Source organism: Betta splendens, chromosome 4 (genome assembly GCF_900634795.4).
Source record: "Betta splendens chromosome 4, fBetSpl5.4, whole genome shotgun sequence".
Lineage (NCBI taxonomy): Eukaryota > Metazoa > Chordata > Actinopteri > Anabantiformes > Osphronemidae > Betta > Betta splendens.
In genome coordinates this window covers 21,324,493-21,612,850 of record NC_040884.2, presented here as the reverse complement: position 1 = coordinate 21,612,850, position 288,358 = coordinate 21,324,493, and the positions used below count along the sequence as shown (strand labels likewise).

At 46.0% G+C, this 288,358-nt stretch overlaps 6 protein-coding genes and 3 long non-coding RNA genes across 24 annotated transcripts; 6 read left to right on the top strand and 3 right to left on the bottom strand.

Annotated features, from left to right (window-relative positions):
- The first annotated feature begins 40,254 nt into the window (after nt 1-40,254).
- On the top strand, nt 40,255-48,756 carry LOC114852863 (serine/threonine-protein kinase H1-like). The gene is made up of 3 exons (XM_029145527.3): nt 40,255-41,723; nt 42,056-42,734; nt 47,261-48,756. Exons 1-3 carry the CDS (start codon nt 41,464-41,466, stop codon nt 47,534-47,536), a joined length of 1,215 nt encoding a protein of 404 aa, XP_029001360.2. The 5' UTR covers nt 40,255-41,463; the 3' UTR covers nt 47,537-48,756.
- Nucleotides 48,757-54,188: 5,432 nt separating this feature from the next.
- On the bottom strand, nt 54,189-60,443 carry LOC129603983 (uncharacterized). Of its 2 annotated transcripts, XR_008694486.1 has the most exons (4): nt 60,310-60,443; nt 55,922-56,634; nt 55,339-55,509; nt 54,189-55,258 (listed from the first exon to the last, which is right to left on the bottom strand). It is a non-coding gene; the product is annotated as an uncharacterized LOC129603983 (long non-coding RNA). The 2 variants fall into 2 exon arrangements; XR_008694485.1 differs by having other exon boundaries at nt 55,339-56,634.
- epc1a (enhancer of polycomb homolog 1 (Drosophila) a) lies at nt 57,808-77,745 on the top strand. Of its 3 annotated transcripts, XM_029146920.3 has the most exons (15): nt 57,808-58,104; nt 58,866-58,984; nt 65,670-65,829; nt 67,229-67,374; nt 67,562-67,768; nt 68,044-68,192; nt 69,374-69,527; nt 70,484-70,642; nt 70,763-70,852; nt 71,052-71,200; nt 72,417-72,838; nt 74,174-74,319; nt 74,634-74,775; nt 75,107-75,530; nt 76,139-77,745. In XM_029146920.3, exons 2-15 carry the CDS (start codon nt 58,907-58,909, stop codon nt 76,209-76,211), a joined length of 2,499 nt encoding a protein of 832 aa, XP_029002753.1. In that variant the 5' UTR covers nt 57,808-58,104; nt 58,866-58,906; the 3' UTR covers nt 76,212-77,745. The 3 variants fall into 3 exon arrangements, with proteins under 3 accessions (XP_029002753.1, XP_029002754.1, XP_029002751.1); XM_029146921.3 differs by lacking the exon at nt 58,866-58,984; XM_029146918.3 differs by lacking the exons at nt 57,808-58,104; nt 58,866-58,984 and adding an exon at nt 60,593-60,966.
- LOC121202164 (uncharacterized) lies at nt 77,439-79,819 on the bottom strand. The gene is made up of 2 exons (XR_005897553.2): nt 78,780-79,819; nt 77,439-78,206 (listed from the first exon to the last, which is right to left on the bottom strand). It is a non-coding gene; the product is annotated as an uncharacterized LOC121202164 (long non-coding RNA).
- Nucleotides 79,820-89,434: 9,615 nt separating this feature from the next.
- LOC114853843 (collagen alpha-1(XVIII) chain-like) lies at nt 89,435-131,429 on the top strand. Of its 5 annotated transcripts, XM_055508210.1 has the most exons (45): nt 89,436-89,591; nt 94,835-94,966; nt 99,653-99,804; nt 116,742-116,989; nt 117,058-117,225; nt 117,503-117,634; nt 120,011-120,085; nt 120,351-120,443; nt 120,820-120,967; nt 121,171-121,214; nt 121,396-121,563; nt 121,652-121,678; nt 121,919-121,981; nt 122,063-122,146; nt 122,421-122,468; nt 122,668-122,784; nt 123,575-123,628; nt 124,015-124,050; nt 124,226-124,351; nt 124,479-124,529; nt 124,645-124,680; nt 124,788-124,832; nt 124,989-125,051; nt 125,154-125,189; nt 125,259-125,342; nt 125,481-125,546; nt 125,766-125,819; nt 125,965-126,045; nt 126,180-126,215; nt 126,342-126,395; nt 126,637-126,693; nt 126,866-126,925; nt 127,051-127,092; nt 127,594-127,621; nt 127,738-127,806; nt 128,042-128,067; nt 128,166-128,255; nt 128,346-128,499; nt 128,574-128,647; nt 128,746-128,874; nt 129,341-129,388; nt 129,504-129,566; nt 129,644-129,841; nt 129,912-130,027; nt 130,121-131,429. In XM_055508210.1, the coding sequence occupies exons 5-45, from the start codon at nt 117,169-117,171 to the stop codon at nt 130,320-130,322; spliced, it is 3,234 nt and encodes a 1,077-aa protein (XP_055364185.1). In that variant the 5' UTR covers nt 89,436-89,591; nt 94,835-94,966; nt 99,653-99,804; nt 116,742-116,989; nt 117,058-117,168; the 3' UTR covers nt 130,323-131,429. The 5 variants fall into 5 exon arrangements, with proteins under 5 accessions (XP_029003500.1, XP_055364185.1, XP_040926375.1 ...); XM_029147667.3 differs by lacking the exon at nt 99,653-99,804 and having other exon boundaries at nt 89,435-89,591; XM_029147665.3 differs by lacking the exons at nt 89,436-89,591; nt 94,835-94,966; nt 99,653-99,804 and adding exons at nt 103,000-103,272; nt 103,359-103,426.
- Nucleotides 131,430-135,210: 3,781 nt separating this feature from the next.
- Nucleotides 135,211-138,699, top strand: LOC114853844 (uncharacterized). 2 transcript variants are annotated; one of them, XM_029147669.3, is made up of 8 exons: nt 135,211-135,638; nt 135,754-135,798; nt 136,920-136,985; nt 137,133-137,353; nt 137,575-137,713; nt 137,791-138,003; nt 138,136-138,358; nt 138,446-138,621. In XM_029147669.3, coding segments are annotated over exons 3-8 (864 nt in total). In that variant the 5' UTR covers nt 135,211-135,638; nt 135,754-135,798; the 3' UTR covers nt 138,448-138,621. The 2 variants fall into 2 exon arrangements, with proteins under 2 accessions (XP_029003502.1, XP_055364187.1); XM_055508212.1 differs by having other exon boundaries at nt 138,136-138,699.
- A 1,354-nt stretch (nt 138,700-140,053) lies between these two features.
- On the top strand, nt 140,054-143,835 carry LOC114853845 (uncharacterized). Its single transcript, XR_003785663.3, has 4 exons — nt 140,054-140,176; nt 140,843-140,880; nt 141,654-141,688; nt 143,111-143,835. It is a non-coding gene; the product is annotated as an uncharacterized LOC114853845 (long non-coding RNA).
- Nucleotides 143,836-158,504: 14,669 nt separating this feature from the next.
- On the top strand, nt 158,505-162,067 carry ggh (gamma-glutamyl hydrolase (conjugase, folylpolygammaglutamyl hydrolase)). Of its 4 annotated transcripts, none has more exons than XM_029145880.3 (9): nt 158,505-158,830; nt 158,988-159,096; nt 159,186-159,236; nt 159,406-159,505; nt 159,579-159,717; nt 159,802-159,905; nt 160,017-160,107; nt 160,194-160,328; nt 160,428-162,067. In XM_029145880.3, the coding sequence occupies exons 1-9, from the start codon at nt 158,731-158,733 to the stop codon at nt 160,544-160,546; spliced, it is 948 nt and encodes a 315-aa protein (XP_029001713.1). In that variant the 5' UTR covers nt 158,505-158,730; the 3' UTR covers nt 160,547-162,067. The 4 variants fall into 4 exon arrangements, with proteins under 4 accessions (XP_029001713.1, XP_029001712.1, XP_029001715.1 ...); XM_029145879.3 differs by having other exon boundaries at nt 158,507-158,830; nt 159,799-159,905; XM_029145882.3 differs by having other exon boundaries at nt 158,508-158,830; nt 159,421-159,505.
- Nucleotides 160,931-277,072, bottom strand: dpp6a (dipeptidyl-peptidase 6a). Of its 5 annotated transcripts, XM_029145876.3 has the most exons (27): nt 276,807-277,072; nt 276,659-276,723; nt 194,293-194,407; nt 188,878-188,976; nt 182,259-182,353; nt 182,096-182,170; nt 181,196-181,248; nt 180,021-180,102; nt 176,854-176,974; nt 171,560-171,714; nt 171,370-171,467; nt 170,315-170,438; nt 170,197-170,235; nt 169,960-170,067; nt 169,662-169,753; nt 168,923-168,970; nt 168,711-168,829; nt 167,571-167,642; nt 166,207-166,314; nt 166,007-166,076; nt 165,428-165,622; nt 165,127-165,181; nt 164,902-165,001; nt 164,121-164,179; nt 163,948-164,020; nt 163,777-163,850; nt 160,931-163,120 (listed from the first exon to the last, which is right to left on the bottom strand). In XM_029145876.3, exons 2-27 carry the CDS (start codon nt 276,713-276,715, stop codon nt 162,971-162,973), a joined length of 2,436 nt encoding a protein of 811 aa, XP_029001709.1. In that variant the 5' UTR covers nt 276,716-276,723; nt 276,807-277,072; the 3' UTR covers nt 160,931-162,970. The 5 variants fall into 5 exon arrangements, with proteins under 5 accessions (XP_029001709.1, XP_029001710.1, XP_029001711.1 ...); XM_029145877.3 differs by lacking the exons at nt 276,659-276,723; nt 276,807-277,072 and adding an exon at nt 265,508-266,220; XM_029145878.3 differs by lacking the exons at nt 276,659-276,723; nt 276,807-277,072 and adding an exon at nt 246,658-247,025.
- Between the last annotated feature and the right edge of the window lie 11,286 nt (nt 277,073-288,358).

Sequence of the window (288,358 nt, the reverse complement as noted above, 5' to 3'; positions counted from 1 at the left end):
CCCTGCTCTGGCCACGCCCCCTTACTTATCCCCTCCCACTTCCCTTCTGTAGGCAGTCTCATGAGTTAATGTAACTTCAACCCTTGCCTTCCGCTCAGCCACAGGTGATCACTTAAATAAACCACTGTTGTTCATGTAATGAGTAACTCCTGCTCAGCTGTTTAGACTTGTTTTGCTATGCTTTTCTCTAGTGCCATGTTTAAACCAAATTTCCTTCTTAGTCCCATGTTTCTTTCTTGCCAGGCCTAAATATATCTAATCTAATAGGATGAGCATCAGGCAGGAATCTGTTATTATTTCAGACAGAGTTCATTTAACTTTTATTGAGTCATGAGCCTTTGTTGTACCTCCAGTTTTACCACGTAAGCAGACTTCATGCAGGAAATGCCTGATGCAGCTCCTAACCCTGACGAGGCCACACGTGTACATTCACAACCTTAATTACTTTGTTTCGTCGCCAGGGAAACAAACTCATAAATAACCAAAGAGCGTCTAATACATGATCAAATGCCTGGAAGTGGAACGTGTTTACGCAGCGATGCAGCCGACGTATCGGCATCATTCAGGCAGGAGAACATGTTGTTGTGCTTCATACGACATTTGCAGGTAATTGAAGTACTTTATCTGCAGGTACTGTACAGTAGATGCGACTGCAGCCATCAGCTGCAAACCTTTTCGTCTGTCTTTCATTAACGAAAGTGATTCAAGTGGTTCTACATCCTCATCCGAAGCGTCTCCCCATCTCCTCCGTGCCTCCACTACCTGCTCCCTCAGCTGCTTGCATTCATTCGTCTCCCCTCCCTCCACCCCCCTCACCCCAGCACCCTCCTGCGGACTCCGCTCCCCTAAGGCCTTGTGGGTAATTTGCATTGATCACTCCCAGTGCTCTCGTTTGCTGCCGTGTGCACTTTGCGCAGAGTGATGAGCTGCTGAGCCGCGATGCCGGTGCGAGTCTGGCAGCGTGTTAGTCAGCTGTTCTCAGGCGCCGCTGCCCGTGTGACGATGGCGTGTGCGCCCGCGTTCGACTCGTGGGTCGTATGTCATGATCAACTGCCCACAGGCTCCTTACGCTGCTGGACTCCAATGCAGCTCCTGCCTTGGAGTAATTTGTCAGTGTAAACATTGATCAAAGGCAAACAAGGTTCCTTTACAGTTAATGTAGTAGTTTAGCCACAGAAAAGGCTGATTAATTACTCAGCAGAATGATTATTGATGATTCCTGCTTGTTTTTCCTGCAGGTTGGTCCTTCTGCCACTGTGTTTACGGTGACTGGGAGTCTTCCATGTAATTATTGTGTGCATAAGTTTGTTTTCCATATTCCCATATCAGGTTAACAATGGTTTGTAAATGCAACAGCGAATTATTTTGTGATCACTCAAGCTGTCTCCTGAGCCACTGAAAGGCAATTAATTATAAATTCATGTTTGTTATAGTGTTTCCAGACAAAAATAGGAAGCTGGGCTTCATAAATATTTAATTAAGCAAACTGAAAAATGTGACGGTAATTACTGATGGACAACGCGGCGCAGTGTGTGTGTGTCTGTGAGCCAGCGCTAAACACTGTGCAGCGTGTGGTAAGAACTGAGATGATGAGGGTTTGATGATGCTGATGCCAAAGGTTGGATGTGGACAGAATCGGGACCAGGCCACAGACGACTGTGGGTTTGGTTTGGCATGAAGAGCGTTGTATGTGGCTGCAGGTGACGTCACAAACATGAGTAGAGTGAGCTTCGTGCATCTCAGAACCACCGAGTTCTCCAGATATTGAATGTGCACATTTTAAAAGTTAACTCAGTTTCCAACTTGTGAGTCAGTGGGGTTACCTCCAGCAAACCTACGCACCGAGAGCTAAAATAGACTCCTACACTGCAGGTCGGCAATTAGGACCAAGAGTGAAGCCAGAGGTGGAAATATTTGCTTAAACACACTTCTGTACCTCTCAGACTTGCAGAATCCCACTTTCCCAGCTGAAGCCTGCAGCAGCTCCAGACGCCTGTTTGTCTCAGGTCTTAGCGCGTAAACAAGCAGATCTGTTGACTTCCTTCTCGCACCTGAGACCAACCTGAGCAAACGGCACGAAAAGCTGTTTGAGGCGTAAAGGTGGCCCTTCAGTAGCCACACGCGCTCACGGACCCACGGCACCCAGACAGCACAACAGCACGGATATATTAACTTGTAGAAAATGCAGACAACCGTTCCTGTATCTCAAGCCTGTCAGACAAATGGCCTCTTGCCAATATTTAGTTGTAGCAGAGTGGGCCACAGGTTACAAATACCATCATTCATATCCCCTCAAGCAAGTGCCCTGCTGTCTTTAGGAATTAGGCGCCGGTTGTACTGCAGCCGACAGTGCAAGCGAAAACATAATTTCACAGCAGAGTTCATTACCTATTACAATACAGCTCGGGGATTTGGCAGAACCGCAAGGCAGAACGGAAACTCGGCTAAGAAACTCTCCAGTCTGCAGAGGCCGTGCAGCGAATGCAGGTTCACTACGTGCCGCGACGCGCTTCCGTACCGAACCTCTACCGGACTCTCTCTCCACCGCGGTGCAGGTATCTGGATCAGACCCACGTGCGCTGAGCGTGTTTGAATGCAGGAGATGCCGCGGCAGATGTGCGGATGATAACATTAACAGGCCTCCGCTTCTCTCTGCTGCTTTCTGTCTGGCAGCGGCCTCTGAAGCGAGCACAAAGCAGTCGTGAATAAAGCTGGAGAATCAATGAGCCGCACCCAGACACGTCCGTGATGCTCACACAAATTCTCATCCTCGGTCGGTGTTTACAAAACTTCCAACGATCTGGCGACTCCAGGCTGCGAGTCCATTTATAGTTAACCTGCCTAGTTCCTGTTAACCCCTCGGCTGTGTCACTCCTGATGTGGCCGCGTTGTGCTGAAATCGGCCTCTCTGCCCCACATTACTCCTCGTCCCCGGGTCGAGAGGACTTGTTTGTTTTTGTGGACTTTCTCTTTGTAAAGAGGTCAAACGAACGGGAAGCGGAGCGTCCTGAACCGCCTTGTGCCACTCACCATTTACGGGTTCTCCACACAGACGGGTACAGCAGAGACCTGGGCTCCAAGCACGGATAAAAGGCTGTTTCTGCACTGCCAAGTCGCATTTCAGGAGCAAGATGGTGACGGAGCTGTGTGCGAGCCAAACGCAGATGTCCACAACTACAACACAAGTCCAATACTGGCGAAGGAGCGTTTAGCGACAGATGCTGACTGGGGGATTTTTCTGTGTATGCAGCTGCGGAGGCGGTGGAATAAATCAGTGTCACACTCACACCTAATGTGAAACATGTGATGGTCAGTGACAGCATGAGTGATGACTACATTATCACGCTATAAACTGCAGAACTAGTAATGGTTTCCTTCCTGGACAGATTTTTGAAAGGAAGCGATATGTCAAACTGGGACGTGGTGCTGAGGAGCCCCGACCCTCCGAGCCTTCGCCGCTTCACTGTTTCCCATTCGCAGCCGGATGCCCGTCAGCGGATCAGTGCCTGGAAACAATGATTTAAATAAGCCGTTGCATTATATTACTTGTATTTATATATTATGACACCTTTGGCTTAATTATGCATTTGAAATAATTAACCTGTAACCCTTCAGGTGCATGAACGTTGAGATGATGTGAATGTTGTGTCAATGAACATTAGCATCCATTTAAATTCAACCTAGAGCAGATTGTGTTCGTTAGCTAATGGCTGCGTATACATTTAAATGACAAATTGATTTTATTACCTGTGAGCTGCACATCTGACCTTGTTTTCTAAAACATATTACTCTCCCTTCATTTCCAACAGTAAATATGTTTAGAGGAAGCTGGATGTTGCCTGGAATACATTGTAATTAACATTGAATAGGAAACAGTTTATCAATATTGTCAAAGTTACAAAAACATTGCAAGTTTAATTTGTTACTGCACATTATGGCAACACAAGCTTGATTAACTTTGTGGCTACTATACGTTTCATTTTTCAATTAATTAGCTGAAGCAGACTCTTTTCCTGAACCTGACCACAGCGACAGCCCTGTTGGAGTGTTTGTTCCACGCAGGCTGATCGCTCGCTCCTCAAGGATTCCTGTCTCCTCAGGAGCCTGAGCTGAATCACAAGCACAGTAAGTGGACTTTTGGGTTATTCAAGGTTTAATGTGTTTTCACAGTGAAACATGAAATTCCCCACATTTTTTCTTTTCGCCGCGGCAGCTGTGACCATTTGTTTCACTCCGAGTGAAATGAATCCAGACCATTTCCAGCCACTTGTGTTTGAATGATTACTGAGCGTAATGGTCTTGACTAGATTCTGCTCACATGGCTCCACAGCTACGTGTAACAGGGAGGTCATTGTCATGCTCCACACCGAGTCTCGCACTCTGAGGCAAATATCTGACGGGGTCAGAGCTGTGTCAAGTCATTTACTTCACTGCCGCCGTTTCTCCCGAACAATCGGTTTTAATATTAGGGCTGTGAGAAAAACTACTTCACATGAGCATCGCAAAAACTCTGTTCTGCTCTCGAGTCCGGCTGAAACCGGACTCGAGAGCAACATGAATCACAAGATTACGGAACATGAAACAGTAATTTGTTGTTCAGTAGGTTTGAACTATTGAGCCAGTTTTTTGTAAGTGCGGCTCCTCATTTGCAGTGTGTATGTCAAAGGTCTGAGCAAACTCACAAACTAATATGAGGTGCCGTAAACCCTCATTCCGTGTCTGCCTCCCAGATTAAATTATAAGGCCGAGCGGTGACCTTTCATCCAGGAGAATCAAGCGGAGAGCAGCCTACAGATAACTCCCCGGGCTTCTTCGTGCGAGCGGCCGTGATGGAGGGATCACGATGGTGGAATAAACTATGGCTTGCATGTTAGGAGGGTGATAAATGAGATAACTCCTGCATGGCAGTCAACATGTGATAACAGGTCATAGTGAGGGAGAAATAACTCTGTGTGAGAGGCCCTGAGAGTAAAGATAATTATTTTTGATAAGGTGAAAATGGGAAAAGGGTAAGTTGATAAGCAGAGGCGGGGTGACACTGATATACTCCTGCATAGGCGACGACCGGCTGGCCTGCCTGCATGCGGAGCCCGATAACCCAGCGCTCCTTTATTAGCCCTAAATGATTCTATATTGAGCACTGATTGTTAGCTACCGGTGCTACTGTAGGTCTGTGGGGTCAAGTGCGGCGCTGACGCTTACAGTAAGCGAACGGCGTGGAAACAAAGGGAGCGACGCGACGGTCAAACAAAGCCAAGGCGAGAGCTGGCGGAGGCAGATACGGCCTGAGTGGAACGTGGAGAGTGTGTGAAAGAGGAGCCTGAGGACGGCTGATGGGAGAAGGATAGGGCCATCGCCATGAATTCATGCGGTGCAAAGTAAGCCAACCAGAGATCTATGTTCTGAGTGGCTCTGGATCCTCCCGGGTCAGAAGAAAGGCGTCTCAGGACAAAGACGATGCTGGAGAACGTATGAAGAAGAACTCACGGGCCCTGGTTTCAGTTACTCCCCGTTCGCCTCCCCGGCGCCGCCTCGCGCCGCCCCTCTGTGTCTGCATTAAGACAGTGAGTTGCTGAGCTTTCCTCCACTTCCTCCTGTCAACCTGCCATCCCTCCTCCAGACCCGGCGCGCTCCGTAAAGTCAACCCGCGGGCTTCATCAATCATGACACAGCCGTAATCAAATGGCAGAATTATGAAAAATGGAGGCTGTCATAACGACATGCCGCGGTGTGTGGGATGCTGCCGAGCGTCGGAGAGAGAGGCCACTTCCACTCTATCGCCGGCGCTCCCCTCCTCACACTTTAAGACTCAATGCGAGATTAAATTACTGGTTAAAATGCAAATGTTTCTCTGTGCATCTCCACTACGTCCTCATCATGAATAAACGCTGAGTGACAGAATTAGATCCGCAGAGGATGGAGCATAGTAAACAACTTTACCTCAAGCCCGGCCTTGTTGAGGCCACAGCTATAAATCACTGAGGCGTTTTTGTTTTTCCTCACTCCATCTCTAATCTAACTTCAGTTTTTTTTTTCCTGTCAGGCTGCTGAGCTAAGAATGTTTGCGCTGAGGCTCAGCCCTCAGTGAAATTAACCAGACGTAATGTGAGCGTGGCGATTTCTCAAACCTGCAGTGATTGGACTGATTCCTTAGTTCCACGTCAGTGAGTGGACTTTTGTTTTGCACGTTTCAAGCGAACATTTTGCTGAAAATCTATAGAAGTGATTCCTACTGTACGTCTGAACCACGATGGAAAACTACAATTCCCACAGTTCTTAGGACCTGCCGGCTTTTCAAAGCGCTCTTTAATCCCAGGTTCAGACTTTAACACCTGCCTAATGTCTATTCAATAAAAGTTCTGTTTTCCTGCTCGCACCAAATATATACATTGTGTTTCCAGAATAAATGATGCTCATGAATGTTTCATTACACGCAGCAGAAACTTTAAATGTCACATCTTTCACTAGAAATCAACTTAAATAACGGGATTTTCGCACAGCACCAACAATACCAGAGCAGCAGTTAGAGTCCAGATGAACCGGTTTCAGACTCAGGACTGTCCGCGGTCACAGGAAACACTTGGTGCTAAAGCAACATCAGAGTTTGGGCAGAGAGTTGATTACAGCCCAGCTGAGCCTGAGCCGACGTATCCATGGATACAAGGAGCGCAGTTGTTCCAGCGCTGCCTGTAAAAACCTGCGTGAATCTCTTTTAAAATAATTGCTCGGCTTCTTGTTTTTGCTGTATTTGTCCTGTGGAAATAATGTTTTATTCACATGTCTGGTGTTTAGCTGCAGACTTTAGCTGCTGTTTCTGGTCATGTCAGTTCACGCCGGTCATTTCCATCCTGATGCAAAGAACCACAGCAGAGTTCAAAGTTCACTCACGACTCCAAACGGCACAATAACTGCTGTAATAGCAGTTTTTTTCATGGGTATTGTTCATGCACAGCCCTTTAAAAAGTAAAAGTTTTGCTGTAGAAAGCTCAGAATAGCAACTAACTTGAGTCATATTTCCTAATTATAATGATCTGAGGTGTGACCTTGGCTGCGAACAGTTCCCCTTGTGTTCAGATGAGCAGCTGCCGCTTTGCTCTTTTCGTGATTGGGCTGTTCATTGGGAACCGCCGTCTCTGGACCAGAGTGACACACTCTCCTGCTGATCCAGACTCCGGTTCAATTACACATCCAATGCACATTTGCATTAAAGAGGTACAAAATACAGGACATTACGTTTCCAAGAAATGTAGTGTTTTTATACCCAAAGTAATTTCCTCTGCTCCGTGCCTTTTTCTCCTCTAATGTCTCCAGCAACTCCTTAAGAAATGTCAGGAGGACTTAAGTGTTGGATGCTGATTTACTCTGGCACTTGCACTTAGACAGGATGAATATTTTCCTGTAGGAGGTCGAACACTCACCGTGTTTTTTTGTGGAAAAAGCAAATTCTTTTATTAGCTGCACTGAAATGTTTCCACATGGTCGAGTGTTTAAATGTAGAAAAATATGACAAGATACAACAACGATGCCCAGAAATCTCCATTTTCGCACCCTGGTGCAGTTTAAAGTCACACTGATCTGGACTCGTATTAGATAACGGGCCACTATTTAAAGTTTTCGCGCGGGGAAGAAAAGATGAGAAGGCGAAAGATTAAAGAAAGGGGGAAAAATCATCGTTTTTATTTCGGTCTGAAGCCAAGTGTTAGCCAGTGGTGCTTCAAAGGCTTCCATATCCCCTCCTTCACAGCCATTTCTCACAGTAAAACATGCTTTGCTGAAATCAGAACAGATTAAAGTAGCTTTCACAGAATCAACTTCAAAGTGTTCATAGGAGGGCAAATATTACTCTAATAATGGGGATACGCTTATAGGCTGCCATTGGTTTACAACTTGTACAGCAGAAATATATTTAGTCCTGATTAAACTGCGCGTTTTGCCGTATACACACTCAGTGATTTGTGTTGTGTCTTTGGGCGCTGGGAGGAAAACCCTTCGCCTGGAGATGTGAACAGTCGGCGTGAGGGCTCCAACTGAGTGCAGCCTTTCAGAGAGACCTGCTGGAAGTTAAGGCTTCTTTAGGGGAGATACTTTGTGTCGCGTGTAGTCATCTACTCTTGTCTTCCTTAATTTAGCCCTGTCATTTGCATATCTGTGATTAGAGCTTTTTATTATGAGTTTTAAAGCAAAGTCTTAAACTTGTAACGGAGAGGCTGGATTTTTTGGCAAAGTTTTTGTAAACGACGTGTTCTGAAAAAAAAGAGCATTTCCATATTTATCCCCCGTGGGCTTGAGATGATTGACAGTAAGCGGAGTGGAACAAACTGCGTGCACTGTTAGAAAAACACTCAACTCAAGGGCACAATGAAAAGACAATAAAGCAGAAACTGTGACAAACCCAAACAAAGACTCTCACGTTGATTACGAAGAATTATCTAACGCAGGCAAGTCGGTGGAAATCATCGTCCGGCGAATGACAGCAAATACAATTAGCAGAGGTGTTGCTGTATCTGGAGCAGCAGTCCACATGACTGATGTAAACTCCGGCTAACGCCGCCATTATCGGCTGATTGGAGGCCAGCTCTCCTCACACGCTCCTGGACATCTAACGGCTCCGTGTGGAGGATTTGGCTGATCCATAATCTTCAGCACAAACTCATGTTTGTCATTTGTGGAGGCGATAAGGTGTTTCAGAGATTGGACGAGCGCCGCACGCCCAAACCTGCTGACATTTGGCAGGAATCTTTACCCACTCGTGTCCCATCTGCTCCGTCGATACGATCGCTTTGTATGTTTGAGTCGAATCACAAATACCGGTATTGATTCCAGTGAAGGCATTTCCTTTGCCTGCAGGACTTAGTGGGGAAAAAAAACACAGCATGAAGTGTATTTATACATTTTTAGAGGCAGTAAATTTACTCAACAGGCTTCTGGACTGGATGAAAACTAGCCAGACAGTAGGTCCAGTTAGCTCAGTGGTTCTGGTAGAAGTTGTCTCCAGCTCCCCCTGTCTGCTCTAGCTGGAACTGCGGTCTAGACAGCCTCAGCCATCAGCAGGCCTGATAAGAGGATAATCAAGGGAGTGCCAGGTTGCTCCTTAATGACCGGACCAAAGCCTCCAACAGACACAGTTCTGAAGGAACACGACACTTGTTTAGGTGACTTAATTTAGACATTGATTTAAAAAGGATCTAGAAACAACCATGGTTGCATTTTTGAGTTGAGAAGTATTTCAGGCTCTGCAGCCTAACAACAACCTCAGACCTGCTTATGCTGCTTATTGTCCACTAACACCTTATGTCATCTTGCGTTTAATCTGTTGTTTCCCTGCATTTACATACTGTCACGCTGCATCTCCGTCAACCTGCGCTATCCGCTCGCACCGCAGATTAACCGATTAACATCAACCGGCCACTTACAGCGGATGCGAGGCAGCTGGACCTCGCCTCGATCAAAGAGGAAAAGGTGTTTTGCCTCATCAGCCGTGACGAGGAGAGGCTGCAGTGGCGCTAAACTCCTTCTGGTCGAAGAGGCCGGGAGAAAGGCCAGAGGAGATGGCAGCGTCGCAGGGCACCAGCTGGCCGCGCACACACTAGCGGAGGAGCTGTTATTTCACCTGGACACTTAGCGCGTCCGTTTCATTAGCCTGGATTGGCACAGGCGGCGGCCTCTCATTAGGAAGGCGTCTCTCCACCAGTTTGGCAAACCGTGGCTGGAGGTGCTGGAGACCCGTGCAGACCTTTCTGCTACTGTGGGTTACGTGACGTAGATCTGATGCGAGCTGTGCATCAGATCGACATCACTTATTTTAACTCCACGTGTAGACATGTATTTCATATAATACATGTGTCTGCATATTACTCCTGGGTGATGCTCAGCCGTCATTAGCTGTTAGCTCTGTGCTAATAAACCCAAAAACGTGACTTGCTCCTGCTTGTACTGTATTTGAACATAGCACCTTTAAATTATTATTACTACTATTTAACATTCATATGTTTTATTAGTCAACTGTTCAGCCATTATTTTTTTATAAAGATGATCCCACAAGGGTGGAGTTTCTGTCCAGAAGGGACACCCGTGTCCTTGTGTGGGCCTGTGAGCACTTTGGTCGTTGAACAAGACTCGGAACAAAGCTCCAATCTAATCTGCGGCTCCTGGGCTCTTGCAGGATCCACACGGACCGGCCAGAAGACACCAGGGATGAGTCTGAGAAGTCATTCCCCTTCCTTTCCTCTGTGTGAGTGTGATTCCTTTTGTGCGCCCGCATACATTAGGCCTTGACATCCTTTTCCACTGGCGCTACTTGTGTGGCACCGGGGAACACCAGCTGTGCCCCCCCATCTGCTATCGAGATAGACCCAAGTATTTAGACCCCCCCCCCCCAAAAAAAAACAGGGGAACAACAACAGAGGCAGAGATTAGAGCCGGTGTGTGTTTGAAGGTTGTCTGCACTCGTCGGTTCCTTTCTTTCACTTTATGATGAGTTTGGACATCGTTGCCAGCGGCGTCTGATACAACGCAGTTCACGCACACCATCTGTAGCCGTCGGTAACGTGGAGCTGCAGCGGCTTTGATCGCACACGTTCTAATGAAGAGCACACAAGCGGCCCGGAGGCCCCTGCGCGCCGCGTACACATTTGTCCTGCACGTCACAACGCCGGCGCGCTGCCCGCACCTGTCCTGAAATCCCTTCACAACAAATTAAGCAGTGACGTCATCACCGGCGGTGCACGCGGAGCCCAAAAAGATAATAACGTTTGACGAGCGAGGAGGCTGAGCGTTCGCAGGAATAATAATCGTACTTGAGCTGTCAGCGCAGAGGAAGCTCCAGGTTTCACCGCTGGCCATGAGAGATGTGCAAGGTGTTATTAAATCATGAATAATTCAAATTATTTCAACTCGCCCCTGTGTGTTTTCACGGACACACACTGTATTTACTTGGCACATAGCAGTTCTCCCTTTGTTGTGCACACGCAGCCATATTCTGTCTGATTGCGTTTAAATCAACAGGGCATGTAAAATTTAAATTTCTTCAAAGAGACTCTGGGAAATGTTCCAAAGGCTTTGAACTTTGACAGCTGACACCGAAGAATAACGGAGGGAAATGCTGAGCGTTTATGATGGAAGGAGTCTCCAAGTACACGAGTTGAGTTAACGGAGTTGTAGCAGCAACGGAGCTGCTGTTGTATCAGACTCACTGCCCGCGAAGCTCCACCTGCATCAGCGGACGCAGATGTTTTTTACATGACTTGCTTTCTGTACATCTGTAGCGAGGTCTCGGAATCAGAGGTAGACCTTGAATGTTTCATGCACATGAAGGCAAACCACATGGGCTCTTTGAAGGCTCGCTGCGATTCGATTCCAGGAACATGCGATGGCCTGAGCGCGTTAACAGTCAGCGAGCGTTGTCCAGCTCGGCTTCACATGATGAAACAACGCAGATAAATATCAAGTGGCTAATCTCTTCCCGTCCTGACGCCCCCAGCTGCCCTCATCAGTCCCTGGGAGATTACACCAAACCAAATACAACGGTTATTAGATATGTTTCTTACAAAGGCTCTGATGAATTATTTGCTCTTGTAGCTTATCAAAGCATCGCTGAAAGCCAGAGGCTAAAGCTGTGAAGCACACAGCGGCGTCTTGTTAGCACTTGGGTTTTAAAGCACGTCTTCACAGGTACGACCATAATGTCACACATGCTATTAATATTAGAACGCGACAGGATAAACAGTCCTAGTCTCTCAGACTGTGCCAAGTTTGTCAGCTGGCAGAATCAGCTGCCAAGAAGCTCCAGCAGTGTCTTTAATGAAGAGTGTTAGAAGAGTCAGATTTGTAAAAGATTGGAGGATCACTGGCTTAAAGTTGTGTTTCTCTAAAATGCCCCATATCACAAGCTCCAGCATCAAATGTGCAGCTGTTGTTGCATCAACACAGTATAAACACCAGCTTCCTCCTGCTCTTCAGTGGACACACAGCTCTCACGCTCCAATTTGTTTGGCACGTGCCTGCTACAAAACGCTGCAGCAGCTCTGGACGGCGTGAATCGCTTGTTTGCTGTTGTTGATTGAACCCTGAAAGAAGGGAAAGGCCAGAACTTGCCAGTAACCACTTTGAAAACACTGAGTCAAAGCTACAGAGGCAGAGCAGTACAAGCTTGTGATGCATGACGGGAGTGTGTACAGACGAGGGCCTCTTGCACAAGGTTGTGCTCTCCTCCCGACCGGTGCAGGCAAATGGCCGCCCACCCTGAGGCTAGTTCTGTGCAAGGAAGGTTTGTTCAACTCCACAGTCTCCTGGCGTGTTCATCTTCTTCTTTGGTGTTGAGATGATTTAGTGCTAAATAAACAAACTCAACTGCAATTGAGAAGGAATTGGGACGCAGCCTTAAATGCAAATGTTTCGTTTTAATGCAAAGACATTAGCAGATGTTTTATTCAGTCATCATTCATCCAGCAGTAATTTACACCTCAGCATTGGTGAGAAACACACTCTTTCAACTCTGGGTTACCAGATGTAAACAACATTTGTTGTGTTAGAAGTTACTAGTGTCAGGAGCTCGTTGCCATTTCTTTAACTCAGGAGCGGCTGCAGCTAACGGAACCTGCGCAATCCTGCTAGCAGCTGCGTAAACACGCTCGCTAGCCCAGCTGCTTGTTTGGAGGAGCTGCTGCTTCGTGACCTTCGCGGCCGATGCAGCCTGGCGCATAGAAAGACAGCGTGACTGGAAAATGCTGATTTGTCCGTCAATAGGAATGTTTGGGGAGTGGGTACAGTTTTTAATGAATACGCCGAGACATAATTAGCAGCAGAGCTTCCTTTTCATTAATACACAGAATGCGCATTTGGAAAAGGGTAATGAGGAGAAAAATACAAGTTTCCTTAGTTATTTGGTGACAAGGTTTTTGTAGCCATTCATCAGGTTTAGGCCTTTTTTCCCGCCTAAATGAGGAAATATTTATTTTTCTAACATTTGCAAAGGCACATACTTAATACAGAACAACGTGCTTGCGCTTGATTGTGAGCAACGGTGTAAAATAGTAAGAGCAGGAATGCTTCTGTGAACAGCTACTCCTCAAGCATCCAGATGTGGCTTCCCGTGCTTAATTGGAATCAGCACACATTGTTAATTAGCTTGTAATTCCATGTCTACACAGCGTGTGCGTGGCGGATCTTTAGGCTTCAATCATTCGCGTATTAACCCCTCGTCGTGTCACGTTTGTGGCGTCTATAGAAACGTTGGCATGTAAAGGACATCTGTGGGGTGAATTGAGTTGACCCGGTGTTTTATTTTTTCCTCCCGTCATTTCCTTCCTCGAACTACTTCATGGCCGGTCGTCATGGCGATGGAGCTATACGGACAAATGCTTGATTGATTTGGCTGTAGTCCTCCACCGGCGTCGCAGCAACCTTTTTATTGTCACCAATGAGAAAATAGCTCATTAATTTTCAGGCTGGCTGCAGCTCATGCAGTCGTACGGTGCATAGGGTGAAACAGTCGGGTAGAAGAAATGTCACGATCGGTTAATATGCAAATGATGCCCTCCTTCGTTTTCATGCAGCGGGTTTGTATGAATTCAAACACAGAGCTCAACGTCAACCGACTAAACCTTCCAGACAAACGCAGCATGTGACCCACACATTTTAAAAGTTGGACTTGATGTTCAAAGTAAAACAAAAGGCCGAGTAGAACTGTATCATTTCTACTCACGACCCTTGAGCATCAGCAACTTAATCCCTTTGTATTGGATTATGCTCACAGGCCAAACCAAGTAAAAGTCTCTTGTATATTTCACAAGAACAAGCAAATAAGTGATCCTGTTGATCCGCTCATAACCTCAAGCCTCAAGTGGGGAACCGCTGTGTAAACCCAAATCCATTAAGCTGTATAATGAAGGATCTTTTATTGACCTTGCCACAAGCAGCTGTATAATGAAGAAGCTCGGCTACGTATGTTTAGAAGTTGAGTGCGCGCCCGCTACGAACATGGGATCTGATTTTTTTTCCTTATTAGCATTTCTTGCTCTTGCAGAACTTTCTTTCTCTCTTTCTTTGTGTTGGTCGCGCGTCGGCTTGGCTGTTTGTGTGCCGCATGAAAGCCGGCACAGAGGGAGAAACCAAGCCTGAAATGAAACAAACGAGACTGGAGCACGCACATATAGACAATCTGCTCCTCTGCCGCGCATATGCTTCCTGCAGCCAGGTTGGAAAACGAGACGAGCTTCCAGATGAAATATGGCGTTTCATAATGGAGCCCTGGACCCAGAGCAGACGCGTCCTTCCTGTGTGGGAGTCAGTGGAGGTTGCATGAAACAGTCCTGCTGGAGTCAAATAAATCCAGGTATGGAAAACAAGCATTTCCCCCCATGATTACGTTCTGTAAACAGCAGTTGATTAGTGGCCATTAGCGTTCTACTAATCTGCCTCTGCTGTAGATTGAAGGGGGACTTTCGGAGTCTCATTCTCATTCAGACGGTGGTTTCCGTCCAGTATGAGGCGTGTTTTGCCCACCTGTCAATTGCACCTTTCGCAAACCTGCCGGACCGCCGTGCAGCTGTGGAATGGGAGGGCATATTAAAAAGGTCACGTTGCTTGAAATTCAAGGCACTTTGAGCGAAATGAGAAGCCATTTATTCTCCCGCTGCCGGCCTCTTTGCATTTTATTAACAGAAAAGGAGAGAAAGGGGAAAAGCGTTAATCATCTATAATTTTGCAGGGAGAAGAATCAATTTGTGACAGGAGCGCGATAGCGTGAGGTACGTTGCCACGCAGCGCCATGCATAACAAAGCGGCAGCGGCGGCGGCGGTGGCGTGAGGGGCTGGCGCCTGGCGTTGAGTGCTGGGTTCATACTAAGTGGTTCCCCAGCGCTGTAGATGTGTCATCACAGAGAACAAACATCATTAAACTTATTGGGGCACACAAGCCCCCGACGGCGCATTGACAACAGTCTGCAGAGACGCGTCGCTCCTCATCGGCCCTGGAGAGCGAAGGGAGAGCGTTCCCATTGACCCCCCCCTCCTCCAGCCCAAGCCCATTAATGCTAATCATTATTTTTCCCTTTGTTCGTTATGATCCGCACTCCTCCATTAACAAGGACTCTAACGTCCTCTCCAGCGCCGAGTCGACGCTGCCTTAAAGTGCCTCTTTAAAGCGAAAGCGCGCTACCTCCAGACGCGCAGTGGGGAGGAAGACGTGGTAGGTGACAAATGAGCGCCGGCTCTGGGTATCGCCACCGTCTCTGTTGTCATTATCTCCTTTCACGGCGCCTCAGAAGCCACTTTGGCTCCTCGCTTCAGATCCCGCGGTGTCACGTGGCTCGGGGAGCGCTGGCGTGGATGGTTATTACGCTGCCCCCTCCGTGGTTCCCTTTCTCCTCTAATGAAGGTAGCTCATTTAGATGGAGGTTTGCTCTGCAGGCGCTAAGTGCATCTCACACTGCGTTTTACTTCTTCTTGGATATCGATCTGTATTTTTGTTTCGTTTCCCCGCGGCTCCTAATGCTTTATTTAACATATTTGGACACTTCAAAGATAACACTGATGCTCTCGCGAGCGTTTTTAATAAATCCCATGAATAGACGGCTGCGTGCCGCGCGTTTATTACGAGCGCTGATTGTTTCTTATCTGCTCGCTGTTGTGTGGTTTTGGCACCATGAGGGCATCACATCACCATCGTTTCTGGAGCATGTTCAGACTCGTATGCGCCCTCAGCTATAATTGGCAAAGCGCATCTGAGGCTCATTGTTGACATCGAGTATGCAAATGTTGTCATTAGTATAGAAGCTGCAAAAAAGGAAAGTTACTGGAAGAAGTCATTTAACAAATAATGATGAAAATGAATTTAGAAGTGATCTGTACTTAATATTGAGTCAGTTTAAAGTCGGAGCTCAAATATTTAATCCTCTCCCGTCTCCCAATGTCACCTCCAGCAAACATCTACTTTGTCCTGCGCTGAAGGTTGAGCCTGTTTGTCTTCTGCATGTTCTCCTCCTGGTGCCAAGTCTTTGCCAGCCAGAGGCAGCATTAAGTGAGGCCAGGTGAAAGCAGTAAATATACGATGCCAATCTCCTCGCACCGCATCAGTGCCTTCTAGTTGACCATGAAACCCAATCTGGACGCTGATGAAGCGCCTGTCAATGCCAGAGGCCCGACAGAGACGCGTCTCCGCCGCTTTATAAATCACTCCACCCCTTTCGCTCCTGTGGAGTGAACCTGGGGCTTTTTTACCTCTGGGTGAACCTCCCCAGCAAAGAAGCAATTTGTCATTGGCTCATCTGCATTCAAGCCAGATCAGGCGCGATGTGGTGGAGACTGACAACTCCATCGGCTGCTTCTTCTGGAGTCGGCAGAGTCTGCTGTGGATGCATGGGGTCGATAGAAAGGGTAGGTCCTCCCGTTCTCAAGGCTGCTGTGGGGAAGCGCCGCATTCTAACTAAACGGCGCGCTGAGGGTTCCGACGAGTCATTCGAGTTCACCAGCAGCAGTAGCAAACTGTTCATGGGCTCCACACCAGACGTGTTGTCTGTTAGCCACGGTTCTGGGCCACATACTGCACCAGACCCAGTAAATGCATAGAGACAAAAAAACTGCAGCCAAACACTAGGCCGAGTCTGGGACTGATTGTGACTGAGGAGGAGCAATGGCTCATGGGAAAAACCTTCACTGCAGGACTTTTAGTTCGCAAAGAGTTCCTCCCTTTCTATAAATAAAAGATCTGCGTTGGGATGAAGACGGTTCCGGGAGTCGTCCTCATCGTTGACTTGCATCTAGAGCTCAATGTGACACTTTTTCAGCCCGTGTTTCCGCTGCAACATCCGACACCAGCTTCTATAATTCATTATCTCCTCTCTGTCGTCATAGTCGCTATTTTTACACGTCACCACTTCATGACACAGACTCGCAGCGTTTCAACTGTTGCAGGGCAATTTTGCTCTTCAGAATTACAGCGAGCGGGTTTTAACACTGCAAAGCTACAGCCCTGTGGCAGCGGGGAGCGGTGGACTACTAATAGCCCTTTTCAGCCAAATGGGCCTAAAAGTAAAACTCTCAAGGGAGGAAATTAAAAAATCTCTTTTGTGCATCTCTGTTTGTGCTTCGTCCGCATGCAGCGCTGTGAAAACATGGAAATTAGTTTCACTGGAACTTTAACGTGTTAAAAGTGAAGTTTGACATAGACGGTGGTAGTGAGATAAAACTGTGAAGAGACACAGGCAAATATAATACAAAGAGCTTGTGAAAGAACCCCTTTGGTTTAATGGCTTATTTCATCAATATATTACTAATAACCCTCTTTGTACACATTTGCTACATGTTATTTAATCTGTTATGACCCAAATAACATATTTCCGCATAGAGACAAAAACGTTAATGTTATTTTGAGAAGTGTGAACGTGCCAGAAAATTATTGTTTTAAGTGTTCCACATTTGCAGAGTAATTAACACCATAATTAGCAGCCTGCATTCAAACGCGCTGCCAATCATTTCCCCTGTTTCAGCGCGATCGGCGCGTGTGATTTAGCAAAGTGAATTAATAATAGTGTGCGAGGACTGATGCGGTCACCGTGATCAAGAAAGCAGCCGGCATCTGTGATGGCACGTGCGTCTCCGCCTCCACGGGCAAATATTTTTAGTTTGTTGAATGAAGGAGCTTTTATTTTTACGCTGTCTAACGGCGTGATGCGGCTCCTGATGGCGGCTCTGGCTTCCTGTGCCAGAGGGGCGAAGCCACAACAAATGCCAGAGCGGACGCGCCGCCAATTGGCAAGCTGTTGCAGCCACTTCACTGTGTCTGACGATATCGTCTCATTCTGCGTCGGAACCCGAGGTCAGAGCCTCAAAGCGGCGCGGCCCCGAACGGAGCAAAGCTCACACACAAGAAATTCCATTACAGAAAGGTGTATAAATCAATTCTGCGTAAGACAACAAGCCCATTACGTAACAGCGCGCTGTGCAGTGGCGATATGCTCCGAAATGGATTGTGACTGTCATAAACAAAAGCCTCCAGAGGAAACATGACATCCATCACGGCGCGGGCGCGGGCTGAGATGCAGAATTTGGAGCGCGTCTACGCTCCTGTTGCAGGAGGACGACAGAAAAAGGGGAGAAAAATTCCCCGAAGAGGAACTTGTAAAGACCGCTGCCGGTGCGGCGACGAGACGAGAACACGGGGCCATTAGAGGCGTTGGAAGAGCAGAGCGGTGTCTGCTTCTGAGGAGGGACAGGACTCCCAGGAACGGTGACACAAACGCTACTCGGGAAATCACTGTCGCAGTGGGGCTCGGCTCCAGCGACTGCAGGACGGCTCCGGAATGAAAACACAATCACCAGCGCGGAGCCGCTAAATATCCCACACAGCCGCGGCCCCAGGGGCCCGAGGCGCTGATACGAGCAGGAGGAGCGGATGCGTCTACACGGCGTCTACACAGAACGGACCACGGTGCGTCCGACCAGCACCACGTGTCTTAGTATGAACGTGTGTTTGTCGTGTTTTCCCTGTGGCTGGACGCCTCCTCCGTTATGAGGCTCCTGGAGCCACAGCGGCGCCTTTATGGAAGCTTAAAGGAGGTTTATAGTGTCGTTGTTAAATGCGCCGATACGAGGAGCCGTCCTGGGCCCCTTTTCACTGTCACTAATGTTTTAGGAGCCTCCAGACCCATGGACGTACTATGCAGTTCAGTAGAGATTCTGGAGAGGCTGTCTCCTCTCTCGTTTAGGTCCAGATGCCATTCAGATCCCCAAAAATCACTTTCATGTACTACTACTTCCTGCTTCATTTCACTGAACTTCTGAATTTTATTATGGTAACCACACATTTTAATGATGTCTAATAACACATTCAGTAATCATTTTGCTGTAAGTAATTTGGGTAAAAATGACTCCTCTGAAGAAGCCCTCGCCTCTGATTGGTCGTTTGGTTTTCTTTAACTAGTGCAGCACATTAAACGCTGATCAGAACCAAAAGCAGCGTTTCAGAGGTCTGGACCTTAGTTATGGTAAAGTGCTGCTGCTATAGTTACAGTGCTCTGGAACGTTGATGTGATTTAAACTGATTGTTAAGCGAACTAATTTTGCGCTCTTATAATGTTTGTTATGACAGAGATAAAAATGGTCCGAGCTGAGATGCAGATTTCATCATAAAACAGTCTTGAGTTTTAGCAGTTGGAGAAAATGTCCATTAAAAAATCAGTAAATGATCAACACAGCCTGAAAGCTGCAGAGCTGCAGAGCTGCAGGTAAAGCATCATTACGGTTTATTAGAGCATGTGAGCTCAGACCGACCTCGCAAACTTGCTAAGTTTGGCATTTTGTGTTTCATGTGTGCTGCTTCATTGTGTGAGTGCTTCTTCGAAGAGCAGGAGGCTGAATGAGAGTTATGACAGCACTGGTGAAGCCGAGCAGCACACTGGCGCTCATTCAGCACAAATAACATGAATAAGTGGATTTACTTTACTACTTTACTAATAACACTGAGTTTATGTATTAAATATATTTCATGACTCAAAATGAGAAAAATGACTTTGCAGAAGCACGAGATCTACGACTGCTTTGCTCCTGTGCAGTCATGTATACACATATGTGCCCAGAGGCCCATTGTCTCCTAATCCCCCCATGCATCCAATAATTACCTTTATGAACAGTGATTCTGTTGTAATGACATCGTTACGTTACCCCACTGGACTCAAATGGCCATCGTACAAATGATGCATGGACCTAATCCTGTGTCACAGGCACGCTACTGCTAATGTAAAGGTCTGGTCTGTGCTGCAGCTCCTTCACAATAAAAGCATAGAAGGAGGTTTTACTGCAGAGCACCACACAGGGTTGTTTTCATTTTTCCAGATGTGGCAGGAGCTGAGTCTTTTTCATTACTGTTCTGATGCTTATGTCACCACGGACTCATACATACAAGTAACACGTCTTCTGTTGTCCACAGGCTGAATTTATGTGGCAGCCAACTCCTACAATTGGACTTTTTGAGAGGGCTGTGAGGCAGAGCACACAGACATCTGCTCTTCATTGGAAGCCGGCTGCACACTGCCGCGTGCACGGCAACTTCTCACTTAGCGTGTCTGCGAACATCCTGTCTCGCCTCATCCAATCTTCTCCCCTTTCTCACCCGGTCCTGTTCTTTCCCACCTCGTCTTGCTTTACTTCTCCCCCGTTTGTCTCACCTCTCACACGCTCGGTCTAACCTTTCTCCTCGTCTCTTCCTTCCGACCCGCTGAGCGAATCGACAGCGTCTGAGTCTCATTTTGTTCGCCTCCCCGCCCATATGACATCCTGACACCCAGCATCCACGGAGAGGCAAGTGGGGAACTGATGAAAGTCACACCTCTCTCTTCTCGCCAGTAACTTAACATCTGGACTCATGAATCACTGAATTATTGTGTGTGGCTCTATATGTGATTCCTTTGAGCATGCATCTAAGCGCAGTGGAGCGTGGGGTTCGTCTGTTTCTGTCTCACTTCCTTATTAATCATTTGGACATATTTATAGTCGGAGGTATTCTGGGGGCTTGACTATTCCTGTACTAGACATCACCAGTACATTACAAAACCATGCACTTCTAAATGGTTAGAGCAGCAAACCTCGTGCTGACTGGGAATTGGATAAACGCCTCGAAAAGACCCAGTAAATGCAAATGCACAAGTAGATTTCTTGACTTCTGGCACCGCTGCCTCTGTCTGACAGCGCATGAAACAATGGAAAGAGAATAGTTGGGCTCAGTTATGAATCGAGGCCGACCTTCCAGCATCACTCACATCACACAGTAAATGAAAGAAAGTGAGCACAGCGACAGTGGGGGGCGCGCTGAAAGCGGAACGTGGCCAGGAGAGAAGAGCCCAGACAGTAAGCTAGGAATAAAAGGGTTAAAGCACAGCTAAACACTGGTGAGCTTCATCAACCAGGAATCCACACTCAGAAAAATGATTTGTGCCTCTAAAAAACAAGATTTCAAATGATTATGTGGTTTTTAAAATAAACACAATGCAAATATGCTTAAACACCAAAATAACCTTTACTTGAAATCTGAAATTAATGAATGAAATAGGTTTGTCAATCATGACTAAAACTGACCTTTATATAATTTAATTACATTTAATTAGCATGTTAACACTTTTATCAGTAAATGATTATGTGAAATATCTACTAAAAGATAAGAAAACATATACTAAGAAAAGACCTGGACCTAAGTCCCCATAGAAGCTTTGAAGGACTTTGTACTTTAATAATGTACAAATTGTATAATTTTATATTAAGTTTATGTTTATGCATCGGACTAGGAAGCAGAAGGTTCGTGGTTCAAGCCCAGTTGATCCCATCACTTCCAGAATAGTCACTTCACAGTAGCTCCCTGAGTATGTCCACTAAGATACAGGTCAGAATGTGGAGCAATTTCCCCGAGAGAATCAATAAAGTATGTAAATATTCATTTTTTTCTTAAGGGATGTAATTTAATGGCATAACCCTAACCTGAATTAAATATGACTTCTTACCTGGTATTTATGTGATAAAATTACATGGAAAATTTACAAGTAATTAAATTACATTAGGTCCATGTTTTAGGCCTGATTATTATATTGAGATAGAGCAGATAAAGGCAAAATTCATGCCTCTCTTTAATTCACAATCACTCATCCAGGTTTATCTAACTTCATCTAAGACATGATGTTTGTGTGTTAATACTGAAAAACTTGTGAGTCACAGCTTCATTTTAATTTTTGAAAATGCTCTTTTTGTAAGTTTGTCATCTATATTCTTTGTTGCATTTTTGTATAATTCCTTTTGTTCTGTCGCTTCAGAACCAAGACGTTTCTGGATACAGTAAATCATTGTATCTGTTAGAAAAGATGATTGATCCTTTTCTGTACACACGTTGATTTTTATGAATGTACATTTTCTGAATCAATGTACCATAATAATAATGTCCAACACTCCACTGTTATATATCAATAAACTCATAATATGTTATCGCCTGCGGCCGTTATCATTAATGACAGCAGAAAGCCGGAGGAATCGGACCTTCTGAAGCGTGACTGTTGTCCTTGAATACTAATGCCCATTTTCCTGAACGCAGGAGCCAGCGAGGGGGAAATCAGTACGTTGCTCACTCCTCAAAGGATCTTTAGGGCACAATATGTCTTAGGCCTGTCAGCCGGTGACCTTTGTGTATCCCTCGCTGATTTCTGAGGTTGTAGAGCTGTGCTGTGTGTCACACTCTGCTGGAAAAGGGCAATAGTCTCCATGCTAATGAGACGCCGGCGACAGCAGCAGCCGCCTCCAGAGGAGCGCTGCCTTTTTATGGGATGGCGGAGCAACCAGCGCGTCCTTGTATCTTCATGAAATTCCTAGTTTTGCCATGATGTAATTGAAGCCCGCAGCCTGATAAGCACCAGGGGCCGGGTCGAGCGGTGCCGCAGCTTGACCTCTGCCTTCCACGCCGTCGCTGACTGCTTTATTAAGGCGCATTAATCTCTCATCGCAGCCGAGGTCAAATATCACGGTCCTGACCTTGGTCAACTGGCGTCATCAGTCACAACGCCGTGCAGCCGGAGGTGATGTCACGCAGACCTTGTTAGTCGATCTACATATCAATCACCGGCGCTACAAGGCTGGAGTGACCCCTGACAGCCGGAGCCATTGATCACAATCACACAGGTGTGAGTGCAACGCGCTCCTCAAACAGCCTTGTTGTCGCCCATCACGTCGTGTGAAACCGCTGAGCCGAGCGTCGGGATTTGTTTTGGCACAACTGTCACACAAATACAGAATAAAGACATTGGAATGATTTCAGCTGGAGCCTCCAAAACAATGATCAGGCCCTAAACTTGTCAGGACCCGGAGAAGTTGTTCTTGCTTTTCCAGCTCTGTGAAATCAATAGTTTCATGGCCATTGGAGTGTAACTCTCCTCTTCTGCCTGTTCTTTCTTCTTTGTGGGATTGAGATCGCTATTGTATGAAACGGTGCACTCTCCTGTGACTCAGCCTGACATTCATAGCAGGGTTTTCTTTTCTCTCCTTCTCCTTTTCTTTTTTTTCCCCTTTCTCTGGAAGCTGTTTTGTTCTGTTCCCATCTGGCTTCATTTCATCATTCGTTTAGCCGGGTCTGGCGGAAATCCACTGAAGCGGAGGTATGTCACACGTTCGCAGACCTGCACCCAGAGGATGATGTGATAGAAATGATCAGTTACAGTGTTCCCACACATCTGGCAGTTCTTCCTTCTCCCTTGCCATGTCCTCTGCATTCATAGCCAACATGGAGCTTCATATCGCTGCGTGTGGATACCTGTACATCCATACAGTATTTAGAACGATTGGAAGAGCATGACATTGAGTTTCAGGCATTGATTTGGCTCCATCTCCGACCCAGCATCTGTGAAATGCTCTGGACAAACAAGTTTAAACCAAGAATCCGTGGATTTCAGTGAGAAAGGACAGTGTGGAAGTCAAGATAAGGGGACAAAGCGTTGCAGTTTATGTCAAACACAGGAAAGCACCTAACGACCCTTCAGGGGAGCATGTTCCAGGACCGTACATGTGTCTGCGGCATCATAGTTCACAAAGTCCTGACAAGACGAGAAGCCAGCAGTATGGTCCATAAATCTCCAGGTCCACAGATTCACAGCTCCACAGGTTGCAATATTTTCTGAGACATGTTAACTGTAACATCAGCTCTGTTTATCATCATGCTATCTCTGTGTTGTGTATTTTGCCCTTCTGATTAACGCAGCTATTGATTTGTGTCGTATTTCTGAACCTTGTTGACCTTTTTTTCAGGAGACCTTAATTATGTGCAAACAACAAGTTTCTTGTCTGATTTCTTGCATGACATTTGCAGGATTTGTGTTAGGAGCAGGCCACGCCCCCTCAGCTCCAGCCACTCCCACTTTGTGGCTCCACATTTCCTGGTTTGAGCAGCAGATCGTTTCCACCTCAATTCACCCTGCAGCGATTTAGTCTCACCAAGAAACCAAGCCGTGACAGGTACAGTAAGTGTTTATGATTCAAGTTACAAGGTCTACAAGCATTCATGACCCTGAACCAGGCCTCCAGCCATGTTACAGGATATGAGTGCACGTGACCTTTGTTCCCATTAGGAGGCTTTTTGTGATCAAGAGGATTAAGTACCCTAGATTAAAACCTTTTATTGTGGATTCTGTAACCTTAAGAAACAGTAAATGGCACTAAACCCATCTAAATCCCCGTTTCTAACAAAAAGAGGGCCCAGTAACCAGCCCAGACAATAATAATGCAATGCAATTATAACATTCACTTGTGGACATTAACCAAATCTGCTCATTTTGTGGTTCGTAAAACACGAAGACACTGCATGCATGTGAAAGCGCTGCTTTGCCGGTGAGTTGCATTATTCCCCGCTGTAAATAACCCAACATACCAAACCATAAACGGTAATAAAACCACTAGATGAACTGCTGCAGGACCCGTTAGTCTGCATCCACACATTCACAGGCCTCTAAATAACCAATAATAGTAGCCCTTAGCGCTTTTATTGTGAACTATTATGCAAATAATATATGCTAATCAGTAGCCTAAACACACGTGTGCTTTTCCAATCAGTCTTCTGGAATAGTGTAATGTTATTTAGATTTTAGGCCCGAAGCCTCTGCAGCATCAGCGGCACACGTTCCCTCTCTCTCCACGGCTCGTGACCCACCAGGACGGGCTCCGTCCCAGCGTCTCCCCGCGGCCCTGCGGTGCAGAGCGGCGGGCTCTCAAGGGCGGCCGTGATCTGATAATAGACCTACTGTACGCGAGAGGACGCGCAGCGCCTGGAATTCAAGACGAGAGCGAGCGGCCGAGGCTCCGCCGCTCCAGCGGGGGACCAATATATGTACGGCTGATAAGTACATACTTGTGCACGCCGCAGCTGGTGTCTGCAGCGCTCTCCTGTCAAATTCAATTCAACACTGGTCCAGCGTTAGATGCCTCCATGGAGATTTGCCTCCTCCCAGACACGCAGGCGAAAGCCGGGAAGAGACGCCGACGCTCAGCCGTGAAAATGCGCTTTTCTGAATAAATGTTTGCACAACAAATAGAGCATTTTCTAATGATTAGACCTTCTAAAAACTTCTGTAAAATCATCCTCCAAGCCACTGAATTTTAATCCCACTTTCTCCCACTCGTGCTCACTAATACAGTAGCAATTCTCATCATAATGGACCGTATTATAAGGCTGCGATTTGTTTGACACGGCGCCGCAGTGAAAATAAATCAGCCCTCATCACTCATTAGCGGTGACACCTCATTGTTGCAGCGGCGTGGGGACGTGTCCCTCGGTGCCGCCGGATGAAAGATGAGACTCTGACTTTGAACTTGAACTGCACTTGCCCCTTTTTTCGTTGCTGCTCTCTCAGATCCTCGGTTGGAGAAAGGCGCTAAACTGCACAGCCGCGAGTTTAACGTGACGGATCTGAAGAGTGTTTGAGCGAGTCCGAGGGCGCGTGCGACCTTGTTCGCGGCGAGGAGAGTATTGATTTGAACTAAATGATTTTCTCCATGTGTGTTTATAATATGTTGAACTGCATGTGAAGTGTGAGACATGTGGAGAGAATTCAAGTGTGAGTGTCTGGGCTCCATTGAGGTATTAAACCTATTAGCTGCATCTTATCAATTGTAATATAATTAATATAGACTCAGACAAATGTGATCAGGTTTTTTCCACGTAGAAAAGAAACTTTATATCTAATTATTTATTTTAATTAGGTTTTGATGACATTGCTGGTGACTTAAAGGACTAAACAAACACTTCATTTTAGCTTCTAGATATTTTCCTTGTGCTCATCTTTGTAAAATGACAGCATTCACCAGAACAATATAAAATAGCTAACTTGACTTAGTTTCTTCTTCTGGATCCTTGGTGGAAAACCAGACGCTGGTTTTGGAGTCCAGCATTTGTTCACGCCCTGTTTTGCAAATGTCACCCCCCGTATGCTTTGGCTAAGGTTAGAACTAATCTTAGAGTCCAGCAACAAACCCCGTGAAATGAATGTCAAGGTGTATTAATCATTCCTGTGCACAGATGAAATGTCAATTGGCAGACACAGAGTGGTCAGAGGGAGCGCGGGGACGATAGGGTCCTCTGAAGAAAATCAGCCGGCGATCAGGCCGACTCCCCACCGGGCTCTCTTTTCATCGTGGCACACACAGATTCCCCTCACACTGGCAGGAGAGTGGGTGACTGGATGGTTCGCGAGATTGTCAGGTCACCCAAAGGTCACGCGCTTTATCTGCATAAGAACCGTAAACGGAATAAATGATGTCTGCGAATAGCTCTATCGATTCAGAGGTCCTTGAAACTTGACCCTTGTTTTTCGCTGTCATTCTGTAAACGATAAATCATATCCTTCCTCCGTGCGCGCGGCCCCCGAAGGGAGAGAGTCTTTAATAATATATGGGCGGAAAAAGTCCCGCTTCTGCATTCTGACAGGAAAAAAAGACCAAAACCAAAGAAATGGTTTGTGGTACATCAGCAGCAGCAGTAATAAGGAGGCAAACTCTCCATGAATGCTGAACAGCGTCAGACTGACACCGAGCAGCTCCCTGCCTCGACTTCACTGCCTGGGGTTCCTCCCCGGACACCTTGTGGACCTGTTCCTACTTTCAGGACGTGACTGCGGTCTTTGTTCCCGTCCTCTCCGCGCACAGATCGATCCTCCGCCCAATAAAAGCCGCCGCTTTCCCACCCACGGTAAACCAACTTAGCTCGACAGAGTAATATTGAGAAAGAATCGTCCAAACTGGCCGCTAATGCCTCACAGCTGCGGGACAGGAGCCTCTCCTTGAGCCGCTCGCCGCCGCCATTAGGTGCCGTGCGGATTACCATCTTAGCATGTAATTGTTTAACCAAGATTGATGTCTGAATTTGTCCGACAGCAGCTCCCGCGTGGAGCCTCCTCGCTCGCCCTCGTGAGACTCGCATCCTTTCGAAAAAAGATGAAAAACAAAGCATCTGGATCCGGAGACGCTCCGGCAGGTTCTGCGAGGTGGTTAAGTGGTGACTTTAATGAAGATGCATGGCGCCTGTTGCAGACCTATCTGCTATCGTGTGGCGGATGCTAATGTAGCGTAGGAGCTCCGCAGCGGAGGCCGGCGCCGCGTCCTCGCGTGGAGCCGGGCAGCGGGTCCGAGTCCTGATTCAGCCCCTTGTTCGGCTCATTTCAGTGTCTGCGAGGACTCTGATCGTATCCCACGCTTGATTTCGGGGCTAATTCGAGCTTCACACCCAACATCATTTCGCAGTAATATGAAGGTAAAGCAGCGGCGATCTCCAAGGGATCCTTCAGTCCTCGCTTCCATATGCTCTGCTTTCAGCCAATTTATATTTAGTGTTCTGTTTAACCTCTGTGTTATCTGCAATTCACAGGCATGAAGGACAGAGGATGAAACGAAACGTTTATTGAGTTGTAAATATTGTAAATGGAATCATGATGTGGCGCCCCCTCCTTACGAGGCGTTTCCAATTATGGAAGGGTAATAAGACTCCTTTGTCAGGTCAAACCCAGCATGTCTAGCTGTGTGATTGCTGAACTGAGAGACTGGCATAAGTGCTGCGCTCATGAAAATGCCAGCGGTCGCTGCATGCGTTCAGCCAAAGCAGGTTAGTAAGTGTTTATTAGAAATCTCCTCGTGACGTCCTCCTTTGTCTCTGGTCACAGGAGTGGGATCATATTTACAGCGAGGCTCATGGAATACAAATGTAAATAGCGGAGATCAAAGGGCGACATGCGATTAATTACTGAGACACAAGCTGGTGTGAGGTAGCGGCGCCGATCGGCAGGTGCGCGTGGGTCTGGGATGAAAACGTACCAGCGAAAGTTGGGTTTCACCGTTTGTTAAGAAACGCTGTGTGTTTTCACCCTTGAAATGAAATATTGGATGTAAACAAACGAATGTGAGACATTAGCAGTTTCTCAGTTTGCCAGTGGAGCTTGAGCTGGTCGGTGCCGCCGGTTTTAATGAGGAAAGAAATGGATTCTAAGAATCGCCAGCCTCGTCCCCTACAATTCAGAGTCAGTCCAGCAAATGAAAATTAAATGTGAAATCGTCGCGTACATTAATCGTGTTTCGCTTTCTCGGGTTCAGTTTTTCATCCTGGTCGAGCACAAAAGACCGAACTCCTTCAGCGCAGCAGGGATTGAATCATTTTATTCCACTTTAGAAGGAAACCGCATCTGTCTCCTCACAAACGCAGGGTCATAATTTAAAAGGTACTTTTACTACAGTACAGTTAATGACTGAACCTGAGGTTAACATGAATCAAGTTTAATTTCATGCTGCTAGTTTGATAAATTCATGACGTCAGCGATTTGTAATAGGATAAATCATTCGGACTGATGTGGAGCGTGACTCGAGTCTGGAGCGTTAACGGCCTTTGTGCCGGTGGAAGCAGCAGTCGTTGATCACTTACAGTTCAGAGTCAAGGCTGTGTTTGCTTTCGGATGCTTTGCCTCGCATTCAAAGTTCTGGGGTGCGTTGTGGCCGTTCGCGGGGGGAACAGTTCGTGTCTCTCTGCCTATGAAACAACCTCTTGATATGCTCAGCCTGCAAAAAAACAGAGCTCAACTGCTTCACGCCGCTCATAGATGTGTTGGTGTCAGAGCACATGAGCGCAATGAGAGGAGTTTTATTCGCAGCGTTCCTGATAATGAACTGTGATTTGAATGAGCTTCATCAGATGCTGGTGGTGACTTCATTGGCCTAGTTGCAACTGATTTGCACTTTCTGTATTGCAAACATTCAAAAGTACTAGAAGCAAAGAGAATGTTGAGCGTTTATTTATGTACTGTAGCGGTTCACAACATCTCAAGGCATCCAGCGAGCAGAACCGGGCCCATCTGGACGGATCGCATGCTAACACCAGGTGTAAATGGGCCCTGGCTCTGTTTAAATAGAGTTTTACTCACCTTTTCAGCCTCTTTGCTTTTCCAGCACCTGAGGCATCGGCTGGTTTATGTGGACCGACGGCTCTACGAGTCGTGTTATTGGCTTTTTATTGTCATGGCCCCTAATTTAGTTATGTTGTCTTGAATTTCACCACCGCGCGACTGTAAAATAAATTTAGCTCAATGTCCGAACATCAGCGGCTCAGACGGAGGAAATGCCAGGACGTTATGCAGCGTTAAATCTGGAACCTCACGTTGAGTGATTCTCACCATTCAGAATGCGTCAGTGTAAACACAGGATCTATAGGAAGCACATCTGCATATCTATTTAAATGACACCATCATTGCCTGCGTGTCTTATTTCCATCATTTGCTGGTTTACACTTCCTTGGGGCGCGTGTTTCAGCCAGTCCATCGCGTGAAACACAAGCCTGTCGCCTGTCGCCTGACGCCTGCGTCTTCAGGTTATTCCAGTTCAAGGAGGCCTCAGAATTATTCAGAGGAGGGCAGATGGTGTGAACGTGGGAGGATGACGTTTCACAGAGGAATGGCTCCTGATTGAACTTTTAATTAGCCTCATTAGTTGTTAATGTGAAGCTTCTTTAAATATTCACTAGCGTCTGTGACACGACTGCAGCTCCTGTACGTCACATCAGGATCCCGATGCTCTTGAAGCCCTGTGCGTCACACTTTGCTCACGCCGGTTATTTTTACAGGAATGCTTTGTCCTCTCGCCGACTGTAAATACGCTTTTATCTGCCAGAGAGCCCCCCGAGGCGCCCAACGCGAACCCATCCGTGGTTAGCTCATCGGCCGAGGAGACACCGACTGCTATTTCTGCCGGGTCGAGCTTCTGCCGGGACTCCTCCTGCCTCCGAGTGTGAGGGGGTCAGGAGACGCCGAGCTTTACTTAGCCAAAGATGTACGAGCGCCGCTCAGCAGACGGGAGCCTGAGGGGAAGAAATGGAAAGTGGGAGGAAAATCATTAGCCGTGCTTGCGTGTTGCCTCTCAATCCTGCGTGTTCCCAGTGCGGCGGAGCGGCGAGGGAAGAAGGGCTGCGGCTCCGGTATCAAGTCGTCTGGCGTTGCCGAAGCTTCTGGAGCAGCATCTCCTGCTGCGGCGGCCTGAGCTGCAGCCGCTGCCTCGTCCCAGTCACGGAGCCACATTTCACGGAGGAAGGGGGATGCGGGCGCCTCCGCCTCGTGACAAAACTATTGCTCATTCCACCCCTCAATATTTATCATAGTACAATTTCCCGGCGCCGCCTCGCTCTCGAGGGCATGATTTATGACGCGCTCACCTTCGGCCTCATCAGCACGGCGACGCGTTCATCACCGGGACTTTGCGCGGGCATCGGTTTTGTTTAATCCACGAGGCGCGAGCAGAGGGGGAGGAGAGCGAGGGCGGCGGACGGAGGAGAGAGCTGCAGATGGATGGAAGCGGCGAGGAGAGGAGCTAAGTGGCGAGAGCGAAGCGGCCCGAACGGGAGGAGAGAGAAATCCACTTATCTATACATCAAAGAGGTGACACTGCCTTGCAAATTTGCTAAAGCTCATTTGTAATGTTTTCCGCTTGTCACTGGCCTTAATGCGCGCAGCTCATGGGAGTCGCGGGCTGCCACATGATCAATGGGAGGAGAGGGAAGTTACATCTCACCATTAAACGCTTGTGACTCGCGGTATGCAAAGCGCGCCCTCCGTGAGTGATGTTTCTGTGCGCGCGCTGGGGGGGAAGTTGTCAGATCGATTATAAATGGCGCTCCTGCTCGGCGGGCTTCGTGGAGCGCTCCCTCCGACGCGGCGGCGGCGGCGCCGGGGAAGCGGCCCGTGCGGCCGGGCTGCGGCCGGGCTGCGGCCGGGGCTGCGGCCGGCGGTAATAAGGGAGGAATCAGAGCTTGTTATCTGCCCACTTTGCTTCGCACACCCTTTAATGATTTTGCAGTGATTATGAACCGTCTTCAGGGTCGAGAGGTCCCGCCTTTAAATCATGGCCTAATTGGCCGAGCTGGTCATTTATGGATTAGGAATAAAGAAATCTCTTTATACCTCCAGGAGCAAAACTGCAACTTTTTTCCCTTTCAGCCCTTCGTCACTGTCGGCGCTCTCTCTTTCTTCGGCGCCTGCTCCTAATGGCGGCTAAATTAAGCCGAGCGCAGGTACCAGGCCATTCATCACCATTATTATAGCTATTGAACATTTCTGGGTATTCCCCTGGAAGACGCTTCAGACTGGGGCATTATTAAAAACAGCAAGGTAATTAGGTCTATCAAAGCATAATCATCAATTATAGACGTGTCATAATCTATTTTGGCTTCCACTAAACACCTTGACTGAAAGAAGCTTGACGTCCACAGCTCATCGTAGCCGACGGGCAGCCGAGTAAAGTGCGTGCAGAGAATGAGGGTCTGGGGAGTCATTTGATCATCTGGAGGCAGGATGGGGTCTCATCACAGGCTCAGACCCAAAGGATCCAGCGGGTGTGGGTTCAGAACCTCCCCCTCTGTCCTCCGCTTCGCTTAGAAGCCTGGAGTGAAATCGGAAATACCTGAGGACGGCGGAGGGGGGGGGGGGAGTAAAACCGGCGGAATCCAGCCGGCGTCAGTCGCTGGGAGAACATTTGCAAACTGGCAGCGTGCGTCTCCATTAGCGGGCGCATTAAGAGCACCTGTCAGCTCTCGGGTCTAATTCGCTCGTCCAAATTACGTCCCGCTGGTTCGGAGCCAACGTGTGAAAAGCGTGAGTGTTTTTGCGGCGGCGCTGGATTAGCACAAGTTCAAGTCGCTCTGGAACAAGCCAGAATCCTTTTGTGGTCGCCTCCATTAGCGCCCAGATTTATTATATATTTACTGAGAGTCACAGAATGTTCTCTGTGCTTTGGCTGATCCAAACACTACAAACCCCCGGAGGAAACTTTAGCTGATATTTCATCCTGTTGCAAACATCTTACTGAATATATCCATTCAATTTCATCAAGCCTCTAAAATCCATTTACTTTGAAGGCTCTGCCTCTACGGCAATAATAATATAAATGACCCCGCGAACGAACACAGATCCTGCACCTGTATATGAAATTCACCCACTTAAGGAGAAGTTGGGGCTTTCGGAGCGAACCTGATTCCCGCTGAGCGCTTTTCCAAATGCGGGCAGTGGCCCGCTTTCCCCCAGGAGCTCGCTGTGCAATACTCAGTTAAGCTGTTTATTGATCTTGGAGGAAAGGTATTCCCAGTCCGGTGCTTCCTCCCGGTGCAGACGAGCCTTTTAGAGGAAGACTTCCCTGCACAGACAGTCACTACTGATACACATCACGCATCCATCCACCCACGCGGTCGACGGCGGTTACGAGCCAGAACACAGCCTCATGTAGACAATGAGGAGCATCCACTTAATTAACTGGTCAACCTGACCTGTGCAGTCGCAGTATCGGGTAAAGCAGAAGTCAAGGCATGGATCCCTACATGCAAACAGAGGGAGGGTGCACTTAATGAAGCCATCTGTCAATACTCGTCTCTAACCTCTCTGCTCATTAAATTCCTTCAGTGCCATCCTGGTTTTATAGATCTACGCTCACAGGTTGGACAGAGTTACATCTGAGGCGTGTAAACAGAATCAGCTGATGTAAAAACAGGCTCATTTCCCTCAGCCACCAACAGGACCGGTGCAGTGGCGGTGACAGGACTCTCCATGAAGCCAGACTCTGCACGACCTAACAGCAACACAGATGGAAGCTGACAAGCTGAAGTTGGAGAACATCTCCAAAGTTCAGCCTCCACCAAGTCTGTCTGGTGACATTTAGCGGCGAACAGCGTCCGCGGGCTACGATTCACCGAGACGCAGGTACGAGATGCTGCTGCTACGGGAACGCAGCAGCCGGACGCGGCCGTGGCTTTGAGGTCACTGATGCTGAGTTATGAGGCAAAAGCAAAATAAGAAGGTGTGTGGCTGCATGGATCATGGGACTACTCCGGTCAAGTGTGCATCAGTCTGATGTCACCAGAGTGGCTCCATGAAGCAGTGACCCTTTCTTTTTCTTCATAACCCAGTGAAGTTTGCACCATTGGCAGCTTTCACAAAGACTCACTTCATTGTGTATCTCTGTTTAACGCAGGTTTAACGACCATTCATTATTCATTTAAGCGCATGGTTGAATATTATTGGGAAATAAAAATTGTATTAAACAATTTATTAAGGCTTCCGGTCAAAGTGGGGGGTGGAGCCGAGGCTGCACTGGTCTGGGTCGCGCTGCACACGAGGCACGGCTGCACGCACGCAATCAGTCATGCAAGCACCACACGCGGCGCCGCGGCCCAGACAGATTGGACTGTTTACTCTGGTCCCAGGAGCAGGAGCCGCATTTTCAGCTGTTGCAGGCTTCGGCTGAATTGTTGGGTTATTACTCCACACAAAAGGCTACCGCCGTCTTATCGCGCCGTGTAACCATTAATTAATTGATGATAATCAGAGGAGAGAATTAGCGTAGCAGTGCTTTTGACTTAATTACCTACAGTAAGCTGGGGCGGTGGGGACGCACCCGGGCAACACTGGGAGCGATGGGAGGCGCCGCCCTTCCCTGGAGACGGGCCGCCGTGAATAACGGCCCAAGTTGTCTCATTTTTAAGCGTTCCTGTTGCCATGACAACGCCACCACAGCATCCTCTCCATACGTACATGCCCCCTCGTCACCACCACCTCCTATCTGTGCTTCTGTCTTCTATTAGTGTTATCACGCTCCGCTGAGCTGCACTTGTCATAGTGATACCAAACTAATCAAGACTAATGAATTCATTTAAGTCATGATAATAATGTTATTAAAATGCAAATTGTTAATTTCTTTTAATTGCTCTACATCACATGTGATCAATCACAACAACTTTTTATCGAGGCTGCAGATCTTCCTCGCTCCTTCCCCGCGTTCGCTGGTTACGTCTGTCATGGTCTGGTTAGAGATGTGATTGTGCGCCGTCTCATTTATTGCTAATCTTCTTGTTTGTCTCTGCTCCGGTGATTGTGAATGGGCCGGTGACTGTAGAGCTGTAATTGGAAAATGCATGACTGATTTGTTAAGACGCCGTGTACATTACGAGGGGAGCGTTTTTTCCCTGATTCCGGCGTCCTGTCCCGCTCCAGAATGCGGCGCGTGGTGCTTCTCTAAAGCCTGGTGGACTCGTGGACGCCAGCGTGTGCTGTTAATGTACACGAACGCGGCCACGACCCGAAAGCTCGATCAATAGTCGTAGTGTGTTGTGCATTTAATGTGGAGCCTTCATGACCTTCACAGGCCAAAATATCTATTTACCTCCACATTATTTCCAGCGCTCCGTCTTTCAGCGGGTTGTTGTCAGTGCCACTGGATTCCTGTGATTTCATCTGGGGCAGATTCATTTGAGTCTCATAAGGTGAGACCCGCATTAGTTTCAGGGCCTATATGTTTTGTATTGACTGTATTCCGTAACGCGGTGAGAAGCGGGAGAGTGGGAATCGATGGCAGGACTCAAATCTCATTAGGGTTGAAGTGAGAAAGCGAAGATCTGTGAAAATGACCGCTTGTTTTTACTTGTGTGTTGTACGTGACAGATGCTGCTTCGAATCCACCTCGGCAAAAGGATGTCAGTCATTCAGAAAGTCTTAATATAATAAGCGCTCTTTTCATGAATCTCATGATTCAACCACTGATTCGTTTCTCCCCAAACAATATTTTGGTTATTAGGATACAGAACCTGTGCACACGTACAAATCTACGCTCCATAGAGAATGTTGAACAGTGAGTTCATCCGTCGGTGTGTGACACGAAGCTAGTTTTGCTGTTTTAGTAGCTGTGTAACATCCCATTACTCTCGTCTGTGTGACACCTTCTGACAGAAAGGATCACAACAGCGTAATGAAGCTGTTTTCTTATTGTAGCTGCTGCCCTTGGGTTGGGATCAGCTCGCTTGTTTTCAGCTCATTTCCACAGCGCCGAGTGAAGACAGAGGCTGGACGAGGCTAAAAGCGGAAGCGGAGAAACGAGACTCGTTCCATGGATTCTGTGAGCCGGTGCCGGAGACGCCGCTCGGCCGCGCCGTGATTCCTCTCGCGCCCTGCCACTGTGAAAGGTCACCATTCAGCCTCCATGGATCACATGAATGGAAAGGTTGTGGCCCAGGATGCTGCTGCTGAGTCCTTTCAGCTTTGCTGCGTCAGGATTTAACGCAGTCCATGTGAGATCTCCTAAATGTGGAGGTGAGCGACAGCACCGACCCGTCTCCGTCTCCTCCCTCAGGCCGTCCGGGCCGGGCAGCTTTTAATCCAGCTCTCCTACGCATCGCCCCGGTGTGTGAAATGCTCCATGTTTATGGAGAATATCTTCCAGGACGTTCAGGACAACTGCTACTTTCCCCGCAGACGCGTGAGCACGACGCGCGCTCGTCTCCTCGCGCTCGGCCCAGATTGGCAGCCTCCATTCATCCGTCCATCAATCAAGCTGCCATACATCATAATGGTCAAAGTGTGAAGCAACGTGGGGACAAAGGCAGCCGCTAATTCCTCTGATAGCTCCAGAAGGTCCCAGTTAGTGTCTCGTTGCCCATCAATCAAAACAATAATCAACCGCTGAGGCGCGATTACGGAGAAACCACATTAAACTGTCGTCGCTTCTGACTGATTGAATGTGTTTGCTTTGGACAAACACTGATGGATGTGACAGCTGTGATTCAGAGCGATCAAAAGCTGTACGTCGGGGAATACAAGGAGCCCAGTGTCTCACTTGAACTGGTTTGACTGGTTGGATGGTAAAAACTTAAAGTAGCTAATAATCATCCCCGTGTGTAAAACCAGTCAGAAACCAGTCCCGTCTGTCTGATTTGTTCAATCAATCACCTGCTTCACTGCAGGTCGAGGCGCCTTGGATCCTCCTCTCCTGTTGGAGCAGTACTCGATGTGAGTAGCAGCCTTTGATAACATAAATGTTCAAATTCACTCCAAAGCTGTTGGACAAACTTCCAGAGATTCCCTTTTACAGCAGCTGGTGAAGACCTGACTGACTTCCAGCACTCTGCGTCCTGACAGACGCTTTATTAATGATTCGTCCTCATTTATCATCATTTGTTGATCTGTGAGTAACTTGAAATATTCAGACTATTCCTCACGTGCACTGGCAGCAACGATTTCACCCGATAATAAGTCACCTGACGCTCGAGTCCATCTTTCCCCCGGAGGCGTGTATTCATCAGCGGAGCTGCTGCGCGGCGATAAGACGGCGCAGAGATATCAGGCGGCGGCGGCGAGGCTGTTTGCTGCTGCGATGGTGGGTTTAACAGCAGCAGCAAAGAGGTGGGAGGGCCGGCCGCGTGTTGTCGGCGGTGCCAGATCGGCGTCAATGCCATCGCTTTTGCATGAATCTAGTCAGAAATCTAGGTTTTGGACGGCGCGATCGTGGCTGATACGACAGGTCGTCCAGGAGAGACGCATTGTTCAGCTTATGTTCACAAGAGCTGTGCTCCAAGTTATTTCTAAAAGTTACCAGAGAGTGTTTTTGATGAGTAATGGTCTGGACTTTGACTGAGGAGGCTCCAGACGACTGGACCTGCAGATGATTACACCTGCACCAGAGGACGAGCCATCAGGATTCACGCTGGACGTCTGAGTGTCACAGCCGTCCATCTCTCCGTCGCTCACACGTTTCAGTCAGTGATGAACTCACGGAGCCGCCTGCCTGACTCTCCCCCTGCCTCGCCCGCTGCACCACGAGTTATACTTGCATTCGAATCCCAGCTTGTGAACCTCGGGTCCACATCATAATTACAGTCAATTACAATCATCCAGCGCAGTTCAAAGCTGCTACGTGCACGGAGTCAAAGTTAGAGCTAAAATCCCCTGGATTTTATACAAAACTCTACTTTAGCATCACTTTGGATTTCACCCTCAGTTATTTAAATTTTACTTCTCTGTGCTCCTCCGCGTATCACAGGGAAACGAGTGTGGTAAGTAAATTTCACCAACCACGGGGGAAAAATATGAAATTACTAAGTTTATAAAAATCAAATGTTCCCTGTAAGAACACCCCGAGGGCTGTCGTGACTTTTATATAAACCTTGAAATGCTTGTGTGCTGACTAAGAAAGTTTCTCTTAGTAATACAAGGCAATGAAACAAGCAAGAAGCAGAATGATTTCTGAATTACACCCCAGTTAGGGTTGTCATGGCAACGGTAAAACACGGCTCCCTGTGCTCTTTAGAGGAATTACCAGCACAGCCTTGATGCATCCTTGATCAAATTTAAGGAAATCCAAAGTTGCTCTCGTGCGCAGGCTCAGATCCTGAGTAATAATACTGTTGCATGTTTACCCACAAACACTCATTTGTCATGAACAGAGACGATCTCCCGCAGTTACAGTCCTGGTTGTAATATTCTGACGAGATAATGTGAAAATTTGTGGTTGATTAAAGTCCCGTGCAGTGTCCAATAACGGGTGCAATCAAAGGGTGGGGAATAAAAGCTGAGCCTTTCTGTGCTGCGACATAATTACCACTTGCACGTTCCTGTCTGTCATTTAAAAATGAGTGTCTGGGAGCAGGATAATGGGAATAATCCCGCTGCCCATTTTCAAATTAAATTTCAGTGTTGCTGGTGAGAGGAGAGTGTGTGCTCATGTCTTGGAAGCAAATCCTCCGTTTGAATAACTTCCCTCCAGGCTTGATGGATGTGATACAGATATTAGATTTCCATCACTTCAAACTCTGAAGTTGGTGCCACTGGGTGACTAAATAATTGAAAGCTTCTCCCATAACATAAAAAAAACGCAATATATCTGTTTGAGAAAAACGTTGCTTCCTCAAATTTATCAGTCAATATTTCAAAAGGGAAGATGAGTCTATCCCAAGCAGCAAAACTGGTCCGCAAGCAAAGACTCACAGACTGCAGATACGCAAGCGACTGGTTTCATCTTGTTCAGGCTGATCAGCGAGGGAGGAATCCAAATATGAGACACGTCACTGAGTGAAAAACGTAACGATGAGCTGGACAAACGCTGATCTGCTGCTTCATCGCGTTATTAGGCTGTGAATGAAATACCAGATTCATTACTTGGACACTTTGACCAGTTTCACAGATGTGTGTTTATGGGATGTAAAGCTGCCCTGAGCCTGCGTTCATATCATCTGCTTATACTGGATGTGGGCTGCATGTGAAGAGGAGACGCTTCTGCTTGGCATTCATTATAATGAGCATGTTTCCTCAGTCCCTTGTTCAAACAGCTCTAATAGACCAGTGTCTAAAACCTTCCCGTGTTTTCCTCTCGAGGACGATATCACATGTCCGGCTTGGTTTGTCGGTGGAAGGTTGTTTCCTGACACCTAAAGGTGCATTTGAGGATGTTGTATTCACTATTCTGAGAGCTGATTATAAGACATTATTAGCCACATAATTAGTTATTGCAGTTCTCCGTGTTATTAATTTGAGAGGTGGATGAAGCATCTCTGCAGAGATTACTGTGGATATGAGGCGCTCCCCTTTGAAATCAGACTTATTGGACTGTTTCCTTTGCCCATCTGTCTGCTAAAGAGTCATTATCGGGGCTGGTATTAATTACACTTTTTAGTCCATGACCACGCTTCGCGGCGCTGCCGGAGCAGGTGACTGCATCTGTCAGCCTAATCCACTTTGGCCAAGTTGCATGGCATTCGTGATTTGTTCAATCAAGACATCAATTTGTGCGTCGTGCCTCGTCCCGCGGCCGCTCCGAGCTCTTCACGAGGAAGAAAATTAGAGTATCCGTCAGGCGTCCCTGAGGGTCCCGCCTTTGGAAGACGCAGCATCCTCCCCCCTCTGGTGACAGACCTGGCGCCCGCCTCACTTGTCACTGTAATTAGTTTTGTTTTGCTGCCATTGTGCTCTGCAGCCGCGCTTTATTGCTGCGTGGCCGCGCGCAGCCCCGGCTCATTCCACAGCGTCGCATTAAAGCAGGCCGGACTCCGATGCCCCGACGAGAAGGAGGACAAAACAGGTCTCCTCCGCCTGCATTGATTCCTCCCGCTCTCAGCAGATTGTAATACGCAAACGAGCTGCTGGCGTCCACGTGGCGCTTATTCATCTCTCCACAAATCAACAATAACAGGCCAGTGTTAAATGAAGGATGGCTTCAATAAATCAGCTGAGACTGATCAGCAGTGGATTCATGGACCTAGAGGTAGAAACCTTATGAGCTCAACTGTTGAACTCACAACACAATCCACTATTAGCTGATTTTTTGAACATTAAATAAGAAATAAACAGGAAATAAACAGGAAACGAAAACCGTTGAACGTGGAGAATCTTCACCTACGTAGAAGTTTAATTATTGCAGCCAAAATACAAGCGGGTTCAGGGATTCCTCTGCAACATTAACCCTCTTTGTGGAGCCGTCAGCGTCTCTGTCCTGTCACAGCAAACTACACGAAGCAAAGTGCACCGCGTTCGAGCCGATCAAGGTCCAATATGAGTGGTGAAGCATTAAGATTTTCCAGGTCAGGTGAGACCCGCTGAAGGCTGTGATGTATGGGAGCTGCAGCCTCTTGACACATGCTGTTTGTACTGAATGTGATGTTAAGTGCAGATCAGAAATTCATGAAGTCGCATTTTTAAAGTTGAAAGGTTTTCTATTATTCATGACAAACAAACCCCCACAAAGATTGTCCTCGTAGGAAGTAATGACTCCCTGAGGCTGTCTGGGAATCTGTTTACTACCATTTACAGGTGTGTTTTATTATTAGACGTGGTGATGGTGATGTACGACCAAGGAAGAGGAAGGAGAAGCCAGTATTTGTAGTTATTTGTGGATTTAATACCTACAACAATCACATTTTTAGATTCTGCCCGCTTTGTCGGAGCCGGGGAGGATCTCTGCTGTTAATTCCAACCTCGGTAATATAATTCAAGAGTCCGCCCCACAAGGGCAGCGGCTCACGGCTTCAATCAGCCGCTCGTGGTTTGCCCTAGCTCAGGTTCACTCCTCTCACACACAGGTATCACATCCTCCAACAACAATAACGGCAGTAATGCGAGTGGCAGCTGCGATCCGACCACTTTTCGGGGCCAAGCTGATTCACAGCAGCCTATAATAGCTTTTCCTCCCAAGGCCCCGGCGTTACCAATACCACACACGTGTTGCGGCTTCATTTATAACCGAGGACAGCCTTTTAGTAATCAGATAGTGGTTCGATAAACGCTGAACTGCTGACTCCCTTGAGGAAGACTTCTGAAGGGCGATTTACTACCTCGCTGCTGATGTGATGCGTATCCTCTGTTGACTGTGGAGGGGCGTGGAGGCTCACTGCTTCTCCCCTTTGTCTGTGTGTGTGTGTGTGTGTGTGTGTGTGTGTGTGTGTGCGTGCGTGCGTGTGTGCGTGTGTGTGCAGGCCGAGCGGCCCAACACCCCCGTTAGCGGAGCAAAAAGCTGATGACGCAGCCTCTGTAACAACATCATTTACATCGCTGAAGAGACCCAGTCGTGCATAATAGCGCTCGTGACAGTTACATATACATAAACATTTCCTCCTCTTAGGTGCCAGCAATGACACAACAGGGATTAAACCTCTGCTCATTTCATTTCCCATTTCCTGCTTCTGTACCTTTGATCAGATTGTGGGAATAATCCTCCTGAAAGAGGAGAAACACAGCAGGGTATGAAAAAAGTTAGCATGAGCAGCAACAAGCAACCAATCAGGAGTTTGATTGACAACATCAAAACAAGAGGACCTGGGTTAGATTAATAAATCATCTGTCATATATGCAGCACACTGTGCACATCTTCCTAAATACACAAATAAGCTGCACAATTTATTCAGACGCATGAACTCATTATACAAGCCCCATATAAGCGCAGCATTTCTGAAAAGGAATAATTTAAACTGGGCATATAGCGCGGCACTCGTGGCAAAAAGGTGGCTCTTGCCTCTTTTTGATCCCCTGCCTCCTCTCCACCAGCGTTTTATGAATAAATATGTGCACGTGCCATGGGTTTCTGCAGGGTTTAGCTCTTCTAAACACTGTGCAGGCGCAGGGAGGCAGGCGGAGCAGAGCCCTGTGTTATTCTTTGTGACCACTGTGGGACACATGACAGCAGCTAAACATAATGCACCAGTGTCTGGAGAGAACACAAAGGACGTGCTGCAATGTCTCACTTGGACTAAAGCGACTGTTGGAGGTGTGTAATAAAGAAGAAGGTTGGATGTTGGTGCTAGCTCTGTTAGCTGCCATCACTGTTAAGCTGTTGCACAATTACCCCCAGGAAATGACCCCCCACGGTGAGTGGGGGTTTGACACTAGCTGCCCGCTCGTCCCCTGTTGCTGGGCTGATCTGCTCCATGAAGCCCGACAATAGCTTCAAAACAACTCGTGTTGACATGACACTTATCACACGCGAGGCAGAGGCCGAGTTCACACACCTGCCGGCGTTCGGCCAGCTGGTGGGCGGAGCCTGCTGCCACTGCCTCCGCACCTCCTGCGACCTGCTTTTACCTGCACGCTCCAGCCGAAGAGCTGCGCTCCTGTTTCCAGGCGGTGAAGCAGGTGCGGGAATGACCCTGTTGCGTCCGTGGATGTGGCGGGCGGGTGAGTGATGGGGTGCGGGGCCGGCAAGGCGCTGCCTGGGGCGCCCAGGAAGGGTTACGTGAGTGTGGTGCAGTCACTGGTGGCCTTTGGCAAAGCGCACCATGACGGCGATCGAGGTCCGAAGAAGTGTGGGGACGCGCAGAGAGACCCGCGGTTTTCCACCGGTGTCAAGAATCAGCAGCCTCCGTCAAAAACACCCAGAGACGGACGAGCACCGGAAAGAGTGGCCACGTATAAGGACAAGTTTGACCCCCGTGTCACAGCGAGGTAAACGTCAAGAAACCTGTAAAATGTCTTCAAACTCAATGATTAACGCTTGTCGCCAGCTTTTCTTCTTTTCCATTCTACTACCACCAACCTTCATGCAACAGAATTTATTCGAGGTAATAGTAGCTCTTAGGAGGCCTGGGCCCGCTAATACCCACATACGAGCTTAGCTGCAATTAGAGCGGGTAAACAGAGCTGAAGCTGAATGCATGTCTGCATCCACCAGTCACCTGTGAGTCAAACTGATCTCATCTCTATCCGCAGATGTCGTCCCATACATCACAACTGTAGGAGCGCTTTGCATCAGATAATGAGTCTTTATTCTCCGTCAGATACGACATCAAAGCCCTGATCGGCCGCGGCAGCTTCAGCCGCGTGGTGCGCGCGGAGCACAGGGCGACCCGCCAGCCGTTCGCCATCAAAATGATGGAGGTGGAGGCGGCGGAGGGCCGCGAGGTGTGCGCCGCCGAGCTGGCCGTGCTGCAGCGGGTGAGCCACGCCAACGTGATTCAGCTGGTGGAGGTGCTTCAGGTCCCACAGCGCGTCTACATGGTGCTGGAGCTGGCCACCGGCGGGGAGCTCCTGGAGCGCGTCATCAGCAGGGGCCACTTCACAGAGCGGGACGCGACCCAGGCCCTGCGGATGGCGCTGGCCGGGGTGGGATACCTGCACAACTTGGGCATCGCTCACAGGGACTTGAAGCCGGAGAATCTCCTCTACTACCACCCCGGAGCCGACTCCCGGCTGCTGGTGACAGACTTCGGTCTCGCGACGTCCGTCGCCGACGCGGGCGTCGCAGACGGACCGTGGTCCCTGAGAACCACTTGTGGAACGGCGGAGTACGTGGCCCCCGAGGTGCTGCTGCTGGGGCCCTGCTCCTGTGCCGTGGACATGTGGGCGCTGGGGGTGATCGCCTACATCGTGCTGAGTGGCTCCATGCCGTTTGAGGACGAGAGTCGCACGCGGCTCTACAGGTCCATTATCAGAGGGAGATACAACTTCCTCAGGGAGGTAAGTATGTTATTGGGTGATATGTGGGCAGGGGGCACGTCCCGCTAGTCTTCAGCTGGAGTTTGGATGGTTGACACTGAGTTTGAACTTAGATCCACAGTACTTTTTCACCTTATCTGCTCTACAGCTACTTGTTTTATTCCAGCCTGTCAATAATTATTCGAAATGTGCTGCAGCTGTCACACTAGCATTTGCACTAAAGGGCCGTGAGTCATCCTCCTGCTGTTTACAGATGCATCTGTGTGATGCGCGCTTGCCCTTTTCGTGTAGCGGAGCGATATTGACAGCGTTTTCACATCCACCCCATAAAAACATGTGCGTCTCCTCTGTCTGCAGTCAGAATGGAGACTTCTTTTAGTTTTGTGGATTTGAACCAGCGGAGAAGCAAAGTTTAGGCAGAAAGGTCAATCATTTCGCCAGGAGACGCGTAAACTGTGGACGTCCAGTGTTTGCCTCCGAGCAGCAGAGTCTGAGAAACTCCGGCTTGCAGCTTTGTCCTCGAGATCACGTTCTGCTTTGATGGGCGTGATATGGAGCCGTCTGACCCCAGCAACGCATGCATCCGCATACATACAGTCTCTCATCTCTGCACAAGCTGCTAATCAGCAGCTTCAACATACGGCTGCGTATGCAGGCGTGGGAAGAGGGTGATGGATTCATCCCCCACCTCATTTTCATCCTTTCCTCTCCAACACGGTGAAGGACATGAATGCATGTGAGACCGTTAGCTGTGGTGGAGTTTCTGTGTGGCTCTCCCCTCTGAGAATACTTTGAAATATAGAAAGAAACTGGGCTCTGCATGTTTTTTTTTTTTTCTGCCATATCGTCCTCTGTAATTCAGCTGAAATGTGTATTTTTAACCGCCTATTCTGTCGAGCGCAGTGGTGACTTCAGGCTTGTTTTTTCACGCTGATTACACCCAAGGCTGGATTATTCACTGGGCTTTAAGCCTGGACTGATTCTCAGGGAAGCGGGCTGGCATTTCAGTGTGGGATACGAGAGGCTCCCTTACACTGGCCCTGGACTATTATCCCTGTGTTTATCGCTGCACTGACCACTAAATGCACAATAGTGAAAAATCTCCCAGAGTTTATGCAAAGCCTTTTTGCACATTTTTCATGCTGGCTTTGGACACTGGCTGACATGCGGCCCGCAGTGGAACGAGGGGGGAAACGTATACAAGGCATGCATCATCTCACCACGACACCCGGTACAGATGTCACACATGGATGAGTTGGCTCCATGTCTCAGCCGTCACATTTCCACCCTGACAGGACACTAACACTCCATCATGAGCAACTCTCCGTCCTCTTCAGGCGACTGTACTTACACAATAATAATCATAACGTTATAATGTGTGACGAAGGTTCACGAGGACGTCTGCTCTCTCCTTCTGTCACTCAGAAGGATGCTTGTGATAGCGACGAGGGTGCTTTCAGCAGCCCGAGTGATTCCCTTCACGTACTCACTCCATGTGGAGGGTTTAGTTTGAAATGAGCTGTTTGCAGCAAAGAGCTGCTAATGGCACCAAATGCACGGCAGCAAGCACAAACTATTACATATGAAGCAGAAGGAGCATTTAAAGAATCACCAAGCAGAGTAATTACAGTTCACTTCTTTTGATTTACTATGAAAGGGGGCCAACGGCAACAAGCGCTAAGTGTATGATTGACATGTAGACACACATTCACATCCTCACAAACCCTTGAATGTGGAGTTTTCCTTCAGCAGAGTCAAACTCCAGAGATAGCTAAACACATTTCTTGGAGCAGGCCTCTGATCTGCCTCTTTGGGTTGTGAAATTAAATAGAAGACGGCTCCTTGCAGAAAAAGAACCACCTTAGGATACAGACACGTAACGTTTTCATCCTGCAAATATTCACTCTGCCTCCCCGGTTATTTAAACTGCAGCCCATGACTGCGTTTGGTGCAATAATCCTGACGCATGCTTCCATTTCGGCTCCAAAGCAAATCTTAAAACGGTGCAGAGATAATAGTTAATGTGCATTTTTACAGCCTGTTTTTATTGATAGAGCGATAGCGGGTTCCTCTGTCTGGCACGTGAGCCCATCCACGCCTCAGCACGACACCGACACACATCACGCACACACACACATCCCCCCCCCTGCAGGTGCACCGCGACAGCCCCTGGCCCACAGACCTGTAGCGCAGACTCACACCGACGTGTTTACTCACGGGTGGGCGGGAGGGGGAGCGATGGAAGGCAAGGTGCAGGGGGTTGGAGGGGAGGGAGGGAGGGGGGGGGGGAGGACAAGCCGGGATGAGGAAGAACGAGTGTAGCCTTGGGGGCTTTTCGCACCTTATCACTCACAATCCGTTCGCAGCGTGTGGGACAGAGCGCTTCCCTCGCACGCGGCCGCGGCGTCTCGTCTCATTCCTCAGCGCGTGCGCGTGCATGTGCGTGTGCGTTCCCACACGCTTGCTGTATGTACAGCACAGATCCCTGTACGAGTGGAGCCTGACGGCGGCAGCCTGGCAGCCTCCCCTGCGTTCCTCCGCTGTGTTATTACCGGAGCCGCACTTTATTTACCCAGCGCCGAACATCTGCATCTCTCGCAGCAGCTGCTGCAGCAAGGCACCCTGGGTAAGGGTTATGTCAGTCTGCCCCCTAGTGAGCGCCGCGGGAACCAGCCCAGCCTCCACTCAGCCACACTCTATTGTAAACGGCAGCCCAATCTTTCCTGCATCCTGCTATTGATACTTCGATTACTGCGGTTTAGCTGCAGCTCTGGCCTGAATTAACAACAGGCCACCTTCTCCCTTTTGGACGAGCCGCGAGCAGACGATTCAGAGCAGAGCAGCTCCTCCAAGTAGTAGTTCATTACCCAGAAATGCATTATCCTCATGATCACATTAGCGTGATCCAACAAGCGTCGGGCGTTTTCTTCATTTGTTGCAATTACGCCCTTGTCAGGTGAAGCTGCAAACAGAGTCGTCGGAGCCCCGTCGATGAGTGGAGCCCTGCAGCCGGACCCTCTGTCCTCCCTTTCACCAGCTCTCTGCTCCACCGTGATGAATGGCACCATCCCTCGCTCGCCCTCCTCCAAACACAATGGAGCCTTAGTGTTTTCTGACGTGAAAAATGTTTGAAACGAAGGCGTGGGGATGAACTTCCTGCAGGTGGCCTCGTTCCAGGAAGACGGCGCAGTTGCACCTCTTCCTCTTTAACTTCTGGCGCCTCTCAAAGGTTGTTTTCCCCTGTCTTTCGCACGCAGCGCCAACGAGCGCCCAACGCGTGCGCTCCTGTCATTGTCAAGGACAAACGCCGCTGCTAGCAAGCGCCGCTATCAAACGTGTATTTCACGGCACGTTAATAAGGAGCCTCGCCGCGTCGCGGCCAGCGATAGATGAGGAGGGAAAGTCAGACTTGTTAGTCATGGGAGCTCAATCAAACGGTTCCTCTCCTTCCCGGGGAAGCCGAGTGTCACTCTGCCTGCCTCTCAGGTGTGAAATAACAACACAATGAGAAGAAAGTTGGAGTGAGAAGCATTTTTATGACTGGTTGGGTGGGCGGCTCAGCGCCACGCGCCGTGTTCGCGCACGGCGCCCTCCTCTCCAGTCGGCGCACAGTGAGAATGAGCGAAGCCCCTGCTTCTTTGAATTCCTCTCACCGGCGACAGTCTCGCGATTGTCAATTTCATGCTTGATTAATTGTCATTACTCGGCGAGAGACAAAAAAACGGGGGGGGGGGCAGAGAAATGCATTTCAGGATTAAAATGGAGAGCGAGACCTCCCTAAAGAGTGAGATTTAGTCTTGGCAAGGTTGAGCCGAGAGTGAGAGAATTCTGCACACGCTGATCTTATAGTATTTAAGCTCTTCTTCTCCTCAGCGAAAAATATCACAGCTTTGTGAGGCGATATCTCCGCATTGTGAAGACATGCGAGTCAAAGGACGTCGTCGCTATCATCGCCCGACTTCAATTCATCTCGGCCCAGCATCGCGCGGCGCCACGCTGATGCGGGTCATTGTGTTGCGTTCACGCATCCGTTGTGGTCTCTGCCACATCGCCGCAAAGATGGCGCCGGCGATGTGGTGAATGTCAGCGCGGGCCATGACGAGGGGATTGATCCGCCGCTCGACTCCACAAAGAGCCAAAGACCCCAGCCAGGCTCATCCACGCCGCCTTTATTGTGGAGCTAATGCCTGCTAAGAATAAATATGCATCCAAATCCCGCGCTCGTGGCAGCGCCGTCCTACCTCCCAGGCTTCAGATCCATTCAGCCGGCGCCGCTGCTTCTGTTTGCTCAGTGACATTTGGCTTTCCTTTGAGTTTAGTTCTGCTTGTTAGGTCTGCAGAGCACAGGGATCATAGTTTTATTTCTTTGTTAGAGGGAAACCTCGCGCTCCTGCTTTGAAGCTGCTTTGAATGCATGTATGTGCGGAAGCAGCTGCAGCTGGAGCCGTTCGGAGGATTGTGAGTTATGAGGGGTCTGAATTAACATCCTGTGGGGCGTGAACGTTTGTAATCGCGCCGATGACCGTTTGTTGTGTTCCATCCCACAGCCCTGGTCCTCCGTGTCCAACCTGGCCAAGGACTTCATCCAGCACCTGCTGGTGTTGGACCCGGCCGCCCGCCTGACAGCCGAACAAGCCATCCATCACCCCTGGGTGGTCACCATGGCAGCCAGCTCCTCCATGAGGAACCTGCATCGATCTATTTCCCAGAACCTGAGGCAGCGGGCGTCGCGCACTTCCTCCCGGTGCCCGAGCAGCGCGGCGAGCTCCGGCGACGCCGGCAGCGCGCGCCTGGGAAGAATGATGCCGCTGCATTTGGACTGACTCGGCCTCGCAGGGCCGCGCCGCATCCAGCCTGGAGGGCCCAGGAGCATCGGTGGCGTCCAACTGAAGCAGCGGATTGCTGGTTCTCTAATGGGGAGATGGAGCAGAGACACAAACTGCAGCTCTGACCTTTCATGGGCACTTTACCGCCTTGGACATGTGTCCCGATAAAATAATGTCTCCTCCTTTCTGAGGGCTTCAGTCAGGCTCCTCTAATAACCCAGTTCCCCTGAAGGCACCGTTCCCTCTTCTATTAGCTTCTCGTGGTCGGGTTAAGCTGTTAGTGAATATCCTTCAGTTCCAAGGCCAGGCTTACTGTATATTGAAACAGAGCCGTCCACCTCCACAAGGTCTCTAGCCTCTGGTTATTAATGCAGCTCAGACTAATGGGTTCAAGGTCTCATGCAGATGATTATGAGTCACCACATTACCTATCTGTGAAGAGGCTCCTTCCAAAAGATAAGAAATTCATCATTTGAGAAATTGGAGCTAATGTTAGCAAGGAAGACGCATGAAAACCTGCACTCAGTTTTAAAGCTGAATCTAGACTCCACACTACCACGCACCGGGAAGAGTTTTACATTTGAAGGCGAACAGGAGCAGATATACTTTAGTCTCTCTGTGTTTTGTTGTCACCCCTCCTACATAGCAGCACCCACAGTCCTGTGTAACCACTGAAAGCACAATCCCGATATTTGGTGACAGGCTTCTCTCAACTTAAAGTGAAGCTCTGGGTTTAAAGAGCTTTCTCTTCTCCCCCAGATATTATATAAGCTGTAAACAACATAAATATGAAAATAGCCCTTTTCTTGGCAGTCAGAGGTTTTAAATGGTAATGCTAATAGAAATATGTCACATTGAAATGCAAGTAGGGTGCAAACCATGATTACGAGTGAAGTTCAGTCTTCACACCCAGTTTTTATGGTAGATGTTTTCCTAATTTAATTATTTAGGGGAAATGCTTTTAGCTGCAGATCCGATGGGTTGAGTCATATGCTGAGCTGCAACTACAAGTAAAGATGAACAGGCTTGAACAAAGGGACTGAGAGGATGCCAGGAAATGGAAACACATCTTAAAAAGTTATATAAGAACGCGCCACTGTTCCTTCTGCCCACTGAATTAACTGCAATCAAGTATAATTGTCCTGTTCTGGGCATGGAATGTTATTTTCATCTATCTCTGTGCTATTTTTCTTATTCTTAAATAAATGTGCTTAGTTAGTCACAGGTTTAACTACTCACGTTTCCTTGTTGTTAGTCACCACTAAGAAGCCGTGTTTCAGTCCATTCTCGCCAACGGTACACGGCTGCATTTAGTGCATTAGCAAATGGTGAATATGGATGGTGTGATTGGAAGGAGCCATGTTTCCGCCAGCAGAGGAGCCCTGGGAGCCTCTGAGTGGTTCCACAGACGCAGTGACCTGAGGTAAAGGCTCCTTTGGGAGGAAGATGGAAATAATGTATCAGCAAGTCGAAATACAGACAGGAAGCAGGATGTTCTGCTTGTTCTGTCGCTGCTATTGTTGGCTGTGCTCTAAATGACGTCCTCCTCTTCAACCTTTTATGTGTTTCTATGCAACTAACTCCATATCTGGTGTTATTGGATGGTGTGCGATTGCATGGGCGACACAGTTGATTTTGATTTTATTTATTTGTTCCCCTTCGTGTTATGAGGCTGACGTTTGACGTCTGAGTTGAATTAATCCGAAGAGGAGTGAGCAATAATGGAAAACGCAGATTCTTCCTCTTTAACCACGATTCAGTTCTCGGTGTCATTATCTTCTGAAGGGGAAAGACAAAGCAACCGCTGCTTCCAAGTATTGTCCATCTCGTTTCTGCACAGACTAATTCCATTGTCTTCCACTGTTGCAATGGTTTCAGAGTGGGCAGCGAAAGCCGCTTGATCTCAAGAAAACTCGCCACATATTTGCTTTCAGTCTTCCACAAACGACTGCAGATAATCCTTCTATTATTTTAGTCAGTGATACCGTGTGATTATTCAGCGTTTTTTTTACTACGGCCCTGGAAAGCAGCCCCTCTGTGGGATAAAACTGCAGTCCCTCCGCTTGGATGCAAATAAATCTTCCATTAGATATGGATCAGCTTTCATATTGCTTTGCAGCTGGACACTCCATCTAACCAGCAGGTTTAAAGGCTCTGGGGCACTCCTGAACCTCTGCATAGGTAAGGCAGATTGTCCTCAAAACTCATTTAGCTTGTGTGCAGGCGGGTCATCGTCCCTTCACGCGGGCTTTAGTCTCATGCAGCGAGTCAGCAAGGCCAAACAATTATGAAAGCAAAGATTGTAGGTGATAGTATTTGCTCCATGCGAGGACAAGTATGACAGAACGTCTGTGTTTATTTTCTTCTGCTGCTCTCAGCAGAAAACCAAGGACTTATTTTCTTTATCTTTGGCTTTACTTGAGGAGATCATTTGCTGCTCAGGACCCTGAAATGTAAGCCAGCAGATCCACTTGTGGCTGCTGTAAGAAAGAGGATAACAGAGGTACAGAGCGGTGCTGGAGTCGTGGAGCTCAGGTCCGGCAGACCCAGTCCCTCCCCCCGAGGTCAACCCCCCCCCACCCCCCCAACCCCCACCCCCCGATATTTGTCTCCACATGGATCGTTCAAGGTAAGTGCTTCTTTTTTCTAAACACCAGTAGATCAAATATTGGAGTCTTTTGTGAGTGAGCTCAGTGTAGATTATTTTCCTTAAACAGCAATTACAACTCCACTTCACCTTAATGATTTGAGAGGAAAGAATGGTCCACATTTTAGTCGGTAAATTGCTTTCCTGTTTTTGTCCAGATGAGCCTGCTATTTGCCGCTGTCCTGTTATTGTGCTGCAGACACAACGCCACAGGAACACAGGGTGCGTCAATACTTTTCTCATTGAGGATGCAATAAAAGTAAACTGTCTCATTATTCTTCCTACTCAGAAATTCTCATTTAGATTGTAGCCTGGATCCCGCCAGTTGTTTGCCACTCAAAATTTGTTCTTGCCGCGTCCTTGGGGCTGTTTTATATGCAGTGCAGAATCAGACATGATGGGATGGCAGGTGGTATTCACTTCTGTGGCGCATTCTAGCCGCGGTGTCATGACGATAACATGAACATGATTGGATCCAAGTATAATTTAAAGGCATAGTTGACATTTTGGACGCAAACCGCTGTAGGCTTAACCCCGGTTGTCATTTCCACAGTGCCACTGTACACTTACTATGTCCCCCGACTTTAGTTTGACAGTGTGGAGCTTGACATTTAGGGAAATGTACTTATTTGATTTCTTGCCAACAGTTTGATGAGAAGGTCAATACCAATTTCATGCCATGCGCTAACTATAAAAGCTACAACTAAGAGCCAGGTACCCTCAGAAAGACAGGAAAAAAACGGGAGATAGTCGAGCTCTGACCAGAGATATCTTCTTCCCTGTATTCTAAGATAATTGCATCTTAATATGGATTATGAAAACTGGAGATATTATCAAGAGAAAGCTTGTGTAATGATTCTATTATCTAGCAAATCATCAAAAATCACATTTTTTTTTAGATTTTTTTGAGAGATTTTATAGTTTCTAATTTACTGATAATCAACATAGTCTTGTGTCTCTTCTATCATTCTATCAGTTATCAGCAGCTGATTGAGAACAAGTAAGTTGAACATAATAAATAGAAACAAGTTTTAAAGTTATGTGACTCATCAATGCCATATTTTCCCCATAAATGGTTTCAAAGTAGTCTGTTCGAATTTCTAGAAGTTCTCTTTCTTTAAAGCCTGTGTGAATATAAGTGGTATACATGTCCAATATGTCTGCTTGGCCTCCAGACCGCCTGCAGTATGATTCAGATCACACGCTGCCTTCAAATGGAATTTCTGAGGTTGTACATGTCATATGGAGAGTCAAGTACAAGATGTATGTGGTTTTCAAGTGGTAAATTGTCGGCGCATTGTTGCTAGGCGACTGACAACAAAAATGAAGCCAGATGATGGATAGTTTTTGTGGGTGTTTTGCAGGTTTCTGTTCCACCTACAGGCCATTCAGACGGCGAATGCCAAAGTCAGGGGTCAGGAGCTGTGGAGAGTGCCTGGCGTACTGAACAGGTCTGTTTTTCACAAAATCAGACTGGTCGGGGCCGTAAAGTAGTTCAGTGTCTATATGGGGCCGAGACATCCTGAAAAAAGACACAGTTCTTCAGAGATTTCATTTTTGTTTAAAGCTCCAACTTCCTGATCATATTCTTAGGTATACGTATTAATCAACCTAAGCCTGTGTCAAGAGTCTAGAACTGGGCCAGAACCTATGGGAGAGCTGTACCCTGCTGAGAAGGGACTGTCCTGCTGAACACCTGGAGGACCCCCGAGGTTCCACTGTCCTCGTGAAGAACCGAAAACATCCCTTCCCACCATAAAGAACCGTCAAGGTGAACGCAGGCTGGTGGGTGTGAAACCAGAAGTCAGGAAATAAATGTCGCTTTGCGGGGATTTGTTGTACATAATACATAGGAGCAAGGCATGATTTGATGCATGTGCTAATCTGTTTCTCATAACCAGCGTGTAGGGAGGTGATGCTTTGCCCCCCGTGTCTCGTGCTACCGCTAAAGGAACCCTTTGTCAGCTGTATTTGACAAGCCACAGCAGCAGCACAGCACCATGGGAATGACAATAGGTGTCTCCTAAAATAGCACCAGTGGTTGAGATCATAAAAGCTCAGACAGAGTATGAGCCACCGCCCAGACCAGCAGTGTCATTGCTCTGTTACTGGAGTGGTGCTGCAGCACTGGGCTATTGGTACAGACAATACGGCACCAACGCATTACTGCCTAGAAAAACATTTATATATTGTCAGTTTTTGACTTGAAATGATCCAATTCAAAAATACAACCGTCAAAACCAGGCTTGAGTTTCTGACGGTGTGTAATTTTCTGCTATTGCTGTGAATTATGTTAGAACTAGAAGGAATACGTGTTTCTCGTTTTAGGTGAATCCCAGAGCTTTGAAATAAAGTTCAATCGTGTAAGGACGACCCCACAGACCTGTCCTGCGTGATGGGTCCGTCCTTCTCACTGGTCGGAAACCAGTGACTTCAGAACAGCTCTGTCTGACTCAACTTTCTTTGTGCTTCTCACCTGAAATGTAGGCGAGGGTCATTTTTCTTCACTTTTTATACCTCTGTGTTTCCCTTTATGGCGAACCCCCGTGTCACATTGGCACAGTCACACACCTGGGAGCTGCCCGGTACAATCATAATCTTACTACTGGCCACTGGAGCGGTTGGGGATTAAGTGCTTTGCTCAAGGACAACTGGTAGCTTTTAAGAGAAGGGGGAGCATAAGTTATTCACTTTCCACCCTTCAGTCACAAAATCACTTCTCAAAACTTGAGACTAAATCTAACTCCCCTCCATTTGTTCTTATTTCAGTGGGCTTCGGTGCACGTATGGACCGAATATCACAATTCTAAAAGATATGAACTATTTGTGTGGTTATAGCATAAGAAGAGGTTGCTCTGTTCATAAAATCAGCATTAGGGCCAAAATATTTGACCATTGAGATCAAACAATCAATCATTGATCCGCTGGTGATGACAAGTTGAATTATTTAAACATTCTTATTACTGCCCACCTGCTGTGTTTACCTACTAAACACTTCAGCTATATTTCTAAGCTGGTCTGGGCTGTTTGACTAAGCTCCTTCCCTGCTGTAAGAAACTTGATTAATGCAGCTTTGTGATATCACACACTACATTCACTGACAAAACAAAACAACAAAGCTTCAGCTCAGCAGAACAAGTCATCACAGTGTGTTGTTGGAGCTGTGGTCCAGAGGAGCATACAGTGTTTATCCTATGGACCAGATATTGCAGCGCGTGCTAAATTGATTCCTGTCTGCAATCCTAGCAGTGAAATAGAGGTCTGGGCTGCAGCAGACAGAAGTCAAAGACAGTGATTTAAAGGTCAGAATCAACAGCACAGTTCCCTGGGAAAAGAAGACGCTGACAGGCACACCCTGATGAGAAACAGCTGGAGTGTTTGTGGAGTAATCCAAACCGAAGCCAGCGTCTCTTAATCTCATTGTGTTTGTGTATAGAGGCTACGTGTGTCAGAGGGTGTGTACGTGTGCCTGTTTGTCCTTGTGTGTTAAATAGGCTCATGGGAGTTATGTGTCTTGATGCCGTTGCAGTCCAGGTGGTTGGCAGGTAAAGGGATTATATTTATATGTACATTATTAACCGTCACCCAAGGTTTAAAAATGAATGTGGGAGATGTAGGCGTCCCCCTTTGCAAATACTTATTTATCTATTTGGAGGGAGGTGTGTCAGGGAGAATAAATGAAATGTGCAACAGAAAGAGTTGTTAGATGGGAGGGAAGGAGGAGGACAGCGATAAAGGGAAAGAGGAGTGTGCTTAACTACTGATTGCACATATAAGTCCTGGCATGAGCGTTATGCATTGTGTTTTGCATCCAGCCTGACTCCCCTCTGTCAGGACTATCCTTCAGTGGGTCACACTGCTCAAGTACTGACACAGGGAACCATCCAGATCATCCTATTCCAACAACTCCAGTAACACCCAGCATATGACAGCTTAAAATATACGTGAGGCACAACCTCCCCTCCTGCAAAGGCTGTTAGCCCCATGTGCTCACGCCGTATGACACCTCCTTAACTGCGCCGCTGATTGCAGACACTGACCTCTGAGGTTGTTATGTGGAACAGCACGCTGCCCATCGCCTATCGCTCTGTAAAGACCATAAGCCGAGGCTCGGTGAGTGGAGGGGGGTGGGTGGGTGCTGCACCTCTGCCGGTGATGAGGCGTGGAGCCGGGTGGCTCCATGTGTGGCAAATTGTGTAAGCGCTGCTGTTAGCATGTGGCCATTCGCCGTTGAAGCCACAGTAATGCTAATTATGATTACCTCATTAGAGGAGCATTATAATTGTGCACAAGGAATTCTCACCTCGTCTCTAGGTGAGTTTCAGTGTAAGCATTACAGCACCTCTGTGAGCCACCGCTTCACAAAGCCCCTGTTATTATTAAGCCTCAAGGCTATAGCGAAGAGGCCGAGGTCCTGCTGAGCCCCATATGTAAGTGCTCATGTCAAAAGGCTGTGGTCCCACACAGTCCTTCGTGTAGCCATGGCAACGGCACTCTGCGGAGTGTAGGTAGGTGAAGTAGCTTGATGGCATCAATTTTGATAACAAGCCTAATTTTGAGTTGTTCAGAACAAAATCAAGCGATGCATGTTTGTTTCTTTTGCAAGTGTAAAGACGGGAGAGTCGGAATGTTTTGCGAGCGTGATTGAACGTAATCAGGTGAAGTGGTTGACCCGCGTCTTTGTCGGCATGATAGTGCATCATACATGTGCAGCGGACGTGCAGAGTGCATTTGTCAAAAGAACAGTAAAAAGCGGCGGCAGGAGTCGTGCTCACTGGAGGCAGCGAGCAGTATCAAGAACTACGATGTGGAGCCATAAAGCACATCAGTCCAGGCCATATTCCAAGAAGTGATTACACCTCATTTCTTTTACTACCCCAGGTCGCGCAGGTCTGTCTGCAGGGTGTGCATGTGTCTCCCAGAAGTCAGCGGTGGACCCTGCAGGTCTCTGCTCACACACTGGAGTCTCAGCAGACAGATTTGTGCAAACAGTGAGGCATCTTCATGTCCGGGGGCCAAACATGGGAACGTGTGAGCTCCGTCGTTCCTGTTCCTGCCACGTGTGATATTATCTACGTAAAAGCAAATCAATGTTTAGTTGTGTCGCTAATTTCATCAAATGCATACATGTCTTTCGTGAACTCAAATGCACCCTGTGCTCGCCCTTCTCCCCGGGCTGGAATCTGTGTGAATGGGATTGAAGGTGTCCCAGGCTGCACCTCATACGCTAGGTCAGACTGGTGTCTTAGCAACAGTGCCCTCCTCTCCAGGCCTTCACAGGTGTATGGAAGTGGACACAAAAGGCTGCAGAGTGCACTTCCTGCTGAGGGCCGGACAAAAAGATGCTATTCAGCTTGATGTAGCTCTTGAACGAGGTAGACAGACGAGAGTGTCCTTTTTGTGACTGCATCGATACAATAGCATGGTTCAGTCAATTTTGTTACAGCAGCACTGGGGACTTTCTTTTGTGTGAAAAATCAATCTTGTGTATATCATAATAATGAATCGCTAAGTAAGGCTTCAGCAGGAAATGTCTCTTAAATTCAACTCCCTTAATGTGTTTTTTTTTTGTTCGTGGCTCCTCTGCAGCCACATAAATCAACATATTAGTGTGACAAGTACAGATTCACATCCAGAGGTTCTCTACAACTTACGTAATGGTGCTCGCACTGAGCAACGTGACATTTGGAAAGACTATCAACAGTCTGTTTCTGATGACGTGCCATAGCTTCTACCTGTCTCACAGCAATAGCCGCCAGCTCCGGACGTGATGCTGATCCCAGCGTTGCCTCCGTGGCCGCGTTGGGTGTGGTTTTGTTGCTGCTATGGAAACTACTCGCTGGTATTCATGACCGAAGGGAGTTCGCCCGCTTCCAGAGAGAGCCGAAGACGAGATGCTGGAACAGTGTGAGTCCTCCCCAAACAAACCAATCTGTCAGCACCTGTCAGTCACAGGCCCTAGAATGAGCGCTTTGGAATTTGGAGTCATTGGTGCAGCAAAAATTTGGACAATTAACAGCATTGCAAGAGCAGAATGACCAATGTGGAACAGAGAACAGCAAAACACTGTTGGTTTTTCACTTTATGTACCCACACGTGCCATGAGGGCTTCACAAATAAGAGTAGAAGATGACAAAGCCATGCTCCTTCAGCAGGGATGCAGAATGACACTCATTGTGCGGAGGGATAACCGTGTCCTCAGGAGTGCAATCACAACAACTGTCAACCCAGAAATTTTAAGAACAGCGATAGCAGCCGTGGAAAGAAATCTGCTTTTAAATCAGGAACCCCGTCGTGCAGCACAATGAAACAACATCCTTCTTCCAACTGTTGCCAGCAGTCGGCCCAACTTTTTTGGCAGAGGCAAAAACGGATGTTGACGTCTGACTTGCTCTGCTTTGATCTCAATAGGCAGCTCCAGAGTGCCAGTCTCCAACCTCCTTCTTTCCTGCATGAAAGCATGCACAGAAATTCAGTGAGCATCACTGCCCATATAAACTGATTCTTATAGATTCTTATTTATCTGTCAATGGTAATATTTTCCCGTTATGAGTCACATGCGGTGGGATGTTCTGTAAGAGATGGTGAGGGGAGCATTCTGTGTTTCGCACTGAAATGCCAGAGGAGTCATAGGTCTTGGATGCATGGGTCTTCACTGCCCTCTAGATGAGAGGAGAAGAAAGTGACACCCTGCTGGAAATGAGGAGGCTGCTTCCTTTTCATTTACAGTATAACCACAGTCATATAATACGATACTATTTTGGACACCGACATGAAACCCAGACGTTTGGTGCTTTTGTAACTGCCTGCAACCTGTGAATTCATCAAACGGAACACTGCAGGCATGATATGATATACTGCACAAGCTGAAAAAAGGAGCAGCCGGTGTATTTGCCATCCACTTTGCCAGTGTGCTCTGTTGAATCGTGTAAGCGAGGAGCAACAATGGAATGTTCAAACCTAAGTGGATATTAGGGTTTTTCCACTGCCTACAGATTGAGGCTGATGACCTTGCTGGGAGAGTTGAGCAAAGCGATATTAATCATAGCTCTGCCTCCTGCCCTCCCAGAGTAGTGGGCAGGCGTGCATGCAGCTTTAAAAGCCAGTGGGTGATGAGAGGTGGTGGTGGTGGTGGCGCGTCAGAGAAAATCACTCCATATGCTTTCGGTATGCAGCATTCTCGTTCATCGTGTGTCTCATCATAAAAAGGCAGCACAGTGTCAGATGAGGCAGCAGAGGCAGCCCTGCCCTGCGACAAGATGCAAGAGAAGGGGCAGAAGCTGCTGTAGACCAGCCCTGGAAGCGGTTACATAACAGATATGGTGATTAAACGTAGCTGCTGCATTTCATCATCAAATTATTGCTCAGTAATTCACTCTAATGTGTTCTTAATGCTTCGAGAATTGTGAAGTCCCTTTATTGCTGTACTATTTACAGCAATTAAAACATTATTATTGTTATGCATTATTATTATTATTATTATTATTATTATTATTATTATTATTATTATTATTATTATTATTATTATTATTATTATTATTATTATTATTATGGGTGGGCGGGTACATCAATGAGCTCATGCTGCCGAGCTCTCCACAGGTGATTGGTGGCGTTCCTCGTCCAATCACAATTCTCCTACAAAGTAGCTTGGTGGTCACTTTGGATTTTTTTTGGTCGGAGTAATCTTTACGAACTATTTAAGTTTACCGGGAGCGACGACGTATCGCTTGTTAGATCCCAGTCTTTTTGTGTGGTTTCCCGTCGCGAGTTAGCAGCACTTGCCGAAATAAAAGGTGGAAACGGGTTTTCTCTGAGGCGTCCTAGAGGGAGCTAACCAGCGTTAGCATTGAGCTAACATGACAACCGTACGAAGAGCTGCCATCACCATTATCCTCCCCTGTGGTTTTGCTGGGAGCAGGTAAGTTGCAACTCCTTCTCTAGCCAGTTTCCTCCATGTTCTTTTTGTCTGGATTGACTGTGGCGTCTTTAAGTTGCAGACAAGCTAGTTGTGAGTTCAAACGAAACTATTGGCAATCTGTCCGAAAACTATTAAAGGCTGGTAAATGGCGCAGGGCCGGGGTAGCGGAGCTAGGCTAGCGTTAGCAGCTTGTTAGCTAGCCTCGGTGTCGCTGTTCCTTTTGCAAACACAGCTGTGTTTGATCCCGGGGTTCGCAACGAATAAGGAATCCGTTAAAGCTGCTTTGTAATCGGCATCGTGGTGGTGTATGCTCGTCTCCCACATTTGCTAAGACGATTTCGGGCTACTTTTCTGTGGTGTTTGTCTCTATTTACCCTCCACTCCTCCATATATGGTGATTGTACTAATGTGCACTTTGGTGTTGTAGCAACAAAACTTGTTCCGCAAAATTAAGCCAACCAAAGCGGTCGGTCTGTAATATTCACACACCGTCGAATTAAATGATGTATCAACTTGAGGACGCTGCTGTGGGTGGGTGTTTTTGAGAATTGTCAAATCATGTTCCAAATAGTCTCCCCAGTGATGCCACATATTTCACAAATGGTTGCAATTAATGCCCAATAGAGAAGAAAATAAAACATCGTGACAGCAAATTCCAAAAGACGTGAATCATATTGCATGTGCATTATGACCAGAATAGACTATGGTAATGATGGGTTTTTTTTTTAAGTCGATCTTTCCTGCCACCATCTGTTTCACAGGCCTCCATTATGGACTACACACATGAGCACATTGCTTCCGAATGGATGATTATCGTGTCAGCCTTCCTCCATTTGGATCTTTGACTAATGGTCACAGGAATCTGCACCTACTATCACAGGTTATTTTCTTTTCTCTCGCTCCTTATTTTGCTATGACATTGCATTTTCTTTCATTTGCATATGTTGCTGTCCTGTAGAGGCAGTTTATTATGTACACTCAGCTAACAATAAAACAAAAATGCATTTGTCATGAAGCTCCTAAGTTTAGCCAAGTGTATGTAATAAACTGCCAAGTGATTGTATGATCTTAAGAGCAGGTAGCTATATTAGGCCTTCAGTGCACACAGTGCACTACACCTTCCCTAAATATCTGCACAACCGACTAATTTTGTCGCATTGGTTCTTGGTAAATGTATGTATGCAGCATTAAGGCTTTTTGTTACATTGGCAAACAGATAAATTACTACTACTGATACTGTGTTTTCTGTGTAGACCTACATATTCTCAGGTATATAAACAAGACAAAAGTGTTTTGCATGAAATCATTTCAAAGACCAGCACTTTACCATCAAAAGAATTTGATTGCAGAGCTGCTATAATAAACTCAACAGCTGTTTGTGTGTATTTTTGCTATACAAATGTTACCAGGGCTGTATTTCATATAAGTAACCCAAATATCACACCTTTTTTTTCTTCATGCAAGCCACAAATGCAATGCATTAAAAACACATTCAAAGAAGCATTTGTGGGTCTACCTGTTAGAAACTGCTAACCCAAGCCATTTATTCTCCTTGGAATGTTGCCTGGCATCAGTAATGTGCAGAAAGACCTCCATATTCAGTCTGTCTAATTTAAAATTTACGACTACCACACCAGAAGACTGCTGTTTTCCAAGTCTAACAGTTATGATAGAAAAAAATAAAGAGAGCTACAGTTGGATGAACATACAGTTGAAGTGGTGACAGCTGATAAATGAGTCTAGGTTGTAGTTTGGTGCATTTTGTTTGCTGTTGCTTGAAAATGCAGGAATCCATGAAGCTATACATAAAGTTCATGCATAATGTCCCACATTAAAAAGAGCAAATCCTATAAACAAGCACATCATATTGTGAAAATGGTGACTGTCTGTAAGCTAAAACATCACAATTTGTATGCTTTTAACTGGTGTTCATTGCAATCAATTAATACACAATCCTTTATATGCAAACCTTCTGCAGGTACATGCAAACCACGGGGTGGCGATATTTGCAACACAACGGAATCTAATTAGTAAAACCTGTCGTACTCCGGTTGTAAAAATATTTTTTAAACATGTCATATACTTATTTGTGTCTTTGCAAGTTACAGACGTCCTCGCATAGCTTGCCCGCTATTGAAAATGTATTCCTTAGAAATAATCTGCTGCAAGATGGAGGTGTTGCAGTTGTATTTACCATATTTTTACCCGGAGATTAAATGTTGTGGCGCTTCAGACTGGCGCATCACAGAAAGAGAACATCCTGAGCCTGAGAAGTTCGCATCCTTTCATCAGCTTCCAGTATCCATCTACTTGCCCCCACCGTCGATACAACCCCCTCCTCCTCCCTCTCACGTACCCCAAGGGTCTCGCGAGCGCGCACGCGTGCTAAACTGCGTGGGAATGGCTGTTCGTGTGATCGAGGGGGTTGGGCCGCTTGGAGCGAGCGGCGAGCTGCATGAGTTTGTAATGTCCGCCATGTTGGCTATGGCGTATTGAACCGGAGAGGAGCAGCGGAGCCTAGGAAAAAACGACCGATAGAGAGCGAGCGAGACCCGGGCCTGCCCGGCTCTGTTCGCGCTGCTACGGACCTAAGCTTGCCCTTAATCGACTCCGCGAGACCGTCACAGATTCATCCATGAGAACTCGAGGCAGAGCTGCTGTTACTTATAGCAGATCGAATAGATTTATGCTGCATCTTTTATTATAAAAATGAGTAAATTGTCGTTTCGGGCACGGGCGCTAGATGCTAGTAAGCCTCTACCCGTCTTCCGCTGCGAGGATTTGCCTGACCTGCACGAATATGCCTCCATCAATCGGGCAGTGCCACAGATGCCAACAGGGATGGAAAAGGAGGAGGAATCGGTATGTTTGCTTGTTTTCTGGCCGACTGCGCTGGGATTATTTTAGCAGTGTTTTCGTAGCGATGGGCGCTGCTATGTTGCCTGCGCAAGCTTGTGCAAAATGGCCGCCATGTCTGCCGTTTCGTGCACACGACGGATCTCGACGAATACGAAATATTACCTACTTGTTCAACGACGGGCGCCGTGATTAAAGTGTAACAGCTCGAAATTGTGTTCGTTAACCGTGTTGTGGCCGTTTGTTTCAGTTGAAATTGCCCCGGAAAGCACAAAGGAGTCACGTGACCCGTATTTGTTCCACCATTTTGTTGACTTTCTTTTTGGTAAAGGCGAGCGGGGCTAGGCCTTGCACCGGTGCGCATGCGGCGTTCGACTGCCAGGGGGCGACACTGAGCTCCCGCCCGATTTGACAGCCAAGGGAGCGCGTTGACAGCTCCGGGCCGGCCATGTGTGCTGGGCACTGGCTGCGAGGAGCAGCTCGCAAATCGCAGATCAAAGATTTATTTTGGCAAAGTGTCCGAAAAGCATGAGGTTTGTGGTCATAAGCAGACTAATTTTATGTTTAGGACTTTGGTGCAAAGTGGAGTTTATGTCAAATTGCAGTTGCATTGACTTGGTAATCCCAGTGCTTTTTGGCACGTAGCTGTACTAATTTACAACATAAGCTGTAGTTGTGTAGGATATAGTAGCTCCAATAGACATTATGTGTGCAAATACTTGTAAATTGGTTTATTTCATCATTAGTCCATCTTGTTATACTTTTTGTTTTTGGTGTGTATTGTAAGATAAACTATACACAACTGTAAACTTGTTTGAGCCACAGTTTCTTAGTTTAATGTTTATGTACATGTTTAATTTTTGCTTTACACTCTCCTCACTTATGGCTTTTAGCTGAACAGTTGCAAAAATAATGAGGTTGTTTTATCTTTATTTATATGAATGTTTTATTTCCAGTAGCTGGTTATTGTTGTTTGCTGTAAACAAACAAACCTGCTGCTGTTGGTGTTTTATACTTCACGTAACACACTCTGCTGGATCCATCTGTCACCTCCATCCAGTCTGTGCCTCAGCATAAATAAGCAAAACACAGACAGGGGGCATAAAGTTAGCAGAAATCCTGCCCCCTGGACAGGTCTTCTCCCACCTACTGCATACATGCACAGCAGTGTTACATAACAGTTACAAAGGAGATAAGGAGGGCAGTTTTACTACTAAGCTGTGCATGGCTTAGCTCTGTGACCCACATCCTGTCCAGCTACAACAGAGCTCTGCGGACTGACCACATGCTGCCCTGGGAATTACCTTGATTAAAGAAGCAAGAAGGCGTGCTTTCAGAGCCGGTGCTATTGATCCGTCACATTAACATACTTCTAAAGATGGCACTCTAGGCCATTTGATAGTAGTTGATAACTTAAAAAAATACAATACCCATAAAATCAAAAATTGCACAATATTAGTTGTAGTGAATTTAGAAATGGTATTATATATTGATATGTGCTTGTAGATTAACAATGTAAAGCAATTCACCTGCTATTCAGCAGGATGTTTTCAAAATGTCTCATTAACGATTTTCTTTGTATTTCCTTATCGTACTGCGAAATTGAAAAAAAAAATTCAGTTTAGAATATAGAGTGTCAGCAGTTATGAATTATGATCATGTAAAAGCTTAGTCTGCAGACACAGATTTATGGATTTAAAAAAAAGATGAACTACTAGTTGTGTTGGACCCAGAGCACCACAACATGTGTTACGCATTATTTTGCTGCTGGAACTGGCAGTGTGGTAGTTGTTGTTTGTGCTGTCAGAACATTGTGATCTTACACTAAACTGCCCAGTGAGCGTACATCGAAAACAACCAAAGATCTTTTTAGCGAGCGTATACTTCACAGCCCTGCTCCTGATCGTGGGTCATTTTAACTGCATTCCACTTGGTCAAGATCATATTAAAGGAAACACTGTGATGCAATAACAGGGAAAATACAAAACACTATGTAATGTCTGTGTGCTGGTGATCCATGGAACCTGGTGTAGAATCTGATGCTAAATATTGCAAATATTAATACATCAAGTTGGATAGTATGTTTTTGACTCGTCACACATATCAGTATCTTCAGGACTTTCTTGCTCTCCACGCATTAGGCGTACAGCGAAAAGACCTACTGAAAGTCCCACTTTTTTGTTGCCGTGGCAACTTTTGATTTTTCTTGGGAACACTTAATGGGAGTATAAATTAGGTTTTCATTAGTCTCTCCTATCTGCCACTGAAGAACAGTTTCGACCACATTTCTGCCCACTGTGCATTTCGAGACAACTAGTGTCAGTACTTTACTTGTCTTAGCCTTTTTGTCTGGACAGAATAAAATTAGTGTTTTAGTTTTGATTGACATCCAGGGCAAACATTGGAACATGCTGTTCGTCCTGTCCATGTCCTTGAATAACTCAGCCTACATAAACTCAGTTTGTCATTGATGAGAGGCTGTTCTCAGAAAAAGGCCATCCCAGCATGTGCTCTATGGTTGTGAGGGTCACAGTTGCTTGAGATAACATCTGCAGGGTTGTAAACCAAAACAGGCCGTTGGAGTCTGCCAAGCTTCAATCCTTTGCAACAAGGTGCAAAATCAGGATTTGGCCTGGTGCATTCACTGAGGCAGGTTCCTTTGCACTCAGCTCCTGCAAACAGCTGGTTTGAGTGTGGACATAAGGTCATGTCATATTGGCAGACAACTATTTGGTAAAGGAGTCCTTGTTTGCCTGTCTGTCATCAGATTCCTGTAATTAATGATGCAGCCATCACTAAGTAGTAATGTAATATTTGATGATAATTATGAATGATTGGAAGAAACCTATTGAAGTAGACTTTGAGTGTGATGGTGACTGGGTTCCTATTTGGAGGGTGAGAACATGCAGTTTGAGTAACATGGCTGAACCTTTTAGAATGAGACCTTTTTATATTTACTATAGTAATGAGTGTGTATGATCCTTGTTAGCTGTATAGTAATATGTGCTTTTATTTCCCAGAATTTCCTTAACGTGAAACCCCGCTTCCTTTTTTGAAGTGCTGTTTAGTCATTCGTTAACTGTGGCGCTACTGTGGTGAGCTCTGAGCTGTTTGAGATTCTTTGAATAGAGAGCATAGGGTACTGCTAGTTTGCAGCTCAACCTTGTGCAGAGTTTCCTTTCAGGTTGCTGAGCGCTAGGGACAGCGAACCACAGCCTGTGCTGTTTTAGACCATGGCTTTGACAGGCTGAAGCAAGAGGCGGTGGTGCGTTTGTGGGCAGTGAACAAGTCTGTGTGAAAGTTTGGCTGGACAGTCTGCAGCAGTCTTTGCCAAATACACGGCTTTGGTTTTTGTCTCAAATTTGTGGTTTACATGTGTGAACATGCCAAATTAAGTCTAATGTTAAGTCACAGTTTGATGCGATTTGTGAATGATTGGCAGCTACTTATGTATATTCACATGTTAAATCTATTTAGCTTTTAATCTCCAGTGGCTGCCAGAATCGTTCCCATGGAACACGCTTCTTTGCGCTCCAGTGTCCTGAAAGTTAACGTCAGTGTTTTTCTTGACACACTAAACAGTTTTTTTGTTTGTTGGTTGTTGAGAAAGTGTTCAATGCTGAGTTTGGTGATAAGCTTACCAGGGGCAGATGGTTTAGCTTTGGACACACGCTGTGTCCTTTCGCACCCGCTCATAGCTCTGATATGGTTCTCCTGTTACGCCACACACAGCTCCCGATAGATTAAATAATACTTGAATCCAATAGAAAACTCGATTAGCACCTATCCAGTCATAATTACTGTCGTAGAACACTGACCCATATCTCAAAATCTACCCAGGAAACTGTGATTGCGTAAAACGAAATAAGTAGGGTGCTGTTAACATCCTTGTTAGAGCTGGTCCTTAGTCACTGTGACTCGATTGACCATCTGTTGCGTCAGCTATTGAGGAAAAGACTTCAAACATGTTTTTCAGAGAGAGCATACATTTGTAAAAAGCTACAGGTTCTTTGGTGCAGATGGTGTGTTAAGGGCTTAATGTAGGTCTGTTTTAGATTCCAGTCAGATAAGATGAATGCTTCTTTTAAAGAACTGACAGTAAGCAATATATTTTGCTATATATTTGTAATTTTGTGCCCATGAGTCAAATTGTATGGCACCAGGGCACTTCTTTGGGGGCAGCTTTATTTTGGTACCATTATGGCTAAAGCCCAAAATATTATGTGGAAAAACGGTATTTTTCCAAACCTTTAAATAATATTTTCTGCCTACTAACCAAACTAAACTTGAGTTGCTTTAAATGAAGAATGAGTCACGGCGGCATGTTTACTTGTGTAGGCCTCAAAATGATGTTATTGCCAGGAAGCACTTGAACTGAGGTACAACTGCACTGTCAGTTAATCTCACCTGCGTGCATGTGTGGATCCACACACCAACACTCTCTTATCATCATCCTGTTTCGTTTTGTTTTTTTGTTTGTTTGTTTTTTTGACACCTGGCATTGTCTTTTAATTTAATAGTTACAGACACTTGATAATACTGGGATAAAACAAACCTAGACCAAAACATGTCATTTTCAATTAATGTGCCCAGGGCATATGAAGGATCTCAAGGTCCAGCTCTACAAATGTCAAACGCTATATTTGCATGCAAATTTATTTTTATTTATTGTATTTTTAAACGATTGCTTCCATGCTGTCTTTTTCAAGGAGCACCATCTCCAGCGGGCAATCTCTGCACAGCAGGTATATGGCGAGAAGCGGGACAACATGGTTATCCCCGTCCCCGAGGCAGAGTGCAACATCACGCACTACGAGTCCCTCTACCCCGGGGAGTTCAAGATGCCAAAGCAGCTTATTCACATACAGCGTGAGTAGCAGGCTGCCTGCAACAGGATTATCCTCTTAACTGTGTTAGTTGTCTCTTAGCACGTGGTGATTTTGTTGTTGTGTGGGTGCACAGAGCTTCGGGGGGCTTAGGCAGCTGATTGAGAGATTTGTCTGTTTGTGGTCTAAAGAAGCAGTTAGATGTTATTAAGAATGATCAGTCAGTTAAACAGCTGGTCACTAATTAAGCAGATAGTTGTGAAAGCAGAGGTGAAATTCTCCTTCTCTTCCAAAATTAAAACTAGACCTTTGTGGATGGCTCCCAAGTTTAAATGCAAAAGGTCCATGCACACGTCTGTTTTCAGACTCTGCATGTTACGGTTGTTCCCAGACACTCTGATGGCAGATGTGTGCTATCAAAGAAACCCTAATCTCTCTGAAAGTAGTTCAGCCTGGGTGATGGAAAATATGGGTCAGTAGGTATAATTGCACTCAATGCAAACTCCGTTAAAAATTGGACTTGGCTTATAGTTGCATAGTCTAATTTGATAGTTATTATTCTAAAATTAACACATCCCTTTTAAATGTTTTACACAAGTAAAAAATATTTTTAATGATATGAGATTAAAATATCTATAAAAGTCTTACATTTCCCTATGATTGTGCACCTTTTGTTCTTCTCATGTCTAGCACTGCAAATGAGGGATGGTTGTAGGAAACACCACATACATTTCCAAGTGCCTCAGGTTTTGACAGCTTGTGGTGTTGATTGTAGTGGGGCTCTGACAGGCTGTGCACTGAACGTATGTTTTCTCCCCCTTTTTTTTCGTGGCACAACAGGTGAGCGATCTTGACAGACAGCTACAAAGACTATTTTAGCAGAGTGGTATTTTATTATCTGTAGAAAGTCCAGTCTTGGTCTGAAGATTCTGGCCAAAAACCTAAGCCACAGTTCTGAACAAGTGGCTGAATCCTAGTGTTGGTCCTGAGTCAGTGTTTTTCGCTTTCACATGTCACTATGTTTAGTGTGTGTGTGTGTGTGTGTGTGTGTGTGTGTGTGTGTGTGTGTGTGTGTGTGTGTGTGTGTGTGTGTGTGTGTGTGTGTGTGTGTGTGTGTGTGTGTGTGTGTGTGTGTGTGTGTGTGTCTATATCCAAGTATTGGCAGTACCTGTCTGAACGTAACCACTTTGTTACACCTGTTTGCTTATTGACTTTGCTCCAAATGTAGCCATTACACACAAATGACTCTGCATCAAAACATTCAATTATGCCGCTTTGGTACATCACGTTCCTCCATTTATCTCAAATGCTTTTAATTTAAGACACATCTGTCCTATCTAGTCATACGTGATGATGTGATTAGATCGTCCTGCTCCTCACAGTAACAATATAATTTGAGCAGTATCTGTCTCTTGAGTAATCAACTGTTTTACATCTCACAGCTTTCAGTTTGGATACAGAGCAGCCAGACTACGACCTAGATTCTGAGGATGACGCATTTGTTAATAAGCTGAAGAAGAAAATGGAAATCAGTGCCCTGCAGTTTGAGGAAATGATAGACCGACTGGAGAAAGGCAGTGGACAGCAGGTATTTGTTACTCTTGATGTGGAAATTGCTGGTCTACATTGGTTTGGTTTCACTAGTTTTATTTATAGTAATAGGATATTGTAATTTAAATATGTCTCTAATTATTAGGTGTGCCAGATTGCTTTGTATTAAGTTTATTTGTGGCTCTAAACATGGCTGACTGATTTCTTATTATTTTGCTTCCTAGCTTGTCAGTCTTCAGGAAGCCAAGCTGCTTCTGAAAGAGGACGATGAGCTAATAAAGGAGGTGTTTGACTACTGGAGCCGCAAGAGGAAAACCAGCAAGTATGGCTCCCTCATCCCCCTTGTCAAGCAGGAAAAGAGGGATGGCTCTAGCACCAGCGACCCTTACGTGGCCTTCCGCCGACGGACAGAGAAGATGCAGACTAGAAAGGTGGGAGCCTAGAAGGACAGCAGAGAGAAATGGGGCAGAATTATACCCTTTTCTGAAAGTGATGTGCTAATAAGGGGATTGGACTTTATTGTCACATTTGTTATACACCCAGTCAATGCATTGCCAAGCAGCAAAAACTTTATCCTGTCTTATCTTTAGATAAATGTATATAAATCTATTGAAAGTTTCAATTGAGCTTTTCTCTGAAGTGGTTCCAGTATAAATAGCAGCACTTGTGGTGTCATTTGTCTGAATCATCACTGTTCTATTTTCAGAACCGAAAGAATGACGAGGCGTCATATGAGAAGATGCTGAAGCTGCGCAGGGACCTGAGCAGAGCTGTCACCATCCTGGAGATGATCAAGAGGCGGGAGAAGAGCAAGAGGGAACTGCTGCACCTCACACTAGAGATTGTGGAGAAGAGGTAAGAAAAGAGCAGCAGGTGAAATCATCCTGGAAACCTGGAGTGAGTTTGACAGTGGTTGTTAAATTTGTCTGTGCTGCATCACCTGCCTTGTTAGGCAAGTAGCTGCTGTTAGGAAGGTTTTTTGTCAGGGTCTAGGTTCAGTAGTAGGAAATGAATGCTTTCTTTTTCTTATCTGGATGATATCTGTTCATAAATTTGTTGGGGTTGTGCATCTCTGTGTTTTGAGTGGATTCTGAATATTTTACCCTCTGCCAACTGATGTTGTGGTGTCGGCCCTTTCTGCATACGGGGCCTTGGGTGGCTGATATGGTTAACCTTTCATTAAGCTTTTGTACCCTCAGCAACTAGAAATTTCGAATAGAAGCCAATAAGACACTTGTCTGTATGATTGATGGTATAAAAGAGCGAACCACATGTTTTGTGTGAAGTCTGGCTTCGCTGCTCATGTTAATTGGGGTTAACAGTAATGTAAACTGTTCTGCGTACATTATCAGTTCACTGTTTTTTCAGTAGTGTCACAAGCCGATTAGCTCATTGACTACATTGGCTGCCATCTTTTTGCCCCAGTCTGTTAAGCAGTATACTGCACTATATGTTTTTATTATTTCAGGGTTTTTTTTAATTTCCAAGCTCCCTTTTAATTTGTTCCTTTCTGCTGGTGGAGTCTTTGCGATCCATCTAAACATGACACCCGAATGAAATGAATTTCCTCTGAAAGTAGCTGTCAGTGTGAGCCTAAATTGGACCCTTCTCCTAGAAGTGCTTTTGATTTGTTGTGACATTTCAATTTCCTCTTGTTATCCCGGCCTGGTTTCTGCCTGCGCATCCGCGTCAGTGTTCGCTCCCAGATTGGACCACTCTATTCTCACTAGATAGCTTCTCAGGCCCACTTCATGATATTATGGTGGTGCAGAGTAACCCAGGTGGTTTGTGGGCTGTGTCCCTGCGCCGAAATTGAGGTTCTTTTGTGTTGGTCGTAGTTTTAGATGTTGTTGTCAGCTTGACATTAATTAGCAGTTTAAATTGTTGTAAAAACATGTTCAATATGTTTTATACACTTAATGTAAAGGCATCAGACTGAGGATCATACAAGTTTTTCTATTTCTAACTACTTTACACATCTCTTATGCAGTTTATGTCCAAGTATTCCCTGTACTGACCAGGCGTGTTTACATTAGGAATACGATGCCAGACTTTGGCAGTGAGGTTATGGCAGAGGCACTGGCTCAGCGGGCTCTGGTGAAGCCCATGTACACCATCCCCATCATTCCCCTGTCCAACAGTAACCAGTACAGACACCAGGACCACTTGGATATGAAGGACTACAAGAAGGTAAGAAGCTGGATGTTGAGTTTAAGGCATATTCGTTTAAAATGAAGCTATGGACAGGTGGTTGCTAAAGCTTTTTATAGTGTTTCTTTTTCTGCACACTGCATAGTTCACATTTGGTGAAACGACTTAACCACCACAATCATTCTATACGGCACTCAATGTAATGCAGTTATAAACAGGCACAATACCATTCCCCCGAGTGGTCCAAACTGCACCCATTAAAAAGTGTGTAATCATGCCTGCTAGTCATTGATGTCAAAGAAGCGGTGGTGTGCTCGCTTTTATGTTCACATTCATTCAACATTTATATTAAGCTGAGTTGCCATATGCTTCAGTAATGCAGCACTTCATTACACAGAACTAGTGAACTCAGTGTCACCTCTGCCCATTATAACTTCATTAGATCCAGTGTCCTGCTCCCGTCCTTACTGCCCTCCAGGGAGACAACCGTTCCTCCCCTCCCCTGCTCCTTTTTCTCTACCAGCTGGTTGACTTCTTCCTTTTGTTTACAAATGCACATGTTAAGTTCATCTTTGTCCACTCCTTCCTCATTACTTTAACCCTCATTGCTTCCACAACGGTTCTTCACTGTAGTGACCCTGCCTCTGTTTGCTTTGTACTGTGATGTCTGAGGCCTGAATAGCATCTGACTAATCCTAGTTGGAGTCTGTTCAGACAGGGAGGGGTCATCCCACTGGGGAAGCTGGGTGAACGTGGCATGGGGTGTATAGAGCTGGGGGGAGACAGCCATCTGGCTAGGCAGTGGCATCTGGCACGTGCTGCCATCTGCATATCAATGCCTCCTTTACTCACTGTTGTTACTACACACACACTCTTTCACTCACTCAGTGCCTTTGCATAGGCCTCCAAACCCATTGCTTTGCATGTTGAAATGCATTTTTGCTACACAGATTTTAGTGTAAGCATTTTATTGGTTTCTTCTCCCTTTTCTGTAGCCCGAGAAGACAGAGGCAGTTAGAACCAAACGGAAATATGAAAAGAAACCCAAGATCCCTCCCCTATCGGTGCCGCAAAATTCAGGGCCCTCTGTGTTCAATCCCAAGGACCTCAACCAGTATGATTTCCCCAGCTCAGATGATGAACCGTTCTCACAGGTAAGACTGTATTGATTACTACACATTTTCAGGTCTGATGGGATTAAAGTTTTCACTTAACATTATGCTTGCTGGACTTCCAGTCTTAATGCTCATCATTAACTTACTTTGATTGTGTAGATTCATTCAGGTTCCTCAGAGGCAGAAGAGGAGAATGACCCAGATGGCTGCTATGCGTTCAGGAGGAAGGCCGGCTGTCAGTATTACGCTGTGAGTGGCCTCCTGTGACTCCCCTGCTTCTATTTATAGTAGCAACAGCAGGCTGACCAGTCTGGCAGCCAGGCTGTTTGTCTTCCTCATTCTGCTGGACAGAACAATGCCATAATAAAAACACCTATTTGCCTTTTATTTTAAATCTTTTTTTCCTCTGTTTCTGTACTCTTTCTCTCTGTCAATCACCTCAATTCAGACTCATCCAGACCAGTGTAGCAACTGGCCGTGGGTAAGCCCATCCGAGGGTGGTCTTGGTGACCCACGCTTCCGCTACTGTCTGACCTCGTTGAACATGCCGCGGCGCTGCATAGGTTTGGCTCGGCGCCGTGTGGGCAGGGGGGGCAGGTGAGTTTGTTCTGCCAGTTCCACTCTACTTTAACCAGTATCACAGCGTTTAAATCAAACATGTCAAAAGGTTTTATAAAGAATACATTCCATATTCTAAAGATGCTCTAATGAAAATCAGAATTTACCAAATTAGAAAAATTTGATTAAGATAATGTAGGAATATGAAAAGTGTGTAGGAATGTTGCCAATACAAAGCTGAGGAATGGAAATTGAGCCAAGTGTTGGCAACAGCTTCTGAGGTTGTTTACCATACCAGCTCTTTGGCAGGTTACCAATCATCAATCATTTGGCAGACACTCACTATTATAAATATCAAGTTGGCTGGTGCAGTAATGAACATGACACTCATTCTGGATTCACGTGCCACGGTGGCCTGTTGACAAATCTGAAAACTTTGCCTCTGCTGAGTTTAAACAGCAACATGCCGCGCAGCTTTGTGCAGTGTGGCCTTAGTAATTACACAGAAGACTGAATAACAGACAGAGAGTGGAGATAGCCAGCGGCATTCACAGTGCCAGATGTTGTTGAGACCAGCTGGGTCAGACAGTGTCTGTTTCACAGACACACAAGATTAGAAATGTTCCGTTTTTATCTGCAATCGACCTTATTGCCTCTCCCCGCGGGAGAATAAAGGGCTATTCTGTTTCTGAATTAAAACGAGCTCCCCAAATGTTTGCATATGATAGCAGTATTTGAACATGTTAGAAAACATGGAGCTCAATGTGTGTTTTCCGTTTCTGTACATACTGCAGTGGTGGAAAGTTTGATTTGTTTGGTCTATAAAGTTAAGTGCAGACACTCCGAATCAGCCTTATGTCCTACATTACAAATGGTGCCACACTATTGTCAGCATCTACGGCATCTACAAAAGCCACTGTACAGATTTTAAATGTCCTTTCCTCTAAACTGGCCTCAGCCTGAACTCCATAATGGCAATAACAGCAGTGCTGTCTGTTCTGGGTTTTACAAGCATCAGGCAGCTGTACACTTTTCCGCGTTCTTTTTGTTTCTACATGTTTTGTGGTACCCAGCTATATTTGGTACTTTTCCACTGATCATTTGTAATTATGACTGGCAAGAAAATGCTACACTTGTGCAATACTGGAATCGGGTCCAAAATGTGTTGATGTTGGAAGGGAACAGCGACAGACTTGTTTTCAACAGCTCACAGATTAGATTTTATTTTGATTGGTCTTGTTTGTTGGTTTGTCAGGGTCTTGTTCGACAGAGCGCATACAGACCTGGACGACAACATCTGTCAGAGACTCCATTCTAACCTGAAGCCCCAGCCACCCGCCGCACCACTTCCAAGCTCTCCGCTTCGCAACTCTAACGCCAGTACCTCAGAAACCAATACCTCGCACCCAGCCAGCTCCCCGCTCCGTCCCTCCTCTTCATCACCCCTGTCATCGTCGTCGACGCACATGGACCTCAGCCAGATTCTTTTGAACATTACATCTTGCCGCTGGAGGCACTTCAGACCACGGACTCTATCCCATCACCCCTTGTGTGGAGGAGACTTGTCTCGCAAAGGATTTAGGGATTTTAGCCGCACGGTGTCGGGACTAAGTCGGACCCAGTCTGGAGCAGCCAATTCCCAGAATCGCACGGGCCCAACCCTTGCCCCTGTCAATGGTGAGTCATTTGTTTTTTGTCACGCTGCTTGGTATTTGTTATAACATTTGTCTGTTTTATGCTGCTGGCTGTAACTAATCATTATTAAGGCCTATATTGATTTGAATTTCTTGGTTAGAGGTGAAACCTGCATTACAGTCATGACATTTCATACAATATCTGTATTGGAGCTGCTGCTAACAGCTATTTTGCATCAAATGAGCTGCAAATCAATTTTTGTTGTTAGTGGATTCTGACCTTTTCTGTCTGTTAAAGGTCAGAATGAAGAAAAAATGCCTTTTTAATTTGCCAGAGCTAATGGATATTTCAGACTTACTGTCTTTAGTGTATTATTTTTGTCAAAAGCAATAAACTTTGGATATACAAGTAGTGTACATACAGTTTTAAACAAGCATTTGTAGATAGACAATAGTTTACAGTATATCGTATGTTTTGTTAATCTAACCACTGCAACCAACTGCTGGCTGATGGTCTGAAGTGGTAGAACTGGACAGATTCCATTTCTGATATGGAATATTACTGACCAAACACATGATGAGAGTTAGAGACCTAAGGCCAGTTTGGTGTTTAGTCGAGGCTTGTGTAACATTTTCAGGTACCTCAGAGGTAGAGTAGTCTGCTCTTCTGTGTGCCGTCGGTCCATGTAAACTTTCCACCTTTACACCCTCTCTCTACATTACAATTCATAAATTCCTGCTCCCCAGGCATGTGGGAGTCTATTAGAAACTGCTTTGTATAAATACTTTGTTGAGATGCGTTGGAGTGAGTTGGAACCTGGGATATTAGACTGTAGTCAGAGTCATTCCTGAATTTTAATTTGTTGGATATCTGTTTGAAAATTTAGCGTTTCATTTTAGCTACTAAACCATTTTATCTGAGACCTAATGTTCATTTTAATCGACTCCAGTGTTTTTATTTTTTTCCTTTTGCTCATCATCGTCATTCTGCCTTTCATTGGCATCTTTGGTTTGATTTTACTGGACAATCGTGTGAATTTTTTCATAGTTTTCTAATAATTTTCACATCTATTGCTTGGTAAACGCACAAGCAGAAGTTCAGCTGAAGTGTGCTGGTATTATGAACGTTTTCATTCTCATTGCTTCTGTAATAACATTATTTAACTGCATCATCAGACAGCAAGTGAATGACTGAGGTTTATTAGAGCTACGGCCATTAGTAGTATAAGCTTGTCAAACAAAACAAAATCATCAGTCAAACATTTGAAGGCTTGAGATTCTGCAGTTTGAATTTTAAAGGCAGTTTTAGTCCACAGCAAACATTTGGAAAAGTCCCTGAGCCCTGGATTTGATCCATGTGTCTTCCGTTTCCTCTCAGTGTTCACGGCTGAGCAGTACCAGCAGCACCAGGAGCAGCTGGCCCTCATGCAGAAACAGCAGCTGGAGCAGAGCCAACTGCAGCAACAGGCAAACATCCCTGTAACAACAACAACAACAATAACAACAACAACAACCAACACACAGGTCAGTAAGCAAAGGCACATTCTTTAAGCCTTGCCTTAAGCCACAAGTGTACTTAGAATTGAAGCCGTAGGTGTAAATGCTGACAAGGCCTCATAATCCAGCTGGTCTATTTTTGCTGTTTGAATCCCCAGTCTGCTTTGTGCCACATTTTAAAATGATCTTTTATGACCAGACCAGTAAATGAGAGATTTGCTAAACGAAAAGTAAACCGAGACACATCCTCGTTCCCCTGAGTGGTTCCAGTGCCACGCTGGCTCTGTTCCCAACAGGTCAAACTTTTGGCACAGACCCACATGTTCTCTGTTTTCATGTAGGCACTTGTGTCCAAGACGTTGGACCAGTCCGGGGCAGAGTTTGCCGCTTCAGCCCTCGTCACCGTGGACCAGCTTCTCACCTTCAAGTCCAAAGAGGAGCTAGTGCTGGCGAGTGGAGTCAACGGGGTCCTGGCGAGTGCAGGTGAGTGAATGTTGGCTCATTTATGTCTCCAAGTGTGGAAATACGTGGCAGAAAATGTTCACTTAACTAAATATTTGAAGCCGTATAAATCAGCCTATTACAACAGCTTCAGAAATTACAGCAGAGTTGCATCAACGCCTCGCTGACAGTGTCGTCAAATCACACAGGCGCTCCACAAAGATGCAATTTATTGCAGTGTTGTTGTTTTGATTGCATTAGAAAGTGCAGGGGGCATCTTATAAACTGGTTACTGATTATACCAAAATCATAAACTCCAGCAGCGTGCTCGTTTATTTGAACTATTTGAACACGCTGTTCTCTGTCCAAACAGGTGTCTTCAAAGGTTTGCACCTCTCTACAACCACGGCAGCCCTTCACCCGACCAACCAGTCCACACACACTACCACCGCCGCCGCCCCGACTTTCCTCCAGCCGTCCTCCAACTCGCTCACCCCTTCGCCCGCCAGTGCCGTCCCCGCCTCCCTCAGCGCTAACCCCAGCGCCCACGCGGCAGCGACGGCACCCCAGCAGCTGGGGCTGCTGGGATGCAACGCTGCCGCCGCCAGCCCCGCCACCACTCAGGTCCTCATCGGGAACAACATATGTCTGAGCGTGCCGTCGGCCGCCAGTCTGGCCGGACGCCACATCCCCCGGACCCTCGGTAACGTGCCACCCACTGCCTTAAAGCTGTCGGCCGCCACCAACATGCAGATGCCCAAAGTCTCTGGAGCGACGTCCATGGACATCAGCTCAAGGTTTGACTTTGTTGTGCTTTACAAAATTAATAAATTAAAGAAACACACAGATAGAAATGCTGTGCGCCTATTTCCAGACTTTACAGTATGAGCTGTGTGACAGGCTGTAGCGTTTTTGTGCATCACTTTTCCCGTCAAGAGCTTCTACATTCACAGAAGTCTTGTACTATTCTATAAAATTGAAATATTTACATAAGTTTGAGTCAGTGGTTATTTATTTGAAGTGTTGCATCCATTTCAGCATCAGGCGGTTTTGTATGATCTCATAAAACTGACAAAGGAACAGACACTTGTTTTGATTGACTACGTCCTGATGTCGAATAAACAACTATTTTGCCTCTGGCCTCAATTAGTTTACACAAAAGCCAGATCGTCATAGACTTTGAGCTTCAGCGCAGGTGTGGGCGATCAAATAAGCGTTTGATTCCTTGCAGCATCACCTCTGACAACACGCGAGCCATATGAATATGTAGAAGAATGAGAGAACTTTAGGTTAAGTCAGTCTGTCGGAGCGTTCAGTATTCACAGGAGAGGTTTACTGCAGCTAAAGATGCTGTTTTTATTTCATAGAGCAGCTGTGTTAACCTTTGCTCCCCTCTCATCCACAGGGATAATCGTGATGAAGACAAGCCAGCCCTGAACAGTATATCTGACAACACAGTGGCCATGGAGGTGACGTAGTAGCGGTGCAGCGAGGAGTCCGCTCTTTAGGTGCTGTGCATCGTAGCATCGGGAATGCAAAAGGGACAGCAGGACTCTGACGCAGACGGACAGAACGACGAGGGGCCGCGGCCGCTCGCTTGCAATTCTCATCTCTCATACTTTTTAAACCCTTTTTTTGTTAGTATTTTTGTTGCAGTTAAAGTAAAAGATTGACATATGTAAATTATGAATATGGCAAAATTAGTATCTGTACAGTAACTACATATTTGTAATACCCCTTGTATATACTACTTGAATACAGAACTGTCCATTTGTGATGTTTTGCACTTGGGAGTTAAACTAAAAGGAAAAAAAGTAAGCCAAGTAACTTGTGGCGCGTGTGAGAGATGTGGGAGTTGTATAGAGAAGAATTTTATCACATCATGTGCATGGTGCGGAGCCTGCTGTTTTTATCTATTTATTGTGCTGTGTTTACAGTTTTTTTGTTTTGTTTTTGTTTGTTTTTTATTTGTACACTGTACCTTTGTTGGTTTCTGTGCTGTAGTAAATGTTAGGTAGCTACGGACTCCTGGGTATTTTTGTATATTGTGAACATAAAGCAGGTCCCTCCCCCACACGCATTTATTTTGGGTCCCTGTGCTTCTCTCTGTGGATCGTGTGAAAATCAGTGGTGACATACATACAGACCAGGAGGCCAGGAAGACGACGACATGGTGGGTGACTGGTTCCCTCGCAGAGAGGAGCTCCTCTCCTCCCTTTGAGGGAACTTTCATTGTCACGTTGTCCCAGACACAAGTAACAAAACAGGGATGAAGTCTCTTCCCAGAAGCTTCTGCTGCTTCTGATTAAAGCACTATTTTTTTGTGACATTTTGTTTTTGTTTATGGTTTTGATAAATATCAATGCTGCTTTTATATTTTTAGTTTTTCAGGGGTTGTCCTTCATTTTCATGCAAGCAGGGCCCCCTTTATATTTGTTTATCCCAGACACATTTTTTTGTATAACAAATTCAGTTATTTTTGTATTTTGTTTCGTGCTCTTGTGGTAAACTTGATTGTAAGCGTTTAATTCATTGAAAGACTTCATTCTTTTGTTGAGGAGTTACTTGCATAGGTAAGAAGGGAGGTGAATGGGCAGTAGTCACTGTACGTGTTTCATCATTCCAGTTTTTAAAAGGAAAAAAATGCTAATGAGCAGACGGAGGGTCGTGAGCGAACAGCCGTTTTCTCCCCTCTCCTTCTGATCTCCTTTACGTTCATTTTGTTTTCTTTTTTTTTCTTTGAAAAAAGAATCTCCAGACGGCTGCAAGGCCAAAAACCACAAGTATTGGGTGCCTTCCTTTGGGGAATTTAATGTACTCTCTTCTGTGAAGAGTTAGGCACAAAGGCAGCATTACCTAGTAGTGCTTCTTGTCTTTGTCAATCTGAATGCCCAGTCCAATGGCAGGATATATCCTTGGTTTACTTGTCCCACCTGGAGGCTGAAAAGACTAAAAAATGTGACAGAATTCTCACTAAAATAAGACAATAAAGCCCAGGGCATTAAATGTGAATCGTTGCACTCTGGTGTCGTTTCTGTCCGTTTCCACCAGGATGTGAATACATGAAAACTGTGAAGTGGGCAGGTGGAGGTTAGTTTCTTTGATCGGTGGGTTTTAATCGCGACACAGACGCGTAGGGATGTGTTCTGTTGGACTTAATTTCACAGCTTTATGCCAGAGAGTGTTTTTGTTTTTGTGACATGACTGAACAAACTGTTGAATAAAGTCAGGGATACTTTAATGCTGACCGTTACATGTCCTTGTAATGCCCTGTGTGTTTTTACATAGCTGCTAACTCAGTAAATGTTGGCCTGTGTTGATCAAAGCCGGTTCTTGGGTTATGTTCTTGTGCTAGAATGTCACCGTTCGTTACGAAGAGTCCGATTACAAGGTCGGCGCTGATGGTCAGCTGGTCCCCGACACCCTGACGTCCAGTCCAGGAGGCTGCAAAGCGGGGAGTTGTTTCTGATGGTCTGTAAAAACCAGAATGTTGCAGCTTAAGAGGCTTTTAAATTGCTTTTATTACCTTTAGAACTGAACAGACTGTTCCCAGTGTTTCTGCCAACCTATAATCTGACCAGGTTACATTTTTTTCTTGTGCCAAAAATTAATTAGTACATGGCATTATTAGATTTATTTAAGTTTATAAATTAAAAAGTATTTCCCATGTTCTTTGTTAGGTTGAGGGTAAAAGCAGTGATTCCAATAAATTCCTGTGTAATGGTTTAAAGAGTTTAAGGGTGAAACAGTTAATTCCATCATGAGTCATCCGGGTAAACTGTAGCTTAGTTTGTCACTGAGCCGCTCCGTTCCCCCACTCTCTTACGCTGATGGATATAACGCAGAAAGTTTCCATAACTAGAAAGTAGTGCTGAAGTGAAGTGGTGAAATGTGTGGAGTGTTTCTTTCTCCTTTGTGAACCATGGGACCCTCCCACTCACAGTTTAGTCTGCGTCAGTGTTTCAGGAGAAATAAAATAACACAAATTCCCTGTAGCAACTCAGCCGCATAGATATCACTTTCTCATCGGTGGCCAAATTACTCACAAGGTTTTCAATTTAGCCGTGCTGGAGCGCCGCCAGCATTATTCAGCCTCGCATTATTTATGTTGCGGAGCGGAGATCCGTCAGCAGCGAGACAACTGGCCCCGCTTCCACTCTCCAGGGTGGGCGTCAACCTCGTTACTGCGCTGAGCCGCGTCGGTGCGGGCGGAAGACAGTTGTTTTTCCCATCAGCTTCTCGGGGTGTGAACAGTGGCTTTGGGCTGAAATAAATCACCGGCACCATCGCGGGGAAGACGGCTGCGACCGGAGCGCATGCATTAGACTGCCGTGAAATCCAAGAATGGGGCCGCGTGGGGGTCGACTGGTTGTGACTTTAAGGCGTGCGACCTACGCGCCGGTGCGGCTGGACGCGGCTGGACGCGGCTGGACCGAGGTACCGGCCGCGCAGGCTGAAGGTCGGGCCCGGTACCGCCTCGCTGGCCGCAGACGACAGGTGCCAGGCTGAAGGCTGCACTTCAGGCTGTGGTGACTGACAGCATGCGGGCGTGTGAGCGAGGCAGGAAATGCCACGCACTCCATTAGAAAGCGGAGCTCCGGCGTGAAGCCGGCGTCTGCGGGACCGGGGCTCAAGTGGTCGGACGTCAACGAAAACAAACGAGTCAGGCGTGAGTGAAACGCTGCCGGAGGAGGGCGTCGACCGCGGGGGGGATGATGTCACTCTCACAATCACTCCGAGCCCTGAGAGGTTTCATCAGGTGGAGCGTGTTCAGTTTACTGCACAGGGTCAGCTGCCATCTGCCCCGGCCGGGCGGGCTCAGGGGGTGGAGAGTGGATTAGAGATGAATGAGATGAGCGGACCGGAGGTTATCAAAGTCTTCATGTGGACACTGAAATGAGAAACAGGCTCTGACGCGATTGGCTTTGAATTCTGACACACACACACACACACACACACACACACACACATCCACCGCCCGTCCCACATTGTGTATTTCATGCCAGTAGCAGAGGGGTCCACAATCAGATGCTTCCTGCTGCTGAAGTAAACTGCATTACATTGAGCAGGTGCTCCTAATAATGTCTATGTAATGATGGACCGCTGACCCAGTGACCCGTGGGATGTGATGCATTAGGAACTGGAGTCCAGCGTTGATCACGCTCATCCTCCGCCTCCTTTCAACGTGACCCCGGCAGGTTCATCAGCAACACAGTGCAGTTAATGGTGTGGGTCAAATTAAGCAGCGCCTCAGTGAAATGTGCACCTCATTTCATTTTAATTTCCACTTCATCATGTTCGAGCTTTTTGTGGGAAACAAAAACAAGTGACTCATTCCACCCGTTCCCAAAATATGAAATTGAGGTTGTGACATTATTAAACCTTGTTCAAACAACACTTTCTTCTATTTACATCCATTTAAAGTCTATGTATGACTCATATAAATAATGCATTCGTTACGTATAATCTGTCCTGTTGAGGACGGAACTTCAAAACAAAAGCCCTTCAGCGTGAACATGCTTCTTGTTTGTTTTATAGGCAGCAAAAACCTTCTCAGAAGCAGTTTTAAAACCAGGAAGATGCAGAAGTAGCCGCTCCGTCGTCACTGGCGTTCCTGTTTACTGACCTCTGTTCATCCCACGCGATCAATAAACCAATTGATCGACTGCGCAGCTGCTTCACATTATAGAAGAGCACATATTTTCCGCAGCCCCTCGCTCACACCTGATCTTTTCAGCCTGGAGCTTCTCAGCTGGAACTGAGACCCAAGCGGCGACATTTAAGCTGCCGTGAGTCATGAGAGAGGGCGTCAAGCCTTGTTTACTATGTGCCGGCACCAACCTGGTGGAGCTGGAGTCCACACGGAGCCTGGCTGTGACCGTGGTGCTGCTCACACGGACTGTAACAGAGACGGACGTCATTCTAAGCCCATGGTCCGGTCCAAACACAAGGATGTGATGCCCCTTATCATCACAGAGGCCTCTCTCTCTCTCTCTCTCTCTCTCTCTCTCTCTCTCTCTCTCTCTCTCTCTCTCTCTCTCTCTCTCTCTCCTCCTCCTCTCTCTCGCTTCTCTCTCTCTCTCCCTCTCTTGTCTTCTCTCCTCTCTCTCTCCTCTCGTCTTCTCCTCTCTCTCTCTCCTCTCCTCTCTCTCTCTCTCTCTCTCTCTCTCTCTCTCTCTCTCTCTCTCTCTCTCTCTCTCTCTCTCTCTCTCTCTCTCTCTCCATCTCTGTGTGATCATGTTATAATAGGCCACTCTCAGAGTATAAACAGTTCTGATTCTGTGCGCGCCCTCCCAATCCATCCCATCACTCATAAGGTTGCTCCCATGGGCTGTGAAGCTGTTTTAAGAGCTGCCAGCGTGTTGATCTCAGCACGAGGTGGGCGAGTAGAATGTTCCCGCAACCGGTGCTGAAAATACAATACTATGACCCAGATTGTAGCACAAAAAACCCCCCAAAACAAATCAAACGCTGGCTTTCTTTAATATCGCTCGGCGGGGCCCCTGACCCCTCCACAATGGAGCCGTGTGATGGGGGGTCACGCTCAGCCTGTGATGAGGGGAGAGTGGCCGCATCGATCGGGCAGCAGCCGCCCCCTCGCTGCTTCGATCACCAGGTCTGTGAAGAGCGAGCCGGCGCCCACTCATCGCTGAGTGTTTGCGCCCACAGTGGAGTGGCCCCCCTGCTCCAGCACACACACACACACACACACACACACACACACACACACACACACACACACACACACACACAAACACACACACACTTCAGAAAAGGCAATCTGCGCGCTGTCCGACACAACAAGGAGTGAAGCGACCTTTCAATCATTCCTCCAGGGACGGATGTGGGCGGAGCTTCCCCTCTGACAGGAGATTGGAAAGAAAAACGTCTGGTTGGATGCTGTTGCTAGGCAGCAAGAGCCCGGCTATGACGGTGTGTCAACAATGAGAAGACAATGAGGCGCTGATTGCACGTGGTGGCAGGAGAGGAGAGGCCTCGTGACTCCAGGCTGAGTTCTTCCATTATGTCACACCGTTCAGTGTTTCAGTATGACCCACCTCATGCTGTGTTCATTTTTTATTGGCAGGATGAGAGTGGGAGGAGCTCGGGAGGGTCTGCGTCACTGATGACACATTGTCTAGTTAAGTTTGTAGTTTTTGAAAGTTTTGAGGTCTTCTCTTCCTCTTCCTTGTCTGGTGGCTCCAGTTTCACTGCCTTCACGGTGACTTTGCTTCATTGTAGCAAGATGAAGTTTTAAACCCTGAAATAACATTTGGAGCAATTACAGTGTTTCTCGTTCAGCAAAAGAACGATTCACTGGGTGATTAGGAGACTTCTGCAGCAGCTGTGTCCTGTGGAAATTAGTTTGGCTTTAGTTTGTTCCCTCTAGTTTAAACTAAACCGACTAACATCGCTTTTTATTTCCTGCTTTCGTTCATTTGCAGCTACTTACTTAAACGTGTAAAAAATGTGTAAAATTCAATTTGTACATTTTTCAGTTTGTAATTAGATTTCTTGTAGAACAACACTGAGGACTTACCGGTACAAGTAAAAACCACAGTGATCAGCGATGACTCATGTTTTGTGTCACCCTGAGGAAACAGAATCCATCAGCTTCGTGTTGTGACCACATTCGGTTTGACTGTTTCCATCACTGCTGCTGTCACTCTGCCAGTCACCAGTCTCACCTTCACTCACTTCACAGGGTCTGCAGGCCTCCAGCTGTTACTATGACATTGGACCAGAACCTTGGATTCTTGCCCCTGATTGGTTCTGTACAGTAAGTCTGCCACTTTATTTCTGGGTTTAGACTCAGTATCCGAGTACCTGACGCAAACGCAGACTTTATGATACTTCATAACACAGTGTCACTTCACCCATAACTGTTTTTGCAAAGCTCATTTCCTGATGAGCTGCTGTGACGTCCTGAATGAGACTTGGATCACTTAATAGCTCATTACCTTTTTCAGAGCCCATTACTCTGGTGTTGTTATGATGGTGAGAGTGTCCTCTGCTGAGCAGGTGCTTCTCACATCATCCGCTGGAGCAAAACCCCTGAAGCAGATTAGTACTCGTCAGTCATTCTCCTTCCTCCTAAAACCGGGGCTTATATTTAAAAATTAAGCGTCATCGTTTATGCAGTTAGTGAAAATCTGCAGCAGGAGTTGGGATTAGACGCTGTGGGATGAAGCGGGCTCCAAAGAGAGGGACGAGGGGAGAGGGACTCTCCGAGCAGCCACAAGTGCTGCACTGTTCCCCGGCCGCAGCACCTGCCCGCCTCCCTCCTCCCCCTCAGCACCCAGCAACAGAACCGCTCCGGACTCCAGAACGCGGGCAAGAACGGGGACACCACGAACACTGAGGCATTGGTGTCACGATCTGACGCCAGTGCAGCGGTGGCAGCGGTGGCAGCGGCGGCGGCGGCGGCGGCGGCTCAGGCCTCAGCTCATGTGTTCCAGAGCAACGTTCAATAACAAAATCGGCGCTCGCAAGGTTGCAGTGAACCATTCCTTTATGTTCCTCAGCCTCCGTTGAAGTGGTCGGCGGTAAAACCTTAGATTTGTTATTGACTTCCCCATTGTCCTTCATCAATCAATGCAGCGAGGCAGAGGAGGAATTTTTAAAAAGCAATTTAACACAAGGGCAAGTCCTGCCAGTCAATGGTCAATCAAGGACAAGCTGAGTCTTTGTGCTGCACCTGTTAAAGATAATTACACCAGCAGCAACGGACTTGTTTATTTGAGAGCTTTCTAAGCACTGAAAGTGTCTACTGTTTATATCCGAACCTCCCACGCGTTAAGGTCAAAGAACAACGTGAATGCAGAAAATACGAAACGGTAAATAAACAAATGATGCACAGGCCTCAAACTGCTCTGAAGCTTCCTGACACCAGTGGTCACAGCCAGCGTTGACCTTCACCAAACCTGAACAACACATATATCACATTCAAACACACAGAAAGTTCTTATTGCTCATATTGCACCCACATCATTTGGCAGCGGAGCCTCATGCATGTTCTATAGCCTGAACCAGCTCCCACTGCTGAGACCAGGCAGTTGATGAAATAATACAATGCAATCAGTAAAAGTTACATGAAAACAAAACAGTATTGTAACTTGTTTGATTTTGCTCTCGATTATATATATTTAAATATTTTGGGTTCATCACTAATAAGTTAAAATCAACACAATCTAAGAATAACTGAGTTTTTATTTCTTTGTATGTTAATAATAATTTTTAGTTTTTAACAAGTACGATCAAATGTAACAAGTACATGCGGCTCAGGCACAAACACACATTCACACACACGCCTCCTCAGTTAATGGGAAGGAGGACTGAGCCAGCTGGTGTAGCTCACACACACACACACACACACACACACACACACACACACACACACACACACACACACACACACACACACACACACACACACACACACACACCTAATCCCCCGCTCAATTTGTCACCCCTTCAAATCCTATTCATCCAACTTCCTATTCAGCGCTGTAGAGCCTCTCCAGTGGAGTCTCCATCAGCCCCCTCATCTTTGTTCCACGTCTCAATGGTTTGAGCTCTGCCAGCGTGACACTCACTACCCAACCAACGTATTCCCCGCACTGCAAAAAAAACTGTCACCGAATTGAATCTCCGAACGGTGCAGCGAGCTGCCGGCACAGCAAGGGTCAAGCGAGGAGCAGCTGAGGCCAAAGTGAGGAGAACCCTGAAGCGGGCCCACTCTTCTTCATTGACTCTACATACTGTATTGATCCCAGTGGGCGACAGCTGTCAGACAGCTGCACATATACGGCGAGGACGTTGCAGGCTTATTGTGTCAGATCACGGACCGTGCGACTCACAAAAGGCGGCTCCACCATCTGATCCTCCGTCGCTGATCATAATACAGAGTGGAGGCAGACGAGCGCGGCTGCAGGCGCACGCACGCACGCACGCACACACACACGCACGCACGCACGCACGCACACACACACACACACACACACACACACACACACACGCATTAAAGAGTAATGCTGTTTAAAATCTTAAACCAGTCGCTTTTGCTTGCTCTTATTAATTCAGCCCATCTGTCTCGCCCCAAACAATGTGTTTTATTGATTAGCCTTAAATGCAAACACGGCTTTGTGGTTTGTTTTGCAGGAGAGCTCCAGAGGGCACCGCGCTGTCAGCACGCTTTAGTTCCACCTCATGGAGTTTGCCATCGTCTGTGCAGCTTTGCCTCTTAGACGCCTTAAACTCCAATCTGTTCCGATCTCACTCTGACTTCCCAAACGACTTAGCGCTAATCTAAGGCCACCTTACGCCCGCTGCAGCGGTACCGGCTCAACCCGATGCTACCGTCAGGCCTCTGCTGACCGATGGCAGCGCTGCATTAGTGTGAACCCTCCTTGTGTAAACTCATGTCATTAGGACGCTTTTAAACACATGCTGGTGTTAAGTTCTACTCATGAAGCATCAGCCTGTAATAGCAAAGGCGTGTAGCTCCCCCAGGTGGCGATAGTCAGCATCACACCCCAAATATCAAATACATGTGGAAAACATTGGTTCTGGTACAAACTCTGAGGCTGGACAGTTAGATTAAAAAAAGGTGGTGCTTCTTAAAATAGGTGCTGCAGCAAAAAAACACCAAGAGACCTGCAGAGTTTAGTTGTGACAGAGCTCGTATGAAAAGTAAAGCAGATGATGATGTGATTTTTTTCTCACACATCTCCATCGCTTGCAGGACAGAAGATGGAACCAGTTGACCTGCGCTGTGATATCAGCTGATATTGTGTAATAACCTGAGCTGCGTTAATCGGATCCTTGTTAACTTTCCGTTTCTTCATTCCCCGCTCTTTATAATCATCTTTGCTCATTTAACGTGTCCCACTTTCTCTCCTCATTGCTGTTGTTCCGCTCTCTTTCTCATCGCCCCACTTTCATCTTCCTCTACACTCACACTCATCTTCCTGTCCTTCCTCCTCTTCTTCATCAGGTACAGTAACGTGTGTGAATCAGTGGCTGTTACCTCCTCTCCTTCCTTTCACCCTGTCTGGGTTGTGACCTCTGATTTGTTTCTCTCCTCATTCATCTCACAGCAGCAGCCCAGTGACTACATTTGGATAAATGCACCGGAGGGCGGTTAAAAAAACTGATGTCAGGTAATTTAAACTGCGGAATGTGAAACTAACAGTAAATTTTACTTTCTTAACAGTTGTTTAGGAGCCGTTTTCCTGGAATGTGGCTCCCTCTAGTGGTGTCAAAGTGACATTACGCCGTGTGTGTCCTGCAGCTTTTCCACATCTGACCCTCTGTTATATCTACTGAACCTCATGCATGAGCTGAGCTGCATTAGCACAGGCCCCACAGCAACAAACCCTTTGCGATGTCATGTAGTTTAACTCATTTGTTGTTGGAACAGAAGATGCAGCCACTAGATTGTGACTCTTCAGTCTCTTTAAAACTGCATCCATCGTTGGGGCGAATCCTCCTTCATCCTGCTCCGTGTGCTCCTGGATTCCTGCCTCCACTCACCATCGTGGCCACGTTCAGTCCCGGTCCCGTGGGGAAGTGTTTGGGTGTGATGTGCTGTGTGCCGACAGCCTGTGTGTGTCCATTGAGCGCCACCCAGGACCACAGAGACCCCCTCCTGCCTCTCTGCCAGCTCTTTGTCTGCTTCCATTTCAGCTGCCAGCGTGTGCCGCGCTCTCTCACTCTTGTGACACCAATATGAATCCGTTTCATCAGCCTCAGGGACACAATGCACTTTTTCCCCCATTTGGATGAAGGTTTTATGGACTGGTCCAAATCCAGTCATAGTTTAATGGATTGTAAATGGAGTCTCTTTCTTAAACCGCACATTTAACGGGATATTGACGTTTTTCTCACATAATAGATGCCTTTTTAAAGGACAAATGTTGTGGAGTCATGTTTTGCATTTCAGACTGCAGCGACAGCGGCTCGTTTACATACAAAGGAAATCACTGGCCGTCTGTGCAGCTGTGACTTCCCATGAGCCTTTGCTCCCGGCTCGGCCGCTGGCGGAGGGTCCGATGAGCGACTGGCAGCTCACACTTTCCAAAAATACACAACCCAGGGCGGACGCGGGCTCTGCCTGTACCTGCCGGTGGCAACGGGGTCCCGTGACCCGTCGCGACTCATTCAGCGAGTCTCTGTGAAGCGGATCCTTTCAGCTGCAGCGTCTCGCTGAGCACATGATCCCTGAGCTCGGCCTTTTCCAGCTGCTCGTCCTTTGCCTCTAACACTCGGGCACCGATTATGTAACTATATCACAGTCACCGTCTCTGAGGTCAAAGCACATTTGTAGTCGTTAGTATCATAACAATAGATAAAACCCCCCACTGGGCTATGACCCCCCCCCCCCTCGACCTTATCTGACACATGAGGGAGTGTTTTTTCACGCTCCGTGGATATGAGCTGCTTTGATGCTCCACCCTAACAAATAGACCAGAAACAAAAGCTTCTTAAACAGTAATCTACAAAAATAAATAAGAAAGGAGAAAATGCTCATTAAATTTGTCAAAGCAACAGCTTTACTTTCCTTTTCATATTTAAAAGTATTGTGAACTTTATTAATGTAAATGCAGAGACTGTAGTAGCCAGAAGGTGTCATGGCGCCTTTAGAATGTTTATAGGAACGAGAGAAACGCTCAGCAGCTTGTAAAAGAGCAGTAAAAACCAGGACCATTGAAAATATTAGCCATTAAAGCATATTATCACAGCGCTGGCATCTGCTCCGTCTCCAGTTCACTCCTCACTAATTGGACGCTCGGACGCCGTCCTGCAGAACATTTCGCACTAACGTTCGGGGCTTGTGTTGACTTCACCTCTTCCATGAGCTTCCTGCTCCGTGACGTCATAAAGCGCCTCATGGAAGTGTTCTCATGGACGCTGTTGTCATGGGAGAACTGTGTCACCCAGTCTGAAGTCCATTGTTCCTCCAGTTTCTCCCCTCTGCAGAACTAAGCAGTTTCCATCAGGATATTAGAAGAGGAAGTGTTTAAAAAAAGGGTGAATCATGTTGTTTGTGGCTTTATTAAAGCATAATTAATCCTATGTGGGGACTTAAATCACAGGTTCTAGTCCCCAAAGGTTCTTTGCATCGCATTGTTTCAAGCATCTTTAATTGAACTCAGACTGTATGTTGGAGCAGTCCTTCTCTGTCACTTCCGCTGTTTCTGCCCGGCCCAAACCGTGGTGTCTGATGGCCACTAACAGAATATCTGAGCTCAGGAATGAGAAGGATTCCACAGGAAGGTCACTGTGCTGCGGGGCGGCGTGGGGGGAGGCGGGAGGCGGCCCTGTGAGAACCTCCGGACCCACCCGCGTTCTGACCCGTCCACGTTTGCGGACATACGTCACATTCTGTACTCCGTGTGCTTTTACTGGAGCTTTTTATGGTCGTGAGGGCTGCGAGGACGTTTCAGAGGAGTCCCCAGCTCCCGACAAGCAGCATTTACAAGGAAACACTAGTATGTGAGGACATTGGCCTGGAGGGGGAGGATGTTTGTCAGGCCGGACCCTATTAAAAGATCACGCTGCTGGAAATGCAACCCATCTGTGAGCAACAACATCTCAAAATCTCATCCCTGCATTTGAATTGCACATTAAAACAGTGGCTCTGCTGCTTCTCATATCTGCCTTTCTGAAACCTTGAGAGTGTGAGCCAGCAGCCCCACTCCCACCGTGGGCACCGTGGGCCTGCAGAGACACGCTAATCCCTGTGGGAAAGGTCGTGGGGTTTTGGGAGATAGTGGGCGCATTCATTACCTGTAAACGATACCCCCCAGAACCTGAAGAGACGAGCCACAGGGGTCACAGCACCTCATAACGTCTGCTAGTGACCTGATAAAAGCAGGACAATGGCCATTTGAAACCGCGGAGGAAGAAGGAGAAGGCTTTTCTCCGCTCGCTGCCAGCCTTCAGTATCTGGTGTCTGGATCTCCTCCAGTAGAGACGTGTGCGCCGTCATCTCCGAGCTCGGCCAGCGTTCCAACGAGGTGAGCCTCCTGGCGCTGGATCACAGCAGGGGAAGAAGAGCCGCTACTCTCTTCTTCCTTTGGTTTTGAAGCATCTTAGCGATCCTCATAGATCTGTTTAGATGAGACAAAGCCCTTCGTGAACATAAGGAGGTGAACTGAAGAGCAGCCTGTAAATGGCTGCACCCGTCAAGAGAGGTCTTCCTGTGTCATTCAGGTTCATGACATCATGACCTCCCTGCACTGAGTCTGAGCTGAGTCTGAGCTGAGTCTGAGCTGGGCCAGACGAGGCTTTATCTGCTTTCCTGAGTCCTGTGATGGTGTTTGCCTGCGTTTAATGGGCTTCACTCTGCAGCCGCTCCGAGCATAAACAGGAACAAACAAGACACATGAAAGGCTGAGGCCTCGCACACACGCACGCACACACACACACACACACGCGCACGCACACACGCACGCACGCACGCACGCACGCACGCACGCACACACACGCACGCATACACACAAGCTCAAGTTACTTGGTTATTCTCAACTAGAAACGATATAAAATGGAGCCCATGAGCAGCGCACATTGATAATTAGGTTCTATTTGTGTGTATATAATAGGTTATGAATTTAATTTGTCAGTGTCTTTGTTTCATCTGTGCAAAATGACTAAAGCAGCGCCCCCTCGGGTTCGCAGGTGTTCTACGTCCGCGTGTGACTTGTTCACGTCCCGCCAGGTGATAATGGAGGAAACATTTTAGCAAACGGAACAAGACCACGCGAAGAAGCGGTGACGTTACGCAACACGTGCGCATGACGGACACGAGCCCGTTCGCCTCCGCCATGAACGGAGAGCCTGGGTCTTCAAGCACCGTAAGTCAAACACAGTCGCTCGGGTTCCTCCAGTCGTGGTTTCGTGCGTCGCTGTTTGCGCTGCACGCGGACGCACCAAACGCGTGGGAACTTGCGTGTGGGTTGAAGCGCGTGCGGTCGCGGGGATGTTCGCTGTTCGGCCTGTGTGCTTCTGGACCAACGGCGTATTTGTGATGTGGGACTTAAGTTGTAGAAGTGTTCACTCTGCAGAAGCTTTGCAGTCGTGTGTGTTGTCATGGTAACAAGGGACCATTCTTTATACAAGTCCGTTTCTTTTAAAGGGCTCATATCATGCAAAATCCACTTTTTAGACATTTTGGAGCGTCCCTATGACTCTATGGGTCACATATACACACACTGAGCACGGTAGAAATGCATTTCCTGCTTTTTTCACATTTTGAAAACGTAAATTTTCTCATCCAATGAAAACAGCCACGACCTACTCTGAGGCCGTGTCCCAGTTGTCGTCACACTGGTTGAAAGTTCTCCTTGCAAATCCTGAACCACCACCCCCACAATGATCCCGAACCAAAACTGGACTTCCGCCATTTCCCCCCTCTCACTCACCGTGAACAGACCAGCACGGCAGCGCCCAAGTCCTCCCATAGAAATAGTTCGGTTCTTGGGTGTTCTAACCAACACCAAAGTCTCTTCACTTTACCAAGGGATCAACAAGTGAGGATTTGTGGGTCACTTTTATTTTTAACGGACCGGTGCCAGAAACACTGCCTCAGCATTTATACGTATGTGCATTTCAAACGAGGGTGCGTACAATGCTGGATTTGTTTCACGGCTCCTGTTGGAAAAAAAGGACCTATTCCTAAAGTCCGTCATCCACTCACTGAAGTAAGTACATGCTTGATATTTATAATGTTTTAAAATGTTAGTTTGTCCGTTTAAATGTAGTAACCTATGTGTGAGGCAAGTTACTAGCTAGCTATGCTAACGGCTACAGCCATTCGACCGAGCCTTTGTCCCCTTCAAATGTGCTCATGTGGGCTCCTGCAGCCACACACCTGTGTGGAGAAAAGCTAATGACTAACGGCATCGAGCGGCTACGGGCAGGGAGCGGTGGGTCTAGCGTCTGTCCTTTTTCTGTAATCACATACACCTGCGGGGAACAGCTGATCTTTATCGCCCTTCCAGCGGCGACAGACAGGAAGCACTGGATCTAGCTCGCTGTAGTAAGTTTGTGCTTGATACTTGTGATATCTAAATATGTTAGTTGGGTCTGTTTAAAATGCAGTAACCCACATGTGAGACAAGCTAATCGCTAGCGTCGCTAACGGCTACAGTGAGTCAACTGAGCCTTTGTCCCTTTCAAATGTTCTACTCTGAGTTGGTGCAACCACACACCTGTGTGGGGAACAGCTAATAGCCATGGGCCTTCGATCGGCGACAGGCAGGAAGCGGTGGATCGAGCTTTTGTCCTGTTGACGTGCTGCCGCTCCTGTTTGTGTTGCGTTAGCCGTTAGCATGCCTTTTAGCCTTTGCACTTTAGAGCTACAGCTGGTCGATCGCTACAAAAAGAACCTGCAGATGAACGCGGTTGTGTTTGTTATTACCCCGTCCTGTCCAGCCTAAATCAACTTGTGATTTGGGGTTATGTCATTGTTCTATCAAATTCTAACATGATTAGTTGGAATGATTACTGTGTTGTGTTTCAAGCTTAGTTGCTAATCAGTCACATCTCTACAATACCTGCTGCTTATCTGGTCAGTTACCGATAGCTTATACCATAGCCATTATATTTGTAGGACCAATACAATTTACAGTAAATGTAACAGTCTTTTCTATACTGTAGGAGGGCAAATCCCAGTTGCCACATGCAAGGAGGCTGTCAAACAGAGAAATCACTGCAGACTGTTGGTACACGGACATCTGCTGCCCAGCTCAGGAGTGAAGGTATGTAAGTTTGTATGTACCAACAGTAAGATAGGTAATAGAAGATTTTAATTGGTATATACTGTTTAGATTTTATATTTGAATTGTAACAACTGTTTATCTGTTGTTTTAGCACAGACAGGCCTGTCCTCTTGTTTGGTTTAATTTTTGTCTGGTATTGTGTTCTTACATTAGAGAAGGTTTTGACCTACATAATAATTAACATTTCACTAATCTACAATTCTGATTGCACTACCTTTTGTTTTGATGAGGTGATGGTGAGGACAGCCACAGCTTCCATCTGGTAGAGGACTGCTTCCGCTCAGTCTTCCAAATAGTGATGAGAACAAGGATCACCACATCTCCCTGTTTACCCTACTTTCATGCATTTCGTCTGCAAGGCCCTGCAAAAGCTTCTCCTTCGTCCTCAAACCCCCAGACTTCTTAATTAACTCAGTAACCTATACATTGCACATTGGAGTGTGAAGGTAACAGTTTGTTCTAGCTTTGGAGTAGTGGTGTATTTTTTTGGTTTACAATAAAGTTGGCTTTAACTATTATGTATTTCACTGAACTCTGTTTCTGAAGGGAAAACACTTTTATTTAGGAAATCATAGTATTGAAATTACATGTTTTTCTCTTTCTAATATGGTAAGCTATAAAGTTGAAGCGGCCATAAATAAAACGCATATAAATTATATATAAATAAAGTTAAAAAAATTCTTAGAGTGTTGCACTCACAAAAAACACATTTTTACTCAAACTGTAAAAGAGTTATTCCACAGGTGGTCTACATCAATCATACTATGAGTGTTTTAGTGTTTTATCCATCAGGAAACTGCCTTCATCTACAACCCAAGCATGAAGAGATGGCAACTCAGATTCTTCACCCCTCAGCACCAGCTCACTAGCCTCTGTAGACTAGATGCCTGTAACAACTTTAGATACAGAGACATATTACTGTCAAATTTATCATGAATGACAAAAAACATAATTAAAAGCAGTAAAAATACGTTAGGTCAATATATAATTTGAACCAATGCTTTTTGTTCCCAGGTAGGTCATGCAGTGATTGCTCTAAATATTAATTGACCCATTTTTAAATAAAATTGTCAGAGCAGCAGCACAAGTAAGACAAAAACGTGAAATGTGTAATGTAAAATGTATTTTATCTTATTTCAGCTATGCTCCTCAAACTTATTTATTTGTATAATGTAAGCTAACGTAGTGTTTCTATTAACGAGAGTTTTCCAGGTAAGTCGTGTGTGAATATTGAAGCTGCACACGCCATTTAGCATAAGCATTAGCAAACCGCTAGTTTGCTTTGCAAATTACATAATCAATTAAATTGAAGTAAATGCGACATTACCAATGAGACCCATCCTTGCATCAGCCGAAATGTGGGTGACTTCAACGCCTCCTCTTCAGCTTCAGGGTCAGATTCGGGATCGTAGACGTATGGTTCCACTACGCTACGAACCAGCTGACTAATGTCGTGCAGTTCTGTAGTGGGTCTTCTTCTTCTGTGGAGGATTGCGGGTGGATTGCATTCTCAATGTCGCACTACTGCCACCTATTGTATCCTAACCGTGCGGTGGCTCGTATCCATGGAGCCAATTTTAAAAAAAAAACAACAACAAAAAAGGTATGCGCTTCCGCACAGAGGTGTGGTGAGCAGCTTCGCTTGCGACACGCCCAGAAAACAGCGTTTGCTGATGGGGAGTGAGAACCACACATTGACAGGGGCAGTGTGGACGATCTAAAGGATTTTATGGGATGAAAATTTACAGAGACCTTACTGAGACATTAAAGTCTAATATTTTTTAGAATGAAAAGCATGATATGACTCCTTTAAGGCCAAATAATAAACAATTGGCTGGTAAGAACTGTGGTAATACTGAAGTTAGTGACGCTTCTGAGACGAGCTCTTTCCGCCTGTGGTGAGATGGAAGCACCACCTGCACATCCCACTCGTTCAGCTCAGCAAGAGGTGACCTGGAAAAATGAAAAATGTTTAAAATATGCCACGTCTGTGTTTCAAACTGATCTGAGCTCCCAGCAGCAGTGCACAAACGGCCCGTTAAGGTTTGACAGATCCGAACTGAGGCCCGGACGGGTTCGTTTCACATTGATCCAACTAGAAGCAACAGTGTTTCGGCTGTTGACACTCCAGCTCATGTTGTTAATGTTACTGCTAATCAGCTGCCAGCGCGTCTAATGAACCTCCATCAATATCACACGCTCTCCGTCCTCTTCTAGTTAAACAGAGCAGAGTCTCACCGTTAATGCAATGCAGACGTGTTTAAAGCCGTCCGTCCTCAGCTGGCGTCCGGTTTTTCCACTGAGCGTTGATGGATTCTCCCCTCGGTCCTTGGACGTGACGGCTCCGTCTAGACCTTGTGATTCACATTCAGTGTCGTTGGCACAGGAGAAAAGGCCGACCAGTCTGCTCTGGTACCAATTAGATGCTCTATTGTTTTAATGCGCTACAATGCATAGATGTTGATGGGAACGTGGGAGCAAAGCGTGTTTTTTTTAAGTTCTTGTGCACAGACTGTGTAAATATAGAGGGACGCGTCCTGTTCCCAGGATGCTGGAAAACATTCCCCCAGTGTTTGAGCAGTGGAGCACAACTGGTGTCATGACTCATGGACAAAACAATAGGTGGAGGTGGAGGTCGTTGTCCGGGCAACGGTGCCCCGTCACATTATCGCTTCAGCTGTTCATCATCCCAAAGTTTTCCTAATCCATCCAGATGTTACCTTAGGAAGGAACACTTTCCATTTGCAGCAGGATTATTACTGTACAATCATGGCTAATCTCATAATGGTGCCTTTGACGTGTTGACTGGTTGTATTCAGTCCGTCAGGGGACACCTCTCCACCGCTTCAGCTGCCAGTTGCTGCTTTGCAGTGGTCCTGCACATGGTCCAAACCAGAGTATTCCCAGTTGTCCTTATTGAATCAGTGATTCTTTAGAATGGAAATCGGGCAAAGTGGATTCCACTGTGATCAAAATGAGGACGAGGCTAAATCAGTAATCGCTATTTAATACCGTCTGATTGTCTCCATCAATAATTGACATTAAAGCCCATTAAGAGCCACTCTGGCTGCCACAGGTCTGCTCCATGTCCTCCGGCCAGCACTCGTGCAGCCGTCGCACAAATCCGTATGTGTTTGTGCAGAATCATTGGTTCCAAACAGCAGGGACTGTTTATTCATGGTAGCAACTTCCTAAACTCCTTAACAGCTCTGCTGAGTAGCCAGTTGGATCTGACACCACACACACACACACACACACACACACACACACACACACACACACACACACACCTAACTGCAGCTTTTCATACTGCACAGATCCGACCCAGTGTTTACACCTTGAAGATGGAGGCAGACAGGCGTCTGCTGTCTTCACCCCAGAGGAATTCTCATTCTGCAAAGAGTCCAGGTTTCCAGATGACAACTGGCTGCGGCAGCGTCCGATGTACAGTAAGACTGCACGTGCCGGCGAAGCTGACGTTCCTGTGTGACAGAAGAATTAGGAGGACTTTTTGGAGCATGTGTCAAAACAAAAGGCTCCGCGGTCTTTAAAGCAGATTTACTGTGCGGAGCATCCTCCTTCGAGTTCGAGCCCAACTATTTATATTGTATATTTTGTCTCATCTCACGCTCCCCTTTTGTCAGTTTCTTTTAGTCGCAGCCAAAAATGGCAAAGGTTGCATTCATTATTGTTGGAGAAGTTTGGATGTAGTAGTAAACAGAAACGAGGCCTATGACGGATGTGTGGACTAGTTCATGGAAACTGATGAGGGATGAGCAGCCTCTGACCAGAGGCGGGTGTTGATGTGATGAGGTGTTACACAACAAATGCAGACTGGCAATGATTGTTTTACTTCATATTCAACCCCTGCTTTGATTCATCACTAGATACTGTAGAGGCCAAACCTTTAGGTCACATTATTAAATGCTCCACTGCCTTAAATCCCCAACACTAGAAAAGCGTCTATTAATAATGGAGAAGATCATTTTTTCAGTTACTGTAATTTAGCAAACCTTTAATAAAGTCCAGGAGGATGGAAAAACGACTTTATTCAGTTCAGAGGCCTGAGTTTCACATTTCATTTAGGAAACAAGGTAATGAATCTTCACAGTGGGCGAAAAGCCCTAGAGAGAGGATTTGGTGTCTCATCTTTAAATATGAGAGAAGCGTTGCCTGCAGTGGGTGGAGTCCCAGGGGTGGGATCATTCGCGAGGAGGTGAAGCTTCATGGGGAGCTCTGCCACCGAATAGGAAACGCACGGTCGGCCTCGGGCTGCGCCCACGTGTAAATGGCTGGAAGGTGGTGGGAGCTCCTTTCAATGTGTAGAGATGAGCAAACTAGGAATATGGGCTCCACCGTTGCTGCTCTTAGATGCTGCTTTGAAGTGGCACGTTCATGGTCCCTATAGGGAACTTCAGATCCACTCCCCATTGTTGTTTTTCACCAATTTGTGTTCGCGTTAAACTTGTGTCTCACTATAAATACAACGCTGACTCATCCCTTGGAATAACAAACCCCGTGCTCCAGCTTTCCCTTCACACACGAGCCCGGATGTGAACAGTGACACATCCACTGAGGCATTAGCTGATAGCTGCTGGTGGGAGAGATAAGATGGATACGGCAGATTAATGATTGTGTTGTTGTGGAGGCAGTGGAAAGTCTGGGTCACACAGGGAACAATTACAGCACTGTGCTGCATCACCATGTGTATCCCTGACTCAACTAATGCCCTTCTTCAAATTGAATTAGGTTTTAATCTCTTTCACTTGACGAGGATTAGAAAATCAAAGTTGCTTCTCGTGTAGTGATCAAAAAGCATTTTTTTTAAAGTGGTGCAGCTGAATTTACACAGTCTTTACTTAGCTGTGGGTAATAATCTCCACTTCAACCTAACGGTGCCTCTGGTGAGTTAAGCGAGCCTCGCGGTTGCTCTGGGCAGGGCAGGAAATTCAACAAGGAAAGAAAATCAAAGCCAGAAGTCATTGATTGTTCTCTCTTCACGGGTGCGTGTAAATTGCCGTTCACTAACGGCGCCCATGTGTGTCCTTTGTCAAACCTCGGCAGCTGCAGGCGCGTCGTTTGATCACAGCACAGGAAAAGCCGTCGGGGTTCCTGTGGAAAGAAACGTGCATCAGCATCAGACCTGGCGAAGCGCAGCCCTCGGCCGTTCTGAAGCCCGACAAACAGAAACATCTGCCACACGCTTTCACATGATGTCCGTAAAACGGTAGCAAGTGGTGGTCGGCAAATGTCAAGAAATAAAAACCATCTTCCTTTAAGCTTTTAGAGCATCGGCCATTTTGTATAAAGCTACTTCTCAAGACAAATGGCAACTAGATATGTGACGTCCACTGCAGCGCTAATTATTCCCATGTCTGCGAGAGTCTCTGTGTCTGGAGATGTAAAGGTCATCGGCCGTGTTTCTCCGTGAAAGCTGTGATGTTTTCTGTAGGAAGTAGCTCGCTGTGACTTTGTGGAGTCTGGGTTCTGGTTGGTACGTCTGAGATGTCCGGGTCACATGGAGATGCTAATCCTTTTAGCCTGGGCTGCTAAAAGCAAACATGCAGACAGAGCACAGATTTTAGGAAGAGACCTTTATTTCAAGACAGTGAGACGATGCGAAGGCTTTGACTGGAAACCTGACGCGTCTGTGAAATCCTTGATCAGCGGGATTTTCCATTTCTTTTCTAACCTCCCTTTGATCTGATACGGTGGCGTTCTTCTCACATTCCAACTTATCTAAGTGTCTCCCAAGGTTTGCGGGAGCAAAGCGACTTTTCAGAACCCCAGGCTGTCGAGGGCAAAGACTGTCGCAGTGTAACGTCCTGATGGTCGTTTATTGGGTCGCCGTCGCTCGAAGAGCGGGTGTGAGCACTCAGCTGCGCTGGTGAAAACCTCGACCCTGCAGCGACCCGATTTTAAGAGAGAAACCTTTGTGTAACGCTGCTGCAGGCAGACGTGGAGCTGCTGAACCTGAGCAGGTGTAGAGACAGAGACCGAATCGGCAGACTTCATCAGGCCGGAGATGTTCACTGAAGGCACTTTGTGCCCCAGACATTACGCCAACGCAGCGAAGCATGAAGCCTTGGACGGAGGTGAGGCAGCAAAGAATGATCTGAATGGAGAGAGGCGCCTCGTTCTCATTGGGTGAACAGCTGTGTCTGGATGCTTAGGAGACCTTTGGGTGGGTTCCATGCTCCAGTTCTGTCCAGGCTGCGTTTATCGGCTTCATATCTGTGCGATCACACTGATTGTAAAATGATTTTGTCCCAATTACAACTCGCCACAAATTGTCAGGGAAGTCCCGTGTTTTTCTCTGCAGTTTAGGATGTTTGTCAGATGCCATCTCTGCTACACATTAGAGAATATAAGTGGTGCTTTGATTTTGCCTGGACGTGCCCTCAGTTAAACTCCACCAGTCTAACGCCTCGGAGTTAAACCAACCACAGATGTAGATCCAGGATCCTCCAGATACGTGGGACAGAGTTTGTGGGATGACCTCAGCTGCTGTTGCTGTTGGACCATCAGTCATTAGTGTCTGCTAGGAGCGAAGTTCTGACCTCTTCAGTATTTTGTTACAGGAGAAGTGATTATAAAACCAACGAAAGAAATGCTGAATCCCTATTGCATAAGGCAAAGAAAGGGAGTGTGACTTTCCTTTTGGTTCCTGTCAGGATCAATCATTCTCAGCGTGGGCGTTCGCTGTTCCATGAGGCAATGGATGCTGCTTGGTTCAATCCCAGAAATGGGCCAGTGCACTGATAAACCTCCAGGAATGAAGTAGTTGGTTGACACAGATGCTCGACAGCTTCTTAAACGATGATTGTGTATTTTGTTTCCTGCAGCTGTTGAGTCACACATTTAGTAATAAATAAGATGAGGTTTGACTGAAATCCTTTATAAAGACATGCAACAGCACTTACTGTACGTGTTGCATGCGACATTAAACTAAACATTATATCACTCAACCGGACGCAGCGAGCGTTTATTAAAATGTGACTCGCCATCTGGAAAAGCGCCCTTCAACTGTGATCCACCCGCAGCCGAGCCGCCTGTTGTCTGACTGAATGGAGTGATGGATATTATTTATGGTCCAAAAAGGACTTTTGTCCGGGCAGAAAGCAAAGGGGCTGAAACATGTTTACAGCAGACATTTAGATGAGACACCACCCAACAATTACACAAGTAAAGGTTCCCTGAAGACACCTAACGGCCTCAGATTGGTGCTGGAGAGATGCTCGGATTGTTTTCCAGTTTGGGGAAGGAGGGGTCCCCTCAACAAGCAGAGCCTTTCCAGCCAAGACAACTGATTATTGCGTAGTCTCAACAGTACATGTTTATGTGAATGTACATGTGTGTAGTTTTAATGCTGAACAGATAAGTAATTTCCCACCGAGGGGGTTAAGAGCGGACGCTTGCTCTCTCTAGATGCATCATTTGAAGTTGACAGCATGTTAGTGTTGTTTTGAGTGAGCTCTTCGGTTGAGTTGTGTACATGCTCAGGGGTAAATCAGCCCATAGTGAACATGTTTACACGTGCGGATGTGGACAGAAACTCCCGGACATTGACAAAGCGACGTCCAGAGGACTGCTGTAATCTGCAGATTTGCTTCTCAACAACCTTTTACAAATATTTTTAGAGCTACGGAGGTGATGATGCAGAAAAATGTTGCAACAGTCTTTGCTTTGTGAGTTTGGAGCGGTTCTGCGATACGCCGGAGTTCTTGGCAGGAAGACAACAGCATGTGAGCGACCTCTGAGGCCTGAAAGGCAGCAGCGGCAGAGTCGTGGCTTTGGGCCCGACCGCATCTCTGTTTACCAGCCGTTCCTGCAGTGCTATGACATGATCCTAGAGGGGGTATAGGTGTCCACATGCACTGAATGTACATGTATAAGCACTCGCTGCAGGCACGGACACAGTCTGGCAGCTGGACGTGGTTTACTTGACACCAAAAGTAATGATGAGCTCATGAAATCACATCATTTAGCAACAAAGAGGCTGGATAATGACCATGTCCGCCAGAAAATGTTGGTCTGTGCTCCTCGGGAGATGCTGCTAATTCTTTCCTGCTAGTTGTTAAACCTCCTGAAAATCGCTGCGTTGATTGCTGTTTTTTTTTTTTTTTTTTTAATAGAATTCAAAATCCGTCAGCAGACGCCCTGAGCAGAATGTGGGCGGCCATCTGCCTCGACCTGTGGAGTCAGAGGACGGTAAAGAGAGAAAATACCACGCCAGCACCGACACAGGCTGGTTTCAGGCAGGTCTAGTATTAAAGGCAGGCCTTAGGTGAGTTGTGGAGCCACAGCATTTGGAAAGTACCTAAAAATAAAATGTGCTCGGTTTGAACTAATCTCGCTTTTAGGAAATTTTGTGTCTCTTGTTGATGTGACATCCATCATGTTTGGGGCTTCTCATTTTTTCCCTGTTGCTGCAGCCAAGCGCTGCATGAATAGACAATCTCTGGCTGCCGCCGCTACCGAGTCCTCCCCTGACTGACGCTTCCATTACATCCAGACTGCTTCCATTTGCTCTTTAAATTCCAAGGGAAACGCCAGCAGCTCATAATTACCACGCTGACGAACGTCCGGCCGCGGGTTCCGTCGACGCCCTGGGTTTACGTACGGCGAGGAGTCGGTGCCTCCACACCTGTATGAGCGATTACACCTGCAGACGGTCATTACATCCATTGAGCAGTAAACCTCAAAGCAAATGGGATTAAAAATGCATCTGGACAAGCCTGGCACCGCACTCTGCTTAAACCTGCAGGTCCCACCAGGGTCCTGTGAAGTAACGAGTGGAGGAAATGCTAAAGTGGAGCTGAAAGGCTCTCGCTGTGACGGAACCTGTGATTCATGCTGTTTATGTATTTTTTTTTTCTTTTTTACAAGGACTTGAACACGAAACTAAATATTCCAGGTGTTTCGCGATAATTGCGTCGTATTTATGCCTCTGAAAAACGTACCGACTGAAACGGGGGGACAGGGCTCAAAATGAAGAGGTTCTGCTGCTGCAAAGCCTAATTCCATCTGAAGCTCATCTTTCACAGCTTGACCTTGTAGTTCATGTCCCTGTCAGTCACCCGGGGACTGAGGATAATGGACCTCTTGCTTGTTTTCAGGTGCAGGCCTCCCTTTGTTGGAACGCGTTTGGGTTTCAGCTTTAAAAGCAGCAGAAGCTCATTCTCTGTGTTGACCTGGGGTACACACACACGTCCCCCACCCTGAGAGAGCAGCGTGACCTTATGAACCCCCCCACCGGCTTTGTGAAGACGCTTCTTAATGCTAAAAACCTCTGGAGCTTCATGCTAGATGTAAGAACCAAGGGGAATAAACATGAGCACTGCTTAAAGGTGACGTGTTCCTGTTGCTGGGATTCTATCTTCAGCTTTCGCTTCTAATCAGAGAGACACAGATAAAGTGAGCCGGACGGCGCGTTTACAGGAGCCAGCTGATAATTAGACTATTTGAATCCTCTGAGGCCAAGTTGTACCAAGCACCTAGGCCTGGATTATTAGACGTGTAGTGTTCTTAAAAAAGGCCTTAGTGATAAGAAGCAGCCTAAAATACTGCTTATCTACAGCAAAGCAGACTTCTTTCTACCTGCCTTTTTCCCAATTCCCTCTTGAACATGTTCTATTAGCTGCAGTTACATCTAAGATCAAGATGAAACGTCCGCTACCGCTTTGCTTTACACTTCCACATCACAGTCTGACTGAGTCTTGATTTTCAAGTTAAACTCTAGGTGTGTTTGTCGTCTTTCAAACCTCTGAAGGTTTTTGGCAGAGGTGCAGTTCGTTGCAACCGCAAACAGCAACATGGAAATCCCCCCTTTTCGGGAACAGAAAGAACGACGCCTCCGTCGGTGAGCGCTTGCTAGCAGATGTTTGCCTTTTGTTGGTCGGTGCGTTCTGATGTCAGCTCGGCCTCGCTCGCGCTCTCATAGCCGCCAGCCAGAGAGCGATGACGGTCCGGTATCTCACTGAGTCATACCAGCCCGACCTCAGACTGGACCCCTTTGAATCTGCAGCCACCCACAGGCTACAGCCCCTCAGTCTCTGTGTCACTGTTTTCTTTGCATAGAAACCGAGCTGTTGCTTGTTTCTCCCATGGCCAACAATTGTATTTTCACTTTGTTTATGCCCAAATACACAGACTGTTATGGAGATCTCCGAACCAGAATCCATGTTAGAGGCCCAGCGTGGGTGTCGAGGGGTCGGAGAGTGATCTTGGCAGAACCGCTGACTTTAAGATTTCACCATCTGTTAAACAAATGAGCTTTTTCTAACACATTTATAAAATAGAGGAGAAGGATCAGTTCATTTAGAAATATACTTCCTGGCTGTTACATTTACTGGAAATGAATTCTTCCAATGCATGAAATGTGACATTGGCATTTTAAGGCAGTCTTTGCTGTGAAGGAGAAGTTAGAGTTCATGTTGCATATTTCAGGTGTCCTTAAGTTCAGCGTAATGTAAGTCATGTGTTGGGGGGAGGATGAAAAGCTAGAAAACATGTTTGGCCCTGGAGGAAGTTTTTATTTCTTCCATGTTGGGTGATAATTAGTTCTGTATTAACTAAAATTGATATTATCAGAAGCTCCATGTTCTAGTAGCAGGTCCTTTCTAGTTCAAAACAACTGCATTTCATGAGAAACTGATTCTTGACTCAGTCTTTGCCACAAATGAAATTTCTTGAGACAATGGAATTAACTGCATTTGTGTCAGCGAATAACTATTTAGTAATGAGACAATGGCACGAGCAGTTCACGTGATGGTTGGGGATTAAAACAATGTCTGAAGAAAGGCCAGCATTGAGACAAAAAAGCATGTCACTATGAAACACCGCTGGTCGGTTCACGTGAGGTCAGCGACGTGCAGACGTGTGAAGGCTCCTATTTGTCCAGACCAGGTGTGAACACATCTGTCTGTCCTCCCCTCTGCTGCAGTCTGGCGGTGGCGCTGGTTGCTGGTTCTGAACCAGTGTGCTCCTGAGCCACATCACTGGTACGATCACTGGCTTTGATGCACGATCGTAACACAATGTGCCACAACTTTGCATTCATTACCTTGGTTATTTTGAATTTGATGTGCAGTCATTTCTTTGCTCATGATGCTGATCTATTCATCCTTGTTGATCTTTACAGGTCAAAGTGTTTTTAATCTTCATGATGGCCAGTGCTTTTAGTTTGTTGAGTCTATGTAGAAAGTGGTTGAGAAGTCCCATTCCTGTATTGTGAGCTTTAGTTTGAACTCCTTTTCCTTTGATCCACTGTTTAACCGTCATCTCTACGTTTGATAAAAGAACATATTGAACTTGTGGCTGCGACTCCCGAGATGCCTCTCGCCGCAGGTCAAGGCCACCCAAGCAAGCCGCTTTAAAGCCCAGGGACCCGTGAGGAGGAGGAGGAGGAGGAGGAGGAGCAGGAGGAGGACTTCATTCGTATCTGGAGCTGTGATGTCTGGAGGGGAGGGCTGGATTAGAAAGCGTGGTCCCTAGAAATACGCGAGGAGTCGGGTTTCAGGCTCTCTAGGGCCCCTCGAGTCCCGACTCACTGAAGCTGCCTTTGTTTGACTGGAAACTGGGGAGAGCGAGAGGCAGAGCGAGGGAGAGGAGGAGGAGAGTGGAGCTTTTAGCTTGGAATAAGTGAGAGAGTGAGTGAGTGAGAGAGAGTGGGCTCCATCTCTCTCCTACTGGGACGCACGAGGGGCAACTTGAGTGTGGGTCTGAGCTCTGCATCTCTGAAGATGACTTCACGGTAAACCAGAGGCTCTGTGGAGATTTCTATCAAGAGGTTTAAGTAAACTTTCAGTCACTTTTCTTTCTCTACTTGTTTTTGTGCAGTTTTCCTCCCTGGGTCTTTGGATTATTTCTGCTGGTCTGCTGCTCCTCTGGTGATCAGCTGCTGGGTGGTACGTACACGCTGCCTGTCGGTGACGCGCTGCTGGAGCAACTGTTGGCTTTTCTGATCTTTGCGAGCTTCCTGCCGACTTTTCATCTGCTGAGTGTGAATGATAAAAGTGCTGCGCTCCAGTCTGTTGTGTTCATGTGACCAGGACACACATTCTTTGAAATGTGCGTCCAACATCCAGGGAGGCTGGGTCACGTTCACATTTAGACACCTTAATGCATCCAGTGGGGCTGATAACATGTGTTGGACTGGGTCCAGAGTCATTAAACTGCTTGAGTGGTGACTCTGTGGACGTGGTGCCCCTCTGACTTTCAAACAATCGGGAGCCGGCGCTCATGAGATGATGAGGAGTGAAGCTGGAGCAGATACCTGCCAGCTTCTGTTCCATGGCGCCATGGTTTCAATTAGACCCGGACTGTCAGAGCCCGTGTAGCGCTGTGCTTCCTCCACAGACTGTTTTCACAGCTTAACCCACATTTCTTCCCGCTCTGTGATTAATGGATCAAGCAGGACGCTAGAACATGGTCCCAATTACGGCTGAAAGAGCTGCAGATTGTGTTTTCCCTTCGCACAGTGACAGACTGTCACTGGTGACGTGAAGGTCCTGGTCGCTGACTGGGGCTCAGTCCGACCTTCAGACAGGCCCGCGGACCACCACCATCTAAATGGGCCTCTGCAGCCACGTCTGTGTGGATCCCTCCAACCTACGATCACCACAAGAACCTCCGTGTCACAGAGGCAGCATTGTGTGGCCCCAGCAAATGATTATGGGCTTCTTCAGCTAATGCGGCCCCACGGCTCGTAATTGTCAGACCGACATTATCGCTGCTGGTGGGTGAAAACCAAGGTTGCAGTTATTTATAATTATCAGACCACGTGAAACACAACCTCCTCAGAATGAGTTTAGCTGAGAAGAAATAGACGTTTGCAATTTGACGGTGGATCAGAGAAGCTCTTAGAGCGTTTCTGAATAGTCCAGTTTCATCTTCTGTTGATTCTGCACAGGCTTCCTGCGCCCGAGGCTCCGCTCCCCGGCTGTTTAGTGCTTTTCTAATCCTCTGCCATGATTCAGTTTTTTAAGGGGGGGAACAAGCGTGTGTGTTTATGCACTCTGCTCCTCTGCCAGAGAGAGCAGCACCAGGGACAAATATTTCCAGGCTGCACGCTGTACTGTAAATATGAACCCAAACAGAGACGTCTCTGTGGCAACGCCGCGTTTCTGTCCGATAGCTGAAATTCTCGGAGTGTGAAGTCGTGCTGCCATGATGGTTTGTGGGCGAGTCGGCGGAGCTCGGAGCTGCTCTACAAAAAATCATTAGGCGGCTTAACGATGGGCAGCCCCGGTTTTAGGTGGATGAGCACAGCTTTAACAGGGCCGCTGTAATAGCCAACCTGGGATCACGTCGTACCGGGATAATGAAAGACAGACTCTGGGAAACAGGGAATAAATGAATGAATGAATATGGTTAAAACAAATGAAACAGCCCAGGATGTTCAGAGTCCAGACGTCGGTGCACTTTGATCCTATGGAGGATCATAAAAAGCCTCGTTCGGGGAGCTGGGTGCTAATGAGCATTCTGTTAACAAACGCCGAGTTCTGCGGGACCTTTCGGTGCCACACCCACACGAGGGCCGGCATGCGACCCGCTGCCGCTGCCTCCATCTGCCGTACACATGGCCATTACACAAAAGTCATAACGTTCTTAATTACGGAGGAGGAACGGCGCGAGCGCTGCCAGGGAGAAGGAGTGCGATGATGTGGTTCTGATGCTAATGAGCCGCATGATGAGAACGGTGAAGACGGGATCGGTGGAAGCTTTAAAGCGCCGCTGCCACCGACTCTCAGTAATCAGTCATAACTGAGATGTTTCCTTTCTTTCATATGGCTGTGGGAAGTGTTTCATGGATGGAAGCGTGGGGTTTTCGCTGTGGAGCGGAGCCCAGGGTGTGGTCGCACATGACTAAGCAGCTAGTAATTAATTCTGGATGCGGGAAGAGGTCTTTTTTTTCGCCTAGAATAACATGCACAGTTCTGTGAGTGCAGGTGCAATTGTTGGTTGTTCGTAGCAGTTAACGATGCAGCGGTGAAGCCCCAGCGTGTTAATAAATCATTCAGCGCAGGTTCAGTCGCGTCTCCACTTTGGTTTTGCGTTGCTGCCTCTAATTGGAGGCTAAAAACACGCCTGTTTCAGGATTCTGGAAATTGTTAGGCAGAATGAGCTGAACGCCTGAGCGTGAAGAGGCTTTTTGTCCTCCCTTCAAACAAAAGCTCTACAGAAAATTGGAGCATTAGCTAAACTGGCAGTTTTACAAAATAATAGTGAGAGAATGAAACGCAGCAGAGAGTCTGACTCTGCTGTGACTGCAGCGTTTCACTTTTAAACTCTGCTCCACAGACGTAACATGTCACTGAGTTTAAGGGAGTGTGTAGAAGTTCATCTACACGTTTGTGCTTGGTTCTATGAGACGGCGGCTTGGCCTCAGGCGGATGTGGGTCACATGGGCCACAGCCCTGAAGCAACAGGTCAGGCTTTGATTAAAAATCTAAATTCAACACGAACACAATGAGAATATCGACGCTGTCCAACTATGATTTCATGAGCAAGAAAAAACACGCTGACGTAAGTGATCGTCCACTCGGTTTCCACACGCCGCGTGATGATGATCGTGATCGCCGTGATGCTGAGCAGAGCAGAGCCAAGAACCAGCACATTACACGAGGACAGCAGGCGCCTGAAGCGGGCAGATGTTTCCTTCCACCGCGCGGTCGCGCACGCAAACGCTGCGCGTTGCTGTTTCTCCCCTGTTTGCTCATGTGGTGATTACGTTACTGTAAATGTTTACACTGCAGACATTTCACAGATGTGTACACACAGAGTAATTCACTGTGGATACGAAATGATAACATTGTTACATTTACATGTTTGACTTTGTATCATGCAGTGAACAAACGCATTGGAAGCGTCATTCATCTGGACCCAGTGACACGATGATCAATGCATCCTGTGGCTGTTTGGCTAATTATTTTTAGATTTACTGACGGTGGCCTGAGTTTCTCTCTCTTTTCTGAACATTGTTTGAATTAACGCTGCATCCTTTCTGTTGACAAGAGTTTTTGAAGTGATTCCTTCTTTATTGGGATCAATTATTCCTCTATTGACGCTCTTTCCAGCTGCAGATCCCGTACAAGCTTCTGCTCCCCAGATTCTTCCTCTTTCCCTCTTCCAAACATCTGATCGACAGCGTTTATCACCTTCATCTGGCCTCTGATTAGCTTCTCCGTGTTCTAATTAATGCGGCGTGATGAGGATGTGGCGCTGCGGCGATAACGGTGGTCTGTAGCGCAGAGGAAGGCGACAGAAGGACAACAGACGATGTGACTGCAGTAAACGGAGACGGTCACATTCCTGAAGACACTGTGGATCGCGCTGACATAACATTTTAATGGAAGCTGCCGCACAGACCCAGTGTATCTGCAAATAATGAGAAATCAGAACCATGTGTTTTATCCTAGGGGCTAAACAGGAACATCTAAATTTGTCCTGCACAAAACAAGCCATTATTTTAAGTGGTGCACACAAACACAGGATGTTCAGCAGAGGAAGGATTCAGAGGGAGGTTAAAGGTGTGACAGCGTGTCACCTTGAACTCCTGCAGCTTTTCATTATTGTTATTGTATATTGTGTGCTGCGTTGTCGGAGGAATGAATCAGCTGAAGTGGTCACTTTGCCGAATGGCACTTCTTGCCTTTCATTGCATGTGCAGATCAAAGAGGGGGCGCTCGGCAGAGGAAGTGTGTTGGGGCTGTTTATGATGTGTGGACGCTGTAACGGTTGAGACCAGCTGAGCTGTTGTGGCCTTTTTAAAGAACCACCCTGGTCTCAGCCAGGGAATGCATCCTGTGTCTTCTCATAGGTTTTCACTCACGATGACGTGAAGAGGCGCTGGAACCACAATTTACTGTAATATAAAAGGAGTGTGTTTGCTTTTTCCTCCAGTGAGTGAAACGCTGAGTTTCCAACAGTCTGGAAAGTGGCAGAAACAAGTGACTGTTCAGCTCTGACCACAGAGAGGTCACGTCCTGTCGCACACAGCGAAGCAGGATGGTCATGGAGCTGTGTGTGTGTGTGTGTGTGCGTGTCTGTGTGTAAGTGTGTGTGTGTGTGTGTGTCTGTGTGTAAGTGTGTGTGTGTGTGTGCGCGTCCATTGCCCCCAGTTCACGCTTTCACTTGTTAAATGTGCTCTGGATGAGTTGTAATCGGAACATACTCACATAGTCAGTGTTTTCTAATTGATGGGTACGTGTGTGTGTTTGTACTGCAGGAGTATTTTAATCACAGAGGAACTTCAGTGACAGCAGATTTATGGAGGCTTCCTCTTTTGCTTTTAAATGAACCTTTGCTCTCTTTTTTTCAGTTTTGGTCCTGTCTGGTAGAACGCCGGTGCTGAACCTGGTTCTGCTGTTAACATCCGTTTGGACATATTGCACTTAGCAAAGCGTGCAGGTTGCCTTGTGTGTGTGGCTGGCTGTTTGGATAGCTGGACATGCAGGGGGCCGTCGCTGAGGACCCCCTGTGGAGCGTCCTGCAGTTTCCCAGTGGGTGCTGGGCTCAGTGCTTCGTTTCGGTGCCGCGTGTTCGCTCAGCTGCTCTGCAGCTGCGTTGCTTGTGAGCACACTGTCGACTCCCATTCTGAAAACCCCGGTTCGTGTCTAATTGATAGTTTGGTCTCAATTTGCCTTAACGCCTCACAACTGCTGGCGAGTAAACATCAACAAGCATCTGTTCCTCCTCCGGCCGTCTAAATCTAAATCCAAAAGATTTAACAAAAAGCTATGAAATGCGTCTTCTCACGTCTACGTTGGAACAGACTCGATGTTGGCCCAGGTTTGTCTTTGTTTGAACAGATTAAAGTGAGTCCAGCTGCATTAATCAGCTCAAGGTTTAAGCCAGTTAAATCTTAACATCGCATCGGTGTGAATACATGCTTTTTAAAAACTACATGAAGGTATTTGCTGAGACTACAGTAACTAGGCAGAAACGGGTCTTTTGTTTGTGGCCTAGACTCACAAACGTCACGTCGTTTCAGATGAGTGGATTTCTACTTGGACGCTGTCATCGGTCCTCACCCTCAGACACCACGCACTCCAGATGCTGAAGCTTTCAGCCACGTCTTTTGACCCGAGTGGAGAAAAACGGATTGATTCTGCAGAGAGTCTTTAAACTTGAGACCCTCATTCAGCACCAGAGGTTCTCCTCTCACCTTAGCAGAGGTGTGGGTCTGGCCCGGATCACGGTCTGAGCTTCCAGATCAGCTCCTCGCTCCCAAAGCAAGTTTCTGTTTGTGTTTATAGTGAAGCGGTTGCATTGACATTATCGGCTCGTTATTTTCTGTTTATTCAGAAAAAGCTGCCATAGTGTGAAGCAATTAGTCCCTCATAAGTCTCTTCTCCTGTGGTTCAGTAACATCTTATTAATGGCGCAGGAAGCCAAAGGCAGCTGCTTTAATGGAGTCTGGTGGTCAGAGTTCTGGTTCTGGCAAACACAATGTCAGCCGCTGAACTGCTGGTGGTTTCGCTGGCGAAGTGAACAGTTGCTCTGGTCAGAACCTAAACAGCTCACTTCCTTCTGTTGTATTTTTATTTAAGTGTTTGCAGATGCACAGTTTGAGCCTGGATGGTCGTCGTCTGTTCCAAATCCCGAACTTTTAAACTGGACCGACTGAGACTTCTGTCTTGTGCTACAGAATGTTCTGCTCCCAATAAAGCATCTCTTCTCTTTCCACGTGAATGCGCCGTGTCTCCCCTCATCAGGCTCAACGCTGAGTCAAACCTGGCAACGCACACTGTGATGCTGCGGTTGCCTGAGGAGACTCGTGCCCGTTTCGCGCTGGATTTGTTGCCTCTCCCATTGGCAGCAGATACGAAACATGAACTCTGGCCCAATTTCCTCTCGGCAAATAGCACAGACTGGGGAAACTGCTCCTTTTGATTCATTATTGAGCGTAATCTGACTGCGAACACTGGTGGTACCGGACCCACTTTTGGCTGAGATTCTGTCTTTTTGCGTTGTTTTTTTTAGTTTGTCTTTGTGGCTCAGCTAAACACAACTGATGTGTTGCAGATGTGAACTAAGCGAATCTGTGCCAGAGGTGGTAGCAATTAAAACCACCTTCGTCATCGAGAGCCTCCAAGACCAGAAAGACTAAAAAAGGATCATCAGACGTGTCTATGAATAAAAATGTAGTGACTTTAAGTCCCCGCTGATGTAAATGAATTGTTGTGGCCACAGAAATTAGACTTTGCTGAGATTCTGCAGTGCTTTTTATGCAAAGCTGTAGTTACGCTGGTTCTTCATGGTTGTAACTGGAAGCAGAAGTCTGTTCAGTGACTCCGTCGGTTCCCGTTCATTCGTCTTTTAATCCTTTTCAAACGTGACACTTCATCCCTCCATCGTGCGTTTTCACATTTTCGCATTGCGAGGCCTTTTGCTGTGAAGTCCCCAACAGATGACGCAACGTGCTCGTAACGGTCTGGAACAAAACTGCTGGGGTTGTGATTGAATTAGGGCCTTGGCTTGTGCCGTTCACCGACGGGGATCCTCGGGGCTGTGGCCGAGGCCTCTGGTTTGCGATGGGAAGGGATTGTGGTTTGAGCGGCGCGTCTCGTGCATGTTCGTTCAGCGGTAGCAGACCACCGCCGCCACTTGAAACCCGGCAGGAAAACGTGATTTGGTCGCGTTCGGCTCCCCTGGAATGATGCAGGAAGAGCGGAGTCGGGCCCACAGAACAGATTCCAGTCCCTGAGGTTCAGCTTTGCTGGGACGCACTGCAAATGACGCAGACCCTGGTCTGCGGCTCACAGAAGTCTGAGACCAGGATGCTTTTAGACAAGTTTAAATCTGAGAGATGAGATGGGCATGAGCTGAGGGGCTGGAAGATATTAACCTGAAAGGCCACCATAAATCTAATTAACCGCTTGGAGAACAGTTGAATCCACCTTAAATGCTTTAGAGCAATAAGACGGTAATAACAGAGATTTTGAACTCCATCTATCATCATGAAATCTAAATCTCTGGCTCATGTCATTCCCAGTTCATCAGATCACAGCTCATAACTTTAACTCCATAAGTAAATAGAATATATTTTCCAGGCGATCCTGTGTGGGTTTATGTCAGGATGAGGTTGTCCTGGTGCCAGCATGTACCTGCGGAGGAAACAAACATCTACGTGCCATCTCCTCCCTGTGTTCACGGAGCGGCAGCTTCTAAATGTGGAAAGAGCCGCGTCACGCAGGAGCGCGCACATTCAGCCACACGTGTGCAGCAGCTGGAGCACGGAGCAACAATAGCACCGTACTGTAAATCACTGGGAACCGCGTGGAGAGTCTTTATTAGAGGACGGGGAAGTTTCCAGGGGTGAACAATAACGATGTCGTTTCCAGTCTAATAACTGTTGCTTTGTTTGCACATGTTGAAGCTTTAAATCAGAAGCTTTTCATAGGTTACGGTGAATTTATTTAAAAGATTGGAGCGATAACATGAGCCAGACTTTATATGAATATTAAGTTTTTCATTAACATCCAGCCTGTAGCTGATGTTTGTGATTTGGGCTTCATTTGTTTGTGATGATCCGTATTAGTTACATTCTTCTCTATGGTGTCTTTGCTGACTCCACGTCTGCTCCTTCTATTAGAATTAGCTTAACAAGGCAAAGCCTGGGGCTTTAGAGCCAGCAATGACAGTGAACGTGGACCCGGTTTTCCATGTGTGAGGCCTCTGCAGTGCTCCACTGGCCGCCATCAATCTGGTCCTCCTGAACACGAGCTGGAGGTGCAGGTCTGCTCTGTGTGGAGTAATGAGGGAGCAGGGAGCGATGTTGGAGGCTACTGTTCCAGCCTTGGCAGGAAAAAGACATTTTAGCTTTTGGGCCTCTCCCAGTTTGTATTTAACACGTTAAGTTTCTCTCCCTGAATATTAATGTGCTTTATACAGTAAGAGGATCATGCACAAGTATCTCACCATGAAGAGTTCCCTGTTATGGATCGGACTCAGTCAACAATACAGCATCTGGTGATGAGGAGTGAGTGCTGCTATGGTTTGGTTTCCTATCTCTAGACATCACTTGGCAGCAATTGCATCAGCACAAAGTAGAGAAATCTCTACCTGAGCAGCTGAAAACTCTTCATCTCCTTCAAGTCTTTGATGCCAGAAATGTGAATTTCTCCCTTGATCCAAGAGTTGCTTTGCTTAAACTCGTGGTGGAGGCCGCTCTGCAGCACAAGGATGGAGTGAGTTTTATTTACTGGACATACTTTCAGTTTTGAAAGCAGGACGTTGCTCTGAGGCCACTGCAGTCATTGTGATGTGGGTCAGCCCGGCCGCTGAGGCGCCGTAGGAGACGCAGCCAGTGACTGGACCGGGCTGCGAGTACGTTGGCCCGAAGCCCGCTGCTCAAATCGAAGCTCGCTGCCGAGCCAGAGCAGATGGTATCAGTCAGCCCCTGCTGCCCCGCTCCACCTTCCTCCTCCCCGCCTTCGAAGAGTCAGCCTGGATAAGCTGCAGGAGTGTTTCCTACATGACAAGCCTTCGTCTGACTGTAAATCCCTGGCAGCTGTAACTGGAAAAGTAGGAAGAGGAATCTTGAGGGACTTTTTTTACAGCTATGAGGAGCTGATGTGGATGAAGCTGGAGGTTGGAGGTCTGTGCTCGGCTGCAGATGTTATTGTTAAAAAGTTTTCATACCTTTTCTGCTGCTCTTTCACTTTTGTTTTCTCTCATATCTGGAGGGAGCCGTGACAAATCGGCTGTGAGGAAAGGGCCCAGTTGTCAAGTTGGACAAGTGGGAGAGATCCTCAACACCTTCACCTGCTTCAATTGGTGATGGATCAGTTGTATCTTTCTCCTCCTTATCATCACACCTGCTCGTTCTCTTCTGCTGCACCTCACTATTCATTCACCCGACAGCCCACCTCCCCCCACCGGTTCATGCCGAATGCTGGAAAAGCCATCGTTGGCTGCGTTCATTTAGTTTTCCCACCATTCTACAGCTGGTTAAACACAGCTTGGTGTAACCAGAACGATGTGCTGGTTCCACAGAGCCCTGTCAAAGCCCTGTGGGTGTTTGCTTTCACCAGACAGGATAATGGATCATGTCTTAATAGAACAACTCATATATGCTATAAAACACATAGACCTCGACTAAAAGCTTCTACCATTATTCCCAATGAAATGAATGTACAGACTCCAGGATGTTTGTGTGTCAGCAGCTAAAGTATCACAAAGTAAAAAGTAAATAAAACTCCATTCACAGCTTCGGGTCATAGTTTTCCCACACGAGCCACGGACTGGGATGGAGGACAGGAAGGTCGGCGGCCTCGTGTTCGCCTGCTGCAGAGGCGGACAGACGGATCTGGAGCCACGGGCTTCCCGGCTTTTATGGGCACGGAGGGAAAAGACCCTTATCACTGACCCCAGTCCTGTTCAGCGTTGGCTTATATGGGCACATAACAAAGGCCTGAATCACCGCTCCGCACTCACCAAAATAACTTCTCCTCCGCACAGACGCTTCGAATCGGAACCGGTTTTTCACCTTGTTGTTGGTGCCTTTCATGCAGCACGCATACAGTAATGAACTCACCGGAGCCTTTCAGTGGAGCAGATTCTCCCATAACTCCAGGGGATCTACATAAAGGCTTTCCACCGCGCACTTCGTCACACGTAAAGTGGACCCAAGTCTTCAAGACCACCCGCCACGACGGCTCTGCTCCGTCTCAGTGAAACACTCCACTCCGCTCCCCGAGACGAAACTTGGACGAGACGCAAGAATGTGCTGCGCCGCCTGCTCGGCCCAGACCTCCCTTTACCTGTCGCACATAAGGCTCCCGTTGTGTCTGCGTGTAGCGCAGTGAGAGCTAGGCTAAAAGATGCAAAGGGTGGAGATGCCTTTGACGGCTTTACTCCACTGGAAGCACAAATAAGGCCCAGACGCTCAGAGCTGCAGCTGGCATAAATAAAGATGAGGCTGTGGCGGGTTTTCAGCCTTTGAGCACAAACGGGCCGGTTACGTGCTGTGTGATCCTCCTTAGGTACCGATTGTTTGGGTGGTCCAGCATTTCCTGTTTGTTTGTTTTTTTGACTAGCTTAACCAGAGACGTGTTCCTCAGCCTACAAGCAAAGCTTTACATTCATTATCTCTGCGGAACTGAGGGATCATTAGCTTTTCCTCTCTCCAACCATGCTACTGGCATTTTGTTCTATTTATGTTACTCCACCCTGAGAACTAATAATCGGGCGCCGAGCTCAATGCTGAAATAACTGGAGCTCCTCAGTGGGGATGGAGCTGCGCACAGAGGTCGACTGGGGACACGGCGTAGTTGAGTCAGTCTTGGCAATGACATTTGTAGAGCAGCGCCGCGGAGCCAAGAGCCGAGCGTGTCATGGAAAAGTGACTGCTTACAAAATCCTTTACGTACAGTTTGCATGTGGAGGTGGTGATGTCGTTGGCCGCGTTCTCTGCAGCTCAGCGGGCGAGCGTTCAAGCAGCCGCTGAGAATGAAAGGCTTCACCGGTTCTGGTGACTCTGACCTGCAGCCTCAGACTGAACACACCTGCTCCAGGCAGTCAGTAGGTGAGGATGGCATATAAGTATATGAAACTATATAAATAGAGATCTACACATATGCTATAATTAGGAGCAGTTTTCTTCCATTGTTCCCGACCAAAAACTCTGCCTCACAGATAAAAGTATAAAGATGTTATTTGGGTGAAGCCACCCACAGTAGGAGGACGTTTCCCACACAAATCACCCGCTGAGCATCATCTGGGCATCCGCCTCCACATGTGGCTCGTGTGGTTCAGCTGCTGCAGCAAGGTGCTTGCGACACCACGTAATGCGCGTTCCCCGCTGGGGCCGATAAATAGCGGCGAAGTGTCAGCTCGCCGAGTGACAAACGGCGGCGCGTCGAACAGATCTGGTAGCTGTGGGATCCTTGGGTTCGACATGAGGGGGTCACTCTGCCGATGCTGATGCTGTAGCGTCTACAGCATGTTTGCAGTCGCGTCACATGCTCCACAGAGACCCTGGGGGCTCCGCTCGTCTCAGTGACCCTGGCCTGATGAGGAGGGGGCTCCTGCAGCTTCACCTGCCCGCGTGCAAACGCAGGCTGTGTGGTCCTCGCAGTTTACCTCCACCCCCGCCGCCCCCCTCCGTCCCCCGCCTTCCACGGCACGCGGCCGCCGTCGCTCGTTTTGTCTGAAGGGATGAAACGAGGAGCTTGTTTGCACTTCTGCCGTCGTTGTAGACAGAATACAGAGTAAATTTGCCTGCGCCGGGTTTGTTTGACCATCTGTGAGCATCTGCGGCGCAGGCGCTGAATGACTGGTGCTTAAAGAATGAAAGATGAAACCAGAACGCGCGCAGCTCTGATTGATTTCCCCAGAATCGAACCATCTGTTCGATTTATGATTTGTTGCTTTACTTGTGTCACAAATCATTGGTTTAATTGTTCGCAGGCTCCTTCCCTGCTGTGCCCTTCAGGAATGCCTCTTAATCTGCAGCTAAATCAGCACTATTATGCAGCACGATCAGATTCGTGATTGGAGAAATTGATCCAAATGATTGTCTGGCTTTGATTTTGCCCGTCATAACTCATCATTGCAGTATACAATCACAAGCGTGGGCTTTGTTGCTACGATCCTTGTGTTTCAGGGCTGTGGTGCAGCGGAGCAGACAGAGGGCGGTGTGATTACTTTGCAACCAGTCCTCTGAGAACGAGCAGCTTTCCTAGGGCCTTATTAGATATTTGCTGTGTAACAGTGAACATTCCTACGCGTTTATATCATGAGTGTCAGGGTCCAGCGGCGTTCCCTTATCTGCCGATCTGACGGAGCTTTGACTGGATTCCAGGCGCTCATCAGACGCAGCAGCTCATAACGGACTGACGGCATCTAGGCCGACTAACTGCTGCATCCTTCATCACCACGTCATTACGCCCTCGCGTTCCCCCTCCTCTTTTCTTTCTCTGTAGCTATTAAAGTCCTTGTTGTGCATTCGAGCTCCGTCCAAGTGCACAAGCTATTTAGACCTCTATTGAGCAATAAGTGCTCATTATATGCTTCAATGGATTTTTACCCTAAGCTGTTTGTCCTGATGCCTCTTTCAGTTGTTCAGGGTTGTCGTCAGTGAGACACCTGGACCGAGTTAGGAAACGACGGCGCTCGGATCATTTGCTCCTCCGACGTCTCATTTCTTGAAGTTGTCGCGGCGCGTTGGAGGACATCTGCAGCGTCTCCTCCTCCGGTTCCTGCTCAGCGTCGGTGCAGGTGGTGCTGAGTCGGAGCCAAGCCTGCTCACACCCTCACCACCTGACGACCTCCTTCCTGGAGACGTTTTCCTCTTCTCCACATCTTCGCAGCACTGGGATCATTAGGACCTCGTCAATAAGGAGAAATTCCCTCAGCATGATCGGCTAATTATGGGATTAGGCCGAAGCTTGGCAGGGGGGAGAAACAAACTCTGCAAAGTTCCATGTGTCATGAGAACTTGAACAAGTGTGGAGTATGTCTTTTGGTTTCCATGGCGACGTCTCCAGCTGTTAAGCTTCTGGCCCAGAGGAGGAACATCTGCAGTGATGTCACTTTGGGCAAACTGATGGAGAAGCGACTCCAAGGGTGGCTGAGGCACTTTGGCCACAGACAACAGAGAAGATCCAATATGGAGCAAAGTCTGTGTCTGGAGTTGAGGCAGAAATGGGTCAGAGAGGAGAATATTCGTCTGAGCTTGTTTTTAGCTGCGTCGGCTGAAACAAATAGTTTAACTCATGTTTTAACCAAGTCGTCAGAGATCTGCCGCAGCCACGTTGTCATCGACTATCTGCAGCGTGTGTGTGATTACTGGCCACACACACTGAAGTCCCGGTGTCTGCACAGTGTCAATCATCCACTTCTCTCCTCCCTCAGGCCTTTGTTGATCCCTCACAAACACACGTGCCGCTCAGTACGCGGCCATTTACCGGCGCTGCTACTGCTCGGCGTGCATTCGCCTGCCGTCTAATGGTTTCCAGATGCAGCCTCGGTGCCCCGCTGCCCACACACACTAGCAGAACAGGCCATTGTTCCAGGGGCTTCACACTAAGGGGAACCAGGTGTTACGGAGCCTGTGTGTGAACCTGAGTGTGTGTGTGTGTGTTTGAGCACGAGGGGCTGCATGCAGGATTCTTCCCTCAGGTCACACCTTGAGACGCAGCAGCGCGTGCTCTCTGCTTCAATCTATGGATGAGTAACTTTAATTTCGGCCCCGGTCTCGCTGACTCTCTGCAGACCGCGGTTCTAAGGGGGACCTGGACCTGACGGAGCTGATCGGCGTCCCCCTCCCCCCCTCCGTGTCCTTCGTCACCGGCTTCGAGGGTTATCCCGCCTACAGCTTCGGCGCGGACGCCAACGTCGGCCGCCTCGCCAAGTCCTTCGTGCCCGACCCGTTCTACCACGACTTTGGCATCACGGTCACGGCCAAGCCGACCACGCGGCGCGGCGGCGTCCTGTTCGCCATCACCGACGCCTACCAAAAGGTAACGTGCGCCTTCTACCTGTCTGCCAAATGACAACACGTCTCCATCGGCCTCCTGTTCTTGTTCAGATTGTCCACTTAGGCGTGGCGCTGTCTGAGGTGGAGGACGGCTCCCAGAGGGTGGTTCTGTACTACACCGACCCAGGAACCAGACGGACCCAGGAAGCGGCTTCCTTTAAGATGTCGGACCTGACGGGACGCTGGGCCAGGTTTACTCTGACTGTTCAGGGCGCAGAGGTGGGTCTGCTGCCACGATGCACCTACAGTCGCCTTCTGTCTGAATAAATCATTATTATCTGTGTTTCTGTTCTGCTTGTAAAAATCATCACAGCAAACTAGAAATGTCTGAAAAAAGTAGCTGTCAGATCCTTACTTCATGTGACACTTATGCGTTGCAGATGTTCAAGACGTCCCCAAAGTTTTGATAAGCTCTGATATTTACGGCCGCGGGACCGAAGCAGATGTTTTCTGTGCTGCAGGTGTTCTGACGGTCATGAATCACGTGTCTCCTCAGGTGCGACTCTACATGGACTGCGAGGAGTACCACCGAGTCGCTTTCACCAGGAGTCCTCAGCCGCTGACGTTCGAAGCCAGCTCCGGGATCTTTGTGGGCAACGCCGGGGGCACGGGTCTCACCCGATTTGTGGTGAGTGGGGCTGAGCGTCGAGTTCCCCGTCACACGCGCCGTTCAGGATCAGCGAGTCGCGAACGTGCTGCTCGTTGCGGAGGCAAACGTGTCATTTGGGCTTCTGCCTATTTTACACTCGAGACATGAGCACAATAGTATTTTGTTGGCGGCTTTACTGCCGCCACAGGAGACGAGGCATGAATGACCACATGTGTTTATGAGCACAGCCTCATCCTGCGAGAGCTCATAAATGACAAGCTGCGCCTGATTTACATTTTCAGAATATAGCTGCAACTCAAATGTGTCTCTGTCTGCGACTGCCAGCTCCTCGATTAAAAGGAGGACGATGGAACAATAGCGCGAAGGGCCAGGGTGGAGGATCCAGTCTCATGCATCTGGTGTTAAATGTGTCCCCGTGCGGTTTCACCGGGTGTGTGATCCAGAAGTGCGGAGCTGGGTCCAGCAGAGGAGGCCGCAACACACGCAGGGTTGAATTTCACTCCAGTAAAGGATTGACACAGCATCACGTGTTTATTTAGGAGCCTGACAGTGAGAAATTCATCTAAAGTGATGCAGTGGCACCGTTTTCCGGGCCAGCATGGCCTTCATGCCGGACCGTCACTTCCCGAGAAGCTCCAAGTCTCCCGGACATCATTCCCTCTCTCCGTTCGGTTCGTCCCATTTCCTCCACCGCTGTCGGACAAAGTGGTCGAGTCGGTTTCCAGCTGTTCAGTGTTTGAACTGGCAGCGCCGTCGGAGATCCTCTATCTGCTTCCAGGGAGAGCAATAACAGCCACGCAGCAGCAGCAGTGGCTTTGACTGAACAAAACGCTGTGTGGGCCTTTGGATGTGCAATGTCTGAAAGAAGCACATAGTTATTTGTTTTTATGTTTGTGTATATGTTTCCTGAAGATTAGTGACACATTATCTGTACTTGCAGAAGTTGCAGAATAATCCTAAAATACTCAATAACTATAGCTCAATGTGGGAACTCTTTGTAAACAAACTAACTGGCGCCACCTTGTGGTGTAGGTAAGAAGCTACTTAGATTATGTGTGGCGAATTAGCCTCTTTGTTATATAAATGTTTCTTGAGCTTGTGTTATCGTGTCTTTTCACACACATTTCATGAGACCATGCTGTTTACTCTGTGTTGCTATGGCAACACGGAGCAGCAACGCACCAATCAAGTACTTTTTCTTCCACTTCTTCTTAGGGTAACTACAGTTCTCATACCAAGGTCGCTGGTTTCAGACCAGTCTGTCCAAACCTCTGGGGCGAGCAGCATTGCTCAAAATGCCAGACGGAGGAATTAGGCGTTTTTCCTGCCAAACAAACTTTTAACTTTTTCCTGCTTTTTAAACAAGTCTTGAACATGGATGAAAAGCTTTGCCTCTTTTTGGATCAGCTTTAATTTTCCAGATATGACAAAGTGGCAAAGCTCCATCCCAGTTTTACAGACTGACCAAATAAATAAACTGGAGCAGAACTCGCAGACTAAAGGCGTTTGTGGTTGTGTGGCGCATTCAGTTTTTTTTTTTTTTTTGCAGACCAACAGATGTCTCTGATTTGGTTGCTCCAGTGCTTTTACTCCTTTTCAGCTATTCACTTTCTCAGTCTTTGTCGACATTAAATTTCATAGGCTGTGCTTCATTACATTAAAAACAGGTGTTTGTCCTCTGGCCTGAACTCAGAGTCAATAAGCTTGGCTGGGTTTGCCTGTGGAAAGTCTTTACTGAGGACAGACCCACTAACTCTGACTGACTGGCACAGAGCGGCGCTCTGCAGTCGCATGTGTGCACGCAGCATAACATTGAAGGGCCTCTCCTGCTTCACTGGCAGATGGCGGCAGCAGAACCTGCAGGAGGTCAGGATGTGCAGCAGCTACAGTTCGTCACTACAGTAGATTAGATATGTATGCATGCATCTCATTGCTTAACTATCATACCAATTTGTAGCGATTAAACCTGGCTGGTTCTTCATCATGTGGTGCCGTTTAGGGTCAGTCTCACATTCATATGTAGCGTGACAGCAGCCTCAGTCCTGCAGCCAGAGTCGTAAAGTGCTGCCTCTCTCTGTCTGTTTTGTCACAGACGCTGTGGCCCCAATAGAGCCATGATCTCAACATGTCAGAGTCGGTCTTGGATTGCAAAGAGAACACAATAAAGCAGACTAAGCCACAGGAGATCTGTGGTAACTTGATCTACCTGCTGTGCGAATGTATATTGTGATTTTCATTGTGCATCAGATGTTTGCATCTCAGTGTTGTGCATGTGTCCAGACGCAGGATGAATGAACAGACTGAGGCAGTAAACTGCTGTGTGCACGGCGCTTCAAATGAAACGTTATGAACCAAGTTAAGACACGAGGCCTCCTCTCCTCCTCCTGTCTCCAGGGCTCCATCCAGCAGCTGCTGCTCAAGTCGGATCCCACGGCCCCAGATGACCAGTGTGAGGAAGACGATCCTTACGTGAGTGGCCATTAAAACTGTAAACACTTGAATGGAACGAGTGCCTCTGTGTGAAATGGCCTCATGCAGCAGCAGTGCTTTAAACCTGGGTCTGTTCCGCCCCCTTCTGGCCACAAATGTGAACTACAAGAAACCATGTGAAAAAGCTATGGGAACAAAACTGTAATATAGTTCATTTTTGGTTCTTAAAGTTTTGAACTTGGGTGGAGTTTGTCTGTAAAACAGTATCTAATCATCTTTTTTTCCGGCTTGTGTCCTGCTCCAGGCCTCCGGATACGGAAGTGGTGACGATACGTACAGAAGCTTAGAGGAAGGAGACGAAGTGAAGAAGGTTGTTGAGGAGAGAGATTACCCCATGGTGCGTGAATATTATCAGTTACAGCATAACTGAGAACTGAACCAGTGGCCATCCGCTCTAATAGCTAGGATCCAGTAGTGAAGTACATCTGAAACATTTGGTATCTGAGAAAAACTCATTTTACTGTTTACTCTCCGTATGGTCTTCACGTTATACAACAGAAAATTGAATTGTTGTTTACAAAACCCTCAGATAGTAATCAGATATCAACAGCTGGGCTGTGATTAAACAGTGGTGGACTGATGAACGACACAATAAATAGCTGGACTTTCACAGCTCTTTGTTGTTCCATTTTATTTAACAGATGTAAGGCTGTTACAGAAATATTTGACTGATATTTTCTCTTTTGACCTTTTTTTTTTTTTTTTTTTTTTAGCCCTTTCCAGATCTGGAGCCCTCTTACAGCACCATGATCAGCGCTCCACCCACAGAGATGTCAGTGCCAGTGGATGATGATGATGATGATGATAATGATGAAGACATTGAGATTTCTGGACAGGAGGACGAGGTCACCACAGTTAAAGGTAAAAAAGACAATGGATGCTCTGGGTTAAGAATTCATCTGTTATTAGAAGTGAATGGGTCACTCAGGTATTACAGCTGTGTGTGATAGTGATGTGCAGCTGTTACATCTCCTGGTTAGTATTTCTGACGCTGGCCAGCAGATGGTGCTGATAAGATCCGGTCTTTGTTATTTGACATTGGACTCGCTGTGTCTCTGTCACAGTGCGGACGCCTCACGAAGCCACTCCAGCCTCTGTACCAGACACTGTAAGTAGAGGTTTCCTCACTTAAACCAATCTAGTTTTGTTTTATGCTGAACGAGGTGTTGAACAACTAATGATACTCAGGTCCAACTGATCCACTACAGCTCATTTTACCATTATTACAAACTGTCACAGAATAATGCTTCTGTAAAAGCAAATGAGTCACATAATCCCCCTCCCTTCAGGTGTCTTCAGGACGGAAAGGGGAGCCAGGTGAGCCGGGTCCAGCTGGTCCCCCAGGACCTACTGGCCCTCCAGGACAGGCCACAGGGCAGGAACCAGGACCGCGGGGGCCACAGGGGCCAGAAGGACCCCCGGGCCCTCCTGGAGAGCCAGGGAAAGATGGACAACCTGTGAGTTTTTTAATCTTCTACACTCAGATTATTAATAACCACATGATGGATTAGTTTTGTGATTTTGTGTGTTTTTTTTTTTCTCTAGGGATCGAAAGGTCAAACCGGCCTAAATGTAAGTTTTTGCTGTATATGAATTTGAGGAGTAGTTATATTTGTGTGTCTATATGTGTCTTTGGAAAACTGATTCTGATAATGACTTTTAAATATTACCTGATACTAAATAAATTCTCTTTTCTAACTTATACTATTCAGTTGCATTACCTTCACACCAGCACTTTTGAACTAGATTGAAAAACATGTCCTTTGATATCTTACCTGGCAATGAGCTAAGCTGTGGCTGCTTTTGTTCCAGGGAGCGGCAGGTATTCCAGGATTTCCAGGCTTGCAGGGAGACCCGGGTCCTAAGGGAGAAAAGGTAGAGAATGCTTCTGCTACTACAATACTTTAGTAATACGATGGTTTAAGTCTGTGATCATCACACTGATATCTCCTTCAGGGTGATCCTGGAGTTGGGCAGCCTGGTGCTCAAGGACCTCCAGGACCTCCTGGACCTCCAGGCCTCAAGTCTTCCATGTTCCCAGTAGGTCAAATAACTATTATTTACCCTCAGTTCACAAATCAGCATTTTCACCCAGGCCAATGAAGTACAGTAACACATCAGTGACTGTTGGACAAAACCAGATGGGTTATTGTTTGGTTTTACTGTGACTTTATTGTATTTTATACATGCATTGGGCTTTTTAATTGGCCCATTACTAAACACCCTTTACATAATTTCGAACTTGAGCTATCATTCACTATCTGTGATCCGACTAACTGACTAATCCGCATGTTGAATGGTTTGTGTTTGACAGGAGGGCTCAGGATTTGAAGACTTTGACAGTGATGCAGAGATTTTTAGAGTAAGTGATGTTTGTTATAGTGTATAAACCTCCTATTTAATTGCAGCTGCATTTGACCTCTTCGTCTTGCATGTTATCACACATGGTTGAATATCACATTATCACCTGCAACGAATATTTTTGTTTCATTTTGACACCACACAATGAACAATGACATGCCTAGTTTTTATTTCACCTGCATGTGATGTACTTTCTCCAGGGCCCTCCAGGGCCACCCGGCCCCCCAGGGCCCCCAGGAACCCCAGCTGAGGGCATCTTTTCAGGACAAGCTGGCAAAGATGGGAAGGATGGCGAGACGGGTGAACCTGGCCTCCCTGTGAGTTAGATTTCCTCCTTTAATTTACTTGTCAACGCTACACTCAACTTTACACTTTGATTGTAGTGTTAATTTTAAAACACATTACTGGGTAATGTTACTGTATAAAAGTAGGCAGATATTGGTACTTTTGTCATCAAAGTACTGTAGCACTGATACATTTCCGGATTTTGATAGAACATGAATTTAAATAAAAAATGTGTGTGTGAAGGTGTTTGGTGCAGCAGACGTTGCATCGCTGACCCAGTCTGTATTTTCAGGAGACTGAGGAGTGGTTTAGTGGCTCTGGGTCTGACTCTGGTTCAGGGTCTGGTCAGGTATTAACATAGGTCCCATCAGTCACGAGGGGCCTAAAAGGTAGTATTTCCCCCAACTTAGATTAAAAAGCCATGTTCTTATCCTCAGCTTTGCCTGCTGCACACCTTTAATCAAGAACAGGGTATAAAGAAGTGCATATTGTAGCCTCCTATATGCTGCTGCCTCCGAGGAGCAATTAGCTTCTGGCAGGAATGAGCTTCAGAACATGGTCTCTGCTGTAGCATCTGTTGGGGTAAATGTACCTTTTGTCTTTTACTAACTGTGTGAATGAGCTACTGACAGTTTCCCAGTGTTGACTCCAGTATCAAGGGTTTGATTAGCTTTGCTGGATTTATCCAGTTTAGCCTTGAGAGGCAATTAAACACCAATGCAAAGCAGGTATTAGGTGCATATACAGAATTATGTTCTCCCTCATCATCTAAATGCACCTACATAAACTGTTTACAGTACTCTGGTCTCTTTACGTTTGCAGGGAGTCGATGGGAAAGACGGTGATCCAGGACCTGCAGGAGAGAAGGGAGAGAAGGTGAGTCAAGTATGAAGCTGTATTTTTACGACTGTGGACACACGCTTTATGGTCTGTTCTGACGCGTGAACGCGCCACACACCAGCCTTGACGCTGCTGCTTGTGCGTCTTCTACCACGCTGCCTTTTGTACGAGCCGCCTCTGATTTCCCCTGAGCGCCGCTTTTAGTGTTCAATTACACACAAACTAAGTAACCACCTACTGTAACAAGCAGCCGAGCTCCTAATGAGCTGACCCTGTGGACTCATCAAGCTAAGGTGCTGGAGTGTAAACAAGCCTGTGCTCCCGTAGCTCCGGTATCTGCAGTGATTTTTCGTGTGAAGCTCGCTCGCGTCTTTTCTGCTGCTGTAGTTAATGTGCTTTTTATGTTTTGTTTGTTTTTCCAGGGAGATCCTGGACTTATTGGGCTTCCAGGACAGAAGGTAAAACTATCATTTAACTATAATGAAATTAGTTCACTAATTACTAGACTTTATGTGCAGATGGTAAATAAATAATCACACCATTTAATTTTCACGCTTCGTGTCTTACATTTAATAGATAGAATATGAGCCGCATTCTGAAAATGATCTGACTTTAGAACTGTATCTGTCCCAGGGTGATCAAGGCCCTCCAGGGTTCCCAGGTCTTCCAGGATCAGAAGGTCCTGATGGCCAGCCTGGTCCCAGGGGTCCACCTGGGCCTCCGGGCCCTCCCGGAAAACCCCTTCCCTTTGACTTTGAGGTAGAGCCTGTTTCACTACTAACAGCAAATGTCAGTGCTGCTGTTTGTTTGTTATTTGTGACCAGTCTCTGTGCAGAGTTCATGAACTCTATTAAGTAACTAAACCAGTTCTGTTGTGGCCGTTAAGGATTTGGAAGGATCTGGGCTGCTGAGTGGCTTTGGATCCGGAGGACCACAGGTAAAACTACCGAGGCCACTTTGAGACAAATATCTTCATTTATTTATCCAAAGAGAGGGTTTCACTGCACCACGATAAAAGATTAATGCACTTCTTTATTGGTTTATCCACACAGGGACCTCCAGGACTTCCTGGCCTTCGAGGTCCAAAGGTGAGAGATTTGTCACTGTACAGTTTTAATTCTCAGCATTTGTAGATGGATAGATTTGCCATGAGAATATTAACTTACTGCTAGTTTTCCGTCTTTGCCTCCTGTAGGGGAAAGATGGTTTTGATGGTTCCCCAGGAAAACCTGGACTAAAGGTGAGTCTTCAAAGTCCTCTCAGCTGTCAGATCATGACCTTTTCCCAGCACAAACATGGTTTCAGAAAGAAAAGGCCCAGTGGCCTCAGGAGCCACAGAGTTGTTTTAAAGAGCAGAGGCTGGTTTTGGATGATGCTGATGATGTTGTTTCTGCAGGGTGAGCCGGGTGTCGCAGGACCACCAGGGTTTCCAGGCATCGATGGGCAGAAAGGGGCAGAGGTTAGGAATTATGAAAAAAAAGATTATATTTAAAGGTTTAATAACTTTAATAACACAAAGTGTTATCTTTATACTTATGTTCTTGTTATATTTTGTGTCCAGGGAGCAAAGGGGGACAAAGGTGATCTAGGACAAAAGGTAAAAACTTGTGAAAAATCTGCCAGATTTATGAAAATGCTTTCAGACTTTAAGCACTGTGTTTTTCAGGGTGAGGCGGGTCAGGATGGACTAAGTCTTCGGGGGCCTCCAGGACCACCTGGACCACCAGGACCCATCATCAACCTCCAGGATGTAGGTAGCACATGCCCACAGCTGGTGTAGGAGAAGCCTCGTGTGTCGAGCTGCTACCACCGGCCCATCACATCCCACATGCTGCTGAGACCAGAGTTGGTTCTTATTAACAAAGCATCTCTTCTGTCTCTACTCCAGCTTCTGCTTAATGACACAGATGGTGCCTTCAACTTCTCGGGGATCTTTGAAGCTCAGGGGCCTCCTGTGAGTTCCAAACAAAGCCATCTCTTGTCTGATTAATTATGTTGAAATCACAGCAAAAGAAAATGTGTTGATGGAAACTGTAGCTACTGTGAATTTACAGTACAGTATATTTGTAGAAATCGTCCAGTTATTCTGTTCACGCAACAACCTGTCAACACCTTCAATAAAAAAGGTTTAGGTCTCATTAGAAATAATGTTTAATTTTCTGGATATTTGCAGGGTCCAAAGGGTGACATTGGGTTGCCAGGCCTTCAAGGACCTCCAGGCCTGAAAGTAAGTGAGGCATTTAAGAATCTATGCTACATTTCAATGGATTTAATAAAAAAATGAACAGTTCCTATGTTTATACTGAAATAGGAATAACAATGAAACATTCTCTGTGACCATGAATATAAAGTTTTCTTTCTGCATTGTGCAGGGGGAAAAGGGCGCTGCCGGGTTTGTCATCACAGCAGATGGATCCATAGTGTCTGGTCCAACAGGGCCCAGAGGAGTCAAGGTTGTATTTGATGTTGCATGTTTGAATCCTTAAAATGTGTTCACCTAAAAATAATCAGAATAGTATTAGACTTTCAGTATAGGACACAAACTATTTTTTTTAATCTGTATGTGTATGACACCCTTTGTTGACAGGGAGATAACGGTGTTCCTGGACCACCTGGTGCTCCAGTAAGTACATGTGTAAATATAGTACACAAATATTATAAATTAACAGGTCACCACTGACATTGTTCCCAGATCTGCTGTTGTTGCAGGAGATACATTTAGAAAACCCCTTTGTGTAATTCCTCACAGGGACCAGTGGGACCAGCAGGACCCAAAGGAGAATTAGGTTTTCCAGGGAGAAATGTAAGTACTGTAAATGTCCACAGGCTCACAAAACCTGGTACTCAGGTCAAATACATGTACGGTAGTGAAATAAAATTTTCTTTTTGCCCTCTGTGATTTAAAAAAGCAGCTTTAAGTCTATTAACGTGTGTAGGGAGTTTTATGTTAAATTAAATTGCACAATGACTGGTGGCCGACAGTCGATCCAATTTCCCTGATTTCCTTGTGGGCATCATTATAATACGAGCGTCTCTCTGTGTAGGGTCGTCCAGGCCTGACGGGGCCTAAAGGGGAGCGAGGGGACTCTGTGGGGCTTCCGGTGAGTCACACACAGGGCGCATGTTAAATACTGCATGTAGGACCACTGCAGAGGTTTCTACCCAGGTTTTCTACCATGCTAGTTATGTAGTGGCAGCTACAGCCACGTTTTACAGCACAGTTCTTCACGAAAGTCAGTCAAGGTTCCGTCCTGTCTGGTTCTGCTGTCTTAGGGACCTCCTGGACCTCCCGGACCACCTGGCCGCCCAGGAATGTTCAACTGCCCCAAAGGAGTAAGCGCCAACACACACACACACACACACACACACACACACACACACACACACACACTTGCTGTCACGTTGTTCAAACCATTGACCTGTGCTCACTGTCATCTCTCTTCTCCTGGCTCCTAAAGACAGTGTTCCCCATCCCTCCCAGACCCCACTGCAAAGTGGTCGTAAGTTTCTGTCTGGGCAGCTGCATTATACGGCGCCTTAATGATGCATTTTATTACAGCATGTTAGAAGGTTTACTGCCAGCAGTGATCCCATGGATCTGTTATTCACTGGCCTTTGGAGTGGATGCTGACTTACCTCCTAATAATGTGTTGTTCCCATTCTGACCTCTTAACTGTCACACACGTCGCTCCTCACACTCATCACCGCTCATGTCCATCTTTTTATGATTGTAGTGCATGTTGTTCTGTGTGACACTGGAATCACTTGACCTTTTACTACCAGAACTGTTTGTGAATGCTCCCGTTATATTCCTGCATGCTACGTGTCCAGTCTGGAAGGGTGGAGGCTCAGGGTGTAAAATGTGACGTAGCTCTGAGGTCGCATCTAAGGAAAATCTGCATGAGTTATTTGCACATTGTGATAACGCGATTTTGGGACAAGTTCTGCATTTTCAGATTCATTTATCAAGTTCTGCTAATCCTTGTGCTCCTTTGTTACAGCTTAATGGTGGTGGAACCGTCTCAGTCGGTACGTTGGATAATTTTTAATGTTTACTAAAAGCTACAAACCATTTTAAACCTTGTGTAACATCGACCAAAGCTCATTTTGGTGTAAATAAGGTCAAGTGGCTTTTTGTGCTCAAGGTAACTGTCAGACGGGAGGGAAAGGAGAAAAGGGGGAGAGAGGCCTTCCTGGGATGCCAGCTCCATCCAGTGAGTCACCACTTCAGAATTTAAATCCATTTTAACTGCAATCAAGGAAAAAGATTATAGTAAAACAAATAGATTACAATAGAGTGTTTTATTTGCAATTGCTGTGTTTTATTCTTTTATATAAATATTAATATTTTGCTTCTAGAAATGTTGTGACTACTTAATGTAATATACCGTATAATGTCACGTTATAATAATGTTGTATATGAGACGACTGTTTGTTATTCTTTTGCAGACTCATTTGTCTCCAGAGGAGACCTGGTAAGTTTCCAGTCATTATTTGCATTTAGATTATTAGGACCATGTTGTTTTTTTATTGTGCCCAGTTTCATACTTGTGTGTCTTTGCTTGCACGTAAGGGAGTAAAAGGTGACCAGGGAATTAAAGGGGAGAAGGGAGACAAAGGAGAAGCAGGGTTGCCAGGGCAACCAGGAAGACCAGGACTTGTGGTTAGTACCATGGATACACAAAAAATTATTCTTGTGACAGGGAAAATTAAAATCAGTAATCATCTGTAATTTAATCATTGCATGTTTCAGGGACCCAAAGGAGAGTCGGTGCTCGGGCCCCCAGGCCCACCTGGGGTGCCGGGCTCACCTGGCATCCAAGGCTATGGAAGAACAGGTCCTGTAGGTCCTCCTGGACCACCGGGGCCTCCAGGACCCCCTGGGCCACCCTCAAGATACGGATCAGGTACAAGTCCCCAGTCATGTAAATGCAGCTAAAATGAATTCTTCATAGTTTTAGACTAATATGTAAGGTTTCAGCCCTGACCATCGCCGGACCCCCCGGACCCCCTGGACCTGCTGGACCTCCTGGGTCTTTGAGCAATGCAGCATCTGTAAGCTACCCTGCTGGACACAGACATTTTGTGTTGTCCACAACTGGATCAGATCTCACCACATTCTTCAGGATGTGTAACTTTTCTGGATTTTATAGGTCAAAACATTTGCAACGCGTGAGAGTATGATGCAGCAAACCATGAGGAACCCAGAAGGAACTCTGCTGTACGTCACATCAACAGGAAGCCTGTTCCTCAAGGTTTCCCAAGGATGGAAAGAGATACAGGTATGTCACATTATTAAACAGACTGGTTTAGTTCCCTGCTGTTGTAAACTGTACGTTTACTGTAACCTGGAGCTCCTTTAGTTTGAAATATTAATTACCATTAACATACATTTCTAGGCTCAATAGATGCAGTAATTAAAATGGTGTAGCAGCAGTTTAATTAGCTGGAAAATTGCTTTGAGGTCTTTATGGTCTGAAGATCAGTGAGTGAGTTTTATGGTATGCCCCAAAACCCAATTCCAGTTTTAATTTGAAAAAGAGTCAGTGATCATTGTAAAACATGTTCATTCATCGTGCTGAAGGTCAAGAATATGATGGATGGTTTATCCTCCAGTGTGCGGCAGTTCCTGGTGAAATGCTGCCGCTCACATGATATGAAATCATTATTCAGTGAATCCACAAATCATATTCAAACAATGGATATAGCATCAAACTAATGGTTTCTTTCTCGCCCTTTGTTTTTCAGCTGGGAAATATGATCTACCTCTCCAATAACATCATACCACAAGATGAGGTGAGTGTTACTTTGTTCTTTAGCTGAGTAAAAGTATCAAAATGACAAAAATGTGCCGCGCAATATTCAGCTGCAAAACGCATTGATCTCACACGTTTCCCAACTGTTGATTTAGCCTCGCGTGGCGTATCACGTACGAGGAGAGGTGAAGGAAAGGATCGCTTCAGCGAATGAAAGGGTGAGTTTGAAGAACACTCAGTCGCAGCCCTGTTCAGGGACGTTTGGCTCAGCAGCCTCTGCCTCTTTCTCTCCCAGCTCAACTTGGTGGCCCTGAACCAGCCCCACACAGGGGACATGATGGGGCTGGACATGGCCGACCGCATGTGCTACGAGCAGGCCAAGGCCATGGGCCTGCCGCCGCACTACCGGGCCTTCATCTCATCCCACAGGCAGGACCTGGTCCACGTGGTCTATCCCGGTTCCCGGGACACTCTGCCCGTCACCAACCTCAGGGTGAGTCTCGCTGCTGTTCTGCCTCTGTCCCGTCGCTCGCTGTATCTAACCAATCGTGCCTTTTTTGCAGGGGGATGTGATTTTTAGGAACTGGCGGTCAATTTTCAACGGCGACGGGGGCAGAATCAATCCCAGGATACCGATCTACTCCTTTGATGGCCGCGACGTTTTAGTGGACCCGTTCTGGTCAGTGCATTTGGTCGGCTGTCTGTCAGTTTGTTTCTGTGTGTCTCTGCCCGTGCGCCTGCTGGTGTTGACATGGTTTCCTCCCTCTCTCAGGCCACAGAAGAGCATCTGGCACGGCTCCACCAGCAGGGGCCTCAGAGTGGTGGACAAGCACTGCGAGACGTGGCACGCGGACCACATGTCCGTGATAGGCCAGTCCTCCAGCCTGACCTCTGGGCTGCTCCTGGGCCAGCAGACGCGAAGTTGTTCCAACGAGTACATCGTCCTTTGCATCGAGACCCACAAGAACCTTTGAGGTCCTGACCGCTCCCCAGTCTGGGAAAAGATTTAATTGTCCTTGTTGGAGAAGGACGTTGTTTTCAGCGTGTGTTTTTTTATTAAAACACAGGACCACATTTAGCACCACATCTTCATCAGCCTCAACCTCTCTCCTGATCTGGCTCAACTGTCCATTTTCTTGAGGAAGAAGACGATTAAAAGGCCGTAACCAACTTCTTGCAAAGCAAGATTCCCCATAAAGGAAAAAGCCCTTTTGTGTCATAAAGCAGACTGAAAGATGGAGAACCTCTGGAGCCTGCGAGTCGTCTTAGTCGTAGCCACATTCCTGTAGCATGATAATGTGGTAATGAGTTATTACCAGCACCTTAGAGCCTAATTTAAAACAAGCACACCCAGCTGCAACAAGTTTGCACCACTCCATAGAATTCAAACATAACGGCTTCAAATGGTCAGCCGTTGTTGAGGGTAAGACGTCGCTTCCAAAGGTGCAGGAATCGGTGCCTGTCCTCAAATGTGGTGACTTTCACTGGTGATAGATTATTTTTTTACTCATGGAGGAACAAAACGCCTCTTTCACTGTTTACATCTTGCAGTTTTAGTGGAGGTTTACTCATCAAGGGCTACAACCTTCCACTACTTTCCCCTCATCCAACGCTGAACAACCAAACCTCCAGCGCTGCCACCGAAGTCATTTCTGATGCACTGTACTTCCTTTTTAAAGTACTTTCGCCTCCCACTTCGTCTTCCTCTGACGTGTTCTAGTTTTTTCTACATCTCTGATGATCTCACTCTTCTGCAGCTTCTTAACTATCTTAACAGGCTATTTAATTTAAATGTCATGATTTATTTATACGTCACAGCACATAACATGAAATCAGATGATTAAGTTTAAGAATGTAATTTATCGTTTGTTTGTCAGATTAGTTCTTTTCACCTTTTGCCTTTTTTGTACATTTTTAGTTTATATAAAACATTTCCAGAGAATGTTGATACATGTGAACAATCAACCTATTGATATAAAATAATACCACAGAAAACACTAAAACTCAGAAGGCAAAAGTGAGAGGACATGTTTTTGTAGAGTATTTGTGCTTTGTGGAATAAAGCTTTCTCTTTTCATAACCTGCTGTGTCTATTGTTTATTGTACTGAAACAGGACTATTGCTAACTCACTCCTGAGCTGTAGGTTGAATGCGATGTATCACTTTAAACCGATTCCATCCAAAGGTCTGGCATAAAAAAAGACCAAAAACATGTCAAACATCGATTGTTCAGCCTTTTAAAGACTGGAAGAGTTTCAGGTCGCTCAGACATGATGCCATTACAGGTGTTGTAAAATGTTTTCTGATTTCTATTGTGATTTACTTACATTAGAAGCTTTTCTGTTTCACTGGTTTGAATCATTAACTACCATAACCTTGATTTGAATGTACTCTTTGTGTTTCTCCTGACTGCTATAGGAACCAACGGTCATCTGCCCTGATCCTAGAAAATTTCAGTGTTACAAAGCACTACATAATGTTATTTAAGCTTTTGGGGAAAGTTTATAAAGCAGAGTTTACTGTATGTAAGTTTATTGTCAGCTGGTTAATGAACATCACTCGATCTCTCTTTCTAGTATAAATTGAAAACCTAGTATGACATTGAGAAGCTCACAGCTGCATATGAAAAGGAAAGTCTATCCAGGCCACTTGTGCTCTACTAGATGACGGGGCTGTCAGAGTTCATAATGAAGAAACACTCTAGTTAGTGGGAGAGCTGAACAGCTCTCACACTATTGTTATCTTCGGTCTTTATTAGTGGGAGAGCTGAACAGCTCTCACACTATTGTTATCTTCGGTCTTTATTATTATTATTATTCTTCTTCTACTTATTCCGCCCTTTTTTTGATTGCTATCTACTTTTTAACGCTTCATCGTAGAATCGTCGTTCAACTTTCTAAACGTGTGTCATCTTTAGGAGATGTGGGCTATTACTTTTTATGTTTTCAGCTTTTCAACTTTTAACGTTATTCAACTTTTTTCATCGTTTTTTTATAATGGTCGTCTATGGGAATCATCGTTAAACTTTTTGTCAACTTCCCTCTTTTCATCAGCGTCTATCATCGTCATACTTTGGCGTAGAAACGTCATTTCAACTTCAAAAGCGTCCATCATCGCTCAACTTTCTCCTCGTAAATCAGCGTTGTCGTATCTTCTATACTTTTCGACTAGTGAGCGTTTAAATATGGTGTGGTTTTTGTTAAATTTTCAGCTTTTCCATTAGTGTGTATTGGTTCATTTAGAGTGCGTGATGTCACAGCCAGAGTGCGAGGGTGCGCTTTTTAAAGACAGAACTTCGGTCTTTAACTCGTCGCTACAGCCACAATTTCTACTCTATGAACGTAATTATTTCACTAAATCGTAGTCATACTTGTCTTCTTTCTAATGATGTGTCTGGCTTTACCCTCAGACTTATACTTTAGTCGCTATCGACCTCAAAGCACAGAGAGATCCTGAAATTCTCCCATAGACTCTAATGATAATTTTTGGCAGACGTCTGGAGAAAAACAAGGAGGAGACATATTTTGAAATTGCGACTGTGGCTACAAACGTTTGTCCTCAAACATAAAATTCACACCATTTGCTCATTGAAGCCTTGGGACTCGAAAAATGAAATAATCTTTGTGATAACTATTATGGTTTAGCTGGAACAAGCCTGTTTATACAGGGTGAAACTCTGCTTTTACAGAGCAGAGTGAGCCTGATTTTCCCGCCTTTCGTCTCCATGGCGACGGCGCAGCTGCAGATTTGACTGACAGGTCAAACTGCTGATGCTCAGTGTAGACAGCAGTTACATGCTTATTACTGATTACTCAACTACACTATTGGATTGTGTAGTAATTAAGCACACACTTCCTCTTAATCCTTTCAAAATAAAAGCACCAAGCCAAATACTTAGCTTTAATAGCAATATTTCAACTTTTAGATGGGTAATTATGACTATTTAAAGATAGATTAACAGTTTAGTAATTACCCACACGTGCTTCCTCTACATCCTTTCAAAAAAAAAGCACCAATGCCAATTATTAGCTTTAACTGCACTGTTTTTGCCTTTGAATGGGTAATTAAAGACTAATTGACAGTTACGCTATTACCCCCACACATTTCCTCTAAATCCTTTCAAAATAAAAGCACCAATTACAATTTATTACCTTTAATGGCAAGATTGATTAAAAAAATTTGTGGTTCTGAATACTTACCAATCGTTAATGGGACTACTTTAGAGTTCAGTAAATAGCCACTCAAACTTATTAGGGTGCTTTTATTCTGAAAGGGCTAAATCTAAATCTTTTGCTTTAATAGGGCTATTCTTGCTATTGAATGATAAATTATGACTATCTAATGACTATTTTATAGTTTAGTAATCGCCCACACACAGCCTCTAAATCCTTTCAAAATAAAAGCACCAATGTAATTTATTACCTAAATGGCAAGATTTTTGTTTCTGACTGGTAAATTTCTACTAGTTATTAAAATATTACACAGTTAGGTAATTATTTACAAATACTTTCTTCAAATCAAAAAGATAGTCAGCTTATTTATGATTGTCAACAATGCACCTTGGTCAACTTTTTAATCTTTGACATCTTTTAACCGTGGTCAACTTTTGAATCATTGTCATCTCTTTAATACTGTCATAGTATGACCTTGGTCATCTTTTTAATCATCATCTTTTTAATCGCCATCTTTTGTCATCGTTTTAATCTTTGTCATCGTTTTCTCGTTTTCATCGTTTTCATCGTTTTGCCGTAGTCAACTTTTTGACGTCAGCAGCTTAATCAGCGTTTGTCATCGTTGCGGCAGCAGATCAGCTCTCCCACGTAATTTCTTACGTAATTTCTTATTTACGTAAGAATTTCTTACCAATCGTTAATGATTTGACTATTTAAAGATTAACAGTTTAGTAATCACTCACACACGACCTCTATGTCCTTTCAAAATAAAAGCACCAATGCAACTTATTAGCTTTAATAGCACTGTTTTTTCCTCTGACCTTCCATGACAACATCAACTGAAAGAGTTGATGATTGACTGAATGACAGATCCTGATACACAGTGTGTTTTCCACTTTATTATATAAATATTATATTATATGATAAGTATTATGATTTTTCTAGAACAAGCCTGTTTAGTAGTGGTGAAACTGTAGATGATTGACTGTGCTTAGAAACAGACATATAGAAACAGACATATAGATGCAGTACCTCTTTACCCCTTCGCTCTGTTCCTGTTCTGAGTGTTTTGTGCTCTTAAGAAGCATATTTCCCTCACCTAGGCATACATACAGCTATAGTAGTTTTGGTGAAGGCAAGGACAGATGACAAAATCTGCCTCTGTCACAGCTGGAGGAGTTGGGGAAGTAGCTTTAGTTTGTTTCTCCTCATTGTGCCACCATTTATAAAAAAAATATCTTTTGTGTCATTTTTAGAATGAAACAATTTTTATCTAAATAATTTGGTTTTATACTGTTAATAACTAGGACATAAAAATTTGTTTAAATGGGTGTCGATTGTCCACTATTGAATTAAGAAGTAGTTTTTGATTAGTGTTAATTATATATATATATATATATATATATATATATATATGTGTGTGTGTGTGTGTGTGTGTGTGTGTGTGTGTGTGTGTGTGTAGTGTATATATATAGATATATATATATATATACATTTATATATAATATATATATACATTTATATAGATATATAGTATATATATGAAGATAGATATAGAGAGATATATATATATAGATATATATATAGATATATATATATATAATATATATATATATAATATATATATATATATATATATATATATATATATATATATATATAATATATATATATATAAATGTATGTATAATGTATATATATAAACTGGGGGCAGTGACCCCCAAACTGGAGGAGTGGCTACAACAGATCCCTGGAATAACATCCGACATCTCAGTCCAGAAAAGTGCAGTCCTAGGAACAGCAAGGATACTGCGCAGAACCCTCAAGCTTCCTGGCCTCTGGTAGAGGACCCGAGCTTGGAAAGTGGATGAGACCACCCACGTGGGGTGAGAAGGGAGAAAAAAAAAATATAAATATATATATATTTAAAGCTTAAGATGAAAAATAAAAGATCTGACAAAAATTCTGAGGGTTTGTTGTTCTTATGTAAGTCTCATGTAAAAAAAAAAATTATTTTAAGTATGTTTGACTCTACAATTCCCGAGTGCACCTAAATCACTCATGAAGTAAAATACTGGGCAGCGGCAGAGGAAACCGTCATTTGTCTTCAGTTGTGAGGTGAGTGTGTTAACGTTTACGGTAAAAAAATCATATTCAACATGGAAAACATTATAAACAATATTTTGATAGTTATTTTATTATTTCCCTGGTCTTCCTTTGGTGAATGTTCTAGATCCATCTTCTATTCAAAAGACACAGTATACGCCAATATTTTACGGTACGTCAACAGACATAGTTCACTAAATTGCTTGTTAAATATACATACTAATTTATAGTGTAAGCAATGGCTTTTAGTTTTTTTATTTGGTGGTATTTGTTATAGTGATAATAAGGAGTATTTTACTGGCTAGAGACAATATTCAACGCATTTATTCAACCGTCAACTGTTAACCGTTACTATTTAGCGACTGTGCAGCTCTAAATAGATTTGTATTATTGCCTTTAGCAAATTAGCAGTGACGTTGATATGAAGTTTGGCGTTTACAGTCAAGAGAAAAAAATCCCAAAATATACAATAACTGATCTTGGATAATGAATTAATCGTTTAGGGCTGTCAATGGTTAGCGTAATCTGTGAGACGCCATTAATTTCTATTTAACGGTTAACTGTAGCTACTGTACTATTTAGCTACTAATTAGCTACTGTGTCACTATGTAAATATATTTGTAATATTTTTGTCATTAGCAATTTAGCAGTGACGTTTATATGAAGTTTGTCGTTTACAGTCAGGAGAATAACTGTCTGAATATACAATAACTAATCTTGGATGATGAATTAATCGTTTGAGGCTGTGAACGGCTATCGTAATCAGTGTGACGTCATTACTTTCTATTTAACCATTAACTATTAGTTACTGTACTATGTAGCAGCTCTGAATATATTTGTAATATTTTTGTCATTAGCAAACTTAGCAGTGACGTTGATTAAAGTTATATGAAGTTTGTCGTTTACACAGTAACTAAAATGAGAAACGAGTTGACCATTTATGCCTATGTGACCGACCAACATAATCTGTGAGACGCTATTCAATCCGGTAACCAGTTTCTGTACTATTAGCTACTTTGCTTAATCCTCGTGTGGTCGAGTGGTGCTGAAGTCTCGGGCGAGAAGTGTTGTAGGTCGGAACAAGTCGCCAGTCCATCATAGTAACTTCAGTTTATAAACTGGCGTCCTCATCTGCCATCTGAAAAATTATAATAATAAAATTAACTATTTTATTTATTTTACTTTTATTGATGTCTAAAACAGCAGGCTGAGATGTGTCAAAAATATAATTATCATTTGCAAGATAATATTTTTGCATAATAAATATTGTCGTCTTTGTTACTGATTTCATAGATGTCTTCCAGAGACCAGCCTGCAATGATCCATGTGGCTTGTGTGTCTATCAAAGAATCAGTCAAGGTAACATTTTAATATTTTACTTAGTAAATACAGTTTAATTAAATTAAGAATTATATATTTACAGTCAAACTCAAACTTTACCATAAAATTGGATTCTATGAAGAAGTGTTACATTAGATTAGTCTGACTTGTAACTTTGGTCTCTAGGCTTTAAGGTTTAGGTTCCTGCCCACACCAGAGGCCACTTGCAGCCAGCATCAGACCAATGCCATCTTTTGGGATGGCAAACGGCTGCTTAGGACCTCTGCAGTGGGCACTAGCAAGGGAAACCTTGAAAAGATAAAAAAAGGAGAAAGCTACATCATTAAAAACTGCCGGGTTACGGACTCTGGCTTTCTCAATTTCTTGAGAGACAGCAAAATTTTCCTGTAAGTAAGCTATTTGTGGTGAACATATCAATATATTTTGTGCTGAGAATTGAATTGTTTTAATTAATTTAGTTTTGCAGCTCTCTCTCTCTCTCTCTCCCTCTCTGTCTTTATCTCTCTCTCTCTCTCTCTCTCTCTCTCTCTCTCTCTCTCTCAGCCTTATTATTTTATGAAATATTCAACACAGTCTATTTTGGTCAACACTCTTTCTGTTGGTGCAGGTCGAGCAAAATAGAAGTGCCACAGGACCAAATACAACAGGGGGAAGCCATGTTGTTCCCCATCTCACCTCTGGTGGCTGTAGAGGACCTCGCTAATTCAGCCCCAGAGCTGTTTTCGCTAAGTGGAAAAATTGTAAAAGTAAGTATCTAGACCTAATCATAAAATACATTGTGCTACTAATGCTATTTAAAAAAATACTTTTTGTCAATTTGTAGTTGAGCCAAATCATGTGTAGAGGGGACAATGTGCCATTGCGGGAGATCACAATAAGTAGTTCCATGGGAGAAGAGGTCCAACTTGCTATGTGGAGGGAGTGTGCTCTCGAAATACCTGAGCTGAACAGGCATTATACATTCACCCACCTCCGTATGAAGGATTATTTATCATACGGCAGAAAATGCTGCTCCACTGTTCACACCAGGATAACTGTAAGTTGCTTTCTTAAAAGGTTTGATCTTTGTTTTGAAAACTGAATGTATGTACTTCTCTTATTTACTTCTCCCTCATTTAAATCCAGTGTCGGTAACCCATACTGTACATTTTTTACCTTCTATCTTCAGGTGGCTGACAATGAAGAACAGGTGCAGGTAGAGGTGAAAGGGCTAGGGGAAGAAAACGGTTGTCTGCTCCTGGTCACCGAAATGGGAAAAGAGGTTTCCATTCCCAAGGAAGTGTGGAATGGAGAAATCCTTGAGTTATCGAAACACCTCCCCTTTTCAGTACATGTGTTTATGAAAGAAGGGGAGGTGTTCCGAGTCAATGGACTGCCTGGATCAGAAGAATGTAAGTCTTTTTAAAAAAATTTAATATAGTTTAGTAAAATACATTGATTGTTGTTAGTCATATGAACCCATTTTATGATTTCTTCAGAAAGGAAGACCTGCCATCCACCTACACCTGTACCTGTTCATGTTCTGCAAATCTTCAAACATATTATATATACACATACATGCATGCATGACACACACAGACGCACACTTTACATTTTTTCTGTCTTTTTCTGAATTGTATAAATAAAGTACTTTTCTTGTAAATTATCAGTTTCATTATTACGTAAAGTAAAGTTACATACAACAACATACCAGAGTGAAGTAGTATGCAAGTGGACCACATTATCTAAACAAGGCCAGTAGAGACAGTAGAAGATGCCCAGGATAGAATTAGGTGGAAACAGATGATTTGCTGTGGTGACTCCTGATGGGAAGAAGACGGTGCAACAAAGATGAAGATGATGGAAAGGAAAACAAGAACAAGCATAATATAGGTATAATATGGTGTGAGAAAATAATTTTGTGTGCCCAATCGCTTACTTCTAACTGTAGCACCAAGGAACAACACGATGATGAGGTACCAAAACTACTGAAATATAAATAATGATAATAACAATAATAACAATAAAATTAAAATATTGTAAAATATGGTTACAATGCACTGCCTAATATTTACAGGCCACAAGTGTTCATCAAGCTGAGCACATGCAAAGTAGATAAGAACATATTATACTACAGGAACACTGAAGACAATCTTGTACTTATGAGGGTAAGAAGGAAGGTATTTACGGTACATGTTACTGATAAAAGTCATCTGTGGAATTTGTACACAATAAATATTGTGACATGAAGTGGGGATCAATGGAAAGTGGAACAGAAGATGGATGTGAAAGAGGACAACACAAGGTGTGGAATATGAATTAATGAAGGATAATGATAATACATTCTGCTATCCCCCAATAGAATATTTATATTAAAGGAACATTTCTCTTATAGCAGTAAGAGACAAGTTGTCTTAACTTGATCCATACCCTTCATGTGTTCTTCACAATCATACTTATTCTAAAATATAAAGAGGTGTAAATGTTCAATTTTGACCCTAAGAGAAGATTTTTTTTTAAATTATGTTTTAATTAGTTTGACAGAAATGCTCTTCATTAGGACAACATACTGTAAAATATATTTACTCAGTAAAAAAATTATTTTCAAGCACTTGAATTGTTTCACTTAGTGTCATCTAGTTGTTTTTTTTAGGAAATTTAAAAACATTTGTTGCGTTTGCCTGTTTTAAGAACAGCAGCAACGCCACCAGCTGGAAAAACTGAAACTGAAGAAAACTGCCCAGCTTCTCGTCATGTTTTTTGTCTGCCCGTTTCACCTTGAGTGGCCATCACTGTTAAAGATAATAGATGTGTCTCTGACAGTTTAAATGTTTTATTTATTAGCACTGAAGAAAGATTGTTAATAATTCTATTGGCAATTACCTGTGAAAAATTCGCATCGGGAACAATTTGAGAAAAAGAACGAGGAATGACTTTCAAAACAGTCGTTTTTCCCTGCATTAATGAAGTAATGCAATTTAAAGAAAAACATTACATTAGGATGGCAAAAAATAATGTATTTTTGTATATTACTGCTAAAGTATGTTTAATATAAATCAAAAATTTGAATGACATGTCACTATATTTCTAAATATATTTTACATTATAATTATTGTGATGGTTCGCTTTTACCGTTTAATATAAAGTTAACATTTTCGAGTGCACTTAAATGCCACATTACGTACTGTTAGTCGTCGGCTTCCGTTACACCTTGCTCTGGATTTCGCTAGGTAAGTTTCCTCGTTTGCCGTCTGCTCTCAGTTTTTACAAGTTTAACACGCAAAATGTACTGTTTATAAAATAATTGTAGTGTAGAAGGGCTTGCTAAGTAGAGAAAATGTGACGTAACTGATAGTTATTATTCAGTGGCTTTTTCATTAGCTATAAACAATCATATATAATATTATCATATATTATTAGCTAACACGTTAGCGTTAGCATTGGGTTAAAATGCAACAGTACAACTAACATGACGTGCAGTGATTGACGCGAATTACATGTTTGGCTGTTTTTTTGGTCGCAGGAAAATGTAGAAACAAAAAGACGTTTGTAGAACAGTCGACGTTAAGGACGGTTTGTCCGTTGCAATCGTGACTGAGCTTTGGCTGATGACGTCAACCTAGGAACAGCAATATGCTGACATTTTGGCGAAATAATACTATTGCTAAGTTTTGTCAATGTTGATGAAAGTGTTAGAAGATGTTATGTACAAGACTGTCGTGTATGTGAAAGATTAACTTGTTACACATTTTTCGGTATCCAAAATACCGAAAACATAACACAAAATATAGTGGTCTAAAGTGAACGTTTGTGCATGGGATTTTTGCTCTACTTGGCAATAAGGTTTATACCCTTATTATGAATTGCACACTGATTTCTCTATTTGTACTTCTTAGGCTCGGAAAAGAACTGCAGTTGAATCTACACTTTGTGGGTAAGATTGCACAACAGCCACTAGGTGATAGTGAAAGGAAAAAAAAAATCTTAATTTTTTTCTTGTTCAAATAATGTGTCCTCGAGGCAACTGGTTTCTTACTACCCCAAAAAGTAGTGTACAATTTTGAATAACTATAAGTGACAGTTATGTTATACAGTAAGATAAACCTTTTTCATCCCACAATGAGGAAATTCATTTGCCAGTGCTGTCACAAAGAAATAGGAAACAGGAGAAATAAAAACATATCTACAACTATCACACCTCATTTTATACAGAATTAAAGATGTAATGTATCTGCAATTCACATGCACAGTACAGTAAACTAGTAAAAGTTAAAAAAAGTGTCCAAAACTGCATGCAGTGAGTGAGTATAAAGGATTTATGGTCACATGTGACAATGATGATCATTATCTTGAAATAAATCATCATGCAGTGAAAATAATGATGTTTTTATATTTTATATAATTTTTTTTACATAAGCATATGATTATGCTTTGACTACTAACCCTAGTGGTGAACCTAGGTACACATTGAGAAACAGAAGTATGCTGCTCCTATTGATATGTTAATGAAAGAAAAAAACAGATGTTTCCAAGACTATTTACAAGACTGCTCTGTATGTGAAAGATTACGTTGATCTACGTTGACACAGTCTCTACTGTTAGCGTACATATTGACAATATGAGGATTTTTCTTTACTTGACACTGAGATATATACCTTTTTTTTATTATGAGCTGTTTGTCTTATAAACTCTCTTTGTACTTCTTAGGCTTTGAAGATTTGTGTTGAATCTACACTTTGTTGGTAAGTATGTACAACAGCCACTAGGCTTTAGTTGGGGGGGACAACTACATTTTTCAATCATTGAAGCATCTGGACCCTTACTATCCTAAAAAGTAGTGTACACTTGGTGGACTAGTCTTGGTGGCTCAGTTGATAGAATGTTGACCTGGGAAGCGGAAGGTTCCAGATTCAAGCTCACCATAGCACCTAGTGTGTCCTTGAGTAAGACTTTCGCACTAGCTCCCCGGGCGCCGCACTGGTAATCCACTGCTCCTTCAGAGGATGGGTTAAAATCCAGAGAATAATTACTTCAATGTGGGATCAATAATAATAATAATAATAATAATAATTAAGGCTTTACTGAGCAACAGATGTGAATTTTATGTTTATGTAAAGCCTGAAAATTGTGGCCACACTCACTCTTTCAAAATGCCACTCCTTCTGCCATTGTCCCAAGTGTCAGAGAGAATTTTGGAAAATGTGGAACTCTCTGCACTTTGAGGCAGATACAGACTAAAACTAAAATTGGCATGCTTTATATTGACCTCAGTAAGATATGCGCTGAACCCTACTATGTCATATGTGGTGCATCAACCAGGTGGTCAGTAAAGGGGTGAGAGGTAAAAGAAAGTGTGGCATTGACGATTATGCAAACAAAGCTTCATGCAGCCATTAGATATACAGGAAACATTGTTTAAGTGTTATTCGTTAGTATTATAAATTAATAGATTTTTTTCATGGAAAACTAAAAAAGTTAGTAACTAAAAAAAGGAAAAAAAAACAATTTCATATAATTGTCCTGTTTAATTGAACACAAAAAGCTAATTCATTGTTTTTCTCTTTTTGTTCCCATGGCTTTGTCTGTGGGGAAATTGTGTTAACTCCCCCTCAACTACCCTGGTTTTTCATGGTAAGTCCACAATTACTGGGAGTGTTACTAATGTTCTTTGCTCATTCAGAGGTACAAAATAATGCTAAGCTTTATTCCAAAAGCTTTTGTTTTAATAATTTTTTTAAAAGCCCACTTGAACAGTTAAGTTGGCTTTTTTTGTTTGCTTTTTAAATAGAGATGCTTCAACACAATAGCACCACAGTGTATGTAGCCAAAAAATGTCTTCATTAAATAAAGATTTACATTGTAACACCACAGATATCTTGATAGATGAGGCAAATGGTAATCTGTAGTAAGACATATTATAAGTAAGGCGAATAATGTAATGAATTAACTTGTACATGATCACACTTTCAATTTTATAATTCATTTTTAACATTTTTTTTTTTTACTTTGCAGGTTGGGTGTTTTAATTCCTGTCCTGGGATTTTTTTTTGTCCAACAATTTTCTTTTACAACAATGACAACAACAACTACTACTACTACTACTACTACTACTACTACTACTACTACTACTACTACACCTACTCTTGTTTTTATGTATATTTTAGTACAAATGCTCTGTCTCCTCCTGTTTGTCATTTGTATTGTTATATGTGACTAAATAACGACTGTAAGGACTGAATTTCAACTGACTTGGCTGCAGTTGCCAAACAGGGGAAGGCACTCTGTGAGGCACCAGACTCTTTCAGCTGATCGGGGAAGTGCGCCCTGTGAAGCCCTAGACTTTTCGCCAATCAGGGAAGTGCGCCCTGTGAGGTCCCAGACTTTTCGCCTGTCAGGGAAGTGCGCCCTGTAAGGCACCAGACTTAAGAATCTGTGGATCAGGGACGTGAGTCCTTGTGAAGCCTTTACAGTTTGAAATTGTGGATCGGGGACGCGAGTCCCTGTGAAGCCTTTACAGTTTGAAATTGTGGATCAGGGACGTGAGTCCCTGTGAAGCCTTTACAGTTGATATTGTGGATTGAGGAAGTTGAAAGAAGTCTCTTGATTTTTTAAGTTAAATATCAGCTATTTGGATTGCTTCTATTTATTGCACATAAGTGATATATTTGCACATTGAGATATTTCACTATAAATAGTAAATACCTATAATACTTCACAGCGTTTGTTTTAAGTAATATAAATTGTTGAGAACCTACCTGTTCAAGATATAACATTTGTTTAATTTATTCTGCCATTATCCTTTAGTCATGCACTGAACTGCAAATAAAAAATTTAAATTTGTAAAGTTGTGTACTATCAAATATATTTTCATAAACGCTTGATAAAACCATTGATTGTTTCCATTCGATAATCTATTATAATAGCAAATCACATTGTATTTACTGTGTTGTATCCAAAAAAGTAGAAAAAAAAACTGTTTTGAAACACGTTGTCTAAGTATCTGAACATCAAAGCATTTGCAACATGCCAAGAAAATCGAAGAGATCACAGTCTGCTAAGGTAAGGTGGAGAAACCTGGATCTATCTGGAGAAGTCAGTAGCAGCGTCAAGGAGAGCAGTGTGTGCCATGCTGATGCCATTGCTGACAAGCAAAGTCACAGCCAAGCTGATGTTTTACCACAGATGTCACATGACCATGAGAATGAAGAGGAGTTTTTGTGCGTAGCAGGCCCATCTCATGTTGACTATGTAGGTGAGTCAGGTCAGGATCCCATATGTGTGCTTGCATCTCGCAGTCAAGCTGCTATTAAATATGGGTATACCAGAAACAGCCAGTGTACCTGTAACTCTCTTATTTTTCTTGCCTTCCTTCATGAGAATGAACACGTTACCAGTGCAGATCTTGACCATGTTCTGGATAGTGGTAATGCAATGTACAAGAAAACCACAAAAAGGTTCCCTAAAAGCAATCACTTGTGTGTTGATGAACTGCCCACAAGAGTATCTGCACGACAACATGTGTACAAAGTGACCAAGCGACTTGCCACGTACGGCAGACTGAGAGAACCTTTGGATGGATCTTCAAGTTCCTTCTTAGACCTACAGGCAGGACTCAGCTGTTTGTTGACAGATGTGCAGTACGCTTTGCTAATGATGAGTCAATTATGTATTGCAGTGTTCAGAAACAGGTCAGGCAGATACGGTTTCTTTGATCCTCATTCTAGAAGAGCTAATGGTTTGCCTCGTGCGGGTGTGTGCAGCTCAGGTACATCTGTGATGCTGATATTTACACGTCTCAGTGATATGATTGACAGGCTTTTAAGGTGTCATGAGATTCTAGGCACACCATTCTCAGGTGTTTATGAACTGACACCTCTGGAGTTTACCAGCATGCACATGACCAACCTCCCTGATGGAATAGCAAGAACAAGCAGTACAGCTCACAGTGGTGCTTCATCTTCTGCAATACTTAATAAAGCTAATAATGCTCACGTTCTACCACCAATGATTGATGTCATTGACCGTGACGTTTCTTATGTGTCACAGGAAATCTTAACACAAAACATTGCTGAATCATCTGCTACAGTAGATGACAATGATGGTGGATTGGATAATGCAAGGTATCAAAATGTGACAAAATTGTTAAAATGTGACAAAAATAGAAGACAGAAATTAAAAAGGAAAACAGTGCAGACTTCAGATAGACAAAAATCACAGGGCAAACATGAAATAATGGATTCCAAACTTGCAAGAAGGGAAAGATTGAAACAACAGTACAAACAAGACAATGAATACAAACAAAGAAAAAAGCAGTATATGAACACCCGCTACAGGGAAGATAGTGGCTTTAAGGACAGACAGAAACTATATTACAATTCTCGCTACAGACAGGACAGTGGATTTAGAGACAATAAGAAGCAATATTTAAAGAAACGCTACAGACAGGACAGTGGATTTAGAGACAGTAAGAAGCAATATATAAACAAACGCTACAGACAGGACAGTGGATGTAGAGACAGTAAGAAGCAATGTATAAACAAACGCTACAGACAGGACAGTGGATTTAGAGACAGTAAGAAGCAATATATAAATAAACGCTACAGACAGGACTTTGGATTTAGAGACAGGATGAAGCAATACATAAACAAACGCTACAGAGAGGACAGTGGATTTAGAGACAGGATGAAGCAATACATAAACAAACGCTACAGAGAGGACAGTGGATTTAAAGCCAAACAAAAATCTTACCTAACTCAACGTTACAGAAATGAACCAGTGTTTAGATTTAAACAACAACAGGTAATGAAACAATTGATGCAGGCAAAGTATAGAAGCAACCTTTCATTTAGAATAATGCATAAAATGACATGTGCAATGCAAATAAAAAGAAAGTACAGACGAATAACTAGACAAATGCGTGAAACTGAGAACCCTTTGATCAAAAAGGCAATATTATTATTCAATACACAAATAAAAAATGGTCCCACTTATGTGTGCACAGTTTGTCATAAAGCATCGTTTCCAAATCAAGTACGACCCTGCATAAGGTCCAATTATGTCAAAAACCCAGAAGTTGTAGAAGAATATTTAACAGGAAAGTACGTTCATGTCTGTGATGATGAGTGCAGAAGTCAGCAGTGCAAGGTTCCTAATGAACGACGAAAAGAGTGGCTTTGTTACACCTGTCACAACTACCTGAAAAATGGAGCCTTGGCCCCTCTTGCTGTGGCAAACAATTTGGAGCTTGCTGAAATTCCACCTGAGTTGTCTGATCTCAACATATTGGAGAGACATCTTATAGCCAAATGCATTCCCTTTGCTAAGATCATTCCACTTCCTAAAGGCAGACAGGCAGCAATACGTGGCAACGTTGTGTGTGTTCCTTCAGAGGTACAGGAAACAGTTGATGCTCTACCAAGACTAAGAAGTGAGTCTCAGGTTATGAGGGTAAAACTTAAGAGACGACTGTGTTACAGAGGCCATCAGTTATTCCAGACAGTAAACTGGTCAAGACTTGTGAGAGCGCTACATAAACTGAAACAGATCCATCCACAGTATGAGAATGTAACTATCAGAGATGAGGCAGAGCTGTGTGACCCAACACTTCCTGATGTAGATGATGATGATTCAGAAGAGGAAATGGAGGGGAATTATGACGAAGATGATCTGATGGAGATTGATGAGTTTGAGAATAACATACGTTGTGACATGAATAATGCCCCTGTTTTGCAAAATAATTTAGACATGATGTCTCATGATGACAAACCAGAGGAGCAGATAAATGAACAGGATGGTGACATGCCCAATGGTGGTTTTGCTTTAGAGTCGTGCCTTCAGCCTCCAGATATTGCAGAGGAGATATTATGTTTTAGTGAAGGGATTTACTGTGTAGCACCTGCTGAAGGAAACAGTCCAGTTAGCTTTTTCAAAACTCCAAAGCTAGAAGCCATGGCCTTCCCTGCTCAGTTTCCTACAGGTCAGAATACACTTGATGAAAAGAGACGCATCAAATTATCGCCAAGCAAATATTTCAAATCCAGGCTTTTCTGTATTGATGAGCGCTTTGCCAGAGACACAAATTATTTATTCTTTGCACAGTTTGTGACTGAAATACACTTGGCCACATCAAGCATGACTATACAGTTACGGAAAGGAAAACCTCTAACAAAGGATGGGCGGAAAATTACCTCAGCAATGTTGCGCAATAAGAGAGAGGTGGAAAGGTTAATCAGAAACAAAGATGCAGTCAGATTTATGCAGCCATTGAGAGGAACACCAGCATATTGGGAAAAAACAACCAGAGATCTGTTTGCAATGATCAGACAGTTGGGCACTCCAACGTTCTTCTGTACATTTTCTGCAGCTGAAATGCGTTGGCCTGAAGTGATTGAGGCAATAAAACGGCAGCAGGGTGAGGAAGTCAACTTTCAGGAGCTGGACTGGGCAGCAAAGACTGACATCCTGAGAAGCAATCCAGTGACAGCGATGCGCATGTTTGATAAACGTGTGGAGGCTTTATTCAGAGATCTGCTCTTGTCTCCTGCAGAACCTCTTGGCAGAATTGTTGACTGGTTTTACAGAGTTGAATTTCAACATCGTGGAAGTCCACACATTCACTGTCTCATCTGGGTGGAAGGTGCACCTGTGTTTGAGGAGGACGATGATAAAACCGTGTGTGACTTTGTGTCCAAGTACATCACAGCGCAGCTGCCTGATCCTCATACACAGCCTGAACTTTACAAGAAGGTCACAGAGGTGCAGATGCATAGCAAGAACCACTCCAGGAGCTGTTTCAAGAGTTTTGGTTCAGGTTGCAGATTTCAGTTTCCCAGACCACCTGCTGCTAAGACAATGATAACAAGACCTGTGGAGGGCACTAAATCTCAGCAAGTGGAAGACGCAAAGAAAAAGCTCAAACCACTCAACTTGTTGTTGCATGAACCTGAAGCTGCCTTTCTAAGTTTGCAGCAGCTTCTGAATAGATGCAATTTAACACTCAGTGAGTATGTGAGGTGTCACAATGTGATCAATAAATCCAGCACAGTGCTACTGAAACGTGACCCAAAGGACTGCTGGGTAAACGGCTATAACCCTCATCTGCTTCAAGCGTGGGATGCTAACATCGATGTGAGCTTCATCCTCAATGCCTATTCTTGTGTGGTGTATTTGACTTCCTACATCACTAAAAAAGAGGCTGGCATGTCAGAGTACCTGAAAACAGTTATTCAGAACTCAGATACTGAGAACGTCAGTGAATGTGCTGAAATGAGGGAAATCATGCAGGCCTACTCAAAGAAGAGAGAGATCAGCGCTCAGGAGTGTGTGGCTCGAGCCTGTGGCATTAACCTGAAGAAGTGTTCACGTGGTGTCATCTTCGTACCGACAAATGACAACGCAGTGAAAATGAGTCGTCCCATGTCACAACTAGAGGACACAACAGATGAATGTTCCAACGTGTGGATGACATCATTGACTGATAAATACAAGTGCAGACCAGAAATGCCTGAGTTTGAGGAGATGTGCTTGGCTGACTTTGCTGCTACATGCAGGTTTGTGTATGGTCGACAGACAAAAGGTAAAGATGTTCTGCCTCTGCTGAATGAGATGGGCTTTGTTCAAAGACGGAAACATGACAAACCTGCTATCATCAGGTTCTACCGTGTATCAGAAAAGAAGGATCCAGAACAGTTTCATGGTGCGTTATTAAAACTCTATGTCCCTTTCCGATCAGAGCTTGAGCTAAAAAGACCTAACTTTCCCACCTATGAGTCCTTCTATAACCGTGGATGGGTGCAGCTGCCCGGCGCTGAACGTTCTGAGAGTGTCAAAGAAATCGTCAAGCGAAACAGAGATAAATATGAAAAGAACAGTGAAGACATAGAGGAAGCTGTTGAGGAATATGAACAGAACAGAGGAGTGATTGATGAATGGTCTAACCTGGCACCTGAATCTGAAGTAGTAAGGTTAGAGTGCATTGAAGAACTTCAGGTCAGAGAGCCAGAACCTGACAATGTACAGGAAGATGTGCCAGATTACAGCAGAGAGAGTGATGCTAGGACTGAAGCCAGAGCCATCAGAGAGCCTCCTGCTATAGACGCTACAGTGTTACGTCAGATGTTCCAGAACCTGAACCAGAAGCAGGCCTGTGTGTTCTACGCAGTAAGAGACTGGTGTATAAAGAGAGTATGTGGGCTGAACCCAGACCAGTTCTTCTTCTACGTAAATGGTGGTGCAGGAACAGGGAAGTCCCATCTTATAAAATGCATCTACTCAGAGGCATCTAAGATCCTGACTAAACTGCAGAGACAGACTGAGGAGGCAGACATATCTAAACCTACTGTTCTGTTAACAGCGTTCACTGGAACCGCAGCTTTTAACATATCAGGCACAACATTACATGCTCTGCTCAAACTACCAAGAAGCTTGAAACCTCCAATCCAAGGACTTGGTAATAAACTAGATGAAGTTAGATGTGAGCTTATAAATGCTGAAATCCTGATCATTGATGAAATTTCCATGGTGTCAAAGCCTCTGTTTGTGTACGTGGACGCACGGCTTAAACAGATCAAAGGAAGTCAGAGACCCTTTGGAGGAATGTCTGTATTAGCTGTTGGAGACTTCTATCAGTTACCACCAGTGAGACAGACCAACCCTCTGTGTGTACATGATCCAGCTCATATCGATCTGTGGCAGGAGCACTTTCAGATGGTTACACTGACTGAAATCATGCGCCAGAAAGATGACGTTGCCTTTGCTGAGATGCTGAACCGGATCCGTGTGAAGGAGAAGTCAGAGCCATTATCTGAAGCAGACTGTGCCTTGTTGTCATCAGCCATCACTGTACCACAGCTGTGTCCAACTGATGTTCTGCACATTTATGCAACTAATAAACAAGTAGATGCACACAACCTGCAGACGTTGAATGAACTCCATGGTCACATCATAAAGATCAATGCAGATGACTATAAGAAGGATTTACAAATGGGCAGACTGACAAGACAACCTAAACCTGTTGAAGGAAACAAGAGTGAGTTAGCAGACACACTCAGTGTAGCAGAAGGTGCTCGTGTCATGCTCACAAGGAACATAGATGTGGGTCAGGGTCTAGTGAACGGCTCATTCGCCACATTACGCAGAATAATAACATCTGACCAAGATGGTGAGACACGCGTAAACATGCTTGGCCTGAAAATGGATGATGAAAAGGCTGGAAGGAACCACAGAAACAGAACACAAGGAGAGCGTGATGATCTTGTGTATATAGAGAGAGCGGAGGAAAATCTGAAGCAGAAGCGAGTAGTGCGCAGACAGTTTCCTCTCAAACTAGCCTTTGCTTGTACGATACATAAGGTCCAAGGTATGACCACGAGCTCAGCTGTAGTCTCACTGAAGCACATCTTTGAGCCTGGCATGGCGTACGTAGCTGTCAGCAGAGTGACCTCCCTCAGTGGGCTGTACATCGTGGACATGGATGAGACAAAGCTGTACGCAAACCCAGAAATCACTTCAGCTCTGGAGAGAATGAGACAAGTCAGCTTGGAGAACATGATGCCTCTTCTTCACATCACACGGTCACTGAGCAGACATGAGACTCTGACCATCGTTCACCACAACACTGAAGGACTGCCCTCTCATGTGAATGACATCAGGAGCCACCATGAGCTGTGTCTGGCAGACGTTTTGTGTTTAACGGAAACTCATCTACTCGGATCCTTTGTTGCAGAGAGTCTTCAGTTACAAGACTACACCTTGTTCAAACGCAACAGACATCTTTCATACACCAATTTCCCATTAATTGCTATAAGAAGTGGAGGTGGAGTTGGTGTTTATGTGAGAAACCACGTCCAGGCTGTTGAGAAGCAGTACTTTAACAACGTGACTGACCTTGAGTTTGTTGTGTTGAGGGTTCAGGCTCCAGTCTCTGCTCTGATTGTAGCAGTGTACAGACCTCCTGACTACAGCATGGCACCGTTCTTGTCCAACCTAAGTAGCCTTTTGGACTCTCTAGAGATCATGGACTGTCACCCAATTATTGTCTGTGGAGACTTTAACGAGAACCTTTTGTCAAGTGCAAGGAAACCAATTGTGGAGCTGTTTCAGTCTCGAGGATATGTTCAACTTATTTCTGCTGCAACCACAGATAGGAACACGCTGCTGGACGCCATTTACATCTCTGAGCCAGAGCTCTGCCTCCATTCAGGTTTACTGCACACATACCACAGTTACCACAACCCTGTTTACTGTGTACTTTCACCAAACAGTTTGTGATTATGAGTTTGTGCTAAGTTTTAAGGACACAATGGCTAACATAATCTGTTAGATTTGATACATATTATAGATGTTAAAAAAAGAGTTTATTATATAAATGTTTCAAAAACTCTAATTATCATGTCATGATGACAAATGGGTTGAGAAGAATAAATGTGCTCTTATACTGTATACAAAGATTATAAGCACAAATGTAATATCTAAAAAATTGGCCACACTTCACCATCTCGCCAGGCTGCCCCAGTCTTTATAAGACTGAGAGGGAGGGAGGGTGGATCAGAGGTGGCCCATTTTTTTAAATATGTGACTGCTACTTTAAACCTTTTGCTAAAAAAAATATATACTATGGCTATTTTTATCTTGAAATGATATGCAATGATAACTGTAAAGTTTTAGTAAGGTTTCTGTAAATTAAGGTTTAAGTCATTCAAGTAAATTAATTTTATGATCATCAAATTGTAATTTTGTGTTATGAAACAGCTAGAGAATTATGTCAACAAGCAAAGTGAAGTTTAGATTGGTACATATTGTACTCATGTCCAGCCAGGGACACCAGTGGATGCTATAGTGGATGCTATGTATACAATAAAAAATGATCTCATGATGGCAAAAAGACAGAGAAGGATAAATGTGAACGAAAAGTACTACTTAGACAGTTAAGAGTAAAAGATTAACTGGTGATGGAATGAATTCAATTGAGCTCATATACTGTAGACAAAGATTTAAAGCACAAAAAAACTATTGTATAAAAAGGAACGGGGGAGTCCTCTGTGCGGCCATACTTTACCATCTGCCAGGCTGCCCCAGTCTTTTTGGGGCTGGGAGGGAGGGAGGGTGGATCAGAGGCTCCCCAATTTTTTTTATCTTGCAATGATAACTGTAAGTTTTAGTAAGGTTTCAGTAAGGCTTTTGAGTAAATTAACATGTATTATGCCAATAAGCAAAATGAGTTTTAGTTTGTTTTAGCTTCTTTTATTTGTTTCTCTTTTTTTATGTTTGAGACATTTTGGCCAGTGCATTTACCAGGGTGGGTCTGGGTCAGGGTTGGTAAATGCACTGGCCAAAACAGCTTTAGTAGGTGGGTAAACACATGTACACCAATTTGTACATCAATGTACCCACCTACTGACACATAAATACTGTACATCACAAAATATACCTTACTAATGTAACACCTACTTTCTAATACATACCAGCTGACGATATGGATGAATATCCATATCTATCTCACCCCTTTTCCAAAAGTTTATTTGTGGTTTGGTCAGAAAATAGAAGATTCCAAAAGCTTTCCTTTTAATTCTGTGATGATCATATTGCAATTTTAAATTGTGAAACAACTATAATAACAACTATAATAACTAATAACTAACTATATGATGCAAATATGCAAAATGAACATTAGTTTGGTAAGTTTTTTTTAAATGTGTTTCTTTTATTTTTATTTTTATGTGTCAAACATTTTGACCAGTGCATTTACCAGGGTTGGTAAATTCACTGGTCAAAAATTCAGTAGGTGAGTACACCAACATATATCAATGTACTACTGACACAGATACATCACAAATATGCCTTAGTAATGTAACACCTACTTTTTAATGCATACCAGCTGATGCTATGGATGAATATACACATCTATCCCACCCCTTTTCCAAAACAGTTTGAATAGTTTTAAAGTAAAATGGTTTTGTTCTAATTGCTGGGACATATGTTTTTCCTGTGATGACATCTATGCTGCACCTCATCCAACGCTTTGATGATCAGTTCACAACGACCAAGATGTCCTGCTACAACAGAATTGAAAGCCCAGAATTATTTTAGCTGTCAGTAAAGAGCAGTCATCTGGATCACACATCTTCATCTTCCTGCTCGTCTGATCTATTCTTCAAAGCAGAGAATGACACAACTCATGTCAACTTGGCCCCAGTTTAGTGACAACTAAGACATCGTACTACCACAGCTGATTCAAGCATCTGTATACAACAGGAGACCGCATCGTCCAGTGTTCATGTCCACATCTACACAAATGGTATAAGGTAAGGATTTTATTTTATGTTTATTTAAGTTTGTATTTAACTGCTTTTTGTTTTACTCACTCCTATGATCAGACTAAAATAACACAGTTTATCAAAACTAATGTATCACATTGTTTCTGTTTGTAAGGTCTCTGCTTTCGTATCTCACAATCACAATGCCTACATTGCAGCAGATTATTTAGGCTTTACAATTGTAACGCCTAAATGTGTGCCTTGCAGCAGTGTATAAGGTGAGGCAGTCTAATTGCAGTATGGATGTTTTAGGTTTTGATGATTATTCATATACTTTAATTTACTATTGTCATGTTTTCTTCTTCTGAGTTCAGTAGTTACTTACAAAATTTGGTCAGTTGTACAGCTGCTGGGAGACACACAGCTGCACATTGTCATTACCTTCAGAGAGATACTATGTTCTTCAATCTGGATTTCAAGGTATCATTTTTATTATATTACTCACTTCTATGATCAGACTAAAAAAAACACTGCTTTATTGTTTTTGAAAATGAAGATACAGTAATGATTCTCATTGTTTTTTTTGTAAGGTTTCAGCTTTCCTATCTCACAATCACAATGCCTTCACACCAAATCTTCACCAGATAACTGGGGGTAGTGGCTCATATCAGGGATGTTACAGTGTATGTCTATGCCATAGTTCATTAATGTTTGTAATGCGTGATAGAATTAAATGTATAGAAATATGACAAAATGCACTGATGATCTGCAGACAAAATCAGTGCAAAATACAGTGTGTATACACACACACACACACACACACACACACACACACACACACACACACACACACACATTATTTCAATATACAATATAGAAAGGAAACAAAGTCTTGACAAAGTTCAGCCATATAAAAAATCATAGTGATTGCTGGGGTGCGATTTCAGCTGGTATGTATGTAAAAGGTTTCTCATATTTGCATACTTATCTTTGGATTAATCTAAAATTTAGGCCCAGTATTAATCTACATACTTGACTTTTCATTGCTTGCATAATTTGTGGAGGGGTTCAGAATACCCACAGTAATTTGTGTTTGGAAACAAACACAAATGTCCATGGTATCTGGAGTGACGTTCAAGTGTTCCCTAAACCTTAATTGATAAACTACTGGAATTGTTAACCAATGTATAAGCGTGATATGAAAAACCTTCTGATAGTAGGACAAAATAATTTCCTAAACTCTATCTGAAAATGTGTTTTTTATTAGTAAAAACTTTTAATATTTGGAATACATTGTATTTCCACTTAATTTAGATATCTAAGTTTTGTCATCTAGACATATTTGCCAATTAAATTATTTCAGGAATGTTTTTTAGCGTTTTTTTAATACTTTTTTCAAATTTTGTAGTACTGTTTTAATACAGTAACACTTATTTTTTTCATTTTATTTTGTACATTTTACTGGTTGGTTAGAGACACACAGTCATCCAGAGTTTATACAATAAGACTTGAAAGCATAAAAGAAGTTAATGCTTCTGTTCTGTAAATGAGTGAAATGTACAGAACATTTACAAGTGGCATTGTTTGTGAAGTAATGACTTCCTCACCCTTTTGGTGAACAATGTTTGTTCATGATAGGTGATAGATGCGCTATTGCGCTATTGTATCTTGCAACTAATTATTTTTGTGTGGTCGTTTTGTTTTTTGGTATGTTGCTTGTTTTCAGCAGCTTGGTGGTACTTCTTTCTCTAACCCCCCCAAACACACACACACACACACACACACACACACACACACACACACACACACACACACACACAAACAATTTACCATAAGTGCTTACCATTTTATTTTTAATTGTTTCAATACACAATATAGAAACGAAAACAAATGAAATCTGAGGAAAATAAATTTTGACTCAGTTCAGGCATATAAAAAATCATGGTGATTACTGGGGTGAGATTTCAGCTGGTATGTGAACGACACACACACCACACACACACACACACAATACAATGTTGTGGTGATATGTTAAATGTACAGATAAATTGTCTGTGAGCAACTCAATGTGTGCATGTACATTACTGGACAGGTAATTCTGAATGTAGACATTTAAATATTTAGATTTTGTACTGGCATTAAATAAACTTTTCATACGTAAAATTGTATTGTTTTTTTTGTAGAAATTTAAAAAACGACATGTTGTTGGACAGTTAGCATAAGTTAGGAAGGTGATACTGTGACACCTGTGACCTGTTTCTTTCTTGACTATTCTACTTAATTGCTATCATCTTTTTATTCTTTGTCAACATGTTGTCGATTTCAACACTTTGTCGTAGTTTTGTCGGTTTCATCGTTTTCATGGTTATAATCGTCATATTTTTAATCGCTGTCATCGTTTTAATCTTTGTCAACATTTGTTGTTTTCATCGTTTTGCCGTAGTCAACTTTGTGACGTCAGCAGCTTAATCAGCGTTTCTCATCGTTGCGGCAGCAGATCAGCTCTCCCACGTAATTTCTCGAGAAATTACTTTTTCTAGTTATTATTATTATTCTTCTTCTACTTATTCCGCCCTTTTTTTGATTGCTATCTACTTTTTAACGCTTCATCGTAGAATCGTCGTTCAACTTTCTAAACGTGTGTCATCTTTAGGAGATGTGGGCTATTACTTTTTATGTTTTCAGCTTTTCAACTTTTAACGTTATTCAACTTTTTTCATCGTTTTTTTATAATGGTCGTCTATGGGAATCATCGTTAAACTTTTTGTCAACTTCCCTCTTTTCATCAGCGTCTATCATTGTCATACTTTGGCGTAGAAACGTCATTTCAACTTCAAAAGCGTCCATCATCGCTCAACTTTCTCCTCGTAAATCAGCGTTGTCGTATCTTCTATACTTTTCGACTAGTGAGCGTTTAAATATGGTGTGGTTTTTGTTAAATTTTCAGCTTTTCCATTAGTGTGTATTGGGTCATTTAGAGTGCGTGATGTCACAGCTACAGTGAGAAGGTGCGCTTTTTTAAGACAGAACTTCTGTCTCTAACTCGTCACTACAGTCACAATTTTTACTCTATGAACGTAATTATTTCACTAAATCGTAGTCATACTTGTCTTCTTTCTAATGATGTGTCTGGCTTTACCCTCAGACTTATACTTTAGTCGCTATCGACCTCAAAGCACAGAGAGATCCTGAAATTCTCCCATAGACTCTAATGATAATTTTTGGCAGACGTCTGGAGAAAAACAAGGAGGAGACATATTTTGAAATTGCGACTGTGGCTACAAACGTTTGTCCTCAAACATAAAATTCACACCATTTGCTCATTGAAGCCTTGGGACTCGAAAAATGAAATAATCTTTGTGATAACTATTATGGTTTAGCTGGAACAAGCCTGTTTATACAGGGTGAAACTCTGCTTTTTACAGAGCAGAATGAGCCTGATTTTCCCGCCTTTTGTCTCCATGGCGACGGCGCAGCTGCAGATTTGACTGACAGGTCAAACTGCTGATGCTCAGTGTACAGAGCAGTTCCATGCTTGTTATTGATTAGTCAACCACACTATTGGATTGTGTAGTGATTAAGCACGCACTTCCTCTAAATCCTTTCAAAATAAAAGCACCAAGCCAAATAATTAGCTTTAATAGCAGTATTTCTGCTTTTAGATGGGTAATTATGACTTTTTAAAGATAGATTAAAAGTTTAGTAATTACCCACACATGCTTCCTCTAAATCCTTTCAAAATAAAAGCACCAATGCCAATTATTAGCTTTAACTGCAATGTTTTTGCCTTTGAATGGGTAATTATGATTATTTAAAGACTAATTGACAGTTACGCTATTACCCCCACACATTTCCTCTAAATCCTTTCAAAATAAAAGCACCAATTACAATTTATTACCTTTAATGGCAAGATTGATTAGAAAATTTGTGGTTCTAAATACTTGCCAATCGTTATAGAGACTACTTTAGAGTTCAGTAAATAGCCACTCAAACTTATTAGGGTGCTTTTATTCTGAAAGGGCTAAATCTAAATCTTTTGCTTTAATAGGGCTATTCTTGCTATTGAATGATAAATTATGATTATCTAATGACTATTTTATAGTTTAGTAATCGCCCACACCCAACCTCTAAATCCTTTCAAAATAAAAGCACCAATGTAATTTATTACCTTAAATGGCAAGATTTTTGTTTCTGACTGGTAAATTTTTACTAGTTATTAAACTATTACACAGGTAATTATTTACAAATACTTTCTTCAAATTAAAAAGCTAGTCAGCTTATTTATGATTGTCAACAATGCACTCTGGTCAACTTTTTAATCTGTGATATATTTTTTTACCTTGGTCAACTTTTGAATCATTGTCATATTTTAATCTTGTCCTATTATGACATTGGTCATCTTTTTAATCGCCATCTTTTGTCATCGTTTTATTCTTTGTCAACGTTTTCTCGTTTTCATCGCTTTGCCGTAGTCAACTTTTGGACGTAGTCAACTTTTTTGACGTCAGCAGCTTAATCAGCGTTTGTCATCGTTGCGGCAGCAGATCAGCTCTCCCACGTAATTTCTCGAGAAATTACTTTTTCTAGTTTTAGTTTTTTTTTTTCAGTTTTAACTGCAGCTTTTTTATTTTCACCCCTGTAAAAATACATACAAGATAAACTCAATTGATGGTGTTACCACAACCACGACCGATCTCAACCTGCCATTTTGGGTATAAACGTTATCTTTAACATCTCAGTTTTCTTGTGACGAGTGATCGTGACGAGTTTGCTACCATCCTAATTTGTCTGTACCCAGGTTTTCCCGGAGGCTCCCCACTGGCTGCTCTCCACAGATTACCAGTTATATAGTGTAGTTTATACTGGTGTAATTTTGTTCTGAGTATTTGGGCCTTCTTCACATTGACTTTGCATGGATCCTGGCTCGCATCCGGACATTACCTTAGGACATCATCAGTTAGGCGATCAACTGGCTGCTGCTGGTGTAAACTTCTGTCTTACAGTCACCAATCAGACTGACTGTCTAAAAGACACAAAATAAATCTGGACTAGATTCAAATTCATATTGTTGACATGTCCAATAATTGTTTGGGCCACAACATTTAAGAGTTAATATGCTCAGTACAATCGGTGCTATTTCTCTTTTTAACAGAAGAGTTCTACAAAGATTGTTCACTTATTTTCAGTGACTTTATTTTGTTAAAATACAAAGGTGATTTGAGGTCAATCGTTTCGTTCATATTCTGAAGAAAAACACGATCCGGAAGTGTTGCTCAGCAGCTTTGATGTTGCCAAATCCGCTTTTATCTATCTATCGTCCCTCTTCAAAGTCGCTTATAACTATTAACACCGCTGCCAACAACTGTAGTAGCTTGTTTTTGATCGGTGTATATTGTTTTTAATTTAATTGACTAGACTTCTTTAATTAGGTAATCTGCCATCCCTTCCCGTTTACGTACCATAGCACTGTTTACTTGTTTTTCTGCTAGGACCTGGCAACTCCGAATGGCGACGCTCGGACATGCTACAGTATGTTTACCTTCGCAAAGATGACGATCGTCTTGCTTATTGGCTTTCTGTGGTGTGTGTCATTCTGTTCCTCGGATCAGAGAAATTATAGACCCATTATCGGTACGTTTATCACAGTCTTTTGCGCTGTTTCAAACTAATACGAGCTCAAAGTAGCATCGAATGCTAATTACACAGCGACATGTTGCTCTAACGGTCAGCTGTGTTTATAGAAGGCGTCTGCTTTACTTCACATGTTTTATTGTTATTATTTTTAAAGGTGTCCTGGCTCAGGAGGTCTATTCACCCAAACCGAACCAAACCGCCTACATTGCAGCGTCCTATGTGAAGTTCCTGGAGTCTGCAGGAGCGAGGGTCGTCCCCGTCATGTGAGCTCCTGCTTTCATTACTGTAATAAAACCACAGGTCATGCTTCATGCGCTGCCTCCAACCTAGACCTCCCTGTTAACAATTACAGGATAAACCAGACGCTGGAGGAGTATAAAGCACTGTTCCACTCCATTAATGGGTAAATATACTGTTTGTTTGACTAATACTTGACACCCGAGCTTCACCTGAGTCTTTATTGAATGTGTTTTGTCTTGGTTTATAGTTTTATTTGTTCTTTGTTTGTTAAGACAATGTCCTGTATTGCTACAGTCCTTCTCTAAGTTTATATTTATCCTGCTTCATATTAGTGTGTCCTTCGACAGGATTCTTTACCCAGGAGGGGGTGTCAGCATTATCTCATCAGGATACGAGAGGGCTGCAAAAATCTTTTATGAGCTCGCTATTGAGGTATATTAGTATTAAGTGGCTTTTATGGAGTTTGTTAGGTTTTGTTGATGTCTCATAAAACACTGACATTTAGGCAAACAAGAGAGGCGACTATTTCCCGGTGTGGGGAACCTGCCTCGGATTTGAGCAGCTGACTTATTTAACTAGTGAAAAGACTGCGCTGACATTTACCAACACCAGTGGTGTATCCCTGCCTCTGAATTTCTCTAATGGTAAGGCTTGTTTTAACTGTATAACATCTGGGAAAAACATTGATTTTGTTAATAATGACCGTAATCCTATTTCATTTCAAGAAGCCAAAAAAAGCAGGATGTTTAAAGAGTTTCCAGCTGAACTTATGAAAGATTTAGCTTCTGATCCACTGACGGAAAACTCTCACAAGTGGAGTCTGTCACTGTTGGTAAGTCAGGCATTACTGTCAAAAAAAAGGCACCGACATGAAGGTTTACTAGATTGTATATAAAACACAGTGGGTTTATCTAAAGAAAAAAAAACATCTCTTTGAATTCAGACTTACAACACAAATGAGGAACTGAAGACATTTTACAAAGTTCTCTCTACGAATACAGATGGTCAAACAGAGTTTGTGTCAACTGTGGAAGGTAGCATCACGTACAAACTTACATTTAAGGTTTACCGTAGAGAACTGTCACTGAGCACTTCCATTTTGTTTCTTTTCTTTTTGCAGCTTATGATTACCCAATTTATGGAACACAGTGGCATCCAGAGAAGAATGCATTTGAGTGGACAAAGCCTTACATTCCTCACTCCCCGTCAGCTATCAGGACCACCTTCTACGTGGCTCAGTTCTTTGTCAGTGAAGGTATGAGCACAGTTTGCACTCTCTGATTGAATAGTCGGCAGCTGCATGATGGTCTTTGCAATGTGTAAATGTCAGTATTGTTTTTTTACCTCTCTACAGCCAGGAAGAACTTCCACAGATTTGAATCAGAGGAGGGGGAGAGAAAAGCACTGATATACAATCACAGTCCTGTTTACACTGGAAACAACAGTGGCTTCGAGCAGATATACTTTTTCTGATGCCTGTTTGCAAAGGGCTTTTCATAATCCGCAGCTGATTGGTTGTCTTAATCATGTGACTGCTGAATGTTTACACACAATTAGAGCCGTTTGATTTTGCATTTGCTGCTCTTCCCTTTAGCTGAATCTGCAGCTGAGCAATCTTCAATGGGGAAATTGGGTAGAATTATGTTTGCAGGGTAAACCACAGTGCAGTGCAGCATTTAAATATGTTTTGTTGATGGTGTAGCTGCAGATTTAAATGAGTACAAATACAGCACTGTGACATTTTAAGAATTTTGCTCCAGTGAGTGCTGTTTAAAATAGGCTGCTAATTGATGGCTCTGAACCAGCAAGTTTGAATATATTGTGTTGCAGGTAAACAACAGATCAGAAACATGGAAGGATGATAAAATATCTATTTTTTTATTCTAACATTTACCTTCATGCCACAATCTGTCGTTAATCTCTGTTTATACTTTGGATAACAAAGTTGAGCATCTTGGAAAAAGTCCGTATCCAGTGGCAGGAAAGTTCACTGTTGCCATTGGCATTTATAAAGTCCACATCCAACTCATTTCAAGGACAGCAACAGGAGAACAGAAATTAATAGTCAAATGTAACGTCCAAAATCCTTAATGCACAAATAACACTCAGTTAACATTGGTTTTTTTTCCTTTTTAGAATAAAATTATATTTGAATAACATTTACACATCAAGCTGACGAGACTGAGATGGTAATCACAATACTACTGGAAATGTAATTTATGCAATCCAGTAAGGAACATTCAAGATGTCAAAATTACCATGTGGCGCTGAGCTATCGGGGCTAGTGCTGCAAATAACCTCGTAACATGCACTGAAATGTAGCACAAATGGCATTCAAGAAAAAAAAAAAAGAGTTGTGCCTCAAGTAAATAATTTTGTATTCATTGACTTGCACTTTAACTAATACCATGATTCCCTATATACAAATGTTATTTCTAAGGTGCCTATATATGCACTTGGTCAGCATTGGACAGCTGCACATTGTCTTCACTGTTGAGCTGGATGGAGGGTGGAACAAATCTTAATTGGATAAAAGTGTAGGGTTTGACTTCACACAGGAACCTTAACAATGTGAGACTATTTCTGATTTGGCTCCTGGGATGATAGTGTTATAATTACTGTAGTTGCTACTCCACTGTAGGTGGGATGCTGCATTTATGATGATGTGCCGTGTTGCATACCTCCATATCTCCTCTGATGGTCACCTAGAATATCGAGGTGTTACTGCTGTTTGAGGGTGTCTTTGAGCCAAAATTTCACCTGTACTACTGTAGTTTGAGAAGCAATGGTGCATGCAGATTCTGTACATTTTAGATCTATAACAATGTCATTGGGTACATTTCCATGAAGTGTTATTTAAAAAACTAATACTCTTAAATCACTTTTTTTAAATCTAGCTGTCATTGTGTTATCTAATTTGAAGCTACAGCTGTAAAATTTTAGAAATGAGTTTGTGATTTCTTTGGAGTTAAATAAAAAAAGAACAACAACTCATTTGTTGAATATTAATTTAACTAGCAACTGCTTAGCTTAGCATTGAGATGGTAGTTGAGAAGAACTGCTAATACTGGCGTGTTTTACCAAGCTCATCAGCGGCTGTAACAAAATGAGCTTGCTCTATTTCTTAATGCAGTCCCGCAGCAGGATGTTGTCTGACAAAGTAAGGCACAGTGACTAAAATAAGTGGATATTTTTTACCAGAATATTAAGAAACAAATGTTATTGACTTTCTTCCGACCATTTAACCAGTTATTCAGCAGCTACTGAAACACAAAATGAAGCTACAAGATGAAACCAACATCAGGGCAAAGAAAATCTCTGTAACAGCTGAATGTTTGTGTGCTATTTTACATGTAAGAACAACTGACACAACCACAGTCCAACATGAAAAGTTCTTCACAACTTTAAAAATAGTAACGTTTCGTATGCGCACAACTCCAGACATCCCTGGGAAACGGCAGGCAGCGTTTTTCACCTGATGTCATGGATATGCAAGCCCACGAGTGTGCTATTAAGACGCCGCTCCTCCTTACAGCGTGAAAGTCCGTGCGAGAGGCGAGGATCCCCCTCCACTGCTTTCGAGGAGCTGATCCATCCTGCTGTAAAATCAGTATGTTCCAGAACAATATATCAAGTCATCAGTTTTTGTTGGATCTGTTTCGGACAGAAATCGAGGAGGGGAGGATCGATCGATGTGGGATTTGACCCGTTGTCGTCTGGAACGGCAGTTTCCCGTTCCGCTTGCAGACGATGGGAGTCCAGATGTGGCAAGCCGAACCAAAACAAAGGTAGCGAGAACAGATGAGGTGCGTATTGTGGACAACTGAACTCCAGTGTTGCGCTTGGGTGCAGGGACATGATGGCGGTTTGGTAGGTGAGCGTCGGGGCTTGCGCCAACTAACCCTCATCTTCACTCTCTTCCTCCAGAGCCTCTTCGAACACTCGCTCTGGTAGCCTGAAGCATTCCTCGAAGAAGTTCACCAGGGACTGGCTGAGGTGCTGCCGTGTTGCTTCACTGTGAATGAAGTGGCCTTCGTCTGGGTAGATCTTAAGACGTGAAGCACAAGGTAAGCTCTATACACATCAGACTGGACACTGCTTTGTCAATTTATATTTAATTATATGAATTGATTTCAAATAATTATGCGTAATTTTCACTTGAGTGTAAAATGAAATGTAAATTAAGGTTGTGAATAAGCAGAGTTTAACAGAAGGTTAAGTTAATTTTCATGTATATACATATTATGGGCTACAGGAGACCTCAGGTCCATGTGTGCAATAACCTGAATCAGTCACTAATGAGCTTCAGTGACCATTACTCTGCGGTACATGTATATGAATTGGATTAGTCCTGGTGTTAATGCACGAGGGGCAAGAAGGGTCTCATAATCTAATTATGTGAAATGAAGGCACAGTGAAAGGTTACGCAGCACAAATGTGACTTGATTCTAAATAAATACTCAAATGTAGAAAGAAATATAAATGTGTGCGGAAAATATAAAAGCCAATAAATATTCATAATTAATCATCTATGTCTCATCTTCATAATCTATGTTGCAATTTATTCTAAATTCATTTCTATTTATTTTTGTCTGCATTTATTTAGACAATTTGTCATTTCTTTTTTTGTATTTATGGATCTATATCTATTTCTGCACATTTGTATCACATCTGTATTTCTACTTTATTTCTACTTTACCCACCTGTAAAGTGTAGTTGGCCTTTTCATTTATGAGCCGAGTGATGAATTTAGCTGTGTGTTGAAAATGTACTTTTTCTGGAAAGACAACAAGACAGATGACATCAACATCTGATCTGTGTATTCACTTCATTATTCCTTTAGATCTGACACTTCTCAACAAGCGTCGACATACCGTCAGCTGTTGGGTGTATAATAAGAAACTTTTTATCCATGAACTGAGACGCTCTATGTTCTAAATTTGCCATCTGATGTAAAATAAGAACAAAACACAAGTGGTTAAAGTGATACAATATGATTCCTATTTAAATGTTTTTTTATTTACTTTAAAGCATTTGTCATACTTACTGTGTACGCCCTCGCATCAGGTTTTGGAAGTCCGAGATACCGCTCTGAAAACGCTGAGGCTAGAGGATAAAAAGTGTCCGTTAATATTTGCTTTTACATCAAAACCGAATTAAACACAGTAACTAGTCCATTGTGTGATTTCTGCCGTGGTCTCTGGCCATTTTGAAAGTAAAAGTGTAGTTCATTGCTACTAGATGGGTGAATACATTCAAATGTATTCACCCATCTACATATTCTTTAATCTTGTCTGCATTTGCAATTCCAAACTTATAGAATGTCACGACTTGTCTCTCACCCTCCTGGCAAAGCGCGGGAAATCAAATAGATGGGAAATCAGTCACGCCGCCGCGACCGACTCCTCCTTAATTTGCAGCTCCCTGACTCAGTGCGCCTACAGCTGCTAGAGCCCCATCTCCCATCCTGTTTCTCTCCCTCGCATTGTGTTGCTCTCCTCGTACACAATTCAACATTTCACGCATTTCTTTTTTCAGCAGCTGAGGTGATGCGGTTGTAGTTAACTTTGTCTGGCACTATTGCGAATCTGGTTTTGTTTCATCTGTGACCTCACACTTAAGGTGAAGCAGCTCACGTACTGTATACTACAGTCATTTAATAAGTCTCAGGTGCTGCAGGTGGAGAAGTGCTGGGTTTACAATCTCTCCTGCTGAACAGTTGGTGACAGCACTGGACGGTGAATAATAAAGCACAGAGACACAGACTCCATGTTGCATGATTCTGTGATGGTATAGATGGAATCACTGCAGGCTTGCACTCAGCTTACCATATAATTCAAAGTTAGTAATTGGTGACAGGACAGCGCCACATTTTACAGGTGAATCTTCACCGCTCACCAAAAGGCTGGTCACGTAGCCCCCATACACCTGAGGAACAACAAGCACATGGACATGGAGGAATTAGTTAGAGACTCTTCCTTGCATGTAAACATCATTTCCTGAGCTGCTCTGTGTGAACTGGTGACCGACAGTGTTTGATAGTGGTTTGTTACCTTTCCAAAAGCACCAACTCTTGTTTTGTCAACATAGGGCTCTTTCAAAATAAAACTGCAAAAGTAAAAAAAAAACAAACATGTGTGGTTAGAAAGATGGTTTTTACTGTTTTGTAATATTTGCATATGCTTCCTCATAGTAGCTGCTGTCATTATCACATGCAAAGTGTTTTAAGCTATATAGTAATTACCCTATCTTACAATTACTTACTACTACTACAATTACTACTATACAAATTTAGACATATACTTACTAGTGTGCTCTGAAGCACAAACAAATAATTCCTCCTTGTCTACATACTTGAGTGCATTCTTCTGGTCCTGCTCCTCCAACTGGCCCAGTTTCTTCTGGACCCAGTGCAGGAGGTTGGTCCCCTGGTAGCCGCTTCCTCGTCCGTCACAGCGCACCACGATGGCACCAAAGCTGCTCACCAGCACTGTGGACCAGTCCATTTGAAACTGCTCCGACACCATCTGGCCACCAGGTGTCCCATCGCTGCGAATGGACAACCGCAGAAGCCAATCACTACTAAAACCAAGCTGTTTTTAATGAATAATAAGATGGAACTAAACAAATTACAATTTAGTGACTGGCTTGAATCCTGTCACTGAACATTTACTTTAGTGAATATTAGAAGGGCCAAAGTCTGAGTCTTTGAACTGAATTGAACAATAGTCCGAAGCCTGAGGGAAAGAAAGCTAATGATGAAAAGAGAAGTGTAATTTCCTTTATTCGAGGCCAGAGCAGTTTTGTTAATATGCCTGATTAAAAACAGAAAGTCTCCCTGACTGAGCCACGTCCTCATATAACTTCTAGAGACATGAGTTAACAGTTAATGAGCATTTTATTAGCGTGTGAGGTAAATGTGCTCATACATACACGAGCAGGAGCAGCGGGTAGTTAGACGTTTCCATGAAGCCGGCTGGTTTGAGGATCTGCAGTGACAAGGCTGCGACACAAATACGAACACAATCAGCACAAACGGCGCCTGAATGAGGCGGTAGTTTGATACAAGCTCACTCCAGGCTGTTAAAATAGTGGCAACCAAACAAATGTGTGCTGCTATTCTATATACGCACTGTAATCCTCCATGTTGATCTCCTTGTACTCCACTGTGGGCATCTGCATGGATTCCACAATCAGCCTCAGGTTTTCATTGCTTTCAAGTTTGTATACTTCAGAGATGCCTGCGGACATGAATCACAGATGACACGGCAGTTTACTAAGTGACTGGAGGTTATTATTTTTAAATTATATTTAGTATCAGTCAAGCTTTTTTATGGCCTTTTTCCTGAAGGGATTGCTTTAGGATTATGTGTAGCGCTGTGCATTGAAATGCATTTAAAGCAGCTCCACATAATATAACAACCTGTCATCCTTTCAGTCTGTGAGCAGGAAGTTAAATAAATAAGAGCAGGCATGACTTTGACCTGGATTCTCTCATGCCCAATTTTATTCCTTGACAGGTTGTCCAAAAAAAGACGCCCAGCTGTGCTTGTTCCACGGCTCCAGATGGGCTGTGCAACACTAACTTATCACAGTTGGTTGCATTGACTGCTGAAGTCAAAGGGGAGCCGGCAAACTTTGTATTTCAGGATTGCTTGTGTAAACAGGGAAAAGGCAGCCCCCAGGAGGGAAATCAACAAAGAGCTGCCAGGTTTGTCCGTTCTGACACACTCAGATAAAACCTGCCGGCCGCCGGAGGAAAACTTCACTTAGAACTACAAAAAGCAACATCTCTGCCTGTATAACCGTCTGAAGCAGTTCAGTATGAATGCACACACTTGTTCTGATCTGACTGTGACTCAGACAGTGCTCTGTGTTGGCCAATGTTATTTCACCTGACTCTGGCCCAGGTCCAATTGAGTAACATCATAGCTGTAAAACCACCGTTGTGCTGGCCTTGCTAGCAGCCGCTACAGTGATGTGAGTTGTTCCATTCTTTATCCACCAACCAAGAGGCCGACAGGCTGCAAACCATTAACTAGAAGTCTGCTTCGTAGACAGATGTGGTGGTTTACAGTGTCTCCTTGAAGTAGGAACGTGGACCAGGACCTGGGCTTGGCTCTGGGTGGAGTTTAGATTGTGTTTGACATTTGAATGGAATCTTTCATGGTTATTAGAATTGATTGCTTGTTCTCAGAGACCTCATACTGGTAAAGACGACACTCACTGCAGTAATCAAATTTGAGCATGCAGATATGGATGTTGGACAGGTCGTAATTTAATGAGCACAGCCATTGTGAAGGGTAATGTGATTACTGCCTCATGCTGGACTTGGCTCCTAGACAAACACTGACTCGGTGAACAGGTGGTCGTTCTGCACTGAAGCACAGCACGTTTGACAAGATCATATGTATCTGCATACTATGGGCCACATGCATTGTCCTAAACATGTCACATTCCAGGAAAGTAATTTAGTCATTGTACAGTGAATACTCACTTTCTCTGTCTTGGGTCTCACTCTCTGCGTCTCTCTGCGTCTTGTAAACTGATACAAAGGGAATGTCTGGGCCTGATGAGACAAAGCAGGGAGTGAAAAAATTCAGTTGCATTTATTTGTAAAATGCAGGTGCACATATTGTAAGTTTAATTCCTGTTAGGCAAGAGCACAGTGTGAAATGATGTGTCGCCTCCTGCGCCTGCACATGAGATGAAAAAGGCAGAGGCAGAGAGATGTCCCAGATCTTTTGTCCGTCAGAGAAAGAGGGAAATCTACTCGATTTATGTAATGCAATATTTGAAATAGCTGTTCCACATCTAGGCCACAAACAGAAGCTAAGTCCTTCTAGCTAAGCCTTAAAACTGAGGGAGGAGAGACAGTGGTGTACATTAAGTGACTGATGTATGGTACTATGGCAGATTAGGAGCAGTACAGAAACATTGGTAATGGCTTTGGTGGAAACAACACTGCCCATTTGCTTTGTTCATCCTATATTTTCCCCTTCCACTCTCTCTCTCTCCTTGTGGTAATCATATTATAACCTTAGTGTATAAATTCTTGAAGGCAGGGTGCAGGAGGAGGATTACAAATGTATGAGCTACAGGAGCAAAATACTATACTAAGGCAGTTTATGACAACATACTATACTATGGCATATTTTCTGACTATACTAAGCCATGTTTTTGATGACATTCTATACTATTGTATATTTTTTGACTAAATACGTTACTAAAACATAGTTCTTGATGTCACACTAAAGCATTTTGTGACAACATCCTATACATATTTTTTTACAAAGGTGTGATTCTTTTCATAGTTCTTTACAACTATGGCACTACTATAGTACTATACTACTTTTTGATTAAATATTATACTAAGGCATTTTTGATGACATACAACACTAGGATGTTGGATTAATATAGGATTAATATCTGAGTATGTTGTAGTATGCTGTCAAAAATGCCTTAGTATACAGTATGTAGTCCAAAATATGCTATAGTATAGTCATGTCATCAAAAAATAAAAAAATACATTAGTGTATTGTGTTGTGAAAAAATATGCCAGTATAGAAAAAATATAGTAAAAATTATTTCTAAACTTATAAATCATAGCTTAGATGATCAGGCAGACTGCAGTTACCTTGGCACTTAAGCAGGAAGTAGCTCATGTTGTGGCTGAAAGAACCATCGATGTAACCACAGCTGCTGGACAAGGCGCACGTCAAGCATCTGCGATTGAATGAACCAAAGGTGTCGGCGCTGTGGAAACCAAGAAGACGATGTTGAAGGTCCAAATGAGCAACCTGTTCACTTTTTCCATGTTAGACCCCAAAGGTTAAACAACCTATTTACCTGTACAGATGCCTTCTCTTAGGACCATCTTCAGTGCTCAAGAAGTATCTACATTAACAAAAAAACAAAAACATCATAATGTTAATGTTAAATGAAAGATTTGGTTTTGATTTTTTGTTAGTTTTCTTGTTGTTTTTGTTGCAGCCAATCAATTAGGCAGAGAAATTTAATCATCTGGACTGAACGATGGAGAGAAGAGTAGACAAATCCTGTTAATACAGAAGTAGTGATCTGTTAGCACCTTAGAAATCATGATTCTGGCAGTGTCTCTGCACACATGTGAGACTGTTTGTGTGAGTGTGTCTGACTCATAGCGGAGCATGGGTGTGACCTCATAGTTCAACATGAGGTGTTTACACTGAGCAGTTGATTGTCTGAAGAACGTGAGGCTCACCACAATGCAAAATAAATATGGTTGCCTTTTTAAAATGCAGCAGCGCTACATACTTATGCCTCATAATTAGTGTACAGTTTGACAAACAGGATCATTTCCCTGCTGGACAGCAGCAATCAATCTCATTCGCTGTACTCTGTCCATGGTGCTGAAAGTCTGCAGTTGAATGTTTCAGCACCATGGACAGAGTACAGCGAATACTGACATATATACTGTCTGACCAAGATCTAGTCCTGTGTTTCCCCTTTAGGACAGAAGGAGAGAAGGCTCGACAACAAATTATAATGGTCCAATAAATAAGTTTCTACTGTGAGCTGGTGATGGTGGTGGTTTGTGCGTTCTCACATCAGTTGACTCTCCTCATTGTAGGCCAAGACCTGGGTGACATCCCAGTCTCCAGAAGTGATGGACTGCAGCGTGTCTGTGCTGGTGTTCGGCTGTAACCAAGGAGAAGAAAGAGTATTGTACTACTGCCTAAAAATATTATCTTAGATTGAGAGGAAATTATTTTCTGCTGTTGAAAGACACCCATTGCAGATCAAATAGCAATAATATATTAATTGTATTCAAAAACTGTGGCCTTACTATGCAAAACAAATGAACTCATAACAAATTAAAGTTTTATGTTTCTTATATTTTTTACCTGGGATATTGACATAGAGATGTGGAAGAACTTCCCCCGGCCTCCTTGAGGAATGGCTCGGGTGAAGAAAAGCTTCAGGCCATGTTTGGAAAACAGCGGCTTCTCATTCTGAGAGAAAGTTTTAAAGCCAGGGACTTAAAGCATGATAATACCACAGTATAAAAATCAATTTGGAACATAGAATAGTAATTACAGTCCCTTTAATGAGCAGCTGTGTGTGTGTGTTTGCTTTCTGACCTGTCTGTGCAGCCACCCTTCACTTTCATCTTCATGTTTCTGTAAAATCAGTAAAGCAGGTTTCATTCACCCATGAAAAAACAGCCTTCCATATTTACAGCATGGGGTCAATCTGTACCTTAGTGCAGACTCCCGTTGTGGCCTCACACAGCGTGAGTATCGAGATGTTCTGAGCTCTGTTTAGCCAGTTTATGGCCAGTTTGGTGGTCGTGGCCCATTTCACCATAGTCACATAATATTCACTAAAAAACAGAGAAATAAATCACCATCGACAGCGGGTAAACGACAACAGAGACAAATATACTGTAGAGCTAAAATGTTTCTGGTCACTAACTGCAAATCAGGATAGAATTTTAAAAAGCAATAAAATACTAATGATCTCTAGAGGAAAAACTGAGACATCCAAGCAGCACAGTACTGTATAATGAGCCACAGTCAACGAGAGCAAGAGAAACTGGAGAAATGTGAGCACAGCAAACTGAAGCAGTAACTTAATGGAAGCTAACACGAGATCACATTAAACAAGACAGAGAAACAGACTTTTAATGCAGCACAAATACAGCATGTTGTTAAAGTCTAAATTATAGCTGTGTATGTAGCACTAAGCAGATGACTATGGGAATAGATAATTATTATATACCAGCAAAGAACATAATTATTATCCCTCTTTATGAAATCAAGCAACACCCTGAATGTTTCCATGACAGACAGAACCAAGTGTTTATAGATTTATTGCTTCAAAAAGAACAAAGAGAAAATATCCACTATGTTTGGACCATTTTAAATTTGTTTTTTAAAGGTATCTGTTAATTGAAATAACAAAAAACTCAAAATAATTACCCCCTTTATAATTAATTGGCAGAGTTCTACATTTTTATGGCACCATGATATGGCTTCTTACCAGAGTAGTTCCTCTGTCAGTGGTCTCACTGGCCCTGTTCATGGCACTGAATTTACTGTAGTTTAATACTGAAACATGGTTTGAATAAAAAAAAACAATACCTTTGGCCCTGTCATTCTTACTTTTTGTTTCAACTCAGTGCATCAAAGGAATATCTTAATTAACTTAGATGAGATTTTACTTTAGCTCTTTTGGGAGCAAGTAACCCATGAACACCTCTGGTTCTGTATAATATGCATAGTATGAGCGTAGAGAGTGCTTTGACTGCTCACCTTATCCTGGGATCATCAGGTCTCCTCATCTCGATGGTGTGAAGAGGCCCGTTCAGGTTGACAACGTACAGCGTGATGACCGGGTTCTCCTCTCCGGCCTGAACAAAACCACATAACACCCAGTAGATTTATGAGCAATATAATCCACAGGGTTGCAAAAACAGAACTACTTAGTCAAGGGCTGTTGCACCTTAGGGTAGTGATACTCCTTCCCCATTGGGTAGGGTGTGCCTGTGAACATTGGCAGCTCCATCCTGGGCACCAGAGTGTCGTTGATGGTGGCATATGCCAACCTGGCGCCATCTGGAGACCACCAATGTGCAATATGGGAATGGAATACCTCCTCTGGAAGAGTCAGAGCGCAACGTCCACTGATCATAATGGCAGTGAATAAAAACCTCAAACAGCAGAAGCTAAAGTTAATTACATGGCTGCAGGCCAAGAGCAGCAACCCTGCTCCTTGTAAGGGTTAGAAATTAACAGGTGTTCTGGGTAGAATGTGTTTTAAGTGCTGCAGCAGGAGAAGTCCATGCATTAAACAGTCATCATATAACTTAAGGGACATAAAGTCAAGCATTTTATGTTACTGCAAATTGGACTAAGCAAAAACTGCAATACCAAAAATAAATCACAGTTAATAATAAATGTAAACGAGTAGTGCAACAAAATCAGGTTAAAGCTGGCACACAATCCTCCACACTCAGCGGTCCACGCTACTAATTCTGTACCTGACCCGTTTGATATGGCTGCACTTCCTCTCTAAGACCTGCGGAACACACAACAAAGTGCAGGTCATAAATCACCTGGCTTCTAATCTTCACGCAGCCAATCGACCAAAACTGAAAAAATAAATACACCAAACAGCAATTTCCCACCAGGTACGGTCCAAATACTCAGTGTAGTTCACCAGATGACTTTCCTTTCTGGGTTCTTGTTATCTTTTGGTGCTTGTGCTCCGTTGTCCATGAAACTAGACTTGACCCGCTGCCTCGAGTGCAAGTGTGTGTCTTATGTAGCGATGGCGCACACACACACTCCAGTCAAAACTGGAAATAATTGGGCAGAGGAGCAGGTCTGTTGTGTCACACACACACACACACACACACACACACACACACACACACACACACACACACACACACACACACACACACACACACAGTCAGGACACGGTGACTCACTAAGGAATTATGCAAATACCTCTGTGTTGAGAGAACTTTCTGACAACGCAAAGTACCGCAGTCACAATCGCGCCTCGTTATTAAACTTGAGCGACCAAAACTGTCCGACGCCTTCCCACAGCCCGCCGCGAGCTACGTTTAAATCAACTTATACATCAACTCCAGCAATTAAAATGTCATTAATGTTGTTTATCTGTGGAACTGGGTGCTGGCTTCAGGGAATTAACAGGCATCAACGAGCAATTAGCATTTCCATTAACTGTGCACGCTCGCTGGGTTTCCTTGATACGCTTTTGACAAACTCTGCAGATGAATCTGCTCTAATGTGTTGTGGTGGCTGTGTCTTTCTACCGGTCACTGCTACCAGACATCTGTATTCCATCGACATGTAAAGAAATGGGGCTAATGTACTAATTCAGTCCTGTTAATCTTTGCTCTCCCGCCCAGCCTGGAGTGTCCACCTGCACCCTGCTGGCAGAGCTCGGCGGGGAATGATTGCATCGCGCCGTCTGGTAATGAACGGAGCAGCACAGCTTTATGCTGCATTTGCAAGCGATGGGATGAAAAAAAAAATCATGTGTAAAAATGATTTCCTGCATGGCCAGTTCCGCTGCTGTCTGCCGACTTCACTGGCGGATGCTTAAAAAGCTTTCCATGCTGAGTGGAACCGCCGGGCTGTCGGATCCGCTCGGCTGGGGACGCCCGGTCACCTTGGCTAGTCAAGGAAAAAGTGGCTGAGTTTCCAGAAGCATCCTGATGTGCGCATCACAACAAAAATAAAGCAATAAAAGAAGCGAGCGCCCGAGTGGTAGCAGAGGGAGAAAGGTGTGCAGCGGCATTTCTGATGAGCCAACTCTCAATTTCTTTCTCCTGATTACCAAGCTGTCGGAGGTTCGTCTGCCCTCACCATGTTCTCCGTCCCGCTGTGTAGACCTCATTATTCACAGAGCACAGGGCATCATTAATTCATGAGATACCCAGAGTCAAATGGTCAGTGTAAAATATTGAGGGCGAGGTGACAGATTCAGCCTGAGCTAACAAAAGAGAAGAAATCCAATCAAACAACTGGTTATTTCAGAGCAAAAGCTACAACTGGAGATGTTAGTCATGCGGTAGCACTGCAGCATTAATAATTTGTGATGCCAAAGTGACCCATGGAACGTCCCTTTAAAAAGGAAAACGCTGCCAGGCGTCCAACAGAGGGCAGTAGTGTCACACGCTGAAACCATCAGGTATGGAGAGAAGTCGAGCTTTTGTTCTAGCTCCTGTGTCTGATGCAGAACTACATAAAGGGTCCAGGTGTGGGAGTCAACCTACTGCAAACATGCTTTGGGATCATGGTATCGTCTGCATCCTGTATTAATAACCCAGCAAAGCACCAAACTATCAATTCTACATCAACATCAGGAAAAAAATTATTCTGGAAAAGCAGCGTGATTTGCTTTGTTCTTCAGCTATAATCTGAAATGCACAACATGTCTGGTCTCCTGGTTCGCTGTGAAGGGTCGATGACGTAATAGTCTAGTCCTCAGCCAACAGAAGAAGCTGCTACTATAAATACTAGTCATGTTACCGCTGTGCAGACTGAGGCGGTGGCGGCAGCGCAAGTGATAATTATGCATGACAACGAGGCACATGACAAAGCGAGGTGAGACTCTTATGAGCGTATTCAAAGTCTGTGGAAGCACAGTCTGTGCTTGATGCCTAAGGATTTAACAGAAACATAAAGCTGTTTGGATGACGAGAGCCATAATGCAGTAGGACCACAGACACGCAGTAGGAGCTCAGGCCTGAAGGGCCAAAGATACAAGTTGTACATGTTAAGACACTGGTCCATCCTGTAGGAACTTACTGACCCATAACTGAACTTTCCTCCAGAGGTTCAGCTTCCACGATTCTCCACCAGCTTACTGTAGGAGACAGCTTCTGTAGGAGGTGACTACATCTGCATGCATGTTCCGGCTCCTAAAGATGTCACATCACTCGCATGCAGATCTCTTAAGCAGGACAACTTTGTTCACAAGTGTCTTAAAACTAAACTACAAGCGGAGCAGCTCACATGTACTAAGGTATCAGCTTCAGCTCGCATTCGCATCACACTAAAACCAACATTTTATTTCCTTTATTGCTCGTTCCCCTTTCCAGCTCACAAGTGTTGATTATGTGGTTACTCCATGCCCCGCAGGCTTCGGCACAAACTGAGCGATAAACAGAAACAAGCCTGAGAACAAGGCTCCCGTTGCAAACAGTCATCTAGCCAAACATCTATGGGGCAAACATGACTCAAATCAAAGCAACGCTGGGTTTTTATCTCTGTTCACCAGAGCCCAATAAGCAGCTGCTTCCTCGGGCTGCGTCACACTGCAGGATGTGTCAGTATCAGTACAGCCTCAATAATCAGACAGATGACAGAACACTTGAAATTCTCCGGAGGCATTCTGGACTCTTACACGCAGCAACAGGGCTCTTGGCTGAGTCTCTGCGTTTTTCCTCTTTTTTTATTTTTTTAATTTTGCTTTTAATTTTCCCTGTTCTCTCGTCCCCTTTCTGCCTCTCGTGCACGCACACTACAAACGCACATTCACATTCAGGGATTAAGACAGCACAGCGAGCCACAGGATATCCAAGCCGGGGAGATTATTTGCCAACCTTTCACCCCCGGGCATCAAATCGGCTGCGCGGCGACAGGAAGCGCTTAAGACCTCATTTCTCCTCGGCGGCAGTCTGAGCCTCAGCTTGACCTTGGCCAGAGCACAACCTGAGTCATTAGCATTGGAAATCTCCGGCCTTGCAGTGTTGCTGATAAATGTAAACATTCCGAGCCCTGGCTCTGTTTCTAAGGTCTCCTGGCATCGCCACTGGGCCAGCGCCAAATCTATTTAGAGGCTTATAGATACACTTTTTCCAAAGGGATCAGTAATTGGAATTAAAATGACCTTTCGTGATCATCATCGGCTGCTTGTGCTGCATATAAAATTTATACCCAACAGGGTGGCCAAATATCACAGCCAACTGTGATTTTCTTGTTTAACATCTTATTCTAAAGCCATCAGCATTAATTATATGGATATATATTAATGGAAAACCACGGCTAGATAAATCTGGATGTGTCCTAAGCAGCCACAAAAACATATATATAGTCTATGTTCATGCTGTTAAATTCAAGATTAAAAGAAAATAAAAGGTTATGAAGGAGAAAAGACCATTCTTAAGCAGTGGCATTAGCCAAAGCTGCAGAACAATCCTAAAACATAGCAACAATACAGTATAACTAGATGTAGATTATCTGGAATCAACATAAATAAATAATATTAGCACCACCCAATATGTGAGTTATCCTTCTTTTTATCGCACTAAGGGAGGGGTTAAGCACATCGACATTAAATCTCTATTTACTAGTTGCAATAAACAAAACAGAGTTTTTCTGTTTCCATCATTTACTGTTATCTCAACATTCTGGAGCCAGTTCTGTTTTTTTATGTCTCTGTGACTTATCTGCTCAATAAATAATGAGAGTAAATTATCAGGCCTTCAGCAGCCCATAAATATGAGTTGGGGGGGTTAGACGCTGCAATATCGCGCTGATTAATGTTTAAATGGCTGAGCATGGATATTGCTCTTGAAGGATGGACGGGGTTTCAAATGTCAAGCTGGCTAATGTGGGAATAAGAGGAGTCAGGGGTCAACGACGTTAAGTGTAAGCGGAGGAAACAACCACACAGCTAATGTCCATGTGAACGGCTGACCTCAGATAACCAGAGTCACAGCTTCTCAGACGCTTCAAGTTCTCAGGCGCCTCCTGGGTTGCAGCCATTCACTCTATCAGAGCGATATGTATGGTTCCATAGTGACTCCAGGATTAACGGCTTGTTGTATGAAACACTCACGCTCTCTCCACTTCTCATCCGTTTTATCTACGAGCCGGCTGCTACCCATCTCCCTCTCTTATCGCTTATTAAAACACTGTTCCGCTGGAGCAGAGAGCACCCAGTGCGGCGCGGATGAATTCATTAGCTAAATGCTAATACAGCGTCCCCACTTCTTCCCTATTCGCCTGCAAGGCACACAGGTGAGCTTGGAGTGGCGGCGCCGGCGTTTGGAGAGCGCCGCGGCATCTGTGTCGGAGTGTGTGCAGCACCTGCTGATGCTGAATAGAAGTCGAACCATGTAGAACACTCATTCATGTTCAAGGCTGCTTTTCAAGGCAGAGGCAAATTGACAAAATTTCCATTTTAAATGAAATCAAATGTGAAATGCAGTAGATGAGGGAGTCAATCATTAATCCCAGTTTCTTTTCTCCTACCTTCATAGAGCCAGTCACTGAGCCCGTTAAAGATGACACCCTCCTTTCCAGTGGAGACCAAGCGGATGGAACGACTCTCCACCGTAGAGCGATAATAGATGTTGTTTTCAAAAATAAAGATCTGCAAAAGCAAAAGGAGGAAACAGTCTTTAATATAAACTGTGATTTGCAAGATGTTAAATTCATTTATTGAAAGTAGTTATTAATAATTTTAAAGAACCACGACGCACAAAGGAAATCCAGATCACAGTGTGCTATGTACTGTACACCAACACATTTTATCAGACATTTCAACAGAGGGGAAAACGCGGTATCACTCAGAAGATCTTCCCGGGGGTTGAATCATGCATTAGCATGGAGTTTTTCACCTGCCACATGCAGGAGATCAGTTGACGCTTTCTGCAACAGCACCGTTCGATAGGAGGGAAGCCAACGTTTTTGACAATAGTACAAAGAGCGCAACGAAAAAAAGCCTTTTCAATTTCTGATAAGAAGGGAAACCTTGGGACCAGATTTTGACTTTGACACTCTCCTGCATAGGCCTGCAGGGCTTTCAAGATAACTGAAGGTCAACTCTTTCATTACAGAGAATAATAGATCATCAGCACCCACGGTGAGAACCGAAGGGTGGGGCAGCTCTTGGGGCTGGAATTTTAAAATGTGACAGCCCCACTGCAATGCCGAAATCAATCTCAGGCTATTACAGAAAAAAAGGCTCACTCTGTATCACAAGGATTATGGAATCTTGTGGCCTCAAGCTGGTATCGTGGTATAAAATACTCACTCTGGGAAGCCTATGATGGGACATAGTACAGCAGGAAATCCAATACTTCAGCTGTCTACAATTGCTACATGGCGATTTTCTACTTCTCTTTTAGAGTGCACAAAAGGTAAAAATCGACAAATGAGCCATTCTTCATATTATATGACACCTATGTAACAGGAGTGTGACATTTATTAATCGGTTAAGTAATAAAATAAGATTTCTTATACGTCTGTGCCTCTTTAAGTGCGTATCACACAGTATCTGTCGCAGTTAATTTCTCTGGAGTAGACGCGAGCTGCAGGCCCATGTGGTTTGGTGCCACTTTGGTGCAGATGGAGCCCTTGTATGGAAGCTAATCTAGGCCACAGCACAGAGAGAAGACCTGCCCCCATTCTCTGAAGGAAGGCAGAAGTCTGCCAGCGATGGCTGGGATCCACATTTATCTTCTGCAAGAATATTTGGAGCGGATTACACGAAGTTTGCAGCCTGCATTCGGCGCGTGAGACGAAACTCTCTGCAACCAAAAGCACACTGACAATTACTCTTAATTGGTTTCAACCCACTTTCCAAATCAACTGTGGTGAACAGAAAGCAATGTAAGCCAATACTGCAGACCTGCCTCACAATGAAAGAGTTGTTAACCTCGCTGGCCTGGCAGGTGTCAGGGAGAGGAGTGTTCCCAAAGCCTGTAGTTTTAAACAAAGAGGCTCAAAGTTTCAGCCTGTTTCTAGGATTCAGGAGTTTGGATTTAACTCTGTGATTTTAGAGGTAGGCGCCACCTGTTGACCGGTTTAAGTACTTGCCGTGACAAGTTCACGTCAAAGTACAAGGCACAATGAATGCAGCTAGCTGCCGACACAAGACATTTTTTTCCTATGCGTTTATTGTTTTCCTCTCTTTGTGATAACAAAGAATAACATTTATCAATTAAATAAAATAAATTCAATTTCAATTATGTGCTACTTGTACCATCGTAACGCTTGAATATTCGCCGTAATATTTCTAACGTACTGTAATGATATACCTCGTTGGCCGCGTTCACTTGCAGGGAATAACTAAACGCACTTCAGATCTTCATAGAAGCACGCGACATAAATTGCTAATCAGCGTGCTCAAACTTTACTCGTATTGCTAACCGTTACATAAAAACAAGCACGAATCCTACTGACAATCGAACATTAGTTCCGCCTCGACAGTTCCGACGTATAAAGCGAACTAATTGATTTGTTTTAAGGTGTCTTATTTTAACTGTTATAAATACATAAGTGAACATTATACTTATTGTTTTTAGCTGTTTTATATGTTTTTTATGTAATTCATTTTTAACCCATTACACAGTCAGCAAAGAAAACACAATAAACAACCGCAGACATCTAAATATGAAGGCTTGTGTTGGCCGATGGATATTATTGTGCTTCAACCTCCACCTCTTCAGCGGAGGACATCTGAACCTGCAGGGGAACCAGCTGCTGCTCGCTCTCACAGTAACACAACTTGCCTGCTGGACATACAACCACTTTGTGACTAATGGTGGGAAACTTGAGGCCATATCAATCTAGCGACTGCGTTGATTAATCCACTAATGAGATAACAGGTAATTAATAGCATTGTGCTGCAGGATGTAATCACTTACAGTCAGTCAGCTCAGTAAAGCAACGGACTGAAGTTCATTCAGACTCATGAAGTCATCTATTGATGAAGGCGGATGATGACTCATCTCACAAGCCTTGCAAAGGACCATTGCTTCTTGGAATTTAAACAACAGTGCTTAATTTGAAATTTGTTCCCTGGGAAATCTCAGAGAATCACAAGGATGATTAAAACCATGAGGGATGAAAGAATCATCATAAAATGTCCCTGGAAGATAATCATTTGGATGTGACTCCATGACTCCATCTTTATTCTTATTCTTATTCTTATGTGTGCATGGAGTGATACACCACTGCTTGATCCACTCTCTGTCAGCGTGTTTCATATGTTTTATCATTTAATCAGACATTACAGTAAGTGAAATATGAGCAGAGAAGTGGAGAAAAATGAAGAAACAGGTGAGGCAACAGTATGTGATCCTGAACTCGTCTTGGTTCTCAGACGTCCTTCTGAAAATAGTTATAGGGCCTTTAAAGCTTGTGGCTTTACTACAAACCTCCTTAATTATTTATGGTAATATAAAGTCCTTCTGGCCAAACACTTTAGAAAAATAATGAGCTCTATAGTAGGAGCTATAAACATCTGAAGGACACAGAGTAACACACTTTACCCTTTTAACCACATGGACTTGTTTCACATTTTCCGTCTTCCATCTATTGTTTATGTTGATATTTTATGCCACAGTTTCTGTTTTTTTTTCTGAACCAGCAGGAAGAAGACGAGACACCGGCTTCATGGGAACGGCTCTTACCAGTTGCTGACCCTTGGGTCCCCAGCCTGCGTACTGCAGCTGAGCATTTCGCACCTCCGGCGGGTTCAAGTTCCACGTCTCCCTGAGGTGCACACACAGGAAACCAAAGGCCGTCAGGTGAAAGTGCAGACACGTACTGTACTGTACACACAGCCAGCGTCTGGCTCCAGCTCCGCAGAGGCACAAGAACAACACGAGTTTAAGTGTATCCATAAATATCTGGGCGCCATAACGGTGTCACCCCCCCTTATTGGGGAAAGTGCTGTGCGGTGCAGGCTGCAGAATTAGAGGTGCCACTGCCTCTATGTCTTTGTCTTGGGCTGAGGATGAATGAGGTCATATGCTGAGGTGGGCTTCTGGGCGCGTTACCACTGGGTGGCAGCATGCAAATGGCTCTGAGCCGGAGAGCTGCTGACAAAGCTGTTGTACCACGACCCAAGGTAGAAGTACTTTTAAAGTAAAATAAGTGAGGCGTGTACTAATCGGTACAGTAAGCCACAGCACTGATCAATGACAATTACTCAGTGCTTAATTCATCAGCTGCCACTCGTTGCAACCTTTGGTGGTTGCAATTGAATGGGATGGAGTGAGAAGCGAAAACAAGCCACAACATCATGAATGAAACTTCATCTGCTCTAATTCTTCTCTTGTGTTTAAATGTCAGAAATTTTGATTTGCATTTCTATATTTTTATCATTGTTTTTTGATATAATATAATATAATATAATATAATATAATATAATATAATATAATATAATATAATATAATATAATATAATATAATATAATATAATATAATATAATATAATATAATATAATATAATATAATATTCATGTGAAACCTGCTAGAGTTCCTTGCTGATCAACTAGCTTTGTATCTAATTGTGAAAAATGCCTCTGGTCACGAGGTTATCTGGGGGAACGGGGGACCGGGGGACGGGGGGGACGAGGGTGGGGGCATGACAATGTGAAGTCTGTGATGCTGTGATAACTCTTGCTGCCAATAGAGGTCACAGATAACTTGGTGTTCGTCAGAGGTGGATCTGAGGTCGTCGGCGCTCTGTGGGAGGTGCCGTGTGAACAGGTGGCGACGAGACGCCTCTAGTCCCAAACACCGAGGTCAGGTGACATCACAGGATGCGATAACAAGGCAGCCCGGCCGCCAACGGTACTTACGAAGTGTTCAGACTGCAGATGATGTAGAAGGCCGTGTAGGAATACTGGTACACCTGGAAGAAGGCAGAAACCATCGTCACCCGACACCCGCAACATAAAACACCCACACTTAACAGGATGATAGAATAATAATATAAGACAAAGCACGAATGACATGAACTTCACTTTTATTTAAAGTCCCATTATGATCGATGTTTCCCTTCAATCACTGCTCTGCATATTGCAAACAGTGGCGTCCGCGTTATAAATGCCCTGTTTATAAGCTGCGCAGGAACGCGTGATGTTACGACTCACTAGAGACACGTTAGCATTCAAAGCAGGGTCGTTTGCATGTGTGTTAGTATGCAAACGCTGTTTATTTAGCAATGACGTGTAATGTGTCAAGGTGATGGAGGCTTGGCTGCAGCAATAAATGCAAACACATGCGGTACAGCACTCTGGTGTGTCCTACTATTTTCTGCTCATATCGTTCATATGGGGTTTAGTCCGTGCCAGCATCCTGCACGCGCCAACAAGGGGCACGAGCTCTCTCCTCCGAGCCCGTGGTGGAGAGGAATGATGTAATCATAAGGTGCCGTACGTCCGTAGCGCTGCAGCATAATCGCCAATTCACGGCCAACGCTTCCTGTCCTGCTGTCAATCGCGTCCCGTCTCCCCCTGCGGCACCCTGGGGTTTGTTTGTGTTTCTGCCTCCCCTGCTTCAGTTCCAGCCGACCGCGCCGGCACCGGCCGCCGGCGCTGACAGGCGGCGCCGTGCGACGGGCCTTCACCCCCTGCCATGATTACTTTCCCCTGCCTCCCCGTGCCTCCGCTCCAGCACCGCGCCGTAACCCACCTCCCCTGACATATCTGCCTGTCAGGGTCCTAATTTAAAAACAGGCAAACAAATGAGAAGCTCACCGGTGCAACATTGTAGGCCAGCAGCACATGCTTCAAGTCGGGAGACACTTCATACTTGCTGGCTTTGTACATTTCCTGAGAGGCAAACAGACATATTTCTATAGACAAATATGAAGCCTTGGATTTGTTACTGTGGCAGGAAGAGAATGAGAAGATGACTTACAAACTTCTTGTTAAGCACCAAGACAGTTTTTTCATCTGTGTCAACGTTGAACTTGATGACATCACCTTCACGATTGCGGTACAGCAGCTCATTACCTGAAGGTGCAAGAAAGAGGAAAGAGGTGAGCGTAAATTACATAAAAGTAACTAAAACAGCAGCATGAATTCATAAACCTCGGAGGCTCTGCACAGTTTGTTGAGTCTCAAATTGAGTGCATGGGTCAGAACTGGGCAGAAGCACTCAGTGATGATTTACAGCCACAAGAGCGGTAATTAAGCTGCGTTAACCCCAAGCGCAGGACACTCAACATGTGCAGAACACATGTAACTCAGCGACAGCAGCAAGAGACTGTTCAAGTCACAGACTGTGTGATCTGCTGGTGAATCTGAGTAGCAGTGGTCTGTTCATCACAGAGAAAGAGCTGGTTCACTTTTACATTCATGGCTTTTTACAGATGTTCATTAAAAATTTTGTTCAATCCCAGATGTGTAATACAAGCGTTGAGGGAAATTATGTTCAACCATATTCCTAAAAATCACAAAAACCCTGATTGCTTCACATTAGTGTAGTAATGGAGAACGCTGCCTCCGCTGACTTTTCTTACGCTCCTGAAAACACACACGAGCGCAGAGTACGACCTGCTCACGGTCGGGGAAGAGCACGGTTCGAGCGCAGACGCGGAGTTCGGGCCGGTGCAGGAAACCCTTAAAACGAGCTGTTATTTGACAGATGTATTAAAGTTCACGCAGCTCCTCATCCATCAGGCCTTTATCAGCACAGGATAAGTTTAATACAGCGACTGCCCCCGTTCACCTTCAATCCATCCACGCTGCTCCGTCTTATTGCCTTAGTGATCCATAAGCGCGCGGGCAACTTGCAATTTGGCGAGGTAATTAGAAGCCCGAGATTGTTATGCAGAGGGTGCTCTATCTGCAGGCATATCTAATTGTCCATTAGAGGTGACAAAATTACCATCACAATGGCTTTAATTCAGAACGTGCTTGGGAGAGCAGTTTGAGACTTTTTTAGATTGGCACAGCCGAACGCCCCCTCAACAGCTTTGTCTCCTCGTTAAAACCCACCGGCATACTAACAAGGGGCTGGGACGGACCCTCACAAACCACCGCCGTAAATGAGAACGCCGCCTCGCGAGCGCCTGCTTTCATATGCGACGGTGATTGTGGAGAAGAGGGCAAACAGGAAGGCGGCGGTCAGAGTCCCACTGAAGTTCATTTTGCTGCTCTCACAGCGGGCCGTCGCTCCAAACCCAGACGTGCGTCTCTTCAAGGCGGCGTTTTCATCGGCGCTCCGCACGGAATCGCTCATCATCATCTCCTTTATCCACACGCCTCAGGACGCCTCAGTCGCACCTCAGACGTCTGGAATCCTCCCCCTAACGGGCCCTTTATGAGCTCTCCTGCTGAGATCATCATTTTAGACCTCATCATCCCTCCTTCACCTCGCCAACTTTGTTTTCTGCTCTTTCAGAGACGGAGAGCCATCTATTCTCTCACAATATAATATCACATGGGCGATACTGTATGCCTTCCCTTCTACATATCGCCGGCTTTCTCTCTCGCTCTCTGGCTCCTTCTCCTTTACCTTCACTCACTGTGCTTTAGCCCAGGGCGCTGTTTTCCTCTCTGATCTATACTGTTCCATGGCAGTATGTCTTATTAATTCAGCCTCCCGCCCTGGGGACAGCCCTAACCCAGACTCACTCTGGGGAGCCAGGAAGTGAGCACAAAGGAAGTCTGAGCCAGAGTGAGCTGCCTTGTTGAATTTGTACTATTTAGCTCAATCGTCATGCTTCTAATGATGCATAGTGTGAAAACATTTAAATAGATGCATAGTGTAAAACATTTAAATACATTTGTCTTACACTTTGTTCTTGATTCCTTCTGATTATTCTAAGAATATAAACCAATATGTAAAAGCAAATACAATAAAAATGATATAATATAAATCAACTCACATTAACAGTATAGCAACTTTTGCCTCATCATGTTTCAATAATAACGTATTTTAATAGCTGCGTTTCCAGGTTCAAACCAGTGAATCTGGTGAAAAACATCAGCAAATAAAGACTTTCAATAAGCTGATCAAGAAAATTAAGGATTTAATGATGGAGCCAATAAGCCTTAAGTTCAAATAGCATTAGACAACAGTGGAGAGGAAGAACTACGTCACATCAAAGAGCTGTCAGTTCATTTACTGCATTAGCTGTTCTCCCGAATGTCGATCTGAAGGATTAGTTAAAGATGTCTGCTTGTATTCTGTCTTTGTTATTAACTTTAGAAATGCAAACAAAACAAAGAGACTGCAGCCTGTCCTTCTGTAGAACAACACCAGCCAAATAAAAAAGAAAGAATCTGAATCATCACCGGCGCCGCCTAACGACGCTAACCTCACACACCAGCCTTCACACAATACATCACCATGTATTTACAGAACCCACTCAGGTGTTGAAATAGGTGGTTTTCTAGGCGGTGGCCAGGAGGTAAGACAGGGTCGCACTTGTTCAGGATGAAATGGAATTTTTCTTTTGGGTTCCAGGTCATTTGTCCACGCCGAAGGCTGCAGATGATGACTGCTCTGATAAACGCGGCGCACGCTGCTGGGGGAGAATTATGGCGTCTGTCAGCGGCTAAATAAAATGAAGTTTCCAATGCAGTAACACGGTGTTAAATCTCTGCCACCCATTGGGTTCGATGGGATGTAAAAGACGGGCTCACGGGAGAAAACTCTTCCTTGTGCACGTCGGTAATTTCACTTTATTTATGGAAAGTCTTCACCTCGTATCGCTGTGTTTTCCTCCACAGCTCTCGAGCAAATTCTGCGCGGACGTGATGAATGAGATGCTGACGACTGAAAGGTGCGGCAAACAAACGTGTGAAAACCTCAGGTGTGAACCTGCTGACAGGGCGCAGCCAGCCAGGACTGCGGCCGACACGGCGGGACTCATTTACGCTCATCAGAAATGCCACTCAGCGTCGCCTGCTGGCCTCATTACTCAGAGACACACATGGAAGCACAGGCCGGGCGTTTCTGCTTCACACTGTCTACCTTTTGGCGCATAACGGTTTTCTGTTCCATTACTTCTGAGACCCTGGCGATCTGAAGTCAATTAACACAATTTTAATTTCCCCCTTGCTGTTGAAACCCCGTTGACCTCCTTCCACGTGAACACACGTGAGCGATGTCTACCGGACGATGGGGACGTACAGTAGGTTAGTGTCATACACAGTCGATTATTTCCTGAGAGTCGAGTTTATAAAAACTCCACCGCCGCCGTTCCGGCGCTGCGAGACGACTCCCCAGGGAGCGCGAGACGATTCAGAAGCCATCTATCAACTTCCCAAAACCCGCAGCCTCAATTTCCAATTAATCGGCGAGTCGTCGTGTCATTGATTTGACTCACTGCCTCTGAGGTGCTGGTCATTTCATCAGCATCTGGCAGCTGCTCATACGCGCTCCCCATAAATCCATAACCTCCGTCACCGCTGACACACACCCGCTTCCTGCCTGTATCTGCAGGGCGTTTGCAGCGTGCCAGCCAATCAGTGAAGTAGAAAAGAGCTGCATGCTCATAATAATTAGGGCCATTAGGGAGGCTGGCGCCGGTAATAACAATTATAACAATAATTGTAATGACAGCAAATATCACAGCGGCGATTGGACTCATAGTAAACAATCTCTCTCCCAAGAATGACCCTCTTAATCACACGCTTCAATATTTACTGCAACCATCCAGCAAAAACCACAGGAGATGTGTACAAATCTGTTACAACCCAAGTATAACAAGTGCAAAGACTCCAAATAAAGTATTTAGCATTAGTGTTGGATGCGGCGAAGGAGGCAGCGAGTGTTTGTCGGTGCTCGCGTCTCATCCTTCCCTGTGAACTTGCGTGTGTGTGTGTGTGTGAGTGGGTGGTGGATTCGCAGCACCTCTGTCTTCGCTCCGCGGGCTGTCTGAGTCTGCAGGCGGCGCAGGCGGCTCGACTGATGCTTCTCACGGAGGCGGGCTCTCTGTTCTCACACGGCGCCAATAAACCAGCGAGCGGCTGCGAAATTGTGCTCAAATGCACGACTGTCGCGATAGAGTAAGAGGAACGAGCGAGGGGCCGATTACACTGGGAATCATCAGTCAGGTGAAAAGTTTAAAGCCACTTTACAGCCATGTTTTATGTTTGGTTTGCAATATTACAAGAGAAGCTAATGCGTGTGAATTCATTTCTATGTGGAAGACTATCATTATCATCATTATTATTATTATTATTATAAGAGCATCTTGCTGCTAATGTCAATAGCTAGAAGTAAGTACACATATATCGCTAACATGGTAAAATCTGCTTCTGCCCTTAGAGTTTGAAGCAGATGCTTTGTTTGGTTTCTCCAAAGCCGTTAAACACATTCTCTGTGTTTAACATCCCTCGAACACTTGGTGCCTACAGCGACTATATGAGCTGATTCGACTCATCGCTGGGAAACGGGCCTATTGCAGACTTCATTAACAAATGGGGCTCACACCATTACTCAGTGTTGTGTCACGGGAGCACAGTCGTGAGAAGTCAATAAGGGAGCGGGACAGCTGGCTAATCTCCTCCCAAGCGATTGTTTTACATAAACCGTAGACATGAGGGGTTGTGCATCATTCAGGAACGAGGTAATTCTCCGATATGCGCGCACCGGCGCACGAACGCCGCGGCGCTTTCCTTTAAATCACAGTCACGAGTCCCTCGCAAAGTCAGGTAGATAAGAGTTCTACGCGGTCCCGATGGGTCGGCCGCTTTACAGATGGCTCCCCCGTATTTAACAAACATCGGCGAGACAAGAGGCTTCGTGGAACAGCAAACAAGAGGAACGAGGCCATTAAAATGGCAAGCAGCTGCTCGGCGGGACCGCGCCGCGTCCCCGAGGGCCGGCTTCACCTTGGCGGCGTGGGAGCGACGCTGAGACTGTGTCTATTTGACTCAGACCAGACGCGGAATATCAGCTGCGGCTGTTAACTAGGCTATTACTTAACCAGAGAGCTGTACGGATGAATTCAGATCATGATCAGCATAAAGATGCTCGAACTGCTCAAATGCTTAAACTGCAGCTGGAAGTTCCTGAACTTCCAGTGCGGCCCCACCCTAAACTTTGCACTGGCAGGAGTCACAATCGCTACAACTGCAATAAAGAGCTAGCTAGTAAAGCTAATAAGGAACTCATTCCGGCCGTACGTGTGATCATTAAGGGTTATTGCGGCTACTTTCAGGGGGTCTTCAGGGAATTGACTGAATGGCACAGGCGGCCATGAGCAGCAAAAATAAAACATGGCGAAAGCAGAAAAATCAATTTTAGTCCACAAGCAGAGAATCCATTATTAGCAGTTCTATAGAAGGGCCTTGAAAGCACGCGGGCTGCTCGAGAGCCTTTAGTTAAGATGACACACTAATGAAGGCACAATAATAAGCTGATGGATCCTTCCTCTGCTCCTTGTCTGCTGAATCTAATGATACACTAAAAATACCACAAGATCAAGGCTGTAACTGTCAACAGCACACAAAGAAGAAAAGCGGTGATGAAAGGCGGGACACGTCTCGTCTCGTGGCAGCAGCTGCAGCATGTAAGGCTCGCTTCAAACCTACTGTACCTTTCTATAGTGTCCGCTGCATTGACCCCACTGGTTAATACAGAGCGGTCCTGTTTTAGTCGAAACTCAGCTGTTTTTATCAGAACTGGCTCCTGACGACGGAGAACACTGCGGAGCAGATGTGCTCCTCCAGATGTGTACAGCGCCACCTGGGTTTGGGCTCATTCGAGCGAGATGGATTTGTTTACAACCTCCCTGGGTCACAGGCACAAACAGCTTCAACGCAGCCACGCGAGAGACGTCTCCGCCCTAAACACATATGGGAAGCTGACGCACAACAATTATCCAGCTCGTCATCGGAGGAGCTGAAGAGCCCTGGCGCTCTCCTGTCACTAATAGCATAAATATGCTTTCTACCTTTCTAATTATAACCTATCGCATTGTAAAGATGAGATTTAACAGCTGCACGGTTTTCCGGGAGCCGTCTCAGATGCTGTGATTGGAGGAGACAGCTACGTCGGCCACGGAGGAGACAAAATCCACCTCATTAATCCGTCAGCGCTACGGATCTCGGAGCTGTGATCATTCTCTTCACTGCCACGCTGAGAATGTGAGACTGCATCACTTCGCTGTTTTACCTTGATACAAAATAAAGTAAATCATTTTCTTGCACCGGGTCCCTGAGGTGCTGTCAGTGTTTATTCTGTCACAGCCCCTGCTATTAAAAAGACAAGTATTTGAAATTGCTGGTGATGAATTGTAACAATAGTGGCGTCGACACACTGTCATTGATCAAAGAAAAATGAGGGTTGCGGTTGGAGGTAATTGGGTGGCTGCTGAAGCATATGGAGCGTCAGACAGCAAGGGCGCGCACGCACGCACACACACACACACACACACACACACACACACACACACACACACACACACACACACACACACACACACACACACACACACACACACACACACACACGGAGGAGACTCTATCCACAGCTATGACTCCATTCATGTTAAACACCCATTTTAAGGATTACTCACTGCTTATCCATTTGGCGTTGGGGTCGTGCACCTTGAAGTCTTTCCTGAAGAGGTCTCCGACGCTAACTTTGCCCTTGAGAGCCAGACGGTTGTCCTCACCTGCAGAGGCACAAACAGAAGCATGAGACGCTCGCTGGGGTGAAGGTTGCAGACGTTCACAGCGAAGGCGAGAAGCGAGACCGTGCCGCTGCTCCCACGACTCATCGTCTGAGGCTGAGCTCATGGAGACGCGTGTGCAAAAGCACCATGTGTTTACTTAAAAACAGATTAAGTGCGAAACAACTACAGACGCTGAGACATAAACAAAGTATTAGAGTGAATAATAAATAAACCAAATCAGATTTGTCAAGCTGCACCAACTGAATGAGATGAGCCACATTAAGAGGCTTCTACAGATCTGTCTCCTTGTTCTGTTCGACTGACTGAACCTAAAAACACATTCACAAGGTTTTTGATGTTGTTCTTTTACTTTTGAGAGTAAAGCCAAACACCAAGGGTGCTGCTGTACTAGAACAGCTGGAGGGGTGATGAATACATAATGTCCCTGCTAAGCTAAGGCCTGTGGTTTACCTGGCAGCGGGCTGCAGGAGGATGGAAGCGGAGCAACACAGCTGCTCAGCTCTTCAACTAGTCTGAGGAGGCAGGTGCTTTAAGACTCATTTACAGTAGCTACCAACAGAAAGACACTGCTTCGCGACTCAGCTTAAAGTTTAAACGTATGACATTGTAAAACTACTGTAATATCAGACGTGGGCTGTAGTAACGTCAGAAAGTTTTAAATTGTTGGGGAATGGCATGAATCCAACCCGTGCATACATTCTGAAGAAGGCAGGAGATACTGTGGCGAGAGGTGCAAAAGGCAACAACGGTGGGAAGGACTTCTACTCCTGACAACAAAAACTGAGGGAATACATAATGAAATGGAAGACATAACTTTCTGGCACTTTTTGATCTTTCCTTTTGATCGTAACAACTTTTTCCTGCAGGCTGCAACAGTTCACCTTTCAAAAATTACAAAGCACAGCTGAGGCAGAGCGAAAATAAAACACACAAGAGTGGAGTAACAAAGCCGAGCATCACCTCGGCTCCCTCAGGCCTTTTATTAAGACTAGTGCGGCTTCTGATCGTCAGGCCAGACGTGCATATTTACAGCAGATGCCGCCTGCAATTCATTTCAGCCTAATTTCATCCATCAGTGCTCATCAGTAACATGACTCATTTCACCTCCGTACGCGTGGTGAGAGGATAAAAAGCATAAAGAATTAGTGCAGATTAGATGCTTCGCTTTTTACACTTTGAAGTTATATTTTGGTTGAACAATAACTTTGGGGACGTGATGTTTGGGATTCGGTCGTGTCATTGATGGACGCGCTGGTTGCTATGGGGATAAGACCTGTGATATTTTGGTTATAGGCTGACTTTACAGTATATGGAGTGGTTTAGTCCTTCAGCTTTGTCCTGTAGGTTTATATCTGTGGGGAAGTTGACTCATGTCTACTGTAACTCTCCCTCATCAAAGTAATCAGAATGAGAAAATGGGAAAATAAAAACTTTTTTTTTAAAAATAATTTAATGATGATGCATTCCACTCATAGGCCGGAGCTTTTACAGTATGTTTACAGAGCAGTACAGTTTTCAAAGTTCATAATTTAAGTCATTTATTTCTTCAATGTAAGAACTGTCTGGCTGAAAAAAACTGCCTCAAGGTCAAAAAAATAATAAAGAAGCTTCAGTATTTGATATATTTCAACCGTCACATGCAACCTTGGCCGAAGAAGAAGAATATAAATGTGATAATTATTCCATGCAAACATCAACGAAAATAATCAAAATGGAAACTAAAGTGTATTTTTAACCCAAATGAAATCATTCAGACAGAAAAAACAACACTATGTTTTTTGTTTTTACTTTCCTTCAAACGGTTTCAAAGCCTGAGCATCAGTCGGATAAAATGAACCTGCGTATTGAATTTCAGAACAATAGAAGTGCTTTTAGTTGGTGGATCCATAACGTGGACCGATCCACTGGTGGAGGAACCAAACGCCCCCGCTGCAGCTTCAAATGCATCGCTAAACTACATGCCCTTCACATCACAACTGATTATTCCAAAAGATGCTGCATCTTCTGTAGGTTCTGGATTAGTACAAGCCTTAAGGTGAGGGCACATTAACTCTCATGAATTCATGCATGAACATCCGGCTTCACAAAAACTGTTCAGTAACCAAATCCAAACCCTCGCACGCTGAAACTTCTGACACGCCCCTGCCTTTATCAAATTAAAGAGCTGTCATAGCAACAGGACTATAAATAGACACGGGTGTGAGAGATCAGCTCCAATATATCAAAACAAGATGCTTTGAATATCACACTAAGATCAGTCGGTGATAAGATAAAGCCGTGCTATTGTACGAAGATGCACTAGAAGATCTTTGAGGCTAGATTGATGGTCCATGGGCTAAAAATGTGACACCATCAGTATGTTCCTGCAACATTTGACTATATTAACAAACAATTTATGTTGAGGCGGTCAAGGAAAAATCCTCCACCGGCGCGTCATATCATATTCACACTGCGAAGCGCTCGGCCCCAAGGCAAATTAAGCAACAATGACTGATCAAAGCCAGCTTCAGCATCAATAACATGTCGTTAATGGACACACTGGGCAGCGGGAGAGAAAGACGGCGAGAGCTTTTCTAATTACCAGGCAACACAAAGAAGCGCCGGCGCTTCCTCAGCTGAGCCCGACTGCGACCACATCCCCTCATTTTAATCTGATGCCTGCTTTGATCCCAGCTGTCGGGGAAATCGCCCTTAATGACTCGATGGATGGGACAGTGGGAGGATCAGACACAGGTTGGCAACAGGAAACGACACTAAACATCCTCCACTTGTCATGTTAACACCCTGGCATTTTGCACACTGCTGAGATCCCGGGGCCTGGGCCCATACGTCAGCATCAATAACATAAATATTCATGCTCCGATGACTGAGTGTCTTGAGGAACTCTGAAATATTATTCTGAGCAAGCGTCCGGGTAAGAAGGAACTACTGTACGAGCTGGCTGTGCCTTTATACTGCAGGGACACAGCTTGCATCACCCTCACAACATGTGCGTCGGCTATGTGTGCGGCATATTGTGCCTAACAGATGGACAGCCACCGACTGATCCACAGTTCCTCCCCGATTTCATCATGGGGGACAAAAACACCTTTGAAGGCATCTGCTCGGTGCATCGCTTCAGCTCCGAGTGTGATTATCAGAGTCACCAGACTCTAGCTGCAGGGAGACACATAGGCTGCAGCATCAGATGACAGCGTTTACTGGGGAAGTAATGAATTTATAATTAAAGATCACCGCGTTTACACAGCGAAAACTGTCACAGACGAGTCCGCGTACGGCTGTCTGTCAGTCAGGCTGACGGATGCGCCGGCGCCGGTGGTGAACACCTGACCCGGTTGTTTCAGTGCAGAGGCTGTAACCGTCGGTTACGGCAGATGCGGGGAAGAGGTGCGCGTGAGAACAAAGCGGGTGTCGGCAGCGGTTAGAACGCGTCTGGCCCGTTCGGTGGAGCGACATCCATCAAGCCGCGCTCCTCAGCTGCGACTCCCCGCTGCCGAGCCGCACGCCTTTGTTTCCAAAATGTTTCCCCTCCAAGTGTAATTACAGCCAGATATGTTGTCGTGAGTGAGTGCTGGATTTTGCATTTTAATGAGAAAATCGCCCCCAAAGCACTTAAACAGTTACAGAACATTAAAGATGTACCTTGCACTCCTGAGCCCATTTGCACTGTAAAACATTCCTCTTACTCTCGTGTCAGTTGTGGCCACTTAAGTCATTAAAAGCACATTTTTCAAACCACTGTGTTTGAAAATCCACTAGCTTATGGTTTAGAAGTAAGATCAGCAACAAGCTGCTTCTGTTACTTCTTAAAACAACACTTTAAATCATAGAAACATTGTATTGATCTGAAGTGCTTCTTCTTTATGCAGTGCAGACTCTATAAAAACCTGCATTAAGCAGCTATGAACTCAAATGTTTAGTCTATTAATACTAAAGAATCCCAACACTCATCTTGTTCAAAACTCAAAAATGCTGCAGGAAAATGTTTCACCTTTCACCCTAATATTGAATCATAATCACTCAAGGATCCAGATCAAAAACAAACCACTTTTCGGTTTCATATAAAACTTTTAATAGTGACTCTGATAAGCTGTTGGGTTCAGACAGAGGCTGTTTCCAGGCTGAGCTAAGCTCTTTGTGTCTCTGTGCTAGTGGATGTGACACTGAAATGAAACAACCAGTTCCCCCCTGAAACCTACAGCGAGAACCAAACTCAGCAGCTGATGAATGAGTCAAGTCCCAGTATTTGCCCGCTCTGTTTATTCCTGCTGAAGAAATGGAACAAATGACATCAGCTCCTTCAGCCACCGTCCTTGAAGGATGATTCATCAACCCGGCGCGCGCCGACACCCATCCCAGTTACTTAGGGCTAATTACTCCGCAGCATCTTTGAGAACTGAATTTATTGGGGCAGAGCTTATTTCCATATCCCCGAAGCCTCTAAAATATCCTTGACAAAGGCTCTGTTGGGGAGAAGGCTGGAGGTGGCAGCTCAGATTCAAAGACCGGGCTGGTTTTGCCACTTGGAGCAGAACCGTCCCTGCGTGGTCAACGCAGGGACGGCACAGGAGATGGCACAGGAGAGACGGAGGGACAATTAGGGTGAACGCCACCTGCCCGGCCTCCGCTTCTCGCCTCGGTCCCACCGGCCGCGTTCTGAAAGCGGCGGAAAAGCCGCAGTTTATCCGAGTGCATAACAAAGCACCCCGGGACGCGAGCAGGTCACCGCCCGGAGGTGAGAAGGCGTTTTGAGCCCTTCTGCCCCGACACCTGCTGCTGCGCCGAGGTCGGTGCTGATCACACGCCCCCCCCGACACCTGTCAGATCACCGAGGATTATGTAGAAAAACGCAGCAGTAAATTCCCTCCGCGGCCGCTGACCCCGCGTTGCCACCACGCCCCCGGCACCCCGCCGGGCGCTTCCCGCAATTATGTGCGACAGAAGATCATAAACAAGCGCCGCGATCACTGTCATTGTCACTGAATTGCAGCACCCACACACTGGCGGTGGCAGTGACTGATAAGACTCCGGCAGCGGATGAAAGCCAGAAAGGACATGAGGAAGGATATAAACAGATGATCTACCTAAATCATAATAAACCTGAAGGTGAGTCAGACTAAAACCTTAATCCTCAGATGCCTTGAAGTCCTAAATGTGGCTGTGGATGAAACTAATTGTGAACCTGCATGGAGTGGACAACATGTATAAAAGGCACACGCAGGACTGATTGTGAAAGCTAATGAGCTCGTCCATGCAGAGTACCCCCCCCCCCCACTCGCGTCCTGTGCCATGTACCTGGTGTCAACAAGATGACGGAGGTGACGATCAGCGAGCAGATGACCAGAATGACAAGGAGGGCAATCGCTATTCCCTTCCAGTTCCTCTGCGGAGGGTTGCTGCCCACCAGCTCCTACAGGGAGAGACGGAGAGGAGGAGAAAAGACATGGTCAGAACCGGCGAAAAAAGACCGTGGCCAGAGGAAATGAGCAAATAACCGGTGGAAAGAACTTTGACGGGCAAAAGACAGATACAACGGATTTATACAAGACACCAAAGGAAACAAAGGAGTCGGAGGCATAAATGGCAAACTCATGGAGAGAAAAGATGCCAGTCAAGGACGAACGTGAGTCGCAGTTTCTTGGCGCTCAAGGAGATGCAGCAGCAGCAGCAGGGGGAGGAGGAGGAGGAGGGGGGAGGAGGGGGGAGAATCCTTAATAAGCCGAGCATCAGCGGCCATCAACCGCAAGCGAATGTGACAGATAAAAATGGAGCCCGTGACACGTTGGTGAATTGCACGCTTGACAGCAGAGAGGAGCCGGTAACACGGGCCTGAGTTATGAGAAGCCTTTTATTTTGGGAGAGGCCCGTACAGACAGAATTTAACTCGTTGGATTTATGTATTTTTAAATAGGAAACTTTAAAGTTAAGAGAAGTGACAAGTTAAACAGCGACAGACAAACGGAACCCGACCAGAATCCCACAGCGTTAGCAGGCGATTAATAGGCTTCATTGGTTTAAAGTGGATAAAGGGACAAATGCAGGAGCCGCGCTGCAGGGACCTGCGCTGCGTTATTAATAAAGCCGCCGTCGGCCGCTAATGAATCTGAATGGCTGAGCTCTGAAACAAACCTTTTAGTGACCTTGTTCCCACCTTAATTGAAAAGAGCCCAAGACGTCATTAGCCTGCAGATAAGAGCGCAGGGACTGTTTACCAGGCTGCTTATTACCTCCAGCCATTAAAACAGAACCGGGTAGAAACTGTACGGCCATTAAGGCGACGGCCACGAGGTCCGGCACCTCCAGCAGAACCGCCGATAAAAGGCTCAGCCATTAATATGCTGAATGTGTCTACGCAGTCTGGAACACGACGAGCTGCGATTATTTATCTCAGATATGAGCTCAAGGTAAAGGTAATCATTAATATGCATTATTCTGCCACACATTTAGACTCCTTCTGGCTAAAATGCCGACATTAACCCTTTACAAAATGGCAGATATTTCCAGGATGAACTGAACCAAGACGGGTTTGTGGCAAATAAGCTTTAGGAGAAGTACTGAGGATGAAGCCTGCAGAAAGGAGGTGAAAGGAAAGTGAGAGGAAGACGTGGAACAGAGGGAGACGGATGATCTGATGTGACGGGAGAGAGAGACTTGGATTTAACCAGATCATGCCGTTAACTATGACTTGATGAGAACTGTAAGATCTTGATACTGAACAAATTAATAATAGTTTTTTTCTGCTCTGCCCGTGAAGGTGCGATATTTGTAAAGTCCTTCTCCTGAATGTGCCAAGTGGGAGCAGAAAATCTGCGACACGCTTGCGCACACAGACGCGAGCCGTCTATTTGTAGAATCATCTGGAAAAGATCCTGCCGCGGATTTGATCAGACGCCGGCACGAACCCCAGCGCTGACGGCTGCGGTGGTGGAGTCGGCGTGTGACGGAGGGGGATTTACAGGAGAGGAGAGGGAGCAAAGTGGAGGCGAACGCAGACTGTGAGGAACCGGGAGGACACAAACCCTCCCAGCATGCAAAGCAACGAATGTCTATTATGTGTGCTATGCAAATGGCGGCTGTATAGTAACTGCAGCTACGTCTCTGTAGCCGGGCTTCAACGTTACTGACGTTGTGTAGCAAAAGCAATTTTGTCAAGGTGAGGGTCTCATCGAAACATCCGTGCAATTTTGTTCCATTATCTGTTCTACAAGAATCAACACAGCTGCTCAGTGGAGCATTAAATCACGCAGTGTATCTTCAACAACTCATTTCCAGGTGAAAAATGTACCTTTAAATTCACTCAGCCTTTCCGGTTGTGGTTGGAACGACGACATTATCAGAAAATTTGTGACCTTTCCACTTTTATAGACGCACAATGGAGACAAGGCGGCCGCCGTTATCTGCCGCAGCACCTCCCCGTCGAAGCGGGAGCCTCGTGTTCTGCGTGATAACGGAGCGCGTGCTCGGCCCGGCCGGGGCCCGCGGGCCAGCGTCCCGCCACGAGCCTGCGGCGCTGCTCTGCTGAGGCGGCGTAATCGAGTTTTCATCCCGGATAAAGGTGCCAACCCTTCCTAACCCTCCTGCTCATGCCCCGCGACCTGTGATTAGAATAATTATTAGATTAATTAGCTACACCTTACGAGCTAAAGTAATGAAAGGGTAATTATAAGTGACTATGGCACAGGAGAGACGGAGGGAAGATTGTCTGGGAGGAGGAGGAGGAGGAGGAGGAGAGGAGGAATAACACATCAGCAGGCAGCAGGAGCGCTCGCCGACACAGCGCTCCAAGCATGACCCAAACATGAAGGAAGGAGAGGATATGAATAAAAAAGGGACGCTGCGTCCCTCCAGGTCCAAAGCCCACTAAAAACAACATGCTGGTGTTTTCAACCTCGCAGTGTGTGTCATGCTGAAATCGGCGGAGCACACACAGACCGGAGAGTGTGAAGCAGGGCAGATGTACAGACAGGTCACGGAACACGAAGCTACGGTTCTACATCTGAGTGGTCCGGACTCCAGGAGGCGGAGGCTCAACGCCGTCCAGGCTCAACAAAGGGTTAATTCATCTTCACAGAACCGACATGAGGCTGGTGGATGGGACGAGGAGAACCTGCTCCATCCGAATCAGCTCCACGGACACAAAGGACTTGAAACCACACAGATTCATGTTACTGAAGCTGCACTCGCCTGCTGAGCGGAGCCAGTCCAGTGAGTCGGCCTGCATTCAACCTTCATCCGATATCATGTTAATTGGCGCTTTTCGTCCAGACAGATGGACACGCGGAGCGAGTCGCTCCAACCTGCTCCCCGACGCCTCAGACGCTGAGCGGATGGAGGCCGTGACCTCTCGCGTTCGCGCTGCTCAGCAACAGATGCGAGTCGTCAAACAATTAGAGCGACGCCGCTCCGCGCGACGAGGTCCGGTGTTCGGCGGCGCGAGGCGCTAACGGCCGCGGGGACACGTTCATCACGGAGCGTTTGGCCCCTTAATGCCTTTAAACGAGGCCCAGCGACGGAGGCCGACGTGCAGAGAGAACGTTAAAACGATTTCATTTAACGTTTCATTTAAATGTGGAGGAGAGGTGTCGTTTCCCACTGTTTCAGCTGCGCCCGTATCAGAGTCTAATCCCCAAACAGAGGGTTTAGACCCTGTGCTGCCTTCACCGTCCTCACACAGACTCCATTCCAGCAGGAAGACGAGCAGATTAATCTAAAACCCCGATCCGCATGTATTGTTTAAGTGCTTTAAAGCGCGGATGGATTTTGTCTCGCACACACTTTAAATCTTTGAATGAAAGACTCTAAAAACCAAGCTGCTCCTCGCGCTCTGCGCTGGAAGACGCGTCCAGCTGCAGGACGAGGTGCAGTGATGGGGGACGCACCTAAACAGGCCTTCGTGTTTCTTTTTATGTTTTACCCGCGACACGAGAGCTCATTTCCAACTGGCCAGATTGCTGTCGAGCTCCTTCCGCCTGGTGTGTTTGATTTGCCAGTGATTCTCTTCCAGTCCATTAGCCGGATGCTGTGAGGGCTGCCACTGACAGCTGACCCCTCTCTGCACTGAATCACATCTCTGTGGAGCACAGCAGAAACCCGGTGCCGGCGGATGAGGCCCCGACCAATCACAACGCGGCAGGAGCGTCTCTTATGTTGCACAACGCACCTTTTGACACAATTTGCATATAACCAAAATATTTCCAGAACTGGAAATTGATTCATCACATGGTGCTACGGTGGAAATATATGATTTCTGATGCACCCACAGAAGAAACGCCCTTCCATATGCAAGTGCACATTACGTCGAGGCAATTAATCACATCTCGTCTGTATTATTTCTCCTGGTCTCCATGGAAACAGAGTGGGCGCGATCAGAGTTTTTATCGCATCCTCCGGAGGCTGAGCTCCTCTGCTCGGGGGGAACGTGCGTTGTGACAGGGCTAAAGGAGCGAGCGCGGGCGTGAGCCGTGAGTCTTTCCTGTTTTATGTATAATGCATAAGCGCAATTTCCACGTTGTCGCTTTCAGCACGCGAACAAGGAGCGCGCGGGACACAAGCCGGGTTGCTCCTCATTTCATCACCTTTCACCGTGCATCTGCACATCTGTCGAGGGAGGCAGCCAGAAAATGGAACCGCGGCTCGGCTGAATCAAAGGTTTACCTCTATCTATGAACTTCAAAACGCCAAAGCTGAAGCACTGCGAAGTTGGGCAATGACCTGCTTAGACCAGTTAGAATATGATCATGAGCCTGTTACGTTCCGCTGCTTTAATGACAGGCCTCTATTCAAAGGCATCTCTGGGAAACCATCCAGGGTAGCACAGAATTAGCCGAAGATGTGTGTGATGTGAAGCGCTGACTCCGCTCCCGAGTCCCAGACCTCAGACTTAATTAGGACCCGCGTGTGCTGTCAGTGACAAACTGTAAAATCAGCTGTGCAGCTGCAGTCAATAGCACTGCCATCACAGTTTTTCAGCATCTTCCAGGTTAGAAGGGAAATCAGTTCTGGCCCAGGAATAAAACTCCACCACAGGCCTCATTCTGCTAATGTCCTCCCAACACGTTCATTAAATCTGTTGACAGTAGAATGTGGACAGAATTTATTATTTATTGCATAATTAGCGGTTTATTCTCGTGTCCACTTCAGTTTAGTTGTACAAACTGTGAGACGAGGAGGTGCTCCAGTGCCTGAACAATCACAAACAATGGATGAGGTCCATGAATAAAGAAAAAAAACATATAAAAGCATAATAATACAAAACCCAGGCACATTAGGAAATATAATCAGTGGCTGCATTGTTTTTCCATACTAACAGGCAAAGCTACTCAGGTTCAGTTGCCGTGGTCTTGATTTAAATTAAATTAGTGCATTGTGCCAGAAATAACCATTAATTATATCTCTATTCAACAAACCAAAAGCCTTCCCTGCAGGGCCGGCTCCAGTCGTTTGGAGATAAGGACGTGTCTTCTAGTTCTACACTCACTGTCAACTCACCGTTACCTTATTTCACATTATTAGGCGTCTGTCATGTGTTTTAAATCCACTGAAGATGAAGGGTGAGGCAGGAAGTCCTGTGTGTTCCCGCTCAGGGATTCTGAGCCGACTTTGTGCGACACACGCTCACTTGACATTGTCAAATAGCAAGTGTTTGGGTGTGGAAACTTTCCAGCTGCTAAACAGAAAGTCACGGGAGCCGCTGTGGAGAAGGAGCGTGGGGAGGAATACAAACAGTAAGTGGAGCGGGGGGAGCGGGGAGGAGGGCTGCTGGGAAGGTCTCACTGCAGAACGCGCCTCGTCCCCTTGGCCCACACCCAGGCCAATTGGTATTCACCGCGGCCAGACGCCGGCACCAGCGTGCGCCGCATTCCTCGGGAACATTAAGAATTGAAAAGTATCGTTCCTATTGTTCTTATCTATCAGCCTTCATTCTATAACATACACTTGTCGCGCCACTCCGGCAAAATAAATTGCAGTCATGGAAACAATATGCACCGGCAGACGCACTTGCTTCCTGGAAATGAAATGTTCCACTAGCCACTGCTTCCAGGCACAGGGGTCTAATAAAAAGAGGCTGCTGCTCCTGTTGATGTTTACCCAGACTAATGTATTCTGGCCTGCTGTTTTTATCGCTTCCTCCGACAGAATATGAACACCGATGTTGAAAGAATAGCCTTCCAGCCTCTTATCATTGGCATAATGCTGGGCTGAAGTGCCCTCGTGATGAAAACGTCCCAAAGTTAAGAGGAGTCCATTTCTGAAAAACTTTTTTTTTCTAAATAACCTGCTCCCAATTCAATTTTGCAGCAGAAATAAAGGATACTTGGGGTCAGCCACTACTGATGGGCGCTTTCATCTACCATAGCTACACCACAGTTCCCTGGCGACTGGGGCCCAGTGGACGTTCAAACACACACGAGGATTTTCCATAAAGCTGGAAACAAAAACAAAAACAGAAAAAAAAAGACATTTGCAATATCTCAAACCCCGGAATGAATTCTCCAGGTACTGCAGTGCGTACACAAGGCGTTGCCATTCATCCATTTACTTTGTTTGTCTGGCCTTTTGGTGCGTTTCCATGGAAACACTGTCAAAGGCTCAAAAATAATTCACTGCTTGCCCTCTCCGTGGCCACCTGTTGTTACTGCCGCAACCCAATTGTTTATGCTCCTCCACCGAAAACGGCCGAGTGTGCTTAGCATGTAAGAGCGGCCGGCGAGTGGTTTAAAAGGCGCCTTCAGGACCATATTTATTTGATATCTGCTGGTTAAGGCTTTTGTGTTCAGCAGTCACTTCTCCCTGTAGCTCCATCTTGCACAAACCCTAATTCAATACAGGTGTAAGTGCTGGATGGCGCGGGTGTGCGCCGCATGCGTGACTGAAATGACAGTCAGCTGAGATTACAGCCTTCTGCACTCAGACCCAGCGTGAATGCACATAAAAGTCTAAAGTGCTTTTTCTGCAGCCAGTGTGTCTTTGTAGCGCTGCCCTTTGCTCTGTGCCTATAGCTCTCCCGTGCTGCATTCGTATTCCTCGTGTTCCTGCACCAAGACAAGTTTCTATAAGCCCTTGTGACCTATAACTGACCCACAGAGTCTGCGGATGACAGCAGCCGGGATAATTACTGGTCAAAGATCCAACACCAGCAAATTCAGACGTTACTGTATAAAATCCACAGATTTCATTGTGGATTCTGGCCCCTGTGGAATCGGATTACAGTTTGCTGTGTGGCCAGACTGAAGCCACCAGGAAACTTGGCTCTTTGCTGTTTAAAACAAGTTTTTGCTAAACTTTGCTTAGACATAAAACAGCAGTTGTTTACACTTGCATCTGTTTTTTATTGCGCTAGTCGGCTGGACTTCATACTGGCCTCATTATCTACTTTAAGTTGCTAACAGACGCTATGGAGACAATTAAAACACAAATATAATGTGCAATAAGTGGCTATAGCCGGATAAACAACAGCATAAATATAATATTCGAACAATACTTTGTTGTCTGCAAGTTTTCTAAAGTGCACGCTGTTCCTTGGGTGCAATTCTAAATGCAAAACTTGAAAACAGCAGGCATCGCTGGAAAGCAGTAACACATGCAGGAACTGGCCGGTTGCTGAGTGCCAGCGGGGCTTTCAGAGATGCCGGCTCCCTCGGTGTCAAAAGATACATGCGGTTTGAAGGCAGACAGCTCATTGAGCTTTTGGGGCATGAACCTGACCAACTGAGGGGAATGAGAGCAGAGCACGCTTACTGCTACCACCAGGCAAAAAGGGTTGTGTGATACAACAAACACGTCAAAATTCCTCCTTGATAATCTTCCTTTGATCTTCCTGGAACAGACAAATAACAAAAAGCCTGTTTTACTAAGAACACATCCCTGTTGTGAACCCTGAACAATCCCTGTAGACGTGAAACGGTAGCTGCACCGGCTGCTTATAAATTTGTAGTTTGGTCTTTCGCAGGGAACACAGAGAATCGAGGCACTGGATTCACAGTTTGGAAGTTTCCAAGGCAGAAAAAAAAGAAATCCACAGAAACTTCTCAAACCACTCCTCGCAGCAAAATCCAATCCCTCTGTCTATTTATATTCTTTGTACGTTTCAGTTGCAAAAATATTTCTAAATACTCTGCTGCCTCAATCCTGATGCACAATCCTGCTGAGCTCAGGATGGTGCATGAGGGAGAAGCAGGCGTTTGGTGTTTGACGGAGCAGAAGCATATAAAAATAAAAGTAAGCATGTAAAAATCAATCTGCTGATATTAACAAGCGCTGCTTAATCTTTTGTTTGTCTACGCAGCTCATCGGTAAACTACAGCAAGTTAAAGCTATTGCTCCGTTGGTTCAGCGTCTCTCAGTCATGGTGGAGTTTAAACGCACGTCTGTTTAGATTTATATTCTAATTAGTCCACCCCACGCTGACATGGGAACCGGGCATAATGAAATTCCCTTCGGGCTTCCCCAGTACAACAATGGGATGGACGTGAGGTCAGTGACCTCGCCTGTCCACCGCCAAAATCTAATGAGCTCCACCTCCAGTCCAGGTGGACGTTGGAGCAGGGCTGGGGACAGTCCCTGCAGGCGTTCCCGGGATATGAGTGGACGCACGCGGAAAGGCAATGCCTCCAGCTACAGCTCTCACCAGCGGTGACCCCCCTTCATAAAACCCGGACAGAGTTATGCCAGCAATTTAAAACCTCGCTCAAGTTACTCGTCACTCTGAAACACATCTAATGTGCATAAAAGTAAAAAATGATGGGACTCTGTACGCATGTACAAGGTAGCAATTAAAATGCTACCTTGACTTAAAAATTACAGCAAAGCAGCTCATTTATAATTTCATAAAAACCTCAACACCCTAGAATAGAATTTCTGTATGTGAGAAAAAGAGATGCATTAATAAAAATTATTTTTAGAGTAAAAATAGACGCCAGGGTGGAATCAACAGGCCCTCGCTTTGCATTAAGCATAACTCAGTGTATCACACCACTGAGGACAATTAAAGCGTCATAATAATCACACACTCGTCTGCATACGCTCCTCACAAACACAGCCTGACATTTCAATTCCAGTCAGGCATTTCAGTTGCCAAGCAGACAATTACTGGCAAGGAGAACGCACTGATATAAGGGTAATTCTCAAACAACCACCAACGAAGCAGCCGGTGATCCTGAACGCATCACAGGGCCAAAACGGTCGGGGAGGAGACAGTCGGCTGTGACGGACACGCTCGGTGGGCCACAGATAACGAAGCGGAATGACGAGATTCGAGGGCTGTCGGTGAGGCAGGAGAGCTGACCAGATGCAGATGATGGAGTTTACCTGGCACCGCTTTAATGGATCCAATGAGTGAGGTTCTGTTGACGCCTGCAGGTGTCTCATGCTGTATATAGTAACTTTAAGCCCACCCACATACACAAAATCCTGCTCAGTACCATCAGTCTGACCTCAGTGCATTTCAAGGCTCCATGAACAACCACACAAGCATGAGAAAGTACTAATAAACCCGCACAGCTAAAGCGTTTCACACTGCAGGAAGCTGTGTTTTTTTTTTGTAATATCATCAAGAATAATGTGGAACAAAATCAAAGCTCAATTGATTTTTCAGTAAAGCAAAACATGCCTCGTCTGCCCCTTCCTCAGCGTCTCCCTCTCATCCCTCCACCACCTGCTCCCTTTGCCTTCCTCACCGCTGCCTCCACCTTAAAATAGCCCAGAGAAAGTGCTCTCCTTCCTAATGAGCGGGGAGCAGTTTTCTCTCCTGTCAAGCTACAATGGAAGGAAAAGGTCGATGCTGCGTCTCCAGCAACACTGTGAGACACAAGAGAAATATATGCATTAGCCCCAGTGAGCGCGTCAAATCTGAGAGCGGTAACAGCTGGTCAATCTCCTCCTAATGAGAGCAATGTGTCTATCAGTCAGGGATGCGAAACCTCACCTTGAAAAGAAATGCAGAGGCCATTTGTTTAAGCTGCAAATTAAAGAGTTCGTTATAGGAGGAAACAGTCAAAGTTGGATGAGAAGGCTGACAGGCGACTGTGAGGAGGTTAAACATGGCTGCTTCCATTCTATGGGAGGTGTTTACTGCATTGCAAGTAATTATAAACTTCCTGTGCAAAAGGACCTGATGTTAAGGTCAAAGGTCACTATGGTGCTGTTCTTAACCTGAACCATGACCTTGTCACGTAATGACTTCACACCAAGCTGAATTTTTTAATTATATTTCTAATTTATTTCATCACCAAAGCATTTTCTGCTCTCCAGCACAAATCGAACAGATGAATACTATACTATTAGCTCAAGAACGTATTCGAAGAAATCCAAGTGTTGCTTGTCATTGGACTGAGGCGTGTGACTCTGCTTCTCTTCTGCCTCTTGACTACAGTAAAGTGAGTAGCAGAAGGTCAGACCACAATTGAGAGGTCGCCGTGAATTGAAGGTGTTGGGTGATAATGGTTAAGGAAGGAACACTGGTGAGAGAGAGAGAGAGAGAGAGAGAGAGAGAGAGAGAGAGAGATGGAGTTTGTGTGTGTGTGAGTTGATGGGGATTGTAGGCAGCCAGGCGTATTGTTCATGTCAATATTCACAGAAAAAAAAGGTTAACAAGGTTTGTGTTCATGCAGAAAGCAAACGGCACAGAGTCAATAGTATGTGTCAATTACTTGAGGGTAGAGCTACTACGATGCTTTTTCAATTTGTCATCTAATTACTTCATTGCACTGTTACCATGCTTCCAGCAGAGAGGTCATAGTGATGACACACTGATAACCAGAGAACAGTCAGGCTGTAGGAGTCATATGTAATCCACACATGTAATAATTAATTAGGTTGTTCCCTGTAGAATCCAATACAAAGACTGAACCGTGTGGATATGAACCTTTAAATCCATTCTAATGTTCTTTGTGAGCAGGCAGCTACTTATCGGGAAGTTGTCAACCAGCCGTCAAAGTCGTCCGAGAGGAACAAGGCGCTTTTTCACGAACGCACAAAAGACAACACAGATCTCATAAAGATGGATTAGGCCTGTGCGAGATAGCTGTCGACTGGGTTTTAGAAACTGAAGCGAGGTGCTGTATAAACAACTACGCATAACTGCTGCTTGTCCAAGCAGCCACTCCACAAACCATCCTTTGACAGCAGGGGGTCCACTCCTGGTTCCTGGTCCACTGTACCTGTTGATCGGGTGTGTTCAGGGAGCTGGCTTCTGCAGCAGGAGAGTGGTGCAACATGCCCAGGTGCTCGGAGTCACCTCCCCTATTCATTCTCCAGGTCCCGGTCGTAAAGGCTTCTTGGCGACCTGGGCGTCTGTTGGCAAGGGGACGGTTTCAGACGGGGCCTCGGTGATTTATGCGCTTTTTAAGTGGGCAAAGCAAAAAGTCGTGAAATAAAATTTGGTAACTTAATCTCGAAGACGCACTGAGGGAACGAGGTGGCCATGAAATCGGATCTTCTCCGGGACAGCGGGCGGAGGGAGACCAAATATAGGCCCGGCGCTCCAGTCGTAATTGGGAGCTTTATTGATTTCCGGGCCTGTTGTCACGCCTGAGGTGACCTTTTGTTTGAGAATAATTGCTCTATTAGAGGGTTTATTCAGGCACCTGCTGGGTATCTCAGACACTATTACTGTCCAATAAGAATCCCCAGGCAGTAAAGCAGTGACCCCGTTCTGATATGTGGGGTGGACTGAGACAGCCCGACTCCCTGCACTGTTGGGGCTTATCGTCCGACGACGCCACCGTGAGCCCTAATGCTGCCGGGAGGCCTGATAAGGTTAGAACAAGCACGGCTTCTGGTGGACCGCTTCATTTGAGAGTCGCTCGCCGCGCCGTTTGACACAAAGTGCTGCAGAATGAAATGTTTATCCAGGTACGACAACCAGCACAAGAGGAACAGCTGGACACTTTAGGTAGAGCCTCAAAAAAAACACATCATATTCTGTAGAACAACAAAATGCCCAGTTCCCAACAAATGTCTATAAATAAGAAGGTAATTGTGGCTGCACGGCTTCGCTACCGCTGCTGATACGTGGAGAACCTATTAAAACCCAACACTTGTTATCTGTATCTGTGGGTTCATCCTGAGTGCGATCAGCACAGACTCACCCGGGACTTAATAAGCTTTACCAGGGAAACTTTCTCAGGCTGTGGTTAAGCTTCTGGACGCTCTCAGCTGAGAGTAGAGAAATACTGTAACTATTCTATATTACCACCACTGACATGAAGGCAGATGTCAAGAAAACTGACAATGCTAACGTTCAGATGTATGAAGTTTGCATCTTATACTAATTTAACTTTGCAGTGTTCTGCTTTGCTACTGTACTGGGTTGCATTTCATTCTACAGGTGGATCCTGCTCCGACACGCGTACAGCCGTATTTGCAAACGGGGGAGATGAAAGCACCGGGGTATTACCACCATGTTCACATCAAACCTGGAGCCTGGCTGTCACCGATAGCTCTGAGGCCACGCTCGCGGGGACGGCGGGGGAGACGGGAGAACGGGAAGGCGCGCGTTTGTCGGCGTGGAACGCGTCACGCTCCGCGTTCCCTTTGGGCGCCGGAACGGAGCGATGTCATTAAAGCCCGGCATCAACAGCTGTGACTCACACTGCGCCGCGGCTCCTCGTTCGCGTCACCGCCGGCTGCGGCCCGCTTCGGAGCGCGGCCACGCGGGCGCCGTCGCACGCCGGCGATTTAGAGCACACTTGAAAGTTACGGCCACTCGCTGAAACTGCAGCGGCGCGAGGAACATGGATTTAGAGGAGGTGTTTTAAAGCTCCATTGAAAATCGTTGGCACGGCCTCTTTGTGCTTTCAGCGCGTGTGAACACATGGGCAGAGCTGTTCAATGTGCTTAATGCACTAATGCGCTCTAATGCACTTTGCCAGTGTTTGCTTTGCGACAACAAACACATTTTCCGTGCGATGAAATTGATTTTCAACATGTTCTTTGGCCTCTCTTGGATGACGTTGACTCACTGAAGCCGCTGAACGGTTTCCTCTCCAGACGCAGGGCTCCAGTCCAAACCTCGTCACAATACAAACAGGTGTTGCAGTGGGTTTTAACCATATTTTTGCCTTAGCGTGTTCATAGTAAATCCTGTTTTGTGTTAGCACTGAGCTAACGGATTAGTCAACGGTCACGTGCGTTTCCTTTCTCTACTAGCAGCAATCTGGACGGGCTCATTACTTACTCAGGAAAGTTGGTCATGACTGTGAATCAAATGTTTAAGATCACAGAAGACGTCGAAACAATTAAATGAAAATCTAAATTATACAAATGGTTTCATAGTGAGACCCCCGAGGCCCCAAACACCAGTAACTTCAAAAGAGACGTGTTCTCTACTCACAGGGGAGTCACTCTTAATTTAATATCTTATCAGCCACAAGACAGCGAGTGGTCAGTGACAACTCACCCAGCGTCATTCAGATCCAAAGATTAGCCGGAAGTGTCGCTTCTCTTTCTTGTTCTTCCCTGGAATGATAGTAAATGACTGAGCAGTGGAGGCCCAGTATTTCACCAGCATAAGCAGGGGGAGAGCTTATAATTCAGCGGCAACTGACAGCGCCCGAAGGACTAGTAGAATTAAATAATAAAGTGTGCAGCGCCAAGTCGGGGACTGTGGATTTCTAATCTCCAGGCTGTTAAAGAAGACAGATTTGATCACGCTGCGTAAATGCTACTTTAAACTGTGTGGTGCTTTGGTCTGGTTGTATAATGCAAATGAATCGGGGTGATCACGTTTATACAGTAATTGACGATGTGCGTCATTTTACCGTTTTAAACAAGGAAACTGTGTGGAACTGGAAAAACCCGTTGAGTTGGGTTATGAACTACGGCACTGGAATGAATCGATTATGAAAAAAACCTTTAAAATGAGTGGAGGGCAGACTTTGTGGAGTAATTAGCACCCTGTGTGCAGCAAAGTGCCGATGTACCACATTTTCATATCAGCAGAACAATAGCTAAATCAAAAGCCTCAATCATGCTTCCTGTGGTGTTTGATGTTTGAACAAAGTCGGATGCTCGTTTGCTGGAACGCTCTGAAATTAGGGCTGCGCGCTCATGTCCCAGAATGAGAAACACATTAGATGAGCATTTGATTCAATTTCAGGCGCTAGTTAACAAAGGAAATGCATAAACAAGACGGCAACGCAATTAATGACCAATATTATTTTTCCCCCGCACTCACTTTGTCAGTTTTAATCTGCGCCGTCCTTTGTACGGCGCCGCACAGGCAGCGGCAGCGTCGCCATGGAAACCAGACGGCCGCGGGGCGTTTGGAGTGTGTCCAGCAAATGTCACGATGGAAGTCAGTATTTCGGGCCGGGGCGCTAAACGCCGCTGAGGAGACATGTAAGTGCTGCCAATATTTTGAGCGTGGAGGTCGACGCCGGCGCCTCTGACCCACTCTCCTGCGCCCGGACTAAGACGCGCGAGTGGGATGAACGCGGGCGGACGGAGCTGACAGCGCGACTGTCACACGGACGACGAGGGCGATATTGCAGCCCGCCGCCTTCCACGCTCCCGTCGTCATAATGTGATGAGCTGTCACATTAAAATTCTCAAGCCGGTCGATTTGGAGCGCCGTCAGCGGCCGGCGGCAGCGGGAACGACCGCAGCCATAACAATAACACTAAAGGCTGGGAGCGATAAATGTCAGCGGGAACACTGGCTGGCTGACTGGAGAAACAAGCTCACTCCTCCGGGCCGGTGCCAGGCCGAGCAGCCAGATGCCCGGTTCCGGCCACAGCCTTCGGCCCGCCGCGTGGCTCCGCGGGCCGCCTCGCCGGGCTCATCTGGCAATTTGGGTCGCGCAGAGTTGTTCCAAACTCCTCCTTGACTTTTCCGAGCCTAAAGCAGGCATTAAAGGACAGAGTGGCACCGGAGCTTAAATAAGACAAAGCTAATGGTACTCCAAGCCCACCTCATCTGCGTGTATCACCGCGCGCCGTCACACTCCCACGACACTGGCACAAACAACCCCTGGCAGCGTGTCCAGGCAAGCTGGCGCCCCGGCTCCTCCTGATTCGCAGCCGAGTCCACAGGCAATTACCTGCTTATCGTTCGTGACTGGCGCTCGCTCCTCTGAATGTTTGTCACCGGCGCCGAGGCGACAGCGGGGCCCGAGCGCGGCCGACGGCGAGCCCCGGCGAGGCTCCGCGTTTCAATTAGAGGCTCGGCAGAACATGGCGGCTGCTGATCGCCTTCCTGCACCGCAGCTCTGGGCCCCTAATTACAGCGGGTCGATAAGGCCAGAAAACACGAGTCGAACAGAGCGAAGCGAGGCACAGATAAACACGCAAACGAAGACAGGAATACAAAGGCCTTCATTTAGACTTTACACGCAGATATGCCATGATCTGCCCTCCTGACAGTCTGAGGAACGACTCGCCGGAGCCGCCGCGCAAACAAAGCACATTCAGCTTATTTACCTGCTTTTAATTTAACCCAGAAGAAGAGGAACGGTGGAGCCTGTGTCACAGAATGCAACCTGTTCGTGCAGAGACAGGTGGGACGTGGTTCATCCTGTCTGACAGAAGTAGAAACTAATAAGAAGCGCTTTACAGCTTGAAAATTCTCCACAATTTCAAATTCCTTCATAGACGGCCACTCGGGCTGAAGTAGAACACAACGCTGTGTTATGAGGAGCTGCACGCGTGTATGCGGAGCACACTCCTGCACCTTGGAGACGTAATTAGAATACAACAAAGAAGGGAAAAGTTTTTGTTAAAACACACCTGACAGGAAACATGTCGACCTTTTCCTAAATGAGCGAGTTTCACACACGGCTTAGAGACCACACACACACACACACACACCTACACACACACACACACACACACACACACACACACACACACACACACACACACACACACACACACACACACACACATGCACCTGATGTCTACACCGACTATTAGTGAGATGGAGGTTTGTCATGACATTTACTTTGACCGTTGCGCCGAACGCTGAATATTTATTGCTGTATTAAAGCGCCCACCTCCTTCTATGCTATCAGCCGTTCCTGCGCGGAACATTTAAATCACGACAACAATCATGATGAATCGCCCTAGTGCCTGCCTGGCAATCCACACTCTAATCTCCATTTCAGACCCCAACATCACGGCTCAATTGTTCATAATTGCCCTTAAGATGAACTATGGCACAAACATTAGGGGCGGCCAATTCTCCTCCAGATCCATCTTCCATCCCCTCCTCATATCAGTCAAGGGCACTAAGCAAACAGGAGGAATTGGTCCATTATCCATTTACCTTCCAAAAGTGAATCACCTCATCAGTTTTCGCTTTGCATCTTATCGCTCTCATTAAGAGGAGGCTGGAGTGAACAGGTGTAACATTACAGCATGACAGCGAGTAGGAAACAAGCAGACGTGATTGAGAGCTCAGAGACGGACCTGGAAATATGACGACAGAAGCTCCAGAAATGAAACCGTTACGGAAATCAATCGTCACCGGAGAGCGGAAGCCGAGGCGCTCTCAAACCCACACTGTCAGTGATTGTGACTCTGCTGACGCGTCGCTGGGTGCAACGAGCTCACAGGTGCCAGAGCGATGGACTCTGGATGCTAAATGTGCCGCTGTGATTATAATTTTGCAGCGGTAAAAACTAACCGAGATCAGGCTCAGAAACGTCTAATCCCAGCCTCCGCTTTCACGATCAACCCGCCAGAGCTCACGCTTCTGTAAACACATCATCCGTTCCACCTGTGGGGCTAGCGTCGCTATAGCTTCCATCTAAGACTTCCATCTATTAAAATATACGATCTTTGAAATCACAGGTGAGAATGAAACCTGCAGGTAAACGGCGTCTCAGCCGACGGAAGCCGAGTGGCCAGAACTTCCATTCAAATGTCGTTCTCCGCTTCTACACTCCCACAGACTTCACGGCACGTCCTCCGGTCACGTCGGACCCATCGCCGTATTTGACGCGTCGCTGAGTCTCACGCCCGTCGGTCGGTCTGACGCGCGACAGTGACCCTTCGACCCCTGCGCATGTCGACATCATACGAACAGATGCATCAGCGTGTAAACGGGCGCCTGCACGCGTGGCGCCGTCTGCAGCGGGTCTGTGCAAACAGAAGCAGGTGCCGTGCACGTGATTCCTCTGCCCCGCTGTGTTTTGTGCACAAGTTGCTACTTTAATTAACATCTGTTTAATCACTTATCACTTAAGCTATTCATCAGCAGGCCAGCGAGGCAGCAGCTCCACCGCAGCGACGTGGATGAAACAAAACACGGATGATTAAAAACCTACTTCTTATCTTTATGTAAAGAAATAAAGAAAATAAACACAAAAATGAGGTCAGACATAATCAATACTGCAATATTTAAACCTTTTACCACCTAAAAAGCTGCTTCCTGTCTGACTTTTCCCCACATGTCGATATTTGGTTTGACTTTCATGTGAGCGTCTCCGAGTTTTACGCTCGAATTTATCAGCTAACAGCAGACAGGCGCAGTTTCAAATAAACAGCATTTTGTCAATACTTGACAAGAGCACATCCTCCGAAACCTCAAGATTAAAATGACATTGAGCACGTCCAGATCACTTAGATGATATCTACTGGCTGCACCGTCTGGCACATATAATGACACAAATCCAAACAGGAGTCGGGTCGCTGTGGGTTTCTCCCATGCAGGATGTTTGGTGGAGTCTCCCACCGGTTTGGCTGGACGGCTGTGAGAGCGCTGGAACGCTAAACTCACCCGGAGGACGATTGATCGACATTGATGTTATCTCTTCCAATGTCACAGCAACAGTGGCAGAAGTGGAGACGACCTTATTTGAAGAGGCTCATTTTAGATTTGCAATTTTCAAAAAAAAACAAGTCTCCAAATTCATCAACTGGTTCAAATCACATTTGGGCATCAAATGATATTATATGTATGAGACGTGGCTCTAATAAAAGAGTGAGTACGAGCGAAGCCCCACAGTACCTTCCTCCCATTTGCCTGTGATTCAGCTCCTCTCCTGGACTCTGGGAGTCTGAACTCCCCCACTCCACTATCCTGATGATACGATCTAAAGTTCTGGCTCCCTCGCCTTCACTGCTCCGCTCGTATGCATCGCTGCAAATTCAACTCTGACAGGGCAGAGCCGGCGCCTCAGCGCTCTCTTAGGATGCATTACCCACTAAAGCTTGGAGAGTTCATGAGTCACAGGGAAAGTGGAAGGCGGCGCGTAAGCGGCGGGCGATTGGTCTGGATGGAGGAGGCGTCCGCGCTGGAGTCATCCCTCGACTCCAGATTGCCGCGTTACTGCCCTGACTTTGCAATTACCCAAAGACAAGTGTGTTTTGATGACAGAAAAGTGCTACTTTAGCTCCAAATTAGTCCAAAGTGTCCTGTGCCTCCGCGAGTGCATTACTGCCCCCACCCCAAGTTGACCTTTCGCACGTTCAGAACCTTCACCCCGTTGCGGTAATGAGTGTTTGTGGTGCGACGCTCTCCTTGGGCCGCGGCGGCTTGATTACTAGAGGGCTGTTGTGGCTGGTGAGCTGCCCTCTATCTCCGTCCTCTGTCCCTGGACCATAAGCTTTGCTAGCAGACCATCAATCAGGAGGCCACAACAGGACCTCACGTAATCAGAGCGGCTGCATGTCCCTGCGTCCAGCTGATGCAGTGTGCGCGCGTCCTCACGCGGCCGCTGCGACGACTCAACATCTCGGGAATCAATTTTTTTCCAGGAACTTCATGCTCCAGAAGAATCCGCTGACAGCCACCATTTACCACTTGCTGGTGCTTCAGCCTCAGCAGGTCTCTAATCTAGTCAGTAATTACAACGAGGTTGCGTTTTGTCAGGTATTCGTTTTAATATTTGCTCTAAATTCCCAAAATCAATACAGTACTGCAGACACCTAAAGCAGCTCAATCAAAGGCAAGAAAGCCAAGAATGAACGGTGAAGGATGATCCTTTACAGGTCTGATACTGAAGCTTCATTCTAATTCATCTGTAGATTCCTTTTATTATTAAAAGTAAAATTGTTTGATCACTTTGATACATTGATACATTTTTGCCAGTGATGCGGAGGTCGAAACGACAGCAGCAATTTGGAGTCACCTTGAATTCTGATTACATTTTTACAGTTCCCTAAACTTCAGAGATATTCAGGCTTATAATGAAGCAAGGTGGTTAAAAAACAGGAAATCCTTACGCTCGAGATGCTGGAAAAAGCAAACATTGTGCCATTTATTTTTCAATAAATAATGATTTCAGAACCCGTTGTCGACTAGTCGTGGAAAATGTGCACGGTGGGGCTGGAAGTGTTCCCTGGGAGGGTGTGACTGAGCGGCTGCCCACATCACAGCAGGGGGGGTTGTGTGCCTGGCAGGATGAAGCCACCTGTCCCCTTCACCCTGTCTGTCATCTTTAGACAGGTGCAGCGCGCAGCTGGACGCTGGCACTGACAGATGCCACGTCAACTTACAGTCCACCGATGTGGACAGTGGGATTTTAAAATTAAAGTTTATTCTGGGAGAGGCGGATGAAAACACCAGACTAAAACAGGGAAAAAGTTCATTTTCCTATTTATAGGTTTAAAACACAATCACTGCGTCTGTTCAATAACACAGGTGTTCATGTTCGTCAGTTCTGCCAATAACAAAGAACAGACTATTAGCTGATTATAGAATAAATACCAAACATCCTGGCTCCACAAATGCTCCATCATCGACGGACTCGAGCCCCTGCACCGCACCAGCATGCAACAGCGCAGCGGCCGAACCTCCAACCGTCCAACCGGGCAGAACGGAACAAACGCGTCGCCAGCAGGATGACCGAAAGCGGGAGACCGGAACCAGAACCAGAACCACACGCACGCGCAGCACTTTCTCGGGCCTTCGACTCAAGTTGCGCTAATTGAGCCGATCTGCGTCCTGCTGCAAGGTGAAGCGCGCCGGGGCGAAGCACGCGCGGCTCGTCGCCTCTCGCGCGTAAAGTCGTTGAATAATTATCGCCGCATCGAGAGTGATGAGCGCAGCCGAGCACGAGGCTGTAAAACCCTCCGCTCGTGATGAACTGACGGGACAGAACCACGCCGGCGACCGCGTCCACTTGACTCCGGGCGCAAACGCCCATCATCCGCACCGCAGACGAATGGATTTGATTTCTTTCCCCCCAACGCACTATTTCAAGGTGTCAGAAAAAGTCCCCGCAGCGCCGCATGCAAATACGCAAGTGTTCGCCGTTGAGCGCAGGGAGACACAGGTTAATGTGGATATTAATAGGAGCGATCGTCGGTACCTGGTCTTGCTGCTGAGCCGCTTTCGACGGTGCGTTGCCTTCCTTCGCCGTGGTCATGATTCCCCACAGCCACAGCGGGAGCGACTGCTGTTGCGTTTGCAGCGGACGAGGTGCGAAATAACAAGTGGCGGAAGGACGAGAAAAGGCAAAAAATACATTCAGTGCGAGCAAAAGCGAAGAGGTGGAGACAGCGGAGAGGGGGGTGGGCTGGGGGGCGGCGTATCTCTCCTTTAAGCGCCCGATGCGGGGCTCCGTGTGAGATATTCAATATTCCACAGGCGCGCACACGCGCACACGCGCACAGGCGCGCCTGCCCGCAATTAAACATGCAGAATGAAATTATGTGCTGAAACTTTAATACTATATTCACAAGCTCATGAAGTATTCATTTGCACCCAGGACATTCTGACACGGCCCCTATCACGCACCGAATCAAAAATTGATTGGTTACTCACATTTGTTACAAAGTAAAACATCATTTCTGAGCTCTTGCTCTGAACTTGGCTGGTCCAGTTTTCCTGCAGCACTCTCAGCATCACATGGCTTCCCTAATGTAACAACAAGCACTGATGCTCTGCTGCACACATGCATTAGTGATAGGTCCCAGTCACTAAAGGGCATGAATGTAATGTAAGCAAATATAAACATAGTGTATGTAAACTAGGGTGAACCCACCAGGATAAGCTGCCCGGATAATGATGGATGGAACCGCTGCTTTCTGGAAGAAGACAGCGAGGAGAGCAGCTTCTAGTGCAGCAGAACTGGAATCGCTCCCTTGCGTTGAGGAAGCAAACTCCTATTCAGGGGCCTGTTCAATTAGTTACATCTACAAGTGTTGTACAATCCTCGTTAAACACTGCCAGGAAATGATTTACTTTGATTTGCTGGGAGATATCCTTAATGCTAATTACAACCTTAGTCTCCTGTTTGACTCTTTATATTGCACATTTGCAACTGAATGTATTACGCCGTTAATTAAAATCAGGTGGCAGCCCGGTGAAGTCAATTACCTTGGAATCCCACATGAATGTGCTCAGTGTTGCAATATGTGACCAGTAGAGCACAGCGGACAGGAAGCCCTGTAAAAAAATGCCGGGCCCCAAAGGAAAGAAGAGATATTGTGTCAGTTCCGGTCAAATAGTTTGACCCAGCTGATCTTTCCCGTCGTTTTCAGCATTTGCAGTGGCATGCTTAAAATTTCACCTTGAGAATAACACGATGTCTCTCTTTGTGGAGCGTGTACTATCCCTTCAGCCCAACCGGTCGAGCCCGACCCGATCCCGGTTCTGCTGGAGGTTTCATGTCCACTCTTGTTTATTCTCCGGGCGCTAAACTGTTAAGACGCTGACAGACACGCACTGAAAACTCCATAATTTACAAGCTATTATATTAAAAATGATAGTTGCGACACACTGAGCTCTACTGTACAGTACTGAGTGATGTTGTTGGAGAAATCCGTCTCGGCACCATCTGCTGCTCGGTTCTCACCAAATAAAGCCACCCAGCGTTCACACCACCAGCCACTTGTGGCTCAGAATTACATTAGCAACTCTCCCCAACAAATTCAGAGTGTGTTTACCATCAAGAGGATGATGTATGAAACAGAAGCAGCGTCTCTACAGCCAATCAATCAGCTTCAAACTAATGACGGCCACGCTGGGCCAAAGCCCTATTGGCTGATGACGGATGCTGTGTGGTTGGACCGCGGCTGCCAAGAACACAATATCCACCTTATTGCGGCTGTGTTACAGGGAGAGTGTACAAACCTCACGACTCTGATATTGACAAATGGGCAGGAGACAGCGGTGATGAATGCTCCAAGGGGGTGGTTCTGTTTAAATACAAATTCCTGGGAAGTCGGGACTCCACCAGCTGACAGAGCCAACCTGCCGAAACAAATGGAGGCGCGTGCCGACTCCTGCCTCATCGCTGCCGATGCCAAGTTAGCAGCCAGCTCCATGCACTGACACCTCCTCCGCTCAATTCAAATACACACCGAGCAAATTATGACGTCTGGCTTTTAATTTGGGTTCTGGCATGTACATATTGGTTGCTCAACAGAGATGCACTGACTGACTCCCTTTTGTTCCTGTGCATGCTTTGGGAGAAAAAAAGAAAATAAAAGGCTTCACGCGCTACGCTAAAAAGGCAGAGGAAACAAATTCAAACAGAATCCAGAAGCCAGCGCAGCAGAAGCCGAGGGAGAAAAAGAGCTGATAATCCTCTGATCATTCAAATTGAAAGGGTGGGATGACAAAAGAAGAGCCGCACGTTCTGAAGGCGCCTGAAAAAACAGCTGACCGACTTGAATAGTTGATGGAGTTTCTTCAATTTATTTTACAAGCATAAACCTAAGCACGGCGTGTTCAAGGTCCTGCTTCCTTGAGTGCTGTGGCTGTGCAGCGTTTTTTTCTTTTTTAATTGAGAGTGAGAGATTTAATTGGGAGAACTAAAACATTAAATCCCTGTTAACGCCGCTGAGTACGAGCTGGATCATGTGCATTTGGAAATCTGCTCTGTTTTTAATTGAGTCTCTTGCTGAAACTTCAGGCAGTGGAGAAAAGACTCAAGCAGATTAAATATTATGTTAGTTTGTCATAAAAAGCGTGTAGTTATTTGTGCATCCACTTGTGTGAAACGTCTCTTCGCGTCTCACCGCTACAGCCATAAAGCGGGTCCCAGAACTCACATTTGGGAGGAGAATCCAACAAAAAAATGGATTTTCCGAGCTGCAGCCAGCTCCACTCTCTCAGAACATATTCTGTCATTCCATATGGCAAAAGCCATCGATCAGCGTTACATTAATTCCTGTATCAAACCATTCAGTGAAGCAGGCCCCCAGCGCACGGAGCAGCCGGGGGAACCGCCATGATGGGATTTTTTAAAAGACAAAAGTTGCCCGGCACTGTAACGGCCCGTGACTTGTTTTGATTAAAGGAGCATCCTCTTCCCGCGGGACGCGCTGCTATTTTTTTGGAACGTAAATTTCGATATGGCTAAATCTTGTATAGTGTGTGATAGGCTTACAAAGTTTGCCCCGGAGAGGAGGCAGGAATGGATAAGTGATTATTCTGCTGTTGACACAGAGAAACACCAAAGGCCCCAGATCCGCACTCGGAGACGCTGCTTCCCTGCAGGTAGATTCTCTGGACTGCCCGCCTCAATTTTTCCACTCTTATTTGTTTGACATATGACGGCAAGAATCAGGATATTGGAAAAAAGTAATTGCTTTTCCATCTCTCCCTCGTTCTCCCGGTGAATAGTCTGCGAGCTCCTTGCGTAAATACCGCTAGTCCCATCACCTTGACGGAGAGCGGATGCATCAGGATGCGGTTTCTCTGCTCGCAGGCGCGCAGCACTTTGAGCCAGGTGTGACTCATCAGGCTTCACACCACTCAGCTATGAAATGTCAACAGAGCCAGATTCCTCTACCACGCCGGCGCTTCAGGCGCACCAGGACGATGAGCGCGCCTGTAGTGGCGAATGAGTCTCCAGCCTCATTAGCATACCGTCAGTGCACAATGTGTCCTCCCTGCGGGGGCCAGACGCCGGCTCAAAGACAAATGCAGAAGCTAATCTCGACCTGTTGGAGTCTGTCCCATTCATAACAATCAAATAACCTAAAATGTGGATTTCTGTGCATTTTAATCGTTATTGTTGGGGAAAAAAAGTCTCTCCTCTGTGTCCCAGAGCTAATAAATGCTAATGAGCTATTCTTAACAGGTGTCGCATGGGCATCAAATTTTTTTTCAAAGGCCCTGTTGTCATGACAACAGCAGTTAGCTTCGTGCATTAAGCGGGCTTCGTTCACCATTGCTTCAAGTCAGTGCCTCATGTTTCGCGCTGCATAATAGGTCTCAGTAACTGATCCGGCTGCGAAAAGCTGTTTGAAATGATCCTTGCGCTCCTTAAAAATTCTAAAAGAAAGGCTTCAGAAAAGATCATGGGACAGAAGAATGACACAGTGTGCAGCACATACTCAAAGCCCCAACAAGCAAAACAATCAGAGAAGCAGAAATCTCGCATCTTTCTGAGAGGTTGAGCGAGCGATTCAGCGGCGTATCGCTTCTTCAAGGTCTAAAGCGCTGCTACAGCGGGTTCACAGATTTAGGGTCTTCGCTAAAAGCCCGGCACACCACTGGAACATATCAGCACCGGGCTAAAGGACAGCTCCTGATACTGATCCAGGCACCTGTGTTGGAATAGATTTCAGCACCACTTAATGGACAGCTCACTGCTCCTCACCCGCTCATCCCAGACTCGTTACCACGAAGAGGGGACCTGGGGAGAGAAACAGCAGAACAATGAGCCCCACCTGCTCCACTCCTTAAGCACGAACGTTGGAGCCACGGAAAAATGACCTCCATCAGGTTTTACCATACACTTAATGCTTGTTTTTGCTGCTTATAGGAAAGTTATTAGGACAATATGTAAACAATGATCAACAGTTAAGAAGTTTTAATCATTTATTTATTACTTACTATAACTGCAAAATAAAATTTAAATGTATGTCAATAGAGCAAAAATAAACACCAGTAATGAGCAACATGTTGAATGTACCCAGTAATTTTGGTACAATGTCAAGGGGGAACAACATGCTCACCATGACGCAGATAGGAGAACATCATGGTCCTCACATAGGAGCATCCTGGCCTGTCTGAGATGAAGGAAAACGACAACACCTGATCCACGACACTAAAGTGGGATCAGCTGAACATCATCAGCGTAGCTGATGTGCGATCGCTTGAAGCTGCATCCCTGTTTGAATGACAGCTAATTACGAATGCTAAGGGCAAATGAACGTGAGGCAGGATTTGGGCAGGCTCATCCGTGAAACACGGGGCCGACGGAAGGCAACGGATGGAGCCCCTGCCCCACAGTCTCAATGAAGAAGAGCCAGAGTTGTAATGCGACATTTTGTAGTTAAGACGAAGCATAAACAGAGCAAAGGCCCACCCTGCTTCTTAATTATAGGCAGCTAGTCCAGTGCTACGGCTGTGTGCTCCATTAAACCTTATTCAATAAGGAGAACTGTATGGTTCAGCAATTTTGTTCTTCTGTCTGAATGAGAAATAGAAGCGTGACTCCAAACGGTGTAAACATCTCTTTTATTCTGCGGGAGCATTACGATAATGCTCAGTTTTTCCAAGATGAGTTATGGGCTTAATGGTTAAGAGTGATGGCTCATGGCTTTAAGGTTCGGTGTTGCCCATTTAAATAAATGAATACGCATGTAAAAACAGCACCAGCGAGAGGGAGGCTGCTCATTGTCTAAGAGACCTCAGCTGTGATATCCAAGAGTGTACTGGCGAAGCTGGAGCTGCTGGTGATGCCGCCTTAGTCTCCAGACCGTGATAAATCACAAGTCAGGAGAACATTTGTCACAGTGGGCCAAATGTTCTTTCATCCCACTTTCTCTCTCTCTTCCTCCCACCCAACCCCCTACTTGATCGCCCCCGTCCACCCGCCTCTCATTCCCTCAACCTCCATGGTAGTTTTAGTCCTCACAGAAAATCTTTGTTGTGAATTTGTCACTGCCTGAGCCCCTGTGCTGCGTTAGCCATGCCCTTGGGTTTCTAATGGGGCCAGCGGTGCATGGTGGCGCTGAGATAGAAGCAGGGCTCCATTCGAGCCATGGGAAGAATGGAATGAGGCTTCTGAAAGGCCCGAGAGGTAGTTCCACAGACTTTATGGTCATGGACCACAATGGAGGGCAGTGTGACGTATGTACAGACAGAAGGTGGAGGAAACCTGTTGTTATTCCCCATTCTACTGTACCTGACACAACAGACTCAGCGTTGAAGCTGGGACAATTCAACCCAGCTGATTGAAGAGAGAATGACAGAAGTATTCCAGATGTGTTAAGGATTAGAACTGTGGAGTCTTCTTTTGTGTGCGGATGGAGTGAGGATGATTTGAAATATTAAAAGGTGCGATTGCCAGCGGGGGGATACTTCCTTGAAGCAGGCAATAAAATAACTCATTAAAACTTCTCGTCTCCTAAGACAGAAGATAAGCAGCAGGGTAAGAAAAGCGAGTTCTCACAAAGAGAAACCAAATAACCTCGACAGCAGATTAGTTATCGAAATCGCCCCCTTTTTATCGAGCTCCTCTGATTCAATGTCGAAGCTGCCATCATATCAGTAGTGGCGCAGAGTTTAATAACAAGGATTCTCCCCGAGTGACGTTGATTGTAAAGTGCAGACTGTATAGAATTTGCGCTCAGGGGCACATTCAGACCGGCGCCTTAACATAAAGCGGTGACCCTGAAATGAATGCGAGTTAAACCCACACAGGAGAAAAACAAATTAAAGTCTGTTCAAGAGCCAAATTAATAGCGCTCATGATGAAATTACCTTTTGATATTTATTTTCTATCTGGCGGTTTTGACGTCTGTGTGTCTAACTAATACCAAGTAATGAACCTTTGCAGGTTGTTGCAAAGGAGCCACTGCCTCCAGTTTCTGTGCTACCAGTGAAATCCATAGTTTAAAAAGCGGTCAAAAGATTCCCCGTATCTCATTATATGCCTTTGTTTGTGTCTCTGGACCTGGGTGAACTTCGCCAGGCAGAGGTTCGGCTACGTGGGACTGAACGGGCTCATTTCAATGCATAAGAAGACAACAGATGCATAATTTAGCAGAAAACACAACAAAAGAATCCGAAGCTTTGTCAGTGACAGCAGCTGATGCTGTCGATGGTGGATCACATTAAAGGAGCTTTGATATGATGATGCATAATGAATGATGTGGAAGCATGAAGTACATTGTGTTCTAGGAACAGACAGACGGCCAGTCCCCACATGTACAGACTCACTGACGCTCCTTGAAGTTCTGAGGGCTTTTGTTGGCACATCTGTTTGACAAATGTCAAAGTAAATGAAAAAAAAATGCTGCTTTTTATTGTGAGCAAAAGGTGAACGAGAAGCTGGAGGAATAAAAAAAAAAAAAAAGCCTCTTATTGAATATGATGGAGCAAAAGCCAGCATCAGAAAGACTAATGGGAGCTCAAGGTTTAATGGAGCCGTCACAGCTGAACTTCAGACTGAGCAGCCATTGAGTCCGTGTTACACACCGCCGGATAAGATCTGTGTGAAGGCACGTTTCCTCTGATGCTTAATTGCTGTGTAGTTGCCCAGCGTAATTGAACATAATGACCTGCTTTGTTTGTAGCCGGAGAGAACACAGGGGAGGCGTTAGAGGGGAGAGGATCTCTGACTCTCCGCTCCTCTCCCTCAGTCTCTGTCCTGCTACAAAGCAACAGGCCAGCTGCTCCATTGCCTGGGGTGGATGAGTCCAACTTCCCCAGCAACAGGACACCAGCTGCACAAAAGGTTTCCAATTGGTTCCCGGCTAATTTGCTCCGAACGGACCCGTGAGTGAACGCATCCTGCGACAAACATCAGGCCTGAGCCCGGTGAAGGGCGAGTCTGTCGAGGACGGGCCGCCTGACGTCCAGTCAGGGCACGTACTGTGGGTGGGCAGCGCCGCTTAGCAAAGCAGGGGATCAGTGTGCAGGTTCTGATGGGCTCCCAGTGAGGGTCCGTAAGAAGTGAGCGAATCATCTCCGTCTCAAACCCTCTGGGAAGACGTTGCACAGGACTTTACAGCCCACTCCCGTTCGCTCCCATTCAGCCACCACAGCGTTAGTGTGGCCCAACACTGATGCTGTGATAATGGGCGATGAATCCCACCTCGCCGCTCCTTTCCTGTCCGTCCCAAGGGATGTGGACGACGCCGAAGTCGAGCTGGGAGGACGTGTTTTTATGCAGTGAGACGTGGTGATAGTCTTTACGCTTGGGCACGAAGACTAGAAGAAGTGAAGCGTTAACGTACGCGGCCATGAGTGGAACCGGGCTGTCAGTTAAAGACAGCGTTCTCCTATCGATTGATGATCCGTGTCTGCCGTGAGAACAGGAACCGGTGGGAATTTGCCACCGAGTGAGCTCCCGCCGTGTGGGCTGTTGACAGAATGTCACAGTACAGTTCACACATCGCGGCGCGTCAGGCCCGAGCTTCCAGACGCGGAGGCACGGTGGCCGCGAATCAGAAAGCAGCGTTTGAGTCCGCGATGACAACTCCGGCAGCTGCCGGGAACGCCGGCTCGGAAGTGCCAGCGCAGCGCACATGTCAGCGAGCGAGGTGCGCCGGCGGAGCCGTCGAACCAAAGGGAAGTCAAAACGGCGCGCGGCCGGCTGATCAAAGTGTGGATGAGGCCCGGCTGCTTCCTGCCGAGCAGAAAGACGCGCCGCGGGAGCCGAGGCGGGGACAGACGAGCGCCTCGCACGCAAACGCCTCCATAGAAAGCAGAACAGTGGCCGGGGAGGAGATGAGACAGATTAGGCTCGGCTTGTGTTTCATTCATCACATGGAGGCTCCAGACGCGACGCCGCCGCGCTTTCATTAACCCGTGCTCGCGCGCCGCCGCTTTCGCCTTCCTGCAAAATAGTTCGCTCTCCTGCCGATGAGTGAAATATAAACTTCTGGGAGCAGCCGCTTCGAGCGCCGCCCTGGTTCCGGCAACAGAGTTAATTTTTCAAATAAATCCCGATTCAAGGGCCTGTGATACACAATGAAGATAAGCTGATATTATGCTGTTAGAACTGTTATCTCCAGGTCTACGTGCAACATGATCCGATACCAGGAGTCCTGATGTCTTCTTCTTCTTGGTGACTTGTTTTGTCTTGAATCCAGCCTGTCCAACCTACACAGCGCTGACAATAGATCAATGTGGTAAACAATCTGAAAATTGCATTAGACGACTGTGCTCAGTGGGTTTGGGAAGGGACGCTCCGCCAAACGCTGCTGCTCGACTCGGTGACACAGGAAGTCTCCCACTCTCTCCCCCCAACTCGCCCCTGCAAATAAATTCAAGGCTGCAGAGGGAGAGCAGTAATTAGTGGCCACTGGAGCCGGAGAGGGAGAGAGAGAGAGCATAAAGGCGGGTTTGGGACGCCCCGGGTCGACTGTACATTTACTAGTGATGGTGCTCCGGCTGCAGCTGGGCTCGAGGGTCGGATGGAGAAAACAGAAGCGGAGGATGCGCTCGCAGCTGACGACATGTCCACAGTCGAGCGCCAAGTCAAACTCTGGTTCAGCCCAGCCGAAAACCACTTCCTGTTCCACCGCTGCATCTCGCTCTGGGACGGATGGCCCTCCCCTGCATTCGATCCCTTTCATTCGGCCCGCGTGAGGTCACCGTCTTATCACCTCTCAGCAGTTTCATCAACAGGACTTTAGAGCTGTCGGCTCCCACTAATTCTGCTGTTATCTGCTGCAGCACAGTCAGCAGCCGGGGTCCTCCGGCTTCAGCAGTGCCACGCACACACGAGTCCTGCTTCCACGCCTGGACAATATGCTAAGACGTGTAGGTTTTTAAATGTAAGTGTAGATTGGACCGTTTTCACAGTTCAGGGCTAAATTATTAGCCACCAAGCAGCAATGTTTGTGTCTCTGCTGAAATGAAAATCAGACACAGTGTGGGATTGTTTTGCTCTGTGTTTCTCAACACACCACAGCAATCAATCAGCATTTACTGTTGTCTAAAGGAATGGAATGAGCAGGGCTCGTTGCACTTCAACACTGACTGAGAGGGTCTACTCACAAAAAGCCATTTCACCATGTAGAAAGTGAAGCAATCAATATGGAGCCTCATGAAAACCCGATCTCTGCGGCGGCGATGAAGCTGTTGAACGCTGCTCTGGATTTCTTGGTTCTCAAGAGGAGACTGTGGATCAAGAGGCTCTTCATCAAATCGGGCATCAGAAACCAAAGTCCTGGTCGTCTCAGAGCCCAGATCTCAGTCTTATTGAAAATCTCTAGTGGGATCTCGAGATTAATGTCCAAGCTCTGAAGGAGCGGGCATCCAACACATCCATCAGGGACGATGGACAAGTTATTATTAGTAGAGAATTTCAAGTAAATATGTTTCGGGTGCTGCTTTTTTAACACTTTTGGTAGAATTTCAGCCAGAGGCAAACGTAGAGAGCGAGTCCAAATGAGTCCAAACCAGTCTCCCAGAGCACACACACACACACACACACACACACACACACACACACACACACACACACACACACTTTAGAGCACGCTGACATTTGATGACAGCGCTTAGACATGAGAACAGGAGGAACTTTGATTAAGCGCGGTGCGGTTCTGTACAGACGGAGTCGGGCCGTGTTGTTTACTAGTCTCTGCTGAACCGCCTTTCATATTACTGTTCCCATCCAGCTGCTGTGTTCAGATTGTGAGCCGGACATTGTGGAGTGCTGCTGCCTGCCCCGTGATATGTTCCACATCTTTCTACAGCTCGTCTTATTTTCGCGGAGCAGAAGCTGGCGAACGGACAAATGTCCCATTAACAGTGCAACAACATTTAAACCATTACGACATCAATATTTGATTACAACATAAAAAGGTCTTTGTTGTAAGTGAGTCCGGCCGAGCAAACACGGAGGGGATCGAGGTTGCAGCGAGACTCCACCACAGCGGTCACATTATTTCAGATCAGCATAAAACCACTGTTCTTCGGAGCTCGTTAAATATTAATCACGCTGCTGCTAAATCTCGCTGTTCACACTAATCACGGCTGTGTTGTTGAAAATGCACAGCGCTTAATGGAAGCAAAACTGAATCGGCTCATCGCTCCGTGTGTGTGTTATAAATACACACGGAGCGATGAAGTCTGCGCGTACAGTACAGTGGGAAGCGCTGAGAGACGACTAGAGCAGTAATGGTCCGAAAACTAAGAACACTTACAGAACACGGGCCAGAACGAAGTCTGGAGATGCTCAGTCACTGGATCCGAGCTGCACACGAGCCTGGAGCAGCTTTGGGACGAATCACAGCTGAGAATCTGCAAACATTAATCAGCAAAGTGCCACGGACTCGCCGACAACGGTTGAAAGCTGAAACTAAAGTTTAGCATTTGACCATTTTCTGCTCAAATGTGCTTACGCAGCAGCAAAGCACAGCTTAATGGTCAGATGAACCCAAGAGTTGAATTTATCTAACTCAATCTGAGATATGGGGAGTAAATATCTTCATCACCTGCAGGGAGCCTTTCTACAGTCGCCGTCTGAATGACTCATGTGCTCTGCTTAGAGGTTGAAGAAGTTGCCCTCAAATAAATTTCTCTGCAGTGACCAGAGTCTCTCCAGCTCATGAATAATAAAAGGGCTGCACTGATCCTATTCTTCACTCCGACATCCACCTCATCTAACATTTGACTCTGCAATATCACTCAGCGGAGCGGCCGGTGTTCCTCAGACCCGGCGCACTTGACTGTGAAGTCGCATGTAGCTTGGTTTTCACTGTGCACACAAGGACTGAACTCCTGCACTTGCAGAGAGAGACGCGCGATGGGCAGAACCTCATCCACACACAAGGGAATGTCCTTTTAGTTTTCATCCTCCTTTTGTAACTTTGAGGATCACGACGACTTCACGTTTTCTGAATCATCTGCGTGAAGTATTACTTTTATTCGACAGAGTCTTGTCTGTGAATAAAGCAGCAAATAAGTTTTCTAGCCAAAGAGAAAATATAATTTAAATGCATTTTCCTTTCCAAGGCTTTTTCACTTTCACTGTGCTGGGAACTGGACTGAATTCCTCGATGCTGAGCATTTCTGAACGCGTTTTGCATTCTGCTCTGCTGTACAGTGGTGGGGCCACATATTGATCCTTGATGGGCTTAGAACCGATGACTTCAATTAATGAAAAGGCTGAATTGAATCTGAATTTTACAGGAATTTAACAGTAAAGGTAAACTCATAAAAGGTCTGCCTTATCGTTAAACCTTCATCAACTCCCACACACGCAGTCATGGGTGGGGTTTCTCATCCTCACAGGGAGGCTGAATAGGGCATATAAATATTGTATGGACCTATAAAGCATCTTGTCTCTGGTTTATAAATTACACACACACACATTAATAATCCTCTCATCAGCTGTGATTGACTGTGGAGCTCAAATCAAAAGAATCCACACCAGCATTCCACCGTCAACAGCTAAAGAATGATGGGCCACTCAGCTATTCAACAGTCAGGTCTGCTGATATTTACGGGTAGTGGTCGTTCAGCTGGTTGTATATTTTCCATTTCTACAACAAATAGGTGGATTTTTACACAAAATCAAACCAAATACACATCTACATCTGCATTTTACCACAAAGTCAATGCGATCAGACACTTCCTGTGAGCTTCAGAGCCCTGAGAGAAATAGAGAAACAGGCAGAGAACAAGCAGACCGATTGATAAATGAGGAAAAATGTATTGTTGCTGTTTCTTGGGTGATGAGACAAGACAAGACAAGGTACAAGGCATCTGCTCAGCTTCTCCTCTGGTCAAATTCCAGAGGGCAGCGAGGTTGAGAAAGCACACATGCGGCGTTGGAAACAGTGGAAACCAAGGTGAAATTGCAGACTGGTGTATCTGGATCATCTGCTCAACACAAACCTTATCTGGAGGAATATTAGTGTCTTCTCTCAGATAAAAAGTGGCTCTGAAGCCGCAGTATTTCTATAGCGATGGTGGATCTGAAACACAGTTTACTTCTGTGTTATCGCATAAGGACATAAAAGCAAAAACAGCCCAAATAAAGCCAAGCTATGAATTCAAACATTACCTAAATTTGTTGCAGTTTCTCTCCTACTTTACCCATTTCTGTTTTCAGAAGAGTTTGAGCATCTGAGATTTTACTTCTGTATTCTAGCTCATCATGCTGGAGCTGCAACAAACAAGCCAAGCCGTAAACAAGCTTACTGTAAGAAGAAAATGGATGTTGACTTTTGAAAGGCAGCAAAGATTTGACTGGAAAGTCTGACAGCACAAAAACCAAGGACAACGTTGGCGAAAATTCATCAGAGCTCATAAGAAAAACTGTCTTTTAATAAACCAACTGTCGAAGTGGTGGAGTTGAAGGAGTGATTTACAGGAGTTCTGCGAGCATCGGCCTGTTCTCGTGACCTCTGTCATGGGACGATGCGCAGAACGTGGAGCTGCTCGGCGCTGATGCGTGTGCAGTGGGCTGACGTGTCCAAGGCTACAGGAGTGATGACCGTTGCCTTTAAGACAATCTATAAACATATAAGAAAATTGCCTCTGACTGTTTGGGTGGAACGATACGGAGACTTGGACGACCCTGGATGACTTGCATACTGCCTTAGCAACTTTAAGCGTAATGAACGGTGACGGCAGATTGTGGCGCGTAAGCAAAACTGCTTTCGACTGGTAACAGGACAGACGGCAGCGGGAAGGACGGCGATCGCTCCCAGGGATGAATTGCAGGAATCTCAGATGACCCTGAAATGACTTGTGCTTCTACTTGGCTGGCTTCATAAACTGCCAGAGGAGACAAAGGAAGTCGGCGTATCAACAAGAGAGGAGAGTCCTGTCACAGCGGAAATCCCCCAATTACAAATGCTCTGGGAGACGATGCTCAATGTGACAATAGAAGAAAGGCCTCGCTAATCACTGACTAACAGCACAGCCTCTGATTGTGAAGAGGGCGACAGCGGGAGATTAAGGCATCGTGATAAGAGGAGCATGATGTTGACGACTCGCAACAAGTAACAATGATCCCTTACAAAAACAGACCTTCAGCACAGGGTCATTGTTAACTGTCTGCGTGAAAGCAGAAATGTGGACCTCTTGGTCAAGGAAGCTCCATAAAAGCCTGGTTGGAGTGAATGCAATGACAGCATCAGAAAAACATCTTTATCAGGTTTTTTTAATAGCAATTAAACCTAACTGTGGAGCGGTTCAGCTGAGGAGCCACAGCTCCATGCAGACCTCCGTTGATTGACAGACGGAGCGAAGTCAAGTGGGCTGGAGCGCCACATAGAGCAGAGCAAATAGTGCAGAGTAAAGGTCAACAGTACGAGTTGAGGGGAGTTTAGCCTGCGCACACATGATGACTGATGGAGATGAAAGTGAGAGGGGAGGCTCCGGGGAGCTGCGAGACGGCGAGATTGATGTAGATTGGAAGAAAAGACAACATAGCAGGGAGAGATGATGGGGATCAGGACACACTCTTGAATTAAGTCCAGATGTGGGTGAGAGGAGCCGCGCGGTCAAGCGGCCGAGGCCACGTGTATTTGTATGCAGCGCTCGGCGGGAGCAGAAGGAGTCTGCCTTTACCCTTTTAAAGCCATCGTCCCGGGGGAATGCGATATTGACTGGGTGCTCCAAACACCCTCTGTAGCATTTTGGTCCCAGCTCCAGACGACATGGAGTTTCATTAGGTTCCCACCTCTCCTGGGATGACCTTTAAAGGAATAGACAAACTTTGAGGCCGGCTTCTCTCCTCTCCGAGGCGAGCTCCATCCCGGGGACGCACTTCTTCGCCCGCGGACGGCAGAATCTGATATTTCATAAGTTAATTATAGTTAAGGGCAGAACGGTGGTTCCTCTACAGCAGGACCTGCTCCGATCTCCCTTTCAAACTCCGTCACAGTCACTTCTTTTCCGCTCTACTGCACCAAGGACAAACACACGCCTCGTTTAGTCTCAATACAGCTCTTTTACTGTATTTCTGTGCTTCTCCTTTGTTCCAGTGCCTCTGGTCTCACAGAGCCCTTCAACAGTTGCTCCACGCTCGTCTGTCTGCATGCAAAGCACATCAGCACACACATGCAGACGCTCCGCTCAGAACCCGACTCACCCTCCAGAACCTCTTGGCCGTTTCCACCCTGGAGACTTTCCTGTGAAGGCCCAGCGTCGTCCCCAGCTGATGCTCGAACATCATCATGGAGCAGGTTGCGGCGGCGAGCGGCTGCGTTTGCCCCTCGCTGGATCCCGGCGATGCTCCGGCTGCACCACAAGCGCCACTGTCTGCTTTGACGGGACGCCAGCACTTCCCATTTATGAAGGAGCTGCCACACCCAGAGCCATTACCACGGTGGATTTCCCAGCAAGTGGACGCAAACAAAAACAAGCCAGTCCCTCTGTCTCCAAAGCCCAGTGCAATGCCCCCACATTACCGGGCTCTAATGGAGGCCGGAGACAGCCGGGGCTAAGATTAGCCTTTCTATATCGGACGAATCCACATAAGCGACTTAACTTATTTAAAATTGCATGATGCTTATGAGCGTAACTGTACGATTAGAGGGCTTAAGCTAATGAGCGAGAGGAATTGGAAGATGCCGATGCAGAAGGGCTGCGGAGGGTGAACAGAGGTAATTCAACACCTTCGCATGAGACGCCGCTGAGGGAACAATCAGTGCTAAACTGTTTATTCAGCCATTAGAGCCACAGCGTGGTTAAATATACCGACAGGTGAGCGGCTGATTTGAGATCGTAAGCCTTCATTTGGGAGCGGAGGCGTGCGCTGGAAATGTGCAGCCGAGAAGCGTTTAGTTCGTTAGCTTTATATAGTCGGTTACGTGCAGATTATCCAATTACAAAGTTTTCTTTGCCAACCTGAGCTTCAGCCACTTCAGAACCTCATCACCTCAACTAATGGACACAAACAATGTAACAGCAACCATTTATATATAACATCTTGTTTTCTTCTGTCCAGCACCTTCACACTTTATTAATCTGAGCAGAAATCTCATAATAACATGTTCAGAGCCAATGAAAAATGACACGATCTTCTGATCATCGGTGAATTGGCCGAGTGCTCACGAGATGAAGCTCTTCACACTGAAGAGCCTCTTCAGGTTTTAGAGGTTGAGCCACGTCCTTGCATGTGCTGCACACCCTCCATGGGTGACACACGCAGGGTCTGTGGGCAGCTGCAGTATTCGCCCACTAGGAAACTACTTGAATGCTCCACAGTCATTTAGAGCGTCCGTGTTTAGACACCAGGTGTCCACACGCGCACAGATGTTTGACATCACAATGAGGACCTACACAAATATTAGTTTTTGTTGATGCCTGTGTCTTCAACTTTACCGCTCACCAGTTTATGTAAAACCTGGTCTTTACATATTAGCGCCCAACATTTTGGGACGTACACCCAATGCAAAAGACTGGAAAATATGAGCGCATGTCAGGCTACTGCAGAAACTCTAAGCCGGTAATTTACAATAAGCTCTGTGCTAAATTGACTCAGTCAGGATTACAAGATGGAGTCTAAAGCTTCACAAACCTCTGTTCAGGAACCGAGCTAAACTGTTGCAGGAGCCGGGATTAGTCGGAATCCTACAGAGACGTGAGCTGTAATGTTGTTGTAACTGGAAAGTTTATTATGAGCTTCATTTGGTTTAAGGTTGAAACCATTCAACATTCGTCTTCTTGTGAAAACGTGGCTTTTTATATATTTTGAGTCATATTTGGGTCTAATTCATCTCGGGTGATGAAGCGATGCTGCTACACTGCAGCGCTAGGCAGGAAAAGCACTCAGCAGGCCAACACAATTACTCAGCAGCAAAGAAGAGGACAGACTTCACGAAACAAAAGCAAACGCGATCACAGCGAGTGGAGAGCAGCATATGGTGTAGGTGTCGCTCACTCGCCAGCTTAGCTCCTTCTGCAGTGTCTTGGCAGGAAACAACTTCATTTAGATGAGAGGAAGAGGCTGAAACACGTGAGTCTTGAATTTGTAAATTCAGATTTAGTTCTTAGCGTCACTAAAGCAGCTTTAGCACAACGATGCTCCCACCAAACCCCAAAAGAAGCAACTCTATCTTCCTTTCCTCTGACATATAGGACATTACAGTATTTATCAGTATAGTGTATAATTCAGGCTGTGTCCAACCAGTGTTGCAGCCTCGTCCAAGGCCTTCAGCGGTGAGACCAAGACTGACAAACAGTGACAGATAAACCGCGCGAGCGAGCTGCATTCTGCAACAGCTACATGGCTGACAGCCCCTGAAATGGATTACTAATGGATCAGATGGAGAAAAAAAAAAAGAAAAAAAAAGGCAAACTAGCTGGGGAGAGGAGTGGGGAGGCTGCTACCTGCCTGTTTGACAGAGGGGGGGGGGGGGGGGGGGGGGGGGGGGGGGATGGGGCCTCAGCGAGAGAGAGGAAGGACGACACAGAGAAGTGAGGAGTGGAGAGGAAACCGTGGAAGTGACACTTTCTACAGAAGGCTGATGGCTCAGCTCGTGGCCCTCGGGAGGAAGGATGTGCTGGGAGTGGGGGGTGGACGCAAACCTGCTTCCCAGGCATCACCATGAGACACAGACACGGTGTCATTTACGCCTTGTCTGCACTTTATTTCCTGTCAGGCGACAGGCGATGAGGGAGCCGCGTCTCCGAGGCCAAACACGCATTTAAAGTATGTTTGTGTATGAAAGACAGGGAGCGCTCACGCAGCTACGAGCGTGAGAGTGCGTGTCGGCGCTGCACATTGTGCTGACACAATGCATGGGCAGCGTAACGATCCAGCTCCTGCTGACCCGACTCACGCGGACCTCATTTTCTGCAAAAGGAGCAACCGGTTCGGCCTCTTCGCTCGCTCCACACACACGGCAACAAGCCGTTAATGTGGCTCATCTGCCGGATCAATACCAAGACCTGCACCACCATCAGCTACCGGGGTGCAGTGAATGAGTTCATTCCTCGAATTTGTTAGGCAAATTTATTTCTCTTGTTGTGCGGTAATGCATTCGCCAGCAGCGGCTGTTCCTGCAACAGTCCTTGGTGGTGTGTTCAAGGGCAGGCTAATATTCATTGAGAGTCAGGTAGCATTGGGTCTGTGAACTATTAGGCTGGAAAATAAACCCCGAAGGAGAAACAATAAGCAAACGAGGACAACGCCAAGACAATAACTATTGGTCATTTCTACTGCTTTCACCTGAATCTAAATACTGGAGACGACACACGGTCGATGGGTGTTAATGGGAACAAACCTGCAGAAACGATGCAACTTCTTACTCTGATTTTCCTTTTCTTCCTTTTAAACAGGATGCCTTCCAAAGTAGCTATCATCTGTTTTTCAGCTGGTTCAAAACCAACTTCCAGGAGTCTTTTTCAGAAAATAAAGCCATTTCACCAGACTGTCTACCATTTAATCGACTGATTTTCTATTCCTATTGTTCAAATAAAGGTCTTTTTCCAGGCGGCTCTGCTCTAAGCACACTGCCACAGCTGCAGAAAAGCAATATCGGTTAGAATATAAACCCGCATTTCTCCCATTCCCTTCCTTTCATATCGGGGAGTAATTCTTCACACGCGTACAGGGAGGTGCATTTATCGTGAGCCCAGTCATGGCCCCACGATGTCCTATAATGTCTGTATGGATTCAAAACAAATAAAAGGAGCTGAGGTTATTTGTTACAGGCTGCGACTCCCAGCGCGTCTCTTTGTCCTTGTGTGTGCACGCGCAGACATTAAAGTGTTGGTTACGGTTACGCATCTGCTCTAAATGTGAGAACTATCCGGGATCAGCTTTTCAAAAGCGCTGAGTATCCACAGAGGTTTCTGCAGAAGGCCAAATAGGATCTTAATCTGCAGCCGAGGAAAATCTGACAATAACAAGACCTCACTGTTTTGCAGCTCAGCCGACTGTGTGTGTGTGTGTGTGTGTGTGTGTGTGTGTGTGTGTGTGTGTGTATTGCGTTCGATAAACTCGTCCTTGTTCACCAGCTATTTGCTGAAGACATATAAAGGAGCTAATTGCAATTTGTGTCCCCATTCATTTTGAATCTAAATATGCAAAAAGAGAGACAACGGACAGAAGTGCAGTGAAGCATCAGAGGAGCGACAGTGTTTCCCCCCTGCTGTGCACAGAGCTGTGGTGGGTGGCACCAACCTGCTTGTACCAACCTGCGGTATCAGTGCAGGGCAGCTTGAGCAGAGCTGGCTGCATTAACAACGTGAGTCATGGTAAACACCCGGATACGAGCCACACATACAGTTAGCAGATTGGCAGACACACACACACACACACACACACACACACACACACACACACACACACACACACACACACAGTTGTGGAGAACTGAGCTCATGACAAAGCTGTGACACAGTCGACCTCCTGCTGCATCAACACATCTAATTTACTTCGCTGTAAGAATCCTCAGGTGAGGATGAATCAGGACGACATCATCAGCTTCAACGCCTGTGTGCATCAAACATCAACATTCCAGTTAATGCATCCTTTACATCGAGGACACACATGGATCTGCTCCACAGTCCTGACCCGAGCTACAGACGAGGCTGCTGATGTAATGTTACGCTCCGCTGGGTCGGCGCCATTCAACACCGGGTCAAAAAGACGAGCGACGAGAGGAGGAGGGGAGAAGAGGAAGGGGAAGAAAGGACGAGGGGAATCAGTGGCGGCGATGATTGAGGCCTCGGTTCTATTCAGCGGCTCTGAACAGGTCAGTGTAAAGAAAAGGAGGTAATTCCAGTTCCTGAAGAGCCCTGGAAACAACTTCAGCTCCGTAATGGAGAGAGGATAAATACTGAGCCGCCAGCTTGGGATCTCCACAGCAGCAAAACTCAATTTGTTAAGTGTATGTCAGACACAGATCCTGCAGAAGCTGTGGAACCGGAGCTGCCTCAGATTTAAACAAAACCCAATTAAAGCGCTGCACTGATACAGCAAAGTGTCTGTCAACACATACAGCCAGTAAACAAGGAAGGAGAGGAGGGAAACGTGGATTTGTTGGCATCCAGTGTTCCATCACATCCTCCACATCCTCAGCCGTGACACCCGAACCCGCTCCTGTCTGCACGCAACCTGAGCGCTTTGTCTCTTCATACGCCCCCGTTAATAATGCACCGCCGCGCTGTTCTCCTCCGCAGATCCAAACAGACGATCACACACGTCGCACGCCGCCTCTGAACGGCAGCGCTAAACTGCAGCTGCTCACCGCTCCCACCTCACACGTCAGCTCGCCCGCGTTTGGGCCCCGCGCTTGAGCCGGGGGAGGGTTCAAAGCCAGAACGGATCCACCTGCAAAGAGCAGAGTTTGGACCGGACGACGGGAAAAGCGTGGGCTTTGTTCTGGGAAAGTGCACAAATAACAGCGTCCTGTTTGTTGGGCTGTGGGAGGTTGTGTTTATCCGGCTGATACCAGCGTATACAGAGGAACCCATTACTGGAACCATTGTGACCCAAACCTACTGGTCACACTGGGCCTCGGAAGTAACGGGTCAAAACTGGATGCCTCTGGTTTTGTGGGAGTGAAACAACAAATGCAGATAGTTAGCGTGAGACTCACTAGCGCTGCTGCTGCTGCTGCTGCTGCTGCTGCTGCTGCTGCTGCTGATGTGACTGGCATGGCTTCCCTCCGCTGTCATCCTCCAGTCTGGGTCACATCCTCTTTTTAACGTCCTTAGTGTCACTCTTCATCTTTTATTATATATTACACTCCTCAATTACAACCTCTGGGTTTGATCAGGCCACTCTCCCCCTGTTGCCTTTGAGGCTAATGTTTTATCCTGTCTGTAGCGGTCCCCTCCCGCCTCCCGCCTCCCCCTCCCTTCATCCCTCTGTCTCTGCACTTCCCTTTTATCATCCTTTATCCCCCGTATCATTGATTTAACCTCACTTTATATGACTGGCCTTCAGTCCCCGCTGACCCTGCATCCAGAGCCGCGGCTTCTGGCCTTCGCCTCAGAACCGATGCTCCTCACTCTGACAGGCACAGGACAACCTCTAGTGGCGCATCGGAGGCACTTCAGGTGATGCTGCTCCCTCTCCATCCACGACTGTAGCTGAGGAATATTAAGAGTTGCGCAGGTGAGGTTTTCATTTCAAGACGGATGTTTATTTTTGGTTTTATCTGTTCCAGTCGCCGCAGGATCCTGCAAACTTTGAGTTTTCTGTGTCAAACCACATGGGACAGACTTGTAACAATGCTGCAGTGTGCGAAACAACTGAGACTAAACCAGGGCTGCAGACATGAACGTGCACGGGAAAACATACAAAAACCTCCAGCTTCACGGTGTCGATTACTACAGCACTCCAGCATTATTCGCCCCTTTTACGTTTCCTTCCTAATCTTAGAAATACTGCGCCCAGTCATAAATAATGACTAAATCAGCACTCCAGCTTCCTGACCCACAAAAGCAACACGCAGCGCCGCGCTTTCGGCCTGCGCCGCGCTGAGGTGTGCCGTGGCGTACAGCTGTGTGCCACAGAGATGGATGGATGGGGGGGGCTCAGCCCAGCACCCGGCAGAGGAGCGTTCTTATCCTCCTCCTCAGTCGCCTGCCTCTCCCAAAGGCACGAAAATGCCCCGTGAAGAGGCCGGATATGAATTCATTTTACGCCGAGATGAAGTTATTAATGCCCACCATCTGTTATCGTCAGCGAGCTGCCAGACGAGCGGCGGCGGCACAAAGAGGCACGCGGCACCGGCTGGAGAGTCGCAGGCGTCAGCGGCGGGACACACGATGCCACCTTAGCACCGGTGAGCATCCGGCGTGTGCTCCGGATTCGCTCCTGCACTTCTGCAAAGCACGGGTTTTACGAGGCAAAACAAAAAAAAGCCACGAGATAGAGACAAGTGCCGGAGCGGCTCGGTTCAACGGCTGTCATTTTTATTTTGATTTTCCTTCAGGACCAATTTGATTCTGCCATTATTGTGTAAATCCCTTCAGTGAGTGGTACAGGATTATCTCGTGTAGCTAGCTCTGTGCATATTTAATCACAGCCAGAGACGGGTGAACGGGGAAGGAATATAAGGAGCAGTTTGGCAGTTCTTATTCTGGGGAATAAAAGAACGTCAGCACTCTCCATATCAAGACGCTGCCTCGGTTTCTTCTTTGACTGTGACCCGGTAACTCATGCGTCAAACACTTCATCAAAGACGTTAGTACCTGAAAATAAAAACACCCCCCTCCTCCCCCTCCAGTGTGTATCTGATTTGGTTTGCAAGAGCCTCCTGATGCTAAATAAACCATAGCAATGTTTTACACCCCGTTAGCTGCAAAAATCATCACTGGGGAGAGTGGTTCACATGCAAACGCGTCGGGTTTGATCAGCACGTAGCGTCTGCGGATGGATGAGAAATTAGGTACGTGCAAAGACAGAGCCGGTGGTCCAGGAGGCTCGTCACTGGAGATTCTGATGGCGACAGTAATCAAGTGAAGGCAGGCTGCTGTAATTGTTGACTGGAGACAAGAGGAAACAATTCCATTTGCCGTTTTCCAATTGGACGAGAACATTCCCACGGGATCGACCCGCTTGGCTTTTTCCAAGAGACACCGCAGGAATGTGAAAAGCACCGAGGAGCTCTCAGCAGCTCACGTCACACCAACGCTGAAGTTTAGACTCAAACCTGCCAGTGTGCAGAACAGAGCTGCGATCCGTCAGGTGGCGTCAGGCGATCAAACAGCAAGAGTTTCATTTTCAATCATTCATGATGATCCCTGTCAACAGGTGATCAATAAAAAACATGTTCGTGGCATTATTGCGCTAATTAAACTCCTCAGAGTCAGTGAGGAAACAGGTGCGTTCGCACCTATTCACCAGTGCTTTATGAGGAAAACCGTTCCCTGTAATTATCACAGTGAATCATTATTACTGCTTTGTTATTACTCACTAGTGTAGCAGAAAATTAAACTTTTACACAAAAGTGTACATTGTTTACTGTTCAGCCACTCGGCTCGCGTCCCATTATTTCGCTCCGTTACAACGTGCTCATAACGAACGGTGCAGAGGAGCCGGAGCAAACTGAAGTGATTAGATCAGACAGAACACAATAAACGAGCCCGCGCTGCAAAGTGGATGGAGCTAATGAAAAACAAAATGTGCTGCTGGAGAAGGAAGAGAGAGTAAACAGAGCATCTGACTTGTTAAATCAAACAATCTGAGATAATATTGTCTCCGCGAGTTCACAAACACAGCTGTAGGAGTTCTGTTTATCCGTGAAGCTGGAGTTTACCGCACACATTCCTATTCAGCGTGTTGGTTGTGTCAACAGGACGGGGGAAATATATTTCAGCACCATTACTGTGGCGCCAAACGTGTGACGCGGCGATGGGAGAGCGGCGTCTGCAGCAACGGAGGGATGAATAAAGCCATGGAGACGCTACAGCCGTAATATATGAACAGCATCAGAAATGATGTGCATACGGCGGTTTAATGTAAGGAAGGGCGAGTTTCATCTGCTCAGCGCGGGGGGAAAAATGACTCCCATGACTTATTCAGAGTCCTATTACAGCCTGAAACAACATCTATAGCTGCTGACACAGTGAAAAGCATAAAGCAGCCTATTTTACTACACACTATGCTGTTTATTTACTGCTTTCTCTTCACTGTTTTTCATCGTCATTATTTATGTGATCATAAAACCACAACCTGATATTGGGCAGTTTATTTAAAGGGCATTTCAGGCCTTGGCTGTCTCATAAAGTAAAGCCAGTAAAATATTTTCTCTTTGTGTTTGCATTCGTATCGGACAAAGAGTTGAAACTAAAAGGAAGAAAGGCTGAGTGTGTTTTAATGTGTGGCAGTGGTGGTGGGAGTGCGTGACTCACTCCACACACACACATTCACCTCTCCGTGTGTTTGAGGCCTGAATCGTAGCCGGATATCTCCTGAGTCTCATTACGATTGTGCTGATTCCACCAGACAGAAAGACGAAACAGAGATGTTTACTCTTATAATGGGGCCTGTGGAGAAAAACTAAATCACACCACAGGGACCGAGCTTTGATAGTCAAAGATCCAGATCTGTTTTTTTTCCTACGCTGCTGTAAAGAGGTTATCTAATTAATGAGGCTGAAATGTGAGCTTACGAACCAAAAGGCTTCAAATAACAACACGACGAAGTAGATTCTGACGGCAAGAGAAACTGAACATTAAACTTTCACATTTCAGATGTCAGTGAAACTTTGCACCCAGACATGCACAGCGAGTGTGAGCTTTTGGTGCAAACATGTTTGATTAGAGTTGTCTGAGTTGTTTCACCGGCTGGGAATTATCATCAGGGAGGATTTCCAACTAAGATCACGATCAAATGTATTGACATAGAGGGATTTAGAACATGATGGAGAATAAGTCAAACTCAGTCCAAACAAAAGCGATAATGAGTTGTTTGAAATGCATCATCTACTGTCTAACGCCTGCACAGCAAACACTGAGCAGCAACTTATTTTACAATTTGAAGTTAAATAAGCTTTCAAGGGCCTTCACTGAATACAAACAGGTGGGAACAGAGCATTAAGCCACATGTCCCAGAGCAGATGAGGTCACTTTAAATCCCTGCAGTGTTGTATTCTGACAAAAACACAAGGCAGCAACTGCTACTGACATGGTGATGGAGGAAAGGTGTCAGGAATGAAGAAAGGCCGCCGTCATCTGAGCTGTTCAAACATCCTAATATTGCCAGTGTGACAGGAAAGTGTCGGGCAAAGATGAAGCAGCCGTCGGATAAAAGTTTAAAGTGGTAAAGCCGAGCGGTGCGGTGGTCCCCGTGGGGAGGCCGAGTCGGTGGATGAGCTCTTCATCCCAGTGGGCTCTGGGCCTCATCCACACAGCGTGGTATAAATGTCACCTCCACCAGACTCACTCATTAATGCCACACAGCGGGATGGACGGCAAAGCTCGGGCTGACATTATAAAAGAGAAGGGTGTGCTGTAGATACTGTACTGTATACGGTATGTGTATAAGAGGTAAACTCCATGGATACGAGACAGTAAAAACTCCTAAACCATACAAATCCAGTAACAGGTTGGTTGTTATTAGGTCTCTTATCCCCTGACGGGCTCTGCAGTTGATGAATAGGGACTGTATATGACTGCATTGATTTTGGATCATGTTGGAGTTCTCAGGACCAACAAACACAAAGACAAGGCCGCCAGTCAATAAATCTAGCTCATGTTATATTCATGTACATTTCTTACAGTGTTTTACCTCCTGTGCGTTCCTGGCACCAGCAGATGCCAGGTGATAGGTGGGATGCAGAGAGAACAAGTCCGAGGCACAGTCAGTTTTTTTTTAATTAGTTACACATGTGCAGCAACTCTACCACTACTTCTGCCTTGACAGCAGAACTGTGCTCACACAGTTGGAGTTATTAGGTTGAACTGACTAAACAGCTGGAAAAGTGGGCAGTAAGAATTCAAAAAGGTACAATTTATTGTGTAAAGTATTAATATTGTATCTAGTTATATTTTGGCAATTTAGTGCAACCAACATCATAAAAAGACTCAACTTATATAGTCAAACTATCATGTCTCTATCTGCTTATAACTTTCAGCTACATTAGAAGCTCAGACTGTGACTGTAATCAGTCGGCCACGCCCAGACAACACACGAGTCATTCTAACCAGCGATTAGACTGTTTTACAGCCGCTCTGCAGGGTTCGAGTTTCAGCACCACGGAGAGCAACAACAGCAGCCGGCGGAAGCCAGCGTTCAGCACCGCGGACAGCGCCGCGGGTTCGCTCGACCTTCGCGAATATCTGGCCCCGTTTCAGGCGCAGTCGGGTGCTTTAAAGAGCCAGACGCTGATGAAAACACCGGCCACGGACAAGGTGACCCCGTTAAAATGCGAGGCACCGAGACATTTAATCAAGCGACGTTAAACCTGCTTTCATGTAATGTGCGCATTTTCTACCGCAGCGGCTAAACGCAGCACGGGGAGGAAACAATAGCAGCTGGTGATCGCCGCCATCCACTGCTAAGCTGGAACATGATTAACATCCAGCGCTGTCAGCGTGTCAAAGCACGAGCTGTAGGTTCTGTTAAAGCAGACGGCGCCACTGAGCGTGGACGGTTTTACAACACAACGTAACTGACGCGTCATTTATTGACAGACAAGCCAACCAATTGAGGCAACGACGCCTAAGTTTGACAACTTCGCCTATAAATGTGAATTATACTCTGTATTTAAAACAGGGCGCTGGGTGGACTCGCCTCTCTTGCCTCTGTAATGAGCGTGTATGGAAACTGTAAGCAAAGGTGATGACGTAAGTTTCTTACATCCTCGTCCTCGCAGCGACGGCGGTGCTGATGCTGAAGCCGGGGTCGCTGGCTCTCCGCCGCCCTCTCCCCCTCGACACCCTGCCCGAGGAGACGGCTAGCCTCCGGAGGCTTGGGGAAGGATGTGTTAGTGTTGATCTTGCCAGTGAATCTCTGATACAGTGACGCCATCGCGACGCTGGCAACACAGTCGATAACTTCGCCGGTCGGCTTCTCAAATCAGCAAATGTTGGAGAAAAAAAAGTCCGAGGTGTATGAGGTCAGCGCGTAATGGCCGAGATGATTCGATTAGACGACGCTGTGGTAGTTGAAAAAAAAAAGGAAGAAAAGGAGAAAAGCAATCACTCCGAGGTGCGTTCAGGATTCACATCACGTACTTTGAGGATCACTGGTCGGGACTCACGCAGGCGGCAGCGACGCAGTTTCTGCACTTTACCAACTTGACTAACACCGATGCAAAAAAAAAAGACCCAGTAGAGCTCATGATCCGGACCCGGACGGGAATAACGCAGCCTCGGCGGTTTCCCGTCTCCCTCTTTCCTCCCTCGTGGCAGAGAAAGAAAAGTGACGGCTGATAAACGTTCAGGGACTAATAGGTCTTTGCGTTACAAGTGCGTCCGGACGCGCTGGCGCCGCCACACATCCGCGAACGACCCAGCGCCACATTAACACATTAGATATCAGGAGACTGCGGTGGAAACTTATTGTGACTTTGCAGATAAAGATGGGTTGAGGGTCCGTGTTAGTTTCTCATCTTTGTTCCCATTTGGGTTTATCTGGTGTCCTGCAGAGAGCAACACTGCCCCCATGTGGACGGAAGGCGATGGGTTGACAAACGTGGCACATTTTCAGACTGACAACTTTTGATAGATGGTGAAACAAGACGATTAGTGCTTCTGACATCACTCAGCGAGAGTTTACACTGATTTATTTGCTGTTGTTTCGGCTTTCATGTGACAGGTGACAAGTTGTAGTCATTTGTTTCCAATTTAGATCTAACTGGGTTAGCTTTTTTTTCATTTATAACACAGATACAAGAACCTGGGACTTCAAATAAAAAAAAACAGGGCAATATACGATATAAAGAAGGACAATAAGTGATTAAATACACTATAATTAAACTTAATAAACTGACATTAAATGTCATACACATACAGTGAATAGTGCCTCTGTCTGCTCTGTCGCTGACCGGCCTGATGCTGCATCATTTAGCCTCATCTGCCAAACACAGGAAGAGTTACTTGATATTTCCCAGACCTATAATTTGTAATTTGATTGTGCGTGGTCTCACAGGATACGGAGCACCGTATTGTGAGCATGCTGGGATCTTAGTGTCACAGAGTTAAAAAGGCAAAATAACTCATCCACTCATCAGAGCCCACAGAGGGCGACGGGCAGATCGTCCCGTCTATACATCCACAGCCAACCTGGAGCCAAAGAAAACCTCTCCCATCTGTTCAGGTTCACCTTTCAATTAAAGCAACTTCCTGGAGTTATTAAAACGCCCCAGTGCACCGCTGCTCGAACCCCACGCACTGTAAACAGAGGGTCCTGCTCTGCCACAACGCTGCAAAATGTTTTACCATTTATTTCCAAGAAAGGTTTCATGAAAGAAAAAAAAGAAGAAGCAGCTTCATTGTGTTTCTGCAAAATCAAATTCATCTCAGACTCTGGCACAAGACCCAGGAACAAAATCGAATTTCCAAGCTCTGCAGTGATGGGATCAGGAAGAAATACTGTCTCGATGAGATTCATCTAACTCCAGGTTCAGATGCGTTTAAAGGCGTGGATCATCTTTTACTGGTTATTAATCATGTGACAAACGAAGGACGAGACACTTCCTGCCTCTGTGGCGCGGCCCTGTGCCGTTTGGCCTTATTACATTACTACAGCGGTCCCACTGACATCATGCACAGACCATATTAAATGTGATTAGCCGGGGTTTCCCTGGAGCGGAGTGGAGGTGAGCAGGCTGGAGCTGGTTGAGCCCTGCAGCTGGGCAGCAGAGGGCAGAGCTGGGTCTCTAAACTCTGGCATCTGCTCAGGAGCAGCAGCGGTAACACCACATTTTACAGGCCATGACAGAAGTGGGAACGCCGGACCATTTAAAACAGCTTCCGCTGCATTTAACCTGCGCCGTCGAATGCAACATCACCTGCTGAAACTCTGTTGAAAGAATCCTGAGTTATTCCAATAATCGGCTTAATTTGTTGCAAATATGTTTCACTTGCTTTTCACAAAAAGAGACACAAGAGCGAGAAGTGGGAGAATTCCAGCCTCCAAAATCTAATGAACACTGGCATCTAGTGGATGAACTCAGCTGCTGAACAAAATGCCAGTGTTGCACATTGTCTTTCATGCAAACACCTGTGAGTCCAAACAAGCCCCGTCTGTCGACTGGCCACCGTGACTGATGATGGATAGTCATGCAACTGTGTGAGAGATGCACTCCTCTGGACGCACGTCTCTCCTCGGACTGTTTTCGCTCCGCAGAACACTTTGCTCCATCACATAAAGGATGGCGGCGGCGACGGCGCCGCTGCCACGGTAACGCGGCAGAGGCGCTCGTCGGAGCCGCTGTCCGCAATATTTTTCCCAAAGCTGCGTCACTGCCAACACATCTCACGCTGCGGGGCTGCCAGGCAGCAATTAATGTGGTCGGAGGGAGCTAGTCTATCATCCTGACAAGGTTCAAGCAACATGAATTAAACAGGAGGATCAATACTGACTGGGATAGTGTAGAAAAAAGACAACAATTACAAAAGTGCAGAAAATCCTAAATGCAAGAGTTGTAGACATTCAGAATGCGTCCTGCAGGTTCCCTCTGTAAAGTAAACTTGATTAGAGAGGAATCTGCCAACTCTGTGAAGCAGGACGAGTCCGACCTTGTCAGGAGGGAAGAAGACAATCCCCCTGTCGAAGCTGTGACGAGAGCCGACGTTCACAGCGAGAGCAGAGCTGCAAGAAAGAAAGCGAGCGGGCGAGCGGGCGAGCGAGGGAGGGAGAAGTCATGAATTTATACTGCGGTGTCACATTTCTTTGTTGCGGTCCGCTCCTCAGTTAGAACGCTGTCATAAAGCTCCACTTCCAACCCCGAGATTCGAGGAGGGAGGATCAATGTGGCCATCACTCGGGATATTTGGGTCCGCTGGACCTCTGCTTTATGACGAGAGAGACTGTGGTCGTTTAGCGCTTCTATGTTCTCAAGCATCACCAACATGTCACAGTGGTGGAGAATGGCTCTGATTGATTTAAAAGCTTCTTCCCGGGTACTTGCATTCTCAGGAAGGAGCCGAGCTAAGTTTCTGCCTTAGACTAAAAGCCTTTTTGCTTCCGTGTGTGTGTGTGTGTGTGTGTGTGTGTGTGTGTGTTTGTGGCTGGAGGCTTGTTTTGAATGACAGCAGGAGATTGAAGGTGCTGGAGCCTGACGCTGTTGGACTTAAAATTAAATGGCCAAATTAATCGGCGCTGTCTCTTGCTGCAGTGAAACCACCTATTTGCCTCTACAGCAGCGTGATGACAGCACCTGCCTTGACTGACACCTCCATCTGGCCTGTGCCTCGGTGCCCATCTCCTACTGTACGACCGATCCAAGCCTCGAAAACGAATCTCGGAAATGACAAACAGCAGGCGGGAGCGAAAAAAGTTCGACAAATTCTATTTTGCTCATTCTACAGTTTTATAATGTGTCCATATCAACTGTGGAATACTCTGACAAAGTGACATGAAGCATGGCAAATTGAGTCCCAATCCTATTTGAAATGGCCGAGATAAAGTCCGGGGGAAACGTAGAGGGACAGAGCGCGAGGGCTGGAGGCGAGGAATAGAAGGAGCCAGCGGCCGTGAGCATGTGGCAGCTGCAGCGGTGGGTGAAGCATCAGGCACATAGAAAGTGTAAGAGGCTCAAAGGTAATTTGCAGATGCAAGGCTGGAGGCGGGCAGAATGCAAAACGCATTCCAGTTATCTCGCGCCTCTCTGTTGACTTGGATCCCGTTCCCTGCGCGGGGCCAGCAGAATAATTTCCCATATGGTGGCGATGGTGTCCAAGTGGAAAGTCTGTTTGCTGACGGTTGGTGTGTCCTTCTGGTGGCTCAGCGGTAACGCCCCAAACTGAGGCGGGGGCGCGAGGAGGCCCGTGTTCAAAGAGCAGAGCCTCTGTGAGCGGGCGATAGTGTTCTGGGTGTTGTATCGATGTCTGCGTCCATGAGGCGCGCCATGAATCACAGCGTTGCTCCAAACAATTACTCTAATGAAGTAAGAGCCCCTCAGTAGCCAGGTTAACGAGAACTGCAACGTTATCTGTCCTCATAGAAGCTATAAAACATGGAACCCAGAGAAATACAGCCCGAACATGCTAAAGCAGCCGGACTGCAGCCATTTTGTCCCGCTAATGAGAAACCAATAACTCCGTGAGCATTCGAGCTCCTGGCTCCGACTCGCGCTTATTGTTTACTTATCATTTGTTTTGCTTGTTTGTCTGCAAGCGCCGCTGAGTGCACACAACCCTGTTTATTTGTACTTCTGGTCCTGGAATTAAAAGGATGCAAAGGTTTCCAGCAGCCAAGGCCAAGTTGGCAAAAGGAAATAAAAGCGACTGTATGATTGATGCGAGGAAGAAAGAACAGGAGAGAAAGGGCAGAACGTACGGCGACGAATTTGTTTCAGTTGGCATTTAAACCTCCACACGTATACAACAAACGCACACACACACACGGAATCTATGATTGTGAGAAAGCTTTGTTATTACTACAACAGCCAGCTGTCATTATGTGATGGCTTTTTAATTTGTTTTACTAGAGGATTTCAGTCACAATTTTGACTTGCGGCCAAGTGAACTGGCCAAGGCTTCAATTAGCACCAAAAATCAATACGTTCAATTCCACATTAGTCATTTCTCCACTCAGCTTTTTCGTTGTTGTTGTTATTCTGGCTCCGAAAGTGTAAAGGCTGTGAAAGACTTCAAAAATTAAAAGGAAAAGTGTGAATTCAAAGTAATTATCGATCTTTTTTGATGAGAAGCTGGACTTAAATGCCACGGAGGAGTCGCGCCAGAGATGAACGTCCGCAGCGAAAATCACTTATTCATATTTCAGCCTTTGCCGCGGGTTCAGTCAATCATCTGTCATTTCACAAAGAATCAATAGCGAAGCTGCCATTTCTTCATCACTCATGCACATTTTTACCAAAGTAATTCGCCACAAGGCTCACGTTCATCACCTCCCGCTGCAGTGAAGCAGGAAGGAGAAGTCACGTCCGTATGAAAACATGACTTTTCTACAACTGTGGTCTGATACGCATCTGCAAACACTGGAACAGAGACCAGTGTTTTAAGCCTAATACAGTAACACAGTGATCTGGCGTCTCAGCACAGAGCGGTGACATGACGTTTGCTTTGGGAGCTACGAGGAGAACTCGGGGGAGAGTCATAATAAAACGTGGCACATCAACGCGCGCAGACAGGTCTGGCTGCTTCTACCGGGCTCTGAATCAAGTCATCTGCATGTGCGACGTGACTGACACCAGGATCCGACGGCGGCAGAACCGCTACGTCAAGGACTCGGAAAGGACAAACAGAGAAAAGGCGAAAGAAAGCTGTCGAAACTGAAGGAGCAGCAATGTTCACCACCACGTGTGATAATATTCCAGACCAGTTATTTACAGTAGTCAGATGGGGATTTTGAATCCACCACAGCAAGGACGTCTGTGAAAACACAATCGTAGCCGTCACAGCGTGAAGGTGTGTTCTGCGTCGTGAGGTGAGACAGAAAAATGCAGCTTTGATGCACAAACATATGACGGATACAACTTTTACTTCAGATTTTCTAAGCGGAAACTTCAGCCTCCATTAAACGGAGCTCCCACTGTGTGAAATATCTCTTTACACCATCAGCCGTCCTGCCTCGATTGCACTGGAGTCAAGCTACACGGAGCCTTGCGGCCATTGAACCGTGGCGTTTCAGAACCTAGTGAACCTACAGCTGTGAAACTTCACTACGTCAATGGAAAACTCCTCACTTCTTAACATGTACAAGTGCAACGAACCCCCCGTGACTCCCGCAGCAAAAGCCACTTGACAAGTGTGTTACGGCGACACGCGTCTCATCTCCAAACAAGCAAACGCCGGCGCTAAACGAGCCCCATTTCAGCAGCGCCGCTGACGTGACAAAGCTCTAAATGCCTCTCAGGCTGTGGAATAAAGCTAGCGCGGATGAGGGGGAAGGTGGGCTCGGAGCGGCCCGTTTAACGAGACAGGTGAGGAGGAGGATTTAACCCGCTTTCTCTCAGGGGCCTTGAGGGACGGTGAGTGAGTTATGAAGGAGCCCATCATCACAGCCGCCGCTGCCACTGGACGGGGCGTAATGTTGTCCCGCACAGTGGCAGCGGCGGCTGTGATGACCCCACGAGAACAACACCTGCGACGAGTGAGCGATGGGAACGACGCAAGGACGTAATGAGCAAAAAACAGCAGGAGCACGAGCGTCACGCAAAGCACGAGGGCCTGTAACCAAGCACACGTGCGGCTCAACAGTTCCTTAGCATGCACACGACGGCTCGGGCGCAGCTGCAGCCTTACCATTTTGGAGGTGGTGGTATCGATCTGCTGGGTGGCAATTAGCATGGACATGACTTAGGCGGCGGCCGAGGACTCCTCCAGCGCCCTCCTCTGCTCCTCCAACGGGAGAGTCCTGTGGACGAGTGCCGAGCGAGCGAGTGCGAGGAGGCTTCACCTAAAGTGGGAGGATTAGTGGAGCGCTCTCCTCGAGCTCGAGACCCCCTCCGTCAGCTGACTGGCACACTCCAGGCGCACCTCCACATTAGCCAATCGATTACATAGTGACAGGGATTTGGTCTGCAGCGTGGCGATCCATTCGCCGGGACGGGCTCTTTGAAAACGCGTGCTCGCAGGCTTCTCCCGCTCCAGATGCGTCTCCCCCGCTCCACTCCTCTTTCTCCCCCACGCCGCTCTGCCTTACCCCCCTTTGACTTTATGCAGCCTCTCGATCTTCCTCATTGACTCCGCTCGCGTTAAGGGCTTATCAGTCTTTGTCTCTTCCAGACAAGACGTCTTCTCAAACTCTCACTTGTGGCGGCTGCAGACTGTGTGTGTGTGTGTGTGTGTGTGTGTGTGTGTGTGCGCATGTGGCTACTCTGTCCCTCCCCTGATGCATTCTCAGCCTTATCCCTACCTTTCTCTCTCCTCGCTAAGCTGTTTTCCCCACAAGAGGCTGGACGCGTGCTTCGAGGGGCTCAGCACCGGAATGAAATGGGAGGTTTAAGCGAGATCTGTTGCGCTCGGCGCGGCAACGGCATTCGCCGGCGAACGCGGCCAAACAACGTGCTTTACATCTCCATCACAGCTTTAGTCAGGTATGCAAGTGAGGGAGGGGCGGGCGAGGGGAGCCAGAAAACAAGCAGGAATCAAATCCTCCGTCCTGGTGCAAACATCACACCCATCAGAGGCTGAACTGAGCTCATTTATGTGTGTGACATGTTTCAAATGTAACTCAGGTTGTAAGTTTCCAGTTGATTGAGGTGTCTGCCGCTGTCTACGGAGCTGCAGATCAATATAATCAGCCCCTGTGATGGGCTCTAATAAAGTGCAGGTGATATATATCCCAGCCACCAACAGCCCTTTATAAATTACCCCCACCCCTTGAGAAGATTGGTCCTGGGCACGAATCAGTCCAATCTAAATTTCTGCAGCCTTTACAGCTAGAGCTCGGTGAGCCAACGTGCCCAAATGGAATGACCAGCCGTGTGGTGGTCCAAGTCCAGCCGGGCCAGACGCTCGTAAATGAGAGGCAGCGTGAGACTGCCAGGTCCTGCCGGAGCGGGACCCGGACGAGATTGGAAAAGACTTAAGGCAAAACAAACTTTGTGATAAGAAAGTTGTGGCGCTTTTCCATCAGGTTTAATTCGCTTGGTCAATATTGGGTCAGCTCTGCAGACTTTCAGGAGTCTAGCAAAAGCACCAGGCCGCCACAGATGAACAACACTGTAAAGTTGACAGACATTCAACTGGTGTGACCTCTGAGTTTTGTCGCAGCGGAGGCGGGCAAACAAAAGCTGCTTCTTCAGCCGTAGGCAGCGGCGCCAACTGTTGGACCGCTTAGAAGATCTCAGCGCTTAGGACAAAATGACAGAGTCCAAAAACTAGATGCACAAATCAAAGCCCTGGTCCGTATCGAGTCGGACACCTCAACTCAGCGCCCGCCAATAACTGTACAGTCCAATACAGAAAGCTCCGATGGAAAACCTATAAAAGTCTCTGCAGGGAGGCGGCGACTTCATTCTGTTGGAGATAATGCTGTAAAAGACCATGAGCAGCTGTGGCACTGACTGAATCAGGCTGCAGCCATCATGCGATGGCCAGAATCCAATTTAGTCCAATTAATTCCTCTGGTTTTACTGTGCTTCTCACGCATCTCCACGACGCCACAGAGACACATTCACTGCCCACACTGAGCGTTTCATTCTTTGAATTAGCCAAATGTTATTGACAACACTCGATACGGACGGCTTTTAATCCTAAACTAAACTAAAAGAGGCTGAAATGAAAGAGTGAAGCAGCAACAACCTGCAGTGAGAAATATCTTAGAACAATACAGTATAAATGTGTGTGAAAGCTCTCAAAACAAGCCTTAAATAAAAAGTAAGTCGGATTCTGCCGCAGCCACAGAAGTAGAAAACGCCACTGAGCACTTGAATTTCAGTTCAAATTGCTGGTATTTCCTATTTCCCCTCACAGACGCAGCAGACTGTGTGATTAGGTGCATTCCAATAATAAAAAATAAGTAGGTAAAGAAAATGAGCTCGTTTGATTACTTTCCTGCCGACACGCGTTCCTGCGTGACGTCGGCGGATAAACGAACGCGTCCCTAAGTGACAGAGAGCATTTGATAATGAGCCGTACGAACGTTTCCCTCATGCACAGATGCAGGAACGTGACTTGAGCTAAAGTAAATTACATACTTGTTGTTTTAATCAAGAGAATAAATGATGACAAATCACCATAAAATGCAATCAACATGCATAAAGTCATGCAAATGGTTACCAATACTGAGTATGCGAATGCAGCAGAATGTCAAACACCAGCTTGATCCGCTTTCTGGGCTGGTAACTAATACATGGATGAGGACACAGTTCTCCACCTCAACCCTTTGAACCCATTTATTTCATTATTGAGCACCGACTTTTCAATTCCCCCCTGTTCATGAGAACGGAGTGAGAGACAAATGAAAATAGTCCCCGAGGTCCGAAGAACCGCTAAAGGGAAAGGCAACGTGTACGAGGGCGCCTCCGGATGGAGTCAGGTACTAAACGGAAGGACTGGAAATCATAGTTGGATTTGAAACTGTAGCAAAACCATGTGCTTTAGCTGCGGTGGATACTATTAATAGAGGGAAATAGCAAATTAAATCTGAGCGTCACTCGCTGCAAAACAGGAAAGAAAATGCATCAACCGAAGGCAGCAGCTTTAAAAATGACCGCGATGCAGAGCTAATCTATTTCAGAGCTTCCATTTTTTTCTTTGGATTAGCAAACAGTTCAGCATTTTGCTCATTTAATCTGGCCTCTGAATTGAATTTGTATTAAAGCCTCCATTAATAACTTGACATTCAGCGACTGACTCTGGTCTGTTTGGAGAAGTGATGGGTCTTCTCTCAACACCCACATGCTTGGACGCCAAATTACCCCATAGCTCATAATAAAACCTGTGTCTGAGAGACTCGCTGCTGCTACATTCGACTGGAATTGTTATTAATAGTACTATCAGAATATAATTCTGGGTCCATATGCAGCGATATCGCTGATCTGGGAAGGATTTGTGGGGATGAAGGAAGTCTGAAATGGCGTTATGCCACAGCTTGTGAATAAAAGATGAAAGTTTGGACTTGGCTTCGCGTTTCTCCTCGTGCGGCTCAACTCAGTTAGTGTAGATTTAGAGGAGGCAGTCTGTTAGTACAGCATGGAGCCTGAATACGTGAAGGACAATGACTGCGAATCAGAAACAGACGAAGATTCCTTCAGACAGGGATCACAACAGCGGTGCTCGAGTGTCACGAAGCACTTGAATCAATCGCGGGTGGTTAACAACCGATGGGCGCTGGTTCCCCATAACAAAAACACAAAGTGAAAAGCAGGGGAACGTTTGACATTTCCAACACGGTTACTGCGGCTGTTCCGTCCCTATAGGATTTAAATAATATAGATTGTTTTTAAATGCCAATCAATGCCAACGTTTGAAGCTTTAATAGAACCAGCAAACGGCACAAAGAGTGTCAGAACTCCTAAAAACATATTTAGCAGCAAGGTTTGGGTTTGGAGGTGAACCAGCTCTGATTCTCTCAGGTAAGAAACACCTGAAGCAGTTAACCTCAGCTTGTCCGAGTGGACCGTCATCTGAAGATTTAGCTCCTGTTAAGCAACAAAAGGCTCAGCAGGGAAAAATATTCACTTAATGAGACGCCTGCAGACGGAGAGTAACTGAATTCAATAGTACATCAGCATCAGGACAGATGGAGTTTAACTAATTGACTAATGAAGAAGTAATTCACTGACACTAACGAACAACTCGACCGCTCTTAACACTCAGCTCTGATCCAAGACTTCAGTGTAGAGTTTATTTCATGACATAGTGAAGGAAGACAAGGATGGGAAGAGCTAAACGCTTAAGGCTGAGGACTTTACGGTGCTAATAAACACTGATCTATTAGTTTTGGACCTGAATCCTCTCCGCACCCTGTTGTGGTTTGGTTGGAACATAAGGGATGAGCCCAAGGGCAGAAGCCCTGCGATCATTGATCTGAACATCAGGCCAATTCAGCGGCGTGATTGATGACAGCGCCAGCCAATCGGGTGGTGCAGGCAGGAGAGGCCAGCGCCGTGACAGATGGAGGCGCGTGTGCAGCGCCTTCAATAATGCGAAGCCTCGTCATACGGTAATTCAAGGTAAATGATAGCGGAGCCCGAAACGCCCCGCGGCAACGCCAGCCGCTACCTGCTGATGCCGAGCCCCGCACGTGCGCCGCTCCAGCAAGCAAACCGCTGCGCTGCTGGACTCCATCCAAATGGAAAGAGGATTAAAAACAAGAGCAAAGTTTGACAAGTAAACTTGGCTCAGATGTGCTGTTAAAACTTTAGCTTCCTTTATGACAAAAACCGCCAGACAGGAGCCAGCTCACCATATTGCTGCTTGCAGCTATAATTTAATTTAGCCTCTGTCGCCCAGTGACCATGACCTTTATATCATAAACCCTCAGAACCTTTCAAGGGCTATCTTCTGGCCAACAGCGGCACAACAGCCATTTATCCTGGACGGGGAGCTGCAAACAGGTAAAGGGAGAAGTAATGGAAGAATCCATCTTCACAAACTGTAACTTTTATCGCAAGCACGCTGCTTCTTTGGTTTTCACCTAAACAGTCTCACCTGTTCGTCCCTCAGTTGTATGTCTGAGTCCATGTAGAGATAAGAGAGTGAGAACATCATAACAGCAGAGGAAAAGCCAAACTGGGGGAGAGCTCCCTGTGATGGAGAGAACCCGGCTCAGGGAGGGGCGGCCATCTGCCTCGACCGGCCGGAACCAGCAGGTCCACACAGGAGATCTGCAGGCTGGAGGTGGAGGTAACTGCATCTTACCTCCTCTGAGGAAGATTTGCCCTCTAATCTAAGTCTAGACAGAAGCATCAGCTTTGAGTCTGTAGTGTCCGCACCACAATCTGATTTCTTCTATCTATTCATATGTAAATGTCAGAACGTGGAAGTCGCAGCTTCTGATTCCGATTCCGCCATCAGAGCAGCGAACAGAGAACACCAGCAGCGCCGTCTGTGGCGTTCCATTAGAAATGTGCTCTGCGACACTCGCCAACTGATTAGTTGTGTTTTAGAAAATTGCCCGCAGGAACGTGGGCAATCGGGAGCCGATGCGGAAAGTGCGACACGGCACACGGTGCGCCGTGCCGCTCGGCTCGGCTCCGCTCGGCAGGTTCGATCTGCGGGGCCGCCGGGGCGGCGGACGGAGCGGATGGCGCCGGCGGACCTGGGAGATCTCAACCAGCGCTCCGCCTGACAGGTACAAGTGAGAGCAGGGGAGGGGGGCGACGCGCAGCTGCGGGGCAGCGGGAGGAGGCCTCGGCCACGCTGCCAGTCAACCGTCCCCTTGTCCCCCCCCCGTTCCCCACACTTTTCCCCACAGATTAGACGAGCGGCGGGAGAGGGTACACAGCCGGGGATACGCTATGGTGCACAGGAAAATAGCACATCCCTCTATCCTCCACTGCCGCCGCCTCCTCCTCTGTGTGCGCGGCACCAGCAGCACCACGGGGATATTGAGACAGACATATCCCTCCTAGATGAAAGGGGCATTTCAGTCACACAGGCCCCAAAGGTAAACGTGGTCTGAGTTAGCAAGCAGCTTCTCATTTATTGTGGAAAGAGACGGACTCAAAGGCACCACAACGCCACCGGAAGCAATAAAGGGCAAGCGCTCTGTTCACACATCTGACAAGCTATTTGTGGCTCGGGCCATAAAGACAGTATGTTTATTTGGCAGTGTTTGTGAAGCCCTAACAAACTTCGCCCCTGTAGAAATTACAGCGTGTCCTCGCTCACTGTTTGTGCAGGAGATAAACCCCACTGTTTTCACGTCCCTTGTCTTTCCCTGGAGGGCTGCGATGATGCGATGCTTGGATATTCACAGTTTGGTTAAAGGTACCATTATGCACAATATACGCGGCATCAGTCAAGGCAAATATTTGCAATAAGCCGTGTGAAGAAAGGCGAACCCTGCGCCGCTCGCCTTTGATTAGAGGAGAATAAACACTCGCTCGCTTCGACAGTCACTGTATTCGTGTCGCGGGCGCACGCAGTCGACGCGCGGCAGGCAGCACCTTATTTAAGGCTTTCTGGGAAGCAGCGCTGTTATAGAGCCGCAGCATGAGCGCGATTTCATTCACGCTCCCTTCTGTGGGAAAGAGACACTTAAAATGTCAATGACAAATTTGTCTAGACGCCATTATCTCCATCTGAATTCCAGAAAAGAGGCGAAGCCGTGGCTGCACAGTCATCTCGGAGGGAGCGCCGCACAAATGTTGACTTATTTCCCTCGGGACAGTGAAAGAATAAAAAAAAAAAAACTGAGCAGCGAACACAGTTTGCTCAATTTAGTGATGAAGCAACACATTCAAATGAGAGTTTTAGTTACTGTGACTCTACATGCAAATAAGTATTCCTCTAATGTAATTCCGGCTAAATTGGAGGCCAATTTGTGCACAGCTCACGTAGCTTCTTCTATAAATTGAAGCGTTTTAAGCAAAGTTTCCAGTTTTCGTGAAACGCATTCAATAAATTCCGTGTAGCAACAAGCGCTGTTTCCTTTCGAGGCAGACTCGCGCGCCGCATTCCTGACATAATGAATGCAAATGTTCTCATTTGACAGCAGATTAAAGAAGGGACATTCACAGTTTTAAGCTAATCATGATTTGGAAGAAGAATTTTTGACAAGTATGTTTGTTAAACGCTGAGCTTTTTAGCACATGAAAACCCAACAACATCGACAGATAAATTTCATTTGCATATCCTAATTAAAAACTACACTCCCATCACGGAGTCCGTGCTGCACGCGGTAAACTTTTTTCAAAGACTGACTCTTCTTGCTGTTTTTTTTTTTTTTGCTTTTGTCAGTCAGCACATTTCCAGGGAAGCTGTTGTGCTGCAGAAAGTGCTGTTTCCAGTAACGACTGTCTGGGGTCACAGCCGCCCACAGCAGAGGTAAGAACGACTCTCACACTCTCAAAGAGCCACTGATGCCAGTCAAACCTCAGCTAACTGTCTGTCTTTGGTGATTATGGTTCTGCAGCAGTGAGCGACTGGCTGGTCCTTGTTATTCATATAAAACACAATAATCCTGAATATGTTTTTCCAGATATTGTGATCGTGATTATGAGACTAATAAACCACAGCTTCATGGATTCTTCCTAACCTCTGCTTATCTGTGAGGAGCCAGCTGTGCAGCGAAGGCGTCTCCGTGGTCCACAACGTGTGGATTACATTTTTCTTATACTTTCCTGGTTAACTGTCCTCCAGGAAGTTGCAGCTGAACCAAAGGCACACGCTGGAGGAATTATGGAATTACCTGCACAGTGTAATTCAAAACCAATGCACCAACACCATTCGTTCTACTTTTACAGGGTTAAAATTAACCCAGAGTGAGCGTGTGCTCAGACAGCAGCTCCCGCGCGCTTCGGGCCGTACGCTGTAATGGCAGCCATTTCTCCTGCAAAGTACGTTTCCATGCAGCTAAACTGCAACCGCGAATATCATCACTGGCTGGTTAATGTTCCGATGCAGCATATTTTTTGGATGGATGAAGCACAGATGTGTTAATGGAAACACAGTTTGCTGGTGGAGGGTGTGGCGGCAAACAGACAAAGCACACTAGACCCCAGTGAATTCAGACACCTGCTTGGGTTCAGACAACAAAAGCGCAGGTCAGCAGGGTAATAACCCTGTTTGACCAGGCTGATGTAAAGGCTGCCTCTAAACTCCATCCGATAGGATTACACCCAATTAATTGGACTCGTCTTCTGTGCTGCAGCAGAGCATCAGGGCTGAGCGCGAGGGAGCGGCGAGGAATAAAAGCCGCTATTAACACAGATGACGCGGACCGTGAGCGAGGACGTGGTCGAGCTGAGGACGAGGGAGCGAGACGCAGGAAGACGGAGATGAGCGAGGGGAACTTGGCGCCGACCCGTGCGGCTGCAGCCAGATGCCGGCTGAGAAATGTGGCCGGCGTCCCTGGCACCGGTCACCTCGACTTTGACTCAGACACACACACAACTACACGAGTGGGGAATTTACTGAACAATGCGTGAAATGTTGGCCGCGCCCTCAAACTTTGAGTGATCATTTTATTTTGCTTTTTTATTCCGCCTCACGGTGACGTTCGACCGTCACCTCCCACCTTTCTTATGAATTAACATGATGCATGAACACGTGGCGTTTTTATGCTGCGATGCCGAGCAGAGGGCATGAAAAATGAGCAGCCGTCGGGACGTGACGAGACGAGCTGCCGCTTCATAAACCGCCTCTGTTTTCATTCCTCACTCTTTGAGCCCTGACTTGTTTTGTAGACGTATTCAATCAATTGTTGCATCCGCTTTAAGAGTAAACACACTTTTGTCGGGCTGTGACTGCGTGGACGCTGCTGCTGCATATTCTGTTTGTGGTGGCTTTAAATTAGTACAATAAAACAGAATAGATTAGACATGATAAACACCCTGTTACCACCGACTAATACTGACAGCGGTTGCAGCATTAAATCTATTTTTCCCCACATTACATTTACTGTCAATATTTCACACACCTGTGCATTTTTAACTAGAGCAAAATCACTTTCCTTTAAACTTTTTGAAAGGCAATTATCCTGCACTTCCCTCCTCCTCACACGCACGCACACGCTCACTATTTAAATTCCAGCGGCAGGCTTTGATCACCAGCACATTAGCTTTACATTAGAAACAATCATTAGGGGGACACCATCCCGCGACCAATTTGCCTTCGGAAAATAGTGGCGCCGGCGTGTGCTGCAGCCCGCGGAGGCCCAATGAGCCACGCCGGCGTTGATTAGGCCTCATAGTGATGCATCGCTCCTCCCGCCCAGGACTTTGTAGATGAACAGCTCGTCTTCATCTTAAATGTCCTATCAGGAGAGGACCGGCAGCTGAAGAGGACTCGTTTTCAAAAATCTCTTTGAGGGGCTTCTCTCTGGCAGAGAATGAGAAACGAGTTCCCCGTGTTCCTCCGAGCCTGTTGAGATGGAGCCCAAGCAGGTGTTCCAGGTTTGATTTTCATAAGGGATGCAGTATTTTACCGCGCTGTCAAAGTAAAACTTTTAGCATCTATAGACTCTGGCATCCTGACAAAGGGAGCAGGTCTTTTATCTAACATGGTTTGATGCCAGGCTGAGGAGGAGAGAAGCAACCAGCTGCTTTTTAATCCTCTGGGAAACTGCGGCCATCTTAGAAATGCTCTCAAAATAAAATGAAATCTGCATCTCTGCAGAGTCTGGCACTGGTATAATATTAAAAACACCTTTAATGTGAGGTGACACCCCGCAAATAAAGCACAACTTATGCAAGTCAATAAAAAAGAAAACCTCTGAGCGTGACTACTTCATCTAGAATCTGTGCGTGGCTGAGACGGGCTCCTTCTCTCAGCATAAAGTGCAGCTATCAAATCCACCTCATGACAGGTTTATGTCAGCCATTTTGTGCCCCGGGGTAACTTTCAGGGAGCAGATGGGATTGAACTTTACACTCAGCAGGAAGTGAGCAGCAACGTCCAGGCTGACAGTCGGGCCGGCCTGCCTGATGTTTGATTAAGAGGCACGTTGACCTTTCCGAGGCTCCAGGGGGTGCTGACATGCGCGCTCACCTGACAGCCCAGAGTCGCATCCCTCTCATTATGGCCCAGATCTATCAATCTGCACGGGAGCGAGAAAGACTGAAATCCCACAAGGTTTGTTGCAGACAAGTATCCACCGAGGACATTATCAGTGAAAGTAAAGAGTTGAAGGGTAAATGTGGAGTATTGGAAGGTGTCTTATGGGGTTAACGGGGGGGGGGGGAGAATAACAGAAAGGCTGCGAGTGAGATGTCATGTAACATACAGAACAGAGCAGTGTCTCTAGGCTGTTTGCTCGGTGTGAATCGCCGCCTAGAGCTGATTTGTCTGCTTTGATTTTTTACCATTTATAGTAAACACAAAAGAACCCTCTCAGCAGAACGATGATGTATTCACTACAGATCGTAATTGATGGCCAGGAAGAAGCTGAGGAGAGTCAATACTGTGTAATCGGGCGTGTGCATCTGCTGTTTATGACAAATTGGCCATGTCATGGGAAGAAAGCGTTTCACTTAGAGTCAATACCAACATCCTGACAAAAACGCTGCTGCGGCCATTTTTATTTCACAAACAGTGACACTTTACGTTCTAAAGCAGTCCCCATGAAAAGTGTGTGATTTCTTTTATTTTGGAATATGTTCCACTAAACTCTTAAAACGAAACTTAAAGCAGCTGTCATACTTGTTTTGGATGAAAAGCTAAATACAATGTATGAGAACAATAACCTGTGATGCATCTCGATAATGTGCTGCCAGACAGCCATCGGAATAAGACTGTATATTTCCCAAAGAACCGCTGGGAGCGTTGGTCAATAGGAGAAAGAAAAACACAGCATCCCTCTGCCCAGCATCATTTGAGGGGAAAATGGAGTCGCCGGCACCCCGTAAAACTTGATTTAAGGCAGGAAAAGCTTTTACTAAATATACTGCCACAAGCAAAATCTGCCTGGTGAATATTTCCTGAGACTGCACTATTGGTATTCCCTCTGAGTCCCAATACAACCACTGTAAATCTTTAGTTTTGTCCTATAGGCTGGAGTTAAGGGTGTGTGTGTGTGTGTGTGTGTGTGTGTGTGTGTGTGTGTGTGTGTGTGTGTGTGTGCTCTTCTACTGTACTGCTGGTGTGGAGACCTGCCAGTGAGCATCTGCCCAATCAGTGGGGACTGGCAAATGGGTCCAGGATGATACTGTAATCTATTTATTCAGCTTCACTGAGCTGCGGGTGCGTGAGCGTATGGGGGAGGCTCATTGAATCTGTGTGTAATATACAGTACAGACAGCAGACCGCTGGAGCTGTGCACAAATGTAATATTTCAGCGCTTGTAGGTGGATGTGTTGGAGTCACTGCAGTGTTGGAGGGAGGACTTTGCAATAGCTCCAACGATCACTTGCTCACAATGCAGCCGAGGGGCATAACTGGCTTCTTATTATTCAAGTTTATTGGTAAAACGTGTGGCGTTATGTCACTGCTCCCACCTATTGTCTATTCATATTAGTGCACCTTGGGCCACTTCTACTCATCTTCTCCATTTCAATTCATTGCACCACATTTTGCACGTACAGTATGAGCGACCTCTGGCTGTTCCGAACCATGGAACGTGTCGTTTTGAAGTGGTTCCTGACGCTCCCAATCAGTGGGACAGCGGCTCAGTCCTTCCATCCATCACCTTATGCTTCTACTGTGTGAAAAAAGTCAAGTGAAAAGTCTTGAAAATACGCCTCCCATCTTGTGCGCTTTAATGTTTCCAGTAATGTGCAAAGCAAGCGTCCGTCCTCAGGGCATTCAACAGTCCTCCAATTAATTCAGAAGGATCCCTAGCATGTATATCATAATTAATAATGTATCAGCTACACGACGTGTGGATGCACAATGGGTAATTTAGCGGTGCACAACATTTCCCAGTGCACCGTGAGGTAATACGCTTCTAATGTTTAGGGAATACACAACGTTCCCCTGTACAACAGGTGCTTTTTCATTTTCTGTCTGGCTAGCTCTAATGATCTCATTAGACAGCCACTCTAACTGGGGAACTGCCTGTGGCACCTCTGCCACACGACAGGGAGCACAACAACAGCGCAGAACAGGACGCCGGGCATCTGTCTGATGTCACAGTCGTAACAGAGGCGGCTTATTTACAAGACGGACACGAGCGTGAGAGACGCTTAGCAAAAAAAAAAAAGGGGGCTAATTGAATTTGCTGTCCTTCGCGCGTCACGGGGGCTGGAGGAAGCTAAGAACCCTGTTAGACTGAGTTGTACATCATTACCCAGAATTCTAGCAGGCAGTTCCCCCAACCTACTCTGCCAGCACTCAAATGGCACAGATTAATCATAGATTGCCTGATGGCAAAAAGCAGGGAGGAGATTGTTCCTATAGGCGGATCATAAAGCTCCTGCAACAGGCAGCGGCTCAGCAGAGAAACACATGAAGCCTTCAGCCACTTCAGAACAAAGAACACACGGGTTAATGCACAGCTTGGTGCATGATATTAAACATTACCCCAACGCTTTGTTATTGAAAAACTACCTGTTAACTGGCCACATTGTCCTTGTTAAGTGTTGTAGTTGTACCTTCCAGACTGACTGATGTCTATCTGTCCAGTCTGAGAGATTGTGGCTGATCTTGGACTAATTGTTCACCGCAGCTTTGTTTTTAATAGGCTTCTAAACGACCTCATCATGTTGAACCAAGTACTCAATGAGAGTAAAGAACTTTCTGGGTTCTGGACATTTTTCCCACTTGTCACACCGTCTTGCTTGTTTTTCTCATCCCATTTACCTACTCTCACACTTGTACTACATATATATCTACGTATCTTTAGCTTTATAAGGCATCTATTCACCTGCATGCCAAATGATAACGTCTGGCAGGATGTAGCGATTTCAGACAAATTGAGTCACCGAGACGTTCGCTTGCTCATTCGGCGCACACAGTCTGTCTGTGAAATGCAATTACACTCAAAGCCACGAGTAAGTGGTGGAAACCAGTTTATCATGTCGGCGTCCTAACGAGTGTTACGGAGGGAAATCAACATTAATGTCGAGCACAAAGACAGAGTTGGTTTGCAGGAGGAGGGAACAGGCCTCCGCGAGATAAAGTGAAAGCCCGGCATGTGTTGTTCTGTCATTCTGCACCTCCTTGCTGCATCAGGACACGTGATGTAAACTCACACACGCTCTCCAAATGTTTAAAAGGACCACACTGGTGGTTTTGGGTGTTTTACCCCATTAACTACAAATTGCACACAGTCATTGCTGTCCTCCTTCCAGACGATACCATATGCTTTTAGATTAATTTTCTTCCTCGGAGGCAGTTTCCATTAATTTCAGTGGACTTCATGAAAATCATCTTGCGGAAAGTTGAAACCTGCTTAGGATAGGTAATCCATCACGCTAAATGTTTCTTCACCTTTACGTTTTTGTCAAGGTTACACAGTGAGCCGTGAGAAGGCGCCATTTGATAAAAGCTACATCTAACACGATCCGACAACAGCAACGCTTTGCCGGTGACAAACCATTTTACAAATTTCCATTTTCGCGTTTTGCCACCTTCTTGTTTATCGCCACCGCTCTCCGTGTTTTATCTGAGACATGTTTGAATATATCCACCAGTATATTTCTCAAAGTGATGCCTACTTTGAAATTCCAGCATTTCTTCCCACAGCGTCTTGACTGCGACCTCCCCCTATGGTTGGACTTATCTTACAGTCTTCATGAAATGTGCCCTTGGCGCTGTGTTTGAGAACACACAGGCATTACTGAAAAATTTAGGGATGAGTGAGGTAAATGTGGAAAAGCAGAGCTGGACTTGGGTCCAGGCTGAAACACGTCATTATGAGGTGATCGTGCCTGGTACAGACTGACATTTCCTCACAGATATTAAATAGATCGCTATGACTCTACCTTGTTCTCTTCTAGTAATTCAGAGCAGACACTTTCAGGTCAAAATGTCAATTTGCCCAAAACGATATTTTTTTGGGCAGCAGAGCCTCTTCTGCCTTTAATTTTAAGAGCTAATTAGCAAATTATCAAAAGTCGAAGTGCAATTATAATGGTGGCATTTTGGTAAGAATTTATTCATATTGCTAATTGAAACTGAAATTTATTTACATACAGTAGAGTCATTCAACATTGTGTGTGGACTAGCATTAAGAGAAAAGAAAGATTTTTGCTTTATCTTGTTTCTGTCTGTTGTTTTTGTTCAATGTTACTGTATATCGCTGCTGAAAACAAAGACATTTCCCGATCGTTGGGATTAATAAAGCCTGATCTAATCTAATTGAAGATATGTCAGTTACAGTATATTACTAACATTCAAATGTTTTCATTGGAAAATGATCATTTTTAATGACGTGTATACACTGAGTCCTGCAATGTGGTTCTTTAACGACTAAATGTTTACATCTGCTACTTCAGGATAATGTATTGTAGAAACCAACATGGTTGCACTTCATGATCAGTGTGCTCCACTTGTTGTGTGTTCAGCATATTGGCACCATCACATCATTAGTGGAGTGAATAACTGCATATCAAGAAGGGGAAACCAATCAGCATGGCTCCTTGAAAAAGGCCCAGTTACTGCATCTTCTCCTAAGAGATGACCATGGCAGCAATCAGACCTCAACTAGCACAGGTCCTCAGTATTACTGTGCTAACAATGTGGAAATGGATAGGACCTGCTGCATGAAATATTCAGCTACTGTACACACGTTTTTTTGCTGGAGCACTCAGCATAATGTAGCCTGGATAGGGAGTGATTGATTGTTCAATGCCTGGGAGAGGGTGCAACAGACAGAGGCAGCAGATACTGTATCCACAAAGATGGAAATAGGCTTCTGAATATCTCAAGGATGTTATGTGGGACATTTCCATGCATGGGGCAGTAAAAACACAACACAGCGCATAGTGTGATGCCGCTGTAGCAGGCTTTATAAATTCAATTATCTCTGCAGCATCAATAAAAGAAACAGAAGCACCATATACTGGGCCCTAACCCACACAGGTTCCACCGCTAGCAGCGGTTATCCTGAAGTCTTTGATTGGCTGAGGTTTCTGTCTGTTTGAACTAAACCAGTCATGTCAGGCAAAGTTAAGAATTAATGCTGCAGATAAATGAGGTAAATGTGGAAATTAACCCATTTCTCACCGCGGGAGTGTCCCATGCTGCTGTGGAAGAGGAGCTTTCATCACAGCGGGGGTCGACACACTTCTCATCCTCTGACTAATACTATAAACACAACACTGCTCGCCAATACTGCTACCGAGAGGATGCTCACACACAAAGAGATGCGAGACCATTGTCAACACTGGAGGATTTCACTGTGGAATGTAATAAAAGCAGCATCATGACGAACCTGCATTGGGTGTAGCAGTATATTTGTGGTATATCTGATCAAACCAACATACTGTAATACAATAATATACAGCAGTCCAGATTTAAATACTGTAGCGTTTCTGAGGACATTGTGTTGAATTGGCTCACTGTGAAACAGGAACAATGCTGATGCCAAAAACAAGCTCAGAGTTTTAAGTGATCTTCAGATCACCACTATTGATCAGCTGCTCCATTAGTGTCAAATACTGTCATCCTGACTAAGTATGAACCTAATGAAAATGAATTCATTGTAAGACTAGATGACACACAGGAGTGATAAAACCCAACCTACTACCCTTGTCATAGGTTTTTCAGGTCCTGCTGCAGCAGCTGATAGCTCCAACCATCTGCCATCCTCGCTTGATTGCTCAACAAACAAACGCAGCCAAAGGGGAAACACTCAGTGTGATGGATTCCACTGTGCCTAATGAAATGCAGCTATTGCGCGATGAGAACGCGTGGCTCTGGGTAAAGGTCACTATAAATCACCCCCCTCAGTGGCAGACGGGCGCATTTCTGATTCCGCAAACAGCTCAACCCCAATCAAGTGCGTAAACGATGCCCAAGTACGCACGTCTCACCCCTTGTTTCGGACCCTGCTTCATGTTTCTCAAAAGCCCCCGAAACGCAGCAACAACAGCGCGAGAGGAGCCGCGACGGCGACGCTGACTCACGCACTGCGTGATGTCACGCAGCAGATGTCTGCAAAGCTCGGCGAGCGATGCACGGCAATCAATAAAGCAGCATGCACGCGGAGGTGGACGAACGGAGCCCGCGACGCCGCCTCGCCCTCGCGGGCGCACGCGGCGCCGGCCCCCCATCAAAACACGCGCGTCAGCCCGAGGGCACGCCGGCGCTTGTGATACGCCCAGCAGCTGCGCCATGCAGAATACAGAGGCATTCTTCAGCGTGTAAACAGGATCACATCTGTTTCCAGCCTGCGCCCGGGGGAAACGTAACAGGCAGCAAATGAGTCCGTTCTTCACGATAGGTGACAGTCGGTGCAAAGAGCTCATCGCCGGGTCTGCTGGGACGGCCTCTGAATGTCAACGGAGACGTAGAGCAACAGGTCTTTGGTTGTAGTCGGAGCATTTGGGAATTTTTAATGGGCTGTGAAATATATTACGTTGCGTCCACATCCACGGCGATATGCAAATGAATCTAAACAGCGTGAATGATGGGATTAGTACCGGAGGGAGTGCTGTTGGCGCTCGCATCAACCAGCCACGGTGAACGCAGCAGCGGCGCGCGTGCCAGAGTTGAGGGTTCTACGCCCACCGTGCACAGCTGGTGCCGGCCATCACACTGTCACTCTCTCTCTCCTGTCACTGGACGTCCAACGCGGCGCGACGTTGCGTTCACGTTAACGAGAACACGTGTTGACGCGGACAGAGGGCAGCAGGTTTCATGTGTAGCATAACCATGACAACAGGGCCGCGTCCAGGCTGCTCTTTTCCAAGCTGCTTCTCATCTCAGTCTAGTGTTTCGTTCAATTTCCTTATTTTGCATTTGGACACTGAGAAACGGCCGGCGCACGCCCTCGAAGGAGGCCGTCGTGTGACAACAATTAGACCCAAACAGAGCGAAGGAGCCGGAGGACCCGCGTCGCCTCACAGCAGCCTGGCTCCACATCAGCAACACAGACCTCCCCTCACTGTCCTGCAACAGAGCTGATGAGATAATAGCTGATGTATCCCATGGTAACATATTTGCCGTCATTACCCCTTCGGCATCTGAATGCAGGCTTGATTAACTGCAATTTCCTCCTGCGAGCACGGCAACGCCTCGGGGATGTTTTGGGTCCCATTTTCAAGTACTGCCTGTTTCACGCGGACCCAATCTCCAACAGGAGACGACGGCGTCCGAACCGTCACGTCCGCTGGTCAGGAAATCACGCTGGGCAGATTTCGCCCTGTTATTGCGAGGACGTCCCACTGAGGTAATCTCCGTCCCATGAGTGTAGGCTTATTGTGTAGGAAGCAATCATTTGGTGTAATAAACCTGTCACACTGACGCCAGAGTACACGGGGCTTTCTGCTGTCATGTACGTTTCATGTTGCTGCTGCTAAATCCCACTGAAGCGGCTGAATGGATTTAAAGCGACATAAAATCAAACTGGGATTTTGAGGATACATCTGAGACTCAAGTACATTGATGGAAACAATTAATGTCCAACAATATAATGAAAAGAGTTTTGTTTTGTTTCTTTTTTACCATCAAGCAACTACAAAAAAAAAAAAAACGTGGTTGGGTTTTGGATCAGATATACTAGTTTGTACTTCTGCAGAGTTTAGTCAGTAAGCTGAACTGACAGACTGTAGATCTCGTGAAGAGGCCGAAATAGACCAGCACACGTCAAGAGTCTGGCGGCAGGCTGCTCCCAGAGATGAAGCCATTACCGAGGTCTGCGTGGCCAAGTCGCTAAACTGCTCTTGGATCCTGATCACACTAAGAATTATGAGATGAGAAGGTCAACGCTGCCAATTTTAAGTTCTTTTACATTATAAAGGGAACAAAGTGCCAAATAGTAAATAATCCAATATTATGTTTTCACATTGTAGCCACCTTTAAGTAAGGAGAATCAGTGTTGCTGTCTTTGGACTTTGTGCATGAAGCTATGCTAATTTCCGCTCCCTAGTTTAATCCTGGTTTCAGGTACTTTGTCATTCAGCTTCACTTCAAAGTGAATGTATTCCTTCTGTAACATAACACACAGTCCGTGACTTAGTCCTAAAAAAATGGCCCAAATCCTTTATTTCTCATTATTCAGGGATGAAGCAGATAAACACACGCTCCAAGAAAAGCCAGAGGAGGGAAAGACCAAGTTCAGTGAAGGAAGTGTTTAGAAAAGCCCAGACTTCACACAGCTGTGTCCCACATCTTCTCAAGTGGCCTTGAGGGTTGCACAGATTCAGCTTATTCAGCTATAAATAAAGTGATGATGAAGTCAATGGAAAAATGTGCTCCAAAACAAACTGTCCGTGGTGTTTTTTTTTTTTTTTTTCTGATGGGAAAACACACATTATAAATCTAAACAGAAGAATTACTGTGTTAATACGGGATGAATTGTAATATTCTCCAAATCATGAATCTTAAAGAGTCACGATACTGTTCCTCAATATCCGAAAGAGTCCCACAGGACATTTATTATTCACCTGCCTCATATACACACACCTATAGCTGCTGCGTGCAGCCAAAGCAGAGCCGGGTGATATATCCTGCGCCTCACAGCTTTAGATGTAGTAAAATATTAATGGCACCTTCCTTGAGCTAAAGGTTACCTCTGCCCTCAGCTGCTTCGTGAGGCGAAGGAGCCAAAGCCTCGACTCGACTCGACTCAACGGGCCCCGCGGTCCGAAGACAAAACTTTCCAACTCCAGCGGACGATCCCCGGCGTCCTACGACGCCCTCAGAGCGGCCGCAATTGGCGGCGAGGACGGCCACGTGAAAACGGGGCGGACGTGAGCCGCGAGCCCGCAAAAGCGCCAAGGCACACGCGTGAATCACGCATGTCCCCACATGCTCGCGCGCGCGCGCGTGCGTCGAAGCGCGCGCGGCGGACGGGAGCGAGAGGGGCGATTTCAAACGAGCACAGGCATCGCTTAATCGGCGTCGTTAAACGTGTAGGCGTCGGGAGCCTCCTTACCAGGACGTTGCCCTGCATCTTAGCGGTCTCGATCAGCGCCGTTTCCTTCATTTTCCGTCCCGTGTCGCCGCGATGCGCCTCCCCAAAGGTTGATTTTGCGGACTTTTCCACAGCTCCTGACAGCTCCCCGTCCCCGCCAGTCGCCAGCCGGAAACCCTCAGGCAGCGAGCCAGTTCATAAGTGGGTGGGCTCACAACCTAACGGATTCATTAAACGGGAGCAGGCGGCGTGGGGCTCTCCTCGGCGTAGCGTGGCGCTGCCTCCGTGGTCGCACACGGAACGGTAAACCACGCAGGGAAAATAGGAGCGCAGAGGGGGAGAGAGGTACAGTAAGTTGCGGCGCACGAGCAGTTTTTTTTTTTTTTTTTTTTTTTTTTTTTTACCTGGCAGCGCATTTGCACGTGGTGTCAACATTTTTAAGCCGCTAGAAAAGGGTGGTGAACAGGTCGGTTTGTGCACAAATGTGTGTTTGATCACGTTCTAGCCTCCATAACGGACGAGGCAGCAGACCTGTACTGACAACCACACTGCAAAACACACAACAACACGTTACTATTCATCTGAAGGTTTACCACAAACGTCAGAAAGGCTGTGTGTTCCCTCGGATTTTTACCCAAAGCACGTTAGTGATTGATGGACAGGGGTCATGAGGTCCCGGGTCAATATGCTAAACCACAGGGATTTTCATTATTGGCATCAATAGCATGTGACAGAGTCAAAGTAATAACATCCAGTGCGGACGGAGCTCACTCTCATGCATTTTTAACTATTTTGACACCGAATTATTGATAAAGAAAATCTACAGGTCAACGGAGTGAGAATTAGTTGCGCGCGCTGATGTTTTGTACGGTTACGGCGTCTAAAACCCAGCGATTTGGAGAACAACCTCTCTGCACCAGCTGCTTTCAAGATGAAGTCTGCCTCGGTTTGTTCTCCCTCAAGCTCCGTGAATCAATAGCGCCCTCAAAATGTATCTCTCCAATTCAGCCTCAGTGTTTACTGTGCTGAGGACGGGGAGCGCACGGACGAGCGTCCTGAGCTCACAGCAGCAGCTGGGAAGCGCAAACAGCACGTCTCCCATAAATCTTATTTACACTAAAAGTGCCTGGTATTAATTAGTGTGGCTAAGGCTGTCAAAGCACGCTAATGGGGCCATCGGGCGTTCGAGTGCAGCTGGACTGCTGACAGAGGGAGAGCGAGGCGCTTTATCACAGCATCGCATTCCTCCTTATTCGGAACCATTTGGGGCGAGTGTCGAGAGGAATCTGCCTTATTTCTGACACACATCCAGTCGGTTTGAGCCGTCGCCGCGCTGCCCGTTCTCCACGCCGCTCGACGCGTCGTCCGCGGGGTTGCGGCCGGGAACGGGTGCAGCAGCAACCGCGGCCGCCCGATGCCGGGACTCTCAGAGAAAATGACTGGCTGGGGACGGACAAGTGCTGTTACGCAGTCACACTCCGCTCAGTTGGGTGAGCAGACAGAAGCCCAGCTGCACGGGAGCGCTGCTGGGGAGAGGCAATCTGCTGCAGCGTGCACGGATGTGCCAGCAGAGCCACACACACACACACACACACACACACACGTGACAGAGCTTTGTGCTTCCTGTCCTTACGTTGATGCAAACACTGGATCAGTCCACAGATTTTGGTGCGTGGCGTCCGTGAACGGCAGCGCGGCCGCTCAGGGGGAAGACTCTGGGCTTCTGCACGTCGGGCGTCCATTCGTGCTCCCATTGTGATTCAGCTGCATGCTGTATGTATCTTGGCTCTGGGCGCCTCCATTCTCCTCCACAGATAAACAATCGCAAATCGACTGTAGTGTTTGTGGGGCCGGCTGCCAAGCGGCGCCTCTTCTGACGAAAAACAAAAGTGATTAAAACCTTCCCAAACCCAGGATTGATTGGCCTGGATCCCCGGTGGGGCGAGTCCAGGGAAGGAGCTTCAGTCTGGTGGCGGCAGTCGTCCAGCACAATAAACTCAGGCGAGAGTATCGCGGGATAAAATCGATGGTTTCATTATCAACTTAATTATTTGATGGGGTGATATCCTGTATGCTGCTGTCACTGAGTGTGGATGACCACACTGGACCGGTTCACCTCAGTATCAAACATCTGCCTGTGTTTCTGGTTGAACGTCCCTCCATGATCTGGACAGGATGTTTATGCAGATCATCACCGTGTTTAATGAATCCAGGTGAAAAGAACAGGAGCCCTGTCAGTGGCAGCGCTGCAGATAATGAAGTCACTTGCTTTGGAAAATGCCAGCTTCACTTTTATGTACTGAACTTCGAGAGTGCTGCGGGTGAGACGTTGTAATCTTTAGGACTCGGATTTCTGCACTTCTGCAAACGCGTTTTGAATTTAACACACTGTAAAGTACGACGTGAAGCAAAGCGCGAGTGGCAGCGGCGGTGGCGGCAGACAAACAGCTCCTTCTCAGCAGCAGTTGGCAACGCAGGACGGAAAAGTTCCAGTAATTATTTTCCAACTTAAGGGGCCTCGCGCCCCCCCTCCCCCCTCCGCCCTGTGACAGAGCCAGTGAGCACATCTGAATATTAATGGAAACAGTTGCCTTGAACAGCAGGCGTTTGTCAGGAACTTGGATCAGATTCATCACTTTAACCTGCTCGGCTCCGCTCAGGGACGGATGATGAGTTCCCACCGCGTGGCAGCTGCACGGCTCACGCTGGAGCGGCCCGAACGATGGGAACGCACGGGGTCGGAAAATCCATGAATCCATGCCGACGCGATTAGAAACAAGCCGGCTTTAAACGGACGTCGCCTCTAAAAACACTGGGTTTTATCTTTGTCTTACTGAGGCAACATTAATACCAATATTATTGAGCTCCAGAAAGTTGTTGAGGAATTTGGCATTTTATCATTAGAGTTGGACCATTTCCTGATTCCCTGATGCCGTGAAGCTTGTAGGGAAACGCTCACTTTGCATATGTAATCAACTGCTTGACTCTTGGCCTGAGAGAAGATCAGATCCATCATCAACATTTACATATATGTCCCACTCTGCTGTCAGCCGGCTGGGAATGATTAGACCCGGTTACTCAGTAATCTTAGGAACCATTACGGTTGAATGATGGACCCGCGCACCTGGATGTTCCTACAACCTGAGCAGCTTCTGTTTATCCATCAAGGAGATAGAGCTCAGAGTTCCCCCTCCATGTTTTTGTCTCTGATTCATTTCTGTACCTTCAGAGACCATGCGACAAATCAAACCTGAGCTTTCAGGCCCTAAACTCAGTGTGAAATGAAGCCGACGCTGTAACGGGCTCCGACCCCCCTGGACGAACCTGACCCCACGTCACAGGAACACGGCACCGCCACCAGAACACCGTTGTTCATTACCAGTCAAGGCCTGTGGCGGCTGCATCTCTGGTGTGAACGCACAGGGATAACGGGGGAGTCATATCGCAGCGCTCAAGGTGGTTTCTGGGGCAACAGCGTTGCCATCAATCAGCCGGCGTAATCTCTCCAGGAATCATCAGAGTGCAAATTAGCATCACGTTTCACACACTGCTTGTGTGTGTGTGTGTGTGTGTGTGTGTGTGTGTACACAACAGAGAGCGGCGGAAAGTGAAACCAGTAAAGCTGGAGATGCTGCGAGATCGCGTTACCTCCAATGTGATAAAGTGGAAAAAGTGATTGACACCACGCGTAATCATCAGCATCTTTCAATCAGGTGTGTTTGTCATGTTTGCAGCGGGTCTTTAATAATACTACCTTTAGGAACTCAGCAGGTGTAGGCTGCTGCTAGCGAGCAGGAGGATCCAGGGTCCAAACGCGCTTCAGTCCAGAACAAGAGAGGCAGAATTAGACCAGAGAGCCACAACAGGGGAACTAATTCACACATTCAAGGAGACAGGACTGACGTGATGGATAGAGAAGAGGAGAGAGAGAGGTTGTGAGGATGATGAGACATCCCATCGGCAGGTCAGCGGCGAGAGGACGGAGATGAGGGCGTGACACCGGGACGGTGCGAGCACAGAACGGGAACTGAAGCAAAGACTTCTAAAGGAGCGCTTTGGACAAGAGAAAAACGCTTCCTCAGCCAGACACAAGCCCAACGGAAGCAAAGAAGATTTTCACAACAAAAGCGTGAACCTGGAAGCTGAGCTGCACAACGTTACAACGTTGTACTATAATTGTGTTGCTAACCTAAATGAGCCTCACTGGAGAAACCTCGATGGGACTCATTCCACAGACCACAATCACCACAACTACATACAATCAAGCATGTGTGTGTGTGTAAAGAGGCAATTACAGACTACAAATGCACATAATGACCAGCACTGAACACGCCGCCCATTCATAGCATCTCAGATAAGGTTTCCTAAATGAAAAAGTTAAAGTAGCGCATAACTTCAGTCGCCAGCATCCCGTTGCCACGGCGCACTCATTAAGACGTATATTAACTTTATCATTAAGAGGGAAGTTAATGATGCTGAAAGCTTCCTCCCAGCGGCATCGGCTCCAGAGACACATTCAGCAGCCTGCGCTCGTGTCCACGTCTCCACAGCGGAGCGGGTCGGAGCGGGTCGGAGCGGGTCGGCCCGCTTGGCCCCGACCCGGCCCGCAGGACGGGGACGAGCTGCCTTCCGCCGCCGCACCTGCACGTCTGGCCCACTTCCTGTGTCTGTCCACGGCGTGCTGCTCGTTTTAGACTCCGCCGTCTCTGGAGACACGGAGCCCATTAAATGAAACTAATGCAAACAGGCAGCGGTGAAACACCACAAACTATGGCTCTATTGTTTACAAGTTGGAGAGACCGTTCATGGCTTCTTTTTTTTCATCCCACGTCTTTGACCTGCAGCCATTTTGCCACAGAAGCACTTTTACCGTCCCTCCGGTGCTGCTGCCTCTCTGCACCGCGGTGCCGCTCCTCATCTGTGTGCTCTAATGCACCAGCGTGTCCATAGACGCCTTGGCTCTGTGTTTGCATGCCTCCTGAGGATGATTTACACTGCATTGATTTGGAGGCTCCCCGACTGGGGCACAATAAAACCGTTGTTTATGTTCAGGAGGCGAGTGTTCATTGTCAAGAGGAACAGCATCTTGTTTTTAGGGCAATGCAGAGCACCATGGGAGTTAACGCGACAAATCACCTCCTCCTAACTGCCAGGGACGCGGCGAAAGACGAGGCACGCGCGATCGGCCTTTTTCGCAATAAGTCAATAAAATCGCCTCCGCCAGGTCTGTGAAGATGAGCCGTGGCAGGGCCGCGCTGTACATTTTAATAAAGGCGGCAGATTGGGAGTGAAGCGGTACAAGGACGGGGCTCAGAAAACAATATGTAAAGTCACAGCCGAGCCAGCACAGGACTAAACGACAGGGACATTAGGCTGACATTTAAAGGAGCTAATGGAAACTCAATGGATGCAAAGTCTGCTTTTAACAACTTTATATAACGTAGACCGATACGTCCTAAAGCTTTTTACTGTACGGGTTCAAGCATCAGTTGCGTGAACCAAGCTAATGCACTTTCACCTACAGTAAAAGTGAAGTGATTCTAATTAAAAGATGTGACCTGGAGGCTCCTTCTGATCAGCGTGTGTGAATGTGATGCACTAACCCAAGGCCTCTGAGGATGTGTGGCATCGCTAACCACGGCTCAGCATGGGAAGCTCGGTGGGGCTTTAATGCAGCAAAGCACCGAAACTGCTGCATTGGACACAAATAAAATGACTCCATTTGTCCGACGTCGACTGAAAGCAAGTTAGAGGCTTTTAAAAGTCAGCACCCGTGCCCTCGTATTCACAGGCTGAGTTTCCTCTGATAACGCAAATAACTAATAACGCTGATCCATCCTCAGAAGCCACGGCTGAGTCTCTAAGACTGGGATGGATGTGAAGCTGCATGTGAAGGTTTCAGAGCAAATGGCACAAATTCAACTGCCGTCCAGAGTTAGAGGGAAAAATCCTCCCACACTCAAAAGGTACAAGGTTCCCTTTCAATTACACCAGACGCTAAAGTCTTAATAAAGCATCAAATTGTTTTGTCCAAAACCTATTTTCTATTATAGTTTGACAATGTTTTGAAGTAGGGATGAAAATTACAGCAAAGACTATTAAGACACTGCTGCCGCTGACAAATGGTTCAACGTTAAATCACTAGTTTATTATCAACGCCTTTACACCTGCTCTGCAGTAAAGCAGCCTCACTGACATCACGGCTGTCGTTTGAAATAACTGATAGTAAGTGACGAGAGATGAAACACTTTACAACATGCAAACACACAATGCACACGCGCTTCAGTTCCTGGCTTCAGTGTGACTTCTCTGTTACACTCTCACATTTAACAAGTCGTGATGTCTTTTATTCTTCAGGCAAACTTACGATTGTTTTTTTTTCTTTGGTTTTCAAGTAAAAGAAATGTCCCAATGCTAAATGAAAAATACGGTACAATCAGTCATTTTGGCAGCGCTTTGTGACTGTGTAAATATTAATATTGCAAAAACTTATATATATATATATATATATATATATATATACTTCATTTTCTAAGACAAAAATTGTAAAGACTACAGTATATCTTAAGCCCCATGGAGGCTTCTGGTGTCCAGATGTAGACATGTGGAATTAAAATAGTGTGGAAGCAGAAAGCGCACGTTGCAAATTCATGATTAAATGGACAGGATTGATAGTTTCAACAGGAAGCGGCTAAAATGAGACTTTATTTAGAGTAACTGGGGTCCTGCTGTCCTGCATGATGAGGTGGAAAGTCCCACTGCGTCTCCATCAGACTGTCACTTTGCCGAGCAACTGCAGCCTGCGAGCGATTATTGTAATGGTTTCATCATTTCCGACGCCTCATTATGCGCCGACGCGCTGCAAAGGAGAGCGCGGCCTCTTTGATCCGGCAGAGGGCAAACGTGGAGCTGACCCGCAGCCTCGGCCCCTGAATGCAGCACGCTGCAGTATTTTACTGTGTGGGGGGGATTTGCATTACGTGACAATCAGAGTGGAGCAGGAAGTGATGGGATGCACTGTGACAGGCTCTGACAGCAGCAGATATTCGAATGCAGCGAGCAGAGCCTGGTGTGATGGGCACCGGGGCCTCGGGGGGCGGGGGTTCAGAGATATGCTTGTGATTTTAAGATATGGCCTGAACGTCCGTCTCCCAACCAGCGGCGGCTGTTTACTGTCTCATCGGGCCGTGTTGACTGCTTGTGATACACCACCAGACGGGCTGTCGCGACCCGAGCGTTCTGCCGGGCCGACCCGCTCGCTCGCAGGGCCCGAGAGGTTCTCGGCGGCTTATGCAATTACACGGGGCGCGCTGTCCATCAATCCTGGGAAAACACAGCGCTGCCGCCAAGTGAGTAACACAACACTTGGCTTGGGAACGCGCGCGTGCGGGAGCGTCCTGCTGCGATCGCACGCGTCCCCCTCAGGCGAACGTACTGTAATAAAGCGTCTGGATCCTCCCGGTTTTCCTCTGGGCCGCAAAGGGGAGCGCGGCTGCAGCACCTGGTGATTAAGTGCGCACAACAGTGGGTTATTACTTACAGAGCGGTGTAAAAAGCTACAGCGGGATTAGCTGTAAAGAAATCATTAAAACATCGAGATTAACTGCTTCACCTGTTGTTGAAGTTAAACGTGAGAAAATCCATCGGGCGCGTGCGTGCGCGCGCTGCATTATTCATTTCACAGCGCGGCCCTCAGACCTGCCTCCAAATGCAATTTGGAGTTGTCCACTCCAAACGAGCGGCCACACAAACGCAGCGAGGCACAAGAGGTTTGTTGTTTCCGCGGTCCAGGCTTTTATGTGGCGCAGATCGGCATGAAAGGGCGACTTCAAAAGCCAAAGGTAGCGCGGGGCTCAGCTGTGCACCGCGGTGTGAATGACTCCAGCTTGACCGGCCCCCCCGTACCGCCCCCCCCCCGTGTCATCAAGATGAGAAAAAGATAGCGGTGGCTATCAGCGGGCGGGAGGCAGCCTGCAGTACAGAAATTCAGAGTGCAAACATGATTGAGACAGGCGTCCTCCTGCCATTTGACTAAGGGTGCGAGCGCAATCGATGATCATTTCCATAGACTCTAGTGAGGGAGTTGGAGTGATAGCCGTGCATTACAATGGGCCCGCAGTGTAATGAGAGCGCGGATCGATACCTGGCACATTCGTGCCGGTGTTTGCCCGGCTGTTGGCCAACAAAGCCGCGGTAATTAAGGAGCCCAGATCCATTACGGAGTCGCTTGCAGGCGCCTTAAGATGTGCGTTTAGCCCGGGGACTGTCCAGGTCCCTGGGTAAGTACAGTAAGAGCAAGGACGTGTGCTTTACACATGGACAGAGAGGCCTCGGTGACTTTTAACCATCGCGGTCAATTATCAGATTTACTGGTCCATGCACACTGGAGCTCAAGCGGTTCAGAGCAGGAGATTTTGGTTTTTCCTGTATTCCACACAACTTAAAGCTTCTTACTGGTATTATGAACTAATCACAGGGACTCCGGTTTCTCCGGGCTGTGCAGATGAGGAGATTAGCACAGTTGCAAATTGCTGCGGAGCTAGTGAGGGGAGCTAATTGGGGTTTAGCGCGTGCACACAGAACTGTGGGGCTGTCGAGGGCCAAGACAATCAAACCAGCCTGCTGTGACTGAGAACGAGACAAGAGAGAGGCGCAAAGGAATTGATCTCAGAGCAGCGGGGATCCCATTCCTGCTGAAACCCAACATTTATTAAATGCTCCACTTTTATTGAGCACATGATGCAACTACTGCAACACTTGAAGACTGTTATACACGGCGAAGCGTGGTCAAAGGAGGGAATGAGGAACAACCAAAATCAATGAAGTCGTCGAAATGGATCAGGGAAGATATAAGCTCTTTTTACGATGTGTGAAGTTTTACTGGACTGATATTTCTTCAATGCAAATGATTTTATTTAGACAGAAGCCAATGCAACTCTCAAAACTACTGTACATGTGAGTGCAGTGCCACACTGCCCTCTAGTGTCCGCCAGCTGTTAAGACATTAATTTGGTCAGGGCATAATCGTCCTGTGCTTCAGATCTTTGAGTAGTTGAGTAAAGTGAGAGCCATCGTGGTCCTGAACAAAGTCAACAATCCCCATCACCGGAGATCAGTGCATATTTTATCTTTAACTTCCACTAATCTGACCAAATGTTTTGTTTAACAATAGCTATTATATAAAATGCATCAAAGAAACAACACATCATCCAGCGCCTAACAGTGACACAGCAGAGAACCAAGGCCCACCCTCCCTCAAACTGCCTCCAGTCCTACATTACCCACAGGGCCTTTGGACAATTTCCACAAAAGGCAGCTCCCCTGTGCATGCATGCATAGAAATATGAAATTAAGCAGCTCTTTCATGCCGCTGCACTGCATGATGGTCCACAGACTCTACTGGGACTAAAAACCTCACCTGTCTTCTTCTCTGTGACTGTCCCCACAGCCCTAAACTGCTTCTGATGGATCCTAGGGTCACTTCAACACACATCACACCAGCTTTCCGCTGGTTTCAGGTGTTGATCAACCTGATGACCATGATGTGAGGCCGATCTCCGTAGGGAGGAAGCACAAAACACGCCGCCATAATCAGAGTGTCATTAATAAACGATGGCATTTCTCAGCTACTGACTGTCAACATGACTGGAAATAGACACTCCACCGAGAGACGGCTCAGAAGATAAATTCTCTGCAGCAGCGACGCTTTAAAATGGCCACAAATTCAAAACTCAAACACTTTGAAATCTCAAATCCTGCCGGCGGCGGACTAAAAGTGGCCACAGGGCCGAGAATGAAACGGACACCGCTGTCTGGAGACAAAAGCATCTGGAGAGCTGCTTGGTCTGAATCTATTTTCTCTCTCAAAGCTGACGTGAGAGAGAAAGAGATCTAACATCCCAGAATTAGAACAAGCAGCGAGTGAAGGCACGGCGCAAATATTAAGCCACAAGCAGCGACTGGGACGCAGCTCACCGGCCGCCACGTGTGGAAATAACCAGGGTCCCAAGTGTCCGGTGAAACGAAAACCTCTTATTTCACGTCAAGGCCACCGTTTACGGATTTAAACTCGACTTAACACAAATAATGGGAATGCAGCCTTAAACCATCAGGCATTCTGCAGGCTGCCTGGATCGCGACGAGAAAGAAACACTGTCACTTTTAATTAAACTCTGGATGTAAATCAACTCAACTGAGCCGTCCCCGTTAATTCACATGCACACGTATCAGAGCTCATTTAACACATCAGCCCAGACAAGTGCGAGGGAGCGGACGTCCCACTAATCAATGCACACAAAGTCTAAATATTTATACACAGCGAAAATATCCTTGTCAATATTTATGGGGGGGGGGATATATATGCGGGGGGGATCAATATGCATATTGACTGAGCCAGATGTGCTGGAAGTGAGAGTGAAAGCACCCCCGAGACACACACGCACGCACGCACGCACACACTGCAGAGTTTGTTTCTCCCCTCATGATTTTGCTGCAAACACACTCTTCCACGCGGTCCCGATTCCTTCCACATTCTGCAGCATTCATTCTCCTCCAGCCTTCCTTTCATCCACTCCCCCACTTCCTCCCTGTTGACAACAGTCACACACACCAGCAGCTGGATGGTGATGTGTGTCATGGGCTTGGTGTGGGGGCCCAGCAGACGACCGTCAAGCTACTGATGAATCGACGAGCAGACAAATTTAGACAAAACCGCAAATGAGCATCATTCCACCTGTTTCCTTTTTTACAGTGCATTCCATCTAACACCAAGATGCAAATGTCCAGTTTGTGGACAACCTAAACTGACTTTTCTTGCAGCAGAACGTCCAGTGATATTTTAAACTAAACGTCACCATTTTATCGCATGCCAGTGCTTATTCCACCTAATTAAAAGTACCTGGACCTCATTTCCAGCGTCTCCAAAGCGCACAGGCGCCTAACGACGCAACACACAGAGAACGCGTCCTCCCAAAAGCCTGTTACCGTCCGTTGCTTTAGATGTAAAGCAGAGAGAAGAGAACAACTAACATGCTTTCTTCCCGCTTCAAACAGCCGCCGCAGCCACGAGCAACCGGTGCGGCGATCGGAAGTCACCAGTTAACGTGGTCACCGGTTCACGCGGAACAGCCGGCGGATTCAGCGTCAACTCCAGGCTGGATCCGGCTTCCTTACCTTCCCTCCCTTTGAGCATCTGCGATACGCGTTCGTGGCTCCTGCGGTTTGGTTCATGGCGAAAACTGTTAAAACAAGGGAATGAAACCGTGAACGAGCGCAAAAGTTGGGGTCGCGTTCGGAGCCGAAGAGCGAGCGTCCGCTTTACCTGCTGCGCTCAGCCTCGCCGTCGGTGCTTCTCTCAGCTGACTGAGAGCTGGTTTGGCTTCTAAATGTGCATTTATGTGTCAATTACGTTCCCAGCTGAAGTCCGGCGAGATGCTGAGATTAGTTATTTTTCTGCTGCTGTCACGGAGTCAGATGTAAATCCGCTAAGAAGTTTTCCAGCCAAAGTCAGGACACTGCCTCTAAAATCAGACCACTGTATTTCGTGGCGTTAACCTCTTCGCACACTCCCAGGGTGATTTTGAACGTGACACCCACCTGAGCGCAGCGACAGGGGTGTGTGCGTGTGTGCGTGTGCGTGAAACGTGTGCGTGAGCGTGTGTGAGCGCAGCGTTTGCGCAGGCGCGTGTCCCATCTGACTGCCCGACTGCGCGGAGTCGCAGAAGGAGCTCGCCCACTCTGAACAGCGGCGGAGACGGAGACACATCCTCACGCCGCAGGAAACAAACACGGGGCTCCTCCGTGGACTGAACATCTGTGGTTGTAGCTCCTGGCGTTTCTGTAATTCAGTCGTCCCATCATCTGAGTGACCTTTGAAAATCCAAATCAAAAGACTGACACCCGCTATTAAAACGTGACGAATTATTTATGACAATTTTAATCATCTCAACACGCGGGAGTGGGTTTAATTTGGTAGATGGGTGTTAGGACGGGAGGCTCCCAGTGAAGCGTGACGACCAGGTCCTCAGGTGTGACAGAGTTGCTGTCATTCACTCTCACGGTGGAGGGGAATTAATTAGATACTGAAATAGGCTTCTTAGATAAATATCAGTGTCAAATTAAAGGCAAAACACAACAGGCACTTACTGATGGAGGGGTGTGGAACCTTATTAGTGGACGGACAGGTGAGTCGGGAGCGCCTGGTGGTCAGGTACTGAACTGCTACATGGAAAACTGCAAACTCACGATCTCACGATCTACACCGGGATCACGTCTAACACTGTGAACGACCCCTCAAATTATGCCCCCAGATCACCACGGTAACGCTCAGCTGGACAGCGATCACCAAAAATTGAGTTGATGTCTTGGAGGATGAGTGGATTGTACTGGGACAACGTGACAGCTGGACGCGTGTTGAGGCGGGTGTTCTCTCCGTCTGGCTCAAGGGCTGCAGTGGAGGATACATGGCTGCTAATAGGCGGCGCCCGGCTCGTTACCGGACGTCTCCCTCCCCTCGGCTGACACGAGGCGAGCTGGCCATCAGTCAGAGCTGAGCCGCGCTGACAGGGAAGGACGTCTCACACCGGGACCGAGCTGTCACTTCCAGGGTTAACTGGGAACCGCAGAGGGATCCGTGGCTTTAGGTCGAATCACCTCCCCACCATCGAGAGCAACGCGAAGGTGAGGCTTAACCACAGTAAATGACGGGTGAATTCAAAGCGTCCTCCTGTAGGTTCCTGCCGACTTATTTACAGTGAGTGGAGCTCTCGTGTATGATGCTGTCATCATTCAGGTGCTCTGTGAGGCCAGTGCATTTCATTAAAGACCGGCCTGTTCAGATACAACAACGGGACTCTGTTCAATCAGTCAAACGTTCCTTCAAATGTGCTTTTGCAGCCTCATTTTCAAGTCCGGCTTCATTGTCAGAGTCAGGCAGCGTTGATCTGCATTCTCAGAGCAGATTCAAGTTAATTGAGCAAATTAGCCTTACTTTCAAAAGCACATGATTGATCGTGATTTGACCAGTGAAGGGTGTTTAGAGGTGGAAGCCTAACTGAGGACACGGGAGTCAGTAAAAGTAAGGCAGTGGACTTGAACACTTCATCATGTGTTAAAGCAACTGAACTGAATGGGTGAACATTCAGTTTGCATGCAGCGTGAACACAAGTTTAGTGCTTCTCATGACCCAAATCCCCTTTGACTCTGCAGGTCTCAAACACACTTTGGCTTGTTTGAAAGTCACGAATAACCATTTACATTCTAAAACTACTGTGGTAAAAACTTCAAGAGTGGCCACGGGAGAGGCTGCCGTTCTCTCACCGCCTCCGACGGCTCGAATTAAGTCAAACTCCAAAGCGCCGACGAGGGAGAACAAGCCGCACTGTAGGAATAAACAACACGCCTCAGCATCAGTGGCGCGCTGCCTCTGGAGCGGCTGCGGTTCAAGGAGATGATGCAAACACCCAGGTGTGTTCAGACGCAACAACGAGCGCCCAGGAAAAGCAGAGCGGCTTTTGGGGAGTAAACGATAACTTTCAGAAAACTTTTAGATGTCAGCAGGTAAAATCCAGTTGGAGGCTGCAGTGAAAGCGGGTGGGTGGATGCATGCGTCCCCAAAGCCTGGACTCTAGAGCCACCGCAGAGATCGCCCTGATTTGCTCACCTTTTGCTGTGCAGCTCTACCTCCCGCCGCCGCTTCCTGTGATGCTGTAACCAGATATATGCATATTAATGTTCCAGGGGAATAATCTCATTTTGAAGGCGGCCCCTCTCCCCCTGATGGTGTCCTGGTGTTATTAAAGACACTTTTTCTGGTTCCCCAAACTTTGTGCAATAACAGCTGTGCAGACGCTCCAGAGGGCGACACAAAATAATGTTTACCGGGTGGAGATGTGATGAGCCAGCGATTCACACATTGGTGGTTATGGCTGCGTGGTCCTGATTTGTCACACTGGTTTGTTATATCTAAACTGGAGATCTGTTTGTTGTTCTGTGCTAGAACTGAACACCATGTTGGCCCAATTTAAAAAAAAGGACATGTAGCTAAGTTATTTGCATCACTGTCTCCCAGAACGGCAGTTGTTGTTATTTGCAGAGTCCTGTGAGTGTTAGCAGATGGTAAGTAGGTAAGTCGTGCAACCTGGAGACGCAGGCGTGAAAACACCAGGTGAACAGCTTTCAGCTCCAGCAGAGGACTAAATGAAACTGTCAAATGTAAACGGTTCCCGGTTAGAAAAACCATGCTGTCTGATTGGGACTCTGTAATGAGCGCAGGAGGAAAAGGTCATCCCACAAAATCAGGGATCAGAGCAGCTGCTGAGTGAGTCCCAGTCTGAGTCTGCCGCCTGCTGTCCTGAACCATATGCACAGCAGCTCCACGGCCCACGCGCATGTGGGATTCTGAATCCTGAAACAGTTTGTCCTTAATGATCAATGATCCCGTACCATCGCTTGCTTCCGCTAAATGGCCTGGAAATAAAAAGTGACATGAAATTTTACCCTGACATTTTGTGCAACGTGGCTGCAGCGGTTCTGAGCGGCAGCTACGGTGTGTAACTGATATGCATGCAACTCGTAAACAACGACGGAACTAATTAAAAATGCAATAACTGGAACTAATATACACTGAGAAAGGAAATTCAAGTTCGTCCCGGTCCCCGTCTGGGGAATGACAGATGGCATCTGGAGACATGCAATAATGTTAAACGGAGGAATCCTCCGTTATTGCTGGATACATTTCCATAGTTGCAGAAAATGTAATCTGTGTCAGTATCAAGTGAAAAATACGGATTAGAGGCCGCGTCTGCGGAGCCGGAGGCTCCTGGAACGTTTCCTCATGGAAATGAGCCGTGTGATCTCATTTCCACCGTGGCCCCGGTAGGAAAGAGGAGACGACACCTCTTCCAGGTGGAGAAACTATTAGACTGAGATTTCCAGTGTTGTAACAGCAACAGCAAAGTTCCAGCTGAGCTCAGCTACAAGTTATTACTGTCTGTTTGTACACGTGGTGGTTGTTTCTAGGGAACTACTGCGATTACAGCACATCATTGGAACCTGAAACCCAGGGTTCTGGTGCAACATGCTAGCGTGAAGACGGAGCGTGTTAACGAAATGCGTCTCAGCATGTGGCCACTGTCTCACCGCGCTCACATCCAGGTGCCACGTTCACCCGAATACGCTGAGAGTCTCCATTTGCGTTTCTGCTCCGCAACACACTGATATCAGCCCCATCAATCTGCGCGGCTCCTGCAGAACGCTGCCTATTACAGACCGCTCGGCCCTTTCGCCTCCATTCGCGTGACATTTCGTGGATTGTCAAAACACACCGGCACATTATTGGTGACCATCACCTTCAGACTCAGCTGCACGCCAGCGGCTACAATGACATTAGAACAGATCCGCTGGAATCTTCCACCGCCTCTGGATCCAGCCATAAATTTCTTTTTGTCTCAATTATGTTATTAGCCTGAATAAATTATTAATTTGAAAGATTTAATTACTAAATTTCTGTTTGTTGAGGCCATTTCCAATCTAATAAATGGAAATAAATGTGAGGCGTTGAATAAACATTGCGGAAAAAATGTCTGAAAAAAAGCAACAAGTAGAAAACAGAGGAATAAGTCAGAAATACAGACGAGCAGCACAGTGATTGAATCTGTGCACTAATACGCAGGCGTGTTATCTTCTGAAAAGCAGACTGAAGCAAAACCCCCACAAAGTAAAAGGAAGAGCATCTAAAACCACAACACAAGACGGCGGCAGCGTTTCAGCGATGCCAGTGACTCACAGGGTTTTCATACGGCGTCCTCCTCTCTGTCTGTGAGGTTGTACTGAGCTCTAGACAGCACAATGAGGCGCCTACATTCTCAATATGTCACACATAGAAGCATAAACTGAAAAGGGTCCGACTGAGGAAATACAAATCTTGGAATATTTGGAGCATAATCAAGTTTAAAGTTCATCAGGACTTTAGGCCTCGACGGCAGCCGGAGTCCTTCAGCGTCAGAAATAATGTACCAGAGAATGAATTCTGCTCACAGGGAAGATAATGAAAACCGAATCAGACCACAGCGTATTGATCCACTTATGAGAGGAAAAGAGCCGTACGCGTGATGGAATTATTTCTTATTCCGTTGGGTGGACGTGCTGAAGAATCCGCTTTGCAGCCTATTAGTTTTCACACCGAACGCCTGAAAGCAGCTTCTCCTCTGGAATCACTTCCGTTGTACAGAAGCAACCGTTATGTTCTCACCTGTGTTTATTACAGCTCCTCCTCCGCTGCCTGTTATTGTTGGAGCATGTTTATGCCGCTCGCTTTGCATAATTCGCTCCATGGATTTATTAGGATTCTCTTTGAGGTGACAAACAGGCGGTTGTTCACACACACTGTCGCCGCCTCACTATCCAGGTCACTTCCTGCGTCAGTACGAAGACGAGAGGCAGAAAACAACAAGTCAACATCTGCAGTTTGGTTAATTGGAACAAGTGTGATGTGTAAGAACCTCCTTCTATAGCTGACAGCCCGAGTGTTTCCTCCTCGGACCTTTGTGCAGCAGCTGCTTGATGATTTAACAAGATTGAAGTCAAAGTGCAAACAAAAACCTTCATGTCTGTGAGCAAAGCATACGTTTCCCCCGGAAAAGCGAATCTGCAATGCAAATGCCGAGCTCCGCGGCGCAGACCCGCCGGCCGCGCACGCCTGACAGCTCTACCGCGCATTTTTCATTTAGTCACACGCAAATGTGTCAAAACGCAGCAAAACAGAGATGTCATCGGACGGCGCCGGGCCCTGATAATGTGTGTTCCTGCAGCTTCCCGTGAACCCGCTCTGCACTTTCCCTCCGACGCTGATACGGGCTGAGCTGTCAGACCTCCTCCCTCTCCACTCCATCAGACGCTCTGCCAGCTGGCAGCTTGCAATAAATAAAGACGAGACAAAGCCATCATTAATGGCTCATTAATGGCTCCGCAAGCTCAGTTGTTGTCCCACATGTTAAACGAGACGTCGCCTCGACGTCGCGAAACAACAATGATTCACAGCAGATCTCTGAGTTTCAATCTATCACCGCTGTCTCCGTCGCCAACGCCGTTCAATTAGAGCTGCTACTGTATGTGTTCTCATTATGCTAAGCTTGGGGAGTACTTTGCATATTCCAAATGTTTTTATGCAGACGTTTAGGGCTTCATCAGTTCTATGCGACACTGGTGGAGTGTGGAGGAAGTTCTCAGCATCACTCATTCTGTGGTTAATGTGGATGAGCAGCGGTCAAATCTACCCAAGAGTTAGCTCATTTGTGCAGGTCACAGATGTGAAGGACACCCTGCACTGCCGATACGACGCTGCATGTAAAACAACCTGTATTTGAATTGAATTCAAAGCCACAGAGGAGGACGCGGCCTGACCATTTTTAACCTGCAGTAAATGACAACGCGTTAAACCGTGGTGAGCTCCTGTGGCGGTGGAAAAAGCGTTTTCCTGCAGTTTGCATTAGCGGGAATGTGACAGAAGGACTTTGATGGCAGATACCAGAGTTGAGAGGAGATAAGAGCGGCGCTGACTTCTTCCACTTTGCTGGAAGGAGGAAAAATTGTCTCATTTTAGAGATATCTCAGGAAGCAAGCGCAAATTAAAAAAAAAAAAAAAGCTTTTTTTAAAAAGATGCATTCTGACAGAATTTGTTCTACGCTGAACTGACAAACATTGTGAAGAGTAATATAGACTATTATCATTTTTTTTAGCGAGAGGGGTTTTGCAGCATGTGATGGTTCTGCAATCAAAACAGCCTTGTGGAACAGCTTCTCATGATAAGGAGCATTCTTCTCGCCTCCTCTATCTCCCAACCCTCAGACATCACGGCGTCTTAATAGCTCAGCAGTTTTCATGTATGATGCTGATGAGAACTGCCATCACGGTGTCACTACAGCGGTGATGGATAGCCTTCGGAAAGCTCTCTGCCAAACGAGGGGTTAAATTAAACAGCACTGCCAGCGAGATGAACAGCCACTAGCTGCCGCAGAGTCTTTACCGCGCTGACCACTTCATTGGAAAATTATAATAATGAGCTCACGGGCTAATTTGAGCCCAGCGCCGGAGAGATGGCCCAGAGAAATGCACGGGCGAAGTGAAACTGAAATGTCAGGGAGTGGCGGCGGGACATTTGTCTCTCTCACGCTCCGGAAGGCGCCGCTTCCTGTTCCAGACGCAAACAACTGATGTGGAGAGGCCGAGGACGCGCTTCCTCTGCCGCCGTCTGCGCGGCGAAGTTAAACTGTGCCGAGAGATGCCATCAATCCCGCGGCGGGCTCTCTCCGCAGATTACGCCTCGGAGCGCGAGCCGCTTTATTGTTTTCACCTCCACCCACTTGGGATGTTCTCATTACTCACTGGGCGATTCAGCTCATCTGAAGTAATGAACGGCGCCTTGCTGCACTGGCAAATCAAAGAGGGCTGAGAAACTCCAAACTGCTGCAACACGTCCCTGTCTTGGTTTTGTTTCTTCCTCTAAAGAAACAAAAACACAGAGAGATGCACGACGGAACGACTCCGCAGGTCAGAGGTTCCACACGTCTGACATGGAGCTGGATTTAAAGCAGGACTGTGGCCTTGGACCCCGTTTAAAATCAGCCTCATCTCGGTCCAGCCAGCGTTTGTTCCTCCCCCGACGCGCGGCCCCGGCGAACGGCGCCTCGGAGCAACTGTACCCAGCTCAATCAGTGTGAAAACACCCTGTCACAGTCACTTTGAAAGGATTAGCGCGCAGCTGTGGGCAGGAGGCGACTCGGTTTAACATAATGCGTTTCCGCGCGCCAGACGATTCTCAGCCTCAGTGAAATGTTTACACGAGCGCCGCGCGCAACCTCCCCGTGGACGCGCCATCAAAGGCGATACCTGGCGTCCGTGGGCGGCGGCGGCGGCACATAATAACTGGTACAGGATATTTCCAGCGCTTCCAGTGGCTTGATAACTACTGATAACTGCTGTCACAGCTGCCAGCTTTGGAACTAAATGATAAAACTGTGTCCTACTTTCACTTTTTCCAAAACCTACTTATAAAAAGTACTGCTCGGTAATACTGTGGCCCTCCTCAGCCGTTCTTATCCTCCCCTCCCTCGCCACGCAGCCCTGTGTTTTCTCCCAAACAAAATTATTTTCCTTTTGTGTCCTTGTAATATATTCATAGCACAGGAAAGCAGGCAGAGGATCGAGATCAAGCAGCCCGGAGAATATCAAATGGAATACATTCATGGGGCTGCGCGGGTTCTCTCCGGGTTCTCACAAAATAAAATAAAATAAAAAAGATAAAGCATATTTTATATATAGTATACACAATAATAATGCTACTTGGAGGCTTGAGCTGTTGAGTTCAAAGACAAAGCAATCAGCATCCTTGAGCACTTGCCATCACCTGCTGTGTTGACTGAAATAGAAGTGATCACATGCCTCCAAGTCTGAGCAAAGACTAAACTAATGATTAATGAAAACTTTAAAATGAGGGTTTGGATGAATTTATGAAACAATAATGATCATATAATAATAATATATTTTGTTTGTGTACAGGTATTGATTCGGCTGTAGGATCGCTGTGAAGGCTGCGGTTTGCTGTGTTTCAGCTGCTTTAAACCCTGAGTTCACGCGACAGCAAACAAAACCTAAACTAAAGCGTCTTAGTTCTGGTTAGAGGAGGGATTAAGGTCATGGTTGACGGGAAACACATTTCACTTTTGGGTGAAAACACAGTAAACCCCAGCAACTCTGCAGCCGTGACTGCCCCCACTCTACTCCACGCCATGATGCAGGATTCATCCGATGCCTCTACGAGGGGACGTGTGATGAAAACCAGTCCTCGTTAGTGAAACAGAGACATATTAAAACGACCGTGGTTCAAAGGGAACAACGTCAACGCACGCGCGGGTCTCGTCTCGCACTGTGAAACCCGACGCGACCTGCAATTATTTATGTATTTATCCGTCGTTAGTGCGTCTATTTGCGGCATGGAGCTGCCTTCACCTCGCTCCAAGTTGATTGTGCTCATGTAACTCAAGCAGATTTTTTTTATTAATATTAAATTAGCACAAAAGAAGTGGCGCTACTGTATAGCTGCTTCCCTCATTAGCGACGGCGGCCGTCTAAATATAGCAGCCCCTGCTGCAGCAGCGTGCGTTAGCTCCCACTGAGGAGCAGGAGAACACTTAGGACACTTCCTTTGAACTTTATGCCAATTCATTCTTTTCAAGTCCTTTTTCAAAGTTCACGTGTCTTTGATGCGCTGTCGCGCCGACTCTCAGATCAGCAGCGGAAGGTGTGTGTGTGAGCTGAGAGGTGACTTGTTCACTCTGGGGCCGCGGGGCGTCAGACGCAGGGCCTGGAGGCTTTGCTGTTCAGCTCGCAGCGAGGTGGACGTTCCAACGCAGCACTGATCTCTCCAAATGCCGCTCCGCAGCTGTAATATAGGAACCTGTTTACTGTTTCATGCCTAATGTCATTTAGAGGTATGCTTGGCATGGACGGCAGAAGAATCCCACCTAATCGCATTTCATAAATGTCAGGGAATCTTGGAGTGGGGGCCCCTGCGAGCGGAGGACTGAGCGGCAGAAAGGTCGCGTGTTTTACAGGGATTGTTGTGTCTCCCAATGTGACATTTTCCTCTGATGATGATGACTTTAATGTGAGTGATGCGATAATGTCAAGGATCTTCTGCTCCCGCGGACGTCGGAGGAGAGGCTTTCGAGTGGCCTCCCACGTGCGTCCACCGGAGACGCACAGGCACACGCGCAGACATTCGGCAGGCAGAGGCGAATGTCTCTGATTCTGTAGCAGCCGATTCCCAGCGCCGTCGCTCTCTGATGCCCCTTTCTTCATTTCTTTTCCCCTGAGAGCTCTCACCTTTTTTGTTACTCACTTAGTTTGCTCTTGGGTTATGAAAGGAAGCTTTTGCCTAAATCCCCAAAGGAACAAAGACAAAAATCTATCTGTATGCAGAGCTTTGTGCTTCGCTCCGTACACAGAGAAGAGGCCCGGTTTGTCCCGGGGCGTGTTTCTGTCTGCTGGAGCCTAATGTGCTGCATAAAGGGAAGAACAGTGGAGGTTGACTTTTACTGCTATGGATCTGTCTGGGCCTTGACTTCATTAGAAGTAGAGAGGTTCCCAGGATGCAAACATGCAAACAAATAAGAAAAGACTAGAGCAACAGTTCATTCAGTTCAAGGACTCATTGGAACCAAACACACTTCATTCTCGACATATGCAGCAGATCATGGCCAGACAAACGGGCAGAAAGGTCAGAACTCACCCGGTCCTAGAGGATTGAAGAGGATCCAAACGAGTGCAAGGCAAACTCGGGAGAGGGAGCCGGTCATTAACCAGGACACCAACATGCAGGAAACACTGTGCAGACAACTTTGACAGGAGATGTTGGTTAATGCTCAGAGCGAGTGAAGTCTGCTGACGAGCTGGACAGGTGAGTGTGGGTGGAGGCGACGAGGAGGAAAACAGCAGCGGGCGAGTGGAAGGTAAACAGTGAGGGGATTCAGAAAGTCATTGAATAAGATATAATAACTCTGAAAACTGATGATGATTTTGACGTCCGTTAGCTTGTCCACAAGCTCAGAGGAACCGATTGAAATGTGATTTTAACATTTAATAACTGTGAAGATCATCAACAACAAGCACGGGCAACAATTTACCCTCATTAGCCAACTATTTGAATCCCACCCAGACAACGGAACCTCTGTCAGTGTAATTGATGTCGCCTCCTTACCGCCGTTCAAGGTGACTAATAGCCGTCTGTCTTTGCTTTGATGCCTCTCGCTCCATCTTGTAATGGCTCCTCTGAGAGCCGTAATGGCTTCTGAGACTCACTCGCAGCTCTCACTTACTTACGGGAACCGGAGTGAGATTTTAGGGCCTGAGTGGAGACTACACGCTATCAGAGCTGCAGAGTAGAAGATGGCGATTTAACAAGCGTTCCCTCAATAACCAGCTGAAAGGCCCGTCAGCTGCCTGAATCCGTGCACTTTGCTCGCTGCACCTCGGGTCGGCTGCGCTGAGCTCTGATGACGCGCCTGCACCAGGAATAACCGCCACTGGAAGGAAGACGCGTCTGAAGTGTAAATATCCCACAGGTCAAAGACTCCTGCTGAGAAGTCAGGTAACAGCATATTTTTATCCATCCAAAGCAACACACACCTTATTCTTCTATGACTGCAGCGGGTATGAGTACAGTAATTTCTCGTATTTGTATGGTGTCGGATTCAAGCTATTTTAAGAGCAGTCAGAGTTGGTTTGGTGAACACAAGCAGAAGGAAGTTGTGTCCTGAAGTGTGACCAGACTGGATTCAGGCATCTTGCGCGTGAGGTTCAGGAACCGAGCTCAGCTGTTGGTGTCTCATCAACAGTCACAGCGGATGATCTTTGCTGACTCTGTGAGCAAATTAAGCCAAATATGCTTTTATTCCAGAAAAACTCCGATTTCAGTTTTACATTTCGTATTCAGCCGAAGAGCCCCCACTGAGCCTAAACCACAGTCATTAGGAAGAGTCTGACCAAAGTCAATGTTTGAAGCTAAATATTTAAAGAACTCATCTGTAACTATTTTCACTCCAGGGTTTAATCCTTTGTTTTTGTGCATCACGATTCCTGATTTTGTTGATTCTGTAAACACAACACACGCGGGGCCATCTGATTAAAACACGGCTTTTCAACATAATTACACTCTGTCATTGTGTCTTTTTTCCAGTAAATATGCAGGATTTAATCACGCCTGCTCAGATATTGCTCATAAAAGCTCTCTGATTTGTTTATTTGCATTACTCGAACAACATTTAGCTGTTTACTGTGCTCCCCGTGTGCTGGAGCCTTCGTCTTGTATTAGGACG

Bases quoted from the DNA above. Each gene is read 5' to 3' on its own strand.
- LOC114853843 (XM_029147665.3), top strand. The intron at 121,215-121,395 runs GTAAGTAGAGGT...CCCTCCCTTCAG, and splicing joins CAGCCTCTGTACCAGACACT to GTGTCTTCAGGACGGAAAGG. The intron at 128,256-128,345 runs GTTAGTACCATG...TGCATGTTTCAG, and splicing joins CAGGAAGACCAGGACTTGTG to GGACCCAAAGGAGAGTCGGT.
- LOC114852863 (XM_029145527.3), top strand. From the start codon at position 41,464: ATGGGGTGCGGGGCCGGCAAGGCGCTGCCTGGGGCGCCCAGGAAGGGT. The intron at 41,724-42,055 runs GTAAACGTCAAG...ATTCTCCGTCAG, and splicing joins GACCCCCGTGTCACAGCGAG to ATACGACATCAAAGCCCTGA. The intron at 42,735-47,260 runs GTAAGTATGTTA...TCCATCCCACAG, and splicing joins GATACAACTTCCTCAGGGAG to CCCTGGTCCTCCGTGTCCAA.
- ggh (XM_029145879.3), top strand. From the start codon at position 158,731: ATGTTTACCTTCGCAAAGATGACGATCGTCTTGCTTATTGGCTTTCTG. The intron at 159,237-159,405 runs GTAAATATACTG...GCTTCATATTAG, and splicing joins CTGTTCCACTCCATTAATGG to TGTGTCCTTCGACAGGATTC. The intron at 159,906-160,016 runs GTAAGTCAGGCA...CTTTGAATTCAG, and splicing joins AGTGGAGTCTGTCACTGTTG to ACTTACAACACAAATGAGGA.
- dpp6a (XM_029145874.3), bottom strand. From the start codon at position 240,253: ATGGCGTCACTGTATCAGAGATTCACTGGCAAGATCAACACTAACACA. The intron at 182,354-188,877 runs GTGAGTAATCCT...TTGCACCTTCAG, and splicing joins CAACGCCAAATGGATAAGCA to GTAATGAGCTGCTGTACCGC. The intron at 169,754-169,959 runs GTAAAAAATATA...CCTTGGTTACAG, and splicing joins TCTCTATGTCAATATCCCAG to CCGAACACCAGCACAGACAC.
- epc1a (XM_029146918.3), top strand. From the start codon at position 60,814: ATGAGTAAATTGTCGTTTCGGGCACGGGCGCTAGATGCTAGTAAGCCT. The intron at 69,528-70,483 runs GTAAGAAGCTGG...CCTTTTCTGTAG, and splicing joins ATATGAAGGACTACAAGAAG to CCCGAGAAGACAGAGGCAGT. The intron at 70,643-70,762 runs GTAAGACTGTAT...TTGATTGTGTAG, and splicing joins ATGATGAACCGTTCTCACAG to ATTCATTCAGGTTCCTCAGA.
- LOC114853844 (XM_055508212.1), top strand. From the start codon at position 136,920: ATGTCTTCCAGAGACCAGCCTGCAATGATCCATGTGGCTTGTGTGTCT. The intron at 137,714-137,790 runs GTAAGTATCTAG...GTCAATTTGTAG, and splicing joins TAAGTGGAAAAATTGTAAAA to TTGAGCCAAATCATGTGTAG. The intron at 138,004-138,135 runs GTAAGTTGCTTT...TTCTATCTTCAG, and splicing joins CTGTTCACACCAGGATAACT to GTGGCTGACAATGAAGAACA.